General features: G+C 42.8%; 3 protein-coding genes across 19 annotated transcripts in view; 2 read left to right on the top strand and 1 right to left on the bottom strand.

Moving 5' to 3' along the window:
- The first annotated feature begins 82833 nt into the window (after window positions 1–82833).
- Window positions 82834–103836, top strand: LOC141128326 (uncharacterized). Its single transcript, XM_073615560.1, has 6 exons — window positions 82834–83145; window positions 93545–93672; window positions 96877–96989; window positions 97208–97410; window positions 101501–101536; window positions 101651–103836. Exons 1-6 carry the CDS (start codon window positions 83021–83023, stop codon window positions 102423–102425), a joined length of 1380 nt encoding a protein of 459 aa, XP_073471661.1. The 5' UTR covers window positions 82834–83020; the 3' UTR covers window positions 102426–103836.
- A 29068-nt stretch (window positions 103837–132904) lies between these two features.
- Window positions 132905–248962, top strand: LOC141128324 (lethal(3)malignant brain tumor-like protein 3). Of its 3 annotated transcripts, none has more exons than XM_073615557.1 (22): window positions 132905–133044; window positions 141149–141251; window positions 148424–148547; window positions 148631–148694; window positions 149811–149979; window positions 153074–153128; window positions 153368–153456; window positions 155452–155556; window positions 157441–157576; window positions 161016–161107; window positions 169620–169771; window positions 183121–183197; window positions 202084–202169; window positions 206299–206409; window positions 206508–206622; window positions 206758–206857; window positions 206941–207105; window positions 207184–207285; window positions 234546–234601; window positions 247784–247950; window positions 248179–248241; window positions 248477–248962. In XM_073615557.1, exons 2-22 carry the CDS (start codon window positions 141162–141164, stop codon window positions 248603–248605), a joined length of 2247 nt encoding a protein of 748 aa, XP_073471658.1. In that variant the 5' UTR covers window positions 132905–133044; window positions 141149–141161; the 3' UTR covers window positions 248606–248962. The 3 variants fall into 3 exon arrangements, with proteins under 3 accessions (XP_073471658.1, XP_073471660.1, XP_073471659.1); XM_073615559.1 differs by having other exon boundaries at window positions 132981–133044; window positions 141149–141422; XM_073615558.1 differs by lacking the exon at window positions 132905–133044 and adding an exon at window positions 133090–133526.
- Window positions 248963–285087: 36125 nt separating this feature from the next.
- Window positions 285088–288358, bottom strand: part of EPB41 (erythrocyte membrane protein band 4.1) — a 294248-nt gene continuing 290977 nt past the window's right edge. For all 15 annotated transcript variants that reach the window (XM_073615541.1, XM_073615540.1, XM_073615543.1 and 12 more), the window contains one exon: window positions 285088–286299. The gene's annotated coding sequence lies outside the window, so the exon portion shown is untranslated. The remainder of the gene's footprint in view (window positions 286300–288358) is intronic.

Here is a 288358-nt window from a genome sequence, read left to right as displayed (position 1 = left end):
CAATATCAAACACAGTTTGTAAATACTCATGTTCTACCAAATGTGAACTTTGTAAGTTCTAAAATTGTGTATTTCTTGTTGTTTTTACACATGCTTGTTTTATCTTAAATGGACATTTCTACTTTTTCTAATGTGACCCCAAAAATTGTTAAACAACAAACATGTTGGTTTGTTTTAAAAACCCTTTGGAAATGCACATGTGATTGTGCTGTTATTAAAAAGATTCTTAATCAAGATTGTGTGGATTATTGTCTCAACGCTCCAACACTTTTGTGGTGCTCTAATTGGTGTTTTCTGTGACAATGGGGGTTATTTCCTAAGGGAAAATACACTTTGCACTACAAGTGCAGTTTCAGTGCAGTTTCAAGTGCACTTGTAGTGCAAAGTGCCTTTGCCTTTAGTAAATAACACCCAACAGTGCTTTGTAATGTTACACAATCACGCCATTTTCAGGACTCACCACATTTCTGTCAGGGTCAGCTAAAAAAAACACAAGCAGTAAATGTCACCAAAGATTTGAGTTCATTTTTTTTAAAAAAGGTTTTACACATTGTCTGGCATACTGATAGCCCCCCTACCCGCAAAAGAATTCAAGGTATCTTAGCCGGACATCACGGGCACTCGGGGGGGCAAGCCAGGATGGCCACTTTCAAGCGCCGTCAGGGTTGATTCATGTTGAATTCCGGCTTCAGGCCCAACTGAGCCAGCATAGTTGGCAGAATGTTGCCGTAAAAAGTTGTGTAGAACACAGCACGCCAGGATGATGTGATTCAGTTTGTACTCCGCCATATGCATGGGTGTATGAAATAGGCGGAACCGGCTGGCAATGATTCCAAACGTGTTCTCCACCACTCTTCTGGCTCTGGCCAGCCGGTGATTAAAAACCCTCTGGTCCGGGGTGAGGGTCCTCATAGGGAATGGCCGCAAAAGCACAGCACAAAAGCTTCATCTGCAACGAAGACGAATGGGAGTCCTTCCACATTGTCTTCTGGAGGTGGCAAGTCCAAGCTGCCATTCTGGAGATGCCTGTAGAACTCCGTCTGGGCAATGACTCCCCCATCGGACATCCGGCCATTCTTCCCCACGTCCACATACATAAATTCATAAGTAGCCGACACCACCGCCAACATCACAATACTTTTGAACCCCTTATAATTATAATAGTACGACCCTGAGTTGGGTGGTGGGATGATGTTGACGTGTTTCCCATCAATTGCCCCTCCGCAGTTAGGAAAGTCCCACCGCTGGGCAAAGTGGGAGGCCACAGTCTGCCATTCCTGTGGCGTGGAAGGAAACTGTGGAGTCAAGACCAAAAAAAAAAATTAGTCTCTGTGCACATAAACAGGGAAAGCAGATTAGACACAAACATTGTTGGCCAACATCAAGATAACATTTATTAGAGGAAATTTTTAAAAACCAAAGTATAAGGTCCAACTATCAGATTCCCCCTCTCCTGGGCCATTTCTAACATTATAGGGGGGGGACTCTCGGACAGGTAACCCTCTCCACTTCATTGAGAGATGAATGCCTAAATAATGGGTATTACTTTGGCCAGCCCCTCCTTAGTTACACTATTGGCAGCCCACTGGACAGGTAAGAAGTGTCATAATACAAAGATATAAATACACACTATACACATTTTAGCACATTTGTACATTCTGCTATTAGCTAGCAAGATAATAATAGTATACAAAAACTTTAAAGAGGTACCATTTGAAAGTATTCAGGCAGGCCCTTGCACTGCATGCTTTGGGGAAATCATCCATAAATCTGACCACTAAAGAGGTGGGTATAGTGTGTATGGGTTTGGCAAAGTCAGCAGATAGATGATTGAGGATAGATAGAGAATTGGTATCAGCTGACTTAGCAGTTGGGGGGGGTTCCAAATGATTTGGGGACCCCAAAAAAAAGCCTCTGGAACTCGGCATGAATTTTAAGCACCAATCACATTTCCTTAAATTTTAGGCGGTGTTTGGGGTAAAGCACTACTATGGAGCTGACAAAATACATTGTTAAGTGATTACATGAGGTAAATATAGGGCCAGGAGAGCATGCTGGGGAGGTAAGTGAAGGCAAATATGTATGAAGGAGCAAAATAATAATTACGTAAAAATCCAGTATGCATGAGGACAAAGGGGACATTCACAGCATATTACAATCATGGTAATTAGGGAATGAGGAAAGAAATAAAATATATTATCAAACATTATATACAATAAAATGTGATATTAAAGGATAAAAATCTTACCTTAATATACTCCTTCAGCAGGACCTGTATGATGGCAGAACAGGTCTCTGGGATAATGATCCCCAGAGCCTGGGGGGAGATGCCTGTCGAGAACTTCAAGTCCTGCAGACTTCTCCCCGTCGCCAAGTACCGCAGGGTGGTGACGTGCCTCTGCTCTGGAGTGATGGCTTGCCTCATGCAGGTATCCTGCCTGCTAATATAAGGGGTCAGCAAAGCCAACAAATGGTGAAATACGGGGTCCGTCATCCAGAGAAAGTTCCTGAAATAATCAGGATTATTCTCACGGAGCAAAGGCATATGAGAGAACTGGTCACGCTGAAGCAACCAATTCTTGGTCCATGAACTCCTCCCCACCCTGTTCATGGACTGGGCTTGTGTCAAGGTCAGGACCCCAACACCAAGCCCCCGCACAGCACGAACTCTACGAGGAGTATGTATACACAACATGGCTAGAAAACGGTCGGCTGCTCAGAATGAAGTAACAGAATGCACTGAAGAACAGCAAGGCCTGTGAAGAGCGACCTGAAAAACAGTAACGAACGAACAAGAACACAATGACAAGTCAATGGTACTCGCTGTACGCACTGAAGAGCAGATACAAACCCACATGCACAAACTGAACAGCAGAAAACGATCTGAAAACCACGAGTCTGAAAAAGCGCGAATCGTCTCTCACCAAACTTTTACTAACACGAGATTAGCAAAAGGAGCCCAAAGGGTGCCGCGCTTGGTTCTGAACTGGCCTTTTCTAGTCTCGTTGTACGTGGTGTACGTCACCGCGTTCTTGGCGATCCTAAATTCCGACAACTTTGTGCGACCGTGTGTACGCAAAACAAGTTTGAGCCAACATCCGTCGGAAAAAATCCATGGATTTTGTTGTGGGAATGTCCGATCAATGTCCGATCGTGTGTACGGGGCATTAGAGTGTGACAGACACTCAATCCTGACAGCTGCACCCAGTTGCTGTTTGTTTACGGACAGTTTCTCCCATAACAGACTTTTACAGATTGAAGAATTCTGGCTATTTTATACAAACTGTTAATAAAATTATGGACGACTGACAACCCTGGTTGGAACACATATCAGGTTTTTATTGTGGTATCCGATCACAGGGGAGCCTCACTTCCTCTATTTTTTCTGGTGGCCTCTATTTTTTCTGGTGGCTCCCAACTGTCCCTGATTTCGAGGGACTGTCCCTGATTTGGAGCAATGTCCCTCTGTCCCTCATTCCTCCTCATTTGTCCCTGATTTTGGGCTGATCTATATAGCTGTATAAAAAATGCACTTTTTATCTTCGAAAAAGTGTTTTACAGTGATAAACCTTTCATCTGATTTCTAAATTGCTGCATTTGTAAATTCCAAAAGCCAATATAAAGGAAGAGTAGTGGTAAAAAAAGCACTTTTGGGTTGAACTAATCTTTTATTTTTGTACAATTTTCCTTTAAGGGGGCGTGGCAAGGACCGTGTCCTATACCTGCATACTTTTGCTGATTGGTGCCCCTCATTCCCATCTCTAAAAGTTGGGAGGTATGCCATTGTCACCAGGACTGAAAGTGAGAGAAAATCCAAAAATGTACTCACTGGAACAGTAGTTGAGGGGAAACCTCCAATAGGGGACACTTTTTCCTTGACACCTGTCTAAGAGGTATTTTACTCACTTCTATTGTGTTTGTAGGACAGAAATACTCTAAACACAGATGAAAAAAAAGAGAAAAAAAGGGTTTTACCATTCCTTATTATACAAAATGAAAGAAAAAGTTTTGGCTTCAGATATGCAATATAATACATTTAATATTCCATTTTAAAAGTATATAGGTACAAATATAATTATTTAGATGTTTTTTTATTAGTCCTAAGTCAATACTGTGCTTCCCAATCTAAAACCAAAACAAATGTTTGTCTGGAGTTGTCTTTAATGTTAAGTGGCATGCATTTGATTAGCTCAACAGCAAACTTGTAAATATTTTATAAATTGAACTATTTAGCAGGAATACAAAGGGTCTTTGAATATGTTGAAAAATGTAATCTAAATACATCTATATACACAGCTACATACAGAGATGAAATGCATATAGGTGAAGTGCCTGTAATAAATATAATTACAAATCCTTTAGCAGATTTATTTTTTTGGCATACGAGCTTGGATTACAAGACTAAGCAGCACAGGTAGATCCAGTACCTCACTGGAGACTACACTGCATTTGAGCAATACACCATGGTCTATGTCACGCCCAGTTTGTAATTGGAACCTCAAAGAGCACCAGCAAATTGATAAGGCTATCATTTGGCTCTCTCCTTCAATCAGGAAGCATTGGGGTTGATTTACTAAAGGCAAATAGACTGTGCACTTACACTAATTTTCCCCAGAGTTTAGTGAATAAGGTGAAGCTCTGCTGATTTCTATCATCCAATCATGTGCAAGCAAATATACATTTTTTTTCCTTGCACCTGGTTATTCTTTACAAAATGAAGCTTTACCACATTCACTAAGCTCTGGGGAAAATGAGCTCAACTGCATTTGCTACATGCACTGTCTATTTGCCTTTAGTAAATCAACCTCATAATGTTTGCTGCATTATACACGACTGTTAGTCTAAAGCAGTGATGGTGAACCTTGGCACCCCTGATGTTTTGGAACTACATTTCCCATGATGCTCATGCACTCTGCAGTGTAGTTGATCATCATAGGAAATGTAGTTCCAAAACATCTGGAGTGCCAAGGTTCGCCTTCACTGGTCTAAAGCCTCGTACACGCGATCGGACTTTCTGACAACAAAACCGTGGAATTTTGTTTGAAGGGTGTTGGCTCCAACTTGTCTTGCATACACACGGTCACACATATGTTGACCAACAATTATGAACATAGTGACGTACAAGACGTATGACAAGCCGGTAAAAAGGAAGTTCAATAGTCATGCGCCACCCTTTGGGCCCCTTCTGCTAATCTCGTGTTTAGTAGAAGTTTGGTGAGTGACGATTCGCACTCTTCAGCCTCGTGCTTTTCAGTTCGTTTCTGCTTTTCAGGTTGTGCTTGTCGGTCCGTATCTGTTTTTCAGTGCGTGCTTGTCAGGTCGTTTCTGTTTTTCAGTACGTGCTTGTCCGGTCGTTTCTGATTTTCAGGTCGTGCTGGTCAGGTCCTTTCTGATTTTCAGTGCGTTCTGTCAGTTCGTTCTGAGCAGCCGTTCGTTTACTAGCCATGTGGCGTTCTTGTCAGAGAGATTGTGCTATTGTTGGGCTTGAAGTTATTGCTTTGACCCAAGTCCAGTCCATGAACAGGGGGAGGAGGAGTTCTTGGACCAAGAATTGGTTGCTTAATCGTTACCAATTCTGTCATATGCCTTTGCCGAAGGAGCTCCAGGAGAATAATCCTGATGATTTCAGGAATTATCTCCGGATGACGGACCCCGTATTTCACCGTCTGTTGGCTTTGCTGTCCCCTTATATTACTAAGCAGGACACCTGCATGCGGCAAGCCATCTCTCCCAAGCAAAGGCTCATCGCCACCTTGCGGTACTTGGTGATGGGGAGAAGTCTCCAGGACATCACGTTCACGATTGGGATCTCCCCCCAGGCTCTGGGAATCATTATTCCAGAGACCTGTTCTGCCATCATTCAAGTCCTGCAGAAGGACTATATTCGGGTAAGTTTTATCCTTTAACATCACATTCTATGTATTTAATGTTTGCTAATGTATTGTATTAATTTCTTCATTCCATAATTACCATGATTGCAATATGCTGTGAATGTCCTCTTTGCCCTCATGCATGCTGTAAGCTTTTAATGCTCCTTTTTTGTCCTTCATGTATATTTGCCTTCACTAACATCCCCAGCATGCTATCCTGGGCCCATACACACCTAGCCTAGTAACTTAGCAATGTTTTTTGTCAGCTACATTTTAGTGCCTACCCTAAAATGTGTCCAAATGTTATTGTTGGCCTTAAATGCAGGCAGAATGCAAGAGGCTATTTTCTGGGGGCCCAAACTCATTTGGAATCCTCCCTCCCCCCCAACCGCTAAGTCAACCGATACCAATATTCTATCTGCTGACTTTGCCAAACCCATACACACTATACCTACCTCTTTTGTGTTCATATTTATGGATGAATTCACCAAAGGATGTAGTGCAAGGGCCTGCCTGAATACTTTCAAATGGTACTGTTTAAAGTTTTGTTCTCCTATTATCTTGATAGTTAATTGCAGAATGTAACAACATGCTTCAATTTGGACAGTGTGTATTCATATTTTTGGATTATGACACCTCTTAACTGTCCTGTGGGCTGCCAATAGTGTAAGTAAGGAGGGGCTGGCCAAAGTAATACACATTATTAATGCATTCAGCTCTCAATGAAGTGGAGAGGATTAACTGTCCAAAACATCTACCCAGCCCCCCCACCATAAAATGTTTTCAATTAACCACTAGAGGGGGTGAGGAATCTGATAAGTTGACCTTATACTTTTGTCTTTAAATACTCATTTCAATAAATGTTATACTTATGTTGACCAAGAATGTTTGTGTCTAATTTTCTTGCAATGTTATGTGCAAAAGTACTAATTATTTTTTCTTGTTTTACTCCACAGTTTCATTCCAACCCACAGGAATGGCAGACTGTGGCTTCCCAGTTTCATCACCAGTGGGATTTTCCCAATTGTGGTGGTGCTATAGATGGGAAGCATGTAAGCATCGTACCACCACTCAACTCGGGGTCTTACTACTATAATTATAAGGGGTTTATTAGTATTCTGATGTTGGTGGTGGTGTCGGCCAATTATGAATTTCTCTACCTGGATGTTGGGAAGAACGGCAGAAACTATGACAGAAGAATGATCGCCAAGACCGAGTTCTACAGGCATCTTCAAAATGGCACATTGCAATTGCCACCTCTGGAGGAGAATGTTGAGGGCCACAATTTCGTATTTGTCATGGATGAGGCCTTTGCTCTGGGGGAACATCTCATGAGGCCGTTCCCCATGAGGAACATGACCCCAGAGCAGAGGGTTTTTTAATTACTGTCTGTCACGTGCCAGAAGAGTGGTGGAGAATGCCTTTGGCATAATGGCAAGCTGGTTCAGGATCTTCCTAACGTCCATCAACCTGGCCGAATACAAACTGAACCATGTTGTGTTGATGTTGAGCGGCTGCATTCTCCACAACTACCTAAGAAAGAATGCAGCCAGCTATCTGGCCTCATTTTCGACTTTGCATCGAATACAGCAGCGATGACTGCTATTGAAATTGGCCGTCCTGGCTTACCCCCCCCCCCAAAGCGCCTGGGAAGTCAGGCAAAAATATGTAGAGTACTTTGTGGGTAGAGAGGCAATTGCTTTACAACAAAATGTTGTGGATGTGCAATAGTTTTTTAAATAAACTCATATTTCATTTGAATTACTGTTTGTGTTTCTTATCTGTCTCCTAGGTTCTCAAATGGCCTTTTAATTTTGGCCATTTTCTTCAATAGTGCAAACGTAACTTATTTGACACATGATGTGACTATCTCTTCTTCAGCTAACTATTATGTTGTGCTGTGGGTCTGCTACACACATACAATGTTATTGTTGTTAATGTATGTAATGCATTAATGATAAAAATATTCATCCTTTTCAACTCCTTGAATTCATTGCTTGGAGTCCCTAAAATGGCCTGATTTTGGCACATTTTACAGCACATTGTCACTGTAACTACACCAACTTAACAAATACACTGGTATTGAGCACTGAAATAAGAAGCCACACATTGCTGAGTATAAAACATTTTACTCCAAGCACATTCACATGTGCGTTCTAAATGTTTTTTTTTTTTTAACAAACCAACATCTTGGTGTATAACATGTATGTTTGACATTAATTTGCCTTTTTTATGGCTAAACAGACATGTTTAAAAACATAACATACACATCCCCAACCCAGGAACTTACAAAGTTTGACATTGCTAAAGTGAAGGCCATATGAGACATTAGTATGTCAAAACTGTATTGATCTTGCCTTCATCAGATGGGGTGAGCTCACCCCTCTAAAAGCCAAATTTTGAAGATGCACACAAATTGGTACTCCAAATTTGGATTTACCTCATGATCCCATGCCTAAAATGTGTGTCTTTTCCCTACATCTATTTTGCTCCAGCCCCAAAACACACAGTGGGTCAACATGTGCTATCTCTTATCATGAGATATCAATGTACGCGTTTTGTGGGTGCAACCTCTTCCTCCAAACTAAAGAAGGTGAGAGGAAGGGGTTGCACCCCCGAAATACGTCCATTGATCCCTCATGATGGGAGTTAGCACATGTTGACACACCGGGGCTTATTTCAGAAAGGCCAATCCACTTTGCCCTACAAGTGCACTTTCAAGTGCACTTGCATTGCACTTGTAGTGCAAAGTGGTTTTGCCTTTTTGAAATTAGCCCCAGTGTGTCAACATGTCCTAGATCCCATCATGGGGGATCAATAGACATGTTTCGGGAGTGCAACCCCTTCCTCTCACCTACTTTAGTTTAGATGAAGGGGTTGTAAAACGCGTACATTGATATCCCATGATGGGAGATAGCACATGTTGACATACTGCATGCATCTTCAAAATTTGGCTTTGCGATTCATTTAAAACTGTAAAAACACGTACAACATAACGACAACTATAAAATGTTATTTTTGTTTAGATTTTTCCTAAAATATTTATTATGTCTTTTTTGAACATCATGTATTTTTTGTTTCATTTGTTCTAAATCACGATTACAAATCATGATCTCACTGATCAGGATTTGTGCACTTGCACTGTTGAAGTGAGTTTCTTCTTCCACAACATCCACATCACCAAAAAATAAAAAAGCACACCATGTATTAAAAATATGCAGGCATCCATCTATTACCTGAAGCTGTGGTCTCAGACACTGACCTGTGGTCGTCACCATTTCTCCAACTTCACCCAGTACTTCAAGCACCTCAGCATCCAAATATTCAGGGTGTGTGGTGAGTTGACTTTCTTCAGGATGTTCAGTAGGTGCTGGGTTACTGGTGTCCCCAGATGTCCCTCTTTTTCTCCCCTATGTGAATGCAAAAAGGTATACTTAGCGGACAGATATGTTAGGCTAGAAATAGTAATATGAAACATTGCTTGGAAGTGTCTTCCAATTGTCTGTTTTGGCAGAGTTCCAAGCTGAGTACATGATTTTTTCCCTTTCAAAAGCTGGACTACTTACCTGTTTTGTGCAAGTTTCACACATGGAGAGACCCCTAGTATCCACTGGAGCACCTGCGTGGGACACCATAACAAGGGTGTTATGGTGTCTCACACTAGTGCTCCTGCGTCCAGATGCGTAAACAGCTGCTGAGTGTCCTCTCCTGACACTGAATAAAGTTGTTATTTCATTATAGTTTCAAACACATATAGACAACAATGTAATAAACTTATTTTAATCAAAATAGGCCTGAACAACTGTAGTTAACCTGCATCTTCCAAAAACAACGTATTAGTGGTCGAACGAACAATGTTTAATACGAACGATTCCTGTGTCCACGAACCTCAAACTTGCCATTTTAAACTGTACAACAATAAAGAAAAGCACATGGACCAGCACAAATGTAATAATAATAATAGGAACACACGACAAATACTTACTTTTTTGCAGCACTTTCCTGATTTTTCTATACTGATCTTCCTCTCTCAATTTAAGGTCTGACCAGCGTTTTCTCAACAGATCCTTGGATCGTCGTACCCCAAAATTCCTGTGCAGACTTCTCACAACTTTAGCCATGATCTTGGCCTTTCTGACATTTGGGTTTCTGTAAGGTCCATGCTTCCCATCATAGTCTGTCCTTTTTAAGATGTCCACCATCTCCAGTAGGGATGAGCCGAACACCCCTGGTTGGGTTCGACCGAAAGTTCGTGCAAACTTTAGAACCCCGTTAAAGTCTATGGGACTCGAACGTTTGAAATCAAAAGTGCTAATTTTAAATGCTAATATGCAAGTTATTGTCCTATAAAGGGTTTAGGGACCCGGGTCCTGCCCCAGGGGACATGTATCAATGCAAAAAAAAGTTTTAAAAACGGCCGTTTTTTCAGGAGCAATGATTTTAATGATGCCTAAAGTAAAAAAAAAAGTAAAATATTCCTTTAAATATCATACCTGAGGGGTGTCTATAGTATGCCTGTAAAGTGGCACGTGTTTCCCGTGCTTAGAACAGTCCCTGCACAAAATGACATATGTAAAGGAATAAAAGTCATTTAAAACTGCTTGCGGCTTTAATGTAATGTCGGGTCCCGGCTATATGGATGAAGATCAGTGAGACAAACGGCATGGGTACCCTCCAGTCCATTACCAGGCCCTTTGGGTCCTGTATAGAAATTAAGGGGAACCCCGCACCCAAATTAAAAAAAGGAAAGGCGTGGGGCCCCCAGGCCCTATATACTCTGAATAGCAGTATACAGGCGGTACAAATAAGACAGGGACTGTAGGTTTGTTGTTAAGTAGAATCTGTTTGTAATTTTGAACTGGTACATTTTTAAAGTGTAGCTCCAGCCAAAAAATCTATTTTTAAGCTTTTTGGAAAACATAGGGAAGGGTTATCACCCCTGTAACATTTGTTTTGCTGTCTGTGCACCTCTTCAGAAGATTTCACCTCACTTTCTGTCCCAATGACAAATGCTTTTTGAAAATTTGGGTTTTTTAGTGAAACAAGGATTGGTGATAAAGCATTAGTGGAGAGGAGACACGTTTTTCCCATATTAACTCTTACAGGAGAGAATTTCCCTTCCTAGGGGTAGATTTCATCCCACTTCCTGTTGTCTCCTTCCGTTTGCAAGTAGGAGTGGTTTATAAGTTGGATGTTTGAAAGTAGGTGCTTGCCCTATATATGCTGCAGAAATTGGGGCCTTAGGTGTTGGTGTTGCCACAACACTGTAAGCCCTCACAGTTACTGTTGGTGGGAACAGGAATGGGCCCTGCTGTGAAATATTAGATCAAGAATTGTAATTACATGTTCCTGTTGAACAGGGGCAGAAAAATTGGGCCTTGGGCACTGGGGCCACAACACTGCAACCCCTCACACAAGCTATAGTTGGAGCACAGGAATGAGCCCTGCTGCAAAGTATTGCATCAAAAATTGTAATTATAAGCCCCTGTTAAACAGGGGCAGAAAAATTGGGCCTTAGCCACTGCTGCCACAACACTGCAACCCCTCACAGATACTATAGTTGAAGCTCAGGAATGAGCCCTGCTGCAAAGTATTGCATCAAAAATTGTAATTATACGCCCCTGTTAATCAGGGGCTGAAAAATTGGGCCTTGGGCACTGGTGCTGGTGCCACAACACTGCAACCCCTCACAGATACTATAGTTGGAGCGCAGGAATGAGCCCTGCTGCAAAGTATTGCATCAAAAATTGTAATTACACGCCCCTGATAAACAGGGGCAGAAAAATTGGGCCTTAGCCACTGGTGGCGGTGCCCAGAACCAAAAATGTTCTTACAAGCTATCAGCATGAAAATTGAGGAGCAAGAGGATTGTCACTCAGCATAACAGGATAGTCACTCAGCATCAGCATAGGCAGCCTTGAAGGGATCTCACATTAAAAAAAAAATTATTCGGTTACATCAGCATCAGGTGCTTGGTAGCTGGTGATCCAAGACTGATTCATTTTTATGAAGGTCAGCCGATCGACCAATTCGGTGGACAGGCGCACCCTGTGATCAGTTACAAAGCCTCCAGCAGCACTGAATGTGCGTTCCGAAAGAACGCTGGATGCAGGATAGGCCAGAGCTCAATTGCATACTGTGCAAGCTCTGGCCAGTGATCCATCCTTAAAACCCAGTAACCCAGAGGATTTTCGGTGGGAAAGGTGTCCAAGTCTGATCTTGCCCCTAGGTATTCCTGCACCATATGAATCAGGCACTGGTGATGGTTGCTGGAACCATTCATACCTTGGGGCTGCGGACTAAAAATTTGTCTGAACGCATTGGTCAGACGGCCACCTTCTCCACCGCCCCTTCTGTGACTGACCGAAGCCTCAGCAACACGTTGTCCAGTAGGACCAGGAAATTGTAACCTCCCAGGCTCTGGAAACGCATTGCACAAACCTTTCTGCAAGGCCTCCCGAAGATGTTTCATCCTCTGCGATGGCAAGATAAGGTCCGCAACCTTACCCTTGTAACGTGGATCAAGGAGAGTTATCAGCCAGTAATGATCCCTCCCCTTGATACCACAAATACGAGGATCCTTCTGCAGGCTTTGCAGGATCAGGGAGGCCATGCAGCGTAGGTTCGCTAAGGCATTCGCTCCAGAATCCTCTGGGTCACTAAGGGTGACATGATCCGCAGCCACCTCCTCCCAGCCACGTACAAGTCCATGGGTTTCTTCGGACTGTAAATGATCCCTTGAAGACTGCTGCTGATGCAGAGTGCCAGGCTCCACCTCCATGCTGACACAATCCTCCTCCTGGTCCTGTGTGATCGGCGGGCACGCAGGAACACTGTCTGGATAAAGGGGGCCTTGAGAGGTAAGAAAGTCCTCCTCTTCCTCCTTCTGTTCTGCCTCAAGTGCCCTGTCCATTATTCCACGCAGCATTTGCTCCAACAGGTGGACAAGAGGGACAGTGTCACTGATGCATGCACTGTTACTGCTCACCATCCTCGTGGCCTCCTCAAATGGTGACAGGACAGTGCATGCATCCCTGATCATAGCCCACTCACGTGGGGAAAAAAAACAAGCTCCCCTGACATTGTCCTGGTGCCGTAGTCACATAGCTACTCATTGATGGCCCTCTTTTGTGCAGCTGCTGCAGCATGGCCAACGTTGAGTTCCACCTGGTGGGTATGTCACAGATTAGGCGGTTCTTGGGCAGGTTAAATTCCTTTTGGAGGTCAGCCAGCCGAGCACTGGCATTATATCACCGGCAGAAATGCACACAGACTTTCCTGGCCTGCCTCAGGACATCCTGTAAGCCCGGGTACCTGCCCAAGAACTGCTGCACCACCAAGCTGAGGACGTGAGCCAAACAGGGCACATTGGTCAGTTGTCCTTGTCGGAGGTCGGAGAGAAGGTTGGTGCCATTGTCTCAAACCACCATTCCTGGCTTAAGCTGGCCTGGCGTCAACCACCTCTGAACCTGCCCCTGCAGAGCTGACAGAATCTCTGCCCCAGTGTGGCTCCTGTCCCCCAAGCACACCAGCTCAAGCACCGCATGGCATCTTTTTGCCTGAGTGCTTGTGTAGCCCCTTGAACGCCTACGGAGCACCGCTGGTTCTGAGGACAAATCAGCACAGGAAGAGGCCATGGAGGAAGAAGAAGAGGAGGGGGTGGAGGAAAGAGGGTGGCAGAATCACCACTAGTAGAATTTTGGAGGCGTGGTGGCGGAACAACCTCCAACACTACTGCACCCTATCCTGCATCCTTCCCAGCTGCCAGAAGAGTCACCCAGTGCGCGGTGAAAGATAGGTAACATCCCTGTCCATGCCTGCTGGACCATGAGTCAGCGGTAATATGCACATTACCGCTGACCGCCCTGTCCATCGAGGCCAAGGCATTGCCTTCCACATGCCGGTAGAGAGCCGGAACCGACTTCTGTGAGAAAAAGTGGCGTTTTAAAACCTGCCACTGAGGAACCGCACGTTCCAACAACTCACGAAAGGGGGCAGAGTCTACCAACTGAAAGGGCAGCAATTGAAGTGCTAGCCAATTTAGCCAAGTCAGCATTCAACTGCTGAGCATGTGGATGGCTGGGAGCGAACTTCTTTCGGCGGTGCAGCAGCTGGGGCAGGGAAATTTGCCTGGTACAATCTGACATTGGTGTACCGATAGCAGATTACCCGCAAGTACTTGGCTGTGACACACCTAATTCTACACCTTCATTCCTCTCAGTGCAGGTTTCAGAGAGGACTGAAGGTATAGTGGGGTTGGAGATCCCAGCTGATGAGGAGCAAGGAGAGGTCCGCTTTGAACTTTGGTGTGGGTCTTTTAGGTACGCTTGCCAACGAACTGCATGGCAGGTCGACATATGTCTGGTCAAGCATGTGGTGCCCAAGCGGGTGATGTTTTGGCCACGTGAGATACGCTTGAGACATATGTTGCAAATAGCAGCGGTGCGATCTGATGCACGCATCTCAAAAAAGGCCCACACCAAAGAACTTTTGGAATAACACACAGAGACAGCAGCACCCTGCATATGCGGAGCTCTGCGGTGTGATGCAGTTGGTGTGCTGCCCTTAAGCTGGCCCCTGGAGGGCATCCTGCCTCGTTGGAGATGTGCCTCCTCCTCCTCTCTCCTATCAGGCACCCACGTGGAGTCAGTGACTCATTCCCTCCCTCCTCATCACTGGAGCAAACCTGGCAGTATGCTGCAGCTGGGGGAACATGACTGCCAGATTGCTGTCCTTCTTGGGCACCCCCTCTCTCTGGGCTCACGTTACTGCCTTCCACTAGCTGGGTACCATCACCGGAGCCTTCAAAACGCTGGGCATCCTCCTGGAGCATGTACCCAACACTGTGGTCAAACAGTTTGGGGGACTCCTCAGGAGGGCATGGTGGGGCTAGGGAAGGAGTGACTGATGCCATTGAGCCGAGGGAAGTGGCCGCGTTGGCAGCTGCTTTGCCAGACAAAGTACCCTGAGCCTGGGTGAGAGAGGATGAGGAGGATGAGGACGGCTTGGTCATCCACTCTAACAAGTCTTTGGCATGTTGCAGCTCAAAACGGACAGCTGACGAAAAAAAGGACAAGCGTGTCCCACGGCCACGTGCTGATGAGGATGCACCGTGTCCATGACCAGCACTGTTGCCTCTAGACACAGAGCCTGCTTGCCCTCTTTTATTGGCTTGTGACTGTTTGCCTCTCCTTGTTGGCCTTCCAGACATACTAATGGCCTGCAGTGAGATGTAGCTGCACAAAGCTGGAATATATATATATACTGATTATACTGCAGCTAGCAGAATCAACTGCCTGCCTGTAGTATTATTAGTATGAGAACACCAGCAATTGTCTTCAGGTAGCTTTAGGTGCACACTGTGCAGGGGACACAGTACAGTAACTGTAAATACTGCAGCTGCCTGCCTGTGGTATTAAAAGGATCAGAAGAACACCAGCAGTTGTCTTCAGGTAGCTTTAGGTGCACACTGTGCAAAGGACACAGTACACTAACTGTAAATACTGCAGCTGCCTGCCTGTGGTATTAATAGGATCAGAAGAACACCAGCAATTGTCTTCAGGTAGCTTTAGGTGCACACTGTGCAAAGGACACAGTACACTAACTGTAAATACTGCAGCTGCCGGCCTGTGGTATTAATAGGATCAAAAGAACACCAGCAATTGTCTTCAGGTAGCTTTAGGTGCACACTGTGCAGAGGACACAGTATACTAACTTTAAATACTGCAGCAGCCTGCCTGTGGTATTAATAGGATCAGAAGAACACCAGCAATTGTCTTCAGGTAGCTTTAGGTGCACACTGTGCAGAGGACACAGTACACTAACAGTAAATACTGCAGCTGCCTGCCTGTGGTTTTAATAGGATCAGAACACCAGCAATTGTCTTCAGGTAGCTTTAGGTGCACACCGTGCAGAGGACACAGTACACTAACTGTAAATACTGCAGCTGCCTGCCTGTGGTATTAATAGGATCAGAAGAACACCAGCAATTGTCTTCAGGTAGCTTTAGGTGCACACTGTGCAGAGGACACAGTACAATAACTGTAAATACTGCAGCTGCCTGCCTGTGGTACTAATAGGATCTGAAGAACACCAGCAATTGTCTTCAGGTAGCTTTAGGTGCACACTGTGCAGAGGACACAGTACACTAACTGTAAATACTGCAGCTGCCTGCCTGTGGTATTAATAGGATCAGAAGAACACCAGCAATTGTCTTCAGGTAGCTTTAGGTGCACACTGTGCAAAGGACACAGTACACTAATTGTAAATACTGCAGCTGCCTGCCTGTGGTATTAATAGGATCAGAAGAACACCAGCAATTGTCTTCAGGTAGCTTTAGATGCACACTGTGGAAAGGACACAGTACACTAACTGTAAATACTGCAGCTGCTTGCCTGTGGTATTGATAGGATCAGAAGAACACCAGAAATTGTCTTCAGGTAGCTTTAGGTGCACACTGTGCAGAGGACACAGTACACTAACTGTAAATACTGCAGCTGCCTGCCTGTGGTATTAATAGGATCAGAACACCAGCAATTGTCTTCATGTAGCTTTAGGTGCACACTGTGCAGAGGACACAGTACACTAACTGTAAACACTGCAGCTGCCTGCCTGTGGTATTAATAGGATCAGAACACCAGCAATTGTCTTCAGGTAGCTTTAGGTGCACACTGTGCAGAGGACACAGTACACTAACTGTAAATACTGCAGCTGCCTGCCTGTGGTACTAATAGGATCTGAAGAACACCAGCAATTGTCTTCAGGTAGCTTTAGGTGCACACTGTGCAGAGGACACAGTACACTAACTGTAAATACTGCAGCTGCCTGCCTGTGGTACTAATAGGATCAGAAGAACACCAGCAATTGTCTTCAGGTAGCTTTAGGTGCACAGTTTGCAGAGGACACAGTACACTGACTGTAAATACTGCAGCTGCTTGCCTGTGGTACTAATAGGATCAGAAGAACACCAGCAATTGTCTTCAGGTAGCTTTAGGTGCACACTGTGCAGAAGACACAGTACACTAACTGTAAATACTGCAGCTGCTTGCCTGTGGTACTAATAGGATCAGAAAAACACCAGCAATTTTCTTCAGGTAGCTTTAGGTGCACACTGTGCAAAGGAAACAGTACACTAACTGTAAATACTGTTGTGACAGACCTAGCCGGGAGAGAGACTTTTGGAGGGGACTGAATGCTAGCCTCTTGCCGATCGATCGTGGGCCCTGGCATTTGGGGGAACGGTGCTCTTTGTGAGCTGTATGCCTGGGGACCCTTGAGGTGGTATTACTGTGAATTCGGGGTCCTGGTCCCCCAGGACACACAGACTCTGGGCACCCTGGATTTGTCATATTAGAAATAGTGGCTGATTCATAATGCTGGGAAAAATACTATTAGGAGATGCTGATGTCAATTCCAGCCACCTGTCTGTTGCCTGCTAGAATGTGTATTGTAAATAAGTCTCTAGTATGGGATCTAAGAGTCATTAGATCCCCATTGTTGTTTGTGTTAATTAACTCTGCTATTGTGATAATGTTGATTGGGTTTTCTGAGCTACAAGACGGCCAGTCTGGCCTAAAGGTCATGTCTGAGTCATCTAGGCTGTCTTAAAGGGATTAGTTAATTAGCCCATGTTAATTAGGTTTCTGGTCACAGATGTATGTTCAGAGTAATATGAGCCGGAGGTACTCACCTGCTCTTTTATTGTATAAAAGAGCCTGTATTTTTCAATAAAAGAGATTCCTGGTTGAACTTACATACAGCCTGCCTGGTGTTTGTTCTGAGCTATCACAACTGGATTTGAACGGCACATAGCTGTAGTTCAATTCTCAGAGCAACGGATGACCGAACCATCAGACGTTGCAATCTGATTCAATAGCCACAGAGGAGTGTCGGGAGAGTGGAACCGAGCGAGCAGGGGCTCGTTACAACTGTAAAAACACCTGCCTGCCTGTCAGTATATTAGGAAGAGAATAACAGGAACGGATCTAGCTAAACTGAATACAGTGTATATATATATATATATATATATATATATATATATATATATATATATATATATATATATATATATATATACAACACCTAGGATGCATATATATATATATACACAATACACTGTAAGTGCAGCTAACTTACTTGCCTGCCTACTCTATCTAATTTAAATCAAATGACACAGTCTTTCTGTCTAGCTTTAGGTGCAACACACTACAGAAGGCCGCCACGCAAGTGGCCTTATATAGTGTGGGGCGTGTACTAAACCCAGTGAGCCATAATTGGCCAAAGCCACCCTGGCTTTGGCCAATTACGGCTCTCTATACAGACGGCGCTGTGATTGGCCAAGCATGCGGGTCATAGTGCATGCTTGACCAATCATCAGCCAGCAATGCACTGCGATGCCACAGTGAATTATGGGCCGTGACGCGCCACTCGAACTTAGCATGAAAGGCCCATAACGTTCGCAATTCGGTGAACAATCAAACAGGCGATGTTCGAGTCGAACATGGGTTCGACTCAAACTCGAAGCTCATCCCTAATCTCCAGCATTTCTTCTAAAGTCATGTTTGAGGCCTTATATCTCCTCCTTGGTCGTGAACGGTTCTTGCTCCGGGCTTTCCTCGTTGCTGCTCTCAACACAGCTGTATCTCCGCCATGTGCTCTCCCACTGCCCCGAAAGAGAAGAGGCGGGGAATACACTAGAAAGAAGGACAGGGGCGGAGTTTCACGCATGCGCAGTATATATAAAGCCATACCACGCGGGTGAGGTAATGGACGTACGTACGGTCTGTGAGAGGAGGACAGAGGATCGTTTTGGCGGATCGTTCAAACGAAGGTACAATTGTAAATTGGGGCATCAGCGGTTAGTGATCTATACTGCTTATAGTTTGAGGCCCATATTGGGACAAGATTAGGAGAGTTTAGCCTGACATTATGGTTTGTCTTATGTTGTGTCTTGCAGATAAAATGGTTGATAAATTTACGGCCCCAGATTTCCTGCCAGACTTTATAGAAAAATACAGGGAGCTGCCACGTCTCTGGCAAGTAAAATGCAAGGACTTTTTAAACAAGATAAAGAGGAAGGCAGCGATGGAGAAACTGTTGGAATTAGTAAAGCCTGTGTATCCCACGGCAGACATAAACTATTTGAAGGCCAAAATTTGTAGCCTGAGGAGCATATATAATAGGGAGCGCAAGAAAGTCCAGGATTCCCAGAGATCCAGAGCAGCAGCAGATGACGTATATGTCCCCAGGCTGTGGTACTACCACAGCCTGCGTTTCTTGTCGGACCAAACGGATCCCAGGCCATCACTCTCAACACTTCCTTCAACATCAGCTGAGGCTCCTGAGGTCCACCCTGGGCCTTCCACCTAGGAAGAAGATGTGGAGGAGCCCAGCTTGACCCAGGTATAGCATTGTCGAACATATTTCTTGTCAAAAATTGAATGATGTTAACTAGATGTTATTGATCACAAATTTCTGATTTAACAAAGTGGTTTACATATCAATAGACAGTAGTAACCAAAAATGATTGGGACAAGAATGAAAAATGCTGTGGTCAGAATGATAGTCTTTTCTATTTGTTAACATTCAATTTGCAACAGTCATGAGCTCAAAATTGTGTGTGACTGATGACCAAAAACCTAAAACTATGTACCATTTTCATACACAGGAAAGTCTCAGCCTCAGCCAAGAGGAGGCCGTGGCAAGCAGCCTGACAGAATCGCAGGTTCCTCCCCTCTGCCCTCCAACCAAAAGGGCCAGGAAGTCCAAGACCCTGGAGGAGGCCACGGCTGCTTTTCTTTGCCATGCTACAGCGGCAATTAGCATGGCCCCTAATGGCCAGGAGGCATTTGGATGCCTGACAGGTAATCAATTAAAACAGATGGAGGAGGACCAGCGCACTATATGCAAGGAAATCATTCTTCAGGCCCTAAACAAGGGGACGAGGGGCAAACTCACCCGTCAAAGGCACCTCTGTGATTTGGACCATGCTCCTCCACCACCTCCACCAACAACACAGCCACCCCACCCACCACAGCAGCATGGAAGAAAGTCTGGAAGGAAGTGTTGAGGGTGATGGCCTGGGTTCGGTGCGGTCTGGCACAAAACGCAGGCTGTTGGAAGACCACAGCCTCGGGACATATATGTCATCTGCTGCTGCTCCCGATCTCTCGGAGTCCTGGACCGTATTGTGCTCCCTATTAAATGGACTCCTCAGGTTACCAATTTGGACAATCAAATAATTGATGTCTGCCCTGGGGTACCAAGGCTTCACCAATTCCAACGGTTTCTCCATCGTTGCCTTCTTCTTTATTTTGATATGACCTTGTGCTCCCTATTGAATTAAAAATGTTTGTTTTGAAAAATACTTGGCTATGTTTTTTACTTCAAAAAGGACAATTTGTTTGCGAGTAGGCAGGTACATTTCAAAAATACAATGTCAAATTAACAAGGGACACCAACATAGTTGTATCTTTGAGGTAAAAAAATACAAGATAATAATGGTGTTGTGGTAACTTGACACACAAAACTAAAAAACATATTATTCTGAAGATCACTAGAAAAAAATTCAAATATTATTCTGGAGATCACTAGAAAAAAATATATATATATTATTCTGGAGATCACTAGAAAAAAAAAGTATATATTATTCTGGAGATCACTAGAAAAAAAACACAGAAAAACATATTATTCTGGAGATCACTAGTAAAAAAAGAAATACGTTTGTCAGAACTCTGTGAATATCAGCAGCAAAGCAGCTTCATTATTATACCATTATAAAGAAGAAGAGAATGTGCTGCATTGAGAGATTTCATAATTTGCCGCGTCACAAATGTGATATCTCCATTACGAACGCTAGTTTTACAAGACCGAGCGCTTCCGGCTCGTCCTTGATTCCAAGCATGTGTGTTTGCACTTTGGACTTTTGTCCGACGGACTTGTGTAGACACGATCGGAAAGACCGACAACACACATTTGTTGGCGAAAAATTTGAGAGCATGCTAGCCAACATTTGTTGGCGGAAAGTCCAACAATGATTGTCCGATGGAGCATACACACGGTCGAATTTTCCGCCAACAGCCTGACATCCAACATTTCACAGCGGAAAATCCAGTCGTGTGTATGCAGCATAAGTCTGACTGCCCCTCAGTTTCTTAATTTGTATGTAGGAATTATAGGAAACTAATGTCAAGGCAGATTCTGGTACTTTTGGCAGCTGTATGTAAAAAATATTTTATTTAATCCAGTTATGTATTTATAAAAAAAAAAATTATTGTTGCTTAGTTTATTTATACATGTTTCTTTCCTTCCTTATTAGTGAAGCTATGGGAGTATGTCACAGATCAGTGGACTGTCAAACCAACAACAATATCTATGGAAACCAAGTCAGACGAAAGTTGCTGTTGGGGGGGAATGGTATTACTCAGTCTACTGTAACTAGTTCTCCATCTCTTGATATTTTAATATGAGTGAGCTGAACGGAAGAAATATTCTACGTTATACTATACAGCATATTGTATGCCTTTCTCTGCAGACAAAAGGGATTGCACAAGATGTTATTAAAACAGTGGCTTTTGTATAAAATGGCAAAATGTGTGGTCTTGCTACTTATGTTTACACTGGTAAGTGTATTCCAATGTATTTCCTGATACTGGTAAGTATATCTATATGTTTGAACTGATACAGTTATGCTATAGTGCATTTGTGTGAAGGGGTGTTTGTGTGTGTGTACCTTTATGTGTAATATATGGAGCAAATCGTAATCACTATTCCACAATGCTCTGTAGTAATAATGCCTTAGCAGTCTACTAGTAGTGGTACTCATTTTAAAGAAAAAACAGACACCAGTGTTGCTTTAGTAAAGGCAAATAGACAGTGCATTTTAGAAGTGCAGTTGCACTCATTTTCCCCAGTGCTTAGCTTTATTTTGTAAGGAATAACCTAATCAGGTGCAAGAAAAATAAAATACATTTTTTTTTGCTTGCACATGATAGGATGATGAAAATCAGCAGAGCTTCATCTTATTCACTAAGCTCTAGCGAAAATGAGTGTAAATACACTTGCAAAGTGCACAGTCCCTGTGCATTTAGTAAATCAACCCCACTGTTTTTGAGACCAATGTCTTCACATGTACATTTTCTCTAAAACCTGCCGCATTTTCAAGATGAGGTGGCACATTTGTATTTATTGAATGTATACCAGTTAAAGATTGACATTACATAAAGTTATTTTTCATTTATGCTCTCAAGTACACCCTGTTTTTCTCAGAATTTATGTTATATATGTATTAATATGCACATTCTATGCAGTTATAAAAAGGTTATTTTAAAATGCAGATTTATATGCACATTGTTTTTCGGCAGTTATACAAGGCCTATATAAAAACAAAAATTATATACACACACGCAGTATATATATATATATATATATATATATATATATATATATATATATATATATATATATATATATATATATATATACACTGAGCAAAATTATAAACGCAACACTTTTGTGCCCGTATTTATCATGAGCTGAACTTAAAGATCTATGACTTTTTTCTATGTAACAAAAGGCTTATTTCTGTCAAATATTGTTCACAAATCTGTCTAAATCTGTCTTAGTGAGCACTTCTCCTTTGCCAAGATAATCCATCCACCTCACAGGTGTGGCATATCAAGATGCTGATTAGACAGCATGATTATTGCACAGGTGTGCCTTAGGCTGGCCACAATAAAAGGCCACTCTAAAATGTGCAGTTTTACTGTATTGGGGGGGTCCGAAAACCAGTCAGTATCTGATGTGACCACCATTTGCCTCACGCAGTCCAGCACATCTCCTTTGCATAGAGTTGATTAGGTTGTTGATTGTAGCCTGTGGAATGTTGGTCTATTCCTCTTCAATGGCTGTGAAAGTTGCTGGATATTGGCAGGAAGTGGAACGCGATGTTGTATACGCCGATCCAGAGCATCTCAAACATGCTCAATGGGTGACATGTCCGTTGAGTATGCTTGCCATGCAAGAACTGAGATGTTTTCAGCTTCCAGGAATTGTGTACAGATCCTTGCAAAATGGGGCCGTGCATTATCATGCCGCAACATGGGGTGATGGTCGTGGATGAATGGCACAACAATGGGCTTCAGGATCTCGTCACGGTATCTCTGTGTATTCAAAATGCCATCAATAATATGCACCTGTGTTTGCTGTCCAGAGCATACACCTGCCCATACCATAACCCCACCACCACCATGGGCCACTCGATCCACAATGTTAACATCAGCAAACCGCTAACTCACACAACGCCATACACGCTGTCTGCCATCTTCCCTGTACAGTGAAAGCCGTGATTCATCTGGGAAGAGAACACCTCTCCAAAGTGCCAGATGCCATTGAATGTGAGCATTTGCCCACTCAAGTGGATTACAATGACGAACTGCAGTCAGGTCAAGACCCCAACGAGGACAACGAGCATGCAAATGAGCATGCAAATGAGCTTCCCTGAGACAGTTTCTGACAGTTTGTGCAGAAATTCTTTGGTTATGCAAACCGATTGTTGCAGCAGCTGTCCGGGTGGCTGGTCTTAGACGGTCTTGGAGGTGAAGATGCTGGATGTGGAGGTCCTGGGCTGGCGTGGTTACATGTTGTCTGCGGTTGTGAGGCCGGTTGGATGTACTGCCAAATTCTCTGAAATGCCTTTGAAGACGGCTTGTGGTAGAGAAATGAACATTCAATTCATGGGCAACAGCTCTGGTGGACAATCCTGCAGTCAGCATGCCAAATGCACGCTCCCTCAAAACTTGCGACATCTGTGGCATTGTGCTGTGTAATAAAACTGCACATTTTAGGATGGCCTTTTAGTGTGGCCAGCCTAAGGCACACCTGTGCAATAATCATGCTGTCTAATCAGCATCTTGATATGCCACATCTGTGAGGTGGATAGATTATCTTGGCAAAGGAGAAGTGCTCACTAAGACAGATTTAGACAGATGTGTTAACAATATTTAAGCAGAATAGGCCTTTTGTGTACATAGAAAAAGTTGTAGATCTTTAAGTTCAGCTCATGATAAATAGGGGCAAACACAAAAGTGTTGTTTTTATAATTTTGCTGAGTGTATATTTATATAAAATACATTTTTTTTTTGTTTATGAAGTTGCATAATTTGGGAACTGTAGCCCTCTGGAAATCAAGACATTAGGTCAGTGCTGTTAGTCTTTCTCTACTCTCAGACTTTTACAAAGCGCAGGCCCGCGAGACATGTCAGTCACGGTCGCTTATGGCAACCTAACGGAGTTTGCGTTCCACCCAGCACTCGTCTCCATACAGCATTGGTTTCCCCTCCCTTCTGGCAATCATCGGCTCTAGTCGGCTCAAGCGCTGTTTACAAGCCAGGTCCCAGCGTGTTCGGCCAGCCAGCGTGTCATCTTTCAACGCAGTCCACACTACACCTCTGGTCACAGTGAATCTGGCAGTCCTAGCTGCTCCCTCCATTGCATTCCAGCAAACTGTCACCCTCTCATCCCATCATTCACTTTCATCGTAGCCACAGAGTCTGCTGTTGAAGTTTGAGGCACACACAACTACTTGCTGACATTAACCCCTTGCTTACTGGAGTCATGGTGGATCGCTGTCACTACCATTTCAGAGTACTTAATTCTTGATTTTGATTGTGTACATTGACTTTTAACCAAGGTTGATTTTAATTTCAATGTTTGTCTACAATGTCAGACTTTTCACTTTTATATGCGTCCAATAAATTAACTTGATTGTTTACACTCCTCATAACAATCTCTTATTACTGGCTCCCATTGAGCACTGCGTGTTTGTCCATTTGCTTTTCACTTCCCTCCAGGAGTTGGCAGCTGCACTGGGACCCAGCCTTATGATGAACTACAGCAAGACAAGACAATGGTTTTACAATGATACCAGTTTTTAGCACTTAAGGACCCATACTGTTGTTTTTTTCTACTCTCAGGCCTCCTTCACACTAACCCTCCCTGTATCCCCAACCCTAAGGCTGGGTACACACAATTCAAATATAAGGAACCGACCAACATTCGCTCAGTATGTACAGCTGTCTGTTTGACAGATTCCGGCTCCTATTGAATGGTCTTGCTGGAAAACCAGCATCCGACCAACAGCGGGTCAGCCCTCGCAGCCATTGGTTGATCATTGTGTTCTGGGGGGGGGGGGCGTCAAAATACAAAGGAAACAGAGGGTGGGGGGTTGGCATACTAACAATGCTTTTGTTGTTACAACGATCTGTCAATTTTTTTTTCACTCAGCCCACTGGGTTGAATGAAAAAAAAACTGAGTGTGTACCCAGCTTAAGGTTCTACTCACACCAGGTAAGCTAGGACTGTGGTGGGTGGCTATTCGGCAGTGCAATGTGCCATGATCGGCACTGCTCTTATCCCACTGCACACAAGCCGCTGTGTTGTAACGCAGTGGCTAGTATGAATGTACCATAACACTAAATCACTTTGTAACTTTTCCTAACTCTATTTCAGTCTACATGCAATCCTGCTGATGCACATAGTACAGGTATGGTCAACTGCTGTCACCATCAGGAAACCCACTTTTAGAAATGCTATGCAGCCACTGCTGAAAGGGAATGCATGGAGACAAGAAGTGGCAACAAAGAAAGTAGATGGGATCAGCAGCACTGAAATGAGAAATAATGAAATAAGCATTTTCTGGGAAAAAAACATGGCAATTGTTTCTAATGCACAGCCCATCATTCTGTTGAATTGGTTTTAAACCCTTACATATACCCAGTGAAGTGACTGACCTCAGGCGATACACAAAGATTGAAACTCTAATTACATAAGTTGTACCTGTTTATCTGCAGTTTCCTCTCCTCTACAGTCCTTCAAAGTCCAGAATTTATAAAACTTTCCTGGGCTGTCAGAAAACTGGGGGTGGAGAGCTGAAATTTCACTCTGCAGAGCTCAGTGATAAGAGATAATTCATTGGAAGGGACCCCACCCCCCATACACAGAATAAAGCTGAGGCTGTCAATCACAAGCTGTGTGCTGGAGCTCCTTCCATGTCATAATTTTTCTCTTGGTGTCAAGAAAACTTGTCATAAGTGAGCAGTAAGAAAGACCACTTAGTAATTAAGACCAATACACACTATAGGGAGATTTGCTTTGTTCTGGTACAATCATTTTTTATTGTGATAAGAATAATATTTTGATAAACATTCACCCATGCAGGGGTATAGCACAGGTGTGGGCTGGAGAAGTACGATCAAAGAACTTTTATATATGATAACTGTCCACTGGACAACCTAGTGGGATAAATCAAAGGTCCATAAAGGTCACTAAGGGCCATCTAACTGGGGCCCACGTTGCAGGTGCACTAGTTTACAGCAGAGGGTGATGTGTGAACTGGGCTATTTGACATCCCCGGCACAACCTCAGCCTGAGAAATTATGGCATTAAGCACCTCCGGAGCTCAGTTGGAGATGATTTGTTTATATTTCATTTCTGAGACTTTGCCATTCTGAAGCTTCCCTTCAACCACTTTGCATATTATTTTATATATACTGTGATTCTGTACTTGCCAAATATGCTGCAGAAATCTCCCTCCACTGAGTCTGGCTGCAATCATTTTAACTGTGGGCAGCTAAAGCTGCTGCCTGTTCACATCCTGGATTTTTACAGACACACAGAAGCACACCTCTAGCTCTGCAGCTCGCATTGGCCCTCTTATGACTCATCCCCCCCCCTCCCTTCCTGGCAAACTCTCACAATAGTGAGAGAGAGAGAGAGAGCTGTGCATGATGTCATAAGCCTAGGCTTTTTTCCAGAGAAGAAGCAGGAAGTGGGCTGTATAAGGTATTTACTGGCAAAAAAACAAAATGTTTTACTATCCAAAGTTAAAACAACAAGGGCAGAGGATTTCATAGATGGAAAGTTGAAAAAAATGACTGAAGTTTCGCTTTAACCTTAGTTTGCATACTCCTCTGCATGTTGGTGAAACACCAACGTTCTTGCAATGAAAAATACCTGCGCTAAAATACAAAACTTTCTATTAAGCTTTCAGCGGATTTCCTGTATTCCTAGGATTTGTGAATGGGACATCCCTGCTGATCTGTGGTAGGGGGCACATGTATACAGGCTCTCCACTTTCTCTATAAAAGTCCAAAGCTCATTAACTTCCTCACATCACAGAGGCCCCATTTATAAATCAGGTAAATTCTAACTGTGGTAATACCACTGATTTTCTATTAAAACAGATGTATGTTTGTTATTTTCAGAATCATACTTCCCTAGGTGAATGCAGCATCCATCCATCCGACGCTGCATCTGTCCCCCAGGGCCTCTAACACTGAGAGCCAAGCGCTTGAACACCACAGATTGCTCGGTTCTCAGAGCTCTGTGAGCAGAGAGCTGCTAAACAATAGTCAGCAGCTCTCTGCTCTGCCCCGCCCCATGCTCAGTGGAGTGCTTAGCTGTGGAGGGGACAAGAGCGGCCATCTCAGGCTCTCAGTGGCTCGTTGAGAGGCTGAGCCAGGTGATGGTCCAGGCATGTGGGCCGATCCCGACTCCATTGTTGCGATTTTGATGTCTGCTGCAAATGGGTCACAGGAGTGCAGAACAAACTGCACTCCTGTGATCCACAGAAGAAGTACAGCCAAACGAGCACCTCTGGTGCATTTATATAGTAGTGCTGTGTCCGTTATAAAAATGCTTCTCTCCTTTTAGGAGTCAGAACCCTGAAGGTGGCAAAACCCTATAAGGGAGAAAATAAATGAGCAGTAAGAGGAGAGAACATGTCACACGACCTCTATTCAGGAGGTGTTTTAGTGTTACTTTGGAGGCATTACATTTTGTGCAGTACAGAGTATTTTTAGCACTCCTCTACAATAGTGAAGCCAAGCTAATGCCTTCCTTTATGAATTGGCCCATAGTGTATAGATATACATTCATACATTTTGATTCTTGGACAGTTTTTCCCTTTACTTCAACAGCACTTTGTATTTCAGTGTATACAGTGGTTGCTACAGACATCTCTGGATAATTCCTATAATATCTGGTCATCTTCTTCTTGCAATTTGACACGTGTAACTATGAAAGCCCAGGTAATTTTATTCATTCTGTTTAAATATTGTACGTTTTAAAAGGAATTATGTTGAAAACTAATAGGTACAATTTTGAAAAATATATTTGCAATTCTTATTGACTGGGTAAATATAGCGAATTGCATAAGAGTATTTTAAATTGACCTGTTTCTAGCCACAAAAAAAGGCCTTCTATTTAGAAAAAAATGTATATATATACATACATATACATATATATATATATATATATATATATATATCAAAAACTATTATATTTTGTATACATTTTAAATTATTTATTTAAGTTTTTTAGCTGAGTACAAAATACCATAAAGAAGAAACCAAAGAACCAAATACAAAAAACACATCTTCAGGGGAAAAACCTGAGTATTGTGAAGTTATAAGGAAACAGAGCATAGAAATAATTATTTGCACATAGAATGAGAACAGATATAGCACATAATAGGAAAGTCTGAGCTGAACAGGGATCATCTTTTACCTTTATAAACTTGCAGTTTGTAGTTTCCGTAAAAATGGAATACAGCAAAGAAAAAAATATGACAATATGGGGGCAGGGAGGGAAAACGCGATTGTTAGTTCACAGTGTTAGTGTCAACATCAGGCGACCCTCGACTGGTATGTCGAAACTCCAGGGGTCAGGGGGTATGACCCGATTAAGTGAAGGGCCAAAACTGCTCCTAGGTAGCAAATTCTGCTATTTAATTAGAGGAAAGCGTGTACTCTGTCCAATAAAACCAAGTTTTGCAAAACTTTTGTTCTCTGCAGAGAGGAGAATATCCTCCAGAAAAGATTCCGAATCATTGAGATGGGTGTACCCAAAACAAATATCTGGCCCTCTACAAGCTTATTACAATTGTAAGTCAAGATAATCAACTGCTCTGTCCAAAAATGGACCATATACATGTATTTAATTCTATAAAAAATATTCTATTCTAACCGGGTATCTGGTGACATTAGATAAGACAAGGGCACTGCAAGGACAGATTAGAAATATGGTGTCCCAGCCAATGGGCAGGGATTTTCTTGGGTCCCTTGGCCTGCTGGGAGAGCCTATTTAATTGGGTGGAGTCAGGTGATCGGGGTTCTGTGCCACCTGGACTGCTGTCTGGGTGGACATGTGTGGTGCTGCCCCGGGCTGCTAGGCCAGACCCTGAGGCCTATCCTGGGGACATCTGGCTGCTAGGCTGTCTGAGGGCCTATCCAGAAGCAAGAGAGCAGCGTAGGGTTAGGATTGCGGCTTTCAGTCCAACCAGAAGTGACGGTTCTGCTGGCCGGATAACTTGTAGTGGTCGGAGGTAGAGGGGAAGCCGTCGCCACTAAGGGACCATACACCTTATTACCGGGTACCACTGTGAGTAGCTGAAGCAAGTACCAGTGCAGTATTCTCCCCAAAAGGGGACGGTGAAGAATTGGGAAACTTCAGCAGATGTCAAGCCAGGGACTCAGCCAGTGGAGGTGACGCTTGCAGAGAAATATTGTGTGCCAAGCCAGGCACCAAGCAGGCTAGTGGGGTGATGCTTGAGGATTATCTGTGAGTGCCAAGCTAGGGACCCAGCAGGGAAGCTGGGGTGACGCTTGAGGAAGATACTGAATGAGAATATTGGAAGAGCTCAGGGGATCCAGTGGCAGTGGATCAGCAAGTCTAGTGAAAGACTGGGAGCTCAGTTGAGTGAAGATCTACAATAGGAGATTGTAGAAGAAGTGAATAAGTTCATTAGAACCTTTGTTAGAAACTGTTTCAAGACGTTGCCATAGGAGACAGCGGTCCTACTCATGCAGATGTGGTGTCTTGCTGTACGCCTTTCCCTGCATGGCTGTCTACCTATAGAAGTCTCGGAATCTGCTAAATTAACATTGCAACTACTAAAGGGTGTCCTGGCCCTAAACCTCCCTCCCACAGTTCTGTTTAAGAGACAATAAATCTCTTTGCATTCAAGAAGTGTCTGTCGCCCATTAATCTACCTTGCATCGCACCCACCATGCCTCATAACCCACTCTACACAGAAAGATGTCAGCTGTCCCTAACTCTGGAGGTCATCATTAGGCCTGGAGAAGCCCAGGACTTGGCTACAGTAGTAAAATATGAAGCTGTAAAATATAAATGTGATGTGTATTTGTATCTACATTGTAATACTCTGTTGTATATATTTATTGTTTTTTGTTTTATAGATTGAAACATAGATTCTGATATGTACTGCTCTTGATGAAGCGGCTTGGGCCACAAAACGCTTAGAGCTCATCGGTGATCCTTACTCTTTGTATAGAATTAATTTGTTTATAGCACTGTAGATGGTCCATTTTTAGACAGAGCAGTTGGTTATCTTGACTTACAATTGTTATAAGCTTGTAGAGGGCTGGATATTTGTAGTTGGTACACCTATATCAATGATTCAGAGTCTTTTCTCCTCCCTTTTTAATGTGTTATGTGCAATCTTTTTTTTTTTTATGCAAAAATAAAATTATGTATGTTGATATGTGGTTGGCATTATTTGATACCTGGTGCCTTAAAAGACCAAGTGCTTTAGTATTTTGTGATTGATGCTATAGTTATTAGCAGGCTGTCCACTGCCTGATGTCAATCACAAGGGGAGTGGAGCTATGAGGGAACTAGTATCTCTGAATCCCCATCAGGCAGTGCCTATCCAGCTATCAAACATGTTACCCACTGCTCTGTCTTTGTTACAGCTGCAGTGGCAGGGAGGTAGCACAACTGCACTGAGAATTGAGTGTCGGTATAGACACTTTGGCCTCAGTGTGCCTCCCCACAACAATTATTGGTGTTTTCCCCAAATATATGTAATGGTTTATAAAATGTCTGCCATGTCTATATCACACAGATTCATTTTTCGTTTTTTTCTTGCTTAAGATCTCACAAGTTCGAAATCTAAACAATAAATATAGTACTGTGGAGAATGAAGTTAACATAACAATAGAGGACTCCTGCCCAGTCTTCCAGCTGATGCCAGCTAAGAACAAATCTGATGAGGTTTCCTGCAAGAGGGTAGAGTTTGCTCCTGGATCCTGTCATCTAATGAAAACAATATTCAGAGAAAAGCCTTCGGACTGTACCCATCAACAGACTCACATTATTTGTCAGGTAAAGTTAGAAATTATTGCCATTATTTGCCAGAATTCATCTACATGCTTTCTTTTTACTAGCAATGGCTGCTTACAAAAATGATCACAGTCGCCCCCTGTTTCTAATTCAAACATAGTCCGGGGTTAGACATGTTTACTCTTGTAAATGTTTGGGTTTGAATCTACTTTAATATATGATGTAGAAATTAAGGACAGGGGCACCTGTGATTTGTGGCTTCCTATAATCCCTAACATGTTAATGTAATTTTAAAAGTCACTTTTAGGCTGAATTATCACTGTTGCATTACAGTAATGCTCGTTAGTGATCTGTGGTGCCATTTATTCTGACTTGCAACCTAATGCACCCTCCCAATGCACCTCTGTTGCAGTGCACAACAACCCACAGTAATGGATTAATGTACGTTATAGTGTGCTACATTGCTAACAATGGTGCATGCACCCTTCAGTACATTTTGGTGCATTGGGCAGCCCATTCAAATTAATAGGCCACCCCAATGCAAAATACATTAATCTGTGAAAATCTGTGACATAACACATCTTAACACATATTAATGCACATGTGTTAAATGTAACATACAAATATAAATAGGCCCCTAGTCATTTTACATCCATTGTTTTATAGTACGTATGACCTGTAATAGGTTGACAATACTCTGTACTAGTTTCCAAATTGCTGTCCTACGTTGTCATTCTGCCATTTCTAGTGCTTCCAGTGGAGACTATTAATGGTTGTACCAGAACTCAATGTTTAGGCAATTTCCAACATTGTCACTGTTAGTAAGCTCATCCTGAGCAATGACACACAGCTGCTTTTGGAGGGAGTGCTTGAGATGCAAAAAAAGATATATATATATATATATATATATATATATATATATATATATACTGTGCATATATACAGTATCTCACAAAAGTGAGTACACCCCTCACATTTCTGTAAATATTTTATTATATCTTTTCATGTGACAACACTGAAGAAATTACACTTTGCTACAATGTAAAGTAGTGAGTGTACAGCTTGTATAACAGTGTAAATTTGCTGTCCACTCAAAATAACTCAACACACAGCCATTAATGTCTAAACCGCTAGCAACAAAATTGAGTACACCCCTAAGTGAAAATGTCCAAATTGGGCCCAAAATGTCAATATTTTGTGTGCCCATCATTATTTTCCAGCACTGCCTTAACCCTCTTGGGCATGGAGTTCACTAGAGCTTCACAGATTGCCACTGGAGTCCTCTTCCACTCCTTCATGTCGACATCACAAGCTGGTGGATGTTAGAGACCTTGCGCTCCTCCACCTATTTGAGGATGCCCCACAGATGCTCAATAGGGTTTAGGTCTGGAGACATGCTTTGCCAGTCCATCACCTTTATCCTTAGCTTCTTTAGCAGGGTAGTGGTCGTCTTAGAGGTGTGTTTGGGTCGTTATCATGTTGGAATACTTCCCTGCGGCCCAGTCTCAGAAGGGAAGGGATCATGCTCTGCTTCAGTATGTCATAGTTCACGTTGGCATTCATGGTTCCCTCAATGAACTGTAGCTCCCGAGTGCCATCAGCACTCATGCAACCCCAGACCATGACACTCCCACCATGCTTGACTGTAGGCAAGACAAACTTGTCTTTGTACCCCTCACCTGGTTGCCACACACGGTTGACACCATCAGAACCAAATAAGTTTATCTTGGTCTCATCAGACCACAGGACATGGTTCCAGTAATCCATGTTTTTAGTCTGCTTGTCTTCAGCAAACTCTTTGCGGGCTTACTTGCGCATCATCTTTAGAAGAGGCTTCCTTCTGGGACGACAGCCATGCAGACCAATTTGATGCAGTGTGTGGTGTATGGTCTGAGAACTGACAGGTTGACCCTCCCCCATCCCTTTTCAGGGCCTTGGCAATCTTTTTATAGCCTAGGCCATCTTTATGTAGAGCAACTATTCTTTTTTTTAGATCCTCAGAGAGTTCTTTGCCATGAGGTGCCATGTTGAACTTCCAGTGACCAGTATGAGAGAGTGAGAGCACCAAATTTAACACACCTGCTCCCCATTCACACCTGAGACCTTGTAACACTAACGAGTCACGTGACACCGGGGAGGGAAAATGGCTAATTGGGCCAATTTGGAAATTTTCACTTGGGGTGTACTCACTTTTGTTACCAGCGGTTTAGACATTAATGGCTGTGTGTTGAGTTATTTTGAGGGACAGCAAATTTACACTGTTATACAAGCTGTACACTCTACTCTCTTTACATTGTAGCAAAGTGTAATTTCTTCAGTGTTATCACATGAAAAGTTATAATAAAATATTTACAAAAATGTGAGAGGTGTACTCACTTTTGTGAGATACTGTATATATATCAGTGCTGTGAAAAAGTATTTGCCCCTTCCTGATTTATTTTTTATTTTTTGCATATGTCTCACACTTAAATGCTTCAGATCATCAAACTAATTTATTACACAAAGATAACCCGAGTAAATCCAAGATGCAGTTTTTAAATTATTATTTCATTTATTAAGGGTAAAAAGCTGTTCAAACCTGCCTGAAAAAGTAATTGCCCCCTCTCATGCTGAATCATGAATGAACTGTGATTAACCACAATTTGTTAGAAAGCTGAGTTAAATTTCACTTGCCACACCCAGGCCTGTTGAATTAAGAAATCACATAAATAGAAGCTGTCTGATAAAGTAAAGCATGCTAACAGATCACAAAATGCCACACATCATGCCACAATCGAAAAAAAATCAAAAACAGATTAGAAACAACATAATGTACATGTATTGTTCTAGGGAGGGTTTCAAAGCCATTTCTAATGCCGCGTACACACGGTCGGACTTTTCGACCGGACTTGTCCGACGGACGCCGACGGACCAAATCCGGCGGACAATCCGATCGTGTGTGGGCTTCACCGGACCTTCAGCGGACTTTTCCAGTCGCAAATCTGACGGACTTTAGATTTGGAACATGCTTCAAATCTTTACGTCGTAACTCCACCGGACCCAGAAATCTGCTCGTCTGTATGCTAGTCCGACGGACAAAAACCCACGCTAGGGCAGCTATTGGCTACTGGCTATCAACTTCCTTATTTTAGTCCGGTGTACGTCATCACGTACGAATCCGTCGGACTTTGGTGTGATCGTGTGTAGGCAAGTCCGGTCATCAGAAAGTCTGTTGAAAGTCCGCCAAAAGTCGGTCGAAAGTCTGTCGAAAGTCTTTCGGACGGGCTGTCGGACTTTTGTAGCTGAAAAGTCCGACCGTGTGTACGCGGCATTAGGCTTTGGAACTCCAGTGAACCACGGGGAGAGCCATTATCCACAAAAGGAGACAACTTGGAACTAGGGATGCACCGAAAATTCTTCCACATAACATATCGGCCGAAAATGGCCCTTTTGGCAAAAAGCCGAAAGAGAATTCTTTCCAAAACTGGCGCTGAAAATCGCGCATGCGCAATAGAAGTGGCAGAACCAGCGGGTGACGTCACTCGTTGTGGGGGCGGCGTGCATGTTCCTCGCAGTTAAGACGCAGCACTCGTAAGCACGTTCCCTGCTGAGACGCTGGCACCTTCCCCACGAACACTCCTCGTGCTTGTGAGAGGCTGCTGGGACCCGAGAGATGCTACTGGGAAGTGAGAGACGGTACTGGGAAGCGAGAGATGGCTTCATAGAGGGCTGCACACAGCGTACTCAAGTACAAGAGTGGGCACTGTCACTCCTGGATGGCTACCATTACTATTTGCCAGTGAGCATTTCTGCCTTTGCCTTCTTAAACTGACAGAAACAAACTAGTAATTTTATTTCTTGATTATTTTATTATAGTACTAGTACTGACTATTTAAAATGACTGTGTGTCTGCACTGCAGTACATCTGATCTGACTTGTAGCAAAAAAAATTATATAATTGAACTGTCTGAGTGATTAAATATGATTTGAAATGGAATGTAATGGATTGCAAATTGCAAGCTATTTTTTTTTTTTAGCTATTCTGTAGTATACAGTATAAAATTCATGCATTTGCTGTTTTTGAATGTGTCACTTTGACAGCGTAGTATAAGTTATACAGTACTGACATGACAGCAAGCGCATTAATTTTTTAAACATGACAGTATGTACTGCAGTGCAGACATAACTACCTTGCATGCCAAGAGCGGCACCATAAAAAAAAAAAAAAAAAAGATTGGTTAGTTTTTATTTTATTTTTTAAAGCTGCCTCCTGGGGTTTAGCTTTTAAATTGATTTCGTCCTTCCCCCCCCTCAGATTTCACTCCCACTATAAATCATTCAATGATATTATTCTACGTTACCAGCAAAGGTGGACCATGTCTGCAGTGTGGAAATATTTTAAAGTTTCTGATAAAGACCCCAAATTTGCGATCTGTACTCTTTGCTCAACAGAAATTTCAAGAGGGGATGCAGTGCCAAAGAATTTTTCAACAACAGGTTTGATACACCACCTGAAAACACGTCATCCAGTTCAGCATTCTGATTACAAGAAAACAGCGCCACTTTCAAAAAGTGCCTTAGGCTTAACACCATCTGTGGCCACAGTGCTTGAAAAGGTTAAAAAATATGCAAGTGACAGTCCCAAAGCTCATGCCATTACAGCTAAAATGATGGAATTTATTGCATTAGACGACCAGACATTCTCTGTTGTGGAGGACATAGGCTCATGCAACATATTGAGACACGTTACTTACTACCAAGCAGATGCTACTTTGCAGATACCAGTCTACATGAATTGTTTAGCAGTGTTAGAAAACACGTTCAGGAGCTCATGACTACCGACATCATAGCAATCAGTTTTTCTACCGAAATTTGGAGTTCAGATGTCAGTCCAACAAGCATGCTTAGCCTGACAGCACAGTGGGTAGATGACAAATTTCAATTGCAAAACATCCTACTTAACGCACGTGAGTTTGTTAGATCACATACTGCAGCAGCAATATCTGATGCTTTAAAAACCATGCTTGACACTTGGCATATTGAGAAGTCTAAACTGCATTTGATTTTCCGAGATAATGCGCGGAACATGGCAACGGCAATGAACTTCAGTGAACTTCAAAGCATACCGTGCATGGCACACACGCTACAATTGGCTGTGAATGAAGGATTGCTGAGTCAGCGCACCATATCTGATATCGTATCAAAAGGAAGAAAAATTGTGGGTCACTTTAAGCATTCTCCGCTTGCTTATTCCAGATTACAAGCTTTGCAGATGCAGTTTGCAATGGCACCGAAACGACTGCAGCAAGATGTAGCCACTCGTTGGAACAGCACCTACTATATGCTACAAAGTCTTTTTGAACAAAAGTGTGTTTTAGCTGCATACATTGCAGATTACGAGCTGCCAGCAACACTAAGTGCACATCAGTGGACGTTAGTTGAAAATAGTTTGTCTCTTCTATCTCCATTTGAACAGTTAACAAAAGAAATATGCTCAGCTAATGCTTCCATTGCTGAAGTTATCCCCTTGATTGCTGCACTGAAGCGTCTGCTTGGAAAAGAGGGAGAAACAGACCATGGCGTAAAAATGGCTAAAACCACTCTACTGGAGGCCGTTACCAACCGGTTTCAAGACACCGAGCCAACCCTCTGTATTGCATTGCAACAGTTCTAGATCCTCGATTTAAAGAGCATTACTTTAATGTGGAGAAAAAGCAGCGTGCACGGGAAATGATACTGGCACAAATGGAGGAGGTGGAAGCATCTAGTGAAGGAGTTTCGAGGTGTCGCACAGAGGAAAGTGAGAAACGGTCGCATGCAAGTGAAGAGGAACACATTCCCTCCATATCTGATATGTTTGAAGAAATTTTACACAAATGCACCCCAATCCATAGCGTTGCCACAACAAGTGCAGCTACCCAAAAGCTGGACATTTATTTAGCTGAACAGCCTATTGCCAGAAGCAACAATCCCCTTGAGTACTGGTGCATCAACAAAGAACGTTTTCCCTTGCTTGCACAGATTGCACGCAGATATTTATCTGCCCCAAGCACCAGTACAGAGAGTGAGAGACTATTCAGTCTAGCATCTCATATTCTTTATGAGAAGAGAAACCGTCTCACCTGTGAGAATGCTAAACAGCTTTTGTTCTTAAAGCGAAATCTGCCACTTTTACTGAAATAGATTTAAAAATCCGTAGCATAGACAATTCATTTACCATGTTGAACATAGTAAATGAATTGGTATTGGACTGTGCTATTGGACAATTGGAACATACAACATAGTATGACTGACTACCTAGTATGGAAAAGAAGAAAGGTAACAGCGCTCTCTGCAGGGAAAACTTAATCCATACACCAGGTCCACTCACAGGTGCCAAGGCTCGATGTGTCCCAACACACTCCAATGCAACAGTAATAGGGAGAGCCGGCAAAACTGTAATCCTTGAAGTGATGTTTATTGGTACATCAGAGTGACAATAAAACAATAAAGCTGACGCTACGACTAAGGCTATTGCCAAAACGCGTCAGCTTTATTATTTTATTGTCACTCTGATGTACCAATAAACGTCACTTCAAGGATTACAGTTTTGCCAGTTCTCCCTATTACTGACTACCTAGTATGTTCCAATTGTCTAGTTGTGCCATTTGTTGGTTGTTCATTGTAGTTCTTCTACAGTTTTTTGCACTTCAATTTAAGAGAGAACTCCAGCTTTTGAACTACTGTACCATAGTTTGTTGCTGTTGGGCCAAACTATGTCTCTCCCTAAGCTGTCAGCCCGCTGCATGTGCAAATGCAAAACAGTATGTTCTGTATCTGTGGCTGTCTACATACTACAGTACTATACCGCACTGTGTTCCGGGTATGAGCTGTGACTTCCATAAACACAGACTAGTCTACATTGCTTGCTGTGATTGGCTGAGCACCGCTGCTGTAGACTAGTCTGTGTTCCACTTCCAGGATGTCTCCGCCCATACCCGAGGCCCGAACACAGTGCGGTCTACTGTATGACTAGTATGTATCTAACCCGCAGCTACATACATACACTTTTATATCGCACATCCAGCCGCTGGGAGAGAACTTGGGGAAAAAACTACTAGTTCTCATTTAAGTTGAAAGAAAATAATAAAATAAAAATGTTATTATAGCATAGCACTGTACTATGTTATATTTACAGAAACTGTGAAACAGAATAACGGCCTCCTGCCATATTTCTGTTATGGTTAGTTAAGAGAGTTGTTCTTTAAAGTACTTACTTATACATAGTTTGTTGAAGTTCTGTTGTTGGACCAAACTATGTCATTGTCTCTCGGCTCCCTCCCTAAGCTGTCAGCCCGCTGCATGTGCAAAACTGTATGTTCTGTATCTGTGGCTGTCTACATACAGTACTATATACACTATACCGCACTGTGTTCCGGGTATGGACGGAGACTTCCATAAACACAGACTAGTCTACATTGCTTGCTGTGATTGGCTGAGCACCGCTGCTGTAGACTAGTCTGTGTTCCAGGATGTCTCCGCCCATACCCAGGGCCAGAACACAGTGCGGTCTACTGTATGACTATGTATGTAACCTGCAGCTACATACATACACTTATTGCACATCCAGCCGCTGACACCTTAGGGAGAGAGAACTGAATTACTAGTTCTGATGTAAGTTGGAAATTAATACAATATAAAAAAGTCAGTCTTTAGCATATTATATTATTATTATATTAATATTAATTATTATTATTAATATTATATATTATTATTTATTTTATTTTTTTATGCCTGTTTTATTTGGTATGGTGATGCAATGTGCACTGACTGCAGTCTTATTTTATTTATTTTTATCTTCTGTGTTCACTGTCCAATTTTATGTGGGTTACTTTTTATTAAAGTACTTTTTGACATTACTGGATTGTAGTATTCTTTTCTTCATAAAATTAATTGAATATAAATAATATAACAAATACGAATGTAACACAATTTTGTATATCCAATCATTTTTTGGGTAGTATATAAAAAAAGCCTATTTCGGTTTCGGTGCTGTTTCGGTATCGGTTTCGGGATCAAGGAAGATTTATTTTTGGTATCGGTTTCGGCACCAAAAAACCCATTCGGTGCATCCCTACTTGGAGCAGTGGTGAACCTTCCCAGGAGTGGCCGGCCTACAAAAATTACTCCAAGTGCATGACGACGACTCATCCAGGAGGTCATAAAAGAACCCAGAACAACAGCTAAAGAACTGCATGCCTCACTTGCCTCAGGTGAGATCAGTGTTCATGATTCAACAATAAGAAAGAGACTGGGCAAAAATGGCATCCATGGGAGAGTTCCAAGGCCAAAGCCACTGCTGACCAAAAAGAACACAAAGGCTCATCTCACATTTACCAAAAAACATCTTGATTATCCCCAAGACTTTTAGGCAAATATTCTGTGGACTGATGAGACAAAACTTTTTGGAAGGTGTGCTTCCCATTACATCTGGCATAAAACTAATACAGCATTTCATAACAAGAAAATCCTACCAACAGTCAGACATGGTGGTGGTAGCTTAATGGTCTGGGGCTGCTTTGCAGCTTCAGGACCTGGACAACTTACATAATTGATGGAACCATGAATTCTGAGCTCTACCAGAAAATCGTAAAGGAGAATGTCCGCCCATCAGTTCGTGACCTCAAGCTCAAGTGCACTTGGGTTATGCAGCAGGACAATGATCCGAAACAGAACAGCAATTCCACCTGCAAATAGTTCAAACAAAGCATAATTTAGGTTTTGGAGTGGACTAGTCAAAGCCCAGACTTAAATCCAATTGAGATGCTGTATCGTGACCTTGCATAGGCCGTTCATGCTGGAAAACCCTCGAATGTGGCTGAATTAAAACAATTTTGCAAAGAAGAGTGGGCCAAAATTGCTCCACAGCAATGTGAAAGATTCATTACCAGTTATCGCAAATGCTTGATTGCAGTTGTTGCTGCCAAGGCTGGCACAAGCAGTTATTAGGTTTAGCGGGGAATTACTTTTTCACATAAAGCCAGGCAGGTTTGGGCAGCTTTTTTGCCTTAATAAATGAAACCATCATTTAAAAACTGCATTTTGTATTTACTCAGGCTATCTTTGTGTAATAATAAAATTTGTTTGGAATTTCTCAATCAATTTTTTTTTTGTTATGACTTCAACTTTGTTATGTTCCTAAGCCCATAGTCCCACAGTTTCAACAAAAATGTGCAAAGGATTATGCCCAACCCTAGCTAATTTTTGTATAATGTAGGGGAGAGTAAGAACTTCTATCAAATTTTAAATGCAGTCTGCATCACCTCTCTGCATCTCTGTAGATCTGAAGGCAAGCTTTGTTAAATCTGTGATACAGCAGTACCTACACAGAGTATAGCGAATATGTGTCACAGAAATAAAGAAATATTTTCACCTGGTGATCCAGAAAATTGATGTGTTGTTTTTCAAAAGCATAAAAAACCTATAAACCATGCGCTTACTCCAAAAAAGTCATAGATGTAAGCAGCTAACACAACAAATAGAAAATTTGTAATAAATCATATGTAACCAAGTATAGCGCTACACTTGGTTACATATTGTTTTTCAAAAGAACAAGCTCTCATACACATTGCATTAGTTAAAGGGATGAGACAAACCATTTCCCACATGTTTTGCGTTTTTCCGCAGCCAGCGGTCAACCTAGTCTGTGTATACATGGGCCCTAACACAGAAGGTGTGTTACTAGAAAGATCACCAGGTGAAAACAGAGGGGACCCCCCCCCCCCCCCCCAACAAAAAAAAAAAAATCTAATGCAGCTGCCACATCTAGTGATTGGTAAGTTGCAATATAATACTATTTTGGTTTTGGGTTTAATATCACTTTTAAAACTGACCCCCAGGAACAAAAGTTTTCATTTAAACATAGTAATCTTTCTAGATATAGAAAATTCTACTTTCTTTCTTTTTAATCTGATAAAAGTCAACAAATCATTTGCACGAATGATTGATCCAGATGTATTTGCCAAAAATATTGCTGCCTGCTCACAGCTCTTTGTAGCCAGACAGGACTGGATGCCATGGCAGACACATGCTTTTCTATGGCTTTGGCAATGCCATTGTCACAAACAACATTTTTTTGAGGCCTAAACACCTAAGTGTACTTGTTGACACCAATTTGACAGCTGTTGTCTATTTTTTACTCACAATCTATCCCCTCTCTTTTAATCCATAGAAAGACTAATTTGCACCTGTTTTTCAGATAAAATGCATATTATATATAAGTAGTAGAATATACAAATGTTATAGGACAACATTTCTTGAATCATATATATTCACTACATTTTGTTTACTTTTATTTTAAACATATCTGCTTAGGTCTCAAATCCAAAGGAAAGACACGTGTTTTGTCATCATGATATCTGCAAAAGTTTCTCATACATAGCCATTGGATTATACATGCCTGACCTAGGAAAGTACAGATGGCACAGACTAAACTCTACTGAAGAACTTGAAATATTCATTAATTTGGAGTTGCTTTCAGATTACAACCCCCATTATCCAAACAATGGGTATTGTATAATTCAATGTGTAACCAATGCTGGAAGATATGTATCACAGCTTCTTATCTTACCACCTGCGATGAATGCCAGCAGTAAACAAATGAGGACGATTCACAGCAAAAGACTGCTATTAAATGTTAATATTTTGTTACTGGATTCTCTCTCCAGACACCATTTCTATAGATCATTGCCAAAAACTATACAAGAATTTAGAAACCTGAATGAAAAGTATTTCAAAGCAGGACATGTGTTTGATTTTGAACTGTTTCAAGGGATTAAGAGCCGAACACTGGAATCCTTACAAGCACTTTTTGAAGGTATCAAAAATTTTCATACCTTGTCTGATGCTTTCAGCATGCCTCATAAGACTGTAGATTTAAATGAAACCCTTGGACATTTCAAAGCCTACGGCTATGAGACGCTGTACGTGGAGGACTTGTGTTGGCTTTTTAAATGGGGCCTTGTTAAAGAACAGGGAGCCATGAATCTGAGTGTACCCTACCCAGAGAGAGTAAAGCTGTTTAATGAAGCTCTCCATAGGGCTGGGATTGACCGGGTGGATGTTACATATAGTAGCTGTTTAATTCTTAAGGAGAACAAAGTGAAAAACAACTTTCATGGTCCAAAATCTGTCTGCTACAATGGTATTCATCAGCACACCTATCTTCTTCAGTATGTAAAGTATTTCATAAATCATTTTGCCAGATTAAACAAGCCTATTTTTACTTTTATGATGCTGGACACAGCCCATGAGGACACAGGCATCAGAATAAAACAAATTGATGAAGACCTAGCTAAATATGTCTCTTTTCTTGCACGTCAAGCAAATACTGTATCCTTTATTCTTTCAGATCACGGTAATACATACGGTCGTTTTCTTTCAGCATCACCTGAATCGTATGTGGAAATCTTTCATCCTTCCCTGTTTATGATTGTTCCAGATTTTGCATCCAAAATCATCAGAGATACAAAAATGAAGGCATTGCACATAAACCAGAGGAGATTAGTAAGCCTCATAGATGTACATTATACCTTAAAAGGACTCCTTCCTAAAATAAAAAAGTTTCATGGAAATATTTCAAAGTACAGTGTAAACAATGATGGACTTTTGAGCCCAGTATCTCCATTTAGAAAATGCAGTGATATACCGAGATTGCACCCAAACCTGTGTATCTGCCAGGGCTCCTACAGAACAGAGAGAAACTCCTCCTATTATTCTTTATTTGCTGAGTTTGCTTTAAACTGTATTAACAAACGCATTGCTGAACAGCAGCAGGACAACAAAGGATCTTGTCTAGCACTTGTTGCCACCAGATTTAGCAATGTAAAAATCAGCACGGATGATGGAGTTGGTGGTGCCATGATTATATTGGACATTTATGTGAAATCCTCATATAGGGAGCAGTATGAGGAGGATAGGTTTACAGTGACTATGTTTTTTGATTCTACAACCCAGAGAGAGGGAATACTTTTCTTAGGTTACCACCGACTGACACCTTTCAGTATATACCAGTCATGTGCAGACCCTTCTGTTGACCTGGATATATGCATCTGTGAAAGATATCCAACAGTTGGAATTAAGAATAAACAATTATATATTATGCCTGAAACTGTTCTATGGACTAAAACTTACAAGACTATGGTTCATAAACCTTGTCTCTTCCTGAATACACGGAACTATACTGCAGGTGTGGCACTGTATATTTCCAATGCTTGTGCAGATAGGAAGTATGTTATTTTGTTTAATTTCCTCAGTAAAAACCTGTTTTCCTCTGACAAGATGCCTGTTAAAGAAACCGTTGGCCCAGTAATGGAAAGATTGCTTGTGGTCGGTTTTAGAAAAAAAGAGAATTTGCCATGGACATACAAGTATACTATGAAATTTAAGTTAGTTCCCGTTCAGCAGTAAAGGTCCTTGGCTGATTCAGCCAATTACAGCTGGATCAGAAAACCTGTGTATATTTATGGTTAATCCAAGGTTAATTGATCTAATAGAAGTAGCTTTCACCCAGGCTGAAATTTCCTAATAAAAAGGCTATTTTTTTCCTGAAATAGAATGGATATCATAAATGTCTGCTCAGAGCGCAGTGTCCGAGTATGTGCAAGCATGTGTCAAGAATTCTGTATGTATGTACTGATTGTGTCAAAGAAGAACTGTTCAGTACAGATGAAGTTGCAGTTCGCTACTACTACTATAGGTTTGAGGTGAATCTTGCTGGTCCAAGATTTGTGGTCCCTTCAAGTTTTTGTGCACGTTTTCCTGGGAGAATTTTTTAAAAATAATGTACTGCACGTGCTAAAACTAAGGCTCTCACAGAAATGTGTCAGTTTCTTTGTTTTATTTTCACTCTTATGTAGTCAATAAATATGCATATGGATTACAGTGTTGCCGGCTCCATCTTTTTGCATATTATGTACTGCATGCCTTTAACCACTTCAGCCCCGGTAGAATTTACTCCATTCCAGACCAGAGCACTTTTTGCGATTCGCCCCTACGTCGCTTTAACTGACAATTGCGTGGTCGTGCGACGTTGCACCCAAACAAAATTGATGTCCTTTTTTCCCCACAAATAGAGCTTTCTTTTGGTGGTATTGGATCGCCTCTGCGGTTTTTATTTTTTGCGCTATAAACAAAAAAAGAGCGATAATTTTGAACAAAATGCATTATTTTGTACTTTTTGCTATAATAAATATCCTAATTTTTGAAAAAAAAAAAAGCTATTTTTTTCTCAGTTTAGGCCGATATGTATTCTTCTACATATTTTTGGTAAAAAGATCGCAATAGGCGTATATTGATTGGTTTGCACAAAAGTTATAGCGTCTACAAAACAGGGGATAGATTTATAGCATTTTTATTTTTTTTTTTTTTTACTAGTAATGGCGGCGATCTGTGATTTTTATTGTGACTGTGACATTATAGCGGACACATTGGACAATTTTGACACATTTTTGGGACCATTGGCATTAATACAGCGATCAATGCTATAAAAATGCACTGATTACTGTAAAAATGTCACTGGCAGTGAAGGGGTTAACACTAGGGGGCGATCAAGGGGTTAATTGTGTTCCCTGGAAAGTGGTTCTAACTGAAGAGGGAGGGGACTGACTAGAGGAAGTGACGGATCGTGGTTCCTAGCTAATAGGAGCACACGATCTGTCACTCCTGTCAGAACAGAACAGGGAAGTGTGTTTACACACACTCGTCCCTGTTCTGTGTCTCCTGCTCACGATCGGTCGTGGCCAGCGGTCATCGCGAGCATCAGCCACGAGCACTGGCACCCCCGCTGTGCAGCGGGTGCACGCGCCTGCTATCCCGACCCCGCGAGCTGACGTATAGCTATGACGGCTCGCGTAGGGGAGCCAACCTGCCGTAGTATAACTGCGGCGGTTGGTCGGGAAGCAGTTAAAGTATACTCATCAGGTTTAATCTGGCCTTTGGCTGGCCATAGATAGTGCAATTTTCTTTCCTGCAACCATGGGCACAGACAGTTATGACAGGGGAATCCGTCCCGCAGAGCCATTGTGTTCTCTCGGGGGCGGTGGGGGAGCCATCCGCACAGGGAGAACACAGTGATTATTTATAGCAGCAATAACAGCCGCTAGCAATAATGACATGTAAAATCTGACAGCCTGGTTGTACTCAAGTTACTTGATTAATCAACTTGGGCACATTCAGCCTGCCCATACATGGTTCGAGCACCGCCTACTGTCGGCATTGGACGGTTAGGTTTTTTCATTCAACCAGCAGGCTGAATGAAAACATTAATAGATTTCCTCCATCCATACAAGCAAAGTGGATGGAGAAATCCCCCCTCTGGGACATTGTATTCTGATAGTGGGACACACTGGTGTCTGAATACACTGATCAGTATCTGCAGCCAATGATTGACAAAGGTTTCCAAGCATATTCCTTTGATGTGTCCAGCAGGGATGGCCACACATTGATCAATATTCAGTCATTCCCTTCTAAACTGGCCAACTTTCAATTTGTCTATGACCAGCTTTAGAAGGACCAATAAGGAGTCAGCCGTCTCACTATAAAGGGGATGCACAGAGCAGCAATACTATCAATGTACTGGAAGCTGCTTTAGTGAAAAGATAGGAAAAGCTGACAGGAGGCATAGGGAAAGATTAGAGTTATGCCCTGTACACACAAAAGGATTTTCCAACAAAATCCATGTTTTTTTTCGGACAGATGTTGGCTCAAACTTGTCTTACATACACACGGTCACACAAAGTTGGTCAGAAATTCCGAACGTCAAGAACGCGGTGACGTACAACACGTATGATGAGCCGAGAAAAATGAAGTTCAATAGCCAGTTCTGCTCTTCTGCTTGATTCCGAGCATGCGTGGAACTTTGTGCGTTGGAATTGTGTACACATGATCGGAATTTCCGACAACGGATATTGTTGTCGGAAAATTTGAGAACCAGCTCTCAAATTTTGTGTGACGGAAATTCCGATGGAAAATGTCCGATGGAGCCTACACACGGTTGGAATTTGCGACAACAAGCTCCTATCAAACATTTTCCGTCGGAAAATCCTATCGTGTGTATGGGGCATTGGGCAACTCACTTTAATTCTCAGTGCTAGCCAGCGCTTTTGCTACTTTTACTCCCTTATCTGGGGATTTTTTGCCTTTAACTGTATTTTGTGGTTGATTTGAGTGAGATCAGCAGTCACAGTTAGCTGCTATCCCATCCATAGCAAAGTTTATTTTTTTCTGCTGCTAGGCTTTTCTTAAAAAAAAAGTGGGACAACAATATTGCCTGTATGGAGTCGCTTCTGGCCCAGGATTTGGGAATTTACGGCAAACAGCATCAAATGTGGATGGCTTTGAAGTTTTTCAGAAAGTCTCAGGAAATAAAAAATCTTCTTGCGGTATGATATCATGGCTTGTTGGCCTAATTTGAGGCCCTCCCCTGTCTCCCCCTTTCTCTTCCTTTCCCCCTCCTACCCCCCTCTTACCCTCTTGTTTCCCCCTCCCTCCCCTCTTAGCTTGCTAACTCCCTCTCCACAACCCTTTTTTCTTCTTTTTTCATATTCTTTACTTCTCCTTTTTTTCATTATGTTTTTATTGTGCTGTTCCTGCACTCTTTTTGTGTTTTGTAAGATTTTGCTATGGAGCCTATCACATTCCTTTTTTTCTATATCTTGTACAATGGGTTGTGTACAAGTTCCGACCAGAGCACTGCCCAGTGTTCCTACATTAGAAGGTTAGCTTTGTACATTTATCTTTCGCATTCATGCTATACATGCATACTATCTACTTCTTTGTGTGCCTAGATGATACCTCATATGTACCTTTCGATGTACATGACTAAAGACAGGTACAGTCTGGAGTAAAGAAGGGAAAGGGGAGAAATGACTGAAACCTTTAAATACATCAAGGTGGTAAATATGGTTCAGGAAGGCAGTATTTTCAATATGAAGCTAAGATCAAGAACACAGGGATATGACCTCAAACTAGCAGAAGGAAAGTTCAAAACTAATCTTATAAAGTATTATTTTACCGAAAGGGTAGTTGATGCTTGCAGAAGTAGCGAATCAGCCAAAGTAAGTAGATTCAAACATGCTTGGAACACACAGAGATCTTTACTCAGGCAAAAAAATTAACAGAGAAAAAAAAAACAAGCAAAAAAACAAACAAAAACATGTATAAATTTAAAAAAAAGGCCGTACTCAATGGACCACTTGCTAATTTTTCTGCGGTCACTCATCTATGTTTCTATGCTATTACGCCATTTATTGTAAAAGGACTGGACTTGCTTTTCTTTTTGTTGTATATTTGTGTCTACTTTTGTATTCTATAATATTATTTTTTTTTTCAAAAAAATCAGATTGAACATAAAAAGTTGGCCTTTGATTCAGGGGCAGTATTTTGGGTTTATTTTTTATTTAACGTTGATAGGGCCTTTTTTGAAAGTTTGAGCTACTCAAATCGCAGCATGCACCTGATATTGATCATCGGTTCTTGGAGCTACTTTTTGTTGCAATTAAAAAAAAAAAAACTAAGTGCAAGTACAGTGCACCTAAACCACCTAACATACAGTGTCTTGAAAAAGTATCCATACCCCGTGAAATTTTCCACATTTTGTCATGTTACAACCAAAGACAGAAATGTATTTTATTGGGATTTTATGTGATAGACCAACACAAAGTAGCACATAATTGTGAAGTGGAAGGAAAATGATAAATGGTTTTCCAAATTTTTTTATAAATACATATGTGAAAAGTGTGGCGTGCATTTGTATTCAGCCCCCCTGAATCAATACTTTGTAGAACCTCCTTTCGCTGCAATTACAGCTGCAAGTCTTTTTGAGGATGTCTCTACCAGCTTTGCACATCTAGGGAGTGAAATTTTTGCCCATTCTTTGCAAAATAGCTCAAGCTCTGTCAGATTGGATGAAGAGCGTCTGAACAGCAATCTGTCTTGCCACAGATTCTCATTTGGATTCAGGTCTGGACTTTGACTGGACCATTCTAACACATGAATATGCTTTGATCGAAACCATTCCATTGTAGATCTGGCTGTATGTTTAGGGCCATTGCCCTGCTGGAAGGTGAGCCTCCACCCCAGTCTCAAGTCTTTTGTGGACTCTAACAGGTTTTCTTCTAATGCCGCGTACACACGAGCGGACTTTACGGCAGACTTTGTCTGGCGGACTTTTCGACAGACTTTACGACAGACTATCGGAATGAACGGACTTGCCTACAAATGATCAACCAAAGTCTGACGGATTCGTACGTGATGACATACGACCGGACTAAAACAAGGAAGTTCATAGCCAGTAGCCAATAGCTGCCCTAGCGTCGGTTTTTGTCCGTCGGACTAGCATACAGACGAGCTGACTTTTAGACCGGACTCAAGTCCTTTGGACAGATTTGAAACATGTTTCAAATCTAAGTCCGTCAAACTTTTGAGAAAACAAAGTCCGCTGGAGCCCACACACAATCGAATTGTCTGACGAAATCCGGTACGCCGGACCAAGTATGCTGTAAAGTCCGATCGTGTGTACGCAGCATAAGATTGTCCTGTATTTGGCTCCATCCATCTTCCCATCAACTCTGACCAACTTCCCTGTCCCTGCTGAAGAAAAGCATCCCCACAACATGATGCTGCCACCACCATGTTTCACGGTGGTATGGTGTGTTCAGGGTAATGTGCAGTGTTAATTTTCTGCCACACATAGCGTTTTGCTTTTAGGTCAAAAAGTTTAATTTTGGTTTCATCTGACCAGAGCACTTTCTTCCACATGTTTGCTGTGTCCCCCCACATGACTTCTTGCAAACTGCAAACGGGACATCTTATGGCTTTCTTTCAACAATGGCTTTCTTCTTGCCACTCTTCCATAAAGGCCAGATTTGTGGAGTGCACGAATAATAGTTGTCCCGTGGACAGATTCTCCCACCTGAGCTGTGAATCTCTGCAGCTCCTCCAGAGTTACCATGGGCCTCTTGGATGCTTCTCTGATTAATGCTCTCCTTGCCCGGCCTGTCAGTTTAGGTTGACGGCCATGTCTTGGTGGGTTTGCAGTTGTGCAATACACTTTCCATTTTTGGATGATGAATTGAACAGTGCTCCGTGAAATGTTCAAAGCTTGAGATATTTTTTTTTTCAACGTAACCCTGCTTAAACTACTCAACAACTTTATCCCTGACTTGTGTGGTGTGCTAATTGGCCTTTGTGATGCTGTTTGTTCACTAAGGTTCTCTAACAGACCAGCTGTATCTTTGCTGAGATTAAATTACACACAGGTGGACTCTATTTACTAATTAGGTGACTTCTGAAGGCAATTAGCTCCACTAGATAACAGTTAAGAGTAGCAGAGTAAAGGGGGCACGCCACGACTTTTCAGATATTTATTTGTAAAAAAATTAGAAAACCATTTATCATTTTCCTTCCACTTCACAGTTATGTGCCGCTCTATCACATAAAATCCCCAAAAAAATACATTTACGTTTTTGGTTGTAACATGACAAAACGTGGAAGATTTTAAGGGGCATGAATACTTTTTCAAGGCACTGTACATCATTCGGATGCGTTGGAGGCACTGGATTATGTACAGTATGCTGACTTTACTGCATGATGTTCCGTATCTAGTGTGTGGTGGCTCCCCTGGGATTTGTAAGCCATTACACATTATATTACTCATATTCACTGCACCCTCATATTCTGTCAGGTAAATTCAAATTAATGATTATTTTTAATTTATTTTAACATTGATATATTCTATCATAATTGTATTTTTTTATTGAATTAGAAAGTATGACACCTTTTTTGCTTTGCTGACAGAGTGTGTTTTTTTGCTGAAAGGAAGACATATATGTAAATGTGAGAAAGTAAACTCTTAGCTAAACACAACCATTTTGGTTCCAATAATTTTTATTATTGCAAACAAGTTACAACAGATATCATTACATACTGTTTATTGCATATCACAAAATTGATAGAATTCTATACAATATATCAACTTATCGTCATTCTTTTATGTTCAATAAGATGTATGATATAATTACATTACATTGTAATGCCCCGTACACACGGTCGGATTTCCAATGGAAAATGTCTGATCGGAGCATGTTGTTGGACATTCCGACCGTGTGTGGGCTCCATCTGACTTTTTCCATCGGATTTTCTGACACACAAAGTTTGAGAGCAGGCTATAAAATTTTCCGACAACAAAATCCGATCGCGTCAATTCCGCCCGTGTGTGGCCAATTCCGACGCACAAAGTGCCACGCATGCTCAGAAGAAATTCCGAGACGGAACAGCTCAGTCTGGTAAAATTAGCGTTCGGAATGGATACAGCACTTTCGTCAGGCTGCAATGTTTGAAATAGTTTAATACAGCGCACTCTCTTCTTCTTTATAATGTGAGAAGAATTAAGTAGTTTTGCTGCTCATACTCACACAGACTTCTCACAAACTTCTTTCTTTATTATTTATTGTGATTCCCTCAATATATTTAGATTTGTCACATCTGACCAAATTTTTTTTTTGTTGGTTTTTAAATATTTCTTTTTTTTTTTGGTCAAGGCATTTTTTGTTTTGTTTTTTGTGTTTTTTTTAGTTTTTCCAAGGCTGATGTTTTTTTTTGTTTTTTTTTTACTGTTTTACTCCAGAATATTTTTGTGTGTGTTTTGTGTGTCAGGTTACCACAACACCATTATTATCTTGTATTATTTAATCTCAAGGAGGTTGCTTGGTGTTGGTGTCTCTTGTTAATTTCACATTGTATTTTTGAAATGTACCTGCCTCCTCACAAACAAAGTGTCATTTTTGAAGGAAAATACACATAGGCGAGTATAATTGAAACAAAAATTCCTTTATTAAGGGCTCACAACTAAACAAAGAGGGAGGCAACACTGGAGAAACAGCTGAAATTGGTGAAGCCTTTGGCCCCCAGGGAACACATCAACTATTTTCAGGCAAAATTGGTGGCCTGAGGAGTCCTTATCTAAGGTAGTACAGTCTGGTCCAGAAGTCCCAGAGATCCTGAAAGCAGCAGATGACATACATGTCCCCAGGCTGTGGTCATACAAGAGACTGCATCTTTTGCCAGACCAGACTGAACCCAGGGCCATCACTCCCTGGTCTTCCTTCCACGCTTCCTTCCACGCTGTGGCTGTGGTGGTGGAGTTGTGGCAGGAGGAGGAGGAGGAGGAGGATGGTCCAACTCAATCACGTCGGTATTGGGTGTGATTTCGCCACTCACCCCCTTAGTTAGGACTTTATAAAGAAGTTTCTCACACATGAGGCGTTGACCCTCCTGCATGCCCTTCAGTTTGGTGGCAGCCATACAGGCAAAGGCCTCTTCAGGAGTGGGTAAGGCTCTGAGGAACGCAGAAGCCTCCTGAATGAGCCTGAACGATGAATCCTGCATGTGAGTCCCCTTCCTCGGTCTTTTGTATGGAAGACGGAGGGGAGGAACCTGCGATTCTGTCAGGCTGCGAGTGGTCCCAGGCTTCTCCTGGCTGCCACTTAGCCCCGCCTCCTCCTGGCTGCCACTAACCCCCGCCTCCTCCTGGCTGCTACATTCCACAGCCTCCTCCTGTGTGCCACATTCCACAGCCTCCTCCTGCCTGAGGTCTTCCTGTGTATGAAAAAGGGACATAGTTTTAGTTTTTTCTTCATCAATCACACACAATTTTCATCTCATGACTGTTGCAAATTGAATGTTAACAAATATAACAGACTATCATTCTGAGCGCAGCATTTTTCTTTTTTGTCCGAATTTTTGGTGCCCACTACTCTCTATTGATATGTAAAACACATTATGAAATCAGCAATTAGTGATCAATAATAACATCTAGTAAACATCATTTATTTATTGACAAGAAATCTGTAGAAGAAAGCTTTACCTGGCTCAAGCTGGGCTCCTCCACTTCTTCCTGGCTGGAAGTCCCAGGTTGGACATCGGAAGCCTCAGCTGGGGTGGAAGGAAGAGTGGAAGGAAGAGTGGAGAGGGATTCCCTGACTCCAGTCTGGTCTGACAGAAATTGCAGTCTCTCATAGTACCACAGCCTGGGGACATAAATGTCATCTGCTGCAGCTCCGGATCTCTGGGAATCCGTGACCTTCTTGCGCTCCCTAAGATAAGTGCTCCTCAGGCCACCAATTTTGGTTTTCAAATAGGGGATGGTTGTTGTGGGGACCACCGGCTTCACCAAATCCAGCAGTTTCTGCCTGCCTCTTTTGTTTATTATTGTAATGTGGATGTCTCACCTGCCACAGACAGGGCATCTCCCTGTACTTGTCTATGAACAGGGGGAGGAAATTGTGGTAATTGAAGCCATCCATTTTCTCTGCAAGACACAACACAAGACAAACACTAATGTCAGGCGAGGAGGAGGGGGAGGAAAGCCCGGAGCCGGAAACGTCCCGATCCCGGAAGAGACGTTTTAAGGCATCAAATATGTCCTTTGGGGAGATGTTGGAGATGGTGGACATCCTGAAGAAGGCCGACTATGACGGGAAGTATGGACCTTACCCCAACCCCAATGTCAGAAAGGCTAAGATCATGGCGAAAGTGGTCAAGAGTCTGCACAGGAATTTGGGGTACGACGATCGAAAGATCAGCTCAGGAAGCGGTGGTCGGACCTCAAATTAAGAGAGCACGAGCAGTACAGAAATATCCAGAGAGTGCTGCAAAAAAGTAAGTAGTTGTGCTGTGTTCCTATTCTTTATGTTTTTACGTTTGTGCTGCTCCATGTGCTTTCATTAACTGTTATCCAGTTTCAAAAGGCAACTTTCATGTTCATGGGCACATTATTCGTTCATATCAAACATAGTTTGTTTGGCCATATGCATTTGCCATCATTTTTTAGGGCTTACTTGTGTGAAAAGAACTGGGTTGTGTAGATGGGTTTGTTACTAGAATGAAATGCCAACTACATTCTGTGTAAGGAGAGGACACTCAGCAGCAGTTTACTAATCTGGACCCTGGAGTACTAGTGTGGGATACAAGAACACCCTTTTTATTAGGGGTCCCACACAGGTGCTCCAGTGTATACTATAGGGGTGTCTCCATCTGTGAAGCTTGTACAAGACAGGTAAGTATTCAAGCTTGACAAAGGACAAGAAAAATGCCACATCTTGGAACTCTGCCAAAATAGACAATTGTACCCCACTTCCAAACAATCTTTCATATTCCTATTTCTGCCATCAAATATCTGTGTGCTAAGTATACCTATTTTTTTTTACATAGGGGAGAAAAGACTCAGAGGACACCCCTCATCCGAGGAGACCACAGACCCCCCACCTCTGGAAAAAGGGGAAATCCACCGAAGACCAGCAGAGCAGGAGGAGGAAGACGTGGTGGAACTAGTCACCACAACAGGTGAGTGTCTGTGACCACAGGCTCAGGTAAGAGATGGATGCCGCCATATTTATAATACATGGTGTTTTTTTGTTTCTATCTTTTTAGGGGATTGTGATGTTGTGGATCCAGATCCTTTCATCAGTGAAAGTGTCCAGATCCTGATCGGGGAGATCATGGGGTGTAATAGGGACTTGGAAAACATTGTGAAAAGCATCAATGATATTCAGCAAAAAATGAAGAACATCATTGATGTTTTAGGGAGAGTTTAAAACCCCTCAAAATGCCTTGGGTTTTTGTTGTGCCAATTTTTTTTTTATTTTTTTATGTCAATTTGTAGCAAAGCCAAATTTGGAAGAGGCACACAGTGTGTCAACATGTGCTATCTGCCATCATGGGAGATCAATGGACGCGTTTTGGGGGTGCAACCCCTTCCTCAATAATAAAGTAGCTGTGAGGAAGGGGTTGCACCCCCAAAACACGTCCCTTGATCCCCCGTGATGGCAGCTAGCACATGTTGACATTCAAAAATTTGTGTGCATCTTCCAAATTTGGCTTTTCCTGGGGTGACTTCACCCTATCTGAACGCAATATCAAACACAGTTTTTAAATACTCATGTCTGATATTGCCTTCAAGTTCTACCAAATGTGAACTTTGTAAGTTATAAAATTGTGTATTTCTTGTTGGTTTTACACATGCCTGTTTTATCTTAAATGGACATTTTTACTTTTTCTAATGTGACCCCAAAAATTGTTAAACAACAAACATGTTGGTTTGTTTTAAAAAACCTTTTGGAAATGCACATGTGATTGTGCTGTTATTAAAAAGATTCTTAATCAAGATTGTGTGGATTATTGTCTCAACGCTCCAACACTTTTGTGGTGCTCTAATTGGTGTTTTCTGTGACAATGGGGGTTATTTCCTAAGGGAAAATACACTTTGCACTACAAGTGCAGTTTCAGTGCAGTTTCAGTGCAGTTTCAAGTGCACTTGCAGTGCAAAGTGCCTTTGCCTTTAGTAAATAACACCCAACAGTGCTTTGTAATGTTACACAATCACGCCATTTTCAGGACTCACCACATTTCTGTCAGGGTCAGCTAAAAAAAACACAAGCAGTAAATGTCACCAAAGATTTGAGTTCTTATTTTTTAATTTTAAAAAGGTTTTACACATTGTCTGGCATATTGATAGCCCCCCTACCCGCAAAGAGTTCAAGGTATCTTAGCCGGACATCACGAGCAATCAGGGGGGGCAAGCCAGGACGGCCACTTTCAAGAGCCGTCAGGGTTGATTCATGTTGAATTCCGGCTTCAGGCCCAACTGAGCCAGCATAGTTGGCAGAATGTTGCCGTAAAAAGTTGTGTAGAACACAGCACGCCAGGATGATGTGATTCAGTTTGTACTCCGTTATGGTTGTTTGTATGGGTGTAAGAAATAGGCGGAACTGGCTGGCCATGATTCCAAACGTGTTCTCCACCACTCTTCTGGCTCTGGCCAGCTGGTAATTAAAAACCCTCTGGTCTGGGGTGAGGGGCCTCATAGGAAATGGCCGCATAAAATGGTCCCCCAGTGCAAAAGCTTCATCCACAATGAAGACGAATGGGAGCCCTTCCACACTGTCTTCTGGAGCTGGCAAGTCCAAGCTGCCATTCTGGAGACGCCTGTATAACTCCGTCTGGGCGATGACTCCACCATCGGACATCCGGCCATTCTTCCCCACGTCCACATACATAAATTCATAAGTAGCCGACACCACCGCCAACATCACAATACTATTGAACCCCTTATAATTATAATAGTACGACCCCGAGTTGGGTGGTGGGATGTGGACTTGTTTCCCATCAATTGCTCCTCCACAGTTAGGAAAGTCCCACCGCTGGGCAAAGTGGGAGGCCACAGTCTGCTATTCCTGTGGCGTGGAAGGAAACTGTGGAGTCAAAACCAAAAAAGAAAATTAGTCTTTGTGCGCATAAACAGGGAAAGCAGATTAGACACAAACATTGTTGGCCAACATCAAGATAACATTTATTAGAGGGAATTTTTGAAAACCAAAGTATAAGGTCCAGCTATCAGATTCCCCCTTGGGTATTACTTTGGCCAGCCCCTCCTTAGTTACACTATTGATAGCCCACTGGACAGGTAAGAAGTGTCATACTACAAAGATATAAATACACAATGTACACATTTTAGCACATTTGGACATTCTGCTATTAGCTAGCAAGATAATAATAGTATACAAAAACTTGAAACAGTAACATTTGAAAGTATTCAGGCAGGCCCTTGCACTACATGCTTTGGGGAATTCATCCATAAATCTGACCACTAAAGAGATGGGTATAGTGTGTATGGGTTTGGCAAAGTCAGCAGATAGATGATTGCGGATAGATAGAGAATTGGTATCAGCTGACTTAGCAGTTGGGGGGGAGGTTCCAAATTATTTGGGGACCCCAAAAAAAGTCTCTGGAACTCAGCATGAATTTTAAGCACCAAACACATTTCCTTAAATTTTAGGGGGTGTTTGGGGTAAAGCACTACAATGGAGCTGACAAAATACATTGTTAAGTGACTACATGAGGTGAATATAGGGGCAGGAGACCATGCTGGGGAGGTAAGTGAAGGCAAATATGTATGAAGGAGCAAAATAATAAATTACATAAAAATCCAGCATTCTTGAGGACAAAGGGAACATTCACAGCATATTCCAATCATGGTAATTAGGGAATGAGGAAAGAAATAAAATATATTATCAAACATTAAATACAATAAAATGTGATATTAAAGGATAAAAATCTTACCTTAATATACTCCTTCTGCAGGACCTATATGATGGCAGAACAGGTCTCTGGGATAATGATCCCCAGAGCCTGGGGGGAGATGCCTGTTGAGAACTTCAAGTCCTGCAGGCTTCTCCCCGTCCCCAAGTACCGCAGGGTGGCGACGAGCCTCTGCTCCGGAGTGATGGCTTGCCTCATGCAGGTATCCTGCCTGCTAATATAAGGGGTCAGCAAAGCCAACAAACGGTGAAATACGGGGTCCGTCATCCGGAGAAAGTTCCTGAAATCATCAGGATTATTCTCACGCATCTCACGGAGCAAAGGCATATGACAGAACTGGTCACGCTGAAGCAACCAATTCTTGGTCCATGAACTCCTCCCCACCCTGTTCATGGACTGGGCTTGTGTCAAGGTCAGGACCCCAACACCAAGCCTCCACACAGCACAAACTCTACGAGGAGTACGTATACGCAACATGGCTAGAAAATGGTCGGCTGCTCACAACGAAGTAACAGAACACACTGAAGAACATCAAGGCCTGTGAAGAGCGTCCTGAAAAACAGTAACGAACGAACAAGAACACAATGACAAGTCAATGGTACTCGCTGCACGCACTGAAGAGCAGATACAAACCCACAAGCACAAACTGAACAGCAGAAAACGATCTGAAAACCACGAGTCTGAAAAAGCGCGAATCGTCTCTCACCAAACTTTTACTAACACGAGATTAGCAAAAGGAGCCCAAAGGGTGCCGCGCTTGGTTCTGAACTGGCCTTTTCTAGTCTCGTCGTATGTGGTGTACATCACTGTGTTCTTGGCAAGCGGAAATTCCGACAACTTTGTGCGACCGTGTGTACGCAAAACAAGTTTGAGCCAACATCCGTCAGAAAATATCCATGGATTTTGTTGTCGGAATGTCCGATCAATGTCCGATCGTCTGTACGGGGCATAAGAGTGCAATAGTTGAGTTCAATGTTAGATCAACCAGAGGTAATATGATAAATGTTAAGCTATACAGCAGTCTGTTCATGGAGTCTAGATATAGTTGCTCATAGCTTGTGCACTGAAGAACAAAGTACAGTAAATTCTATTATGGATGGGATTACAGAAAGTAAATCAGTGGATTATCAAACTATTAACCATAATAAAGGAAAGTCAGAGAACAAGGTAAAAAATGTAAGTTGCAAAGTATAAGGTATACATTTTAAAGTTTATCGTTCAACTGCCCCAAAATCTTATATTTGAAAGCTCATAAAGTATTGGGTTGTTTGCTGCTTATTTCAAGCTTCCAGGAGCTTAAAAAAATGCTGGTATGCATGGAATCATTTATGGGCTGCCTTAGCCCAGAGCTTGCTAGCACACTTGCTAGCACAAACATTATTCACAGATTAACACAATATAACAGAGTACAAGCAATAAATACAATAAATGAAATCATACACAATAATCCCAGTTATATAACATGTAAAGTGCAACAAATCTGATATATGAAAACTTACATATAACATGAAAGCAGAGAGTAGCAATTATATCATGATAAACTAGACAAAAGATGTCTTGGGGGGGGGGGGGGTGTTCGGCCCATCTCTAATTAGCATATATATATTGGACATCACGGAAGTTCTTTTGGTACTGCTTATGTTATATGTCTGTCCCAGGGGACTTTGTTGCAGCAATAGAAATCACACTTAATTGTCCCCTGGGACAGACATATAACATAAGCAGTACCAAAAGAACTTCCGTGATGTTCAAAATATATATGCAAATTAGAGATGGGCCGAACACCCCCCTGTTTGGTTTGCAGCAGAACTCCTGAACAGGGGAAAAGTTCTGCCCCGAACCACAAACTCCATTGAAGTCTATGGGAACCGAACATGAGAAATCAAAAGTGCCCATTTTGAAGTATTATATGCAAGTAATTGGCCATAAAAGGTGTATGGGGGTCCAGGTACTGCCCTGGGGGACATGTATCAATGCAAAAATGTTTTTAAAAAACAAATGTTTTTTCAGGAACAGTGATTTTAATGATGCTTAAAGTGAAACAATAAAAATAAATAAATCCTTTAAATATAGTGCCTGGGGGTCCCCTCAGTCTGCCTGTAGAACATGCTGCAGCAAAAATGACATTTCCAAAGGGAAAAAAAGAGTCAAATCACATTTAAATTGACTCGTGGTTGTAATTGCCGGCCTGGCTATTTAAATAAAATAAAGAAAAAACAGCGTGGGGTTCCCCCCAAAATTAATACCAGATACTTATCTAAGCATGTAGCCTGGCAGGTCAGGAAAGGGAGGGACGAGCGAGCGCTCTCTCATTCCTGAACCATACAAGGCCACATGCCCTCAACATGGGGGAGTTCTTTGGGGCGGGGGGCAGAAAGCACCTTGTCCCCATGTTGATGGGGACAAGGGTCTCTTCCCCACAACCCTGGGCTGTGGTTGTGGGAGTCTGTGGGCAGGAGGCTTATCGGAACCCAGCAGCCCCCTTTAACAAGGGGGCTGCCGGGTTTCGAACACCCGCCGAACACCCTGCAAATTCAGGTGGTCCCCAAACGGGGGGAACAGCCAACATTCGGCCCGAACTCTTGCTTGGGCTAAACTTTTCGTCCAACACTAGTGCTAATCATTAAAGTGTGGAAAAAAATAAGAGTCAACAGCTACAAAAACTATAGCTGCTGATTTTTAAAAAACAGCCACTCACCTGCCCCACGATCCAGCGGTGTGCCCATCCCAGTCAGTTTCACCCGCTGTCTTCTTTCCTCTGTGCCAGCATCTTCACTATGGGCATTCGGCTGTGACGGCTTGCAGCTTCAAAGCTGGGTGCCCACTGTGCATGCGTGAGCAGCGCTGTGCATCGTGAATGGTGGATGCAGTCTTCTGAGACCTGTCACTTGTCCCAGAAGATTGCAGGGGGGGGAGGAGAACTTCAGCTCCAATTGCCTAGGCAGTCGGAGCGGAAGTGGGAGTGGGTACCTGTCAAAATCAGGTACCTGCTCCTCAAAAGTGCCAATAGATCAAGGGGAGCAGGGGACGAGTCCTTAAAGTGGAACTTCCCCTTTTGGGTGGAGCTCCCCTTTAAACTAAACAAGTGAAAGTCCCAAAACTGACACCAATATCTTGAATGCGCACACAAATACAGTATTGAATGTGTAACATAAATCTTCTGTGCATAATATTATTCCATCAATATTTTTCCTTGTGACCACACCAACCTTGCACAACAGGTGTACTCTCACCTATTCCGATGGACCTCCTAAATTACAGGAGGTCATTTATAGCCTGCAACAATCCACAGGTTACAGTACCCTCAAACAATAATTTCTTAAGCAACCTCTCCCACTGATGTTGCTCATAATAAACAAAAACAGTGACCCCATAGTGCTAACTGAATAATATTTACTAAGGACTTGCTCACACCATATGTGCATGAAAACTGATGGGAAAACTGCACAGATTTCACTTGCAAAGTCACAAGTTTACATGATTTTCACTTCAGTTGACATCAGTTTTCATGCGCGTGTAGCACCCTGGGGTTTACGGGTGAGGCCAGGTGATCGGTGTTCTGTGCCACCTTGACGTCTTCTCCTTTAACATAATCTTTCATTGAACAAAAAAAAGAAATGATATACATCAATAAAGCATTTGAGACAAATATCAAGTATAATACACAGTATCACAGATCTGTATCTTGCAATGACATCTCTTATGTTATATGAATTAACACAAGATATCCCTTTTAGCATCTTTAATATTCAGTAGTGTTCTTCCATTGAATATGCTATGCCGTTATTATTTCTACCCCTTCTCACTATGGACATTCAGCTTGATGACCAACAGACATAGAGAACACAGGTTTCGGGCGCCTTAAACCATCTATCCCACACTTTTTCGTATTTTGAGGGACACCCTCTATTGGAGTATATAAGTTTCTTGTAGGGTAAAATGTTATTGACTTCCACTATCCAGTGTGTAAGCTCCAGGGGACTAGGTCTCATCCAGACTCTGGCTATGACCTTCCGTGCAGAGAAGAGTGTTTCGTGTAAAAATATTTTAGTAAATTTATTTATCTCTGGGTCAGGGAAAATCCCCAGGAGGCATGTTTTTGGTTGTAGTGTTATAGGGGAACCCATTGTGTCATGCAAGAATCGTACCAACTGTGTCCAATAGGCCTGGATCCTGGGGCATTGCCACAATAAGTGGAAAAACAGTTTGAGTACACATTGGGCAATTTGCAGACTGACTGCGCTTGTATCTGGAGATTCTGAGCCGTGTGAGGTCAGACTTGTAAACTATAAAAATCTGGGTTAGACGATCAGATAGTTTGGGAAATACTAGTTTGCACGTGTCCAAGGCGTCACTCCATTCCTCATCTTCAATAGGGCCCACCTCCCCTTCCCGCCTAGACTTCAAGGCGTAGGCTGACGTGCTTGCCTGCGGGAGCGTCAACATCATGTAAAATTGAGAGATCAACTTTTTAGGGTCGGGGCATTTTATTGCTTCCATTAAGAGATTGTTGGCAAGGGTGAGATTATCCAAGAGGAACTGCGTGTGGAAGGCATGTCTGAGCTGTAGTCATGTATTGCTGGTAGATGTAACCTATCTGAAGCTAAATTCCAGAACCGTTTATAGTGGTACAATAGGGATCTGCGGTTATTTGTCTTTCCCTCACCTCTCGCTCCTCCCGTTATCGCCACTAGGGGATCTTGGGTTGTCTGTGACCACCTAGGGCATAGAAAACAGAGAAACCTTTCTCTGTCCGTCTTGTCAATATGAAAGATTTGTGGCAGTTGAGCTGCTAGTTAATATGCTTTAAAGTCAGGTAGGACCATTCCAACAAGGTCAGTGTTTTTTTTTTAGTTTGTGCCATGGGAGTTTGTGCCTGTTGTTGCCCCATATAAACGGTTTCAGGATAGTTTCCATTAATTTGAAATGCCTGAGCATTAAGTACACTGGTGGATGCCAGATCAAGTATATAATTTTGGCAATAGAACCATTTTTACTAGGTTTATGCGGTCCATCACTCCCAGTGGGAGACGTGTCCATATCTGTGTTTTCTGCTTAAGCATTTCATAAAGTGGAGCTATGTTGAGTGAGATGTAGTCCGCCGGTTCCCAAGTGGTCCGTATTCCCAGATATTTGATGGCATCCACTCTCTGCAAGGGTAGTATAGCTCTGTCTCTGGGCGGTGGGAAGCTGTCTAGGGGAAGTATCTGGGACTTGTCCCAATTAATCTTGAGGCCGGAAAATGTGCCAAAGCGTTCAATTAGGGTTAAGGCCAGCGGTAGGGAGTTGCCTGAGTCATCTAAGTACAATAGGGTGTCATCCGCATATGTACTAATTTTTTCCGTTACCTCCCCCCTACTGAGCCCCACGATCCCTGGGTGTGTACGGACAGCTATTGAGAGGGGCTCTGCCACCAGTGCATGAAGCAACGGCGACAGAGGGCACCCCTGGATAAATGAAACTGCTCAGAGGGCTAGCCATTTGCCAGGACCCTTGCCACTGGAGTCTGATAAAGGAGCTGGACCCATTTTATATATTTGAAACCTAGGCCAAATTTACCCAAGCAGGCCCAAAGGTAACTCCATTCTCCCGAGTCAAATGCCTTGGCAGTATCCAAAGCTACAATTACCTTGGACCCTGGATTGTCATGAGCAGCCTGAAGGTTAATGAACAGTCTCCTGAGATTAAAAGATATATTTCTGCCTGGCATAAAGCCTGCCCGATCTCCATGTATCAGCGACAAGATGACTTTGTTAAGGTGGATGGCAAGCACTTTTGCAAGTATCTTGACATCTACCTGGAGCAGGGATACGGGGGGATACAATTCAGGGAGATGTGGGTCCTTACCAGGTTTGGGAATTAATACTATTGTAGCCTCTCTCATTGATGCTGGCATGGCAGGTCAGAGCCCTCAAATATGGCATTGTATAGCAAAAGTAATTTAGGAACAAGCAGTTCCGAGTAAGTGGAGTAGAACTCTACAGGTAGACCATCTGATCCCGATGCTTTAGACCTGGGAAATTCTGCTACGGCACTAGAGATTTAATCTATTGTCAATGGCGCCTCTAGTTGATCAACCTGTTCTTTAGTAAACTGTGGGATTGTCAGTTCCTCGAGGAATGACTCCATCAAGGAGGTGTCTTTCGAAGCTGTGGTTGCGTATAGATTGATGAAGAAGTCCCTGAATGTGTCTGTCACCCTACTAGGTTCCATCACTAGTGCATTGCCAGGGGAGTGCAGTGAAATCACTACAGGGGGTCTCTCCTGCACCAGGTAGGCCAATAACTTCCCCGCCCTTTCCCCATGGTCAAACGATTTCTGTCTGTGGAAGAAGAGTTTGTGCCTAGACTTTTCATAGTGTAGTTGATCTAGTGTCCTAGAGCATAGTTTAAGGCTGTTTGCCCTGTCGACAGTGGGGTCTTCAAGGAACACTCTCTCTGCTGTGAGCAGGTTGTCTGTTGCCCTGTCCATGGTTATCTCAGAAGTTCATTTTAACCTATTAATGCGTGCAGTGAGAGTCATGCGGGCATGTTTTTTAAACGTTTCCCAAACCATCTGAGTGGGAGCAGAACCCTCATTAGTCAGGAAGTATTGCTCCCAGTCCGCTATAAGATCATCATCCTCTAGGAACAGTGTCAGCCAAAATGGATTTAACAGCCACGTAGTCGGTGGACGATCATGTGGCAAAGAGAGTTTGGCGCAATAGGCACAGTGGTCTTAGAGTGATCTAGAAGAAAATCCCACGTCTATCAATCTGGGGAGGAGTGATTTAGATATGAATATAAGATCTATGCGGGACATAGAGTGGTGAGTCGTGGAGAAGCAGGAATAGGCCCTGGATGTAGGATTCCTGACCCTCCATGTGTCAACTAGGTTGAAGCCACTAAGGACCCTAGCAAACCTCGTGGGGTAGGGGGATGCTGGTGAGGGTGCCGACCCACTCATTCTATCCATGGCTGGGTCTAAAACATTATTAAAATCACCCATCCATATAGCTGGCAGATTGGAGTGAAGAGCCATAACGGCAAATCCAGCAGAGAGGATAGTGGAGTGAAACGGTGGTGGGACATAAAATGCCAACAGGAGTATCATATCCCCATGTAGTTTAGCTTTTAAGAACATATATCTACCCATCGGGTCAATTTCTGAACCCTGGAGCTCAAAGTGCGTGGTTTTAGCAATTAGAATCTATACCCCCCTTGAGTGCGTGGTGTGAACAGAATGGTAGGCCCACCCTATCCAAGGACGTCTAAGTGCCCTTTGCAAGGGGCCCTCAGCGTGGGTTTCCACTAGGACCACTACATCTGCTCTCTGCTTTTTGAGCAGTGTGAATGCAGCAGACCTCTTTACTGGGTCTCTAACTCCACGGACATTCCACGTGAGTAATTTTATGGTGGCCATTGGGAGAGGTAAAGATAATATTGGGCTCCAGGGTTCAGACAACCCCAAGTATCAGGCATAGTGGTGCATAGTCTCCAAATAGAGGTATTCGCTAACAGTACAATAAAACAACCATGGCGATAGGAACAGCAGATTAGAACATAGCAAGATAGCATGTCTCGTAACAGTCTAAAACCTACATCCCCCCTCCCCGCCCTGCACATTCCCAAACTGGTGCGGGCATTTATCCCTAATTGCCAACATAGCTTAAACAATGTCCAACCTGTGGAGAAAGTTAAATAACAACAGGATCAGTAAGGTAGTCACTGAGGCTGGTGTATTTGATATGATAGCAAAAGTAGAGGGTAAATTCAGCACAGCAGTGGTTAGTACGTTCCATTTCAGGTTGCAAATATGGTAAGTGGGGCGAAACTTTGCTGTATAACGTTGCACATTACAGATAAATACAAAAAGTGGGGAGCGCCACTTACCCCACTTTTTGTATTTATCTAAATTAGCCCTCTAGGAGGTCTATTAGGGGAGGCTGCATACCTTATTCCTATCCTAAGCGCAGAGTTTTAGTTTGAATTTTTGTTGCACATTACAGGACTCTGCTCACTTCACTTGTAAACTCTCTAAGGGAGAGTCTTCTTCCACTGGAAGTAAATGAAGACTGTCCATCTTTTAAGTAGGTATAAGACACAAACCGACCCTGGATTGGGTGTATAAGGCAATAGTCCTTCCTAAAAGTAGAACTCAGAGAGTCAAAAGCTTGAGAAAAGGAGCTAGGAAGAAGTCCGGTGGGCATTCGGCTGCAGTGGCCCTCCAGTGACAAACATGGTGTTGCTGTGTGAAGGGGAATAACTAGGGCTAGTCTGTTCAGTAGCAGGTGAACCCTTCTGAGCTGCGTGGCAGCAGAAATAAAACACGTGGCCAAAATAAGAGAAAGACCCAAATACAAAAAACCACATAGTCTACATTTTCATCCCCTCTTTTCTCGTATGCCCATGGGGACAACCGAGGGCAGAAACAAAAAAGGGGGGTCATGAAGTAAGTAGAGGGAAGAGAGAAACAACATGGTTACTTATCTGTGTGCTTCCCTCTGCTCCAGCCACATGATGGCTGCCTCAGGATCCTCGAAGAAGTGTGCTCTATCTTCTCCCTCAACCCGGAGACGAGCCAGGAAGAACATAGCATATTTCACATTTTTAATGCAGATGCCGTTTAACTTCCATGAAGGTTCTTCGTCTGCGCTGCACCTCTGCTGAGAAGTCCGGGAAGACGGCGACCATCTTGTTCCCAAATGGGATGTTGCCCTTCTCTCTACTGAGGCATAGTATAGTGTCTCTGTCTCTGAAATTGAGAAACTTTGCAATAAATGTGCGCGGGGGTGCTCCAGCTGGTGGTGGTCTGCCTGAGAAACGGTGCACTCGTTCCACTACAAATGTGGGGGAGAACGCTTCTTTGCCATAGGTATCACATAATAGCTTCTCAAGAAACGTGGGGGGGTCTCTCCCTTCCACCCCCTCGGGGAGACCAATGAATCTGAGATTACAGCGTCTGAGTCTGTTCTCAATATCATCCTGCTTCTGCAGGAGTTGGCTCACCTGCAGCTGTAGATTGGCCGTGGTGTTCTGGAGGGGGGGGGAGTCTTCCACAGTGCTCAGTCGGATCTCTGCCTCGGTAACCCTTTCCCTCAGTTTCTGGAAATCTTTTCTTACTAGGGAGATGTCTACTTTCACCTCCTCGATCCGGGCTGTGAGGGTTGTCTGGCAGGCTGTGACGGCCTCCTGGCATGTGGTGATTGCCTCCAACACTTTTGCCGTGTCTGCTCCTATAGATGTCTCCTCTCCTTGTGCGGCACCGCCATCTTGGCTCTGGGAGTCTGTCTCTTGGTGCCGGTATTGACCGAGTTTTTTAACCACAGATGTGGGTTTTTTGGGCGGCGACATGCTCCCAGAGAGTTCTTGGTGTGATGGCAGTGGTTTTCGGGTCTTTGGCTGCTAGTAGGGTCATAGGATGTGCGATTCAGTATAATTGGCTGGCGGAGCTCAGTTCCCTAGCGTCCTATTCAATGCCGCTCCAGGCCACACACCCCCACCTGGACGCCTTCTGGGTGGACGGGCTGCTAGGCAGGAGATTGGGCCTATCCTGGGGGGCATCTGGCTGCCAGGCTGTGTGAGGGCCTATCTAGAAGTAAGAGAGTAGCACAGGATTGGGACTGCGGCTTGCCAGGAGCTCAGTGTTGAAGAACTACAAGAGGCAGTTGTAGTAGAGCTGAAAGAACTGTTACGTTTCAGTTAGGAACTGTTAAAGGACTGTTGCCATAGGAGACAGCATTCCTGCATGTGTAGAAGTGGCGCCTTGCTTGGGCCTTTCACTGCACGGCTGTCTTCCTATTGAAGTCTTGGAGTCTGCCAATTGAATCTATAACTACTTAAAGGTGTCCTAGCCCTAACCCGCTTTACCCCAAAAATACAGAAAGGACTGTCAAAAGAAATAAAACCTCTTTTACATCCAGAAGTGTCTGGCGCCCAATGGCTTTCACCATCTTTGCACCCACTATGCCTCAAAACCCACTACATATTGAAGAATGTCAGCTATCTTTGGCCTTGGAGGTCCTCATTAGACTGGTGTCAAGGACCGATGTAACCAGAAATATGTGGACTGTCACAGAAAATCCAAGCACAGGTTCAGTATAAATAATAGAATTTATTAAAAGGTAAGTAAATATACAAAATACACGCACCTCCAATATGGCAAACAGTGCACAAACCAGCAACCAAAACCACAGTGACACACAACAAATGACTACCAAAAACAGATGTATATCTATAGGTGTGGGATACAATCGCTATCGTAACAAGCCAGGGTCATACATGGGAGATCAAGCAGATAGGGTTGGGAGGAAGACTGGACAGGGAGAGGGTAACAGGAAACAGAGAGAGCACATGGGAAGGGGTCCAGGAACGGATGCAGGGTTCAGGATACAGGCAGTCCCCGGGTTACAAACAAGATAGGGACTGTACGTTTGTTCTTAAGTTGAATCTGTTTGTAAGTCGGAACAGGTAAATTTTTTAAGTGTAGCTCCAGCCAAAAAATCTATTTTTAAGTTTTTTAGATGGCATAGGGAAGGGTTATCACCCCTGTAACATTTGTTTTGCTGTCTGTGCCCCATTCAGAAGATTTCACCTCACTTTCTGTCCCAATGACAATTGGATTTTGAAAATTTTGGGTTGTTGTGTAAACATGGACTGGTGATAAAGCATCAGTGGAGACACCTTTTTCTCATATTAACTCTTACAGGAGTGAATTTCCCTTCCTAGGGGTAGATTTCCTCTCACTTCCTGTTGTCTCCCCCCCCGTTTGTAAGTAGGAGTCGTTTGTAAGTCGGATGTTTGTAAGTAGGAGACCGCCTGTACAGGATACAGGATACAGGAACACAGGTCTGGGAACATGTATAAAATACCAAGGAGAGGTGTGCTAGTAATCACCAGGTTTAAATGTGCTTCCTGCAATCAGTATCAAGTGATGCCTGATTGCAGAGATGATGGCAACTTCAGACTGCTGAGATTCACCCGCTGGTGGTTGCTGGAACTGCAGTCCATAGGTCTGGGAGCCACAGCGCCACCAACAGGTGAAAGCTTTTCCTGACAACTGGACAAGGCCGTTGCTACACGCGCTTCAGTGAGCTTTATGCACATTGACATCAGTTTTCATGCGCGTCAGTTATGTGTCCTCTTCACACCAATGTTGATTTCATGTCAGTTTTTTTCCCTGCAAAAAAACTGCATAGAAGTTGCAGATATCTGCGCAGAAAAAATCTGCACGTTGTGGTGTGAACAGGGTACATAGAGAACCATTGTTTTCTTTGAGCCTTTGGAGAACGCATGCAGAAAAACTGATGTTTCTGCACCATGGTGGGAATGAGGCCTAAAACTTAACCACTTCAGCCCCGGAAGGATTTACCCCCTTCCTGACCAGAGCACTTTTTACAATTTGGCACTGCGTCGCTTTAACTGCTAATTGCGCGGTCATGCAATGCTGTAACCAAACGAAATTTGCGTCCTTTTCTTCCCACAAATAGAGCTTTCTTTTGATGGTATTTGATCACCTCTGCCGTTTTTATTTTTTGCGCTATACACGGAAAAAGACCGAAAATTTTGAAAAAAAATGATATTTTCTACTTTTTGTTCTAAAAAAAATCCAATAAACTCAATTTTAGTCATACATTTAGGCCAAAATGTATTTGGCCACATGTCTTTGGTAAAAAAAATGTCAATAAGTGTATATTTATTGGTTTGCGCAAAAGTTATAGCGCCTACAAACTAGGGTACATTTTCTGGAATTTACACAGTCTTTAATTTATGACTGCCTATGTCATTTCTTGAGGTGCTAAAATGACAGGGCAGTACAAAACCCCCACAAATGACCCCATTTTGGAAAGTAGACACCCCAAGGAAATTGCTGAGAGGCATGTTGAGCCCATTGAATATTCATTTTTTTTGTCCCAAGTGATTGAATAATGAAAAAAAAAAAAAAAAAAATTACAAAAAGTTGTCACTAAATGATATATTGCTCACACAGGCCATGGGCCTATGTGGAATTGCACCCCAAAATACATTTAGCTGCTTCTCCTGAGTATGGGGATACCACATGTGTGGGACTTTTTGGGAGCCTAGCCGCATACGGGGCCCCGAAAACCAATCACTGCCTTCAGGATTTCTAAGGGCGTACATTTTTGATTTTACTCCTCACTACCTATCACAGTTTTGAAGGCCATAAAATGCCCAGATGGCACAAACCCCCCCCAAATGACCCCATTTTGGAAAGTAGACACCCCAAGCTATTTGCTGAGAGGCATGTTGAGTCCATGGAATATTTTATATTTTGACACAAGTTGCGGGAAAGTGACAATTTATTTTTTTTTGCACAAAGTTGTCACTAAATGATATATTGCTCACACAGGTCATGGGCATATGTGGAATTGCACCCCAAAATACATTCTGCTGCTTCTCTTGAGTACGGGGATACCACATGTGTGGGACTTTTTAGGAGCCTAGCCGCGTACGGGACCCCGAAAACCAATCACCGCCTTCAGGATTTCTAAGGGTGTACATTTTTGATTTCACTCTTCACTGCCTATCACAGTTTCGGAGGCCATGGAATGCCCAGGTGGCACAAAACCCCCCCAAATGACCCCATTTTGGAAAGTAGACACCCCAAGCTATTTGCTGAGAGGCATGGTGAGTATTTTGCAGCTCTCATTTGTTTTTGAAAATGAAGAAAGACAAAAAAAAAATTTTTTTTTTCTTTTTTTAATTTTTAAAACTTTGTGACAAAAAGTGAGGTCTGCAAAATACTCACTATACCTCTCAGCAAATAGCTTGGGGTGTCTACTTTCCAAAATGGGGTCATTTGGGGGGGGGGTTTGTGCCACCTGGGCATTCCATGGCCTCCGAGACTGTGATAGGCAGTGAAGAGTGAAATCAAAAATTTACGCCCTTAGAAAGCCTGAAGGCGGTGCTTGGTTTTCGGGGTCCCATACGTGGCTAGGCTCCCAAAAAGTCTCACACATGTGGTATCCCCGTATTCAGGAGAAGCAACAGAATGTATTTTGGGGTGTAATTTCACATATTCCCATGGCATGTTTGAGCAATATATAATTTAGTGACAACTTTGTGCAAAAAAAAAAAAAAATAATAATAATTTGTCTCTTTCCCGCAACTTGTGTCACAATATAAAATATTCCATGGACTCGACATGCCTCTCAGCAAATAGCTTGGGGTGTCTACTTTTCAAAATGGGGTCATTTGGGGGGGTTTGAACTGTCCTGGCATTTTATGCACAACATTTAGAAGCTTATGTCACACATCACCCACTCTTCTAACCACTTGAAGACAAAGCCCTTTCTGACACTTTTTGATTACATGAAAAAATTATTTTTTTTTGCAAGAAAATTACTTTGAACCCCCACACATTATATATTTTTTTAAAGCAAATGCCCTACAGATTAAAATGGTGGGTGTTTAATTTTTTTTTTTCACACAGTATTTGCGCAGCGATTTTTCAAACGCATTTTTTGGGGAAAAAACACACTTTTTTACATTTTAATGCACTAAAACACACTATATTGCCCAAATGTTTGATGAAATAAAAAAGATGATCTTAGGCCGAGTACATGGATACCAAACATGACATGCTTTACAACTGCGCACAAACGTGCAGTGACAACAAAATAAATACATTTTTAAAAGCCTTTAAATGCCTTTACAGGTTACCACTTTAGATTTACAGAGGAGGTCTACTGCTAAAATTACTGCCCTCGATCTGACCGTCGCGGTGATACCTCACATGCATGGTGCAATTGCTGTTTACATTTGACGCCAGACCGACGCTTGCGTTCGCCTTAGCGCGAGAGCAGGGGGGACAGGGGTGCTTTTTTTTTTTTCTTTATTATTTTTTTGCTTTTTTATCTTATTTTAAAACTGTTCCTTTCATTTTTTTTTTTTTTAATCATTTTTATTGTTATCTCAGGGAATGTAAATATCCCCTATGATAGCAATAGGTAGTGACAGGTACTCTTTTTTGAAAAAATTGGGGTCTATTAGACCCTAGATTTCTCCTCTGCCCTCAAAGCATCTGACCACACCAAGATCGGTGTGATAAAATGCTTCCCCAATTTCCCAATGGCGCTATTTACATCCGGCGAAATCTAAGTCATAAAATGCTCGTAGCTTCCGGTTTCTTAGGCCATAGAGATGTTTGGAGCCACTCTGGTCTCTGATCAGGTCTATGGTCAGCTGGCTGAATCACCGGCTGCATTCTCAGGTTCCCTGTTGAGACAGGAGAGCCAGAGAAAAACACGGAAGACGGTGGGGGGGGGGGCATTCTCTCCCACTGCTTGTAAAAGCAGTCTAGAGGCTAATTAGCTGCTAGGATTGCTTCTACATGAAAGCCGACCGCTGGCTGAAAAGAATGATACCAAGATGATACCTAAACCTGCAAGCATCATTCTGGTATAACCACTCAAAGTCGTGAATGCTGTACTCAGACAAAAATATGGTTAACAATAAAGCACAGTAAACGGTAAAGTATAAAAAATTGCAGACCTGAAAAGCAAACATGATAAAACATAATAACAATAAAACATTGCAGAATAGAATACAGTAAAAAAGAGCAGAACAATAGAGAGAATAGAGAGAGAGAGAATAGAGAGAGAACAATAAAACGACAACTATTATTTTTTATTTTATATTTTTGTTTGTGTTTTTTTTTTTTTTTTTTTTACACTTTTTTTGTAACTGTAACTTTTATAACTGTAACCGGTTCCATGTTCGGGTCTCTCAAAATGCGATGGCATCTTGGGAGACCCTGTGAAAGTGTGTCCTAGTCTGTGCAATGCTGTACCCTACGCTAATACTCAACTAGTGAATGGTAGCGTTCAAAACATTCACCAATGCAAAGACCAGGATTGTCAGGACAGGAGGGACAATAATAGTGGGTGTCACGCCTATATCCGCGCTTGCTGCAGACACAACATCTTTTTGGGGGGGGTTCGTTGGGTAGGGGTACTCGGGAGGACATAAAAATGCCTCTCATGCAGCCGACTGCATTTGGTTGGGGATGTGAATGGGGGAAGTACGGGCGCTGCAGAAGTGGTGGGTTCCCAATTAGGATTGGCGAATGCAGCAGGAAGGGCACTATGGGCATGACGGGCCTGTGTTTGTCTTCTTGGTAGCAGCGGGACACTATTTGTGCTTGCCACCTCACCAGCTTGAACTGCACTTATGGGACTCGCCACGTCACCAAGTGTTACTGCAGTGCTGGTTTGACTACGACCGGGGTGTACTAGGCCGCTGGCGCTTGCCAGTTCACCAAAACGCTACCAAAAAAACCTACCAAAAAAACTGTTAACGATCGCAGGGATCAGGCCTGACTCTGTGAACGCTGCAGTTATTTAGTGTTTTGTAAGTGACAGTGATCGATCGATACTGCACTTGGGTGGGCTGGGCTGGGCCGGGCAGAGGGGCAAAACGCAGGTGCTAGCAGGTATCTGGGCTGATCCCGCTAACACTGCGTTTTTGGGAACCCTAAACTGCTGGGGACGCCAGTATAGATCTGATCGGATCAGATATTGATCAGTTCAGATACTATACCACTAAGGGAGGTGTACAGTGCGTGCGTGGGTGTTAGCGCTACTGGCACTAACCTGACGCTGCCTGGGGCTGGTGCTTGCCAGTTCACCAAAACGCTACAAAAAAAACTGTTAGCGATCGCAGGGATCAGGCCTGACTCTGCGAACGCTGCAGTTATGCGTTTAGTGTTTTGTAAGTGACAGTGATCGATCGATACTGCACTTGGGTGGACTGGGCTGGGCTGGGCGGAGGGGCAAAACGCAGTTGCTAGCAGGTATCTGGGTTGATCCCGCTAACACTGCGTTTTTGGGAACCCTAAACTGCTGGGGACGCTAGTATAGATCTGATCGGATCAGATATTGATGCGTTCAGATACTATACCACTAAGGGAGGTGTACGGTGCGTGGGTGTTAGCGGTACTGGCACTAACCTGACGCTGCCTGGGGCTGGTGCTTGCCATTTCACCAAAATGCTACCAAAAAAACTGTTAGCGATCGCAGGGATCAGGCCTGACTCTGCGAACGCTGCAGTTATGCGTTTAGTGTTTTGTAAGTGACAGTGATCGATCGATACTGCACTTGGGTGGGCTGGGCCGAGCTGGGCGGAGGGGCAAAACGCAGGTGCTAGCAGGTATCTGGGCTGATCCCGCTAACACTGTGTTTTTGGGAACCCTAAACTGCTGGGGACGCCAGTATAGATCTGATCGGATCAGATATTGATGCGATCAGATACTATACCACTAAGGGAGGCGTATGCTGCGTGCGTGGGTGTTAGCGGTACTGGCGCTAATCTGACGCTGCCTGGGGCGACGCATATCACCGCCGGGCGATCAGGGGGCTAAATCTTTATTCGGTAATAAACGGCGGGTTCCCTGACACTATAAAAAATAAACAAACTAACCAGCGTCACCCGTAACGGTTATACAGTGATCAGTGGTGATGTGAAAGGGTTAACTAGGGGGCAATCAAGGGGTTAAAACATTTATTAGATAGTATATGGGGGTCCCTGTCGCTATAAAACTCTGACGGCGAACCTAAATATTTACGTCCCTAACTAGCATCACCAGCGACACTAATACAGCGATCAGAAAAATGATCGCTTAGCGACACTGGTGACAGGGGGTGATCAAGGGGTTAAAACTTTATTAGGGGGGGTTAGGGGGGTACCCTAGACCTACAGGGGGCCTAACACTCACTGCCCTGACACTGTAACTGTCACAAACTGACACCAATACAGTAATCAGAAAAAAAAAAAAAAAAAAACTGCTGGTGTCAGTTTGTGACAGGGGGGGGGGGGGTGATTGGGGGGGGATCGGGGGGCGATCGGGGGGGGGATCGGGGTGTTTAGTGTGCCTGGCATGTTCTACTGTGTGTGTAATGTTGGTGCACTTACATTGCAGTCTTCTCTCCTCGGCCCGGAACGGAAAATACCGAGCCGAGGAGAGATGACATCATTTCCTCTGCCTCTGTGTACAATACAGAGGCAGGGAAATGATCCCATTGGCTGAGAGCGATCGCGAGGGGGGGGCCACGAATGGATGGCCTCCCCCTCACCTCCGATCGCCGGGGGAAATTTGCCGACCGCCGCAGGCACCGGGGGGGGGTCCGATCGGACCCCCCACCCGCGGGCAGGCAAGGACGTACATATACGTCCTTTTGCCTGCCCGTGCCGCTCTGTCGACGTATATAGTCGTGCGGCGGTCGGCAAGTGGTTAATGACCAAAGCCGCCTGTCATCTAAATGACTCTGGGAACACATTGGGGAAGATTTACTAAAATTGGTGCACTCGGAATCTGGTGCAGCTGTGCATGGTAGCCAATCACTGCTTCTAACTTCAGCTTGTTCAGTTAAGCTTTGACAATAAAACCTGGAAGCTTACTGATTCCTATGCAGAGTTGCACCAGATTATGCACGCTCCAGTTTTATTAAATCTCCTTAATAGAGTCTTCTCCCTCTGGTGTCAGTGAGACCTCCCCGCCCAGCGTGATGATATCTCTAAACACTCCCTGCCTTATGAGTTACGTCCTAACCTTTTTGTCTTTTTATGTCCTGATTCATCACACTCTAAGTAGCTATTTGAATCTACTGTTACCATAATGACCATACACAATATTGCACTAGGACAGAACCTAGTCCTGGTTTACTGCTACTCTCCTAATTACACCTTTACCTATTTTTTCTAATAATGATTTCCTTTCACTGGATCCAGGTTATATGCAATAGATTTGAAAAAAAATATAACCCAGAAATGGCACTAAATCTTTGTAGACATACAGTATATTAGAGCTGCACAATTCTGGATAAAATGAGAATCATGTTTTTTTGCTTAGAATAAAGATCTGGATTCTCTCACGATTATCGGCGTAACATCACATTATACAAAAAAATTGGGCTAACTTTACTGTTTAATTTTTTTTGAATTCATTGAAGTTTATTTTTTACCAAAAAATTTGAAAGACAGCTGCGCAATACAGTGTGACATAAAATATTGCATTGACCGCCATTTTATTCTCTATGGTCTCTGCTAAAAGTATATATATAATGTTTGGGGGTTCTAAGTAATTTTCTAGCAAAAATTACTGATTTTAACTTGTAAGCAACAAGTATCAGAAAAAGGCTTATGCCACGTACACACGGTCGGAATTTCCAACAACAAATGTTCGATGTGAGTTTGTTGTCGGAAAGTCCGACTGTGTGTAGGCTCCATCGGACATTTGTTGTCAGAATTTCTGACAACAAAAATTTGAGAGCTGGTTCCCAAATTTTCTGACATCAAAATCTGTTGTCAGAAATTCCGAGCGTGTGTACACAATTCCAACGCACAAAATTCCACGCATGCTCGGAATCAAGCAGAAGAGCCACACTGGCTATTGAACTTCATTTTTCTTGGCTTGTCGTATGTGTTGTAAGTCACTGCGTTCACAAAACTACACAGCATATTATATACGCCCTAAGGGTAAGCAGAATCCGTTTTTTAATTGGTTTTGCTGAGTCCTTAAACTTTTTATTGTATTTTGTCTATGGAAAACATTGTTAATGATCCTGACCAATCTCTGCCATTTTTGCTGCTATTTAGGCTCTGAGAAAATGGCGTCAGACCCACTTCCTGATGACGGGCACTCTAGCATGAAATGCATAGAGGTGAGGCCTGACACTTACAACCATAGGAGCCCTATATTTTTGCTTATACAGCTGAGATGCACCACGCACATTGCAAGCTTTATACCGGTGTCAGACCGGCTTCTGCTTCCCCCTGAGCGGATTGTATTATGATTTCATGCTGGACTATGTAAGTGCTCTTTTTAAGCAATAAAACATAAAGCGGTATTACACGATATCCTGCCTTCTGTGGCTCTTTGGTGGGGAGCTTTTTCACAGATACACTTGATGCAAGTTGATATATACAGTGGAGAGATGTTATAAGGTGAAGACACCTACATTCATATACCTGCTAAGTGAATTGGGATCCAGCTTCCTCCATATATGATTGCCTGCTTAGGATGGGCTATGGAAAGGAAAGACATCATTGAATGAAGGATTCCTTCCTATAAATCATGCTTTGAGATCACTTTGTGTCTGAGGCTATCTGGTGAGCGCATTTTGTTATCACTTCGGGTGGAGCACTTTAAGCAAACTTACTGAAGCACGTTTGCACTTCATTTTCAAGGTGTTGGATTATACACAAGAAGATTTGCTCACATATGTATTTTATGGACATTTTTGATGGTTTATTTATTGTGCACTTTATTAATCAGATACACATTGTATATTAACTTATTTGATGCATTTATGGTTTCCTTTGCACCCTTTATATATATTTTGCATTGTGTATTTGTTTTTCACTAATTTTAGGTGCAGCATTGGTGTAGTTTATGTTATAGTAATAAAGTAAAGAAATTTTTTTTTTAATTTAGAGCCCTCTCCCACCCCACCATACATACACATAATACAAAAATGCATGCATTGGGGTGCCTATGTACGATAATGGCAATTGCCCTACACGTTATATACCACCGTGCACACTGGAGTGAGATCAATAATTTTAGCATCAGAGCTCCTGGGTAACTCTAAACCAGAGGTAGGCAAACTTGAAAAGGTGGAGATCTACTTGAACAACATGGAAGAAATCAAAAGTCATCTGCCTGTAGCGCACTTCTTTTAAGGAGATAACTAACATGCCCCCATTAAAAATGAAGTTTTAAAAGTTTTAGGGGGCAGTTGCAAGTACTACAGAGTTCAGAGGTCAGTAGTAGGTAACATGGAGTGCAGAGGTAGGTAATATATATAATGCAGAGTTCAGAGGTCAGCAGTATGTAATGCACAGTTTAGGGGTCAGGCATAAGTAGTATGTAACTCAGAAGTCAAGAGTAAGTAATGCAGAGCACAGGAGTGAGTAGTGCAGAGTTCAGAGGGCAGTTGTAAGTAACACAGGCCAGGGTCAGTGGAACGTAACAAACGGTGCAGAGGTCAGTGGTGTTAAGGGCCTGTTTACACTTGAGCACTGAAAAAACACCAGTCACTGCTAGGACTTAAAGCACATAGGAAAAACTGTTTTCTATGTGCCCCATTCTCCTGAAGATGTGGTGCAGTGAGGTTTGATAAAATGAAGACATGCTGCATAATATTGCATCTCACTGGATAGCAGCTCTGTCACCACACACCAAGTGCAAAGCACTGTGATGCTGTATGGTGATGTGAAGGAAGCATCACTTTTTACACGTCAAAAAAAGTGAAATAATAAAAGCGAGCGATGTAATGCGATAAAACATGCATCACACCGCTCCCTGGCACACGTCACTGTAGCCCAAAACAGACTTCTGCTGTGGCACCATGCGGTTTGGTATATGTGAAAACACACAGTTTACAATGCATGGGGGTGCCATTAAGAAGTAAAGCTAAAGAGAAGCTCATTTCTCTACGTGTCAGGAACCTATGCGATTTTGCACGCACTCCCGACACGCAGAGATGTAAGCCAGTAATAACACACAGCAGCACAATTCTCCTCTCAAGCAAAAAAAGAATGCAAAATAAATGTTAATGTCTCTGGCAGGTACACACAGTCATCTGCATTGTAGACAAGAGCCTTAAATAACACTGGCAGCTCAGCAGTAAGGACCTGCCATTAGCCTGCTGCCTCCTGTGCCTCCGACCCCTGCAGTTACCTGTTTTGCAGCACATGAACCACCTCTTTCCCCAGACCCTGCTGTGGTTGCTTCAACACAGACACAGCTGCGGGTTTTGCTGAGCTGGCTGAGCAGGGACCCGCAATGTTCACTAAGTGGTGCTGATTCTTCTGTTCCTGTATGGCCTGCCCCTTTCCCTGTACTTGCCTTGGCTCTATTGTACATTGCCTCTCTGATCTGAGAGGTAGTGGGTGGTCAGGAGCAGCAGAACGGTTACGTCTACCTGTCAGATGGTCGTGATCGACAGCTTGCCGACCCCTCTCTAAACTGATAACCTGTAGGGGCTTTTAAAGCTTCACTTATGGAAAATACTGTATAGGGTACTGAAGTTTTTTTGCTGTATTCAAGGGACGCACACAATTCTAACCACTTGCCACCCACCCACAGTACATTTACTGCGAGCAAGAAGCAGCTGCGGGCACCTCAACGTACTGGTATGTCACGGTGCATGTGCGCACTGGTGCTCCTTCTAGGGAGTGCAGCGGCACAATCTTGTGACTGCTGTGAGAGGCTTGGGTATCATCATGTGTTTGCTACGACCAATCAAAGAATGCATTAAAGCAGGAGTCCGGCGACCAATCTTTTTTTTTTTAGGTCATTGGGACACTTTGCTAATCCCAAAATAATACTCACAGTTTGGGTGTAATATTTCCGCCTCTGTCTGTTTTCGTACTGAAGAACAACTTAAAAAATGTTATGCTGGCTGTTTCCATCTTGCTTGTGGGCATGTGAAGCCCACAAGCATTGATTTCCTGGATGCTGTGAAGGCTGTTCATTCACAGCTTGTTCACACGCATGATCATTGTTTCCACACTGAATCTTGGGAAGCCTGACACTAAGCTCCCAGGAGACAGTGCGGCGCCGGGGAAAGGCAATAAACACGCCTACTCCCATGGGAGGAGAGACAGGAAGTGCCACAATAAAGTACAATATAAAGGTAATTACAGCGATAAAAAAAAATTTTGTGCGGCATTTAAACATCTATGCAATTAACTGAAGGGGGTAAGATTAAGTTGAAAATTTGAGTGGAACCCCGCTTTCAGGTGAAAAACCTTGACGCTTTACAACCATTAAAAGCAGGGGCAGGCAACCTAGGTCCCTCCAGCTGCTGTGGAACTACATTTCCCATGAGGCATTGCAAGGGTGGCAGTTACAATTACTCCCAGTGGCATGATGGGACTTGTAGTTCTGCAACAGCTGGAGGGCCCAAGGTTTCCTACCCTTGACTTAAAGTGTCATCTTACAGTTCTATCAGTGCTTCATGCAGATAGCAAAGAGAGGAGAGATCATAGAAAAACCAAACTTGGTGCTTTGGATTCCCTCTAGTACACACTATAGAGGGATGTGTTTTGTTTACGCTTTATGTCTAAGGTTTAACCCCTTCCCGCCGACCGTACGCACATCTGCGTACTCGGGTTTCCGGGGTTATACCGGGATGATGCCCGCAGCTGCAGGCATCATCCCGGTACCGTTGTTTAGAGCCGGCGATCGGCTATCCGAGTTTAACAACCGATGCGGCTAAAAGCCGCTCGGCTGTTATACCGGAGGAGCAGGAGGGGACATCCCCCCCTCCCGCCACCTCCCGCCGCTCTTACCGGGCCTCCCATGCGATCGGGAAGCCCGGTGTCCAATTGGCCGCCTTCGGCGGCTGGGGGCGGGCTGGAACGAAGCTGTGGGTGGCTTCGTTCCAGCCTTCTCAATGTAAACGCGGAAGCGACGTCATGACGTCACTTGCCGTTTACTCGGCTGCTAATGGCGCCGGTTTTAAAAAAATATACAGTGTTCAGAATCGCCGTTTTTGGCGATCTGAATACTGTGAAGTGCAAAGGAGGGATCGGGGGTCTTTTAGACCCCCGATCCCTCCATAAAGAGTACCTGTCACCACCTATTACTGTCACAAGGGATGTTTACATTCCTTGTGACAGCAATAAAATTTTTTTTAAAAAAAGTTTTTTTTTAAACACAATTTACAAGTATAAAAAATAAATAAATAATAAAAAAAAATTTTTTAAAGCGCCCCCGTCTCCGCGAGCTCGTGCAGCGAAGAAAACGCATACGGAAGTCGCGCCCGCATAAGTAAACAGTGTTCAAATCACACATGTGACATATCGCCGCGATCGTCAGAGAGAGAGCAATAATTCTAGCCCTAGACCTCCTCTGTAACTCAAACCTGGTAACCGTAAAAAAAATTTAAAGCGTCGCCTATGGAAATTCATAGGTACCGTAGTTTGTCGCCATTCCACGAGTGCGTGCAATTATAAAGGGTGACATGTTTGGTATCTATTTACTCGGCATAACATCATCTTTCACATTATACAAAAAATTGGGGTAACTTTACTGTTTGGATTTTTTTAAATTCATGAAAGTGTCCCCTTTCCCAAAAATTTGCATTTAAAACACCGCTGCACAAATACCGTGTGATATAAAATATTGCAACAATCTTCATTTTGTTCTCTAGATTCTCTGCTAAAAAAAAATATATAATGTTTGGGAACTCTAAGTAATTTTCTAGCAAAAAATACGGATTTTAACTTGTAAACACCAAATTTCAAAAATAGGCTTAGTCATGAAAGGGTTAAAACCACTTCAAATACATTCTCTTCAACAAATTATATGAAGGAAAAGAAGGGTATAATAAACAAAACAGGAATGCCAAGAACAGTATATTGAATGTACCCTTGTGGCTGACATAGACCAGCGTTGAAAAACACTACAAAAACTTAATGTGAACAAATCACCAGGGCCAGATGGCTTACACCCAAGAGTTCTCAGAGAATTTAGTCATATTGTAGCCAGATATATATAATTTTCACCTTGTGATCTGGCCAGTACCACACCTCCTGTATTAGAGTGCCCCCACTCTGGATGAAGGAGCACAGGGGACACCTTTGGACAGCAATATCGTAAGTCTTGGGGAAGGTAAGTATATTAGATGTACTCGCAGATTTAGATACAGTAAAAAATTGAGCTCACATTGCAGTTACACAAGCAGTTCCAGCAAAGTTTTTTTTTTTCCTTTTGGGATAAAGGCTTTACATAAATAAATAAAAGCTGTTCATTGTAAGCACCCCTGTCAGTGGTAAATAGTTTATCGCATCCCTGTAAATGTTGCATCTGCAGGGCAATATGCTCTGTTGCAAAACAACAGATTTACTGGCCAGATCACGGGCTGAAAATAAAAGAAAGCCTAAAAAGGAAAACAAATCCAGCCACATCTAAGAATTGGTAAGCTGCCATACAATAAATGTTTGATTTTGGGTTGAATACCACTTTATCAATGCCCAAATTTAGCTATGCACTTTTTTTTTTTTTTTTGCTGCACGCACAACATATCTTCTCCGCCCCAGGCTGTCCCTTTTTTTCATGTTTAAAAGTTAAAGCGTTTCTAAAGCTATTTTTTTTTTTATTAAAATAACAAACATGGTTATACTCACCCGCATTGAAGAGAGTGGCCCTATTCTGGGGTCCCATGCCGCTTTTCCTCTTCTGTGTCTGCTGCCACAGCAAGTGGCTTGCTATGGGAGCAGATGTGCGGGCTCGATCCCGAGCTGGGCTGTGTGTGTCCAACTTGCCCCCTTCCCTGCTCTCTCCTAGCAGAATTTGACCAACAGAAGCAGCCAATGGCTTCCACTGCTCTTAGCCTAGCTTGTGAGAGCAGAAGGGCAGAGAAAACCGACAGACGGGCACAGCACTGGATGGATACAGGACTCATACAAGTATTTGGGTGGGTGGGTGAAAACAGCAGATGGCAAAACCTTTTTTACCTTAACCACTTCCTGCCCGTGCTATAGCTGAAAGACAGCTACGGCTTGGGCTCACATTGCCAGGAGGGCGTCTATAGACATCCTCCGGGGATTGTGCTTCCCACTCGCCCCATCCGGCCCGCATCGGCATATATCTGTGATCGATGTGTCCTTCACACGGACACAGCTGATCACAGATCACACGGACACAGCTGTGACCAGCTGTGTCCAATCACAGCTGATCACAGTGTAAACAGGATTTTATGGTTATCGGCAGTCCTCTCCTTACCCCGACAGCATGTGAGGAGAGGAGAAATGATAACTGGCAAATCCACACAGGGGACGTCTGCACTGATCATCAGGGCACTGATCATCAGTGTCTTGATGATCAGTGCAGTCCCAACAGTGCCCACAAGTGCTGCCAATCAGTGCCCATTGGTGATGCCTGTCAGTGCCCATTAGTGATGCCTGTCAGTGCCCATCAGTGATGCCTGTCAGTGCCCATTAGTGGTGCCTGTCAGTGCCCATCAGTGATGCTTGTCAGTGTCCATTAGTGATGCCTGTCTGTGCCACCTATCAGTGCCCATCAGTGCCAGTCATCAAAGCCGCCTATCAGTGCCACATATTGGTGTAGCCTCATTGGTGTCCTTCAGTGAAGGATAAAATTACTTTTTTCAAAAATTTTATAACAGAAACTAAGAAAAATGTTTTATTTTTCAAAATTTTTGCCCTTTTTTCATTTGTTTAGCAAAACAATAAAAAAGACTGTGGTGATTAACAGCTTGCTGCCCGCCCACCGTCAAATGACAGCGGGACGGTGCAGCTCTCATTCTGGGACGCCGTCATATGACGGCTTCCCAGAACGGCCGCTCTCGCTCGCCCGCGGTGGCACGCAGTGCGGCGACAGCGGTCGCGCCATGTTGCTAGGACAGGGCATGACCCCTATCTGTGTAAAGAGCCACGTCCACAGCTCTTTAACGATGTGATCGGCTGTGTCCAATTACAGCTGGTCACATGTAAACAAGGAAGTGCCAGTAATCGGCTTTCCTCGCCTCACACTGACAGAGTGTGAGGAGAGGCGAGCCGATCAGCGGCATCTCCTCACAGAGGGATATCTAGGGATGTAATCAGGGCACTGATCATCAGTGCCCTGATTACAATAAATAAATACAGTGTCACAAACAGTTCCCACCAATGCCAGCATACAGTGCCCACCAGTGGCAGCAATTAATGCCCACTACTGCCCACAAGTGCCACCAATCAGTGCCCATTAGTGATGCCAGTCAGTGCTGGCAATCAGTGCTGGCAATCAGTGCTGTCGATCAATGCCCATCAGTGTTGCCCATCAATGCCCATCTGTACCGCCTATCCATACTGCCTATCCGTGCCCACCAGTGCCGCCTATCAGTGCCCACCATTGCCGCCTATTAGTGCCCATCAGTGCCACCCAACAGTGCCCATCAGTGCTGCCTATCAGTGCTCATCAGTGCCACATAGTGCCACTCCATAAGTGCGGCATATTAGTGCCTCCTCATCAGTGCCCATAAGTGCCGCCTCATCAGTGCCCACCAGTTAAGCCTATCAGTGCCCATCAGTGCTGCCACATCAGCGCACATCAGTGAAGGCGAAAAATTACTTAGTTACAAAATGTACTGACAGAAACCAAGGAAAAAACTTTTTTTTTCAAAAGTTTTGGTCTTTTTTTTTTTTTTGTAAAAAATGAAAACCCAGCAGTCATTAAATACCAACAAAAGAAATCTCTATTTGTGTAAAGAAAATATTAAAAAATGTGTTTGGGTACAGTGTAGCATGACCGCGCAATTGTCATTCAAACTGCGACAGCGCTGAAAATGGCCTGGGCAGGAAGGTGGTGTAAGTGCCTGGTAGGCAAGCGGTTAAATAACACCAGAAGAAAGCTCTATCCATCACAAAAAAATGATAAAAATTTAGTTTGATTACAATGTTGCATGACCGAGCAATTGTCATTCAAATTGCGACAGCACTTAAAGCTGAAACTTGGCCTGGGCAGGAAGGGGGTGAAAGAACCAGGTAGGCAAGTGGCTAATGGAGGGAATGCAGTAAGTTTAGCTTTAGAGCCACTTTAAGAAGCATATCCTCATATTTATGCACTATTTTATTCAAATAATGGGAGTAATTACTCGTATATTGTCGGTACCAGCTTCACTATTCTGAAAAGAAAATGGTCTACACAATCATGGCGTCCCTCAGAGAGAGTACACGTCCCCCGGAAGTGCTCCTTACGCACTGTGCGTTCCAATAGCACCACTTCCTGTCCGCTTTTTGTTTCCGGTCTGGAGCCCGCGCTTGCTTTTGCAGCTGGAATCCGGAGTGTGTGTTCGGGTGAGACGATAGCACGTTGGCTGTAACGCGGGCAGCAGTGACCAAGATTCCTTGTGCTTTTCTCCTAGAGCGTACCGCCAGTCTGACGACTCCATGTCGCGCCTATCGACCTTACCGCGGGTCTATATCGGGCGCCTGAGCCATCGGGCCCGGGAAAGGGATGTGGAGCGTTTCTTCAAGGGCTTTGGGAAGATCGTGGAGGTGGATCTGAAGAACGGGTGAGTGGCGATCTATGTGTAGATGTGGGATGACTGTCTCTTGACCTCCAGCTTCAGGGAGAGGTGTGCGGTGTGGTGGAGCCGGGCGGGCTTTTATAAAGAGCCAAACCTCGGCCAGTAAGGGCAGATCCGGAGAGTAGTCCTTTGTGTACATTACATGCCCCCTGCCCATCTTCACATACCTACACCTTGTAGCCAAGGCAATGCCATGCTTTCTTTCCAAACAATCTATGTGATTAGTTCTATAGAGAAGCCACAGAAAGCAAAGACAAAACTTTTTTTTATTCTATCAGTTTTGGAGCCCCAGTGGGTTAAAAGGCCTGTCAGGCTTTTTTTTTTTGCTGTCTACATTCACACTTGTGCGTTTCGGGAATGTGTGCAGAATCGCCGGCTTTTCTGCAGCACAAAAACGAGAATCTGCACACTCAGACAAACCATTTAACACTGACGGGGTGCTTAGAATGATCAGCTTTTATTTAGGTAAAACCTAAGTTTCACTAAACTCATAACGGCCCCTTTCACACTGGGGCCGGGATGGCGGTAAAACGTCGCTATTGTTAGCGGCGCTTTACCGTCGGTATTCGGCCTCTAGCAGGGGCGGTTTAACCCCCCACTAGCAGCCAAGAAAGGGTTAAAAACCACCGCAAAGCGCCTCTGCAGAGGGGCTTTGCCAGCGGTATTGTCCCATTGATTTCAATGGGCAGGAGCGGTATACACACCACTCCTTCACCACTCCAGATGCTGCTAGCAGGACTTTTTTTCCCGTCCTGCTAGTGCACCGCTCCAGTGTGAAAGCCCTTGGGGCTTTCACATTGGAGACAAAGCAGCGGCACTTTCAGGTCGGTTTGCAGGTGCTATTTTTAGCGCAAATAGCACGGCAAACTACCCCAGTGTGAAAGGGGCCTAAAATCAGTGTGTATATGTCTTAAAGCATGCTTGTTATACTCACTGTGGAACCAAAAGGTAAAATTCTCCACATTGTGGAAAAAGGAATGTTTTTTTTTTTTTATATATATATATATATATATATATATATATATATATATATATATAAAAGAGCAAGACGTTCACTGATATCATCCATAGTAAGGATGAGCTCCAGCGTGTTCGCATGCTGCACATGCCGAGCCCGCCAGGAAGTCGGCGCATCGCTAATCACAAGCAGTGAGACATTTCCTGATGTGCGGCTGCAGAGATCGGGAAATGTCTCTCTGCCTGTGATTAGCGCTGCGCCGTGCCGACTTCCTGGCGGGCTCGGCATGTGCAGCATGCGAACACACCGGAGCTCATCCTTAATCCATAGTTACATAGTCTAGTTGGAAAAAAGACACAAGTCCATCTAGTTCAACCAAGAAAAGGGGAAAAAAAGATACTATCCTATATACACAATTCTTGTAATAAAAGTAATGGATACACAAAAGGTAAAAAGGCAGATTACACTGGCCAGATAAGGAGTACACAAATTATAATTTAATTACAAAATTCCTTTAAAAATCATAAATATATATGTGTGTGTGTGTGTGTGTATATGTATATATATATATATATATACACACACACACATATGCCCATAAAACCATGCTAGATGTCTTCCTCATGGGTGGGACCGACTGCCTTGTGTTACATGATCATTATTACATTGTTCATGGCTAGAGATGTAAAATTTTGAACCTTGGAAAAAAAAAAAGTTTTTTTGGGGGGGGGGGGAGGGGGAGTTGGACGCAAATTTTTGGAAAAACTGAAAAAAAAATTCTACATCAGCAACCTTTTTTTGTCTTTTTATGATTGAAAGTCATTCTGTTACTTTAGGAACATAAAATATGACTCTGGACAATTTGACTTGGCATAAAATTATCACAACTAGCATATTAAAAATATATTGTAGCCATACAATTATCACAAACATAATTTACTTTTTTATAATATTTATTTGTAACAAAGGGAGCAACAATCTCCTGAACTGCTTACTAGTTTATGTGAAACAGCCAAAAAGCCTCCACAAAACAATTTTCAAAACCAAAAGTAACAATTTTTCATATTTCCTCTCCACAGTATTAAATAAAAATAAAAACCCCATTCTCATAAAAAGAATTGAAGATGGGGAAAGTGTTAAGAAGAGAGCGGGACTAAGTTTCAATGGACATTTAATCAGAATCATTTTCTGAGCTGAAATTGTCAGTATCCGTCTCTGCTTCTGCAGCTACTCTTCTTTTTTTTTTTTTTTTTTTTTTTTTTTTTTTATTCCGTCATCACAATTAGGAACTTCTAAAAACTTAAGGTTTTACCGGGCCAGTTCTTGTGACAATAGCAGCACAGCACCTCCTAAAGGGAGAAATGCATACTGTTCTTGCATTGGAGGGTTCAGCTTGTTACCTAGGACTTGCTTGTCCTTAGTGCACAGAAATAAGAATAATCTGATATACATTCTTCTTTTTTTTTTTTTTTTTTTTTTTGAAATGATTTGGAAAATATTTGAACACCCTGTCTTTAAATATTTTATTCATCATGTTAAAATAAAATATTCCCAATTTTTGGAAAAAAAAACAAAAAAGCCTTCAGGAAAAAAAATTTTTTTTTTTTCCGAATTTTTCCATTTTTTTTTCCGGGCCTTCGCATCTCTATTCATGGCTTATATGCCCAATCCAAGTGTATGTCTAAATCTCCATGAGTCTATGCGTTTCACTAAAGTTAGCCTCTTTAGGATGCATGGAAGATAATGGAAGTTTTCTATGACAAAAATATATTGTGATAAAACTAGGGTTGTACTAATATCGAGCATTTGCACGAGTACAAGTGTTTCAGGTGCAAATCCAATGCAAATTGTAGTGTATGATATTAGAAATTGCATAGGTCTGTTTTTCAAACCGTACTGCAAACAGGCTGTTAAAACTCACTGAAACGCACATGAAAACTGATGTGTCAACAAGAATTTGTGCCGTTTTCCCATCCATTTTTATGCATGTATGGTGTGAGCAAGTCTTAAAACAACTGTCACAGGACACTAAAAATAGGTATCGGTGAGTACTTAAGAAAAAGTATCGGTACTCATTTTAAAACTTGTATCAGCACATCCCTAGATTAAACACAAACATAGATGCACAGGCATTACCACAAATCACCTGCAAGATCCCGACTTCAATGCCAAAGCAGTTACAATGCATAAGAAATCCCCTGGGTGGGCATCGGAGTACAAAGAGGGGCTGAAATGGAAGAAGATGGGTTCTATAAACCTAGTTTGAGAAAAAACATACAGCTACAATAGTTATAGTCATCCATAAGATGGCACTGTAGCTGCTTTGGCGTTGAGGTGTGCCTCCAATCAGGATCTTGCAGGCAATATGTGGTAACGCCTGAGTATCTTTGTTTGTCTAATCGTAATATTTTTTTGTTATAGACAACTGCTATTATCTTCTATGCATCCCGATGAAGCTAACTTAAGTGAAACGCGTTGACTCTTGGAGATAGAGATATACACACTTGGATTGGGCATATAAGCCTTGAATAATGTAATGATGATCATGTACACAAGGATTTGCAGTTGCTCTCCCCTATGAGTAAGACATCTAGCATTGTTTTATGGGTATGTATATACATATTTGTATGATTTTTAAAGACATTTTATATACGTTTTGTGTACTTCTTTTCTGGGCAGTATAGTCCAACTTTGCCTTTTTTTTCCTAACTTTATTTCCTATGGGTTGGGTCCTTTAAACATCTATGCAATTTCCTGCAATGCATTATTCAAACAGATGCAGGGACTTTTTTTTTTTTTACACGCAGTACAGTGCGTTTTTGGCTTTATAGATCTCAATGCAGTTGCATAAAGAGACGCATGTACAGTAAAACCTTGGATTGAGAGTAATTTGGTTTAAGAGCGTTTTGCTAGACGATCATGATTATTTGATAAAATTTGACTTGATATACAAGCGATGTCTTAATATAAAAGTAGCGTCATGTCACAACTGAGTATAAAAGAGAAGCGAGGCGCCTCTAAGGCTACTTTTACACTGAGGCACTTTACAGGCGCTATTGTGCTAAAAATAGCGCCTGTAAACCGCCTCTCCTGTCATTCCAGTGTGAAAGCCAGAGGGTTTTCATGCTGGAGCGCTGTGCTTGCGGGACGTTAAAGACCTGCAAGCAGCATCTTTGAAGCTCTTTAGGAGCAGTGTGTACACCGCTCCTAAAGTGCCCCTGCCCATTGAAATCAGTGGGCAGCGCCGCCGAAGCGCCTGCATCGCTTTGTGGACGTTTTTAATCCTTTTTCGGCTGCTAGCGGGGGGTTAAAAGGCCCCCGCTAGCGACCGAAAAGCACTGCTAAAACAACGGTAAAGCGTCGCTAAAAATAGCAACGCTTTACCGCCAATGTAACAAATATCTATCAGCGCAAATAATAATAACCTTAATCACTAAATAGTGATATGTGTGGTAGGTGATATAACAAAAAATCCCACTAAAAAACAGCAAAAAAAAAATGCGTTCACTTCACATATAAAATATACATAACAAAACAGTGTTGCGCTTCCTATATAACTCCCAATAAATCCTTAAATAAGAATATGTGATTAACTTGCAATATAGCAAGATACTGAGTGCACAATCAGATATTCATGTTCCCTGACTGGGAATAGTGAAAAATACACAAAAATGAAATATACCTGTTCCCTAAATGTGAATAGTGAACAATAAAGATAAAGTCCACACACTCAAAAAATGAATGGAATAAAAATAAGAGTCCGAATGCACAAATATAATCCTTAGTCTTCTGCACAAAAAATGCACAACACACCACCAGTGCATAAACGTTGAAAATGCAAGTGCTCTCCTCCACCTCAATAACCTAGCTGCTCACCTCACGTTCTGACCCCTTTTTTTAACCAGAAGGTCAGAAAAAGCATGTTCCCTCTCTGGGATACAAACGGGATCAGCTGGTCATGGAACTCTTATTCCTTCCGTGCTGCCTCCGGCTGATTAGATGGATACCAGCCAGTACAAATTCCCTCAATGGGCTCCGGTGCACATGGGAATAGAAAAGGCAAAATCTAGTGCTCTCTGTATTTCAAAACTGTTTATTTCCTTATTAAAACGTTACTCACAAACGCAACACTTTAACAGTGCGGGCTCAGGATGCATAGAAACGACAAGATGCTCGCAGGATGACGCTGCCACTGCGACTCCTTACCCCTATACGCGTTACGTCAAATGGGCTGCTACACCAGCGTGACTTCTTCAGTACGGGCTGGAGACCGCCGACGCCCCCAACGCATATGGTTGATTAACCACTTGCTAACCAGCCGCTGCCGTTATACGGCGGCACGTCGACGTGCTCCCACAAATCGCCGTAGGTGTATGTCAGCTCCTTCAAGAAGCTGTAGCAGGCACGCACTCCCGTTGTACAGCGGGGAACCCGATGTGCGTAGCCAGCGACCGCGATGTCCGCTGGCCACCTGCGATCATGGGAACGAGAGCCAGAACAGGGATCTATCAGTGTAAACAGACAGATTCCCGTTCTCACAGGGGAGTTAGCGAGAGATCTTCTGTTCCTATTGATTAGGAACAGCAATCGGTCTCCTCTTCCAGTCAGCCCAGCCCCCGTACAGTTAGAAACACTCCCAGGAAAAACACTTAACCCCTTGATCGCCCCATAGTATTAACTCCTTCCCTGTCAGTGTCATTTATACAGTAATCGGTGGCTATTTTTAGCTCTGATCGCTGTATAAATGTCAGTGGTCCCAAAAAAATGTCAAAAGGGTCGTCTGTCCACCTCAATGTCTCAGTCCCACTAAAAATCGCAGATCGCCGCCATTACTAGTAATAAAATAAAAATGCCATAAATATATCCCCTATTTTGTAGACGCTATAACTTTCGCGTAAACCAGTCAAAGTCAATATATGCTTATTGCGTTTTTTTTTGTTTACCAAAAATATGTAGAAGAAAACATATATTGGCCTAAACCATATTGGCCTAATGAAGAAATTTTTTTTTTTTTTTTTTTAAATTGAGGATATTTATTAAAATATATTGTTTTTTGTTTTTTGTTTTTTCTTTTTTCAAAATTGTCGCTCCTTTTTTTTTTTTTTTTTTTATAGCGCAAAAAATAAAAACCGCAGCGGTGATCAAATACCACCAAAAGAAAGCTCTATTTGTGGGGAAAAAAGGACATCAATTTTGTTTGGGTACAACGTCGCACGACCGCGCATTTGTCAGTTAAAGCGACGAGGTGCCATATCGCAAAAAATGGCCTGGTCATTAAGGGGGAAAATCTTCCGGTCTGTAAGTGGTTAAAACAGGCACATCTGCGTATGCAGGCATCCAGGGTAAAGCTTTCCACATAGACCGTCCTCTGCACCGCCATCAATGTCATCCCTTACACGCTGCACTCCAGAAGCGCTTCAAGCCTCGCTTTCAGATTGCTCTGCTGCAGGGTAGTCTTCCCGGTCATGATTGCAGACTAGCATCGATGAGAGCCAGCTTTGCAGGGGGTGGTCTGTGTGGACAGCTTTACTCCGGATACCTGCATACTTTGATGTGCCTCTTTTAATCATCAACCATGCGAGTTGCTAAATGTTGTACCTTCATTAAATGTAACCATATTGCTACACTTAGAGGCGCCTCTATTCTCTTTTATACTCTGTAGCTCCTGCTGGATTTTGCTTCTAATCTCCTTGTGGAGGCGGCCATGTGTGGATGGACATTTTATGGTTACACAATCTATCACATTGCTATAATCTTTTATAGACTATAAACTGAAGGACTTCTGAATAAATGGTTGTGGAACAAATCTTCTGAGATTCCATTATTTCTTATGGGGAAATTTGCTTTGATATAAGAGTGCTTTGGATTACAAGCATGTTTCCGGAACAAATTATGCCCGCAATCAAAGGTTTTACTGCACGTGCATTTTTTTCCCTCATGACATCAGTACTTCCCCAAAAAGTGCAAAACTTGCCAGGAATGCACTGCAATCATGCATCAACCACCAATGCATACATGTGAACCTAGCTGAATATGTATTTTACAACTATTTGAGCTGCTACCTCACTGATGATAACTTCCTTGACCCCTCTGCAGTGTGCCCCCCAGCCTGCACCATATCATAGTACCATGCATTTTGGTGCGGCGTAATTTTTGAAAGGGATCAGGCGATTCTTTGGCATGTAGGGCAGCTCATTGAAACCAATAATCATACATCAGATTAATTGGTTGTACTATGTATATTGTGCTACATTTTTATCGTTGTTCTAAAACCAAATTTGTATTTTTTGGAAATATGTTATAAAAGATAAACATATGTGCGTTCCAGCACACACAGCATGGTGTGAGTAGAGTTCAATTGCCTTGGTCACCAGAAATGAAAATGAGTGTAAGCCCTGGTTCGCATTGGTGCAATTTTTTTTTTTTTTTAACAAAGGTCGCATTGGTGCAATTTGACATGTCAAATAGGCGGCAATTGCCGGCAATGGCACCATCCTAATCGGTGCAACACTGCATTTGCGCCGCTGCACCAATTACAAAAAGTATTTTCTGTACTACCTTTTGCGATTTCGGGGTGCGATTTCCATTGACATCTGTGCAGAAACCCTCACAGGAGGTTTCTGCCTTAAACTTTATTTTGCCCTATAGGCAGTTAATCAAATGGTTACACCGCAAATTGCCATTTTGAACAAAAAAAAAAAAACAGAACTTGAAAAGAGTCCTGCTTAGAGGCCATTAACCAGTTCTGGACCAAGTCTATTTTTAACACTTGTTGTTTACAAGTTAGACCCCAAATCCCTCTGTTGCACCTAAAAGTATTCATAACGCGGCCACACGCTAATTGGTAATCTCCCAGTCTCTGCTAAATGAGCTGCATTTCAATCAGTGTATGGTCAGCTTAAATACTGAGTTCACGTTAACCTCCCTGACGGTATTCCCGAGTGTGGCTCGGGGTTAAATTTCAGCACCATTAGCAGTAACCCCGAGCTATGCATCTCAGGATCCTGGTGCGGTATACTTACCTTGTCCCCAGGATCCTGCGATGTCCCCCCACGCTGTCTGTGGGCTCTGTCCTCTGCCCGAAGCCTCTCTGTGCCAGGCTCCGTTCCCTGTGAGCGTCGCGACGCACGGGGGCGGAGCCTGGCGGCAAATTAAAAAAAAAGTCAATCATAACACATACAATATGAAATAATTTCACTTCCCTTTTGTCCCCAGTGCTTTGGCCCATGCCCTGCATGCAGTTTTGTGTTATATATACTGTTCTTTCTGCCTGGAAACTTGAGATTGTCCATAGCAACCAAAAAGTGTCCCTTTACCTCAAAAGTGGCTTTAGACCAACTAGAAAACAGCGGTAATAAATTAGAACACTTGCAGAATTAAGCGATAGTGAATCGTGGGGAAATTTATTTTATTATTATTATGTTATTTATTTTTTTAATCATTTATATTTATTATATTATAATTTTGTATTTCAAACTTCATCATACCCGGGATATCTACTAGACTCTTGGTGGACAGATGTAAGTGTGTTATTCCTAAGAATTACAGGTCTACAATATAAAAGGCCAAATTTCTATGCAAAATAATTGTACCGCTTTGAGACGCAAAAATCTGAAATAATCATATCGCCAGGGAGGTTAAAGTTGAAGATGTCTAGCAGTCCCATCAGCACAGAATTAGTGGAAACCAGTGGGACCCAGGTACACCTTTCTACTGTCCGGAGAAGACTGGCCAGAAGTGGACTTCATGAAAGAATTGCTGCCAAAAAGCTATACCTCCGATGTGGAAACAAGGCTAAGTGACTAAACTATGCACAAAAACACAGAACTGGGTTGCAGAAAAATGGCAGCGGGTGTTTTGGACTGATGATTCAAAATGTGAAATATTTGGCTGTAGCAGGAGGCAGTTTGATCGCCAAAGGCTGGAGGCGTGTGCTTGGCCCCAAATTTATTTTGCAGTAGGACAACTCCAGACATACAGCTAATTTCATTAAAGTGGTTCCTCAGCCTTTTTATAAAAAAATAAAGGTCAGCAGCTACAAATACCATCCTGGAAAAAAGAGGTAGTATTCTGGCGCGAAATCAGTAGCTGTGTGTACATATAGGAAGTCCCATTTAAAAAAATGACACCTAGTTCATCTGATATATACACACACACACACACACACACACACACACACACACACACCAATGATAATGTGGAGGAGTTGATGAGGGTAGGTTTGAGCAGCAGCTATCCTTAGAGTAAGCCAGCTCTGGGTAGGAAACAAAGGGGTAGGAGGAAGCGCCAGCTCAGTGCAGAGTTTTAGTAATCCATATAATAGTAGGTTAAAAATGCACTTACATAATGCAAGTGAATATCCAGCTCAGTAGCAGGAGGGTCAGTGGAAGGGAGATGTGTCCCAGTCAGTCCAACAATGTGGCACCGTCCGCGGGATGTATCATCCTATGTTCGGCTCCATAGACGTCCTGATTTCACTTCCTGGTGGCCACAGGACGTCTATGGAGCCGAACGTCGGATGATACATCCTGCGGACGGTGTCGCATAGATGGACTGACTGGGCCACATCTTCTTTCCACTGACCCTCCATCTACTGAGCTGGATACTCACTTGCATTGTGTAAGTGCATTTTTAACCTACTATTAAATGGATTGCTAAAACTTTGCACTGAGCTGGCGCTTCCCCCCTTTCCCCTTTCTTGTTACAAATACCCCCCCCCCCCAAAAAAAACAAAAAACTAAAATTAGGAGGTGGGAAAGCATAAAGCAGAACTTTCCCTTTTGGGGTAAAGCAGAACAAGGAGTCCTGGAAGTGATGATTTTTGCCCCCACAGATCATCTGGGTTTACATGAAGAGACAGAAGATTTTGCTACACTTCATTAGCATAACTGCTTTTTAGCAATGCTGATAGAGTACACCTTGTATGTAAAGTTAAACAATACATTTCTCTTTTTTTTTTTTTTTCTTTTTAATTCTCCCATTTGCTATGTTAAAGAGGAACTCCAGCCATTTTCAGAGAAAAAAATGATTAGCCAGAGGCTACAAATACTATTATCTGCTGATTTTTAATTAACAGGTACTCGCAAGTCCAGAGATCCAGCGTGTCATCACCAAGGCCAGTTCTTCTCTGGTGCTGCCATCTTGAGCGTGGGAAGCAGGCTGACTTCCTTCGATTTACATTATTGGCAGAGGAGGATTATAATGAGCGGAACTTCCAATTTTAAGTGACATCCCTCCTTAATGTAAACTGTTGAAAGTATTTTCTTAAATCTGTTTCATAAGTGCAAAAAAAAAATGTAATCAATTTATCCAACTAGAAGTCTTGTGAGCAGATAAATTCCTGTGCCTCAAGGACATGTAAGCTGCGGGACTCAGCTTTGTTCTTGGGTTTAGATACATTTTAGGAATTGCCTACATGTTTTTCAGGTATGGCTTTGTGGAGTTTGAAGACATGCGTGATGCTGAAGATGCAGTTTATGAGATGAATGGAAGAGACCTATGTGGTGAACGGGTCATTGTGGAACATGCACGTGCTCCAAGGAGAGAAGCTCGCAGTAAGTTTACCATATGTACTTTTGTGCTTTTCTAAGGTGCTCTGAAATACGTTCTGCTACTCCAGTTTGGTGTTGGATAAACATAAGAAATATTGGTCCAGTTGGACCTGTCCTCTGCATACAACAGCACTTTAAGCAGTAACAGACAGGATATTGCTAAACTACAGAGCTAAGACAACATTGCTCATATTCTAGTCCTGAGCAATTCATCACAAGACTGAACAGCCCATTCAGTTGTATCCATGTGCTGGCAATTCAAGCATGGACCACTTTGTGTGTTGGCAAAACTTGTCACATCCTTTGTATGAATCTGAGACTTTGTGATTGATACTTGTGAACCATACATAGTTCTCGTAAAGTGAACAGTGGCCCATTAATGAGCTATGCATGCCAATGGATACTTAAAGCGGCCCTGTTGATGCAAAAAAAAGTCAAACACAAATCTCCTGCCTCCTGCTTAAGAGTTTAATTGGCCCAGGACCCATTTTTGTAATCTGTCTGCTGCAGAGCTATGCCACCCCAATCCCTGTGTTCTGTAGTAACCTAGGGGTTAGCAGAAGTAAAAACAGGGTACTACAGAAGACGCAAGCATCCAGCAGAATTGGGCTGGATGTCAAAATTCTTTGGGGAAGCAAAGTGCTGCAGCAGATTTCACTATAGACAGTGGGTCGGTTTAAAGTTTTCCATCTGCAGGACATCGTTGTTTTTTTTTTTTTTCTAATAAGGTTAGTTTTAAAATGGTCTAAATGAAGTCAAAATTGTGGGGGTCACGTTTGTAAAAAAAAAAAAAAAAAGCCACAGGGCGCAAGTCTGCTAATACAGTACATAGATTTAGGGTGCTGTTAGGTGTGGAAAAGAATGCTTTTTTTTTTGAAAATCAGCACTGCTTATACCAGTATTCAAGTAGGGGTTACTTTTTTCTTTTACTTAAAGTGGAAGCCTAACACTATCTATTCTTAAGTGTTCCCTCCTCCTTATCCTGTATACAAAAAGAAAAATTCTGCATACTTGTTTTTTTTTTTTTAATCCACTAGTCTGGTCCTGTTATCCTGCAGCTCCCCTGTGTCGGTAGACTGCAGGAGAGTGGAGGCGGCAGACGACATTTGGACCATGGGAGCCTATGGATGGCGTCAGGGCTCCTAGAATTCATAGCGGTTGTCAACACACATGCTGTGTTTTTTTTATGCTTTTTATGTGTGTATGTGTGTGTATGTGTGTGTATATATATATATATATATATATATATATATATATATATATATATATATATATATATATATATATATATATATAATATATGTATGTATGTATGTATTATATAATTTTATTATACATAGGTTAGGTAGGGTGATGGGGCATTTTAAGGATATTTGGAACTTTTCTTCCACTTTTTACACAGTTTTGTTTAGGCGTTTTTTTTTTTTTTTTTTTTTTTAATTTTATGGCAGAATACTCAATACTAGTGCTAGATGGGGCTGGACAGATGCTTGGAGCCAAAGCATGCAACAACAAAAATGAAAAACAGTCTTAAGGAAGAATTTTTCTCATGCAGTAGGGCTGTGCTTGCACTGCATGGGTTAACTGCTCATTTTTGCCTAGGGGTGAGGAGAGCGGTGATATACTTACCTAATCTACTGATCCTCCTAGCGCAAGACAGGTCCCTGCCACTCCTGATCCTCCCCCTGCACACAAGCAGTCTTGTGCATGGGACTGTTCCTGATGTCCTCACACCCATAGAGCGGCTCCAGGAGTGAGGAAAGCAGTAACTTTCCACCGCTGGATGTGGGGGAGTGCTGTTTTCCAGAGGACTGAAGGATCAGGTAAGTGTAAGTTTTCTGTGCCCCCTGGACAAAATGAGCAGTTAATGTTAACCTATGTAATGCAGGCACAGCCCCACTACATGGGAGAAAAAGTTCTGCTTTAGGATTTTTGAACCTACTTTTTTATTATATGGCTTGAGTTTTTTATTTTTTTGGTGGAATTATACCTTAATGAACTTTTACAGTTTCATATGCACAAGCACTACTTTACATTCAATGCAATGTCTTGCTGCATGTGCACAGTTGGTCAAAAACAATTCTGAGACAACTGTGTCAGAACAGAGTGGGTCACCAAGATAACTGTACTAGGAGAAAATGGCAGCTGATATTGTTTACCCCCTTTTCTGAAAATGCTAATCTGCAAGCATGTTAAGGATCAGTAATTGAGAAAGCATTGAATCTAGGAATAGCTAAGTAACTAGTTTTTTTAGGTGGTTAGTCATAGCGGCTCCCGTTATTGTCTCACTCAGAATAGACTACACCTTGAGTTTATTTTTTTATTCAGCTTATTAGCTAAATAACTTTCTAATGGCTAGATATTTAAGATGTGCTTTATACCAGTGCTGCACCTATTTCTTCCTCTTAGATGGAAAAACATTCTTGTTTGTGTTCATGCTTCCAGCCAGACTGGTTACTTTTTTAATAGCACAATTATATGCAAATTAAACAGCTTTATTAATGTAGCTTTATTTTAACTTAGTTGATATTTGCCTGTCCTTAAATGTTTTTTTATCATTACTGTTGTGCTATATTTTATCCCCTGTACTTTTTAAAATGGCTCTGAATACTCTAGAAACCTTTGAGTTAGTTATTTAGTAGCCATTTTATTAAACTGGGAGATAATGCATAAGATAGTGTGAGGCTGACCAGATGTCTGTCTCCAGGTAATTTAATTGTGCAGCTTGTCCCTTCCTCCTCCTCTCTCTTCTTCTTGTGAGATCCGAGGAGGAGCCGCGGGGGGGGCACATACGTGGGTGAGCGCGTTGGGTTTACCAGTCAGCGGGGGGCCCAAGGCAGCCGTCCGACGCAGGGCATGCAGAGGGAGCGTGGGTGGCTGAGGGCTCTCCATTGTTTCAAGGTAAGTGATTGGTGGGGAGCATGGGGTTACTTGTAGACAAATTTTAAAGTGGGTTACTATTTAGGAATATTTATACAGTAATTATTGTATCTGTTTTGTAAATTGAATGTAGTTAGGGTTGTGGGTGTTATTCTCTAATAGATGGGTGGATAGCTGGGTGTATTTTAATTCTTGGAATATTATTTTGATAGTGCTTTAGAGTTCTTTATTTGATATAAACGATAGCCCTAGATAGCGTAGATCTCAGAACTATGTTTCACTAAATGCTTTTGGACATCCCCTGAATTTTTTTCTTTCTGGATCCAGGTGGTTATGGGTACCGCAAAAGTAGCAATGAGAAGTTTGGGCCTCCAGTTCGAACAATCTACCGGCTGAGGGTAGAGAACCTTTCCACCCGATGTAGTTGGCAGGACCTTAAGGTAGGAAATTTTTTGCAATTTTTGTCTAATACAGAGAGAAGTGAAATGATGTGACCAACTTATTTTATTTTTATTTTTTGCACTGTGTGTACATCAGAAAGTTTGTTTCATCTTCTTAGCGTTCTCTTATGTGGGTTTTTTTTTTGCTTTCCACTTTTACATCTGAACTGGACACCTCAACTTCATACAGTTGATGTATTTGGTTTTGTTTTCTGTAGGATTTCATGCGCCAGGCTGGAGAAGTTACTTATGCGGATGCACATCAGCGTCGTCCTAATGAAGGAATCATTGAGTTCCGTACATATTCGGACATGAAACGGGCACTAGATAAACTGGATGGTTCGCAAGTTAATGGGAGGAGAATACGTCTGGTGGAAGATAGGGCTGGATCCAGATACTCTTCTTCACGCAGTCGGTCCAGGTATGTTTAGCGGTCTGCTTTTGACTTAATGTGTATCTAAACTGAAGTACGTTATTATTCGGTGTGCTGCATTCTTTTCCCCCTCCTTTATTTTAATCTAGCGATTCTGCTAGTAGCACACTTCTTGGCCTGGAGTGGCAACCCTTATAGAAAGTACCGTTTTTATGGAGAAGCATTGCCTTCTTGGCTGCTTTCCTGGTTTGAATTACAAACACCCCTCCCTTCCTCACCACCTAACATAGGAGGGATGTGTTACAGTATGTAGTTTAGAGAAGAATGCTAGAAAAGTCAACATTGACATTTCAGTGCACAGGAAGTTGTAAGGGTACTAGATTCCTGGCATGAAGAAAACTAATTCAGCCACCACATCTGTGGATTAGTAAGCTGCAATATATACTATTTTTTGTTTTCGGGCTTAGATATACTTTTAAATGCTTAAAAAAAAAAAAATAACTAAGATTACTTATTCATGGTCTCAATCCATTAGATATTGGTGATGAGTTACTGTATGACAGCAGACCAAAGAAAAGAGGCATTCAGGAGGGCAACATTTTCAATATCAAGATAAGAGCAAGGCACATGATTTCAAACTAACAGGAGGAGTTTTAAAAACTAACCCTACAAAGTATTTTTCCCAAAGAGTAGTTGATGTTGGCAGCAGACTTTTTAGTATTGCTAGTTAGTCAACATAGAATTTACAACTGAAGTTTATTTTGTGTGTGTGTGTGTGTGTGTGTGTGTTAATCGGATCCTGTCTAAATTGGCCCTAGTATGTATGAATTTGCTAGGGACCTTAGGTTGTAAGCTACTTGAGGGCAGGGGCTGATGTGAATGTTCTAAGTATATGTAAATTGATGGCGCTATATAAGTATCTGAAATAAATAATATGTGTGTGTGTGTGTGTGTGTGTGTGTGTGTATGTGTATATATATATATATATATAATAAAATATTTTCTCTCTATGTATGTCTAGGCTATGCAGCACCTGGAAGACATAACTTTCCTCTAAAAATGTGTGTCCCATGTCTCTGGCATCTGAATGATGTAGAAATATTCTCCCCACTGCCACCAGGTCCTCCCCCACAGCTATGATCTTCTGGCCCTCCTGGGGTTAATGTCAGCTGTTGCATGTGTGAAAGAGTTGTACTGCTCATCCGCCTCCTTCATTCATAGAACTCTTAATATTCTTTCCCAGAATGGAGAGTGTTCTGTGATTGGAGGAGGCTGATCTCATTTATCTACAACCCCAATTTCAAGTTGGGACGCTGTGTAAAATCTACAAAAACAGACTGCAGTGATTTGCAAATCTCATAAACCCATATTTTATTCATAATAGAAGACAGAAAATATATCCAAATATCATTATTATTTTATGTAGATTTTACACAGCATCCCAACTTTTTTGGAATTGGGGTTGTACCCATAAGCCACACACACTGGCGTGAGAGCAATAATTCTAGGGCAGTGGTTCATGGGTAACTCTAAATTGATGACCTTTGAAGAAGAATTCCAGATATGGGTATTTTTACATAGTTGCATTGGTCCAGCAATGCATAATACTATACCTGTAAAGTTGGAATTCACTTTAGTTGACACCAAGCCCTGTACCAAATGGCTGCTTTCTGAACACAAGAGGTCAGCTGCTCAGCCGCTTTGTGTTTTCTCAATGAATTCAAAGCGTTCTCTAATTGTAAGAGGTGCAGACGCGGGGCAATTACGTCACACTCTCTATCTTGTCTAATCAGAGGATGCCTTCATTGAGAATGCAAAACATACTTTGAATGGTGCCTGTGCCCAGCAGCCGACCACCTGTGTTCTCAATGCAGCAGGGAAGTTTTGGTCATCATAGTTTGATGATTCACGGGCGCGTGCACGTTTGATTTTAAGGCTTGACACATTTGGTAAGTATTTATTCCAAGCAACCTAATCATTTATATTTAACAACTTCTTCGATAATATACAGTGCCTTGAAAAAGTATTCATACCCCTTAAAATTTTCCACATTTTGTCATGTTACAACCAAAAATGTAAATGTATTTTATTGGGATTTTATGTGATAGACCAACACAAAGTGGTGTATAATTGTGATTTGGAAAGAAAATGATAAATGGTTTTCAAAAATTTTTACAAATATGTGAAAAGTGTGGAGTGCATTTGTATTCAGCCCCCCTGAGTCAATACTTTGTAGAACCACCTTTTGCTGCAATTACAGCTGCAAGTCTTTTTGGGGATGTCTCTACCAGCTTTGTACATCTAGAGTGACATTTTTGCCCATTCTTCTTTGCAAAATAGCTCCAGCTCTGTCAGATTGGATGGAGAGCGCCCGTGAACAGCAATTTTCAAGTCTTGCCACAGATTCTCAATTAGATTTAGGTCTGGACTTGAATATGCTTTGATCTATGCCAGTTTAGGGTTGTTGTCCTGCTGGAAGGTGAACCTCCACCCCAGTCTCAAGTCTTTTGCAGACTCTAACAGGTTTTCTTCTAAGATTGCCCTGTATTTGGTTCCATCCATCTTCCCATCAACTCTGACCAACTTCCCTGTCCCTGCTGAAGAAAAGCAACCCCATAACATGATGCTGCCACCACTATGTTTCACGGTGGGGATGGTGTGTTCAGGGTGATGTGCAGTGTTGGTTTTCCACCACACATGAACTTTTTGGCCTAAAAGCAAAACGCTAATTTTGGTCTCATCTGACCAGAGCACCTTCTTCCACATGTTTGCTTTGTCGCAAACGGGACTTCTTGTGACTTTCTTCTTTCCGATTTTCTATAAAGGCCAGATTTGTGGAGTGCACGAATAATAGTTGTCCTGTGGACAGATTCTCTCACCTGAGCTGTGGATCTCCACAGCTCTATCAGAGTTACCATGGGCCTCTTAGCTGCATCTCTGATTAATGCTCTCCGTGGACGGCCATGTCTTGGTAGGTTTGCAGTTATGCCATACATTTTCGGATGATGGATTGAACAGTGCTCCGTGAGATGTTCAAAGCTTGGGATATTTTTTATAACCTAACCCTGCTTTAAACTTCTCCACAACTTTATCCTTGACCTGCCTGGTGTGTTCTTTGGCCTTCATGTTGCTGTTTGTTCACAAAGGTTCTCTAACAAACCTCTGAGGGCTTCACAGAACTGCTGTGTTTATACTGAGATTAAATTACACACTGGTGGACGCTATTAATTAGGTGACTTCTAAAGGCAATTGGTTCCACTACATTTTAGTTAGGAGTTTCAGAGTAAAGGGGACTGAATACAAATGCACGCCACACTTTTCAGATATTTATTTGTAAAAAAAAAAATGTGAAAACCATTTATCATTTTCCTTCCAGTTCACAATTATGTGTCACTTTGTGTTGATCTATCACATAAAATTCCAAAAAAAAAAAATACATTTGTGTTTGGTTGTAACATGACAAAATGTTAAGGGGTATGAATACTTTTTCAATGCACTGTATTGATTGTGTACCCTTAAATTAGCCTATCTTTTGTTCCAAAATTTGACTTTGGTAAATAGTTGTGCTGATGTGTGCCAAAAATTGCAACTACCAACATTTCAAATCTAAAATGTGCATTTTATCACGTGTTTAAAAACAGAAGGAGGGGGGGGAAGCTCTAGCAGCAAAAGAGTTAAATTAAGCCTTTTTTTTTTTTTTTTTTTAAGATGTAGTGCAGCTACATTATGTGATGTGCTGCTGGGTCTTGGGGTGGTGGGTGGTCAGTATACTACTGAATGACATCATAGGCAGACTGGTGGGTAATCAACCCTACTGCACTATTGGGAGGTTACTGTATTTACAGGTTGCTACAAGATTTAAAGGAACTAAGAATGGAGCACAGGTGGATGATGTATAGCTCTGCCCCTCCATTTACAGATCCTGTTTCATTCGTAGAAGTACAGCTTCTGTGAATGGAGCAGATGAGCCGAAAGTGTGTGAATGGTTGCGCCCTGTTCACGAGTGCCTGTGACAGCTTGTTAATTGTATTAACCCCCCTGCTGCCCTGCGAGAATATGGGGGATGGGGGGCGATGTGCTCAGGCCAAAACACGCTTTTTACAGAGTTATTAACTCTTTTTTCTGTTCTTTGCTTTAGGTCCCGTTCACGTAGGAGCAGTCCTTCTAGATCAAGGTCAGTGTTTTGGGGGTTTTTTTTGTTTGTTCCAGAAGTCTTTTTTAATGATCTTTTATTGAGAAATAGTAAAATAATGTATTTTTTCTTCATTTTTTTTTATGCATTTTTCAGGTCTCGTTCGCGCAGCAGAAGCAGAAGGCACAGTCGGAGAAGCAGGAGTTACAGCAAAGACAGCAGAGATAGCAGGAGTAAAGAGAAAAATGGAAGTAAGCAGAGGGATCACAGCAGCAGTAAAGAGAGAAGTCCAGACCAGGAGCACAGTGAGAGAGAGAGAAGCCTGAGCAGGGAAAGACGTGATAGTGATGGAAGTGTGAGAAAGGATAGGGACAGAAGTGGCAGCAGACATAGGAGAGATAGGAGCAGGAGCAAGGACAGGAAAGAGAAGAATAGCAGACGAAGCAAGGAAAGGAGAGAGAGAGACAGAAGTCATAGCAGAGAGAGAAGTAGTAGCAAAGACCGAGATAGCCGAAAAAGGAGGGAATCTTGTAGCTCAGAAAGGAGCCATAGCAATGAAAGTAGAAAGAATGGTAGGCGTTCAAGTCGTAGTATTAGCAAAGAGAGATCTCGGAAACGTAGCAGGGAGAGAAGTGTCAGTGAGGAGCGCTCCAAGAAAAGCAGGAGAGAGGACACAGTGGCATTTACTACAGAATCCGACCAGGAACATGAAATTGAGGAAGGTGAGATTGACTACCCTAGATCTGCAACAGCCAATGTTCCTGCTCCATCGTCTCCTCCATCGTCTCCTCCATCATCTCCCCCACCCTCTCCCCTGCCTGCTGAACCTGTTGCTGCACCGGAAATTGAAGAAGAAGAAGAGGAGGCACCCGCAGCAGTCAATTCTCCTTCCGAACAGCAATCTATGTCACCCTCCACCACAGAAGCTTGACTTTTTTTTTTTTCCTAACTTTCGTTTTCTAGAATGAGCTGCACTTGGCTCTGTTCGTGTTGAATATTTTATATTTATTTCATTTTTTTTTAATTAATATATATCTTCTGGCCTGTTAGCACCCTACTCAATATGTTCTTTATTTCGGAATGTGAAAGTGCTACAAACTAAAAGTTGTCTAGTCTTAAAGCAGCAGTGCACATTTGAAGCAGCATCTTGGTTTAATAGAATAAAAACCATTCATTAGAACATTAAAATACAGCAGTAAAGCATGACTGTCTAAAAGACCCCTTTCACACTCAGCCGCGGCCGGGTTAAAAGCACCCGTGTTGCGGCGCTGCCAAAGCGATTTGCAGTCGCTTCAGCAGCGCTGCCTATTCATTTCAATAGGCAGGGGCGGTTTAGGAACGCTGTATACAGCGCTCCCAAACCACCCCAAAGATGCTGCTTGCTGGTCTTTTCCTAACATCCCACAAGTGCACTGCCCCAGTGTGAAAACACTCAGGCTTTCACACTGGGGTGGCATGGGAGGTGTTTTTCAGGCGCTTTACAGGTGCTATTTTTAGCGTTTAAAACACCTTTAGTGTGAAAGAACCAACGAAAATTACTCTTGCTGAGTAATGCTGAACAAAAGTGTAGTCCCTTTCCACTAGGCCAGCATTTGTAAAAGGCAAAGGGCCAACCAGTCTGCCAGTCTACAACCAAAGTGAGCCACACATATAATCTGGCTTGTACAATCGTCTTTAGATGTACTGACTATCTTGTGAAAGCAAATACCTGATTTTATAGTGTTAAGGTAGGGCATCACACTGCATGGTGGTTTATTCTGAAGAATATTTTGCTATCAGATTCTAATAAGTGTGGCCATCTTTACTACGCTACGAGTTAAGCTCTCCTATGTAGAGATGAGCTGACCCATGTAATATGTTCAAGCCTGACATACCAGCTTCCTGGCAGTAAGTTCATGGGGAAGTAGAAATACCGTTTTATTCAGTATTGCTTATGAACATAAGCAATTTCTAATATTTTTTACAGCTTTCACTGCCTGTATTATTGATTTATAAATAAATGGCATAATGCTGATTAAATAGTTCCTGGGTTGATTTAAGTAAAGCCATGCATATTGTCTGAAAATGTCAATGCGCTTACATTGTGTGCTTTTTTTCACCTCTGTAATAATTTGTGTCCATTTAGAAGTGTTCGACAATGAATCGGTCAAGAAGTGCTCAGGGGAAACCGGTTGTGTAAAATTGTTAATAATCTTTAGGATTTCCCAACTCTGTACCTTTATCTTACATATGATTTTTTTTTTTTTTTTTCTCCTTGTAATTTTCATTTTTTTTAATGATAGTGACTGCCCCACCTGGATTTCATCATTCTATTCGAATAAAAAATATTTTTGCTTCAAAAAGCATTGGGACATTTATTTAGAAATACTGTGAGCATGTTAAGAACTTGTTTTCTATATTTAGCTTTGATATGATTTTTAGTGCTTTATACTGCAGCTACTTGAAGTATATCTAAAGACAAAAATGTAAAGTGGTTGTAAAGGCTCAAGGTTTTTTTATATGCATTAAGTGCCTGTGTTTACACCAGGCAAAGAAATATTTCCAGGTCCGATAGATTTTTCTGGAAGTAGCTTTTCTTGCTTTTAGCAATTTAGGAATGACTGACTCGGACTCTTAACCACTTCAGCCCCGGAGGATTTGGATGCTCAATGACTGGAGCACTTTTTACAATTTGGCACTGCGCTGCTTTAACCAGCTGCCGACCAGCCGCCGCACTTGTACTGAGGCAACATGGCTCAGTGAGCGAATCATCGTTATGCTACGTCTGGTGGCCACTATGGGCGCGCGCCCGCAGCTTGCCCCCGGAGCCAAGAGCCGAGCTTGCCCCCGGAGCAGAGTGCCCGGCGGTCTCTATGACCTGATTGCTCGTAACATGGCGAGAACGTAAACGCAGAGATCCCGGTTCTCTGAGGGGAGAAGTGACAGATCGTCTGTTCATACAAAGTATGAACAGCGATCTGTCATCTCCCCTAGTCAGTCCCCTCCCCACTTCAGTTAGAACACACACTAGGGAACACAATTAACCCCTTGATCGCTCCCTAGTGTTAACCCCTACGCTGCCAGTGACATTTTTATAGTAATCAATGCATTTTTATAGCATTGATCGCTGTATTAATGCCAATGGTCCCAAAAATATGTCCGATGTGTCCTCCATAATGTGGCAGTCACGATAAAAATTGCAGATCACCGCCATTACTAGTAAAAAAAAAAAAAAAAAAAAATAATAAAAATGCTATAAATCTATCCCCTATTTTGTAGACGCTATAACTTTTGCGCAAACCAATCAATATACGCTTATTGCGATTTTTTTTTTTTTTTTTTTTTTTTTTTTTTTTTTTTTTTTTAATTTGTTTTATTTTTTACCAAAAATATGTAGAAGAATACATATCGGCCTAAACTGAGGAAAAAAAATTTTTTTTTTGGGGGGGGTATTTATTATATATAGCAAAAAGTAAAAAATTTTTTTTTTTCAAAATTGTCGCTTTTTTTGTTTTATAGCGCAAAAAATAAAAACCGCAAAGGTGAGCAAAAGAAAGCTCTATTTGTGGGGAAAAAGAGACATCAATTTTGTTTGGGAGCCACGTCGCACGACCACGCAATTGTCAGTTAAAGCGACGCAGTGCCAAATCGCAAAAAGTGCTCTGGTCAGGAAGGGGGTAAAATGTTCCGGGGCTGAAGCGGTTAACTGGTAATTGTGCGGTCATGCAATGCTGTACCCAAACTAAATTTGCGTCTTTTTTTCCCACAAATAGAGCTTTCTTTTGATGGTATTTGATTGCCTCTGCAATTTTAATTTTGTGCGATATAAACGGAAAAAGACCGAAAATTTTGAAAAAAAATGATATTTTCTACTTTGTTATTAAAAAAAATGTAATAACTCAATTTTAGTCATACATTTAGACCAAAATGTATTCAGCCACATGTCTGGTAAAAAACAATGTCAATAAGCGTATATTTATTGGTTTGCGCAAAAGTTTTATAGTGTCTACAAACTAGGGTACGTTTTCTGGACTTTACGCAGCTTTTAGTTTGACTGCCTATGTCATTTCTTGAGGTGCTAAAATGGAAGGGCAGTGCAACACCCCCCCCCTCAAATGGACCCCATTTTGGAAAGTAGACACCCAAAGGAAATTGCTGAGAGGCATGTTGAGCCCATTGAATATTTAATTTTTTTTGTCACAAGTGATTGAAAAATGATAAAAACAAATACACAAAGTTGTCACTAAAATGATATATTGCTCACACATGCCATGGCTATATGTGGAATTACACCCCAAAATACATTCTGCTTCTCCTGAGTATGGGGATACCTCGTGGGAGACTTTTTGGGAGCTTAGCCGTGTACAGGACCCCGAAAACCAAGCACCTCCTTCAGGATTTCTAAGGTTGTAAATTTTTGATTTCACTCCTCACTACCTATCACGGTTTCGGAGGCCATGAAATTACAAGATGGTATAAACCCCCCCAAATGACTCCATTTTGGAAAGTAGACACCCCAAGCTATTTGAGTCCATGAAATATTTTATATTTTGCCACAAGTTTTGGGAAAATTAAAATTTTTTTTTTTTTTTACACGTGTCACTAAATGTTCAAACATGGCATGGTTATATGTGGAATTACACCCCAAAATACATTCTGCTGCTTCTCCTGAGTACGCGGATACCACATGTGTGGAACTTTTTGGCAGTGACCGCGTACAGGACTCCAAAAACCAATCACTGCCAGGCTTTCTAAGGGCGTACGTTTTTGATTTCACTGCCCATCACAATTTCGGAGGCCATGAAATGCCCAGATAGCCCAACCCCCCCCCCCCCCCCCAATGACCCCATTTTGGAAAGTAGACACCCCAAGCTATCTGCTTAGAGGCATGTTGAGTATTTTGCAGATCTCTCTTTTTGTCACAAAGTTTTTAAAATTGAAAAAAGATTTTAAAATAAATTTTTCTTCCTTCATTTTCAAAATTAAATGAGATCTGCAAAATACTCACCATGCCTCTTAGCAAATACCTTGGGGTGTCATTTGGGGGGGGGGGGGGGGTTGTGCTATCTAGACATTTCAGGGCCTCCTTAACTGGGTAGTGAGGAGTAAAATCACAATTTTACACCTTTAGCAAACATGAAGGCGGTGCTTAGTTTTTGGGGTCCAGTACGTGGCTAGGCTCCCAAAAAGTCTCACACATGTGGTATCCCCGTACACAGAAGTATCAGAATGTATTTTGGGGTGTAATTTCACATATAACCATGCCATGTTTGAACAATATATAATTTAGGGTCAACTTTGTGTAAAAATAAATAGATACATTTCCCGCAACCTGTGGCAAAATGTAAAATATTCCATGGACTCAACATGCCTCTCATCAAATAGCTTGGGGTGTCTACTTTCCAAAATGGGGTCATTTGGGGAGGTTTTGTGCTATCTTGGCATTTTATGGCCAGCTTAAAACTACCCATTCCTTTACTTTGGATTCTGGTCCCTTTTTTTTTTTTCCCCCCTGGTGGCGGGGGCCTGTCTGGGCAATTTAGGTTTTCTATTCCTTTCTTAAAGTGCACCTTGGGGTGGTCCACAAGCGGAGACTGGGTCTCAGCAAAGGCCTCCTGGTTTTTCTGGGTTTTTTTCCCCCCCTTTTTTGTTTCCTCTTAGGCCAAAAGCTCTGATTCAGGCAAAAGGAAATGCCTCTCATGCAAGACCAAAATGGAAGGGAATTGGAAGAAAGCCTTATGCAGTACCTGCATTGCTTCCTTAGTTAAAGAGGGATCGGCTTCCGTTTGTGATGACTTGGTGGCCTCAGTCAAAAAGGAGCTATATGCCAAGATTCAGTCATTCTGTGGCTAATCCAACGGCTAGTCAGCTCTCCACATCCTAGTCTTCCCAGGTGTCGCTTTCTGCACCAGAGAACCTTTCGGAAGTCCCTTCTACCAGGCAATCTACTGCTCCTACACCATTGGAAGCTCTCTCCTTTTGTTTTTACATAATCTCTGCCTTTAAGCTTGTCTGACCGTTGCATCCAGTTTTTCCATGCTTGCTGGCTTCCATCATTACGATTCCATTGAGAGAGCATTGGACTGTGTGAGGCTTCGCTGACCATTCTGGACCTATCCAATGATCCTTTGGACCTCCGGACCGTTCCTGCCTCGGTGTGTTTCTATGCTTGTTTGACCTGGTGTCTCTGACATCCAGGTCCACTGGCTCTGGTAAGATTACCCGTCTTTACTTTACCATTGACGTCAATGTCTCCAGATATACATTCAACCGTCCCTGGCTTTTGCATATGAATGACCTTGTGTTCGTGGCACATTTGCTGTTTGTTTTTATGTGACTGATATATTTGGGTCTTTGTTCCAGCCCTTCAATCATTTTTCACTTTTTTGGGACTCCTCTATTTTTATATTTTTTTGGCATTTATGCACTTATACAGATTTTCCAGTACAGTTTATTTACACATGGTACTTGGCATTGTTTATATATCTACAGAGCACTCTTGTGTTTATACAGTTCACTAATATTGTTCTACTTTTAGCGCTACATTTCCCACTTCCACTTCTATTTGTCTTCAAGTGGCTAGAAAAGTGGGTGATGTGTGACATAAGCTTCTAAATCTTGTGCATAAAATGCCAGGACAGTTCAAACCCCCACCCCCCCCCCCGTGACCCCTTTTTGGAAAGTAGACACCCCAAGCTATTTGCTGATAGGCATGTTGAGTCCATGGAATATTTTGTATTTTGCCACAAGTTTCAGGAAAATTACACTTTTTTTTCACAAAGTTGTCACTAAATGATATATTGTTCAAACATGGCATGGTTATATGTGGAATTACATCCCAAAATACGTTCTGCTGCTTCTCCTGAGTACGGGGATACCTCATGTGTGAGACTTTTTGGGAGCCTAGCCACGTACAGGACCCCGAAAACCAATCACTGCCTTCAGGATTTCTAAGGGTGTAAATTTTTGATTCTACTCCTCCGCTTTGCGGTAGGTGAACAGCACTTACAGTTCACCTGTCTCCCCTTCGGTCTAACAACATCACCTCGTGTCTTCTCCAAGGTTTTGTTGGCTGTTGTTGCTCTGCTCCGAGTCAAAGGGGTTCGTCTTCATCACTACCTAGACGATCTACTTCTCCTAGCTCAAGACAAAGGTCAACTTTTAGAACAGAGGAGTCTGGTCATTTCCCACTTCTAGAGTTTGGGCGGCTCCTGAATCTGGAGAAGAGCCATCTGGAACCAGCACAGTCCCACGTGTTTCTCTGTGCTCTCTTCAACACTGTGGAAGGCTGCCCGAGGAGAAGATCATGGTAGTCCGAGACAGAGTTTGCTCAACCCTCGCTTCGCCTCACCTCTCTGCTCTCCAGTGTCTGAAGGTGATTGGCATTATGGCAGTCACCATTCCCATGGTGAAGTGGGCACAATGGCACACACGGCCCTTCCAAAAAGGGTTTCTCCAACAATGGAATTCCTTTAGCAAAAGCCAGCACATCCACCTTACTCCAGCCATGAGAGTGTCTATCCTTTGGTGGCTCCAGGGGAAAAATCTCTGCAATTGCCACTCGATCGTTCCCATCTCTTGGATCATGATAACCTCAGATGCCAGCAACCAGGGCTGGGGTGCTCACTTCTATCGGAAGTGGCTCAGGGCAGATGGAACTCCCCTTCTCTGGGGATTGTGTCCAACATCCTGGAACTGCGAGCTGCCTTTCAGGCACTTTCATTCCGCCATCTAACAGAGAACTCTTCAGTAAAGCTCAGGTTGGACAATACAACCGTGGTGGCCTACATAAGAAAGCAGGGTGGAACCCGCAGCTGGTCCCTGCTACAGGGGGTGGAACCAATCATGAATTGGGCTCAAAGGTACTTGTCAAACATCTCAGTGATCTACATTGATGGGATCCAGAATGTACAAGCGGACTTCCTTTCTCATGTTCAAATGAACAAGTGGTCTCTCCACAAAGGTGTTCGATTGGCTCTTGACCCTGGGAGTGTCTCCATGAGTTGACCTTTTTGCATCCCCATGCAACTGCAAGTTGACCAAGTACTATTCGAGGTACCGAGATCCTCAAGCGTATGGGATAGATGCCCTCACGGACCAGTGGAGGTTCCACAAGGCCTACGCCTTTCCTCCAGTACTGGTGAAACTCCAGTTCCTTTGTTCGCCAGTTTTTCAAGGGTGCTATCAGACTTAGACTTCAAAGGAAGCCAAGGTTCCCCAGTGAAAGATCTCACACTCAAACCTCTCTCAGTGAAAGATCTCACACTCAAGACCGCCTTTCTAGTGGCTGTCACTTCAGTCAAAAATGTCTGAAATCAGAAACTTGGGTTCGAAGGAGCCTTTTCTAACTTTTTTCCAGACAGAGCAGGGTTTGGCTGAAACCCTAAAGTGACCACAATTTTCCATGAAAATCAAGAGATTGTGCTTCCCACCTGTAGGTCAATGGAAAATCAGGTTGTCCATCCTCTTGATGTGGGAAACATACTGAAACAATACCCTGGAGGTCACAGCTTCGTTTAGACCAGGGGTCTTCAAACTATGGCCCTCCAGTTGTTCAGGAACTACAATTCCCATCATGCCTAGTCATGTCTGTGAATGTCAGAGTTTTACAATGCCTCATGGGATGTGTAGTTCCCAGGGCCGTAGTTTGAAGATCCCTGGTTTAGACAATCGGAGTTTCTTTTCATCCTTCTCCACGGGAAAAATAAAGGAATGCGGGCCTCAGATCCATTGCTGGTTGGATTGTACAGACAATTCAAAGGGCTTATATAGCAAAGGGCTTGGCTCCTCCAGAGGCAGTAACCGCTTATTCAACTCGGAGTATCTCGCCCTCTTAGGCAGCTTCCCGACATGTTGCTCCCAAAATAATCTGCAGAGCGGCTTCCTGGTCCTCTATTAACACATTTGTGTCTCACTACTGTGTTGAACCAGCTGCCTTGTCATCCGTTAATTTTGGTTTGCAAGTTCTGTTGGTTGACAGTGTTAAATAAATTTTGTTTTCTTTGCTCAACATTTTGCCCACCCAGGTGTGTATAGCGAGTTATTTCCCACACATTGCTGCCATGGAGTAATTTTCCTTTCCTGATAGACTCCATGGCAGCAGGAGTTCTCTCCCAAATGTCTGGAGTAGGCTAGTTACGGAACACGGTAGTCCAGAGCAAAGATTTATGGGAGAGGTGTCCTATAGGGTAGTTATGGAGGCGGAGCCTACCCACACATTGCTGCCATGGAGTCTATCAGGAAAGGAAAAAACGGAAAGTATTTGATAGGAAATTTTCCATTATTTTTATTGAAATTTGATTGCCTCATACATATATTGCATACACAAGCATTGAATAAAAAAGATTTTCATGCAAAAAGTAATGGCCACTTATTGCAAAAATTAAATACAATCATCTTGTGCAAATTAAAACAAATTTAATTCTGCTCAAATTTACTACTACTACTAAAAGCTGAGAATAAGTCCTTGCTATTATGGTGTGGCACAAGATGGCAGTTGTGCAGAAAACAATACAGATTTAAATGATAAAGATGGACCAACATTAAACCTATTCGGATTATACCGCATCCAATTCGCATGATGTTTTAAAATACGTTCATTTGAATGAGGCTGGTTCACATATGTGCGTTGCATTCGCACTCCGCATTGCCCAAAAAACGTGGGCGTTTTCTGGGCATTGCGGTGCGAATTGCAAGCACATTATCTTCTATGGGAACAAATCTGATTCGCAGATGCATTCCGTTGTGAACAGGATAAAAGCCTGATGTAAACCTGACCTGATACTGATGCAATCCTGACCTGATCAAACTGATGTGAAACGCTGAACAACTGATTTTTCTCTTCGCAGGAAAACCTGAACTTCAATTTGCACCTCACATGTGTGAACCAGGCCTGAGTCAAGAAACGCTTATTGGTCTGCACTATATGCAGTGGCAGGGTGCTTTTTCTTTCAATGCAAACCATTGATTGGGACGGGGGGGGAGGCTGTATAGTGAATGTGTTGTTTTTTTTTTATCTGAACCTCACGGGACCCCCTGAAACCCATCCATGGACCCCAGATTTATATGCAATAGGCGTGAATCACTCCTGTCATGCCACCTTACTCATCGCAACTAGTTACCTCTCATTGTTGATCGGCAAAACACCCTCAGTACTCCAATCACAGTAATGCGTAAACCTCTGGTCAGTTCTCTCCGTTGGGCTAGTTCTCCAATTAAGCTGGAAATTCAAACAAAGAGGACACGGACGATCTCATAGTGTAATCTTGCTCATACTCTTTATCAAAAACTCATAAAATTTAACACACAAATGCAAGGAAAATGCTCTCATCAGTAGTGTCAGGCTACGGCCGTCTGTGTATTGCATGCCACCACCTCTCCCTGCACTACCGGAGTGGACGTCACATCCGGCCGTTGATCTGATGTCACTTCCTGACGCCAGTGTCTTTGTATTTTAGTGTGTTTTTAAATTTTACGTTTTTAACCACTTGCCACCAGTATAATGTACATATACTTTGGCAAGGTGGCACTGCTGTGCCGGATCACATACTAGGTACGTAATCCGACACTTCTGGGTCTGGGGCGTGCATGTGTGCCGCCGAAGACCCACTCCCACTGTGATTAGACACAGCAGGAGCTGATCTGCGGGCACCGCAGACTCAATGTCCGCCGACACCAGCCAATAATTAGGCAGAGAGCCAGAATGTAAACAAGGCAGATCGCTGTTCTGTCAGTACGGAAGGCATGGATCCTGTGTTCCTGTAAAGCAGGAACATGCCTTCCTCTAGTAAAAGCACCTCCCACACAGTGCTAGGCACACGGTTAACCCTTTGATCGCCCCTGATGTTTAACCCCTTCCCAACTAGTGTCAGTACAGTGACAGTGCATATTTTTAGCACTGATCACTGTATTAGTGTCACTGGTCCCCAAAAAGTGTCAGTTAGTGCCCCGACTGTCTGCCGCAATATTGCAGTCCCGCTATAAGTTGCTGATTGCCGCCATTACTAGTAAAAAAATAAAATTAAAAAAAAACTATAGTTTGTCAGATGCTATAACTTTTGCACAAACCAATCAATATACACTTATTGGGATTTTTTTTTAACAAAAAATATGTAGCAGAATACATATTGGTCTAAATTGATGAAGAAATTCGATTTTTTTTTTTGTAATTCTTTTTTGGATATGCTTTTTAGCAGAAAGTAAAAAAATTTTTTTTTTTCCAACGTTGGCGGTCTTTTTTTTGTTTATAGTGCAAAAAATAAAAAAACTAGAGTGGTGATCAAATACCACCAAAAGAAAGCTGTATTTGTGGGGGAAAAAAAGGACATAAATTTTGTTTCTCTGCACAGCCGCGCAATTGTCAGTAAAATGAACGCAGTGCCATATTGCAAAAAATGGCCTGGTCATGAAAGGGGGGTAAATCTTCTGGAGGTTAAGTGGTTAATAAACCCTATGAGCAGGATTACACTATGAGGATCGTCCGTATCCTCTTTGTTTCCAGCGGTTTGCGCATTACTGTGATTGGTGTATTGAGTGTGTGTTGCCGATTAGAAATGAGAGGTAACTACTTGCGGTGAGTGAGGTGGCATGAGGGCAGTGAATCACACCTATTGCACAAGTGATGGTTTGAAGTGGATTACCAGCAATATTTTATGGACTTTTTATCGTTGCTGAATGAAAATCTATTGCTATATATCTTTACACTATTCACTTTTGTCACTGGGAGGTGTTGGCTCTTTCTTATCGTACATCACGGGACACAGAGCCATAGTAAAAAACAAACAAGATATTTGGGGGGCACACCCTAAAAGATGCATTAAAGATGACGCAGCCATAAGACCATACAACAGAACAAAATATTGCAGCGCACACATGCAAAAAACACATTTACCTCCTGCAAGGCTTATTTAAAACACCTAGTCATTTTCAAAAAGCATTATCAAAAAATATGGGGATTTGGTCACACCATATTGCTATATGGTGCTTAAGCCCACTTACTGCGACAAAGTACCCCATGATTAGAGGGTCCTACACTATCCGTAGACTGGGTGATCCTGCTTCTCTGAACCATGGGAGCAATACACTCCTCTATATGGGAGAACTTGAGGTCTCCACTAGACATGTGCACTGCCAAAAAATGTGTTCGTTTTTGTTTATTTTTTTTATTTTTTTCGGGTCATTCATTATGATCGCAATTCGTAAATTCGTACATTAGTTAATTCGTACATTCGCTCATTCGTACATTTGTATATTCATAAATTCGTACATTCGGAAATTCATACATTCGTACATTTGTAAATTCATACATTCGGAAATTCGTAAATGAGAAAATTTGTATATTCTTAAATTTGTACATTTGTAAATTAGAAAACTCTGAAATTTGTAAATTCGAAATTTGAAAATCCAAAAACCCGAAAATTCGAAAATCTGAAATAGTAACTAACTATTAAATTATAGGTATTGTAATTTCCTTTCAAATTTGGCTTTTAGTGAACGTAACAAATACGAATTATCCGAAATAACGAATGCTGCATCCAAACTAATGGAATGGAACAAATTAATAATAAATAATAATAAAAAGTTTTTATTAATGTTATTTATTATTGTTAATTCATTACGTTCCATGCGTTTGGATGCGGCATTCGTTATTTCGGATAATTCGTAACTTTTGTATGTGTTACGTTCACTAGCAGCCAAATGTAACGGCCGAATGTAAGCATTTACGAATGCACGAATTTACGAATGCACAAATTTACAAATGTACGCATTTACGAATGCACGAATTTACGAATGTATGAATGTACGAATTTACAAATTTTCAAATTTACGAACATTCAGAAAAATTTGTTAAATGGGTTTCCGTTAATTTGGATATTTCCGAACTAACGAATTTGTTGAAATTCGTTAAAAAACAAATTCAGAACTAAACGAATTGCACATGTCTAGTCTCCACCCATGACACAGGTGGACACTAATGAGAGGCACTGATGAGGGAGTGGGGTGCTCCTCCATACAGTAGACAAACAAGATATTTGCAGGGCCATCTTAAGAGCATTATAGGCCCCCGGGCAATACAGTGCACTGGGGCCCTGTCTACACAATCACGCACGAGAATAAAAATGCAAATTATCAATAAGGCTATATTTATTGGTACTTCCAACAAAATCAGTGTTTAAACATTATCACAACGTTTGGACAATATAACTTTTGATGGGCACAGTGTCTGTGTTTGATGGGCACAGTGGCAGCTTTGATGGGCAGAATGGCAGCTTTGATGGGCACAGTGGCTGTGTTTGATGGGCACAGTGGCAGCTTTTGAGGGGCACAGACAGTGGCTGTGTTTGATGCACAACTTGAACTTACTTAAGTAGACAGTGTTAGACTTACTTGAGGCCGCCGGTATGGTGCAGTACAGTGTGTCACTCACAGCAGCAAGGCAGCGCCAGCTATCAATCAGGGCCGTCTTTCCACTCTGCTCCCTCTACACGCTGTCTGAACAACATGGCAGAGGTGGGCGGAGCTTGTTCACTAGCCGCTAGGGGCGGCCGCGACGCGCTATGAATGTTGGGGCGGCCGCGGCCTCTGACTGAGGTCACTGGTTGCTAGCTAGACGCCAGGCGGCCGGCAATTCTAGCAAGTGAGCAACCAGTGCAGTCAGTCAACTTAAGCAGCAGATTGCAGCGCTGAGGATTGGCCCTGGATGGGGCCCTCCAGGCAAGTGGGGCCCCCGGGCAACTGCCCAGCGTGCCCAGTGGAAAAAACTGCCCTGGATATTTGGGAGGCACACCTTAAAAGATGCATTAAAGATGGTGCAGCCATAAGACCATACAACAGAACAAAATATTACAGCGCACACATGCAAAAAAGACATTTACCTCCTGCAAGACTTATTTAAAACACCTAGTTATTTTCAAAAAGCATTATCAAAAAATATGGGGATTTGGTCACACCATCACGCCCACTTACTGCGAAAAAGTACCCCATGATTAGTGGGTCCTACACTATCCATAGACTGGGAGATCCTGCTTCTCTGAACCATGGGAGCAATACACTCCTCTATATGGGAGAACTTGAGGTCTCCACCCATGACACAGGTGGACAATAATGAGAGGCACTGATGAGGGAGTGGGGTGCTCCTCGCCCAAAAGGATTTGGTCAGAATCCATACAATAGACAAACAAGATATTTGGAGGGCACACCCTAAAAGATGCATTAAAGATGGTGCAGCCATAAGACCATACAACAGAACAAAATATTACAGCGAACACATGCATAAAAGACATTTACCTCCTGCAAGGCTTATTATTACATAGCCATAGTAGTTACTATGTAGGTTATAGGCCACCTTCAGGTGATGGACACTGGCACACCCTAAGACAGGAAGTCCACTTCCTATATAACCTCTCCCACTACTGGGAGTATCTCAGTTTTTTCGCCAGTGTCTAAGGTGTTGGTCATGAATAAAGATGTGCCGTGCTGAGCTCCACCGGAGCAATCCTTGCTGGGGCTAGCTATGCAGCTGGATCCATTAAAAGTGTCTTTTAGGCCAAATTGAATGGTACCCGGGCCTCGTGTGCGAAAAAAATGAGGTTTTGCCTGTAACGCTTCTCTTTTTAGAGAGCTGGACCCCGGGATCCAGTACTTTGGTATTTTAAAGCCATAAAGTTTTACTAGCGGGGTGCTATTACGGGTCCAGGAGTGTGGGTTCCCCGAGGGTCCCCGGTTCCTGAAGGTTTGTTAACGGAACCCACCCTGAAGGGTGAAGATTGGGTCTGTTGATTTTACTACAGAAAACCCTGTGGCGGGAAAGGTAAGTGGAGTTTTTCTAAGGAATTTTTAAATTTTCTTATGAAAATGTTGTCATGCCTAAGTGTCACCACTGGGGGCTGTACGGAGCACGTATCTTCTCATGCTTTCCTCAGAGATCATGCTGTGTCAGGAAGCAGCAGGCTTTTTCCTCCGGCTAGCAGGTCAGACCTCCGGTGAGTTTGGGGGGGTTTTGCTTCTTCCAGACTCCCCCCACCTGGGCTAAACTCTCCCCCTCTTCACGGGGAAGGAGAGAGCTAAAACGATTGGCGATGCCGTTTTCTTTCACCGCCCCTGCACGGCAGCGGCTCTCAGGTCTCCTCCTCACCATCCCTCCCTCACAAGCCGATCCCGTCGGATCAGAGGCCCGCGCTCGCGTAGGAAAACTCTTTTGAAAGAGAGAAGGGGGGCGTGATGCGACGGAGGGGGCGAGGCTTAGCGCAGCATTGGTCTTCCAATGTCTGGCGTGGGAGTGTGTTTTAAAAACTCCATTTGTGCTGGCTGCAAGTTGTCGGAGGGACACAAGAGCAAAGAGGGGCATGAAAGAGGTTTGGTGACATAGGCATTTCCTATTGACACGTTTACTATTAGCATCAGACTGAGCATTAATAGCAGCGGCAGTGGCTGGACTATTGCTCAAGCAGTGGATGCAATCCTTTTGGTAGTACCTCTGCTTTTGTGCATCGGGCTATGGTCAGAAGGGGGGGCGGTAAAAGTACTTCAAAGGGCTCAAGAAGGACTTCAGCCACAAAAAAGCCTAGAACCATTTAAAAAAAACGGCATCCTCCCCTCAAAGTTCTGAGGTTACTGGTCTGAGTGAGCCATCAGGGCCGTCAGGTGTTGCAACTGCTTTCAACACTGCAGCCCCTGTTTATATTACTGAAGAGGTTTTTTCCTCAACCATTTTAGGGTTGGAGCAGAAGATTGATGCTTTAATTGCATCCCAGAGTGGGACTAAACGTGATAGGTTCCCTTCCATTACCCAGGACCCTCAAACTGAGGAACCGGGGGCGAGAGATGATACATTTCTCTCAGTGGACCAGGAAGAGGCTGACTCCTCTTCTGAGGGGTCAAATGTGAAAGGATCAGGTTCACAATCTGAAAGATTGATGGCACAATGCCTTACTGAATTGGTCCGCTCCACATTCAGTCTGCCATTAGCTGAGTCAGTTGATGAGCCCACTTCTTGTTTGGGTTTGCTAAAGCCTCCTCAAGCTATTCATGCTTTTCCTATCCATTCATTACTGAAAAAACTTATGTATTCTGAGTGGGATCACTCAGATAAACAGATTTTTATTCTGAAAAAGTTTTCAACACTTTATCCTATGGAGGAAGAATTTAATAAGAAATGGGGGATGTCAGCAATTGACGCTGCTATGTCTTCTATGAATAAAAATTTGACTTGTCCGGTAGACAATGCTCAAATGCTGAAGGATCCAAGGGATAAGAAGTTGGAATTCCTATTTAAAAAACATTTTTCTCTGGCAGGTTCAGTGGCTCAGCCTGCGCTGGCAGCAATAGGTGTCAAACCTTAAGAGACCAGTTTAAACAGGTGCTCAAGATTATTCCTGATCAGCAGGCCCAAGATTTGGAAGGGATACCAGGGGTGTTCTGTTTTGCAATAGACGCTATGAGAGATTCTATTCTTCAGGCCTCACGAGTTACGCTCGGGCTGGTACATATGCGTAGAGTTCTATGGTTGAAAAATTGGGCAATCGAAGTACCATGCAAAAAGCTCCTGGCTAGTGGGAAAAGTTCCCTTTTGCCAGTTAAGAAGAGGAGTAAGCATTTTTTTTTTTTAATCAAGCTTCTTCAGTACCAGGAGCATCAGCCTCCAGGCAGTCACAACGGCCTCCACCATCAAGTTCAAGAGGTAAACCTCAGGGTCAACCCCAGGGACAAAAGAGGCCCTGGGGAAGGAAATCCACAAAACAGAATAATAAGACCTCCTGATGAAGGGGCGCCCCCGCTCGCTCGAGTGGGGGGAAGACTTCTGCAGTTCTCAAGGGTCTGGCAGGAGGAGTGAAACAAATAGGTGGCTTCCTCGATATCTCTAGTATACAAACTAGAGTTCCGAGAGTTCCCGTATCCTCGTTTTTTCAGATCAAACGTTCCCAGGGATCCAAAGAAAAAGAAGTCTCTCTTTCAAGCTTTGAATCATCTTTTGTCTCAAAAGGTGATATCAGTGGTCCCCATGGAAGAGCAGGGGTTAGGGTTTTATTCAAACCTTTTCACGGTACCAAAACCAAATGGGTGTGTCAGACCCATTTTAGATCTCAAGGATTTAAACCGGTTTTTGAATATCCACTCTTTTCGCATGGAGTCAATCTGATCAGTGGTCTCCATTCTAGGAGGTGGAGAACTGCTAGCGTCAATCGACATCAAGGATGCTTACTTCCATGTACCTATTTTTCCTCCTCACCAGAAAATATCTACACTTCGAGATAGAAAATCTTAATTTTCAGTTTGTAGCTCTGCCTTTCGGTCTAGCTACTGCACCTCAAGTGTTTACAAAGGTCTTGGCTCCCCCTTTAGCCAGATTAAGGGCTCAAGGTATAACGATTCTAGCTTACTTAAACGATCCACTCTTGATAGACCAGTCGGTAGCCCGCTTAGACCAAAGTTTGCTCACCACAGTCAGCTACCTGGAATACCTAGGTTGGATTCTCAACCTAGAGAAATCTTCCTTAAAACCATCAAAGAGATTGGAATACTTGGGTCTGATCATAGATACAGCTCAGAAGAGTGTGTTCTTGCCCCAGGCAAAGATCAGTTCCATAAGGGAACTGATTCAGGTGGTCAAAGCAAATCAGAATCTTTCTATTCGACTTTGCATGAGATTGTTGGGAAAGATGGTGGCTTCATTCAAGGGCGTTCCTTATGCTCAATTTCATTCAAGACTACTGCAAAACCATGTCCTATCGACTTGGAACAAGAAGGTCCAAGCTTTAGACTTCCCAATGCGTTTATCCCCAAAGGTGCGCCAAAGCCTCAGTTGGTGGTTCATAGCCAATAATCTCCAAAAAGGAAAATCCTTCCTACCAGTTACCTGGAAGGGTGTAACAGATGCCAGCCTTCTGGGATGGTGAGCAGTCCTGGAAGAAGTGTCTGTCCAAGGAAAATGGTCCAAATCAGAAATGACCTTGCCCATCTATTCTAGAGATTCAGGCAGCACGCTTGGCCCTGAGGGCCTGGACGCTCAGATTACAGAATTGTCCTGTCAGGATCCAATCCGACAATGCCACAGCAGTGGCCTATATCAATCACCAAGGGGGCACGAGAAGTCGTGCGGCCCAGAGAGAGAGATGAATCATATCCTAACTTGGGTAGAAAACAACATACCTTGCCTATCGGCAGTCTTCAAGGATCCGCTGGCATGCGGAACAGATGCCTTGGTTTTCCCGTGGAATCAGTTTTCACTGATTTATGCATTCCCTCCTGTTCTGTTGGTTCCGTGGCAGTTGGAGACCCATGGACCCTACCGCCATGGCCAGACTTTCTCTTGCAAGGTCCGATATTCTATCCTACCTTACAAACACTAAATTTAATGGTTTGGCTATTGAGACCCACATTCTGAAGAAGCGTGGGCTATCAGGTTCAGTAGTGTCTACTCTGGTTAATGCAAGGAAGCCATCCTCCAGAGTCATATATTATAGAATCTGGAAGGCATATGTCTCCTGGTGTGAATCCAGGGGTTGGCACCCCAGGAAATATGTCAAAGGTAGGATCCTTGACTTTCTACAGATGGGATTAGAAATGAAACTGGCCTTGAGTACTATCAAAGGCCAGGTTTTGGCTTTATCTGTATTTTTTCAACGACCAGTTGCTTCGCACTCTCTGGTTCGTAGCTTTATTCAGGGGGTAATGCGGCTTAATCCTCCGGTTATGTCACCCCTGAACCCTTGGGACTTGAATTTAGTCCTGTCAGCATTATAGAAACAGCCTTTTGAGCCGATACGACATATTCCCTTGGTCCTTTTGACAAGGAAATACGTTTTTCTGATAGCCATATCTTCTGCAAGAAGGGTATCAGAGTTGGCTGCTCTTTCTTGTAAAGAGTCATATTTGATTATTCACAAGGATAAGGTTGTATTACGTCCTCATCCTAATTTTCTTCCGAAGGTAGTGTTAGATTTTCTTTCAAACCAGGATATTGTTCTACCTTCATTTTTCCCAGAACCCTGTTCTGCGGAAGAAAGGTCACTACATTCTCTTGATGCGGTGAGAGCAGTCAAAGTCTACTTGAAGGCGACTGCTCAGATTCGTAAAAAAGATGTTTTGTTTGTGTTACCTGAAGGTCCTAAGAGAGGACAGGTAGCATCGAAATCTACTATTTCTAAATGGATTCCACCTTTTCATATTAAAGCACACTCCACCAGGGCTGTTAGTACTTCCTGGGCCGTGCATCACCAAGCTTCCATGGCTCAAATCTGCAAGGCCGCAACTTGGTCTTCAGTTCATACATTTACCAGATTCTATCAAGTAGATGTAAAAGGTCAAGAGGATAACGCCTTTGGGCGCAGTGTACTGCAGGCAGCAGTATAAGTCCTCTAGTCTCTTGGTGCCCTACTTTTGTTGTGTCTCCCTCCCTTCAGTTGGAATTGATATGGGACATCCCACATAGTAACTACTATGGCTCTGTGTCCCGTGATGTATGATAAGAAAATAGGATTTTTATAACAGCTTACCTGTAAAATCCTTCTCTTTGGAGTACACGTGTATTGCTTTGCTACAAAAACTGAGGTACTCCCAGTAGTGGGAGGGGTTATATAGGGTGTGCCAGTGTCCATCACCTGAAGGTGGCCTATAAGCCACATAGTAACTACTATGGCTCTGTGTCCCTTGATGTACTTCAAAGAAAAGGATTCTACAGGTAAGCTGTTATAAAAATACTATTTTTAAACTTCCAGATTAGGTGAAGTGCTGCCAGGGCCAGTGCTACCACTAGGCGAACTAGGCAGCCGCCTAGGGCACACCTGCGGCTGCTGTGTACACAGCTCTCTGGTGTAGAAATGACAACAGCCTTGTGGGTAGAGCTGGGTGTCTCAGCCTGACAGGACAGACAAACATGAGGAGGGGGGACGAGTTCAGAGAGCGTGGCTCTGTCACTGGGGCAAGCAGCAGATTTTTGGTGGATCCACTCCACACTACAAGTGTATGGGAGTGATCTGCACTCCCCTCCTACAAACAATACACAGTCCAGCTTGGAATTGTCTTCCGCCCAGCTCCTGACATTTGTCCTATGCACTGACACTGGTAAAGTCCTAGCTGGGGAGCCGCAGATTGGTGTATAGGGAGACATCAGTGAAGGAAAATACAGCCGACTGGTGCTTGTAAATGCCGCCCTATACACACCACTGACTCCAGAGCCTTTACATTGCAACACATGCACCTCACTGACTGCTCTGCAAACTGCGCTCTGTACACACTCAGCCTGTCCCCAATATATCACACAATAACAGTTCCTTTGGCTTTCTGCAACTTTTAGGACAGGATGACACCAGTGATCCTCCTGGTAACCCAGAGCTCCCTGGAATGTTCCTCCCTCCCCCAGTCACATTGCATGTCATGGCATGGCAGGTTGGAAGCAGAGGAAGTGGGTGAATGATCTGTCCTGGTACACATGCTATTACTGGAGCTGATATTAGTGCTGTGCAGGGCAGTTAATGTGTCTGCTCTCTTTATGTTTTTCTTCTGCTGGTGACCACCCGTGAAAAACACTGCCTACAGATCATGCTGCTACCCACTAGTCCCTATGTATTCTCCTGGTTACTGCTAAAACTAGTGCAGCATTTACTAGAACTGAGTTGTATTTTCCTCCACTTACAGCATCTTAAAGCTGTCTTCTCCACCTCTCCCTTCCACCAGCAGTCGCTGGCTGTATTTTCTTCCTGCAGCAGATCAGTTATAGTAAATGCTGCCCCCTCCTGTCCAGGGGTCTGTATACCTTCTGTGCCCATCATAAAGTGTTCCCACCATCCCTGTGCTGAGTTCCTGGGTCTGTACACCTGCTGTGCCCATTATGAGGGGTTCACACCATCCCTGTGCTGAGTTCCCTGGTCTGTATACCTGCTGTGCCCATTATGAGGGGTTTCTTCCATCCCTGTGCTGAGTTCCCGGGTTTGTATACCTTCTGTGCCCATCATGGGCACTGATAGGTGGCACTGATGGGCCTGCACTGATCGTCAGGGCACTGATGATCAGTGCCTTGATTATCAATGTACATATCCCCTGTACAGGGCCAGCGCTACTTATAAGCAAGGTAGGTGCCGGGCTAGAGTGCACATTGGTCAGGGGCGTTGCTCCCTGCCACCTCCAGGCTCCTACATACACTGCATGCGTATCATGACTGACTCCACCCCGAAAATGATAGCAGTCATTAAAAAGGTGAAGTATACATGGGCAGGGATCATGATATAAAGTAAAATCCATGGCTCTCAGAGTCCTTTAGGCTGGCCGATGCAAGCACGATGAGAGCCGCGGATTTTACTTTATATCATGATGACTCTATTCTACTATTCTACCTGTAAGTGAACTACAATAACTACCTTTTTTACCTTATAGGCTTCACTATTGCTGCCTTTTGTTTCCATTTGGGTAATGCTAAACTGGTAAGCTGTTATTATATCTACTCTGGCTTTGGAGCTCGATATATTGGTGGCTATATACTATTGGAAGATTGGACCTCTTTTTATTTTGTTTCATCAGTATCATTTGGAGAGTGATACCACGATTTCCTGTGACTAATGATTATATGCCTATATATCATTACCTTCTGGTAAGCAGATTGGATTCACTTGGGTGTGGTGTGCCTTTCCATACACACAGAAGCTGGTGAAGGGTTCTTTGTATCTTCGATCCCTTTATTTAAAGAACTTTCATGTGAATTCAAGCGCTGCATTTTGGACTTATATATACAGGTGTGTGTGGTGCGTGCTGACATATATACAGGTGTGTGTGGGGGGCGACTTATATACAGGTGTGAGGAGGGCTGACATATATACAGGATTGAGGGGGGCTGAGACTAGGGTTGCCACATCATCTCTTTAACCCAGGACACATATGAATTACACAGGTTCTGAGGCTGATTTAATGCAGATAAGGCACCAAATGAGTTTAATTACCACCTTAATCAACCACAGAACCTGTGTAATTAATGTGTGTCCTGGATTAAAGGGATGATGTGTCAACCCAAGGCTGAGGGCGTGCAGGTCAGGTGGCCAGTGTGCGGATTCGGTAGGATGGCCCATAGGCAAGCCCTGGGGAATGTTGGTGGTCAGGCTCGGGGGGCGGGGGGCCCAGGCCTAAAGCTGTGTAAGGGGTCCAATAATTTCTGATGGCTGCCCTTTATTTTGTCTTTTTTCCAGACCATCAATTTATTTAATTTGAGTTTCCATTGTATACACAGAGTTGAAGAAGTTATTTAATACATTTACTTTCCCTTTTTATCCCTACTAATATAGCAAAGTCCCGGATCCCTTGAGGCCTAATGATGACCTCCAGAGTTAGGGACAGCTGACATCCTTCTGTGTAGAGTGGGTTACAAGGCATGGTGGGTATACTGCTAGATGAAATGGTGGGCGCCAGACACTTTTTGAATGCAAAGAGATTTATTGTCTCTTGAACAGAACTGTGGGAGAGAGGGTTAGGGCCAGGACACCCTTAAGTAGATGCATTGATAATTAGCAGACTCCGAGACTTCTATAGGAAGACAGCTATACAGGTGAAGGCCTCCAGCCAGACACCACTTCTGTATAGGTAGGACCGCTGTCTCCTATGGCAACAATCTTGTAGCAGTTACTAAGGGTAGTTGTATTCAAACTATTGGCAACACAAACAGTCCTCCCCAAACACCCCCAAAACACCTTGTCCCCATGTTGATGGGGACAAGGGCCCCATCCCCACAACCCTTGCCCGGTGGTTGTGGGGGTCTGTTGGTGGGGGGCATATCGAAATCTGGAAGCCCCCTTTAACAAGGGGGCCCCCAGATCCCGCCTTTCCCTATATGAATCTGTATCGGGTACATTGTAACTCTACCCATTCACAGTGAAAACAAAATTTTATAACCGAAACAAAGAAAAACGTTTTTTTCTTTCAAAAATGTTTGTATTTTTTAGTTGGTTTAGCAAAAAATAAAAACCCCAGTGGTGATCAAATACCACCAAAAGAAAGCTCTATTTGTGGGAAGAAAATGATAAAAATTTAGTTTGGGTACAGCGTTGTATGACTGCGCAATTGTCATTCAAACTGCGACAGCCCTAAAAGCTGAAAATTGTCCAGAGCAGGAAGGGGCGAAAGTGCCTGGTATTGAAGTGGTAACACCAGTCCCTGGCTGCAATGAGATTCCAATCTAAAGTCCAAAAGTAACTTTCTTACATTAGAGACTATTTCAACAGGAGACAAATAAAATACCAGCATGTCTTTGGATTGTGGTGAGAAACCCACACAGGGAGAACATATAAACTTCAACAGAAGCATTAGCATATTGGGGAATTGAACCAGCAACCCCACTGCTGCTAGACAGAATTGCTACCCATTTGGCCAGCAGGCAGCCTCACACATGTTCTCCGTATCTCTGTGGTGTGAACCAGCCCTAAGTCCATAGCCATGCTCAGTGTCACAAGCAAAATACAATATATTGTCCGAAGTATTGGGACGCCTGCCTTTATACGCACATGAACTGTAATGGTATCCCAGTCTTAGTCCATAGGGTTCAAAATTCATTTGGCCCACCCTTTGCAGCTATAACAGTTTCAACTCTTCTGGGAAGGCTGTCCACAAGGTTTAGGAGTGTGTATATGGGAATGTTTGACCATTCTTCCAGAAGTGCATTTGTGAGGTCAGGCACTGATGTTGGACGAGAAGGCCTGGCTTAGAGTTTCCGCCCTAATTTATCCCCAAAGTGTTCTGTTGTGTTGAGGTCAGGGCTCTGTGCAGGCCAGTCATGTCCCTCCACCCCAAACTCACTCATCCATGTCTTTATGGACCTTGCTTTGTGCACTGGTCCAAATCATTTGGTGAAAGGTGGATTATGATGTGGGGTGGTTTTTCAGGGGTGGGGCTTGGCCTCTTAGATCCAGTGAAGGGAACTCTTAAGGCATCAGCATACCAAGACATTTTGGACAATTTTATGCCCCCAACTTTGTGGGAACAGTTTGGGGATGGCCCCTTCCTGTTCCAACATGACTGTACATCGCACAAAGCAAAGGCCATAAAGACATGGATGAGCGAGTTTGGGGTGGAGGAACTTGACTGGCCTGCACAGAGTCCTGACTCCAACCCGATAGAACACCTTTTGGCTGAATTAGAGCAGAGACTGCGAGCCAGACCTTCTCATCCAACATCAGTGCCTGGCCTCACAAATGCACTTCTGGAAGAATGGTCAAACATTCCCATAGACACACTAAACCTTGTGGACAGCCTTCCTAGCCTTCCCAGAAGCTGTTCTAGCTGCAAAGGGTGGGCCAAATCAATTTTTAACCCTGTGGCCTAAGACTGGGCTGCCATTAAAGTTCATGTGTGTGTAAAGGCAGGCGTCCCAATACTTTTGGCTAAATAGTGTATCTGGTAAGATTTACAATGGTGGTGGAACACTCCTACACATAAATATTACATTTAGACATAGTTATAGGACCTGGGAGATGAGACAACTTCTCTACATGAAGCAGAATGTTTGGGATTTGAACCCAGACTCAGGGATGCTAAGCAGAAGTTCTAACCTCCAAGACACAGAGCTGCCACATGTGCGAACTTCCTACACATAAATACTGCATTTCCTTGGACATACAGGTGATAGAATTACGTTACTCAAGAGTTATTCTTGATTTATTCTGTGATATTTGGTGGCTCTTTGTGGGTGAGTGTAGAATAGTGATATTACCCTCAATTTTTTGGGAATCACATTTTGATTTCTGATGTTGGTACACATATCACATTTTTTGGGCTCAAATTATGATTATTTGGAAATAATAAAAAGCACAAAAAATTGTGACTCATTTTAAATTTGCATCAGCAATGGTATTGTTTGTGGTTTATAAAGACACCTGTGTGAGTTTGGGGAAAAGATTGTTGTGAGATGGAGAGTAACAAGTGAAAGTGACAGAGAAAAAAATATTTTACCAAAACATCAAAACATTCCACATTCTAGCATTCTTAAAGCGGAGTTCCGCCTAAAAAAATAAATAAATAAAAGTCAGCAGCTGCTGACTTTTAATAAACAGGCACTTACCTGTCCCAGGGTCCAGCGATGCGGGGGATCAAAGCCCCACTAGTCTCCCCCTCCGGTCGGCGGTGCTGGCATTGTAACTGTGGGCACCCGGCTGTGGCTTCACAACCGGGCACCCACTGTGCATGCGCAAGCTGTGCCGCACACTGTGACTGGCCAGGCAATCATCTGGGACCTGTGATGTGTCCCAGATGATTGCCTAGAGGGAGGGTGGAGAGGTGATCTCACTTCCGACGCCGAGGATGCGCCAGAAGGAAATGGGAGCTGGAACCCTCTGAAAAGAGGGTATCCGCTCCCCCTCCCCCCCCCCCCCAAAAAAAATGATATGCCAAATGTGTCATGTCAGGGGGTCACCTTCTCTTAAAGCGAAAGTTCCATTTTTGGGTGGCAGTCCGCTCTAAAAACAAAATAGTTGAAGAAGAAGCAACGTTGTTGCAAAAGAAAATTTATTTCAGAGAAAGATACCTTTCATCTCCACATTAATTTATTTGGGAAAGTTACAATTGTACCATTTGAATCAATGGCTAAAACTTGCATTGGACTATAATAGCGCCGATTTTCACTCCCAAAAAATGCTCTTTAACATAGCGCTCATTTTGGTATTTACTATAGCTCCCTGTAAAAAAGACATTGGAGCTAAAATGAGAGCTATTTGCAGGTCTGAGCATGCTCAGTTGTGTTGGCACCTAGTTGTACAAAAACGGGGGAATTTATCTCTTCTCAGACTTTTAAAGATATTTCAGTATAGAAATCACTTTTTCACACAGTTTAAAAGCAGATTATCTTTAAATAATATACCGCATATTTCAGTACCATTTAGGCAATTATATCATGCTCTAAACATTATTTCATGTGCACTACTCCAGGTTTTAGCAAAGTAATGCGTACAAACGATCGGACATTCCGACAACAAAATCCATGGATTTTTTCCGACGGATGTTGGCTCAAACTTGTCTTGCATACACACGGTCACACAAATCTTGTTGGAACTTCCGAACGTCAAGAACGCGGTGACGTACAACACGTGCGACGAGCCGAGAAAAATAAAGTTCAATAGCCAGTGCAGCTCTTCTGTTTGATTCTGAGCATGCGTGGAACTTTGTGCGTTGGAACTGTGTACACACGATCGGAATTTACGACAACGGATTTTGTTGTCGGAAAATTTGAGATCCAGATCTCAAATTTTGTGTGACAGAAATTCCGATGGAAAATGTCCAATGGAGCCTACACAAGGTCGGAATTTCCGACTACAAGCTCCCATCGAACATTTTACGTCGGAAGATCCGACTGTGTGTACGGGGCATAAGGGTTTGGGTGCTATTTGTTTTCAGGGAACTATAGTAAATTCGATTTTGGGAGTATTTTTTTTTACCAGCGCTATAGTGAATACCATTTTAGCGCTAATTAGCGTGATTAGCGCCAATTTGCGGTAATTAGCGCTGCAGCGCTATAGTAAATGCGTACCACCCAAATAGTTAAGGGAAAAATACAAACAATAGCCTTATATCCTAACTATATATCTAATATATACAGTAGTGAGGGACCTAAAAGGTTAGCATTGCTATCCACATTGAATCACTGTCTCTTCTTGTCCAAGGAAGACGCAATGGGTGCAGGAACACCTGAAAGAGAAAAATAGACAGCAAAAAAAAATAAAAATGCATCCTATCCCTATGATAAAACAGTGCAATATATACATGAGTGAATGGAGTAAATGGTAATTACCCTCAGCCAAGAGCAGTAAAGCAGTGCAAATACACCCTATAATATACCTAAGCTACAATGATCTCTATATCTAAACACAAATACAGGTAAAATTGGGCCCCGCCCTCATCCGAGGGTTCCACCCCTTTTCATAGCTATCTTACAGAAAAACTTTCTTAGCATTTCCTGTCAGATCAGTACATAATGTGAACATGGGCTCACTCAGGCTGGCACGGCTCACGCCACCTGGTAGCCAGCATATGAAAAACAATCCTGGTACACTTTACACTTGCTGGTTGCTGCCTGGCTCACCAGTGACCACTAAACTGACCTACCTGATACACACTGACCATTACACTGACCTACCTGACACACACTGACCTAATTGACCCACACTGACCTACCTGATGACTACGCTGACCTACCTGACACACACTGACCTACCTGACCATTACACTGACCTACCTGACCATTACACTGACCTACCTGACACACACTGACCATTGACCAAATGACGGAGCGATCACATGTAAACAAACCGGTGTCATGTCATGATGCCAGTTCCTCTCTCCCCTCTCTGTACCAATCGGTACAGAGGGGGAGGGATCGGATGGCAGCAGCTCTGTGGGCTGGATGTGTAGTGCCCACAGCGCTGCTCTGTGACATGTGTAGTCACATCCATGGATCCATCCATCCAAGTTACTTGTAGAACTATATGCAGTCCAAGAAAAAAGAAAGAAAGGAAAGGGAAAGGAAAGAAAGTTGTTACTTGGAGAACTGTGTGGAAGGAAGGAAGGAAGGAAGGAAGGAAGGAAGGAAGGAAGGAAGGAAGGAAGGAAGGAAGGAAGGAAGGAAGGAAGGAAGGAAGGAAGGAAGGAAGGAAGGAAGGAAGGAAGGAAGGAAGGAGAGAGAGAAAATAAAACGAGAGAGGAGGAAAGCGAATGGAGAGCTGTATGTGGTCCAGGAAAAAAAAAAGAGAAAGAGAATAAGGAAGATAAGAAAGTTGTTGTCAAATTGTATGCGGGAAAGAAAGAGAAGAAAGAAAGGAAAAAGGGAATAAAGAAGATGAAAGAGAAGGAATGAAAGTTATCTGATCAGATCTGGAACACAGACATCCCACCAGTTTTTCGTGTTGAATGGCGACATGAGGATAACCTAAGGGAGCCTGGAGATTTACCCCCCATAGGAACACCGGGAGCGTCAGCAAGCTAAAAGGCCTTGGCTAGGCTAAAGCCACTTGCCCTTTTATGCTTGCCATCTGGTAAGCAGGCTCTACTACTAGGGTGGATTGTCACTACTGCTTAGAAGTGCACGGTGGTGGTGTTTTCACTTTGAAATAAGGACTTGGAGAAATCCCCTTGATGTCATTTATATGAACTTTTAATAATTTTAGCGCAGCTTTTTACAGGACTCAAGGAATGAAAAGAAAGAAAGAAAGAAAGGAAAGGGAAAGGAAAAAAGTTGTTACTTGGAGAACTGTACGCGGAAAAGGAAGGAGAGAGAGAGAGAAAGGGAATAAAGAAGATTTAAGAGAAGGAAAAATTGTTACGTGGAGAACTATATGCGATCCAGGAAAAAAAAGAAAGAAAGAAAGAAAGAAAGAAAGAAAGAAAGAAAGAAAGAAAGAAAGAAAGAAAGAAAGAAAGAAAGAAAGAAAGAAAGAAAGAAAGAAAGAAAGAAAATGAGGGAGAAGGAAAGAAACTTGTTATGTGGAAAACTTTATGCGGTCCAGGAAAAAAAGAAAGAGGGAGAGAGAGAAAGAAAAAGAAAGAAAGAGGGAATAAAGAAAATGAGAGAGGAGGAAAGCAAATTGTTACTTGGAGAAAGAAAGAAAGAAAGAAAGAAAGAAAGAAAGAAAGAAAGAAAGAAAGAAAGAAAGAAAGAAAGAAAGAAAGAAAGAAAGAAAGAAAGAAAGAAAGAAAGAAAGAAAGAAAGAAAGAAAGAAAGAAAATAAAGAAGATGAGAGAGAACCCAAGAAAGTTGTTGGAGAATTGTATGCGGGAAAGAAAGAAAGGAAGGAAGAGAAGAAAGAGAACAAAAAAAAGGAAAAAAGCTATAAAGACGATGAGAAAGAAGTAAAGAAAGTTACTTGGAGAACTATAAAAGAAAGAAAGGAGGAAGGGAATAAAGAAGATAAGAGAGAAGGAAAGAAAGTTGTTGGAGAATCGTATGTGGGAAAGAAAGAAGGGAAGGAAGAGAAGAAAGAAAGAAAAAAGGGAATAAAGAAGATAAGAGAGAAGGAAAGAAAGTTACTTGGAGAAAAAGAAGGAAAGGAAAGAAAAGAAAGAAGGAAAGAAAAGAAAGAAGGAAAGAGAAGAAAGAAAAGAAAAGAAAGGAAAGAGAAGAAAGAAAGGAAAGAGAAGAAAGAAAAGAAAGAAGGAAAGAGAAGAAAGAAGGAAAGAAGAAGGAAAAGAAAGAAGGAAAGAGAAGAAAGAAGGAAAGAAGAAAAAAAGAAAGAAGGAAAGAGAAGAAAGAAAAGAAAGAAGGAAAGAGAAGAACGAAGGAAAGAAGAAAGAAAAGAAAAGAAGGAAAGAGAAGAAAGAAAGTAAAGAAGAAAAGAGAAAAAAGAGAAGAAAGAAGAAAAGAGAAGAAAGAGAATAAAGAAGGAAAGAGAAGAAAGAGGGAAATAAGAAATAAAAGAAAGAAGGAAAGAGAAGAAAGAGGGAAATGAGAAAGAAAAGAAAGAAGGAAAGAGAAGAAAGAGGGAAGGAAGAAAGAAAAGAAAGAAGGAAAGAGAATAAAGAGGGAAAGAGAAGAAAGAAGAAAAGAGAAGAAAGAGAAGAAAGAATGAAATAGAAGAAAGAAGGAAAGAAGAAAGAAATGAAAGAAGGAAAGAGAAGAAAGAAGAAAAGAGAAGAAAGGGAAGAAAGAAAAGAAGGAAAGAGAAGAAAGAAGAAAAGAGAAGAAAGAGAAGAAAGAAAAGAAAAGAAGGAAAGAGAAGAAAGACATAAAAAGAAAAGAAAGAAAGGAAAGAAAAGAAAGAAATGAAAGAAAAGAAAGAAGGAAAGAGAAGAAAGAAGGAAAGAGAAGAAAGAAAAGAAAAGAAAGTAGGAAAGAGAAGAAAGAAGAAACGAGAAGAAAGAGAAGAAAGAAGGAAAGAGAAGAAAGAAGGAAAGAGAAGAAAGAGGGAAAGAGAAGAAAGAAGAAAAGAGAAGAAAAGAAGGAACGAGAAGAAAGAAAAGAAAGAAATGAAAGAAATGAAAGAAAAGAAAAAAACGAAAGAAAAGAAAGAAATGAAAGGAAAGAGAAGAAAGAAAAGAAAAGAAAGAGAAGCAAGAAGGAAAGAGAAGAAAGAAGGAAAGAGAAGAAAGAAGGAAAGAGAAGAAAGAAGGAAAGAAGAAAGAAATAACGGAAGGAAAGAGGGAAAGAGAAGAAAGAGTAAAAAGAAAAGAAGGAAAGAGAAGAAAGAAAAGAAAAAAAAGAAAGAAGGAAAGAGAAGAAAGAAGGAAAGAGAAGAAAAGAAAGATGGAAAGATAAGAATGAAAAGAAAGAAGGAAAGAGAAGAAAGAAGGAAAGAAGAAAGAAAAGAAAAAGAAAAGAAGGAAAGAGAAGAAAGAAAGGAAAGAAGGAAAGAGAAAAAAGAGAAGAAAGAAGAAAAGTGACGAAAGAGAATAAAGAAGGAAAGAGAAGAAAGAAGGAAAGAAGAAAGAAAAGAAAGAAGGAAAGAGAAGAAAGAGGGAAAGAAGAAAAGAGAAGAAAGAAGGAAAGAGAAGAAAGAAGGAAAGAAGAAAGAAATGGAAGAAGGAAAGAGAAGAAAGAGAAGAAAGAAGAAAAGAGAAGAAAGAGAAAAAGAAGAAAGAAAAGAAGGAAAGAGAAGAAAGAAAAGAAAGAAACGAAAGAAACGAAAGAAATGAAAGAAGGAAACAGAAGAAAGAAGGAAACAGAAGAAAGAAAAGAAAAGAAAAGAAAGAAGGAAAGAGACGAAAGAAAAGAAAGAAGGAAAGAGAAGAAAGAAGAAAAGAGAAGAAATAGAAGAAAGAAGGAAAGAGAAGAAAGAAGAAAAGAGAAGAAAGAAACGAAAGAAAAGAAAGAAGGAAAGAGAAGAAAGAAAAGAAAAGAAAGAGAAGAAAGAAGGAAAGAGAAGAAAGAAGGAAAGAGAAGAAAGAAGGAAAGAAGAAAGAAATAACGGAAGGAAAGAGAAGAAAGAGGGAAAGAAGAAAAGAGAAGGAGTAGAAAGATAAGAAAAGAAGGAAAGAGAAGAAAGAAATGAAAGAAGGAACGAGAAGAAAGAAAAGAAAAGAAAGAGAAGAAAGAAGGAAAGAGAAGAAAGAAAAGAAAGAAGAAAAGAAAAGAAAAGAAAAGGAAAGGAAATTGTAACTTAGAGAATTGTATTTGAAGAAAAGTAAAGGCTGGTTTGGGGGCTAATGGTGACATGAATTGGCGGCTATAGTGATTAGTCATTGTGGGAGAAGTCGATTGCATGTATCTTGGAATACTATGCTGATAAGGCAGCCTGCACATACTGATAGGCACAGATCTATCTTGGGTAGATCGCTCGGTGATCTGTTTTCATCAAATCCTTTTATTTTTGAAGGTTTTGAATACATCTATAGTTGCAAGGCATTTTACAAATCGTTCCTCCTGCAAGGTATAAAAGGCACCTCCAATGTGGTATATTTTGTGAGCTGGGCAAGATGCACACAGGCGCTATGAGCCAGCGCCGAGCCCCGGCACGTCACCGGAAGCTGATAGGTCGCACAGAGGGCCAGCTGATTTAGAAGAAGACGGCTTGGGAGCGGTTGCCGTGGTAACAGGAGCAGAGGAGGCGGGGTAAAGCATAGCGCCGCCCTTTGACGCCATCTTATGCTGGAAGAGGCGGCTCTGGGACGGCAGAGTGGTGAGAAGTGATGCCGTGTAAAGTGAAGGGGAGTTTGTTATGTAGTGGGGAAGTGCAGTAGGCTTCTAGTACACACACCTGGGGCGAACTATGACTGGAGTCACGGCTGGGGACAGGATTTATGGCAAAGTCGGGCTTAGCCAACTCTCTGGAAGCTTGGCTGTAGAAAACCAAAACTGGCCTGTAGGCGAGGAGCAGGAATGTGCTGGTGCAGCTGACAGGCTGTGCAGAGAAGGAGGGCTGTATACTTGGAATATATGAGCGCTGGAAGTGTGTGTATTCCCATTACTGAGGAATAACTCCACTACTGCTCCATCTTCTCACCTGTAGGGACACGCGCCCTCTAGCGAGCACAAGAGGAACTGCAACAACTGTTTACCAGATGTCATTTACTTTATTATTATTCAAACTTTAAGATGCGCGGATGTGTTCCTAATTATTTCAATACTTGCTACACACTGCTGTTTAAAGCTAAACTGCAGGTAGTTATAAAAAAAAAATAAACAAAAAACAATGCATGCAGTATACTATCTATTAGAAATATTTTAATTTACAAATGGTGTATGCATCTGAATTGGACTTGATTTCTGTGTCCTGTAAAGTCCCTGAACAGAAGTCCTTACTGAGAACCCAGTACATGGGGTCAATAGATTGCATTAACACTGACCTTTCAGACTGGAGGAGAGAGCAGTGAGATGACCTGCTTAGTCTATTACTGGTCTTTCGCTGACCAATCACAGGCTGCAGGCAGGGATCTGACTTTAGCTGTGTTGCTAACGGCAGCAGAGAAAAGTTGGGGCACCAGGCTGGCTGAAGTGTGTGGAAGAAAGGTTTAGATCACAGGACTAGCTGAACAGAAATACTAATCCTTTAGCAGATCAGATAAGGCAGCCGCCATTTACAGGGAGGGGTGATTTACTAAGGCTGGTCATACATTATCCAATTTTCTTTAGATTTACCTTCAACTATGTAGTGCAAGGGCCTGCCTAATTGTATACAATTGAAAGTGTTGTTTAGGTTTGACCTCATTATATGGTTTTCGGTAAATCTAAAGGAAATTTGTACAAGAATTTTGAACATCTATGGCCAGGCTAAACCTGGAGAGTGCAAAATCTGGTGCAGCTGTGTGTGGTAGCCAATCCGCTTCTATCTTCAGCTTGTTCAGTTAAACTTTGACCATACAACCTGAAAACTGATTGGTTTCCCTGCACAGCTGCACCTGATTTTGCACTCTCAAGCTTTAGTAAATCACCCCCTAGGTATTCTACATTTAGCTGTTTGCCCTGAGTTGAGCTTTAGCTTCACATTTCTGGCGGGGGATAGGAGTGAGGCTCGGTTCACACAGGGACGACTTGTCAGGCGACCTAGTCGCCTGACAAGTCGCCTCCCGTTCTGTGCTATGGAACCGTTCTAAGGGGAGCGACTCAAGTCGCTCCGACTTAGAAAAAGTTTCCTGTACGACTTTGGGGGCGACTTGCATAGACTTCTATACAGAAGTCGTTTTGCAAGTCGCCCGGGCAGTCGTGTGCAGGTCGCCTCGGTGAGGCGACCTGCAAGTCGTGCCGCCTCTGGTGTGAACCGAGGCTAAGGCCTCATGCACACAAGGTGTTTGCTTTGTTCTTCTGATTGTCAGAACTCCTGGCAGGAAAGGCTGCTTAAAAACACGTCTAAGCCCAGGTTCACACTGAGCTGCGAGAATGAAGCCGTACGATTTCACTCCTGCATGTCAGTCCCGATTTCGGAGACATTTGTGCAGGTTTCTGCACAGATGTCAATTTAAATCGCAGCCTGAAATCGCAAAAAGGAGTACAGAAACTACTTTTTGAAATCGGTGCGGCGCCGCAAATGCAGCATCGCACTGATTAGGATGGTGCCATTGCCAGCAATTGCTGCCGATTTGACATGCGACATGTCAAATCGCACCAGTGTGAACCAGGGCTAAAAGCTGTATACTGCACATGAGTTTAGATGTGTTTTTGAGCATTCATGCATTCCATTGGCTAGAATATTATTTATTCTGGCCATTGGTGTGCATTAATGCTCACGCACTAGCATTTAGACACGTTCAGCATTTTTTTTGCTCTTCACTCTTCTTTTTTTTTTTTGCCTGTAAATGCTTCTATACTAGTATGCCTGTAAATTGTCTATGTGTGCATGGACACCTAGGCTTACACAGAGGTGCTTTTACATACTGGAAATAAAACAAACAAACTGGTAAAAGCAGGTGCATGAAGCCGAGGGCCCCATTCACACCTGAGCAATTTTCAGCTTGAAGCATGTAGTTCTAAAACACTCAGTAAGCCAAATCCCATTCATTTCAATGGCCCCTGTGCACATCTGAGCCAAGAAAAAAATACCCCCTAGACGAGACTTTAAAAGACCACCAACTCAATGAAGGTACAAAAGTTTATTTGCATAAATATTAAAAGTACAAACAATTGACTAGCTGTAAAAAGACATATAGCGTCTACAAATGCATACAAACAATAATAACAAAAAAAAACAAAAAGAAATATAAATATACAATGACACTAGTGATCTCCGATGGGTAAATACCCTGGTAGTGTCGTATATTTCTATTTCTTTTTGGGTTTTTTTGTTATGATTGTATGCATTTGTAGACGCTATACGTCTTTTTACAACTAGTCAATTGTTTGTACTTTTAATATTTATGCAAATAAACTTTTGTACCTTCATTGAGTTGGTGGTCTTTTAAAGTCCTGTCTAGGGGGTATTTTTTTTCTTGGTTTATATATCAGGGATGGGACCACCATACTCCTTTTTTTTTTCTGTTACGGTGGAAGTCTCTGTCTTTTATCTGTGTGTTCTGTCGCCTGAAGCAAAACGACTGTCGCTCAAAAAAGTACATGAGCTACTGGCTAAACAAAAATGCCCAAAGCTGTAAAATGCTTGTAATATACTTCCAAAAACTCTCAAATTAACCACTTACAGACCGGGAGATTTGGCTGCTCAATAACCAGGCTGTGACCAGGCTGTGATACGGCACTGCGTCGCTTTAACTGACAATTGCGCGGTCGTGTGACGCTGTACCCAAACAAAATTGACGTCCTTTTTTTTTCTCACAAATAGAGTTTTCTTTTGTTGGTATTTGATCACCTCTGCGTTTTTTATTTTTTGTGCTATAAAAAAAAGCGACGATTTTGAGAAAAAAAATATTTAAAACATTTTTGCTATAATATCCCCAAAATGTTTTTAAAAAATAAATTTCTTCCTAAGTTTAGGCCAATATATATTCTTCTAGATATTTTTGGTAAAAAAAATGCAATAAGTGTATATTGATTGGTTTGCGCAAAAGTTATAGCGCCTACAAACTATGGGAAAGATTTATGACATTTTTTTTATTCGTAATGGCGGTGATCTGCGATTTTTAGCAGTAGTTGCATCATTGCAGTTTACAGATTGGACACTTTTGACACATTTTTGGGACCAATGACATTTATACAGCGATCAGTGCTATAAAAATGCACTGATTACTGTGGAAATGTCACTGGGAGGGAAGGGGTTAACACTAGGGGGCGATCAAGGGGTTAAATGTGTTCCCTAGTTAGTGTTTCTAACGGGGGGGATATGACTGACTGGGGAAGGAGACATATTGTTGTTCCTACTCAGTAGGAACAAACAATATGTCTCCTCTCCCCTGAAAGAACAGGGATTTGTGTGTTTACACACACAAATCCTTGTTCCTGCTCTTGTGCACGCGATCGCAGGTGGCTGGCAGAGATCGTGCCCGCCGGCACACGTGCATCGGGTTTCCTGCTGTGCAGCGTGCGCCTGCCTGCGATTCACGGGAACAAACCACTTTGCCGACGTATATCGGCGTGAGCCGATCGGCAAGTGGTTAAAATGCCTGAAAGTCACCCTGCTCAGGTATGAAAGGAGCCTTAAAGTGATTGTAAATGATCACCTTGTAAAACAACCCACTCAGTTTCAAATAGAAATGAAAGGCAAAACATTTGTGTATATATTAAAAAAAAATTATAAATACATTTTTTCCCCTTTTTGATAAGCGATCACCTTCCCTCTGTTCTCAGTTGCATAAGAGCTGGTGGGAGGAGGAGGAGAAGCAGCAGCACACTGAGTTTCCCAGTGAAAGCCTGTGCATCGGGGAGCGTGTCAGAACAAATATGATCATTGCAGGCAGGCAGCAGAGTTCCCAGCATAGCTGGAGAACTTACCACTGTGTGTTCTTCTGCTTAGTGTGATCACTTTTTAATAGGAAAGCAAGGGGACTAGCAGGAACACCAGGGTTTTCACACAAAATAAGAAATGCCAGGAGAACAGGATGCTTTCATATACAAGTACATGGTACAGCAGGCACATATCAGGAATATGAAATGTTGGGGTAACAAACACTTTCACACTGGGGTGGTGCTAGCATTAGTGGTAAAGCGCCGCTAGTTTTAGCGGCGCTTTAGTAAACTATTTAAAGCCAAAGTAATCCTGAAATTGAACTTTAAAGAGGAGCTCCAGCCCCCCCCCCCAAAAAATAAGTCAGCAGCTACAAATACTGTAGCTGCTGACTTTTAATAAATGGACACTTACCGGTCAAGGGATCAAGCAATGTCCTCACCCGAGCTGATTCGGCTGCAGGTGCAGGTACCATCATCATAAGTAAGGGAAACAGGCCGTGAAGCCTTGTGGCTTCATGGCCTGTTTCCTACTGTGCATGCGCCAGTCACGCTGCGCTTTCTGAGCGGTCCCATAGTTTTCTGGGGCCTCTGCTGTGTCCAATAAGGCTGCAGAGAAAAGGGGGGGGGGGTGTTTCAGTTCAGATTGCTGCAGCACATCTGACTGGAAGTGGGTACCTGTCGACGCCAGGTACCTGCCCCCCCCACCTAAAAAAAAAAAAAAAAAAGACTGCCAGTGTGGCATTGGAGGGGGGAGGATGAAAACGAGCAGAACGTCCCCTCTTGGGTGACTCTACTTTTCTGTTGCTTGTCCAGAATTTCAGCAGGGGACAGAGAGCTTTTACTATTCCACATGCTATCCAAATGAAAGTTTTAGGCAAAATACACTTTAATTTCCCTTGCACATGATTATTTATAAATCAATTAATAAAGATATACCAAAAATTAAGGACACTGAACCAGTCACAAGGTAGTCTGAGTATAGAAAGCTTCACAACAATAGAAAAAAAGAAGGCACAAACATCAGTCGAAAAGGTCCTTCTCTAGAGGGATTACTAACTTTGTTTGCAAACAAAGTGGAAAAAAAAACAAATTTTCAGGTATGATTGGGCATTTAAAATAAGTGTTCCACCTTATTTACTAGGCTGAGTAAACATTGAAATTGTCCATTCACACTAAAGCCTAGTACACACATGCCGAATGTCGTGCGGCATCGGCCTGTTCAATAGAAAACCAGCCGACATTTGGCCCGTGTGTACTCGAGTTGGTCCGACAGAAGCCGGCGGGGCATGACCAAAAAAGGTCTGCCGATCGGCTCCCAATTAGCGCTCCCAGCCAATGGCTGAGAACGCTGACCAGAGTGCTTTGGCAGGGCGCCATCCCTCTGTCAGAACACAATAGAACAGCAGGGTAGATCACTGTATTAACATTGAATAGTTAGTACAGCAGCTCCTCCTGAGCTGTCAGGTTTTTTTTTTTTTCGTTCAGTCTGCTGGGTTAAACGAAAAAAAAATAGTAGTGTGTACTAGGCTTTAGTGAACAGATTCTATTTATTTATGTCGATACTATAGTGAAGTGCTCCACCTATCTACTCAAATGTATTCATTACATGCAATACTGTAATATATGTAATAATATCCGCCAATTAAACTAGCTTCATAATTGTGCAGTTGGTTGCCGCTGCGGGACTGCACCTGTTCCTGCACTCGCAGTGAAAAACGCGATGCCACTCCATTGATGTTTTGGGGGGGGGGGGTACCATTAATCCTACTGGCACCTCCATGCACTGCAAACCGCACTGCACTTTGTCATTTCCCTGCAGCCACATTTTCTGATAAGGTGCAGGGACCTTTTCCTTGCATTTTCAGTGGATACAGCAGCCCATTCAAAATAAATAGACCGCTGTACACGTGCAAATGCAGTTGTGGGGAAAACACATATTTGTGAACCAAGCCTTAGAACATTCACCTAGAAATGTTGCTAAAAAGCTTTTGAAGTGCATATAAGATATTTTGCTACAATTCATGCATAAAATAGTAAACAATGGAGCTGATTTTCTAAAACTGGAGAGTGCAAAATCTGGTGCAGCTGTGCATAGAAACCAATCGGCTTCCAGGTTTTAGCTGAACAAGTACAATTTCAAACCCGCATTTCAGTGCGAGTTCGGGGACAATATGAAAGACATCTGTGCGGGTTCATGCACAGATGTCTATTGAAATTGCCACCGAAGTCGCCAAAAGTAGTGCAGGAACTAGATTGGGACCGTGCAGTTGACGGCAATAGGCTACGATTTGACATGTCAAATTGCGCCAATGTGAACGGGGCTTATTGTCAAAGCTTAACCATTTTCCTACCCGGCCATAGTAATATGACGTCCACAGATGGGATCTCCCATCCTGGGTGGACGTCATATGACGGCCTGGGCTTCCCGGCTGCCTAGGGGGCGCGCGCGCCCGCCGCGTTGCTCGGGACCCGGTGCGTGCGCGGCCGCCGGGCACTCGCGATTGCCCGTTAACCGGGCTGGACCGTGGATCTGTGTGTGTAAACACACAGATCCACGTCCTGTCAGGTGAGAGGAGAGCGATCTGTGTTCCCAGTACAGCGGAACACTGATCGGTCTCCTCCCCTTGTACGTCCCCGCCCCCTACAGTTAGAATAATTCCCTAGGAAACATATTTAACCCCTTGTGTCCCCCTAGTGGTTAACCCCTTCCCTGCCTGTCACATTTACACAGTAATCAATGCAATTTTATAGCATTGATCGCTGTATAAATGTGAATGGTCCCAAAAATGTGTCAAGTGTCCGATGTGTCCGCCATAATGTCGCAGTCACGAAAAAAAATCGCGATCGCCGCTATTACTTTTTTTTTTTTTTTTACCAAAAATATGTAGAAGAATACGTATCGGCCGAAACTGAGGAAAAAATGTGTTTTTTAAAAAAAGAATTGGGATATTTATTATAGCAAAAAGTAAAAAATATTGTGTTTTTTTTTCAAAATCGCAGAGTTGATTAAATACCACCAAAAGAAAGCTCTATTTGTGGGGAAATAAACCACTTTCAGTGAGTATCCCAAGTCCCACCTCCATGTGTAATTATTGATGTACGCTCACTTTCAGTGATGGACCTCACTACTGCAATATGAGGTCTAATATCAATTTAAGAGGCAGCTTCTGCATATAAATACTCCAATGTACCGTCTTCCTCCAAACCCTTGGGAAGCTTCAATGATGAACCCCGCTACTGTCACTTTAAAAGGCAGGTCTCCCACACCTATCACACCACTTTAGCATATCCCATTGTAGTATCACCCAACAAATGAAAAACATTTAGTTAGCCAGCAGTATTTCTAGAACACTGCAGCAGCATATTATATCACAGAACAGCTAATTATATCACACAACGGCATACAGTATTCTATCAAGTGCCACTAATGCTCCATAGGTAGTGAAGAAATAAGACCTGGGATTCTGATAGTGGTTCAGCACCTTGGGCTACACACAAGTACTGGCACAGGGGACTCTTTGTATCTACATCCCACACTGTGGGGTTGATTTACTAAAATTGGGAGTGCAAAATCTGGTGCAGCTCTGCATAGAAACCAATCGGCTTCCAGGTTTTTTTTTTTTTTTTTGCCAAAGCTTAATTGAACAAGCTGAAGTTAGAAGTCGATTGACTACCATGAACAGCTGCACCAGATTTTGCACTCTCAAGTTTTAGTAAATCAAACCCAGTGTGCAGAGATTGAGAGAAATTAAGTTGGGGGCATGGCAGTTACAGGCTCATGACGCCTAGCAAGACTGGCTGAACAGTCCTTAAATGTCCCTGTGTCCTTTGGCTGTTAACAACATTACATTTAAATATTCAAAAATATATATATATATATATGATCAACCCAAAAATTTAAAATATAGAACAATAATATGTATTTGCTTATATATTGTTTTTTGTATTTCCAGGTGTTAACGGGAAATGTCTCAAGGACCTGCTGCAGACTTTGACCTTATGAATGCACTGGACTGGAGCAACGGTGTTGCGACTCTTCCTGGAAGTGAAATACGGGTACACGTTATGCCATAACATAGCTCTGCAGTGAACATTTGAAAAAAAAAAATTAAAACTGTCTCACATATGGTCATATGATGGGATTTGTGGAACTGTCTCAGCCATGAGCAGAAATGCGAAATGTCTCTCAAGTTGACATACTATTCAAAACCAAGCTGCTTATGACCGGTAATAGGAGCTGTTCCTGTGTTTTTTGTTGTTGTGGTTTATTTTATTTTTTTATGTCACATACATTTTTTGGTATATTAGTGAAACTAGGAACACCTGAACTTACTACATTATAAATATTTAATAATCATAACAAGACATGGGCCAGGATCAAACCCAATGTCACAGATGATATCCCACGTAATAAATGTGGTTTATGGATCTACTGCCAATACCTGGTCACAGATAAAAACCTCTTTCAAGAATTGCTGAGCTAAGAGCAGGGATTGGGGCTGAGTCGCACTGTGTGATGCACATAGCCCAGCTTGGGATCAAGCCTGCAGGTGCACCCCCATAGGAAGCTGCTTCCTAAGGTGGTGCACTGAGAAGAGGAGGAACCTGGAGGGGACCCCAGAAGAGGAGGTTTGGGGTCACTCTGTGCAATACTATTGCACAGAGCAGGCAAGTATAATATGTTTGTTATTTTCCAAAAAAAAAACAAAAAACTGGGGTTTAAAAACACTTTAATGTGAAAAATAAAACGATTATATTTTTATAGAAAATCATAATTACAAATTTACATTTTAAAGGCAGTTTTTAGTCCAAAATGATCTAAACGTACTCCTAAACTAAATATGTATTCTTTCTCTGTCAGCTCAGTAATGTCAGCTTATTGTCAGGTTGGGGTCCCATGGAGGCTGACCTGTCTCCTGCCTGAAACCATCAGAGGTGGGAAATGCTAAACGCTAACTAGGCCTCCACTTTTTATATAACATTTTGAATGTCTCATCAGGTTTAAATTCACCTTGTCAGGTCACAAAATAAATCCTGCTAAAGGTTCTCTGCAGGAGAAGAGCTAGTAATGGTCACCTCTCTAGCAGTCCATATCTCCTGCCCTCTTTTAGTTGCAGCCTCCTTAACACTCTTTGGCATTCAACACCTAAAGAAGTCTCAAATATCTGTGTACCCCGCTGTGTGCTGTGATTTCATCATGCAACCCCTAGGATAGTACAGGACTAAGCAGTGACATAGGGGTTGGAGGATGGAACCATGGCACGCAGCAGGGGACACACCATCAGGCACGTCTGATAGTTTTGAAGGCAGAAGAGCCTTACAGAGTCTGTAGTGCAGTGACGGAGAGAGGAAAGAAGACACAGGACTTCAGATAGGTGAGTATAAAAGCTTTTCTTTTGTGGAAAAGTTTTAGAGCAAGAGAGTTTAGCAAGATTTTTTTTTATAACCTAACAGGTTAGCTTTAAAGGTGTGTCCAAATTTCTTCATGTGCCACAACTTGCATTACATTTTTAATAGAACAAAAATAATTGGTATCATCTAAAATATAAAGAGGGCTTTGCAGGATTATCCTCTTGGATAATGAACAGTGCAGCGCTGGACATAAATCTAGATGAATAATTATACCAAATAGTGATAATAATACCAGTGAAAAATAATAACAACAATAAAAGTGACAATATGCTGATAAAATGCTGTGAGCAATCTATAATAATAATAATGAGCCACCAATGTGTAAACACTCATCAATGGAAAAAATGTGCTCTTAAAACCTAAAATATAATCTGAAACAATATTGAAAATAAAAAAATAAAGTCCAAAAATATCCAAAGAAGGTGTGAGATAAAGAGTGCAGGATCACGATCCAATAATCCACTCGATAGTGCCGCCCACCACTGGGAAAAAAATGGAAGCTTACCAGAAAGCCTGCGACCGCCCTTATTCAGGGGGGTCAAAACAGGCTTAGTAGATCACTGTTGATATCCTATTGGAACTGCAGACTTCCTTCAATGATGGCTTCTCAGCAACAGCAGGAGACACTCAGGAGTCTCCTCCTGGGTCACAACGTGAACTCGCATTGCGCATGCGCGTTTTTAATTCAAACGGCGGTGGAGTCTTTTTGCTGTTTCCCTGCTGGTTTTTCATTGGCATTGTATATGCGATCCTATGCAGTGTATCTGCTATTTTATCTGCCTTTTTTAAATAAATGGAACTTGGTTCTCTGCACTATTGGAGTCCCCTCTCCTTTTTTATGATTTGGAATTTGGAATGTTTGCTGCATGAACCATCCTGGGACCACTATTCTCTCCTGAGTGTCTCCTGCTGTTGCTGAGAAGCCATCATTGAAGGAGGTCAGATGGACATCGGCTGCAGTTCCAATAGGATATCAACAGTGATCTACTAAGCCGTTTTTGACCCCCTGAATAAGGGCGGTCGCAGGCTTTCTGGTAAGCCTCCATTTTTTTTCCCGGTGGTGGGCGGCACTATCGAGTGGATTATTGGATCGTGATCCTGCACTCTTTATCTCACACCTTCTTTGGATATTTTAGGACTATTTTTTTATTTTCAATATTGTTTCAGATTATATTTTAGTTTTTAAGAGCACATTTTTTCCACTGATGAGTGTTTACACATTGGTGGCTCATTATTATTATTATTATTATTATTATTATTATTATTATAGATTGCTCACAGCATTTTATCAGCATATTGTCACTTTTATTGTTGGTATTATTATCACTATTTGGTATAATTATTCATCTAGATTTATGTCCAGCACTGCACTGTGTATTATCCATACATTTTTTTGTCTTATATCGGGGTTGTAGTGTCCAGCAGCAGGACTCATATCACGGTTATTTTGTTGTTTATTATTGATTCGTTCATTTTTCACCATTTATGCACCTAGCGCAATTCTTTATTTATAGGATTATCCGCTTAATATAATTTTTAAAGATCTTATTGAAAATATGTTCAGGAGAGATTTGACTCTATTGCGCAAGTGTATAAAGTTATGGTGATCCAGATCAGGTAGAGTGGTTGTGTTAATGTGATGCCCAGGTAGCGTAGGCTTTTGGATTGCTACACAAAGAGAAAAGAGAGGGCTAATACTGGCCTGTTCGGAATAAGGAACAGTAATATTTAGTATTTTAGATTTAGTCAAATGTACTTTGAGGATGGAAAGTTCCCCATATTGTTTAAGTTCCTGGAGAATTACTGGCAGGAAGACACAGGGTTCCCTTACATAGAACGAGATATCTGCTCATGCAGCTATTCTATGTTCGCCTGGATATTGGGGCTTAGGCGAGTTGTGGCTAGGAGGTTTTCTAGGGAAAAGACAAGCAGGAGTGGGGAACAAAGGGCATTCCTGAGAGGTGCCATTATATAGTTGGAAAAGGTTGTGACAAAGTCCCATTTTCATAGGCACTCTAGCTTTTTCTGCATCAGCTGACAGAAGTAACTAGAGACCTAGGCTGGTCATACATGAGTCAGTTCTTTTTTTTTTCCCAGCTTATGAGTTGACCAAAAAAAACTGAGCTGATTTCGCCAACCACACATTCGATGGGGTAATCCGAGCCCCCCGCACTGTCTTTGTATTCTGACAGTGGAGAGATTTACTTGCTGTTGTAATACACAGAGAAGCGCAGCAGTCTATTGCCTGCGGCACCGATGAAGCAAAAAAATACTGACAGGGTGTTTAAACAAAAGTGGATTGATAGATTGACTTCTGTTCAACCATAGTGGCCACACCTGGATCAAAATTCAGCCGGTTTCTGCTGAACAGGCAGAATTTTGATCCATGCATTGTCAGCCTTAGGCCTCATTCACACGAGGCGGCTCAGCGGGAGATCTCTCCATTGAACTCCGCTGAGCCGGTGGATGACAGGTCCCTCTCTGCTCACTGAGCGGGGAGGGGCTTGTCAGGTGGCGCTGCTGCCTATGGAGGGATCGGATGAAAACGGACAGCATGTCCGTTTTCGTCAGATCTCACCTGATCCGATCCTCCAGTGACGGATCTGGACGTAGGGCCATCCGTCTGCTTTTAGCGGATCGGATGGGGTCGGATGTCAGCGGACATGTCTCCGCTGACATCCATCGCTTCATAGGCTAACATGGAGCGCCCGTTCAGGTCCGCCGTCAAAACTGACAGGCGGACCTGAACGGCCCGATCGTGTGAAAGGGGCCTTAGGGTTTTTGGCCACATGTATTGGAGAGGGGCCTGAGGGCATTGTCCCATGCCTTACTGCCTGGGAAAAAGCCCACTTGGCCTGTAGAGATTCATGATGGGAGTAAAGGGAGAATCCCAGTTGCAATATTTGTGTAGTCTCTATATTCAAGGTCTTTGCCCTCTTTGAGTACATTTTCAATGTCGCATATTACTTCTAGGGCTGGTTCACACCAGGAATTGCACAGGAACAGGAAACGTGCACAGAACGCGGGTTTCCTGCACTGAGTTCTGGTGCGAACAGGCCCTTATAGTACAGCAACCTAGAACTTGCTACCAAGATCATACAAAAAAATCTTACTATTAAAATATTATTATGCAGAATTATAAATATGAAAACATAAAGTAGATTAAAAATGTATACAGTGTACATCAGTTTGTACCCATATAACCACCAGATTGCATATGGAATGCACGTCTGGTGTCATAACGTGGCCCACATCTAACAACATGTCCGTCAATGCTCCTATGCAAAAGTAACATGTAGGGAAATATTTTAGTATAATTTTAGCTGGAAACCTTGGGGTCTTATCGATGTTCACCAATAATTTGTTTTGAAGGGACGTTTAGGCCCAAGGGGGGGGGGGGGGGGCAGGGCTAGAGGCATGGGGAAGAGGCATGGGCAAAGACGCATAAAGAACATGAAACCGATCTAATAAATTGTCAGCTAAATGATGAAACCCAAAGTGTCTCAAATCTGTTGTCGCGGATGCAAAAAGAGTCAAAGCCTATTCGGCGTGCATGGCAGCTCATGAATGATGTAGCCAAAAAATCCTATGGAGATAACTCAAAATATATTCTGTAGGTGCAGCTCCTTTGTGTAAACAGTACAAATCCAAAGTTATAAAACTACCCATTTGAAAGCACTAGCTTGTGTTACAATAATAAAACTGTTTTTATGCCTAGGTAAGTCTCCAAAAACTTTAGTCCTGACCATATAATAATACCCTGGGAAGGGTAGCAAAGAGAAAGCCCAAACTGTAATAACATAACCATTAATAGCTGAACTTTGTAAGGCATCAAGCTGCTGGGGGATTTCAATGGCCTAGTGTTGATGCATGCTGCTTGGTAACATTGGATCACAGGTACAGTGTAGGTCTGATCTCGTGTCCTACCAGGCCATTAGGGAGCTTATGGCAGTGGATCGTTGTCTCAAACATTAGGGTTTAGGACTTAACCTTTGCTAATGTTAGGGAAGGGGGGGGGGGTTGTCCATTATGGAATCTGATCCATCCATCCAGGTAATGCAGAGGGAGAGATATCGATCTTGGCACAGAAGTCACGAAAATCTTCAATAAATCTCAGTATGGCTGAGCGGCTGTCATGCCTTCTGATTATGCAGGCCAGAAAGCCCCATTGGATGTTGGTGTGCAATCGCTCCAGTAAGGGCTTGTTGGCTCAGCTGCAAGTGAGGGTCTCAGTGGCCAGATCACAAAAGATTTACAGCTTGGTACCATCAAATTCCATTTCCAAGGAGAACTTCAGTTTGTCCATAAGTAGGATTTTTTCTTCCTGGTAATGTAGTCTGATGAGGATGTTTCTTGGGTTGTTGCCCATTGCTTCATGGGGGGGAGGTGTAGGTCAAACCTCAAAGGAGAGGTGTGTGGCCATTCCAACAGAGTATTGAAGATGCCCCATGCCCTGTCCACCAAATTTGCATCCTAAGTGGCCTCAGTTAGCCCTCTGGTTCTCAAGTTATTGAGCTTATTTCTATTCTCCTGGTCCTTGATCTTGTAGAGGGCTGAAAATCATTCCCGATCTTGGAGCTCGGCAATGCCTTTAGTATGGGAGTTAAGGCAGTCATCTACTTCTTCCACCCTTTTTAAAGCACGCAAATGTTTAGTCCTTATAGAGGAGATTTATTGATCCAAATCAGTAGATCCAGCTGACACTCAGTACTGTTAAAGCTCAGTATATGCTTCGTCGAGTCCCGAGTCGCCCTGTGGTCAGGTAGGCTGTTGCAGTTATGTACAGAACCACCGCCTTACAGCAGTGATTCTGAGGATAGATATTTTCAGTTGTACCTGGAGCTTCAGCTCTCACTGTTCCACCTTTGGGTTTCACTTTCCCGTGTCTGTTGGTAAGATTAGAGGCTAACTCCACTTTTTAAACTATGTTACATGTTTCACCTATATTTAAGCAAGCAGACTACTCCCTCTGACAGTGTGCAAGGGTTCTTCTTCCAAATGGCAGCTGTCACTTTTGAATTTTTGCGCTTCTGTACAGGGCACTACTCGCACAGCCGCATCATTTGTTTACAATCTGTGAATGAATGACCTGCAAGTCCCATCTGCCACTGTGGCCAAATTAACTTGTAGTTCTCAGTGGAACACAAGTGTGTTCATTACCACACTCGTAGTTCATTGGCACTTCCTAAAACTTAGTAACTGTAGGTTCATACCTTGATATGGAGAAGGAGCTGCAGGATGAGTCTGTAGAAGTCTGACCATTGCATCTATTATACACTAATCATGGTTGCAATGCTTTGCAGGCCAATTTGGAAAAAAAACTATTAAACGGGCACTATTTTTCTGCAAATATGCGTGCATTTATCATTTTATGCATGAGGTGGAGTTAGCCTTTAACAGTTGCAGAAGTGCAATGGGTAACTGTAATCATGGGGTTGCAATGCGGAGTACAGGTTATATACATCTCAAGCCTGCCACAACTAGTCTATACCCTCCTAAATTAAGTTTCAAGCTCCAAAGGAGTGCAGATTATTTTATACATGGGTTTACCTATTTAAAATCATTGTTGACTTGAGGACTGCATTTGAGTGCATCAATAAATCTTGGTTTTACATTTTGAAAGGTAGAGGACTGCCTCTTTTTTTTTTTTTATTATTTATTTATTTATACTTGTTTATTCTGTGTTGGACTTGTGAAAATTGATGCGAATGTTCAGAAATTAATGCAAAGCCCATGTGGTGTGCCTGAGCTCTTTTGTAAATACCATTTAGTAACCGTGTACCATTATGAACCTTCATTGCTATCTTTGCACCCAGTTTCGGCTCAGTGAGTTTGGCACCCTGGAAATCGTTACAGATTCTCACACTACTATCGCTCCTCCTAAGACCCAAAATCAAGAAAAAAACATTACAAGCATCACTTGCGTAGCCTTTAAACGGGGTATGTATATATGGCATCTGTAAATGTTTGAATGTGTTTCCACCAGCTGTGCCAACCTTGACTTTTAATACGATTTCTTCTAGAGAGTAAAAGCAACAGTGAGGGGAAACTTGAAGAAATGGAGAAAAAGGAGACAGCTGGGGAGGGGTAAGTTAAAAAAAAAGACAGATGCTATACTTCCTTAGCTGGAGCAAACAACCAGAGGCTTTTTTTCTAAATGGAGAAACAAAGATATAAATCAAAATTTAAGTAAAAAAGGAAACCTGCCCTAATTAAGAAGGCTGTCATTGCCGACCTCCCTTTCTGAAAAGAAGGAAGTTGGTAATGCCTGCCTCTGTGATTCTATGAGTAAAAGTTTCTTTTAAACAAAGAAGCCCGTAATGATAGACTTATGCTGACTGCCATGGCTGTCCTTCTGGTAATGCTGGTTGTCAGACTGTCTCTGGTTTAATGCATTCTGAGTCGCAGACCTGAATCAAGCATTCAGTTAGTGAAGGCAAAAACCTTGACCTATATACGTGTTTCATGGCTATGAAAAGCAGGACAGCCAGTATTTTCAGGAGGAGGTCAGCAATGGCAGCTTGCATCGTTTTCTCTACAGTTTTCCTGTAATAAAACCAGGTGTTGGGTGGGCTAATTTGAGCAGGTGTGTGAGTATTCTATATTTAGTTTACAAGCTGACAGGCAATTTTCATTACTGTCTACAACGCATGTGTTCTGGTTGAGGGGGCTGTCCCATGCCAGAACACACTGATCGGCTCTGCTCAGATGCATTCGACAGAAGCCGGCTTCTGTCAGACAGGTAGCTGCACACACGTACAGAACGTTGGCCAGTTCATGCTGAACCAGCCGATATTCGGATCATGTTTACAAGGCTTTATTGTTAGTGTATTTTATGTGTGGCCCAAGACAATTCCTCTTCATTCAATGTGACCAAGGAAGGTCAAAGGTTTACCCACCACCCCACTAAACCCCCCCCTCTCCCCCGATGGAGGGGGCTGTCCCATCCCCCCCGTGCAGTGCACAGCATCCCCGGCTTTCCTACAGCCATGCATGTGCAGTGGGTTGGACACCCCTGGCCTACAATATTTAAGACATGTTCTCCTGAGTTTTGTGTATGACGTATATTTTTTTATGTGTGAATTATTTGCACATGGCCACCGCTTTACTATAGTGTGGTTAAAACCTACATAATCCAAAAAAAACTGTTCGTTTATATAAGCTACAAGGGAATAACTTTTTATTTATGCCTATGTTTTGTAGCGAAAGCATGCCACCTCCTATAGAGGAGCAATCAAATACATCATCCCCACTCACAGTGCCTACAGCCCCAGTGACCAGTACAGAGAGTGAGCGTCCTCAGAGACTGCGAAAAAAGAGAAAGCTGCTTTTGGACTCTGGGGATGAAGAGGATTTTATAGATGAAGAAGAGGTAGATTGTAACTGTATTGCTTTATAGTACCCTGATTGTTTACATACTGTATGTAGGTGGTGTGTCTTTTTAGAATTTTAACAGCGATAACATGGTATTTTATTTCTATGGTCCTTCCACTCAAAAGTGATATCTTACAGGTAGGTGGAGCCTAGTGGGCTGACCAGTTCTTGACTTCTTCACACTTGCAAATGGGGCTGTTAGCAATTACATTTGGGAGACCAGTGGGGGTTCCCAGCGATTAGCCCCATTCGAAAGTGTAAATGAGGCCTGACAGTGAGATCTCTCTGCTGTCAGTTTTTGTCCACTTGGAAGTTCAAGGTGTTCCTGCTCACTTTTGTTCCAATACATCCATTTGCCTTCTGCGCAATGTGAAAAATAAATAAATTCATGATTAATGGAATTTAGCATTAAAGTGTTACTAAACCCAGGACCCTGCATTCATTATATCTGGTCTCAGTACACAGAATATGGAAATGCAATTATTTTAGTAAATATAAACTACTAAATACCTTTTCTTATCAGCAGTATATAGCAGTTTTGTGACTTCTATCAGTGTCTGGTTAAAGCTTGTAGGAGGAGTTTTCATTCTTTTCTGACTGTTCTATGAGGCTGCATGACCCCTGACTCTCTGTACAGTGCTGATGGGCGCTGTGCTGATTACATGCACCCCCCCAAAAAAAGAAAAAAATTCTTTAGCAATACACAACAAACTGAACATGTGCAGAGTGCCTCCAAGGCTCTGTACTATCAGCAGATGTATTGGGGACAGTAAAAGGGGGAATCAGAGGAGACAGGATCACACGCAGGGGCGGCTGGTGTTTGTTTTTGTTTTTTTGTTGGGCGGGGGGGGGGGGGCAGCAAACAAACAACCCACCCCTCCTCTTGGTCGGCCGGACTTATTTATTCCCTAGGGTCTCTGCTAAAAAAAAAAAAAGTATAATGTTTGGGGGTTAGAAGTAATTTTCTATCAAAAAATACTAATTTAAACTTGTAAACAAAAAGTGCCAGAAAAAGCCTGGTCTTAAAGTGGGTTTAAAAATGCAGGAGACTTAATAAAGAAATAAATTAATAAAAAAGACATGATAAAAGAATGTAACCAAAAAAGCTTTTCTGTCTACTCTCCTTGTGCTGTAAGAGAGTCTGATAGGAAAACCCAAATAAAGAGCACTAAAACACTGGATTGTTAAGATTGTGCTGTCCAGGAACAGTGTAGCGCTTGGCACAAACCTTTTACCACAACAAATACAACTGTGAATATATGGGTACATTTGGTTAAAGTGATGATAAAGGCAATGCTTCTTCCTTCTTCTTGTTTATTTAAAAAAAAAAAAAAAAAAAAAAAAATTATATTTACCTGCTCTTTGCAGCGGTTTTACACAGAACAGCCACAATCCTTATCTTCTAAGGTCCCCCGCTGATGTATCTCGCCCGTCCCTGCTACCGAGTGCCCCCCAGAGCAAGCAGCTTGCAATGGGAGCACCCGAGTTGAGCCGCTGCTCTGTGTGTCAATTCAGACATGTAGCCGTGGTTTGGCCCTGCCCCCTCTTTTTCCTCATTGGTTCACTGGCTGTGATTGATAGCAGTGGGAGCCAATGGGGAGGGAGAGACCCAGCAGAGCCGAGGCAACCATGCATTTTGCTGGAGAAAGATCATGCTTAGGTAAGTATGGGGGGGCTGCTGCACAGAGAAGGTTTTTTTACCTTCATGCATAAAATGCATGAAGGAAAACCTTAAAGAGGAGTTCCAGTCAAAAACAAAAAAAATACTGCAGTTGCTGACTTTTAATTGGACACTTACCTGCCCCAGGGTCCAGCGATGCGGGGGATCGAAGCCCCGCTCGTCTCCCCCTCCGTTCAGTGGCGCCGGCATTGCAACTGTGGGCGCTGGGCTGTGGCTTCACAGCCTGGCACCCACTGCGCATGCGCGAGCTGCGCCTTGATTGGCCGCTCAGTCACCTGGGACCTGTAATGGGTCCCAGATGATTGACAGGAGGGAGGGAGCAGAGCCGAGCCCTTCCTGTGCCGAGGGGGAAGTGATGTCACCAGCCCAGGCACTGGAAGAGGCAGACTACAAGGGACCCCCTAGAAACAGGCATTTAGAGGTAAGTAAAAAAAAAAAAAATATATCCAAATGTTTTTTTGTATTTTTTTTTGTATTTTTTTTTTTTTAGGATTTTTCATGTAGTTTTTTTTTTTTTTTTTGGGTGGAACCCCACTTTTAAGCCTTTAGAACCACTTTAAGAAAAAAGAATAGTAATTCTCTGTTATAAAACATTTAAAAGTTTAAATTGCAAAGTATTAAAGTGTATCTATGGTCAACATTTATAAACATAATTTTTTTGCAAACTGAATTTCAATTATTTCTAGCCCACTGCTATTATTTTGTAAGATCTTCCTCGATTGCTGTGATACTTCTTCACTATGCTCTGTAAATATGTGCTGGTGTGTCACACATTTCACAGAGCCTGCCTTTTGAACTGCAGAAATGCTGAGAGGAGGGGTTTCAGGAGGCAGAGTCAGTACAGTAAACATGCAAAATCAACACTTACTATAGGCGGCATGTTACCATGGGATATATAGTACTATGTAGTAGTATGTAGAAAACCAAAGGAATGAGCAAAGAAAAAGGTGCAAAGCATGCAGGGAATTCAGAGAGTTGTGGACAGAGATTGCTAGCAGATGGGCAGCAATCACAACATGACATTCGATTTTTAAAGTAAGTTTAAGCCTCATTCACACAGGACGTACAAAAGCATTCGCACGTAGAGGGCCATGTCCCTGAACGCACACTGTGAGTTTGGGGACATGCACCCACACAGATGTTAGGTTGGGAGCAGTGGCTGTGTCCTGTCTATGGGCCTGCCTGCACAGGGGCACACAGATCACCTGTGCATCCCCTTGCAGGTAAACACCCCCTCCACAGGCATATGCTTTAGTACCCCCCATATATTGGACAAGGCTATATATTGGAATGTCAAAAAAAACCTTTTATTTGTATTGATATTACAATGCTGATGTAATTTTGAAAATGTATTCTGTAACTATAGATCTCCTTAAACATTGTCACTTTTATGCTTATTATTCACTAATAGGATAAAGTCAGAGTCCACCACAAAGGTCGAAAACCTTCCAAGCAAACAAAATCAGGTATGGTAGAAGGGCCAGTGTTGTTAATGACAATATTCTAAAGATACCCATAGACATGAGATGATTGCCTGAGCAAGCAGTTCTTTGTCAGAATTTTCCCATCTGTTGGTGTCTTTGGTTACTTTAAGGTGACTGTATGATTTTCTTTTTTTTTAACTTGATTTGGTTCAGCTGTCCTTGTTATAGATGATGCAGACTATGTTATTTGTAATTCTTTATTATGATTCTTTAACATTTAGCACCCACGGCTAAGAAGAAATCGTGGAACTGGGTCTCTTACCTAGAAGAAGAGAAGATGCCAGCAGCTCCTCTAAAACTCTTCAAAGAGGTAACTTCTGTAATAATCTGCACTTGGGAAATGTTCCTGATGACAAAATTGTATGCTAAACCTTATAGTTTATACACCTTAACCAGTTAAAGTGGCACAGAATTCAAAAAGTGAATGTTTGCTATGTTATACAGACCATCTAGAAATGTTAATTTTTCCTAAGCAAAATCTCAAAGAGCGGTTTACCATCCTGCCTCACATTTGCTGGCTTTAAATGGCATGGCTGTTGAAACCCAGATTCCCACAATGCTAAATGAGAAGAAACTTTCTGTATGGTCTTTCATAAGTAACATCAAGGGGCAGATTTTGGCGCGTGTGATCTTGTATTTTGAAAACAAGTCCTGCTGTCAGAATACAATAGCACAATGAGGATTCCTCTATCCACCTCCCTTGTGTGGATGTTGGAATCCATACTTCTTTCTTTTTCTTTTTTTTTTTTTTTTTTTTTTTTTGTTGATCAGCCTTCTGGCTGATCAAAAAAAAAAATCTATCTGTGATCAGTTTAAGACTATTTTAGAAATTGTGAAATTTTGGCATTGATAATTAAAATGTGACTGATCATGCCAAAAAAATGGCTTTTATTTAATGATAATGATCATATCAAGCCATTTATTATCATGTAGTTGCCTGACTCCTTTTTAAACCGTAATGATAACCAAAATCAAAAGTTTACATACATTGGAATGTTTGGCCTTGGTACAGACACACAAGGTAACACATAGGTTAAAATGTCAATTAAAGGTTAATTTCCCACATCTGTGGCTTTTTAAATCGCAATTAGTGTCTTTGTATAAATGATCAATGAGTTTGGTAGCTCTCACATGGATGCACTGAGCAGGCTAGTTACTGAGCCATGGGGAGCAGAAAAGAACTGGACTGGTCACTGCGTTTTATTTGCCTGTGTACAAATTCTTTTGTAGTTGGCAGTACAACCCACAAGTCTTTATATTCCTGTCCCTCACTGAGCTGCGGGAATGAAGCCATGCGAGTTCAGTCGAACTCATGTCAGTCTGAATTCTGCCGCAATTTCTACAAGACATCTGCGCAGGTTTCTGCACAGATGTCGATGTAAATCGCAGCCCGAAATCGCAAAAAGTAGTACAGAAACTACTTTTTGAAATCGGTGCGGTGCCGCAAATGCAGTGTCGCACCAATTAGGACAGTGCTATTGCCAGCAATTGCTGCCGATTTGACATGCGATTTGACATGTCAGATCGCACCAATGTGAACCAGGGCTTGATCCCATTTTACAGATTTGCTTTTTTGGATTTTTATTACCGTATAACCCCAGACAATTCTATATTTTCTTAAAACAGATACACTATAGAATAAAATGATGGTAGTTGCATTTTTTTTTTTTCATGTTGCATGATATTTGCTCAACTGTTTATTAAATGCATATTTTAAGAAAAAAATACACTAAAATGAATTTTAGTGCAAACAAATGCAATAAAACACAGTATTTTTTTATATATATAAAAGATGGGGTTGCATTGTGTAAATAGATACATGTCAAGTCTTTAAAATTGCGTGTGCCACTGAAACCACAAAAAAAACGATGGTACCCCAAATTCCCCATAGGTGACGCTCTAAAAACCCTCGAAATAATATACATTTATACATATACATGATTTACTGCCCTACAGTATTTGCTCTCACTCCACCACTCATAGCGATACCTCACATATGTGTTGCAGTTAATGCTTACAAATACAAATGTGGGAAGTAGCAGCCATGATCTTGTATACCAGAACATTAATAAATGTACCTTGGTAGACAAGGGGCTAAAAACAACATTTTTAGCACCTATCCTAAACAAGGATGAAAATAAGTGCTCCTTGTATGGCCATTGGAGAAAACTAGGGAAGGAAAGCATCTTGCCTGCAGCAGTTAATCCGCTTTCTCCTGAAGAAAGGTTGAATCTTCTACTTCCTTTAGTTCTCCACCAGTGTATATTTTTATGTTTACAATACCTTTTTTGATTTATTATTTCAGCATCAGTCTTTCCCTCAGTCACGTAATGGATTTAAAGTGGGATACAAGCTGGAAGGCGTAGATCCTGAACATCCATCTTTATACTGCGTCCTTACTTCAGTCGAGGTAACCGTGTCCACTCTTAACATTTGTATCATATATGGGCAGGCTGGTTGTACTAAAGTCGATCCTTTGATCAACTTCATTACAATCGGCTCGTCAAGCTTTTTTCCCATGATCACTGCCGGCAGCTATAGCAGCTAGAAGTGATTATTGTATTCTGATAGCTGGGGAACCTCCTACTCAGAATACACTGACTGTGTTGATGAGGGAATCGAACAATTTTCTATCCTGCAAACACAAATTGCTTAATGTATGACCTGCTTTAAGGTGCCCATACACTAGAGGAAAAATCGTTCAAAATTCCGTCATTTGGACAGTTTTTCGTCCAGTTAATGGGCACAAATCGATAATTGGCTGTGAGGTTTTTGAGCGAAAAAATCAAAGGAAAAGTTTGGAAAACCTTTTCCAAACAGGTGATAAATTGAAAGGTTAATGTGTGTGTTAATATTTGCTCTCGTCCATTAAAAAACGAACTGTTGGTACTGCGCATGTGTGAAAAAAACTTTAACCCGGAAGGTAAACATTTCTATCAATCAATGGTCATGTCTAAAATAAAGAGCATAGCAATAGTACACACAAGAAACATACAACCAACAAGATAGGCAATTTTTATATACCCGTGTTTTTTTTTTTTTTGTTTTTTTTTTGTGATCGTTCCCTGAAAAAATGTAATTAAGAAAAATAGACCAAAATAATGAAAACTATTTATTGTTCAAAAATCAGTCATTACATGATGGCAATATCCTTTGCTACCATGACTGTGTGTTTGTTTTTCAAAAATGCGTCCGAACGATTTTTTGACTGGTGTATGGCTAGCATTAGACTTGAGATGAGAGTGATTTGCTGCGAATGAGGTAGTTCAATATGGCTTATGCACTTTGTCAGGAACATTACAGTTCACTGTCTTGCTTGAATTGCATCCATTGAATGCGATTAGCATTGGATTAAGCATTTGCATAACTGGATGATTTTCCTACATAGTACCAGCTTCTTCTAACTGCCTTATTGTACCTAGCTTCAAATTTGTTTGGCTACAGGTATCTTGAATTTAAAGTAAACATTTAACTTTGTGTCAAAAAGCAGAGTAATGCTCAGATGTTCAGGACATCCTAAAGAGAAGCTCCAGTCCAAGGCCCCTTTCACACATGCGGGGACTGTTCATTTCATCAGTTCAGTCATGTCACGAAGTATTCATCCGTTTTTCATCCGTGCTCATCAGTTGTTTTTTTTTTAGATCCACTACCAATGCAAAAACATATGAAAAATTAACCATTTGTCAGTTTACATCAGTTTTTCTTCCGATCCTATTTTTCTTCCGTTAAAAAAATGAGCTTTAATCAGTTTCAGAAAATGGTTGACGATGTATGTGGATGTAAACTAATGTAAATGGATGATCATCCATTTACATCCGTTTTTTCATAGAGATGCATTGATGTCCATTTTTCATCCGTCAACAGATGGATGAAAAACGGACAAACTGACAGCATGTGTGAAAGGGGCCTAATTTTTCAAATTAAAAGCCAGCAGCTGCAAAAACTGTAGCTTATTACTTTTATTAAACAGACTCACACCTGTCCCAGGATCCAGCACTGTTCTTACCTGAGCCCTTTGTTCCACCAGTTTCAGTCCCCTATGGCGGCATCTTAACTGTGGGAACCCAGCTGTGAGAGCTTGCAGCTTCACAGTCAGGTGCCCACTGCGTATTGTGAATTTTCCCACAGTCTTCTGGGACCTGTGATGCGGCCCAGAAGACTACGGTTAAGGAGGGGGATGGAGAACTAAGCGATTTGAGCGGAAGTAGGAGCGGGCACCTGTCAAAACCATTTAGAAACAACTTGCATAAAAGACTTAAAAGATTTGATTTTTACATATCTTGCTTTTAAAAAGGTCCAAGGTTATCGAATGCGGCTACATTTTGATGGATATCCAGATTGCTATGATTTTTGGGTTAACGCTGATTCTGTGGATATACATCAAGTAGGATGGTGTGAGAAAACTGGACACAGACTTACTCCCCCTAAAGGTAAGAAAAAAAATGCAATTTATAACATTTCTTCTGTATTTTATTACTGTAGTTCTAGTTAGTTTGAACAGAAATTAAAAATGCATTTATCAGGTGCGGGATGCCTTTAAAGTCTTTACTAGGGGCCAGTATCAGTCCATTATAGGATGGGTATGCAGAGAGGAACAGGTGGACCTGGAAACAGAGGCTGCCGTTATGACATTAGAGCAGACATATGGCCAGAATGGTGACTCTCGCAACCATGATGGCCCCTTTGCATAGGGACAATATCCTACTTGGCATGTACTTGACTCGGAAGACTCTCCTACACCAGATGCAGAGGATCTTTGAACAAGGAGAGATGAACGGTAGATTGTTGGCATGGCTGGCAAATGAGTGTTCGCCCTCTGCTAGCATTCCATGTATAGCTGAACCTTCAGGACTATTTTGACAGATGTGATACAGATTAACCGAAGTTTTGCTTCTTACTATCGGCCTCTTTAAAGCTCTAAAGTATCTTAGAGTGATCTGGAGAAAATCTACTTTCCAGCCCTTATCGCTAGAGCTACGTAATTAGCTAGAGACAAACTTGAAAGAGGTACAGATTACAGTGGTCTCCTTCCAGTCTGGAAAAACACCTGGATCGGACGGGATTCCGGCAGAATTTTTCATGACATGTACTGGAGGTCTTAGCCCCACGCTTCCACGCAATGCTGCAACATTTGTTGGAGGTGTGCTCTCAGCTGGCTTCTGTGTAGGAAGCAATTGTGGTTGTGGTGCTCAAAATTGGTAAGAACCCAGAACTCTGCTCCTCATATTGTCAAATTTATTTTCCTAATGTGGACGCTAAACTCCTCAGATTCTAGCCTGCCGCATGAACTTTGTTATTACAGCCTTAGTACATGCTTGCTAATTCGAGATCATGTTAGGTAGGGCTACTGACAATGTTTGTAGAATATTCATGCACTTGGCTTTGGCTTCCCCTGAACACCTGGCGGTGGTGGCTTCCCTGGATGCTGAAAAAGCATTTTACTCCTTAGAGTGGACATACCTCTGGGTGTCCTATGGGAATTTGGATTTGGTCCCCAATTTATCTTGTGGGTGAAGCTTCTGTATTCCAGCCCCAACAGCTTGAGTGTGGAAGATAGATCCTATATCTGAACTGTTCCCTCTCCGATTCGGTACAAGGCAGGGGTGTCCTCTTTCCCTGGGCCCGTTCTCAACTGGGGTTGGAACCCCTCTGCGGAGGGTTTTACTATTGGCCCACTAGAGGACAAACTCTCCTTATATGCAGAGGAAACCCTCTTGTATCTGACGTCTGTAGTGATGCCTCTTCCTCTCTCCATCAGTCGCTTAATATTATAGAAGAATTTGGTTCCTACCCCGGGGTTAGAATTAACTGTGATAAATCTGTTCTATTCCCGCTATATCCTTCCTGCCCCAAGATTGGTATGGGCACTCCTCTTTGCTCGTTGGATAAATTCACATACCCTACCCTTGGATATTAACCACTTGTCTCCCAGGCTAATTCTGACCCTTCTCACTTATATTTAAAAAATCTACATTTTCTTTGCTAGAATATTACTTGGAACCCCCAAACAGTGGTTATTCTCTACCTATTACTCAAACAACTTAGCTCAAGATGTAACTTTTATGGTGATCTCTCCCCACTGGGTAGAATGAATCTGCTCAAAATGATTTTCCCAAAATGTCTTTATTTTTTATATGGCATTACCCTTTTCCTTTATTTGGGCTGGGAGGGTCCCTCGCTTGGGGAAGATAACCCTTCAGCTACCACCTTTCCACGATGGACTTGAATTTCTCTTTTCCAAATTGATTACTATGTTGGTCACAGTCAGGTGGTGGTTCTCTCAACCCAAGGATAATCCAGTGGTGACAATTAAGGCAGCTATAATGGGTTCTTGTGCTACCCTAATCTGGTGTTCTGGAGCCTTCGATCCAATGTCAAAATCAAGTACATGATGGGCACTACATTTTGAGTCTGGAAACGAGCCAGAGCAAACTATCACACTCCGTCCAGTTACACACCACATGTTCCTCTGTAGGGGTAACCCCTTCTTCCTTCACACTTTGCCGAATCCCCACCTGTGGGCAGTTAAAGGGGTCACCACCTTGAAACATATGGTGGATGGGATGCTACTGCAAATAATGAAGTGAAATCCAAATTTTCACTTCCTAACCAAATGTTCTTCTGGTACCTGCAACTGTGGCATTCGGTTGACGAATTGATTCCCTTTGCCCCTGACTTTAGAATTGGGCCCTCTGGAGAAATTGCTCACCTCCTAAAGTGATAGGGAAGCCATTGTCCGCTATGTATCTGCATCTATCTCTAGCTTATGCCACCAAATTAGTGTACCTACCAGAAACAAGACTTGCCTAATCTTATTGAGGATGATTGGAAGGACTGTGTGGGAACCTACAATACTTGATATTTGCTATAGACAGATTTAGTCAACTTAAATTTCTTCATTGGGCTTATTACACTTCATAACATCTAGCCAGTATCTACCTGACCTCTAGCCCCTTGTGTGCATGTTGTGGTGCCTCCGTGGGTAGTTTTCTCCACGTGGTGTGGACCTTTCCCTCTCTGCGAATCTTCTAGGAGTCTGTTGTGGAGGTCCTTAGACTGGCCATAGACAGTTCAAATCTTGTCTGGTTCGGCAGAAATCGGCCAAGATCAGCCTGCCAGATTTACTTGCGATTAGTGCTAACAGCTGCTATAGCCACTAGCAATAATCACTTCTTCTCCTGGTGGGAATGGCTTCTGTGGTTGCAGGAAAGAAATTTGCATTGTCTATGGCCTGCTTTAGTGAAGTGTGCTACTTACAGTTGGGACTAGACCCCCAGACGTTAGTGCCAGGAAAGATTGATTTGGAGGTGAACCGATATGTTAAACTGTTTGTTTATTTTCTACACTGTGTTCTATGCACAAAGGGAAATCTTGCTTCAGCTGGCCACTCTTCCTACCCTAGCTGCCTGAAGTCCACCATTCAGAGTCCTCCTCCTGTACAAATTGACTTATAAAAGTAGGAATTACCCAAGAAAATTCAGCAAAATTTTCATCAGCCCAGATAGATGCCAGGGGGACTTAAAAATTTTACATGAGCCGTGGACTTTGGGAAGGCCATTGGCTTTATATTCTCTGTGCTCTGGGCGATTCCTTTGAGATCTTCTCTGTGGATCCCCCAGATGGATTCCCAACACCCCTCCCCTTACCTCCTCTGCTTCCCCCCCCCCACACACACACACACTTTTTCCTAGCTTTCCATTCCTCTATGGGGTGGCTACTATCCAAAGACTATTATCCTCTGCTTCCATTCCCCTGTGTGAATTGTAATAGTGAATGTTTATCTCTTTGAATGATCGAGGGGAAAAAAAATGCATTCGTATTTCAAGATTTCACACTAATGTTTGATGGTTTCTTACATTTTGTTTTCAGGTTATAAAGATGGAGAGTTTAGCTGGCCTTCCTACTTAAAGCAATGCAAGTCACAAGCTGCTCCAAAGACATTATTTAAAAGTTATAACACGGTGAGATAACCTAAATACACCAATATGCTTTAGCTGATATGCATGTCTAGTTTGTAGTTTGAGCACATGGTGCTGTGCCTGTGGCTGCATTTAAAGTCCAGCTGAAAGTTAAGTTTTAAATTCGCTAAATGAATTCCAGGTGCATTAAAACACAAGTGTTTTAATGTATTACAATTTGTTTCCTTTCTAAAGCAGCCACAGCCTAAATAGAAAAGTCAGTCCTCTGCCAGCAGCAGAAGAGTGGGACCTTTGCGCCCTGTGGGGAAGCAATGGTGTTTCTGCATAGGTCTGATATGCCTCCTACAGAGTCAGACCTATAGCTTTGATTTGGCAGGGTGTGTGTCAGAAAAAAAGATCACTACTTCCCTATTGAGAGCACAGGTAGTGCATCATACTGGCAGAGAACATTCTTTTCTTTTTCATACATCAGGGACACAGAGTCAGCCTAATATTCTTTACCTGCTGGGTTATACTCCATCTCCAGGTGAATTGACACTGGTAGACCAAAGGTCTTTAGACATGATGTGATCCCCTATATAACCCCTCCCATACAGCTGTGGGACACAGAGCAGGCTCTGAACGGGCACTTGCAGCGGTTCATTTCTCCTTACCCGTGTTACGTGAGTCACCAAGTGTTGCTTGGCATGCTAAAGGTGCTTAGCAGGATTGTTAAATAGGGGCTTGGTGAGCCCTATTAAAGGGTCTCCCTTCTGAGGTGTTTTAATACTATACTCAAGTACTCTCTTTTTGTGGCTGGTAAATGTCTTCAAAAACGAGGAACGGGACTAACACTACAGGAAAGGGCACACCTATGTCGTCAGTAGTTCCTGATGAACCTAGTTGTATCCCCTGAAGGACCAGAGGCTTTCGGGCAATCTGAGCTGCTGCGCCTATCTGGTATTGTGGCTACAGTCAACGCTGTTGCTTCACCCTTTATCACTAAGGATGAACTGTCTTCGGCTCTAGCCGGGTTAGAACACAGGATTGCTAGCATGATTGCTTCCATCCCGCAGGGTGGCAAGAAGTGTGACAGATCCCCCTTCCCGGAGCCTCCTAGTCTGGAGCAGGAATCGGTTGAGGATGGGGAAGAACTTAAAGCTCAGGATTGTGTGGAGGGCCCGGCAGAGGAGTCTGCTTCCGAGCAATCTAGACAAGAAGATATCCTGTTGATGTCTGCCTCTCAGTCACAGAGACTTTTGATCCTGACTCTGACCAAAATGGTCCGTTCTGCCTTTAAGTTTCCTCTTGCAGAGGTGACTGAGCCCCCCTGGTCCTCTTTGGGATCCCTGAGGCCTCTTCAGGCTGCACAGGCTTTCTTCCTACACCCCCTGTTGGAACAGGCAGTGTACGCTGATTGGGAACATCCTGATGGGATTTTTGTTCCTCCCAAAGAGGTTTTCCCTTTTATATATTCCATGGATGAAAAATTTGTTAAAAAATGGAGCATGCCAGCCGTAGATGCAGCAGTCTCTTCCTTAAACAAGAACTTAACTTGTTCGGTAGATAACGCACAGGGCTTGAAAGACCCTGTTGACAAGAAATTGGAGTAATTATTAACCATTTATGGACTGCCCGCCGTTGTTTTACGTAGCTAATTTGAAGAGGAATATCGTTGTTATGGCAGCAGCTAGCGGGCGGACTGCTTTCAGATAAAAGTGGTCTCTGTGGCGGATTCGCCGCAAGATCACTTTTATTGGTGGCGGGATAGGCCCCCCCCCCCTCCCGGCGCGCTCCGGTGCCCTCAGCCGCTTACCGGAGCCATCGGTAGTGGCGGAGGCGATTGGGTCTGCTCCCTGGCTTGGTATGGAGACGAGTGAGGGGAAGATGGGCCCCCACCCATCTCCATATCATTGCAGGGCAGAAGCAACGTCAAAACGTCACTTCCGCCCATAGCTCTTAAAGGGACAATTTTTTTTAATTGCATTTTAGTGTAAATATGAGATCTGAGGTTTTTGACCCCAGATCTCATATTTAAGAGGTCCTGTCATGCTTTTTTTCTATTACAGGGGATGTTTATATTCCTTGTAATAGGAATAAAAGTGACACCATTTAAAAAAAAAAAAAAGTACATTGTAAAAATAAAAGGTAAAATAAATACATTTTTTTTTTTTTTTTTTTTTTAAAAAGCGCCCCGTCCCGCCGAGCTCGCATGCAGAAGCGAACTCATACGTTAGTAGCACTCACATATGAAAACAGTGTTCAAACCACACGTCAGGTATCGCCGAGATCATTAGAGCGAGAGCAATAATTCTAGCCCTAGACCTCTTCTGTAACTCAAAACATGCAACCTGTAGAAATTCTTAAACGTCGCCTATGGAGATTTTTAAGGGTAAAAGTTTGTTGCCATTCCACGAGCAGGCGCAATTTTGAAGCGTGGCATGTTGGGTATCAATTTACTCGGCCTAACATTACCTTTCACAATATAAAAAAAATTGGGCTAACTTTACTGTTTCTTTTTTAATTCAAAAAAGTGTATTTTTTCCAATAAAATTGAGAGAAAGAGAACCCCTGGGGGTGGGATTTTATAGACCCTACCAAAAGACAATGAAAATAAAAATAATAATTTTAAATTATTTGTAGAAAAATGCATGAAATATTGAACAAGGTCATGAAAACTGAAGAATCAAGATATGCAAATTGACGATACAAAATCCTATACCCAACGCGTTTTGGAGATGAGTGTCATCTCCTTCATCAGGGGTTAACAGGCAATATATCATCTATAAAATTCAAATACAAATAATCAACAGTAAGTTAGTACATCCACCCCGTAATGAATAGCCAAAAAAAGGCCAAAGGAGTCAAAATGATGTGGCTGGTGGTGTCTGGCAAGGTAGAGCAGCCTCTGCCACATCATTTTGCCACATCATTTTGACTCCAACTTTAAGATCCATAAGGCACATCCAGATATCTGGCTGATGGATACAACCATCTTTAAACCTTGATGTTCTGGATGGTTTAATAATTTTGATATACACTCTCTATCAACCGGACTTGCATCAAGTAGATGGTACTATTCTACCTCTCCTCTATAGCTACAGACCGTTGGCTGATGTCATTCACGTTCTCTGTTGCTTGTGCACTGCTCTGATGGACATAGCTTTCTTTTCATTTTTGAGTGTTCTTTGTCTTTATGGGTGGAGCATCAACATTTGGGATATAAGCTACAGATCTGGAATGCGCAGTCCTCTGTCCCTGAAGATATGCATTTTGTTTTTCGAAACGCGTTGGGCGTTCTGTCTGTTTGACAAAGCTCTGGGCTTTTCCTTGCAGCTGGTTTCCATTTCTGCTCCCAATATTTGTGTTTGTTGCATATATCCCCATGTTCATGTTGTTTATTATTATCAATGTGTAATTAAGTTTGAATATTATTTTACCATCAAACTGTTTGTGGCCTGGTTTAAAGTCCCAATCTGAGGAATTCATGTTTTGACTCTATGGGGGTTATTTACTAAAGGCAAATTCACTTTGCACTACAAGTGCACTTGGAAGTGCAGTCGTTGTAGATCTGAGGGGGACATGCAAGGAAAATAAAAAACAGAATTTTTGCTTGTACATGATTGGTGATAAAATCATCAGAGCTTCCCCTCATTTCAGATCTTCCCCTCAGATCTAAAGCGACTGCACTTCCAAGTGCACTTGTAGTGCAAAGTGGATTTGCCTTTAGTAAATCAACCCCTATGTATCAGGGATGTTGTCCACAATCAGTTTAAGAAATTAGCTGTGGTAGAGGGTCTCTTTAAACTTTTCATGGGGAATGTTTATTTGGTGATCATTTGGACAAATATAGCCAAAAGATTTCCGGAGGGAAGAGTTCTCTATGTCCTGTGAAGAAAAGCACCAGACATTCCCTCGTTTAAAACCTCAGGGACTGCTTCCTCAAAATGTCCAAGCGTCAAGGCGGTTCCGCCGCCAACAGGGCGCTTGGACCAGGGGCAAGCCTCAGGGCCAGAAGAAGCCCTGGGTCCAAAATTCTTCTAAACCCAGCACCAAGCCCTCCTTTTGAGGGGACGCTGCTGCACTCTGCGGACATTTGGAGAACAATAATTCAGGACGAGTGGGTCATCTATTATATCTCACAGTTACAAGCTGGGGTTGTGGGGGTTTCCCCCTCAGAGGTTTTTAAGATTCAGTGTTCCCTCGGATCCTCCAAAAAGAAACTTATTGCTTCAGGCACTACATCATATAGTGCACCAAGGAGTGATTGTAGAGTTCCTGTATCCGAAAGGGGCACAGGGTTTTACTCAAACCTGTTTATGGTTCAGAAACCAAACGGGGACACAAGGCCCATTTTGGACCTAAGATCCCTGAACAAGTATCTACTGATACAGTCCTTTCAGATGGAGTCTGTCCACTCAGTAGTAGCCTCATTCAAGAGGGGAGACTTTCTAGCCTCCATCGTTATAAAAGACGCGTATTTACTCATACCTATCTTTCAGGCTCATCAGAGGTTCCTACGTTTTGCAGTAGAGGAATGTCATTTTCAGTTTGTTGCTTTACCCTTCGGGCTTGCTACATCTCCCCGGGTGTTCACAAAGGGCCTAGCACCAATACTGGGTCTTTTAAGGGCTCAAGGGATCCTGGTGCTCGGGTATCTGGATGACCTCCTGCTCAGAGATCACTCATTACAGGCTCTAGAACAGAGCTTAATATGCACAGTGCAGTATTTGAAAAGCTTAAGCTGGATCACAAATACCGAAAAGTCTGCCTTGAAACCAGCTCAAAGTCTAAAGTATTTAGGTCTGATCCTAGATACAGTTCAAGCAAGAGTATTTTTGCCACCTGTAAGGATCTGTGCCCTGAAGTTTCAGGTGCGTCAGATAAGGGGCACCAGAAAACCCTCCATTGTTCTGTATGAGTCTTCTAGGCTATCCTCCTTCGAGGCAGTGCCCTATGCCCAGTTCCATTCCAGGCCTTTACAACAAGACATCTTGTTGACTTGGAACAGAAGAGGACACGCCCTGGATTATCTAATGTGCTTATCTCCTCGGGCACGCTTAAGCCTAAACTGGTGGTTGCAGGATCAGAACCTGCGAAAGGGAAAATACTTTCTCACCCGGTAACTTGACTACAGATGCCAGGCTCTCAGGCTGAGGAGCGACCCTAGAAGGGCTCACCGCTCAGGGGAAATGGTCAGGGACAGAACAGATCCTGCCCATCAACGTCCTGGAATTACGTGCAGTGCGTCTGGCGCTACGGTCCTGGGTGGTGGAGCTTCAGGACTGCCCTATCAAGGTTCAGTCCAACAATGCCACTGCAGTGGCCCATATAAACCACCAAGACGGTACCAAGAGTCATTCAGCTCTGAAGGACCACATACTAGCCTGGGCAGAGGGACATGTGCCGATTTATATCGGCAGTCCATATCCCGGGAGTAGAGAACTGGAAGGCAGATTATCTCAACCGCCAGCAGATCTGCCCGGGGAATTGGTCCCTACACACAGGGGTGTTCCAGGAAATTTGCCAGCGTTGGGGATGGCCAGAGGTCGACCTATTGGCATCCAGGTTCAACAACAAGCTACAGCAATTTGTGTCCCAAACAAGGGATCCTCTGGCAATCGGAGCAGATACTCTGATAGTTCCATGGAGCCAGTACTCCCTGTTTATGCTTTCCCTCCAATCCCTCTCCTTCCACATTTTGTTGTGCAGGATTCAGAGAGAGGGGGTTCCAGTCATTCTGGTGGCACCAGCCTGGCCCATAAGGCCCTGGTTCCCGGAGATTGCGAGAGTGACAATAGACGGGCCATGGACGCTTCTATGTCGCCCCAATCTACTGTCTCAAGGTCCTATATTCCACCCCAATTTACAGTCTCTAAATTTGACGGCATGGCTATTGAAGCCAGGGTGCTGAAGGACCGTGGCATCTCGGGACCAGTAGTGTCTACCCTAGTGAATGCTAGAAAAGGGGTCACTAGGAAGATTTATCATAAGGTCTGGAAGACTTATATTGCTTGGTGTGAAGCCAAAAAATGGCATCCTCAGAAATACGTGATTGGGAGAATTTTCTCTTTTTTACAGTCGGCTGTGGAAATCAGAATTTCTTTGAGTACAATCAGAGGTCAGATTTTGGCCTTGTCAATATTCTTCCAAAGGCCTTTAGCATCCCATTCATTAGTCCGAACATTTATGCAAGGTACGACTAGTTTGACCCCCCCCCATTAGGTCACCTATGTGTCCTTGGGACTTGAACTTGGTGATGTCTAATTTACAGAAACAACCATTTGAACCTATCAAGGAAATTCCATTAGACTTGCTTGTCATGCAAGCTAGCCTTCCTTATGGCTATCACCTTGGCTAGAAGGGTGTCGGAGATGGCGGCCCTTTCGTTTTTGATCCTTCACCATGACAGGGTCGTGTTACGACCTGTTCCATCCTTTTTGCCAAAAGTGGTGTTGGCCTTCTATTTCAATCAGGACATTATTTTGCCTTCTTTTTTCTCTCAGCCTTACTCGGCGGAAGAGAGACGACTGCATTCATTGGACATTGTCCGGGCAGTCAAGGTTTATTTGTCTAGATCTGCGGAGATCCGAGGATCAGACTCCTTTTTTGATTTACCAAAAGGACCCAAGAAGGGGCAGGCAGCTTCCAAGGCTTCCATCGCCAATTGGGTCCGTCAGTTGATCATTCAGGCCTACGGTCTGAAATATAAAGCTCCTGAGAGCTCATTCTACCAGGGTTGTAGGAACCTCTCGGGCTTTTCGCCATCAGGTATCTGTGGCTCAGATTTGTAAGGCTGCCACCTGGTCTTCAGTGCATATGTTCACTAAATTTTATGAAGTGGATGTTCGAGCAGCTGAGGATTCGGCTTTTGGCCACAGTGTACTGCAGGCTGCCGTATAAGTTCCTATAACTATTGTTTGGCAGGGTGTCTCCCTCCTCTCAAGGCTTTTGCTCTGGGACGTCCCAGCAGGTAATGAATATTAGCCTTGCTCTGTGTCCCATGATGTATAAAAAAACAAACTGTAAGACTTTGCATACCTTTTTATGTTTTGATGCACCTGGAATGTGTTTAATTAGCGCAACACATCGTCTTCATGTTTACAATACCCAAGCACTGTCTTCACTTTCTCTTCATCATTTAGTAAGGGCTAGTTCACACACAGCACAGTGACTGTCTTTTTTCCGCACTGGCTAAATGCCATTAACCAGTTGGGCAGATAGAAAACAATTATTTTCTATGTGCCCTGTTGCACTACAGCGCAGCCTGAAAGTGCAATGAGCTGCGGTACAATGCAGACATACTGCATTTTACCACCGTGCCCAGGTAGGCACCGCATGTCACCCCAGCACAGCGCACCATGCTGCTATGTGGAGACATGAAAGATGTGTCAGTTTGTGCACTTCTTATAAAGTAAAAAAAAAATTAAGGAAACTGATACACAGAAAAATGCATCACACCACCCCCTCACCGTGGTTCACTGCAGTCAAAAACTTAAAACTGCCTGCGTGCTAACCGCTCCGGTACTGTGAACAGGCTCAGAAAAGGAAATTTTATTTAATATTATTATTTTTTTTTCTTGCATTCCTCTGATTCATTTATTGTTTTTAAATACTATAATAGTGTCAGACAATTACAGTTGTAAACAGCGGAACACTGCTATGTTTGGGTTGCATTGGCCCATGCAAGCTGAAACTAAATTTTTCTAGCTTGCATGTACTCTTTATGTCATAACGCATATTATGATGACATGATTATGAACCACTCTGCTTCATATACTTGCTAAGCAACTCAAGCCAGGTTGTCCACAGCAGGAACAAAGTAGGGATTCATGTTTTATTTTGATGAGATTAATACCTTAACGTGGATGTAAACCCCCCAATTTTTATGTCATAATGTAGAGTATAAGATTTCCTATCATTTGAGACCAGTCTTGCCACAAAGAGTTAATCCAGCTCTGAGCAATCCTCTTTTATTGTTCAGTGAGATAAAACTTGACAGAGAAAATCTTTGTCAAATCCTCCCCCTTGCTGTGAGTGACAGGTGATTTACATTTCTCATGCACTAGCCTAAGACATGCATTATTTTTTAATTCCCACCCCCACTCCTTTCTTCAGCAGCTCTGCAAGGATTGGCTTTTCCACACCTCAGCATGATTTGGCATGCTGAAGTCATGTGGTTACTTTCCTGTCTTTTCACTGGATGTTAGAGATCATAGCAGAAGTTCAGTGTAAGAAATACACAGGAGAAAATGCATATTGATAAGGGGAGTGTAGAGGTGGGCGGGGAGTCTACTGACATCCCGACTCCACCCACCGAGCTCCAGACAACAGACCCACCCACAGAATATGCAGTATTTCGGGTCTAATAACAGACAGAGGGGAGACATTTGACACGTAAAGATATATGCAGGAGACATGTATATCCTTATAGATAACCACTATGGCAGTAGTTTAGAAAGGATGACATTGGGTTTACATCCACTTTAAGTATTCTGCCCATTCATCTTTTTTTGTTCAACCATTTTTGTCGTAAACATTATTCAGTTCATGTTTTGTACTCATTTGTTTACAGCCAGTAACGCCCTCTGGTTTCCGTGTGGGTATGAAACTGGAAGCTGTGGATCGGAAGAATCCTTCACTACTGTGTGTGGCTACAATTTCAGATATTGTGGAGAACAGACTACTTATTCATTTTGATAGCTGGGACCACAGTTATGATTACTGGTAACAGCCATTTTTTTTTTTTCTCTCTTCTAAAATACAATTATGCTTTACTAGCCTAGTCTTTTACATACCAAACATATCTTCCAGGGAACCAATTGCATTTAACACGCGCTCCTATTCTGATCCATGGCTACATTGTACTACAAAAGCACACTTTATTTATGTTTATTGTGGCAGTAGCTCCACCCAGGCTGAAGAATGGTTACTGCTGATCTAGGGAGAGAGACCGCTACAGTACTAGTTGTGAGCTTGTGTTGTGAAAAAGACAAGCTCACTACACAAGCTAGCAGCACGCCTCTCTGGCAACTGAGTCAGGCCCGCCTGCTATTGTGGGGAGAGAATTTGGAGTAGTAGCTGCTGGATTGTGTTTTTAAACATCGGCTCCTGTCTGCATAATGCCGTCATTCACTTCTTTAGTCTCTCTTCCTACAATAAAAGTGAAAGGGGGAGGAGTCATCCTGAGTCCTGACCTCCTCTACAGGGCAGTACCTGTCAGTGCGAGTGCAGTTTTTAAAAAGTCTGTATATGCATGTATGTGTATTTATGTACAGTATCTCACAAAAGAGAGTACACCCCTCACATTTGTGTAAATATTTTATTATAACTTTTCATGTGACAACGCTGCAGAAATGACACTTTGCTTCAATGTAAAGTAGTGAGTGTACAACTTGTATAACAGTGTAAATTTGCTGTCCCCTCAAAATAACTCAACGTGCAGCCATTAATGTCTCAACCGCTGGCAACAAAAGTGAATACACCCCTAAGTGAAAATGTCCAAATTGGGCCCAATTATCAATTTTCCCTTCTCTGTGTCATGTGACTCATTAGTGTTACAAGGTCTCAGGTGTGCATAGGGAGCAGTTGTGTTTATATTTTGTGTTATCGCTCTCACTCTCTCATACTGGACACTGGAAGTTCAACATGGCACCTCATGGCAAAGAACCTCAGCCATCCATACTCGGCATACCCATCCATGCTCAGCCATCCATACTCATCCATCCATCCATGCTCAGCCATCCATCCATCCTCAGCAATACTCATCCATCCATGCTCAGCCATCCCATCCACACCCATACATAATTGGCTGTACCCAGCCATACTCAGCCGTACCCAGCCATCCTCAGCTATACTCAGCTGTACCCAGCCATCCCATCTATACCCAGCCGTACCCATCTATACTCAGCCGTACCCAGCCATACTCATTCCCCTTGTGTAAATGGACAACATTGTGTAAAAAAAAAAAAATAAATGCGTTTTCATTTTCTTTACACATTTTCCAAAAACTTGTAGAAAAAAACGACATGTTCAAAAGACTCATTATGCCTCATAGATTATACATTGGGGTGTTTTCTTTCCAAAATGGGGTCATTTTTGGGGTGTTTCCATTGTCCTGGTTCTCCAAGGCTTTCAAAAATGCAAGAGGTAGTCAAAAAATTATATGTGTAATTTATGCTCCAAGAACGCCTGATGATGCTCCCTGCATGTTGCGCCTCTGTATGTGGCCACACTGTGTAAAAGTCTCAGGAGGAGTAGCAGAATGTGTTTTGGGGTGTAATTTATGCTATGCATATGCTGTGTGTGTGAGAAAACCTGCTAATATAACAATTTTGTGAACAAAAAAAATTTAAAAAAATTCTTGATTTTGCAAAGAATTGTGGGAAAAAATTACAACTTCAAAAAACCTTGGAATGTCTACTTTCCAAAAAGGGGTAATTTGGGGTGTATTTGTACTTTCCTGGCTTGTTAGGGTCTCAAGAAATGAGATCAGTGCATCAGGTGTGATCAATATTCAGAGATTGGCACCATAGCTTGTGGACTCTATAACTTTCACAAAGACCAAATAAGGGGGGCGTGTCCGGATGCAGCAAGGAGCAGGACGTGTCTCAGAGCAGCTCCGCCGGTCCTGGCTCTATCCACAGCCATCCTGCCCTTAAAACCACTTCTTTTAAAAGCACAAGGCTTCCCAAGTGTGGCAGGGAACCATCCTCAACAGGGGAGGAGGCTATTGAACAGGACAGCCGCCCGAGAGCGAGGTAACAGGCCGGCATTTCCTCCTGAAGGCATTCCGCCATCTTGCGGCCTGCTGCGGCCTCGCGATCCCCGGCCTAAAGTGCCGCGTTCGGCGGTGGGGAGACCCCAGCGCTTCACGCATCGGTCGCGGCTGGAGGTAAGAGGAGGCGAGAACCGGAGGAGGCGGGCATCTAGCGTCCGCACTGCTAAGACCCCCGGTCGGCACCACAACCCGGCCGCGGCCCGCCATCCTGCGGCCTGTGGAGCCCCCGCCATCCCCGGCCTCGGGTACCGCAATCGGCGGAGAGGGGGTCACCGCAAGCTTCCCATAAGAGCCACCTACCTGAAAGCGGCAGCGGGACCCGGAGAGCACGAGAGGGGGATGCGGGAAACTCCATAAAGGCCCTTGGTGGGCTCCATGCAGCGGCAGCCATCTTGGAGGTCAGGGCCCTACCAACACTGTCCTGGGGTGCAGAGGTTTGGGGGAGAGAGTTGCCACCCGTCCTGGGGTCTGCACAAGAGGAAACAAACAGCAAAAGGTCATTGTGAAATCGCTGAGCCGTTCCACCCTCTCCCTCCCAGCCTGTATCCTAAAGAACAGTCTGCAGATTCTACAACAAGGTACTGTTGCTGGGGGTGACATAACCGCAGTTTTCAAAGCCCGTATCCTTCCTGTGTCCTCTCCAATACTATAAATCATTAAAAAGGGTCACACACTGTACCACACTTACTGCTTGATTACCCCTGACCCTGCAGACAGGCTCCATCACTCGCTTGCTCACTACTGCTTGGCGTGGGCCCCCCTAACGCCTGCATGAAACACAGAAACTCCAGCACAAAATTTATTACAGGAGGGAGACGTGACCTAGCTATGGAAACGTAAGAACGCGTCGTTGGGAGCTCTGCACTGAAACGGGCCGTGAATCACCCGTAGCACCGATCAGCTAAGCCATCCATTCATGCCAGGAGGCCGCAGGCGCCCACAGGTCATTGAGGAACGGAGGGGACCCGAAATCTCACACTACTTTCTGCGGCAACAGCAGATTCCCTCACCGGCGAGACAAAGCAAGATGGCGCCACCTCGAGTCAGCACGGCGGGCGCTACACCCTCAAGTAAGAAGGGCGCTCCTGCAACTACCTCTGCAGCGGAGGAGGACTTTCCCCCCTTGCCACACAGAGTACCCTCTCCTATAGTGTCCCCGGCTCTCACAACCGCTGACACGCCACTGCATCCAGATAACGCTGATGACCTAAGCGGCCTAGTTGAAAGCTCTCTAAGAGACATAGTGTCAGGCCTCCCCACCAAACAGGACTTAAACGCTATGGCCACCTCTATTGTCAATGCACTAACCAAAGAACTGCATGACCTAAAACAGCAAGTGGATGTTGTCGAGGAGAGAGTCACCACGATCGAAGCCTCCCAATCTACTACAGAAGCGCGCCTCACTACACTCGAGTCGGAGTATGGGGCCTTCCGCCGCCATCTTGTCGACGTTCAGCTACGCCTGGACGACGGCGAGAATAGAAGCAGACGGAACAATCTGCGCCTAAGGGGGATCCCAGAAGCCACCATGGGCCCAGACCTCAGATCCACAGTGGTCGCCATCTTAAACCAGGTCCTGGGCAAACCACCGACAGCTGACCTGGAACTGGACAGGGTGCACCGTATCCCAGGCCCCAGACCCCCACCCTCTGCACAGAGATCATCATCCGAACTAGACTTTCCCCGTGATGTACTATGCAGGGTGCATTTTTTCACTATCAAGGAGGACATTCTTCGCCTTGCCTGGGAAAAGGGCCCAATAGACTTTGACGGGGCTCCCATCAGGATTTTCCCTGACATTTCCAGACAAACTCGCACCATGCGTGGGCTCATGCGACCCCTACTGGAAGTTATTCGCGAGGCAGATGCCACCTACCGATGGGGTCACCCCTTCCATCTCATCGTCAGGAGGCAGGGGGCGGAATTCTACCTCCGCACGCCAGACCAACTCCCTGCCCTCTTTCATTTCATCTCCAGGCCGGTGATTGAGGTGCCCAACTGGTTTGACTATCTGCTTTCCCAGGACTCACAAGGTTCAGCACCACCCAGACAACAGATCTCGACGCCCAAGATCCCGCCCGCCAAACCGAGAAGGCAGAAGAGCCCATCATCTGAGGACTAAACGCTCACCACTTTTTGGTTCTTGGTAAGGCTTTCAGTACCTCCTATGGGCAGATGCCCCGCTCCTTCCCCCCCCCTATGGCGATTCTTCCAGGAACATTCAAACCCATACACCAGGACTCCCCCCCCCCTCCCTTTTTTTTTTTTTTTCTTTTTTTTTCTCCATGGGTTAACTCTCAATTATGGACAGGGGAGGAGGGAGGGGGGACGCATTGTTATAACTGTTATAAATGTGGTATTTTTGCTGTAGGCCAGACTTTATGCACTCCACCCGACCATATCTGATATGAACGTAGACGATGAGGAGGAGGCACATACATTCTTCTCATGAGCCACATTTGGTCAGGCTGCCTTGGCACACTGACAGCCGGGCGGTGGGGGCCCCCTCCTGGCCCTGTCCGGGAGAGGGGTGAGTTGACCCCCGGGGTCCTCGGCCCCCAGCCGCCTCTGCAATGCGTTAACGCCAGTAGATCATGGATGTTAGAGGTTTACTTAAGTTGCACATACTAACCTTAAACACAGTTACGTTTATGGATGTTATGCCCAGTTTTGTGGTAAATTACACCCTACTTATGATGGTTAATGTATTGTTTTTTCTTAATGTTTCTGATTCTGAAGGCCCCCCATTCAGTGCATCTCCCTACCACTCCCAAAAGTACCCTCTCATATTGCTTGACTTGCTCACTTAGGTGTGAGCAAAAATTTTTTTTTTTGTTGCGCACTTGGACGCATCGACCGCCCCCCTTAGGGCGACCTCCCGATTGCTGCACAATTCCTTTTGTGCCTCGGCCGGGAGATCATAGCATAGTCACTTGACTAACTTAGATTGCTCCCTCCCCCCTCTCCCCCTTCCCCCCTTACCTACCCGCTCCTCCTCCTTCTCTGATTCTGTCTTCACCTTCTTTATTCCTCCCTATTCTCTGGTGCTGTTGCCCTCTAGTTGGGAGGGGACGTGAACCTAAACCAGAGGTGATTGTCCTCCTCATTCTGTCAACGATCCTCAGCGCCCAGGCCGTCACAATGGCTCTCCTAAAGGTGACCTCCCTTAATGTACGGGGTCTCAATATCCCGGAAAGGCGTTCCCAGCTACTAGCTGACCTACGCAGAACTAAAACCCAAATTGCCTTTCTACAGGAAACCCACTTTCATGGTGAGCATATTCCCAAACTGACTAACAATCTGTTCCCGACGGCATACCACAGCATCTCACCTATCTCCAAATCTAAGGGGGTTAGCATTTTAGTGGCAAAGTCTGTACAGTGGGAGTTCAGGGCACAGCAGGCGGACCCTCAGGGCCGCTTTCTCCTGATCAAGGGCAGGGTGTCGGACATTCAGGTCACTCTTGCCAATATCTATTTCCCCAATGCCGACCATGCTCGGTTCCTGCGCGGGCTGATACCCATACTACTTGAGTTCACAGAGGGGATGCTCATTTTTGGGGGTGATATGAACTTCGCAATAGACCCCCTGTTGGACACCTCACGGGGTGCCTCTCATCTCTCATACGCTCGCCTTAAACGTATTAAATCTGATCTTCACTCACTTCGTTTGATGGACCCCTGGCGCCTCTTACACCCCAGGGACAGGGATTACTCGTACTTTTCACAAGTTCACCATTCGTACTCAAGATTAGATTACCTGCTCCTTTCCCATCAGGACCTGCCAAGGGTGGTGGACTCATCCATAGATGTCATTTCCTTTTCTGACCACGCCCCCATACACTTGACGCTCCAAATGGGACCAATGTCTAAATCTCCACCTTCGTGGAGACTGAACGAATCACTGCTTCAATCTGCAGAGACCCGCGCGGAGATCCAAGCCAAATTGCAGGAATATTTTGCATTTAATGTAGCCTCGGTCCCCAATCCCTTGGTGATGTGGGAGGCGCACAAGCCAGTTATCAGGGGCATTTTGATAGGTATTGGGGCACGTCTTAAGAGGGAAAGAACCCGTAGAACTGAAGAACTTCTACTTCAGATTAAGACCCTTGAATGCACACATAAGGCTAGCCTAGCACGCTCCGTATACCAGGAGTTACTTAAAGCACGTGAAGAGCTCCGCTCGCTTCTGTTACATAAAACGAAAGAGAGGCTAGCATGGTCACGTCGTACAAATGTACGAATTCTCTAACAAACCTGGCTCTCTCTTGGCCAGAGCTTTACGCGGTCCCCGCACCAAAACATTCATCCCCCACATCCTGTCCCCCACGGGTCGGAGGGTCTCTACCTCAACAGAAATAGCAGAGGAATTCCGTTCATTTTACAGCGGTCTTTATAACCTAGATAGAACCTCTCCCGATGCCCCTAACCCTACTGGAGGATCCACCCCACATGAATATCTAGCTTCCTCTGGCATGCCATCTCTACCGGCCGACACCGTAGAGGAGTTGGAGGACCCCATCACGGTGGAGGAGTTGGGGGTGGCACTGGCGAGCTCCAAGCCAAAGAAAGCCCCAGGCCCTGATGGCCTCACTTCAACTTACTTCAAAACATTCTTTGAGACGCTCTCCAAACCGTTAGTGGCTGCACTTAACTCTATCACGAAAGGTAACTCCTTCCCCATAGACTCCCTTAGGGCATACATCTCTCTCATCCCCAAAGAGGGAAAGGACCCACTTAGGTGTGGAAACTACCGACCGATAGCTCTGCTAAACACTGACTTGAAACTATTTGCCAAGATCTTGGCGAATAGATTGCTCCCACACATACCAAACCTAATTCACAAAGACCAAGCAGGCTTTGTCCCTCAACGGGAACCACGTGACAACACAATTAGGGTGCTGAACCTCATACATGCCGCTAGGACCACGCGACGACCCCTTCTCCTGCTGTCAACTGACGCAGAGAAGGCTTTCGACCGTGTAGATTGGACGTTTGTTAGAGCTACTCTCGAACACATTGGCCTTCGGTCGTCGATGCTCAGCTGGATCCTATCACTCTACTCTAGCCCCACAGCGGCGGTCAGGGTCAACGAAACCAGGTCGGGTTATTTTGACATTCGGAATGGTACCAGACAAGGTTGTCCCCTGTCTCCCCTAATCTTCATTCTTACCTTAGAACCCCTGCTCTGTAAGATACGGGCCAACCCCCACATAGAGGGCTTCCGTAAAACATCTGGAGCCCACAAGGTCGCCGCATTCGCAGATGACCTTATCTTCTTCTTGGCTGACCCCATTGCCTCACTCCCCGTCTTGCTTCATTCTCTGAGGGAATACGGGGCTCTGTCCCTATTTAAAATAAATATGTCTAAATCCTCCATGCTTAATATCACACTGAGCTCGCAAAATATCCGACAATTGCGCCTGAACTACCAGTTCCACTGGGCAACCGATACCATTCCGTACCTAGGTGTGGCCATCACCGCGGACCCCGCCGACCTGTACCAAGCAAATTTTGCCACTCTCCTACACAGACTCAAAACAGACCTGCAGCATTGGCACGCCCTCACTTTAACGTGGTTTGGACGCTGTAATGCCATCAAGATGACAGCCCTCCCAAGGATACTCTATCTTCTACAGGCCCTCCCCATACATCTCCCGCCCTCCTTTTTCAAGCGAATCGACGCACTCCTCCGAGAATTTGTCTGGTCACACAGGCAGCCACGCATAAAATTACAACTACTTTACTTGGCAAAACGCAGGGGAGGGGTGGGTTTACCAGACATAAAAGCCTACTACAGGGCAACGCATCTTACCAGATTGATAGACTGGTACTGTCACCTAGAGGCCAAACAATGGGTCACCATGGAGATGGAGGACTCAGACGGTACGGCCAGGAGTTGGCCATGGCTTACCACTCCGATCCCGAAATCCATTGCCGAACACCCAACTCTGGGAAACACATTGAGAGTGGTCAGAGAAACCTTTCGCAAAACCCAGATCTCACCTATCCCTTCCCCTATGGTGCCGATCCTGGGTAACCCTGACTTCCTGCCGGGCTGCCAGGGGCCGATTTTTAGAGCCTTATCAGCGGGAGATAGATGGCCACACCTCCATGACTTCCTGGATCCCGGTGGCCAGCTCAGGACGACCGCGGGAATAGAAGTCCTAGACAGGCCATTGGACTTCCTGAGTGGTCTCCAACTGCGTAATTTTTTACGCCGAAGCGCCCAAACTCTAGGTCCCCCACGCCCACTTACGGAATTGGAACGTATCTGCCACCGCAGAGAGCCCATACGCCACTCTTTATCCCTGATCTACCTCTCTCTGATCGCCCCGGCTGAAGGTTTTGTGCCCCCCTTCCTTACTAAGTGGGAGACAGAACTGGGAGCGCATTTTGATGAAACACAAAGGGAAAAGATCTTACACTTTGCCCAAAAATCTTCTCTGGCCACAAGGGTCCAGGAGACTTGCTACAAGATTGTGACCAGATGGTACAGAGTACCATCCACTCTTCACAGGTTCCTCCCGCAGGTGCCGGATCTATGTTGGCGTTGTGGAGCAGGAGAGGGAACAATGTTGCACATTTTCTGGGACTGTCCCAAGATTAAACCGTTCTGGAAAGAGGTGACAGATACGGTCGAGCGTCTGACGGGTGTCGCACTGGGGGGAGACCCCGGGGCCTGTTTACTGCACCTTTCTAGAAGTTCAATTAAGAAATATAAAGCTTCACTCACCATACATCTACTTAATGCGGCTAAGGCCTGCATCCCTCTATTTTGGAGATCGGTAATCCCACCAACGAAGATTCAGTGGTATGCGAGGGTCAATGATCTGCGGGACATGGAAGATCTTACGGCCACCCTGCATGACAGGGAGGAAGCCTTTCGGGAGACCTGGCGCCCCTGGCAACACTTCATCTACACCGAGGCCTACCTCCGAGAGATGACTTAATGCGGACACTCCTTGATACGAGGACCCTACCTCTCTCTTCCTCTCCCCCTCCACTTCACCTCTCATTCTCTCTTGCCTCTCCCTCCTTACTGTCTCCCGCTTTTCTCCCCCTCCCCCTCCCTCCCCCCCCCCCCTCCCCCTCTCTCCCTAGGTTCTCACACAACCCCCTATACTTTTCTGGCTAAGGGAAGATCAGATCAGATATGTTGAATATCATGGTATACATTACTCTACGTTAGTTGCCCCTTGCTGGACTCTACTGATCGGCAAGGAATATCTCCACCCCCGGTCAGTGGAGAGCTTCTCTCTTTGTTATTTTGGTTAACCTATATACCTGTTGTCTAAGGATAAATACACGAGTCTTTAGTTTAAACGAGGCATATCTCAGGGAACTGCTTGCAAATGGATAGTATGATCATTACATCAGACTTTCCCATACATTCAGGCTCCACCTTCATTATACAGACCGTGTAAACTAGAGGAATGTATATGTGTCACACCTTTAGTCGACGGTAGTTTCTGTTAAAGTCCTCTTCATACCTCTGTTTTTTCTTTTTTACTACTCACTAAATGTTATAGATCTTGATAACATGTATATCACACTGTAACATGCATTGTTGAAATAAAATAAAGGAATTTAAAAAAAAAAAACAAAAAAAAAACAAAGACCAAATAATATACACCGATTTGGGTTATTTTTACCAAAGATCTGTAGCAGTATACATTTTTGCCAAAATATGAAGAAAAATTACTAATTTGCAAGATTTTATAACAAACGAAAAAAAATTTTTTTACAGAATTTTCAGGTTTTTTCTTTTATAGCGCAAAAAATAAAAAACCCAGCGGTGATTAAATACCACCAAAAGAAAGCTCTATTCGTATGAAAAAAAAGGACAAAAATTTCATATAGGTACAGTGTTGCATGACTGAGTAATTGTCATTCAAAATGTGAGAGCACCGAAAGCTGAAAATTGGTCTGGTTAGCAATGGGGTGCCAAGTGGGTAAGTGGTTATAGTACAAAAAGAGCAAATAATCGCTACTGTAAATATTACTTTCACTGTTGCACAGTAAAAAAAACGAACCCCTTACAGTAGCGATTATTTGCTCTTTTTGTACTATGAAGGGCTAATTTTTTATTTATTTTTTTTTAACTCCATTATGTTAATAAATGTCTTAGGCCTGGTGCTTTTTGCAGAAACGCACTATAGTTCATTTAACGTTCACATCTATGCTTTTTTCAGCTGCTGCGTATTTGGAAAGGGTCAAGGACCCTTTTCAACGCAAAACTGTGTGCTTTATTAGTTCAATATACTTCAATGGAGAAGCAGCAGAAAAGCATGTAGTGCATTTTTTGCAGCAATTTGTGTTTTTTAATCTGCCCAACATCAAATTGGCCAAAAAAAAGCAAAAACGCAAATCACAGCAAAATCACCATGTACAGCAAAAAGCACTGCATAAACTGATCAAAAGCAAACTGCATAGGTGTGTGCCGAGCCTTATGCTGGCCACACGGATCAATTTTCAGACGAGAATACTCAAGCGAAAAATCTTTGTTCACTGAATGAAGGAGTGAAATTTTCACTTGCTTTTAAAGTGGTTGTAAACCCTTACAGACCACTTTTACCTACAGGTAAGCTTAGATCAAGACTTACCTGTAGGTGCAAGAAATATTTCCTAAACCTACATGGTTTAGGAGATATATTTCCAAAAGCGTGCCGTCTCTAACGGCGATCATGCCGTTAGTGGCGGCACCAGCGCGCATGCGTGGGAGTGACATCATCGCGGCTCCGGACCAATCACAGCACCGGAGCCGCGATACCCGGAAAGATGGACGCTTCGTAGGAGAAGGGACAGCGGTGACAGTGTAGGCTCCCTTGTCAGGTAAGTGACACATATTGGGCTACTATGCGATGCATGCTAGCCCATTATTCTTTACCTTTGCAGGGAAGCAAAGAGGAAGTAAACTCATCAGGGTTTACTTCCTCTTTAACATTCTGTTTTAAAATGATTGTAATTTCTGAACGAAAACCACATACACTGTCTGGAAATTCCTTTGACCAAGAAATTTTCTATTATTTCTAAATTTTCCCGTCACTGTGGTTGAAAACGAACGCCGATTTGACCCCACTAACGATTAGAAAATCGAACGAATGTTCTTAAAATGACTTTTTTTTTTTTTTTTAAGGAAGACATTGTTTTTGTATGGCCAGCATATAATATAACAGTTCTGTTTAAAAATCTGCAAAACAAACAGTCTTTTAACTTTTTTTTTTTTTCTTTAAACCTCTAATAGTATATACAGTATATCTCTTCTGTCTGTTATTCTCAGAGAGGATTAAAGATTTTACTCCCTAACCATATAATTGGTTATTTATATTTACCACTGCAGATAGGAGATATTTAGGAATAAATTCCCTTTTTTTTAAACTTTACATATTTAACTAAATTATACACCACACTTTTTTTTTTAAGGTTATTAATCGAAACAATAATCGGCCAACTAATCGATTATGAAGATTGAAGGAACCATGAATGCCAACATGTACTGTGACATACTGAAGCAGAACATGATCCCCTCCCTTTGGAGACTGGGCCACAGTGCAGTATTCCAACATAACGACCCCTAACACACTTCCAAGACGACCACTGCCTTGCTAAAGAAGCTGAGGGTAAAGGTGATGGACTGGCCAAGCATGTCTCCATACCTAAACCCTATTGAGCATCCGTGGGGTATCCTCAAATGGGAGGTGGAGGAGCACAAGGTCTCTAACATCCACCAGCTCCGTGATGTTGTCATGGAGGAGTGGAAGAGGACACCAGTTGAAACCTGTGAAGCTCTGGTAAACTCCATGCCCAAGAGGGTTAAGGCAGTGCTGGAAAATAATGGTGGCCACACAAAATATTGACACTTTGGGCCCAATTTGGACATTTTCACTTAAGGGTGTACTCACTTTTGTTGCCAGCGGTTTAGACATGAATGGCTGTGTGTTATTTTGAGGGGACAGTAAATTTACACTGTTATACAGGCTGTATACTGACTACTTTACATTGTAGCAAAGTGTAATTTCTTCAGTGTTGTCACATGAAAAGATAGAATAAAATATTTACAAAAATGTGAGGAGTGTACTCACTTTTGTGAGATACTGCATGTATGTATTTGTGTTCCTTTTTATTCGTGGTCCCTAATTCTGTACTATCAATCAGAACTGCTTTTTTTTTTAAGGCTCATTCATAATGGCAGCCAGAACTGCTGCTGCTCTTAACAGCAATCCATGCTTAGATTGCTTTTCGGAGGCATATGACAGGTGGTGAAGAGCCGATATGTTGCTGCATCACCATGCAAGCATTACATGTGGTTGTGGGGGGGTTTCAGTTCCACTCCATGCACCTAGGGTACACTTCCAGCCACGGCCACAGCATGTGTACGACCCTGGGGGAGCAATTAGGGGTGGTAAAAACGTGGTGCAACTTCATGGTTTTACTTTCCCTCAACCTCACGCGTGAATCAGGCCTTGCTTCACATCTGTGCAGCTGCGTACTATATTAAGTCCATTCATTTCAATGGGCTGCCCTACCCACAGAAATACAGGGAAAGAACTCTGCATCCCTGCACTGCATTTACCAGTACATGGTGTACCATTAAAAATAAATGACACCCCTGTGCATCTGCTACAGAATAGTATTTCTGCGTGTCGAACGCATGCGATTTCACAAGCATTCATCTACACGCAGTAATATGAACCAAGCCTTTAGATCCCCTTTAGGTGATCAATGTACTGTACCTTGCAGGGATTTTAACACCTTGTTGCAGAGTCCTACCTGTATTTTTGTTGCAGGGGATGCCTGAAATCTGACATGTATCTTAATGCAGACTTCTGGGAAAATCTGTCAGCCAATCACACAAGCAGGAAATTACATTTCTAGGTGTTTGTACGGAATGCCTCCATATTTTCATATTGCATTGAATTTTACCAAAAATTACAGTGCTGCAGATTGAAAAGGAAACGTAATTTAATAACACTCTATTACAATATGGGTTGTGCAGCAGTTGTATATGATGCTATATTTTTTTTATTTGTTTTTTTTTTTTTTGTTTTTTTTATACCACAAAGGTGGAGTTGCCCGTTAAATAAAAATAATGATTGCCACCCAAACCTTTTGCATGTATGTATGAATTAAACATTTTTATAGACTGACGTGTAATTCATGATTGGTGACCCCTAAATTTACAGTCCATTTTGTGGACTTTTTTATATTTCATGGCGGAGCTCTTACAATAATATGAGTTTTATGATGGGGTTTGTCATTATGGGAGGATCTCACTGAATATCTTTATTTCCCAGGTGTGATGCTAGCAGTCCATATATCAGACCTGTTGGACACTGTAAAGAATTTGGGATACCTTTGACTCCCCCACCAGGTAAAACATTCTGGGTATATCTTGTCAGGTTATTTGGAGGAAACAAGGTACGCTTTTGTACGCTTTTGCAGTCACACTATATGTTTTTGTGTTCCCATTTACCTTTCCTGGTGCTTGTTTAGAACAAGCCTTGGGCAGAGACTGCAATCTAGTTTTCAGCACTTTTAAAGTACCAACTTTTTTCCTTTTTGTGCAGACTGCAATCTAGTCTCAACAATTTGAAATGAGCGGAAACTCAATCTGTCTCCATTGACAAAGAGGAACGCATAAGTTTCCCCTCATTAACATACAATGCAGAAACCCAGCATCTTGATCATTAACTCTTGACACACAGGGGGAAATTTACAAAAACTGGTGTACACGGAATCTGGTGCATCTGTGCATAGTAACCATTCCGCTTCCAACTTCAGCTTGTTCAATTAAGCTTTGCCAATTAAACCTAGAAGCTAAATGGTTGATTTCTAAAGCTGCGTCAGGTTCTGTGTGCACCAGTTTTAGTAACTCTCCCCTGCAGTGTAAAATCTTAAATTCTTAAAGCGGAGTTCCGCCTGCAAAAAAAAAAATTAAAAGTCAGCAGCTACAAATACTGCAGCTTGCTGACTTTTAAAATAAGGACACTTACCTGTCCAGGGTGCCCGCGATGTCCTCACCTGAAGCGACCCATCCCTCAGCTCCGGGTGGAGGCGCCGGCATTTTAAGTAAGGGAATCGGGCTGTGAAGCTGCAAGGCTTCACTTCCTGTTTCCCTACTGCGCATGCGCAAGCCATGCTGCGCGTTCTGACTTGTCCCTGCTGTCTTCTGGGACCTGTGTGTCTCCCAGAAGACAGCAGGGGGGCAGAGGAGGGGCCTGACATGGAATAGATTGCTGCTAATACTGCGGCAATCTTTCGCCGGAAGTGGGAGCAAATACCTGTATTAGACAGGTATCGGGAGGAACCGCATAAGCGGAAGTTTCATTTCTGGAACTACGCTTTACCATTGCATAGCAGAGAGAAACTTCAATTTCGGTAACATGAGAACATGTAATAAATATAAAACTGTTGGTATCCCATTTTGGCTGTTATGTGTGGTCTTAATGCTGGGATGTGGGATGGACTTCCCAATCACATGTTTTTTGTTTTTTTTTTGTTTTTTTGTTTTTTTTTTTTACCAAAAGTTTTATTAATTGGACGTTGACAAATTTGATCACATAGTATGTGATCACAGATCATGTACACATAGATAATAAAGATTTAAATATATACATGTTAAACACATTGGGGCATGACATGTGAGCATTATCATAGTTAAAGAAAGAAATCGCAAACGCCTCTCAAGGTTAGCCAATACATACCTTTAAGCAAAAGTTTATGTTGATAGGGTGCTGTAACAGAATGCTAGAAAAAAGTTGCAAGAGTAATTTAAAGGGCGCGTACATACCGGTAGCTTATCCTTCAACCATGGTACTGACTATTGACCTTAAAGCGGAGTTCCACCCAAAAATAGAACTTCTGCTTTAAGTGCAGGTGACCCCCTGACATGTCACATTTGGCATGTCATTTTTTGGGGGGAGGAGTGTGTACCCTGTTTTTACAGGCCCAGGGCATGATGATGTCACAAAGGGGGCGGGGCCTCCGGATGACGTCAGCGGGTGGCCCCGCTCCATGCCAATATAAGTATTGGCACACGGCGGCCTCAGCATTAGATCGGGAGAGAGCGTTGAGTCAACATCAGAGGAAGAACAGAGGGAGAAGACAGCGGAGAGAGGAGGCCCGACAGAGGCAGAAGATAGCGGACAGAGGAGAAGAACTGGAGAGGGCTAGAAGACATCAGCGGAGAGCGGAGGAGAACCGGCAGAGGGAGAAGACATCGCCAGAAGAGGGAGAAAAGTCGGAGAGCAGAGAAGAAATCAGAAGGGACGCCGGAGCTGCCTTAACCCCCCCCTGGCGGTATTCCCGAGTCTGGCTCGGGGTGGATTTTACATACCAAAAGCGGTATCCCCGAGCCAGACTCGGGCTTGCATCGCAGAATCCAGGAAGAGATTACTTACCTTGTCCCCTGGTTCCTGCGATGTCTCCCCGCTGTGATCGGCGAGCTGCTGTGTCTCGCTCGATTCACAGTGCCGAGCTCCGTTCCCTGCGAGCGTTGCGACGCACGGGGACGGAGTTCGGCGGCAAATTCAAAAGTGAAACACACAGTATAGATACAGCATACTGTAATCTTATAGATTACAGTACTGTATCAAATAATTACACATCCCCTTTGTCCCTAGTGGTCTGCCCAGTGTCCTGCATGCAGTTTTATATATATAAAACTGTTCTTTCTGCCTGGAAATTGGAGATTGTCCATAGCAACCAAAACTGTCTCTTTACATCAAAAGTGGTTTTAGACCAGCTAGAAAAAAGCGATAATAAATTATAATCACTTGCAGAATTGAGCGATAGTGATTTGTGGGGAGATCCGTCATCAAACACTAAAAGTAATAAAAGCTAAAATTCTGGAACTGAGCAAATTTCAGTGTTTTTGATTTGATTACATTATTATATAATTTTTATTATTATTATATTATTATGTGTTTGAATTATTTATAGTTATTTATTATATTATAATTTTTTATTTCGTTTTTCAAACTTTATCATACCCGGGATGTCTACTAGACTCTTGTTTGGACAGATTTAAGTGAACTATTCCTAAGAATTACAGGCCTACAATATAAAACGCCAAATTTCTGTGCAAAATAATGGTACCGCTTTCAGCACCTAAAATCTGAAATAATCATACCGCCAGGGAGGTTAATAGAATACTTTAAAAACCTGTGTACTGCGTTTATTATTGACACTTTTTTTTTTTTTTTTTTTTTTTTTTAGGTGAATGGGTAGGGGTACAATGTACCCCATACTCATTCACATAGGGTGGGGGTCCCCTTTTTTTAAAGGGGGCTTCCAGATTCCGATAAGCCCCCCACCCACCCGCAGACCCCAACAACCACCAGCAAGGGTTGTCGGGAAGAAGCCCTTGTCATCAACATGGGGGATGGGTGCTTTGGGGTGTGGGGCACAGGGCCCCCCCTGCCCCAAAGCACCCACCCCCATGTTGAGGGCATGTGGCCTGGTATGGTTCAGGAGGGGGCAGCGCTCCCGCTCATCCCCACCCCCTTTCCTGACCTGCTGGGCTGCGTGCTCGGATAAGAGTTTGGTATGCATTTTCTTTTTTTTTTGGGCGTGGGGGTTCCCCCTAAAATCAATACTAAACTGAAGGGCCTGGTATGGTCTTGGAGGGGGAACCTCATGCTGTTTTTTTTATTTGTTTTTTTATAATTTGTCATGGAATTCCCCTTCAAGATCCCCAGAGCACAAGTCGCATGCCAAAGTCGGATCAGTTAAGACGATGATCCAACTTCAGTGGTATTCAATGGGCTAAAGTAGGATCAAAGTCAGACCAAAGTAGTGCAGGAACCTTTTTCAAAGTCGGACCGACTTGTGTCGGACCAGTTAAGACGGCTCTCATAGGGAAACATTGATTTGTATACGTCATGCGACGTGAGCTCCCAATGTCGGAGCATTTGTCGTACAAGTGTGAACCTGGCCTCACTCTGGGTGGCACAGCTGCAGCCAATCGGCATTTCCACAGCACAAGGCTGAATCCATAAAGGACTGGTATACTCCATAAATAGTCATCCATCTAACTTTTGTTCACGTGACGCTGAGCTCCCAAGTGTTTTCTAAGCCTATCCTGGTGTGCCTCTTCTGTTCCTGATCATCCCTGTGCTTCTGCAACCACCTCCTGGTCCACCCAGGCCAATGTCACTACTCAAAAATATGTCCACTTGTCACTCTTGGCCGCTGGTATTGTTTCCAGCATGCTTCATATGTTGCTCCTGGCTGCTTGTACTATTTCTGGTTTTCTCCATTTGTTGCTCCTGGCCTCCTGGGTTATTGTTCCTGGCATGTTATACCTGTCATTCCTGGCCTCTGACATTGTTCCTGGTATGCTCAATGCATCTCTTCTGGATAATGGCACTGTTCCTGGCATGCTCCACCTGTCGCTGCTGGTGCTGTTCCTGGTAACTCTTCCCTAACCCCTTGCAGCTAGACAGCACCACTCCTGATACGCTCCTTTTTCCAAACTCTGCACCTCTAAGCTCCTGCAGCTAGGCACAGGTACTCCTTGTATTCTCCATTTGCTAAACTCCGCTACTTCAAACCCTTGCAGCAAGTTGCATTCGAGGATCTCGGTTTCCTCACTAGTCGCCTGGCCATTTCTGCTGGCGGTAATAACTCCTCTTCCAACTATGTCTGCAAGTATCTGGCAAAGCAACCTGGAAGTGGGACACAGCTAAATCCAAACCCCTGTGGGAAAGTCCCTGGTGAATAACGCTTATTCCTCGGTGAACCCCTATGTTGTCAGAGTATGATGCAGTGGTCTCCATTTCTCTCCGTTTGTTACAGTTTGCATGGGCCTCACATCATGAACCATACTGCAGCACCTTTATCCAAGGAGGACCCACTCCAGGCATTGGCCCAAAGATTGGACGTCCTAGCGTCATACTGAATCCAGATTATGACCGTTTTATGCAGCCTTTCCAACCGCCCTTAACTAGTTACAGCAGAATCTTCAGGTGGCATGCTCACATTCAGCTCCTCCGGGCACTGCCTCTGGCTCATCAGTTGGATATGCCTCTTCTACTCTCCATATGCCGCCTCCAGCATGCTATTCTTGGGGGATCCATCCTCCTACAGAGGGTTCCTACATAAATTTCAAATAGTGGGTTCCTACATACATACATTTCAGACTGCAACCGAACAACTTTCCACGGGCCAGACTAAATGGCATACATCTCATTCTCTTTTTAACTGGGCTTCACTCCTCTGGCAGAGCACGAACCCCATTACTTCTTCCTACTGGCCTTCAAACACACTTTTGCTAGACCTGGCTGAATCGTCTCTATTGCCGCTGCTCTTCTTCATTTACAGTAGGGCTCTGCTGACAGGGTTTGTCTACTCCACTACTATCATTGTCAGCCAATACACTTCCACACCCTCTCCTCAAAACTGTCCTGGAACAATGAGGCCCTAGTGGATACCTAATGGTAGGGCCTGAATGCAATTATATCTCCACTCCAATCCCTGAGACTAAAGCCATGGAGAAGTACATTGTCAACAATCTTAAAAGGGTATTTATTTGCCCCTCCTCATCCCCGGCAGATGCGGCATTTTTATACAGAATAAGGATGAGTCTCTCGGTCCTGGCATTGACTGTAATGAACTGAATAACATCACTTTAAAGAACAGGTACCCTCCTCCACCCATCAGCCAAAATGTTTTCAAAACTCGAGCTTTTAGGGCTTACAATCTCATCAAAATCTGTGCTTGAGATGAATGGAATACTACCTTTAATACCAAAGACAGGCATTATGAATATCTGGTAATGCCCTTTGGTCTGCGCAAAGCCCCGGCACTCTTCTAGCATTTTGTTAGCATTTTGTTAACCACATCTTCAGAGATCTGCTCTACAAGTCTGTGTCAGTATATTTGGATGATATGTTGGTGTTCTCTTCTAAACTCTCTTCCCATCATTGTCACATCCATGCTGTTCTCTAGCAACTTCGGGCCAACAGCTGTTATGCAAAGCTGAAGAAATGCATATTTTGAATGAAGTTTGTGAAGTGCCATACATCATCTTATGATGGGGCTTGCGCATGGACTTTTTCAAAATTTCCTCAATATTGCTTTTGCCCCTACCCAAGGCCACCCAGAGATTATTGGGATTATCCAATTATTGTCCAATGTTATACACTCACACTATTTCACAAAAGAGATCTCACACAGCCATTCATGTCTAAACCACTGGAAAAACAAAAGTGAGTACACCCTTAAGTGAAAATGTCCAAATTGGGCTCAAAGTGTCTATTTTGTGTGGCCACCATTTTTTTTCCCAGCACTGCCTTAACCCTCTTAGGCATGGAGTTCAACAGAACTTCACAGGTTGCCACTGGAGTCCTCTTCCACTCCTTCATGACAACATCACAGAGCTGGTTGGGAGACCTTGTGCTCCTCCACCTTCTATTTGAGAATGCCCCACAGATGCTCAATAGGGTTTAGGTCTGGAGACATGCTTGGCCAGGCCATCACCTTTACTCTCAGCTTCTTTAGCAAGGCAGTGGTCAACTTTGAGGTGTGTTCTGGGTTGTTATGTTGGAATACTGTCCAGTCTCAGAAGGGAGGTGTAATGCTCTGCTTCAGTATGTCACAGTACATGTTGGCATTCATGGATCCCTCAATGAACTGTAGCTCCCCTGTGCCGGCAGCACTCATGCAGCCCCAGACTATGACACTCCCACCACCATGCTCGACTGTAGGCAAGACACACTTGTCTTTGTACTCCTCACCTGGCTGCCGCCACACACGCTTGATACCATCTGAACCAAATGCGTTTTATCTTGGTCTCATCAGACCACAGGACATGGTTCCAGTAATCCATGTCCTTAGTCTGCTTTTCTTCAGCAAACTGTTTGCAGGCTTTCTCTTTTATAAGAGGCTTTCTTCTGGGACGACAACCATGCAGACCAATTTGATGCAGCGTATGGTCTGAGCACTGACAGGCTGACCCACCACCTCTTCAACCTCTGCAGCAATGCCGGCAGCACTCGTACGTCTATTTCCCAAAGACAACCTCTGGATATGTTGCTAAGCACATGCACTCAAATTCTTTGGTCGATCATGGCAAGGCATGTTCTGAGTGGAACCTGTCCTGTTAAACCGCTGTATGGTCTTGGCCACCGTGTTGCAGCTCAGTTTCAGGGTCTTAGCAATCTTCTTATAGCCTAGGCCATCTTTATGTAGCGCAACAATTCTTTTTTTCAGATCCTCAGAGAGTTCTTTGCCATGAGGTACCATGTTGAACTTCCAGTGACCAGTATGAGAGAGTGAGAGCGATAACACCAAATTTAACACACCTGCTCCCCATTAACACCTGAGACCTTGTAACACTAACAAGTCACATGACATCGGGGAGGGAAAATGACTAATTGGGCCCAATTTGGACATGTTCACTTAGGGGTGTACTCACTTTTGTTGCCAATGGTTTAGACATTAATGGCTGTGTGTTGAGTTATTTTGAAGGGACCGCAAATTTACACTGTTATACAAGCTGTACACTCACTACTTTACATTGTAGCAAAGTGTAATTTCTTCAGTGTTGTCACATGAAAAGATATATTTACAAAAATGTGAGGAGTGTACTCACTCTTGTGAGATACTGTATAGCGCAGACAATTTACACATGGCTTTACATATTCATTGTACATTCACATTAGTTCCTGCCCCCAAGAAGCCCATAATCTCCTTACCTCACATGCATACACAGACATCCGAAGACCTCTTACACACCCATAGACCTCTTCCTGTGATGTCTATCCACCAGCACAGCCGTGCCGTTTTACAAAAAGTGACAGTGGGTGCAAGCAGAGGATGCCCCGCCCCCTGTCACAGGACATTGAGGAGGACAAAGTGGGGGCGTACTGCATAGTAACATTTATGTTGCACTCTCAATACGGGTATAACATGTTACTGAAAGTGAACGTATCCTTTAAAACTCTTTTGCTAATGAGTGCGCATTTTCATTGTACCAGTAGATGTCACTATTTGCATGTTTATGGTACTCTTCACAGATTTACGTTTGGTTTATTGAGCAGAGTGTGATAGGCTTTAGGTTGCATCTCTGTTTGCTATATGTATAAAATTTCCCTGATTTTTATATTTTTAAGGGTTTCATATTTTTGATACAACATCAGTGTCGAACAAACTTTGTCTCCTGAAATACCAGGGGCCTAACTCTATACTCAAGTGTTCTCTGATTTTCAATTTAAAAAAAAAAAAAAAAAAAATAGTTTTCACTCCAGGACATGCACTTGATGGGTTTCAAAATCCTGGTCCTCAAGAAGCACTGGATGGCAGAAACTCTCAAAAGCACTTTTACTTCTCCTATTTTACTCACTAAAAGTCTCCCATTCCAGATACTAGATATTAAAGTGAATCCTATGGGCCACTTACAATATCTCACAAAAGTGAGTACACCCCTCACATTTTTGTAGATATTTTATGATATCTTTTCATGTGACAACACTGAAGAACAATGTAAAGTAGTGAGTGTACAGCTTCTATAACAGTGTAAATTTGCTGTCCCCTCAAAATATCTCAACACACAGCCATTAATGTTTAAACCGCTGGCAACAAAAGTGAGTACATCCCTAAGTGAAAATGTCCAAATTGGGCCCAAAGTGTCAATATTTTGTGTGGGTGCCATTATTTTCCAGCACTGCCTTAACCCTCTTGGGCATGGAGTTCACCTGAGCTTCACAGGTTGCCACTGGAGTCCTCTTCCACTCCTTCATGAAGACGTCACAGAGATGGTGGATGTTAGAGACCTTGTGCTCCTCCACCTTCCATTTGTGGATGCCCCACAGATGCTCAATAGGGTTAAGGTCTGGAGACATGCTTGGCCAGTCCATCACCTTTACCCTCGGCTTCTTTAGCAAGGCAGTGGTCATCTTTGAGGTGTGTTTGGGGTCATTATGTTGGAATACAAACATAATAAAATAAAAGGTCTGGTGTCACCCCAACATCCCCTTCATCCCCAATACAATACATATATACAAAGGAATCACCCTGGGACTTTAAATGAGGTGAGTATGGTTAGCCAAGAAACATAGTAAATAACACACATAACACAACAGCAGTAGATGCAGGCCGATGAGTTATACAAACAGTATGAAAAGAGAACAATCCACACACATTGATAAATAAATCGTATATAAGAAAAAAACAGTATACAGGTATCAGAATTATATGCAGGCATCAGTAGTACTGACGCGTTTCGCGAGACCAAGCTCGCTCTTCAGGGGTAGATGCTTTAATATATCGGCAATAAAAGTAGTAAACTAAATAAATGTATGTTGCACAAACTTTGCAGAGAGGTGAGTGATCATAGGGGTCTGAATGTGGGACCCCATACTCACCAATGGGCTGGGCCACGTCAACAATCACTGACTCCACAGGTGGCAGCAGCAACAGACATCCAACATGGGAGCTGAGGGAGTGGAGTAACAGGCAACCCCAATAGGGGAACAACCAGGGAACCGACATGGCTTTGATGGGTGCGTGTGTCCCTAGAAGTCTCACATTGTCCATGATGAATGACTGCTAAAAAGTATTCAATTGGTATGCATATGAATATACGTAAACCAGCATGGGGTAAATGCTGGTATGGACTAGGGGGATTGAAGGTACAGTAAAGTATCCCGTTAAAAAATGTGAAAAGATATTGGCAAGTAGTGTAACAGTGCAATGTGGATGAAAATAATGTGAAGTATGAAGGACAAATATACTGGAGTGTGAGCTAGACTGCCCTGTGGCCCAGTCTCCGAAGGGAGGGGTTCATGCTCTGCTTCAATATGTCACAGTACATGTTGGCATTTAAACCCCTTTCACACTGTGAGATAATGGAGCAGCTGTTTGAGGGCGGATTGCAGGCGCTATTTTTAACGCTATAGCACCTGCAAAACGCCCACGGTGTGAAAGGGGTCTCATGGTTCCCTCAATGAACTGTAGCTCCCCAGTGCCAGCAGCACTCATGCAGCCCCAGACCCAGGACATTCCCACCACCATACTTGACAGTAGGCAAGACACACTTTTTTCTTTGTACTCCTCACCTAGTTGCTGCCACACATGCTTCAGACACCATCTGAACCAAATGCGTTTATCTTTGTCTCATCAGACCACAGGACATGGTTCCAGTAATCCATGTCCTTGGTCTGCTTGTCTTCAGCAAACTGCAGGCTTTCTTGTGCATCATCTATAGAAGAGGCTTCCTTCTGGGACGACAGCCATGCAGACCAATTTGATGCAGTGTGCAGCGTATGGCCTGAGCACTGACAGGCTGGCCCCCCACTCCTTCAACCTCTGCAGCAATGCTGGCAGCATTCATACGTCTATTTCCCTAAGACAACCTCCTGGATATGACGCTGAGCACATGCACTCAACTTCTTTGGTCAACCATGGCGAGGCCTGTTCGGAGTGGAAACTGTAATGTTAAACCCCTGTATGGTTTTGTCGACCATGCTGCAGCTCAGTTTCAGGGTCATGGCGATTTTCTTATAACCTAGGCCAATCTTTATGTGGAGCAACAATTCTTTTTTTTTTCAGATCCTCAGAGTTCTTTGCCATTTTGAACTTCCAGTGACCAGTATGAGAGAGTGAGAGCGATAACACCAAATTTAACACACCTGCTCCCCATTCGCACCTGAGTCCTTGTAACACTAAAGAGTCACATGACAACGGGGAGGAAAAATGGCTAATTGGGCCCAAATTGAACATTTTCGCTTAGAGTTGTACTCACTACTTTTGCTGCCAGCAGTTTAGACATTAAGGTGTGTGTGTTGAGTTATTTTGAGAGGACAGCAAACTTACACTGTTAAACAAGCTACACACTCACTACTTTACATTGTAGCAAAGTATAATTTCTTTAGTGTTATCACATATAAAAGATATAATGAAATAAGATAATAATAAAATATGCACTGTGCAGCATTTACAGGCCTTCTTAGACCACTGTCCATAGCGTAGTTTGTTCAAACCTTAATACCATAAATAACATATTCGATTTATTTTTACTCCAGGAGTATATAATGAGTTTAGAAATTCTAGAGAGATGCCTAAATACTGCATTACAATTTAAAGTGTTACTAGACCCAGTAACATGAAAATAGTTCATCCACCCCCCCTCCCCCCACAGTGCCCACAGCTTATAAATCTTCTTTTTACATTAAAATACTGCCACTATAATAGGAATTTTATAACAGCTTACCTGTAAAATCCTTTTCTTGGAGTACATCATGGGACACAATAGAGCCTTAAGTACCGTAATTGCTTAATTGGTTATAGGCCACCTTCAGGTGTTGACACTGGTAAACCCAATCAAGGAAGTTTACTCCCTATATAACCCATCCTCCTTCCAGGAGCACATCAGTTTTTGTAGCAAAGCAATATACTTAAATCCCAAAAAAGAGGGGAGGGACCTCTGTGTCCCATGATGTAATCCAAGAAAAGGATTTTACAGGTAAGCTGTTATACAAATCCTATTTTCTTTATCGTACATCTTGGGACACAGAGCCTTAAGTAATTACTTAATGGGACGTTCCATAGCAATGCTACTTGAGGGGAGGGAGACACAACCCGCAGGGTACCCCCAGACTTGAGGATCTATACTGCTGCCTGCAGCACACTGCGCCTGAAGGCGATATCCTCATACTTCCTTACATCCACCTGATAAAATTTTGTGAATGTATGCACTAAAGACCAAGTTGCGGCCTTACAGATCTGAGCCATGGAGGCCTGGTGACGGACTGCCCAAGAAGCACTAACTGACCTGGAAGAGTGCGCCTTAACTTGAAATGGGGGAATCTTGCCCCTTAAATCATAAGTTTGAATTATCACTTGTCGAATCCACTTAGCGACAGTGGCTTTTGACGCTGCCAGTCCTTTCTTAGGACCCTCTGGCAGAATAAATATGACATCAGTCTTACGAGTCTGAGCAGTTGCCTTTAAATAGATTTTCACTGCTTTCACCACATCAAGACAATGTAGTGACTTCTCTTCCCTGGAACATGGTTTTGTAAAAAACGATGGCAGGACAATATCTTGGTTCAGGTGGAAACCTGAGACCACTTTTGGTAAAAAAAAAAACCTGAACGAGGGCGTAACACCACTCTGTCCTCATGAAAAATCAAATATGGCTCTTTACAAGAAAGAGCAGCCAATTCCGAAACCCTCCTTGCTGAGGATATAGCAACCAAAAATACCAACTTCCTTGTGGGTTCAAGGGAGGTTCGACGGGCGGATTAAGCCACGTTACCCCTTGTATAAAACCCCGGACTAAAGAATGAGTAGCAAGTGGTCTTTGAAAAAAGACGGATAAAGCTGAGACTTGGCCTTTAATAGTACTCAAGGCCAATTTCATTTCTACCCCTAATTGTAGAAAGGCAAGAATTCTGCCTATGATATATCTCGGAGGGTGCCAACCCTTGGATTCACACCACGAAACATAAGCCCTCCAGACTCTAGAATATATAATTCTGGAAGCTGGCTTCCTTGCATTAATCAGGGTAGAGAAAACTGACCCGGAAAGCCCACATTTCTTCAGAATGTGGGTTTCAATAGCCAAGCCGTTAAATTTAGAGACCATAAAGAAGGATGGAGTATTGGTCCCTGAGAGAGCAGATCTGGCCGTAGTGGGAGGTACCATGGGCTCTCCACTGCCATCTTTATGATTTCTGCATACCATGACCTTCTGGGCCATGCTGGTGCCACCAGAATTACCGGCTTTCTTTCCAGCCTGATCCTGCAAAGAAGTCGTGGCAGCAACTGAATAGGGGGAATGCATAGATCAGTACTCACTGATCCCATAGGGGTCACCAACGCATCCGTTCTGCATGCCAATTGATCCCTTGTTCTGGCCACAAAGTTAACTAACTTCATGTTGAACCTGGACACTAGAAGATCTACGTCTGGAGTCCCCTATCTTTGGCAAAGAGCCCGAAATATGTCAGGGTGAAGAGACCATTCCCCTGGGAATAACTGCTGGCTTCTTAAGTAGTCCGCCTGCCAATTCTCTACTCCCAGAATGAAGACTGCCGAAAGGCACAGACATTCCTTTCTGCCCAAGTTAGAATATGATTCACCTCTCTCTGTACTGAGAGACTTTTGGTGGCCCCTTGGTGATTGATATAGGCCACAGCTGTGGCATTGTCGGATTGAATCCTGACAGGACAATCCCGTAACCTGAAAGTCCAGGCCTTTAGAGCCAAACGTTCTGCCCGAATCTCTAGGATATTGATGGGCAAGGTTCTTTCGGTTCTTGACCACTGTCCCTGGACAGTTGTCTTTTCTAGTACTGCTCCCCAGCCTGAAAGGCTGGCATCCGTCGTTACCACTTTCCAGATGACTGGTCTAAAGAAAATTCCTTTCAGCAGATTCTGGGTTAGTAACCACCAAGTGAGGCTTTGGGACACTCTTGGGGACAGCTGCATTGGCAAGTCTAAAGCTTGAATTGTTTTGTTCCAAGCAGACAGGGTACTGTTTTGCAACAGTCTTGAATGAAACTGGGCATAGGGAACTGCTCTGAATGAAGCCACCATGGTTCCTAGTAACCTCTTGCAAAGACGAATGGAGGGATCGCCATTTGACCTGACCATCTGCACCAGCTCTCTTATGGAGTCGATCTTTGCCTGAGGCAAGAACACCCTTTCCTGGGCTGTGTCTATGATCAGACCCAAGTACTCCAGCCTTTTTAGTGGTATTGAGGAAGATTTCTCTAGATTGAGAATCCAACCCAAACTTTTCAGATAGTTGGTTGTAGTGTGTACGCTTTGCTCCAAATGAGCCACCGACTGATCTATTAGCAATAGATCGTCTAGGTACGCTATGACTGTTATGCCCTGTGCCCTTAACCTGGCTAGAGGTGGGGCCAGCATTTTGAACACCCGGGGTGCTGTGGCTAGCGCGAAGGGCAGGGCTACAAACTGGAAATGCTGCTGTTCTAACGCGAACCGCAGAAACTTTTGAGGAGCGGGAAATATAGGGACATGCAGATATGCATCTCTGATGTCAATTGATGCCAGAAGTTCTCCTAGAAGGATAGAAACTACTAACGCAATCGTCTCCATGCAAAAGGAGTGGATCTTCAGGAACTGATTTAGATTGATTAGATCTAGAATGGGTCTGACGTCTCATTTGGTTTTGGTACCATGAAAAGATTTGAATAAAACCCCAGACCTTGCTCTTTTGTGGGGATCTGTATGATCACCCTTTGAGATATTAATTGGTCTAGTGCCTGAAACAGAGATTGGAGACGGTGGAAAGTCCTGAAATTCCAGCTTGTACCCCAGCGTTACCGTGGAGATGAGCCATCTGTCCTGAATTTCCTCTTTCCAGACTTCTGAAAACTGCAGAAGTCTTCCCCCCACCTTGGTAAACGGGGGTTGCCTCTTCATGATGAGGCTTTAGGATTCTGCTTTGCAGGTTTCCGACCCCAGGACTTCTTTTGACCCTGAGGTTTTCCTTTAGAGTCTGACGGTGGAGACCATCGCCACTGCCTAGAGGCGGAAGCCCCTGGAGCAGGGGAAAGGGCCCGTTTAAATGAAGGGCGTTTATACTTTCGACTGGCAAAAGAGTACTTTTCCCACTAGAAATTGTTTGGATATATTTATCCAAGTCTTCTCCAAATAATCACTCCCCATGAAAGGGGAACCCAGTTAGGAGGTTTTTACATGGTGCTTTAGCTGACCAATTTTTTTAACCACCGGATTCTAGGCATATGCACAAGCATAAGCGTAAGGCGGGACGCCTGGTGAATGGAATCTTTAATGGCATCTATGGCAAAGCATAATGCTTTTGGTAGTACAGCCAAATCCCAAGCTTGTTGTGCAGGAAGCTCTCTAAGGGCCTGTTTAAATTGGTTCTTTAGGGATTGGCATACTACTATTGCAGCGGCTGCAGGCTGAGTAATGGCACCTGGCAAGGAAAAGGCAGACTTTAGCAGGGATTCCAACTTTTTATCTGTTGGATCCTTAAGCATCTTGTCTACAGGACAAGTTAGGCTATTATTCACATTGGAAATCGCAGCGTCAATTGCTGGTACTTTCCATCTTTTGGAGAATTTCTCCTCCGGAGGATAGAGAATTGAAAATCTCTTAGGAGGGAGAAAATGCTTAAGGAACCCAAGGAAGAAGCCGAGACTCCGTTAGGGGTAGCATGAAAGTAGAACGAACCATCTCCGTAAGAGTTTGTATCAGCAATTTCTCAGATTGAGAGGCTGAAAAAGGTTCATCTACCGTTGTTTCCTCCTGATTGACTGAGGGTAACACCTCATCCTGTGCCCACTGTTCCCCTTGCAAAGGTTCTGAAGTGGGGGAAGCGGATCTAGCACGTTTCCTATCCATTTGAATGGAGGATGCGATTAAAGCCACTAATCTTTCTTCCAGACCCTGCAGGGAGGAGGAAAGGGCATCTTCAGTCACGTATACAGGGGCTGAGATGTGAGAAGCAGCTGCACCATCAATTTGTTCCAATGGCTCACCCTGGCTTGCCATAACTGCTAATTCAGGCGAGGATGACAGCGTGGAAATGCGACTCGAGATCCTAATGCCTGGGGGTGAAACCTTTAGTATCTTTTTGTTTTTTGTGGTGTCTTTTTTTTTGGCAGGCATAGTCCTAAGTACAAAAACAGAGGCACTATACAAATTTGCACTTAATTGCTGAAAATAGTCATGACTTTTAAAGCCGCTATAAAGTTCAGCCTAGTGCTGGGAAAAAAGTGTTGTTCTTTATTAGGAATGCCAGTTTTGCAACCCATACGTGTCCCACAGCTCCTGTGTCCCTGTGTTGCAGGCTGCTTGTCTCTTTCTCATCAGCCGAGGAGAGACTGTAAGGCTCGGTTCACACTGGGGCGACTTGTCAGGCGACCTAGTCGCCTGACAAGTCGCCTCCCGTTCTGTGCTATGGAACCGTTCTAATCGGAGCGACGCAAGTCGCTCCGACTTAGAAAAAGGTTCCTGTATTACTTTGGGGGCGACTTGGGGCGACTTGCATAGACTTCTATGCAGAAGTCGTCTCGCAAGTCGCCCCGGCAGTCGTTTGCAGGTCGCCTCGCTGAGGCGACCTGCAAGTCGTGCCGCCCATGTGTGAACCGAGCCTCACAGCTGTGGTATTTATCTGTTTTTAGCCTGCCGTGCGTCCTCGTGGATGTTCACGGCACTGCGTTTAGGCCTCGCCCCCTCCAAGAAAAAATTCCGCCCCTTTTTCTATTCAAAATGTTCCCGCGCCTGTGCGTAGCGTTTTTCGGATTCCAGACCCATCCAGCAGTAGGCACAGACATAGTAAAAAACAGCTACAGTAGAACATTTAGCGGTATTAGTGGGACCTAACTCCACCCCACCCCCCGCGGTAGGGGGGGTAATGTAAGGGGGGTACAGCGCTGCTGTCCCCCTAACCCTCTGGTCCCATCGGGGGGGGGGGGACATTTTTGCAGATTTCTTTTACTTTGCAAAGTCTCCCTCCACACGCTGTTGCAACCAAACACGGACTGAGCTTACAGTAAAGACAACAGGGTAAGGTATGTGCATAGACTCCCTCTAGTGGAGAATTAAGGCATGACAACATTTTTAATGGAAGAATGCACATAATGTTTTTAATACCCAAGTTTCTTCCCTTACCTTATCCTCGACGCAGGATTTGCTGAATTAGCAGACAGTCCAACCCTCACTCCTCACGGCAGGCTGCGTTTAGCAAACCTTCAAGGACCGGGTCCCTAAAACGGGGTTCCAACTGCCTTGGACCTGTAAAAAGCACCCCATCAGGAAGTTCAGGTAATGTAACAAGCCCTAAGCCCTGGGTTCCTGGGGTCCACCCCTAAAAAGAGAGGCGTTACAGGCAAAACCTGGTGCTTCGGATACGAGACCCCAGGTAACATCCTTTTAGGCCTTAATGGCACTTTGGATGGATCTGGTCTATGGAGGCTATTTAAATCCAGCATGGATCCCTCCTGGAAGGAGTAGGAATTATATAGGGAGTAAACTTCCTTGATTGGGTTTACCAGTGTCAACACCTGAAGGTGGCCTATAACCCATTAAGTAATTAAGGCTCTGTGTCCCATGATGTACGATAAAGAAATACCTTTTTGGATGATCTGTATACCACGGTTACATGATAAACTGCACATTTTCTTCAGAGCTGAGAGTTCAGGAAGGAGGAGATTTTCACTGCAGCCTGTATACACGCCCACATCTGTGATGTCAATATCATGTGACCTGGCTAGCTTTGAGAACAAGAAACTGTTCTCAATCGCCAGCATAAAAGACACAACTGAGCATGTGCAGGTTGGCTACTCTGCCTGTGTTAGCTGGCCTGCCCCAGATAGACAGTGCAGGAGGAGGGGGGATCTATGCATACAGGATAAAACTGCCTTTTTACACAATGCAGAGAATTAACCCCTTAAGTTCCACAGTGAGTATAACAAGCATGCTATGCTGCATATACAGACTGATTTTACTGTTGTGGGTTTAGTAACCCTTTAACTAAACCCATTAGATTTTAGTCAACCAAAATGTAGGATATATTAAACTAATAAAATGTACTGCAGATTTTAGTTGGCTAAATATGACTAAAAACAATCGCAGATGACTAAAACTAAAATGGCATTTTAATCAAAAGACTGTGCCTAAATTTGACACCAAAATTAACACTGGTGCATGGCACCCTGTGTTCATTAATAACAGACAACATAGTAAACATCAGTGCACTGCAATAAAATGTTTGCATTATTTTATCTCAACACAATTCACACATGGCATTGGGCATTACCTCAGCGCATAGGTAAGGCCAACCTCCAGATTTTCAGCATAAATTGCTTATTTACAGTGTACCTTTTGGTTTTTACCATTTCGCAAAAAAGGCACAATTTAAAATGTATAAATATTTGTGAATTATGAACTACAGTTTTCAAATTTAAAGTTTTATCATTTAGGTTTAGTAGGAATTTAGTAGAAATTATGTAAGTTATGTTGTGTTTTGTCTGTGCTAGTAATAATAATTTTAGTGTTTTAATATTGAAATTATTGTTTTGATAAAAACCTGTTTTGGGACCTCCTAAATTAGAATAAATAAAAAAAAAAAAAAAAAAAAGATAGTGTTCCTATCGGTCCTGTGCTTTCAGAAAATGTATTATTATTTATTTTTTGATAAAATGAAAAACTCCTGAAAGCTGTAAGTGAATAATGATAACAGTAAAACATTGCAAATACAATCCAGCCACCTAAGGTTAAAAGTATAATGCAGGGCCTGGCAGTTAAAGGGTAAAAGCTCCAGGCAAGCATGCGAGTACAGCTCCATGCACACTAGCCTAAAAAAGACGTCTGTAGCAGCAGCTTTTAAAGTGGAAGTAAACCCTTCTATCGTTTTCAGCCAAGCAAGCTGCCATCTTGGCCTCTGTTTACTCTGCAACTGCCATGATGCTGCACATGTGATCAGTTATGACACTAGCCATTGGATGGTTTGACAGTCTGGTTGAGAGCACAACCAATAGGAGGGTTAAATTCCCGGCACCTGCTGGAAATGTAACTTATTTGAAACAGTTAAATGGATGGGTTTAGTTCTACTTTTTTAAGCTTTTTTTTTTTCTGCCATTAGAAACAAATAGTGTTATCTTATGTGTCGCACACAATTTTAGTCTAGAGACGTTTTTCAAGCTTCAGCATTTAAGAGCAGCAAAAAACTAAAAAGCCAGCATTCTTTTGTTTAGCTGTCAGTGGGGCATCCTGCTGATAGCTGATGAGTCATCAGTTGTTAAGGACACGGTGACTGCCCACTACCTAACAACCCGCTAGAGAATGCTAAATGGCGGCACAAAAAGTGCTAAGCGGCAGAACAAAAACATTAAATATGAGTGTTTTTGTTCTGGCTGTTTTCTGCCATTATTTACAGCTGCTAGTGTGCATGGAGCCTGGACTGAGCATATCTGCCAAATAATTTGTTATTCTGTCCAGCCAGCCCTGATGTTTACACAACCCTGATAGAGTGCCAGGTTGGTAAGCTGACTCTCTGCTGTAGCCCCAGCCTCTGATTGGACAGAGATGAATCGGCAGCATATTTATCCGCTCATCTTTCAGATCACTCTGCTCTCTCCTCCTGTCAGAATGTTCTTTATGAGCTCATGTGTATGCAGCAGTGCCTGGCTGGCCTTTGGTCCCTCTCACACCTAATGAGTTCAGTAGTACAGGGGATTCTAGGAAGTCCAAGTCAAATTTAGGTATATCTCTGCAGTTAATTTTTAGGTGTAATCTCTTTTTCTATATTAGAATATAAAGACCCAAAAAGTTTCTCCTGGGAGGTTTATTTGGAGAAGACAGGTGCTCAAGCAGCCCCATCAAGAGCCTTTAAAGTGGTAAGTGTGCACTCTCGAATCCCAGGTTGCTTCACCAATGTGCTGTATCTTTAAAACGTTTCTAAACTCCAAAACCAAAATGTCATATATTGCAGCTAACTTGTTCTTAAATAAGGTGGCTGTATTATTCTTTTTTTCCCTTTTATACATACAGTGGATTCGATTACCTGGTATCTATAAAGGTAGCCATGATTGTAGCTGTACTCATAGGTGTGCACAGCCTATTGCATTAGGGTGTGCACCCCAAAAATCAAACACGTGTGTGTGTGTGTGTGTGTGTGTGTGTGCATGTGTATATATACTGACAGCGTCAGTAGAGCAATAGATGGTGTCAGTAGTTTTTACTTTTATTATTTTATTTTTTATTATTTTTACAATTTTATTTTCTAATTATTATTATTTTATTTTTTTTTACAATTTTTTTTTTTTTTTTTTTTTTAGGAGCCTCGTTAGGGGGCATGGTAAAATATCACCACCCAGGGCGCACCCTGTGCGCACGCCTATGGCTGTACTTAACACATGACTTTCTCTTTGTCATTTTAAAAATGTTAAAATCAGTTACCACATCTAAGGACTGATAGCTGCAATATAATACATTTTTGTTCTTCATTTCAGATATCCTTATTCTGTAGAATACTGTCCCCTGGTATTGGCACCCATACTGAGGGAATGTTTATATACACACTTTAAAGTGAACTGCTAACCATCCAAGGGTGTATCAACTTTTGTACAGTCCCCTCGGATAAGCAGTAAATATGCAGCATATAATCATGACACACAGTTCTCCCATAGTAAGTACTCACACTTTGTTAGTATCCATGAGCTGCTGCTATGTCTCCAGAGGCCATGCTGAACCTGTTGCCACATCCTGCCTATATAAAAATAGGCCCTACTGAGCGAGCCTGCGCCCTCCGGTGGCTGGAGGAGAAAGTGCAGACGACATGACTAAAAAGTACATATAATGATTGAACAGCACACACACTGCCCCCAGTGGTCACCGGGAGAACAGACTGATCTCTCTCTCTCTCTCTCTCTCTCTCTCTCTCTCTCTCTCTCTCTCTCTCTCTCTCTCTCTCTCTCTCTCTCTCTCTCTCTCTCTCTCTCTCTCTCTCTCTCTCTCTCTCTCCCTCTCTCCCTCTCTCCCTCTCCCTCTCCCTCTCCCTCTCCCTCTTCCATTCCTGCTGCAGGAGTCCAATCTTCAACCATCACTTCGAGCTTTGCCATAAAAGATCTTCAGAGACTGGGTCCCCCTAAAAGTACATATAATGATTGAACAGCACACACACTGCCCCCAGTGGTCACCGGGAGAACAGACTGATATCTCTCTCTCTCTCTCTCTCTCTCTCTCTCTCTCCTTACCAGACTGATCTCTCTCTCTCTCTCTCTCTCTCTCTCTCCTTACCATTCCTGCTGCAGGAGTCCAATCTTCAACCATCACTTCGAGCTTTGCCATAAAAGATCTTCAGAGACTGGGTCCCCCTTAATGTGGGACTCCCCTGGACCTGTATAGCACCCTGCAGGAAAGCACCTTGGTCAGAACAAACACTACACAGGGTCCAGCACCATAAGGCTGCATTACAGGCAAAAAAGGCTCCCATAGTGAAGTTCGTCATGATTTTATTAAAAATTGTTTTAAAAAAATTCCATTGCAATGTAAACGCAAACATACAATGCAGGAAGCAGGGACGCTGTGTGCTCCACTGGCTGTATAGCTGCTTGGATTACTTTACATTAAAAAACATTGCCAGCTCTAAAAAAAACTCTACAAAAAGATACCGGGGTGATGACTGCGGGTACAGCTGTGACCCCAGTATAATCACTTAAACACTAGGACGTATACTCAACTTTCAACTTTGACAGATTGCTTCACATCTCATCAAATGCACTTTGGTATGATGCAGAATGTATAGTTGACTTAGACTGTGAGCTGCCTACTCCCTAAAGCAGCAAAGCAATCCCAAACCATAACATTTCCATGGCCATGCTAAACAGTTATGGGTTTCTGCCCCTGAAATACTGTCTTCAGTTTGCAGCAAATGCCTGCCATTTAAATGTGACCAAACAACTCTTTCTTTTGTTTGATCAGTCTTTAGTACATTGTTCCGTAAGGCCTGGTCTTTGTCAGTGGATATAAAAAGTCTACACACCCCTGTTAAAATGACAGGTTTCTGTGATGTAAAAAAATGAGACAATAAATCATTTCAGAACTTTTCCCCCCTTTATGTGACCTATAAACTGTAGAACTTAGTTGAACAACAAACTGAAATCTTTTAGGTGGAGGGAATAAAAACTAAAATAATATGGTTGCATAAGTGTGCACACCCTTAAACTAATACTTTGTTGAAGCACTTTTTGATTGTATTACAGCACTCAGTCTTTTTGGGTATGAATCTATCAGCATGGCCCATCTTGACTTGGCAATATTTGCCCACTCTTCTTTGCAAAAACACTCCAAATCTGTCAGATTGCGAGGGCATCTCCTGTGCACAGCCCTCTTGAGATCACCCCACAGATTTTCAATTGGATTCAGGTCTGGGCTCTGGCTGGGCCATTCCAAAACTTTAATCTTCTGGTGAAGTCATTCCTTTGTTGATTTGGATGTATGCTTTGGGTCGTTGTCATGCTGAAAGATGAAGTTCCTCTTCATGTTCAGCTTTCTAGCAGAAGCCTGAAGGTTTTGTGCCAATATTGACTGGTATTTGGAACTGTTCATAATTCCCTCTACCTTGACTAAGGCCCCTGTTCCAGCTGAAGAAAAACAACCCAAAAGCATGATGCTGCCACCACCATGCTTCACTGTGGGTATGGTGTTCTTTTGGTGATGTGCAGTGTTGTTTTTGCACCAAACATATCTTTTGGAATTCTGGCCAAAAATGTTAACCTTGGTTTCATCAAACCATAACACATTTTCCCACATGGTTTTGGGAGACTTCAAATATGTTTTTGCAAAATTTAGCTGGCCTTGGATGTTTTTCTTTGTAAGAAAAGGCTTCTGTCTTGCCACTCTACCCCATAGCCCAGACATATGAAGAATACGGGAGATTGTTGGCCACACGGCCAGTACTTGCCAGATATTCCTTCAGCTCCTTTAATTTTGCTGTAGGCCTCCTGGCAGCCTCCCTGACCAGTTTTCTGCTCATCTTTTCATAAATTTTGGAGGGACGTCCAGTTCTTGTTTATGTCACTGTTTTGCCAAATTTTCTCCACTTGATGATGACTGTCTTCACTGTGTTCCATGATATATCTAATGCCTTGGAAATTCTTTTGTACCCTTCTCCTGACTGATACCTTTTAACAATGAGATCCCTCTGATGCTTTGGAAGCTTTCTGCGGACTATGACTTTTGCTGTAGGATGTGACTAAGAAAGTCAGGAAAGACCTGCTAGAACAGCTGAACTTTATTTGGGGTTAATCAGAGGCACTTTAAATGACAGCAGGTGTGTACTGACTGCACTTATGCAACCACATTATTTTATTTTTTTATTTTTACTTACCCCCCTAAAAGATTTCAGTTTGTTTTTCAATTGAGTTGTACAGTTTATAGGTCACATTAAAGGTGGAAAAAGTTCTGAAATTATTTATCTTTGTCTAATTTTTTTACATCACAGAAACTTGACATTTCAACAGGGGTGTGTAGACTTTTTATAGCCACTGTATATGTTCAGTGGCAAATTGTGATTTTGCTCCTATGTTCTCTTTGGACAGGAAAGGCATTTCCTTATGCGGGTTGAATTGGTGTAATCGTTTCTGATTTGTAGATGCATGCACTTTGACCCAAAATGTTGCAAAAAATACCGGAATACCTTGTGATGAAATTTTGGGATTCTTGTAGAATTTTATTAGCTTTAAACTGTCTCCTTTTTTTAAATTTGCTTAGCTGACCAGTTCTTGACAAACAAGCAGTTGTTTTTAATCTATACCACTTGCAGATTTTCTTTCTTAACCACTTAGGGCCGCCCTGCTGCAGTAGATATATGCGGTATATGTAGAATAGTTAAATTTTAGTGGGGAAATTGGAGAAATCACCATATCCCTAATACGGCATAAGAATAGCAAACGAAAATTCTTGATGTGTAGCTTTTTATCAGAAAACTCTTACATATTTCTCTTCTGTTTATGACGTTTTCAGCGACCTGCACATGGCTTCCAACCACAAATGAAACTTGAAGCTGTAGATAAAAGGAATCCTATGTTAATTCGGGTCTGCACTATTGTTCAGAGAGAGGAAAACCGTATTCAGGTAACTGCCTTTAAAACTGATAGGACAAAATAGTTAAATGTTTTGAAATGGTGGAAATGCCTTTTAGAGGATAACCTGAAATACATAATTTGTTTCAGCTACATTTCGATGGCTGGAGCTCATTCTATGACTATTGGGTAGATGCAGACAGTCCAGATATTCATCCAGTAGGTTGGTGTGCAAAGACTAGCCACCCTCTTCAGTTACCGCCAGGTAAGACAAAATGGTTGATCAGAATAGCATGTTATATAGCCCTTTTCCTACTCTATTTTAAAAGAAATGACTAGATATAGTGTAATGTGATAAAGGGATTAACTCTCATTTATGGATAGTAAATATTTTTTTCAGGTGTTGGAGACACGGCTGCAATTCCTGGACAGGGCTGTCCTATCCCTGGTTGTAAAGGGATCGGACATGTGCGGGGACCACGATATGGCACACATTATACGCAAGTAGCTTTTTGTTTAAGTTAATAATTATTTCCCCGCATGTGTATTTATATAATAATCTTTTATTTTTACCTTTGTTTAGTGCTGTCGGATGTCCATACTCAGAGGTGAACCTGAACAGAGAAAGTCTCTTGCAGGACCGTCTTAGTGGGGAGAAGCCACTGCCAGCATACAGCCCATTGAAACCCCGAAGGCCAGGCACACCCAACCCAACACCTGACCCTCATCCGGATTCTCCCCAGTCCAGGTAGTAAAGGCTTTATCTTACTGGACCTCCTCTATTTCAGTAGGTTTTGTCTTACAATTAAGCACTGATTCTTTTCAGAAAGTCTCCAACTCCTACAGAGGAGCAATTTGGTAAAGGAAGCATGTGGGAAATGGCAGAGTGGCTGGAGGATGAAGCAGAAATAAAACCACAAATTAAAAAGTAAGTTTATTTGATTTTTCATGATTTGGGGACATAAAATATCTCTATTACTAGATAAGCACAAAACGGCTCATGAATATGCATTTTGTAACCTTTTTTGAGCAAATCACTTAACTGATGAACACAAAGCTGTGCTGAGGAAAATGTGTAGGTCTACTGTTTCCTTTTTATCCAGGAAAAAAATCTTATGTGCATCCTTTCGATCCTTATATCACTTGGCTCACTTTACAGGGAGGTCAAGTCCTTAAACTAGGACTCTTAAAGTAGAACTATAGTCAAAAAATTTTTTCTTCATTTTGAATAGAGCAAGGAAGAGTTTTAACCCCCGTCGGATTTTTTTTCGTCATCTGCGGCCCATTGCTGAGAGTTCGCTTCACTTCCTGTCGCATAGCCAAGCAGGAAGTGAGAGGAAATCCCTGCAAATTAAGGGAATTCCTTGGGGACCCCCAGGTCACCTGAACTAGTGTCCCCATTGGAAGATTTCCCCTCTATTACTTTTCTGGGGGTAACCCAAAATTTGGAATTTTAACCGGGACACACAGCAATAAAAACTGGCAAGTGTTCTAATCCCTCTGTCCTCCCATCTAAAACTTAAAAAAAGTTTTGCTTTACTTTACTTTACTTTACTTTACTTTAGGTTGGATTTTCTATCATTTTCTCTGTCATCCATTGAGGGAGGATTGATGATTGTAAGCAATATAGGCATATAGTGCCATCTACTGAAGAAATAGACACTAGGCACAGAGAAATGTGCCTAGTGTCCCCTCCCACCTGCTTACTGTTGCTTAGTGTCCTCAGGGGAGTGGATTTTTTTTCTTAAACGCTGCTGTTTTCTGCTCATTGGGAAGATTTTCTGCTACCAACAAGCAGGTTCAGATTTAGGCCAGATATTGACATCCTGGAATTCTCCTCAGTCATATCATATGCTGCATTTAACCTTCCTATAACCAGGAGGTCATAATATGTGGTGAGCATGATGCCGCAAGGTGGCGGCATATGTGGTGATTTTCATTGGAGAAGAAATTTCTACGCCGCAGTTAATTATGTTGATTATTACAACATTTCTGCTTTATATGGGCTATTTTCTGTTTTATATACAGGTTTCAATATTGCACTATTTGTACATTATGGACATTTAATATATAAAAGAAGAAAGTAGAAAAACTCACATTTGTTGCGCTGGGATCATATACAAACAATAAAATGATAGGTATAAAAGCAGCTAACACAGTATGCAAGGATAGCACAAATCTGTATATAATGGGTGGTATAGCGCTGATAATACCAATAGTCCAACATGAACCATATGTGTACTACATAACGTGTAAATAAACTTAGTCCATATTCCCAAAGTCTTGAGGTATCAACTTGTGAAGGGTGATGGTGGCGGTTTCTTCATAAGTTGATACCTCTAGACACATCCTTTGGGAACATGGACTTTTAAATTAAGTTTATTTACAAGTTATGTAGTACACATATGGTTCATGTTGGACTTTGCTATTGGTTTTATCAGCGCTACACATCCCATTATATAATATATGAAAGAGCTGCTTGCTTTTGGTTTATTTTGAACACCTTGTATGGTTGCATTGTGATAGCAGGGGAAGCTGGTATCCTTCTGTGTTTTTTTATTGAATTAGAGGTAAACGGAGGGTCCGATTGGGTTGGACCGATCATGTGAAAGGGGCCTAAGGCTGCTTTCACACTGATATGCTGCGGTTTACCCACACAGCAGGTGCAGCACAGTGCACCTGTGGCTTTTCTCTGGGTTAGCTGCACTTTGCCATAGACTTCTATTATATCCTGCAGGTGTAGGGTACGCTTTCTGAAAGCGCACCAAACACACAGGTAATAACAGAAGTCTATGGCTCTGCAGGTAACCCTGCACCTGCGGATCAGTTTGAAAGCAGCTTAGTAACCACTGCAGAACAGACATGCCCATATATACACTGATTTTAGTAATAAACTGACCTTTAATAACAGTCTCCATTCCAGTATCGCCAGCTATTGCTGTCCTAAACAGAGTGCATTTGGTATCACTCTGCCTGTGACAGGAGGCGGCGCTATACAGGAAGCATCAGCTTATGTGGCTCTGCTCCGCTCATGCTTCCTCTATCGCTGACCTCATTCACAACCCTAAAGCTCTGGGATGGCGGGTTGGTAACCCGCGATCTGGGCTTGCCAACCAGTCATCCAAGATCGGGCCTCTGGTTGGGCAAACCTGCTCTAGACCGTAGTTATCTGTTCCACTTAGAATGCTAGATTATGCTGTTCTTCAATAATTTTTACAGGACTCCCAGTTCTGCCACAGCCTCATAGGAAAGGTTAGGCAAGCCTGCAAACAGAGGCTGATAAATTCCTGCAGCGTCCTATTGCTTGCTAAGTGCTCTGGGTACAGCGTCTGGCCTCCTGTACTCTGGATTTCTTGCAGTTTTGGGTGCAGTGTGTGGAAATCTGTGTTGCAGATTTCACTGATGACCTGCTATAGACTGTTTTTACTAGCCACATGCTGTTATGTGTAGGGGCCTGCTCTTGAGTCAGTGCCTGGTATACTGCTTCCGCAAATTGAATAACATCTTGACAAATAATTGCTTGTCCCTAAGTGCTTATTGGCATTTATTTACCACTAGCGCAGGATTTTATTTAACACAATAAGCAATTGGTTTGCCCATTCTGTAGTGGACCTATTTTTGTCTTTTTGGTCTTGACCATTCCCATCTGGGATGCTTCTTCTTTCATGGTCCCTACTGACCAGAAATTGAAAGTAATTTCCTGATCAAGCTATGCCTTTTGTGAGCTCTGCCTTTAAAATCAAGCTTGCCTTATTCTTTTCACAAACATTGGCTATTGGTCAAATCTTTAAGTAGACAGAAGAAGTTGCAAAAAGGTCGAACTATAGGTGGGCCCACATCCCATTGGAATGGATGAGTGGAAAAGATTTTCCCCCTTGCGGGAATTTAATGGCCCTAGTGATTGAAAATAATCAATAACCGTGTGTACGCAACACAGTATAAGAAGAGTATTTAGAAAAATATAATTATATTTATGCATATATATATAAAAAAAGAAGTAGATGTATACAGTGGGGCAAAAAAGTATTTAGTCATCCACCAATTGTACAAGTTCTCCCACTTAAAACGATGAGAAAGGCCTGTAATTGTCATCATAGGTATACCTCAACTATGAGAGACAAAATGTGGAAACAAATCCAGACAATCACATTGTCTGAATTTTGAAAGAATTTATTTGCAAATTTTGGTGGAAAATAAATAAGTATTTGGTCACCTACAAACAAGCAAGATTTCTGGCTCTCCCAGACCTGTATCTTCTTCTTTAAGAGGCTCCTCTGTCCTCCACATTACCTGTATTAATGGCACCTGTTCAAACAAGTTCAAACTTGTTATCAGTATAAAAGACACCTGTCCACAACCCACAACCTCAAACAGTCACACTCCAAACTCCACTATGGTGAAGAGCTGTCGAAGGACACCAGAAACAAAATTGTAGACCTGCACCAGGCTGGGAAAACTGAATCTGCAATAGGCAATCGGCTTGGTGTGAAGAAATCAACTGTGGGAGCAATAATTAGAAAATGGAAGACATACAAGACCACTGATAATCTCCCTCGATCTGGGGCTCCACGCAAGATCTCACCCCGTGGGGTCAAAATGATTACAAGAACAGTGAGCAAAAATCCCAGAACCACACCGGGGGTCCTAGTGAATGACCTGCAGAGAGCTGGGACCAACGTAACAATGGTTACCATCAGTAACACACTACGCCGCCAGGGACTCAGATCCTGCAGTGCCAGACGTGTCCCCCTGCTTAAGCCAGTACATGTCCGGGCCCATCTGAGGTTTGCTAGAGAGCATTTGGATGATCCAGAAGAGGACTGGGAGAATGTCATATGGTCAGATTAAACCAAAGTAAAATTGTTTGGTAGAAACACAACTCTTTGTGTTTTTTGAGGAGAGAGAATGCTGAGTTGCAACCAAAGAACACCATACCTACTGTGAAGCATGGGGGTGGCAACATCATGCTTTGGGGCTGTTTCTTTGCAAAGGGAACAGGACGACTGATCTATGTACATGAAAGAATGAATGGGGCCATGTATCGTGAGATTTTGAGTGCAAACCTCCTCCCATCAGCAAGGGCATTGAAGATGAAACATGGCTGGGTCTTTCAGCATGACAATGTTACCAAACACACCGCACGGGCAACGAAGGAGTGGCTTCGTAAGAAGCATTTCAAGGTCCTGGAGTGGCCTAGCCAGTCTCCAGATCTCAACCCCATAGAAAGCCTTTGGAGGGAGTTGAAAGTCCGTGTTGCCCAGCGACAGCCCCAAAGCATCACTGTTCTAGAGGAGATCTGCATGGAGGAATGGGCCAACATACCAGCAACAGTGTGTGACAACCTTGTGAAGACTTACAGAAAACGTTTGACCTCTGTCATTGCCAACAAAGGATATATAACAAAGTATTGAGATGAACTTTTGATATTGAACACATACTTATTTTCCACCATAATTTGCAAATAAATTCTTTCAAAAATCAGACAATGTAATTGTCTGGATTTGTTTCCTCATTTTGTCTCTCCTAGTCCTGGTATACCTATGATGACAATTACAGGCCTCTCTCATCTTTTTAAGTGGGAGAACTTGCACAATTGGTGGCTGACTAAATACTTTTTTTGCCCCACTGTACATGTAAACACAAATAATGGCTGATAAGCAGGAACAATCAATGACTGTTATACTCATAGGTCCCGGACTACCATGATAGAGTAGTGGAGTCCAGGTGCCACACCCAACGTGTTTCAGAATTCCTTCTTTCTTCAGGGGTGTATTTATAGATGAAGAGTATTAACACTATAATATAAATGGATAGGATTTAGACAGACGATAAGAAGTATATCTCGTATAAACATATACAGCAGCCATTGCCAATTTTAATGATTAAAGCAAAACAGACTTACGTGTTGACAATAATTTATAAAAAGATATCAGCCACAGACACCATAAAAACAGCAGAGTCCATCCAGAGGGCAGCAAAGAACCAAATTATCTCAACGAACCAGCAGGATATCGATGAGGCCCAGCAAGACCAGGTACTGAAACCCCCCCAAAAGAGCCAGGTATGTGACAGAGGTCTATGCAAAGAAAAATGATATGCATAATCAGCAGAGGATCTATATGATGTAATAACTGCAAAAACAGCAGTCAAAAAAGTATATGTTAATAAAAACCTTTGTGCATCCAAATATGCACACATAAAAGCCCAGCAACAAAGGTTGCAAATGGACTTGATCCTAGACCATACATGCATATATATATATGTGTGTGTGTGTGTATGTATGTATGTATGTATGTATGTGTGTATATATGTATGTATATGTATATAATATAGTATATGTGTGTGTATAGATACATACATCTATATACATATATCTCCCTGTTGTCTAGAACAAGGGGTGATTAAAAATTCTGACCAAAAGACAAATACCTGACAGAAGGTGAGCTCATTTGTGCATAATGGGCTCCAGGAAAAAGGAGGAAACAGAGTAAATAAACCATCATATTAATCCCCAAGTCTCGGGCATGCCCAGCAGAAAAAAAAAAAAAAAACATCATATGAGAATGATCACAGAAGTACTAACCAAGATATCTACTGGTGCAAAGTGTCCCATAGTGGAGCGGTGTGAACACACACCCTGAGGTTCAGAGGAATAGATGTCGAATGCAGGAGCTAGGAAGCTCCTTTATATATACAGTTATGCTCATAAGTTTACATACCCTGGCAGAGATTATGATTTCTTGGACATTTTTCAGAGAATATGAATGATAACACAACAAATAGGATTTTTTTCTACAGCTTACCTGTAAAATCCTTTTCTTGGAGTCCATCACAGGACACAGAGCACTCATTACTATATGGTTATACGCCACCTACTGGTGAATGGACACTGGTAAATCAATCAAACAAGAAGTCCTCCCCTATATAACCCCTCCTACACAGGAAGTATCTCAGTTTTGTAGCCAGCAATAAATTTCCCAGACGAGGGGAGGGATCTCTGTGTCCCATGATATACTCCAAGAAAAGGATTTTACAGGTAAGCTGTAGAAGAAATCCTATTTTCTTTACTGTACATCACGGGACACAGCAGTCATTACTATATGGGAGGTCCCCAAGCAATGCCCCTGAGGGGAGGGGAGACACCATCGCAGAAACTGCCACTATTACTGTTTGTAATACGCTGAGACCAAAGGTAGTCTCCTCCACGTTCTTGACATCCACCTGGTAAAAACCCTGTGGATGTGTAAACTTAACTACAAGCTGACCAGCCGCTGCAGTTGTACTGCGGCAGAATGGCACGGCTGGGCGAAAAGACGTTATGTAGCATCGCTTCGCCCTGTGGCCACTAGGAGGCGTGCGCACCACCCACTCCGGTGCGACTGCCCGGCGGTCTCGATCACTACCGGGCTCCCGCAATCGCCACTGAGAGACGGAGAACCCGGAACTGTGTGTGTAAACACACAGTTTCCGGTTCTCTGAGGGGAGAACTGACAGATCGTCTCTTCATACAGAGTATGAACAGTGATCTGTTACCTTCCCTGTACTGTCCCCATCCCCCTTCAGTTAGAACACAAACTAGGACACACTTAACCCCTTCACTGCCCCTAGTGTTAACCCCGTCACTGCCAGTGACATTTTTACAGTAATCGGTGCATTTTTAATCTCCCTGATCGCTGCATTAATGCCAATGGTCCCAAAAATGTGTCAAAATTGTCAGACGTGTCCGCCATAATGTCGCAGTCATGATTAAAATCGCAGATCGCCACCATTATTAGTAATTAAAAAAAATAATAATAAAAATGCTATAAATCTATCCCCTATTTTGTAGACACTATAACTTTTGCGCAAACCAATCAATATATGCTTATTACGTTTTTTTTTTCTACCAAAAATATGTAGAAGAATACATATCGGCCTAAACTGAGGAAAAAAAATTGTTTTTCTATATATTTTTGGGGGATATTTATTATAGAAAAAAGTAAAAAAAGTGTTTTTTTTCAAAATTGTTGCTTTTTTTTGTGCAAAAAATAAATACCGCAGAGGTGATCAAATACCACCAAAAGAAAGCTCTATTTGTGGGAAAAAAAGGACGTCAGTTTTGTTTGGGTGCAACGTCGCACGACCACACAATTGTCAGTTAAAGCTCTGCAATGCCGAATCGCAAAAAGTGCTCTGGTTAGCAAAGGGGTAGAATCTTCCGGGGCTAAAGCAGTTAAAGACCAAATAGAGGTCTTGCACACCTGGACCTTTGACACCTAATGGCCCAAGATACTCCCACACACCTGGTAGAGAATCTCTCCCCAGAAAAAAAAAATGGGATTTTGCTCATTAAAATCTTAGGCATCATTGATAAACTGGCAGATCCACTGCTAAACATTCGACCTGGATGCCGCCTTCCCTTAATGGACTCTTCTGGCTGCACAAATCCGGATTCCTGACCTGTGCTGACAACTCAAGTAGACACTGAGCGTCTGAACTACCTCCAGAGTAGGTAGTGATCTTTCTCCTGCCGACTGTGGATTAGAAGCAAAATAAAAAAGCAAGACCCTGTCCTGATTCAAGTGAAAACTAGAAACCACTCTAGGCAATGGAGATGGATTAGGACGCAACATCGCCTTATGATGTGCGACCAAGAACGGCTCCTTGCATGAAAGGGCCGCCAGCTCTGACACTCCACTTAGTGAAGTGATAGCAACCAAAGAAGCCATCTTCCGAGATGAGGGACTAACAGTCTCCCAATTGGATCAAAAAATGGCCTCTGCAAAGACAGCCAAGAGCGAGTCCCAGTCCCAAGAATACAAGAGTGGCCTGAAATGTGGGACTATCTACGCTACACGCTGTATGAAGTATGAATCCAGAAGTGAGAAACAATGGCCTCTGGAAAAAATGCATAGGGATGAACTCGAACCCTTAATGGTACTTAAGGCCAATCTCCTTTCCCCTACTGATTATAGAAAGAAAAGAAAATTTCCCACTCATAATCGTGTGGGTGCCACTTCCTGGCTTCCCCTAGGTAAAAAATATTTCCAAGTCCTGTAATGGAGGTTCCCTGAAACCAGTTTCCAGGGCTCAACAGTGTGGAGATACAGGACTCGAGACCATCAGGTCCCGCCGGACTGGGAGTGTTCAAGGAGCGACCCCCGCAAGCATTGCTATGTCAGTGTACCAAGCCCTCCTGGGCTGATTCGACTAACACTATTATCAGTGTTGCCACCTCCCAGATTCTTCGCAAAAGATGTGGGAGAAGTTGAAAAAGAGGGAAAGCATTAAATAAGGGAGAACTGGTCCCTAAGGTGTTACCAGTTCATCTGCCCCTATTGCTGGTGGGACTTTCGTCCCAGACACAACCTGTTCCCACTTATTGTAGAACTTTGAATATAGTAGATCCACCTGCAGAGTTCCCCCTGCCATTATTCTATACCTGGAGTATGTATTAGTGATAGAGACAGCACTTGTTGTACTGTCTCAGACAGAATGTGGTTCACCTTCCTGAGCTGCATGACTCCTGGTGGTTGATATATATGCCTGCAGAGGCATTTCGGGATTACACCTACAACTGGTTTGTCCCAACATCTAGAGCAAGGCGTACTGGCCAAAAATCCAAGATATTGATAGGCAAGATTTTCTCCTGTGGAGACCAAGTCCACTGAACTATAGCCACCTTCAATCCAACTGGAGAAGCTGGCATCAGTGGTTATCTTGCCCATCCCTTCTCCAAATCTCGAACCATCAACCACCAATTTTAGCTATGCAATACCCTAGGAACAGAGCCCTCTGGCAATCCAATGCCTGGATCTTCATGTTCCAGACAGAGAATGATCCTCTACCAAAGACCTGGAGTAGGACTGTATGTAGGGAATGTGCCTTGACCTAGATACGACTTCCTCCTGCAGAAGTGTATCAAAGGAAAATCTGTAACAGACTATTTCCTGAACAAAGATTGTTGAGGTAAACTGAGATTGGCACATCTGCGTTTTCAGCAAGACCAGTACTGGAGTGGGAGCTTTGTGAACCCTCGGAGCTGTGGCCAGCCTGAAGAGCAGAGTCACAAAAATTAAGACGGATTTGAAAAACTTGATGAGCCTGGAAAAAAACGGCCCATGAAGATATGCGTCATTGATGATTATGGACCCTGAAATCTACCTCTTGTAGAGAGGACAACACTAAATGGACAGAGCCTATCTAAAACAGAAGGATGTCTAGCGGCTTAAGATCTAAGCTAGACCTTGTGTTCCCATTTGGTTTTGGGACCGCTACCGGTTGAGGGTTTTTATTTATTTATTTTTTTTTAAATGAACCCATACTTCTGCTCCAAGAGTCAAATGCAAGGCAAAAGACTGACGACTCCATGGCAGACCCCGAAGGCCAAAAGAGGCATACCTAACCTATCAAGCTTTTGCTGGCTAAAGATCGAGCAAAACCACCTCAGAGACTGCCCTAAGATCTTCTGGCCTGAGATACACTCAAACACAGCAGCCTCAAATGCCCCCCTCACCCAGGTGGGAAAAAGCTTACAGCATCTGGTATTCCCGGGCAGTCTCACATCCAAATACTAACCAGGCTTGATCCTGCTTAGCCTTCGATCAACAGAGATCAGGCATAATCAATCCATCTGATAAAAAATGAATGCGTCAGGAAAATACTGCAATGCCAAACACCACAGTGGCTCAGACGCCTCTGACACCACTGTCCATCGAGGGATGTGGACACCGCCAGATCACTGAACCTGAGAGCGTTGCACCTGCCTCCCCCGGCTGCCTCTTCTTTCTGGAACCATTTAACTGGTGTAACAGGTAAATAATGTAGCAACTATATTAGCCAACCTAATACACAATCCTCCAAGGATGCAGGCCTAAAACAATGTTGGTTTATTGATATGCAACCCCTTACGTATGTAAGCATGCCGTTATGTACAGTATCTCACAAAAGTGAGTATACCCCTCACAGTTTTGTAAATATTTTTTATCTTTTCATGTGACAACAGTGAAGAAATTACACTTTGTTACAATGTAAAATAGTGAGTGTACAGCTTGTATAACAGTGTAAATTTGCTGTACCCTCAAAATAACTCCACACACAGCCATTAATGTCTAAACCGCTGGCAACAAAAGTGAGTACACCCCTAAGTGAAAATGTCCAAATTGGGCCCAAAGTGTCAATATTTTGTGTGGCCACCATTATTTTCCGGCACTGCCCTAACCCTCTTGAGCATGGAGTTCACCAGAGCTTCACAGGTTGCCACTGGAGTCCTCTTCCACTCCTCCATGACGATATCACAGAGCTGGTGGATGTTGGAGACCTTGCGCTCCTCCACCTTCTGTTTGAGGATGCCCTACAGATGCTCAATAGGGTTTGGGTCTGGAGACATGATTGGCCTGTCCATCACCTTTACCCTCAGCTTCTTTAGCAAGGCAGTGGTCATCTTGGAGGTGTGTTTAGAGTTATTATGAGGTTGGAATACTGGCTTTCGGCCCAGTCTCCAAAGGGAGGGGATCATGCTCTGCTTCAGTATGTCACAGTACGTGTTGGCATTCATGGTTCCCTCAATGAACTGTAGCTCCCCAGTGCCGGCAGCACTCATGCAACCCCTGACAATGACACTCCCAACACCATGCTTGACTGTAGGCAAGACACACTTGTCTTTGTACTCCTCACCTGGTTGCCGCCACACACGTTTGACACCATCTGAACCAAATGCGTTTATCTTGGTCTCATCAGACCACAGGACATGGTTCCAGTAATCCATGTCCTTAGTCTGCTTGTCTTCAGCAAACTGTTTGCGTGCTTTCTTGTGCATCATCTTTTGAAGAGGCTTCCTTCTGGGACAACAGCCATGCAGACCAATTTGATGAAGTGTGCGGCGTATGGTCTGAGCACTGACCGGCTGACCCCCCTACCCTTTCAACCTCTGCAGCAATCCTGGCAGCACTCATACGTCTATTTCCCAAAGACAACCTCTGGATATAATGCTGAGCACATGTACTCAATTGCTTTAGTCAACCATGGCAAGGCCTGTTCTGAGTGGAACCTGTTCTGTTAAACTGCTGTACGGTCTTGGCCACCGTGCTGCAGCTCATTTTCAGGGTCTTGGCAATCTTGTTATAGCCTAGGCCATTTTTATATAGAGCAACAATTCTTTTTTTCAGATCCTCAGAGTTCTTTGCCATGAGGTGCCATGTTTGAACTTCAAGTGACCAGTATAAGAGCGTGAGAGCAATAACGCCAAATTTAACACACCTGCTTCCCATTCACACCTGAGACCTTTGTAACACTAAAAAGTCACATGACACCAGGGAGGAAAAATGGCTAATTGGGCCCAATTTGGACATTTTCACTTGGGGTGTACTCACTTTTGTTGCCAGCGGTTTAGACATTAATGGGTGTATGTTGAGTTACACTCAGCCAATTTACACTGTTATGCAAGCTATACACTCACTACTTTACATTGTAGCAAAGTGTCATTTCTTCAGTGTTGTCACATGAAAAGATATGATAAAATATTTACAAAAATGTGAGGGGTGTACTCACTTTTGTGAGATATTGTAGGTACCCAAGTTATGCAAACATGCAGGTATACAAGTATTCATGCCATTCATGCATTTATGTATGCAGCTCAAGGAAAATAAGCACATATTTATGTATCCCAAGGCAAATAAACACATATGTATGTAGTCCTAGGCAAATAAGCACATATGTATATATCCCCAGGCAAACAAACACACATGTATGTAGTACCAGGCAAACAAGCACACATGCATGTAATCCCAGGCAACTAAGCACATATGTATGCATTTATGGAAGCATGCGTTTATGTAAGCATGTGCATTTGCAACTATGCATTTAGGCAAAAAAACATGAATGTGTGCATCCATGTAAACACGCATTTATGCAATACGTGCCCATGGAAACACGCATTTACACAATAAGGAAGCATGCGTTTATGCAACATATATTACGCATCACGCATCTGTGCAAACATGTCTCTTTATGCAACCCTGTATCAATATGTATCGTGTATCTTTATGCAAATATTTATAACCATGTATCTTTATGCAAAAACATGTATTTTTATGCAAATGTGTTTTATCAACTGTGCATGAGGTGACTGAGCCCCCCTGGTCCTCTTGGGATCCCTGAGGCCTCTTCAGGCTGCACAGGCTTTCCCCCTACACCCCCTGCTGGAACAGGAGGTGTATGCTGATTGGGAACATTCTGACAGGATTTTGTTTCCCTATGAAGAGGTTTTCCCTTTTTATATCCCATGGATGAAAAGTTTGTTTAAAAAAGGGAGCATGCCAGCCGTAGATGCAGCAGTCTCTTCCTTAAACAAGAACTTAACTTGTCCGGTAGATAAAGCACAGGGCATGAAAGACCCTGTTGACAAGAAATTGGAGTCATTATTAAAGGCTTCCTTTTTCTTTTGCCAGTTTAGCTATTCAGCCAGCTGTTGCAGCAATTGGTATCTGCCAGTACATAAAGGATCAGGTAAAAAGGCCTGATAGGCCTAACCTATCCTCTTCATGGGGAATGAAGTTTCCTCTTCATGGGGAATGTTTATTTGGTGATCATTTGGACAAATACATATCCAAAAGATTTCCGGAGGGAAGAGTTCTCTACTTCCTGTGAAGAAAAGCACCAGGCGATCCTCATTTAAAATGTCAGGGACTGCTTCCTCAAATGTCTCAGCGCCAAGGCAGTTCTGCCGCCAACAGGGTGCTAGGGCCAGGGCCAGAAAAAGCCCTGGGTCCAAAATTCTTCTAAACCCAGCGCCAAGCCCTCCTTTTGAGGGGACGCCCCCCATTCCATCGAGTGGGGGAAGGCTGCTGCACTTTGCGGACATTTAAAGAACAATAATTCAGGATGAGTGGGTCACCTCAATTATATCTCGCGGTTACAAGCTGGAGTTGCAGGGGGTTCCCCCTCAGAGGTTTTTAAGATCCAGCGTTCCCTCGGATCCTCCAAAAAGAGACTTATTGCTTCAGGCACTACATCATTTAGTGCATCAAGGAGGTATTGTTTCTGTATCCGAAAGAGTGAACCTGTTTTACGGTTTAAAATCCAAACTGGGTCACAAGGCCCATTTTTGGACCTAAGATGCCTGAACCAGTATCTACTAATCCAGTCCTTTTCGGATGGAGTCTGTCCGCTCAATTATAGCCTCGCTCCAGATGGAAGAATTTTTAGCCTCCATCAATATAAAAGACGCGTATTTACACGTACCTATCTTTCAGACTCCGCCTACAGATACCAGTCTCTCAGGCTGGGGAGCGACCCTAGAGGGGCTCACAACTCAAGGGAAATAGTCAAGGACAGAACAGATCCCGCCCATCGACGTCTTGGAATTACAGGCAGTACAACTGGTCCTACAGTCATGGACGGTGGAGCTTCAGGACTGCCCTATCAGGGTTCAGTCCGAAAAATACCACTGCAGTGGCCTATATAAACCACCAAGGCGGTATCAGGAGTCGTTCAGCTCTGAAGGAGGTGAACCACATACTAGCCTGGGCAGAGGGACAGGTGCCGATTGTATTTGCAGTCCATATCCCAGGAGTAGAGAACTGGAAGGCAGATGATCTCAGCCACCAGCAGATCTGGCGAATGGTCCCTACACCCAGGGGTATTCCAGGAAATTTGCCAACGTTGGGGATGGCCAGAGGTCGACCTACTGGCATCCAGGTTCAACAACAAGCTACAGCAGTTTGTGTCTCGAACAAGAGATCCTCTGGCAATCAGAGCAGATGCTCTGGTAGTTCCATGGAGTCAGTACTCCTTGGTTAATGCTTTCCCTCTGATCCCTCTCCTTCCACATTTGTTGTGCAGGATTCGGAGAGAGGGGGTTGCAGTCATTCTGGTGACACTAGCCTGGCCCAGAAGGCCCTGGTTCTCGGAGATTGTAAGACTGACAATTGACGGGCCATGGACGCTTCTGCGTCACCCCGATCTACTGTCTTAGGGTCCTACATTCCACCCCAATTTACAGTCTCTAAATTTGATGGCATGGCTATTGAAGCCAGAGTGTTAAAGGACCGTGGCATCTCGGGACCAGTGGTGTCTACCCTAGTGAATGCTAGAGAAGTTGTCACTAGGAAGATCTATCATAAGGTCTAGAAGACTTATTTTGCTTGGTGTGGAGCCAAAAAATGGCATCCTCGGAAATACTGATTGGGAGAATTCTCTCTTTTCTACAAACAGCTGTGAAAATCAAATTGGCTTTAAGTACAATCAGAGGTCAAGTTTCAGCCCTATCAGTATTCTTCCAAAGGCCTTTAGCCTCCCATTCACTGGTCTGAACCTTTATGCAGGGGGCAACTCGCTTGCTCCCCCCCCATTAGGTCTCCTATGTGTCCTTGGGACTTGAACTTGGTGCTGTCTGTGTTACAGAAAAAAACATTGGAACTTAGCAAGGAAATTCCATTAGACTTGCTGTCACGCAAGCTAGCCTTCCTGATGGCTATCGTCTCGGCTAGAAGGGTGTTGGAGGTGGCTGCCCTTTTAATGCAGGGAATCGTCTTGATCCTTCACCATGACAGGGTCATGTTACAACCTGTTACATCCTTTTTGCCAAAAGTGGTGTCAGCCTTTCATTTCAATCAGGACATTATTTTGCCTTCTTTTTTCCCTCAGCCTCGTTAGGCGTAAGAGAGACGACTGCATTGCTTGGACATTGTCCGGGCAGTCAAGGTTTAATTGTCTAGATCTGCGGAGATCCGAGGATCAGACTCCTTTTTTGTTTTACCAAAAGGACCCAAGAAAGGGCAGGCAGCTTCTAAAGCTTCCATTGCCAATTGGGTCTGTCAATTGGTCATTCAGGCCTACGGTCTAAAACGTAAAGCTCCTCCCTTTAGGATGAGAGCTTATTCCACCATTTCAGTCCCATTAGCGGTAACCCCGAGCCACACTCGGGATTACATTGCAGGATCCTGGTGTGGCGTTACTTACCTTGTCCCCAGGATCCTGCGATGTCCCCCGCTGTGTCTGCGGGCTCTGTCTCCTCTGAAACCTCTCCGTGCCAGGCTCCGTTCCCTGCGAGCGTCGCGACGTACGGGGGCGGAGCCTGGCGGCAAATTCAAAAAAAGTACAAATCATAACACATACAGTAATCTTACAGATTACAGTACTGTATGAAATTATTTCACATCCCTTTTGTCCCCAATGCTTTGGCCCATGCCCTGCATGCAGTTTTATGTTATATATACTGTTCTTTCTGCCTGGAAACTGGAGATTGTCCATAGCAACCAAAAAGTGTCCCTTTATGTCAAAAGTGGCTTTAGACCAGCTAGAAAACAGCGATAGTAAATTAGAACACTTGCAGAATTGAGCGATAGTGAATCGTGGGGAAATTTATTTTATTATTATTATATTATTTTTTTTTAATTATTTATATTTATTTATTATATTATAATTTGTTTTTGTGTTTCATACTTCATCATACCCGGGATATCTACTAGACTTTTGTTTGGACAGATTTAAGTCTGTTATTGTTAAGAATTACAGGCCTACAATATAAAACGCCAAATTTCCATGCAAAATAATTGTACCGCTTTCAGCACCTAAAATCCGAAATAATCATACCGCCAGGGAGGTTAAGTACATCATGGGACACAGAGATCCCTCCCCTCTTTTTTGAGGATTCAGTGCTTGCTACAAAACTGAAGTGCTTCCTGTACGGGAGGGGTTATATAGGGGATCACTTCCTGTCTAAAGACCTTTGGTCTACCAGTGTCCATTCACCTGGAGATTAAGTATAACCCAGCAGGTAATGAATATTAGCCTGACTCTGTGTCCCATGATGTACTCAAAGAAAAAGGATTTTACAAGTAAGTATGACAAAAAAATCCTATTTTTGTAACCTTTGAGCGCTATGCACCAGGCGGTGATCTCCTCTTCCTTTTGGTTGCTTGGTTGCCTGGGGATGTGAAGTCACCTGGCCATGGTCCCGCCCATACGTGCGTCTGTGGGCGTATGACACAGTCACGCCCTCCCTGGACGTGGCTGCTCCGCATTACCGGGGACTAGGTGGAACACACAACACCCCAGCATGATTTCTTCACGCTGCTCAGCGGCGTATGCATATCCGGCCGCAGGTATATATAAGGAGCTTCCTAGCTCCTGCATTTGCCATCTATTCCTCTGAACCTCAGGGTGTGTATTCACACCGCTCCTCTATGGGACACTTTGCACCAGCAGATTTCTTGGTTGGTACTTTTGTGAGCATTCTCATATGATCTCTGTATGATGTGTTTTTTTTCTTTTTCTGCTGGGCATGCCTGAGACTTGGGGATTAATATGATGGTTTATTATTTTCCCTGTGTTTCCTCCTTTTTCCTTGGGCCCATTACGCACAAATGAGCTCACCTTCTGTCAGGTATTTGTCTTTTGGTCAGGATTTTTATCACCCCCTTGTTCTAGACAATAGGGATATATATGTATATAGATATGTGTGTGTGTGTGTGTATATATATATATATATATATATATATATATATATATATATATATATATATATATATAATATATATGCGTGCGGTGAGGTAATTTGGTTCTTTGGTGCTCTCTGGATGGACTTTGCTGTTTTTATGGTGTCTGTGGCTGATTATCTTTTTATAAATCATTGTCGACACGTAAATCTGTTTTGCTTTAAACATCAAAATTGGCAATGGCTGCTGTATATGTTTATATGATATACACTTCTTTTTCTTATCTGTCTAAATCCTATCCATCTATATTATAGTGTTAATACTCTTCATCTATAAATACACCCCTGAAGAAAGAAGGGATTCTGAAATGCGTTGGGTGTGGCCCCTGGACTCCACTACTCTATCATGGTAGTCCGGGACCTATGAGCATAACAGCCATTTATATGCCACGTTGACATTCAGCCATTATTTGTGTTTACATGTATACATCTACTTTTATATATTTGTATAAATAAAATTATATTTTTCTAAATACTCTTCTTATACTGTGGTGCGTACACACGGTGATTGATTATTTTTAATCACTAGGGCCAATAAAGTCCCACAAGAGGGAAAATCTTTTCCACTTAAGTAGGGACCTGGCAGCTGTTGACATTGACACTCAACTATTTGATCGCGTTGACCAGATGACTGTTATATTGAATATTGTGAGCAAAGTGGTGCTGGATGCTGCCTTAGGAATCCCTTTCTTCTGTTCAGATCCACAGGGTACTGTGGCTTAAGTATTGGTCAGTGATTCAACAGTGTAAGAAGGCCTGGCTTCGCCTCCCCTTCTTGAGAAAATGTCTTCATCAAGCTAAGGATTATTAGCTTGTATTGACCCTTTCCTGCTCCAAGTCAGTTTCCAGTTCCCGGACCCTCAGTTCTTCATCCACCCCCTCAAACACAAATGGGTTCTAAGCCGCTGACAGTCCAAGGGATTCACTGCATAAAGGTCTGTTCTCACCAATTCCATCTGAGGTGGGGGTAGGACGCCTGATGGCTTTCAAGAACATTTGGGAAGCTCACATATTTTTCATACTTGCATACATATATGGTTTCTAGAGATAGGATCCGAGGCCTACTAAATAGAGTTTAACCTTTGTCCACATTTCTTCGATTTGTGTTTTCTTTTGTCTCAGCATTATCTGACAGACTTCTTTTTTAGAAATTTAGCAATTATCTAGCCCGCCTCTTCACCTCAACCATTGATAGGAAACCTTGTATTAATTCATAAAAATGAGGCTTCTCCTGAATAACTGAGCAGCGCTCAGCCCATAGGAATTTTGTTCCAAGAACAGGACAGGAAGTCCCTATACTGCTGCCAGAACAGGATGCTGCATACTCCATGTAGCTGGTGTTACATACAATTTATACAGCGCCAACAGTGTCCACATGTATTAGTGACGGAGATGGTTTGCTTGGCCCAAAAAAAAATATTTAAAGTTAAAGCAAAGCTGGAGTTTTGGTTTAAGAGATGTGTCTGTCGTCAGAGATTCTTATCTTTCGGGGTAATCAGATATTTGTTTGCTTTGCTGTAGGCAACAACCACAGTTGTTGGCCCTTCCCCTCAGCCTTGCCTTAGCTCCGAGAGTGCTCACCAAGTTCTTTCCAGCAGTTCTGGTTCGTCTTCATCTCTAACTTAGGACTCCAGGGTGGCTATCACAATGAAGACTTTGGAAGACTTCGATATTTCTGCACTTTGAAATGTAATTTCTGATTTTGTGAGTCAAAGGATGAGGACTGCACTCTGTTCTGTCTTCAACCTTGGTTATAGATGAGTGCTTGTAGTGACTATAGCAGATGGTGCTGCATAAATCACAGTAAAGCAAGAAGTCACCGTTACAAACATACCCACATATAGGACAACATTACGGGGCCACACATCGTCATTTTCTCAAGTTGGCAAAGTTGGAGCTCAAAATGCAGTAATACGTGTGTGTACTGTATATATATATGTGTGTGTGTATATGTATGTATGTATATATGTATGTATGTGTATATGTATGTATGTATATATATGTATGTATATATATATATATATATATATATATATAATGATGAGTGATGTTATGGTGACATATACCAACCTCAAAAACACTACAATGCTATGCTCAAAAAATGTAATACTGTATATAAAAAGAAATAAACCATCTAAACTAGCAAACAATGTAAAAGGTACCTCAAAACTTGCAGGTGATGAGGTAAATCAAAACATTTGGCAGTGGCATGATTGTTGCTTAGCTACCCCTTGCAACTCAGTATCCGCCCATCAGTGGAAACAGTAAAGGGAATCCCGCCAACATGTCCTCGAGTTGGCGCAGGCATATTCAAATTTGTAAACATATGCCCATGCGAAAAAAAAAAAATGTAGCAAATTTGTAATGTCTGTGGGGTCTGCTAAAAATGTAAAACAACTGCCACTCCAAAAACTCCTGTGTGGGTACCTCTCACATGAAAAACGTATGATGTAAAATCGGTGTGAATTGAAATGAGGAAAAAGGGCCAAAAGGAAAAAAAAAAACAAATGATCTATATAGATCCATATTCTGGGCATTATAAACAAAATAAATGTGCAAAAGGCTGCATACCCATTAGAAAAACATCCACAGAAAAAACACTGGAGTCCACATGATAGATGTGGGAGTGCTGGCTAGTAGTCTTCAAGAAAACTAAAAGGAAGTGTTGAGGCTTCTTGGATGGGTGGTATTTGCAAAAGAGTGGGCTTTTCTTGTGGTTGACCCTGCCATCTCTATCCTAAACAAACACCTAACTGTAGCTTTTGAAGATATTCCGTCTTTTGAATATTCTGCTGACAAAAAAATGTGAAACCCTCTTAAAAGCTCTTTTTTACCTTGGGTCCACGCAAGGGGCACCCTGTTTCAAAATCCATTTACACAGTGGATAAGGAATTGAATTACAAGAGCTTTTGCTCAAAAAACAAAAACCTCCTCCTTCGTTGTTGCGTGCCTACTCCACCACATCTGTTGGCGTATCTTCAGCCTTTGGCCACCAAGCACCTGTGTACATTTGCCACCTGGCCTTCTTTTCTTCATTTTTCAAAGTTTTACCAGGTGGATGTTCAACCTTTTGCAGATGTAGTTTTCGGCCGCAAGGTTATTGCAGCCACCCTTCTCACCTAGGTCTTTTACCTCTGTTGTTTTGGGGCCTGTTGGCATAGTTCTATTTGCCTAGTAGAATAGTTTCCATTTGTTATCCCACACTTATATTCATTGCTTGGGAATGTCCTGTGGTATATGAATAGGTTTCCTGTGTTCTGTACTGTACGAATAAGATCAGAGGGATTTTGACTTACCAGTAAACTCAATTTTTTTTATCCCCCTCTCACACATGCTGTCTGTTTTTTTTTTTTTTTTTTTGTCCATTTTTCATCCATCCACTGACGGATGAAAAGGGACATCAATGCAACTCTATAGAAAAACAGATGTAAATGGATGATCATCCATTTACATCAGTTTACATCCGCATCTGTCATCATCCATTTTTTTTAAGACTGATCAAAGCTCTATTTTTCTTCCGTTTTAAAAAAACAGATGACAAATGGTCAGATTTTCATCCATTTTTGCATTGGTAGTGGATGTAAAAAAAGTGATGAAAAACTGATGAATACTTCATCCGTTTTGACGTGACTAAACTGATGAAATGAACGGCCCGCATGTGTGAAAGGGGCCTTAATAGTACAGGACACAGGCCACCTTTCCTAAAATCTCTTTGTTCTTCAGTCCTTGAAACAAAACTGAGGACTCCTGAAGTGGGAGGGGAGGTTGGGGGGGCACGCATGTCCTCAAAAGCTTGCCAGTGTCCAATCACCTGAAGGTACGAATCTATAACCCATGATGTATGAATAAGTTGCCTGTGTCATGTTCTGTGCTCTACGATATGGAATTTACAAAATTCTAAATTCCTCTGTTTGTTTTTTTTTTGCTTAAATTTTTTTTTCTTGAAGTCTGAAGACTGCTTGCTACAACTGAGCAAGTGGGAGGGATTATATTCTCAAGGGCCTTCAGTTTTCAATGTGCCTAGTGTTGACTTCTTTTGTAGGCAGCAGTGTAAAGGCTTATTCACACAGAGGCTGGGCATAGTGTGAAGAGCCATTTGATTATATGTGCAGAGCAGCGCTGAGCTGTACCTAGGCTGGGACTGTATAGATTTACCCGCGCATCTGAGTCTGACAGATGGGTAAGGACAAGTGAAAGATATGCTTTATATCTACATGTTCTGTCTCCCTCTCTTCTGTCGGGATCTGTATTTTTCCACTGCTATACATCTGGATTGTTTTTTCTTACCATCCTCACAAACTCTTAGCTTATCTTTCTCTCTCTCTCTCGCTCTCTCGCTCTCTCTCTCTCTCTCTCTCTCTCTCTCTCTCTCTCTCTCTCTCTCGCTCTCTCTCTCTCTCCTTCGTCGGAGAAATGATGAAGTGTGAAGATGCTGCAGTGTTCATGGTGCCTTGCAAAAAAAAAAATATTAAATTCTCGTTCTATGCTGAGACAAGGTTGTCTTCAGGCATAGGGGCTCTTTTCTACACAAAGTGGTTTCTTCCTTTTACCTTAACCATTTGTTTAGGAGCCAGATAATTAGCTGTAAGCAGCAGTTCTACATTGGAAATGTTTTTGAGGCAATGAGATTGGAAGAGATATGTAGAGTTAATAGAAAAGAGGAAGATGGTGCATGTAGATATGAAGCATAAAGCTAAAATATGTTGACTAGTCTAGACAGATAAAGTACAAAAAGATAAGATCCATTTGGAAGAGAATGAGAAAGAAAACTTTGTTAAAAAAATTATGAAAGGTATGATCGGAGTCCGTCTCATATGAGAAGTAACAGTAGAGCATTGGAATAGAGAAACCTATACAGAGAATTCTAGAAGAAAATCTATTTTGAGTACTGTTGCTTTCAGAAAGAAACACAAGAGAGCGCATCAGTATAAGTGGGAAGAGAAACCTTTCATATCTTAAGACCCAACTCTAGGAAAAAATGTAATTTAAATTATGCATCAGTTATCTTTTACTCCTCAGTCTTGGTTCCAAACACCTCTTCCTAAGCCATTCTATGGTGTAATGGATCAATGTCACAGTTTCCGCTATAAGAAAAGCACATATCCTGATGTGGGGACTAGACTTTTTCCCTGTTCACTATTTTCTTGGCCACTGGTCCCTTCACTGTCCCCGTGAGCTCTCCTGCCTCTGGAGCCTACAAGAGAGGGCTTGGCCACCAATAGGAGATGTGCATATCAAGCAAGCAGTGATATGGACATCCGAAGATGGAACACTAGGGAGTAAACAGAAGAGAAAATTATCTTTATTTGACCGCAGCTTCAGGTAGGTAAGCTAGGCATTTGAATCGGTTTTTATTTTTTGTTCATACTAGAGGTTATATAGAGGAGTTTGCTAATATCCTGGAGTTTGGCTTTAATGCTACAGTCAGCACACAGTACTTATATTCATTGAGCATGGGTTTTATACAGACTACGGTGATTGGACACTGCCAGAAAACTTGCTAGGGCCACCCCTGGAGCATACTCTTATACCCCACCCACTCTGTGATACTACAGTTTTTTGTCCCTAAACAATGGACCTGTTTTCCTCAGGAGAAGATTTTTTTTTCTTTTTTTAACCACTTACATTTTTTTCTTTGAAGTCTCTATCAAGATCTGCTTTATTGCACTGGGCTATTTTGCAGCTTTTGGATTAGTTACCCTCAGTGTGAAACTTGGGGACCGTAACCACAACCCACTATGTGGGGCTGGCCTTAATGTTTGCTTTGGGCTCTAGATTCTGAGTTAGGTGTTCACCCTGGCATGTAGTCCAACGTGTGTGGTTTGCTGTAGGGTCCAGGGCCATGGTCCATTTCTGTGGTTTACCAGACCCTGAAGGACCCCTTAGGGGTATGCCCACCATGATGGGCAAAGCATGGACCCTTAGTAGACCCAATGTGAATAAGGCAAAACAGGTTTCCCTGTATGTTCTCACCAGTTCCAGGCTTTTAATACAATCTGCAGGGTGTAGCACATAATGTGATTTTATAGGCAGGGGGATTGGAATTTATTCAGTTTATTATAGTAACCCCTGCCATTTTGTATCTAACGTTTCTCCGTGCGAGCATTTTAAATTTGGTGATTTCTTACTTCTTATCTAAACTTAGACTGAGGAGAATGAGTTGGCTTCATCACCCCTCCTGGATGACGCATTCCCATTCACCTTTTCTGCTGAAACGCACACAAGTCTCAGGCCAAACATAGGTGTGTGTTAAATGTTAAATTGGGTTAATGTAAAATGTTAAATTGCAATATTTTATATTTACCAACTGTAGCTAGTATATTTCTATTTCAAAGGAGAACAGATTTTTACAGGCTTAGAATACTAGCCACTTTTGTGAAGCACACCTTGAATAACAGGGAACCATTTATACACTGCTGCCGAGTGATTTAAAGGAGGCACACACTACTCCTTTTCTTTCCTAATTAAGACAAGATCATCTGAACATCTGTAATACACAGGCTGTCAGCAAAGATGAAGGGGCAGTGCTGTGCTTTCCTATTTGTAAGCGCAGCATGCCTAAGACCCCTTTCACACTGGAGGCGTTTTTGCAGGCGCTTTAGCGCTAAAAATAGCGCCTGTGAAGCGCCTGAAAAATGCCTCTTCTGCAGTCCCAGTGTGAAAGCCCGAGGGCTTTCACATTGGGGCCGCTGCACTGGCAGGATGTTAAAAAAAAGTCCTGCAAGCAGCATCTTTGGGGTGCTTTAGGAGCGGTGTATACACCGCTCCTAAAGCGCCCCTACCCAGTGAAATCAATGGGCAGCGGCGATTTGCGGGCGCTTTTAACCCGTTATTTGGCCACTGGCATGGGTCAAAAGAGCCCCGCTAGCGGCCAAAAAGCATCTCTAAAACGATGGTAAAGTTCCGCTAAACCTAGCGGCACTTTACTGCTAACACGGCCGCGCTGTCAGTGTGAAAGGGCTCTAAGGCCCCTTTCACACATGCAGACTGCTCATTTCATCAGTTCAGTCACGTCAAAACGGATGAAGTATTCATCAATTTTTCATCCATGCTCATCAGTTTTTCATCAGTTCTTTTTACATCCACTACCAATGCAAAAACGGATGAAAAACTGACCATTTGTCAGTTTTACATCAGTTTTTCGTCCGATCCGTTTTTTTAACGGAAGAAAAATAGAGCTTTAATCAGTTTAAAAAAAAAACGGATGATGGCGAATGCGGATCTAAACTGATGTAAATGAATGATCAACTATTTACATCCATTTTTCTATAGAGATGCATTGATTTCCGTTTTTCATCCGTCAACGGATAGATTAAAAAAAGAACAAATGGACAGACAGCATGTGTGAAAAGGGCCTTACAGACTTGATGACATGGTTGGTAGTAAATGTATTTATGAAAACGCTGAGATGCTCATTGCCCCAAATTTTTTTTACTCTATAAAATATAGAGTATGAGGAAAGGTGGTAATTATACAGAGAACAGGCAGGTAAAAATAAGAATCTTTGGATAAAGGATCAGATAAAAGGATAAGCTTTATGTGTGCGTGCACTGACAACTGGATATAATAAAATTCACATGAATTAGTCTCTGCCATGCAGGTATTCAGACGGTCTAATGGCTTTTTTGAGCCTTTGAAGAAGAATTTGAAGTGGCAATGAACAAGCAAAGGCATTGCAACGTAGAGAAGCACAGTTGCTAATAGGGAAACTAAAACCAAACCTTTGTGCTTAACAAGTTGCATAATTAATTTGAAAAAAGACACAAGTCCATCTAGTTCAACCAATAGAAAAAAAAAAACGAACTAATAGAAAACCTTCATATATTCAATCCTATATCCACAGTTGATCTCGACGAAAGCAAAAAAAAAAACCCAATAGGCATGATCCAATTCACTCCAGTGTGGGAAAAAAATTCCTTCCTGATCCCCCAGAAGGCAATCTGATATTTCCTGGATCTACTACCCCTGGTGTATTTACCTCTAAATGTCAGTATTCAGTTACATTCCTAAATGCACAAAATATATCCAGCTCTTCTTTAAAACAATCTACTGAGCTGGTCAGAGCTAGTTCTTCAGGTAGTCTAGTCCACATTTTCACAGGTCTTACTATGAAGAAGCCTTTCCATATGTAGAGGTTAAATCTGTTTTCCTCAAGGTGTAATGAGTGCCACTTGTCCTTTACAATGACCCAAAAGTGAATAATTCTACACTAAGTTCACTATATGGACCACGTATGTATTTTATACATGTTGATTATATCCGCCCTTAATCTCCTCTTAAGTGAAAATAAATTTCCTATAATCCTCTCTTTATAGCTGAGCTCCTCCATGCCTCTTATTGGTTTGGTTGCTCTTCTCTGCACTTTCTGCAGTTCCCCAATATCCTTTTTGTAAACTGGTGCCCAAAACTGAGATGCATATTCCAGATCAGGTTTTACTAATAATTTGTACAGGAGTAAAATTATCTCTCTCTCTCTCTCTCTCTCTCTCTCTCTCTCTCTCTGGAGTCTATACCCTTTTTAATACAAGAGAGGATTTTGCTTAGGAAACTGCAGCTTGGCATTGCATGCTATTTTTAAGTTTAGGATCTACCAGAACACCCAGATACTTCTCCACCATGGATTCCCCTAGCTGCTTTGCCCCTAGTAAGTAAAATGCATGCATGTCTTTAGCCCCGAAGTGCATAAGTTTGCATTTATCAACATTTAAACTTAATTTGCCACATACTGTAGTTGCCCAATTAAACAGTGCATTGAGGTCGGTTTGTAAGTTGAAGACATCCTGTAAGGACGTTATTCCACTGGGTAGCTTGGTGTAATCTGCAAAGACTGAAATGGTACTTTTAATCCCAGATCCTATATCATTTATAAGGATATTAAAAAGTAAGGGTCCCAACACTAAACCTTGGGGCACACCACTGATGTCCTTAGTGGTTAATGATTCATACTTTCACAGTATGAATCATTAACCACTACTCTCTGAAGAGGGTCTTTTAGCCAGTTTGCTGGCTAAAATAACCCAAAATGTTCTAAGCCTGTAGACTCAACCTTTTCAACACGGAGGAACCCTTGAAACTCTTTCTAGTCTTAGGGAATCCCAGCTAAAAATGACTAGATCTACAACTCATGATTCATTAGTGTGATTGTTAGTGGGAAGAATGTTCCTCACGCTTGTAGACAATGGAAAGAATTACCCCATTAGAGATAGTTAAAAAGATCAGTGTTATCAGTGGGAACTTTTCTGAGAGGCAAAAATTGCCCTTTGCTCAAGCAATCCTTAGCAACCTCTGGAGGAACTGTGGATGAGAAACCCTACTTTAGACTATACCTTACAAGTTGACAGTATTTAATCAAAGCTGTGAAGGAAACGGTTGAATCAAACGGTTAATCAAAAGCAAGCCTGTGGGTCTCAGGGCTTAAACTTTCCAAGCTTGGAACTGTTGGTATGACTTCCTGGTAATAAACCCCGTCTACTTTCTTTTATGCTTTGGAGCAATGCCCCTTGCTCAACTGACAAGTGAGGCTGTTTGCAAGTGTTATTACCTAGATATAGGTTGTAAAAGTCTTTGCCTTGGCACTGGCCATGTGAAGTCTGCTCCTGATTAAAACATCTTCCACTATGGTGGGTACATTTTTGTAAATACCACAGCTTGGTTTATTAATACATACTGCACTTCATTAGGTCACCAAGCTTTTGTTTGCAAAATCTTTGTCATGGAAACATCCTGTATGGAGTGTTACTATAAGTCCTAACATTATAAACTTTAAATAAGAAAATATTTCAATTTGCCCAAAATTATTTTGCATTCACTTAAACAAAGTTTTATGTACAGTGTTTATTATTTTATTTTTATTTTTTTAATGTTTGTGGTATGATTAATGTATCTTGTTATGTAGGCTTTGGCAGCCTGTCTGCCAGACTAAAACTGTGTGTTTTACATAATGGTTTGGCTGTGTTTTCTGGAAAGTGTCGTTTGCAGAAGCTGTGGAGAGCAGGAAGCGCTTACTGTGGTTGTTTGTCTCAGGAACCACTTGCTGGGGTTTCAGGGCATTCCTCCATCTGACATTGGAAGTTCAGATAAACTTGGGGTCATAGAGATACCTCCCTAGATGTTGCCAAGTATAAGAGCACAGTCGTACTTGGCACATAGGTTAAGTGTGTAAACGCAAACTGGTTACAATACTTGCTACTTTATCAATACACTAAAATAAAAACATAAGATTTCACAATTCTCCAAACAGCACTGAACACAACCTAGTGGGGTAACTGTAATTTTAAAAAAATATATATAGTTGCTATGAATTGCAACTAATGTACATAAGACACAATAATAATATTATGGAACAATAAAGGAAGAGTAAAAAAATCTTTATTAACGCAACCAGAATAGACAGAGAGGAGTGGGGTCTCCTGGAATAGTAATTGGCAAAAAGCAAACAAAAGAGAGCAGTACAACAAATCATCAACTTCCATAAATGTTTCATTAAATACTACACCATAGATGCTTTGTTGCACTGTTCTTTTTTTTTTCTTGGGTAATTCCATGTAATATTGGATAGTAGTGCCATCAATGTTGATGCCATGGGCAACATGATTTTATGACTGTTCTCAGAAAACTCTTTTATGTTGTAAAATATATTTATTACTTTTGTAATATATATTATTTTGTATATAGTTCTAATTTATATTGCTTGTTACTGCTTTCTTTTGTAGGGGTGCCCACACATATATACGCCTACAGCTGATTAAACAGGACAACAATGGCACAGGTAAGCATGACTGCTTTTACTGTAAATGTGAACTGATGCCATGGGTGTGAGTTTAAGGGGAAGCGACACCATCTGAAGGGACAATTTTATATATATTTTTTTTTCTTGCAACTTTTACAGTTAGTGGTCTAGGACTATGGATCATTGGCAGGTCACCTGCCTTCTCACTGTCCAAAGACTATTCTCCGCAGCACATATCAAGGTACCACATTGGACAGTGGGAAGTCAGGTCATCTAAGTCAAGGCAGTGACTTCATGTTGTGGCTTAATATAGATGGTGATAATACTTCCATGATACTTGAGCTGTCCATGTGCTATGCTCACTTAGTCCAGTGTCTCATGAAGTGGCCGAAACTCACTCTGTGGGTGGCCCTGACATCCCCTTCCTGTACAAGATCCTTCAATTGAGAAATCGACAGAGCTGGATGGAAAATGTTTGGATGCAGCCGCAGTAAGGCCAATCGGATGCATCCCGTTTGGGTATTCTGACGGAATACTATAGGCACAGCTGGAGATTTTTCCATCCGTTCTGTATAGAGTGGATGGAGGAATATGTTAGATGTTTTTCAGTCAGCCAGGAGGCTGACTGAAAAAAAAAAAAAATCTAACAGTGCATCATGACCTGCTTAAGTTGAGCTTAAGAAGCTGTCAGTGTGTTAGGTACACTGAGCTTAAATGTATGCTTAGGATGAGTGCAAAGTTGTGGAAAATGCTATATTTCTTAAATAAAGTTGATCACAATGGTTATGGCAAAACACCTGTGTGTAATCTCAAATATTTTATTGGCAATCTCCAATAATGTGAAACAAAAGTGGTGCTGTTCCCACAGCAAGCTTATTCGTTATAGTAGGCATATGTAAATACAGAACAGGGCCTACTTTAGAGGAAGATATACAGTGGGGACGGAAAGTATTCCGACCCCCTTTAATTTTTCACTCTTTGTTATATTGCAGCCATTTGCTAAAATCAGTTCATTTTTTTCCTCATTAATGTACACACAGCACCCCATATTGACAGAAAAACACAGAATTGTTGACATTTTTGCAGATTTATTAAAAAAGAAAAACTGAAATATCACATGGTCCTAAGTATTCAGACCCTTTGCTCAGTATTTAGTAGAAGTACCCCTTTGATCCAATACAGCCATGAGTCTTTTTGGGAAAGATGCAACAAGTTTTTCACACCTGGATTTGGGGATCCTCTGCCATTCCTCCTTGCAGACCCCCTCCAGTTCTGTCTGGTTGGATGGTAAACGTTGGTGGACAGCCGTTTTTAGGTCTCTCCAGAGATGCTCAATTGGGTTTGGTCAGGGCTCTGGCTGGGCCAGTCAAGAACAGTCACGGTGTTGTTGTGAAGCTACTCCTTCGTTATTTTAGCTGTGTGCTTAGGGTCATTGTCTTGTTGGAAGGTAAACCTTCGGCCTAGTCTGAGGTCCTGAGCACTCTGGAGAAGGTTTTCGTCCCGGATATCCCTGTACTTGGCCGCATTCATCTTTCCTTCTATTGCAACCAGTCGTCCTGTCCCTGCAGCTGAAAAAAACCCCCACAGCATGATGCTGCCACCACCAGGCTTCACTGTTGGGACTGTAGTGGACAGGTGATGAGCAGTGCCTGGTTTTCTCCACACATACCGCTTAGAATTAAGGCCAAAAAGTTATATCTTGGTCTCATCAGACCAAAGAATCTTATTTCTCACCATCTTGGAGTCCTTCAGATGTTTTTTTAGCAAACTCCATGCGGGCTTTCATGTGTCTTGCACTGAGGAGAGGCTTCTGTCGGGCCACTCTGCCATAAAGCCCCGACTAGTGGAGGGCTGCAGTGATGGTTGACTTTCTACAACTTTCTCCCATCTCCCGACTGCATCTCTGGAGCTCAGCCACAGTGATCTTTGGGTTCTTCTTTGCCTCTCTCACCAAGGCTCTTCTCCCCCGATTGCTTAGTTTGGCCAGACGGCCAGCTCTAGGAATGGTTCTGGTCGTCCAAACATCTTCCATTTAACGATTATGGAGGCCACTGTGCTCTTAGGAACCTTAAGTGCAGCAGAAATTTTTTTATAACCTTGGCCAGATCTGGCCCTTGCCACAATTCTGTCTCTGAGCTCTTCAGGCAGTTCCTTTGACCTCATGATTCTCATTTGCTCTGACATGCACTGTGAGCTGTAAGGTCTTATATAGACAGGTGTGTGGCTTTCCTAATCAAGTCCAATCAGTATAATCAAACACAGCTGGACTCAAATGAAGGTGTAGAACCATCTAATGGATGATCAGAAGAAATGGACAGCACCTGAGTTAAATATATGAGTGTCACAGCAAAGGGTCTGAATACTTAGGACCATGTGATATTTCAGTTTTTCTTTTTTAATAAATCTGCAAAAATGTCAACAATTCTGTGTTTTTCTGTCACTATGGGGTTCTGTGTGTACATTGAGGGAAAAAAATGAACTTAAGTCCTCATGCACACGGACAAAGCAGCTGTAAAAACGTCCGTGTGCATGAGGACTAAAAAGGCCTGTCTATGTTAGTCTATGGCTTCATGCCCACCTAGGCGTTTTTGAGCTGCAAGTGGCATAGGCGTTTTTAAGCTGAAAAAAAAACCCAGGACCAGTGGGTTCAGAGAGACGTTTTTCAGCTGTAAAAACGCTCTAACGCTGAAAAACACTCAAAAACGCTCAAAAACGTCATTCACCAACGTTTTTTAGCGTTTTTTGATCCATTGAAAAAAAAAAAAATTTGAAAAAAAAAAAACGCGGAAAAACGTTTAAAAACGCTTAAAACCGCTATTGCAAAAACGCTGAAAAAAGTTTAAAAAAAATCACTGCAAAGATACTGGCGTTTTCATAACGTTTTTTTTAACAGCCTGTGTGCATGAGGGCTAAATGATTTTAGCAAATGGCTGCAATATAACAAAGAGTGAAAAATTTAAGGGGGTCTGAATACTTTCCATCCCCACTGTATTGTATATGTCACTGCAATTGCTACTTTTTGCCATTCAACTGCCTGCCAGGAATTGGATACAGAAACGTTTCCAGAACGGCATTGTGCTGAATTGGTAAAATGGAGAAAAAAGGTGGTGGGTCACTTAAAATGAGTCTCGCTGTGTGCAGGCCATCTGTGTATTAACTATTTCCGTTAATGGTTCACTGGTTTGAGACTCTGTGAGATTAAAAGGACTCTATCGTTGGATAATAATGGAGGCTGCCATATAAGTGTTAGAGCTGTATGAGTCACTAACCTAGAACAAAGAATATCTGACCCTTTTTTTCTGACGCGGTCTGTGAATTAAAAATATCTAAATCATGCACAGCCAATCAAATAGCTTAATCAAAAGGAGGTCCTTAGGCCTCATTCACACAGGCAGTGTTTAGCCATGTTACAAGTGTATCAGTTCTTAGCCGTTGCTTCATCCGTCTTCCGTTCCCTTAATCTCAGTTTTCATCAGCCTTCCGTTAACATCCATTAATTTACCCATTTTACATCTGTTTTGCATCCCGTTTTGATCCGTTTACAGCCGTTTCTGTGGCTTTGATGACATTACCCAGAAATCATTGCTCCTCCCATGCTGCATTGCAGTTTTCAGAGAGTGACTTGTCCTTGCTTTGTCCTTTGTCCTTCTGTGTGCTATCTGTGTAGTGCGATGGATTCAAACAATTTTGCCACTTTGTCACTGTGGTCCCGATATGTTGAGTCCTACAAGGCTGGCCTTTCTGGGAGACATCTCTGGCCATGTTTCTCCTTGGGGATGTACTTCCTATTGTCCAGCTACTGCCTGGGTCATAGGTTGAGTTCACATTTAAACAAAAAAAAAATGTTTTTTTTTCAAAACGGATCTTAACTGATCAGACGTTGACGAACATTGTCCGTTAATGTCAGTTGATATCCGTTTTTCACAGATCTTGACATAGCCTTGTACATTAAAAAAAAGGACAAGACCGGAAGCGGAGGTTAACAGGTGGTTATCCGTTTGCCCATGGGAATGCATTGTCGTCCGTTGACGGATAGATGAAAAATGGATAGACGGTCCGATCATGTGAAAGGGGCCTTATACTTTTTTTTAGGACAGTGTTTAGTATTTTGGTTGTGTATAAAGAAATGCCATCACTCTAATACAGTACAGAACAATATACACATTGAACTACACGTCTACTTGAAAACTAGATTTTCTTTACAGACGGGTTTTGGGGAGATTTCCACTTATTTCTTGCTTTAGGTGGCACCACTGCATGGGATAGAGTAAAGGGAAATCTCCCCATGATGTTACATACAGCAAAAATGAACCTGACAAAGCTTCTAACCCTTTCCCTGTTCTTAGAAAAAAAGTTTCTATTTCCCTTCACTTGCTGTTTATTGTGGCAGCAGTCACCAAAACAGGAACTGAATGAAAACTTTGCAGTGGGTATACAGACATCGATAAAAACCTAATCAAAATTTTAATACATTTTCAATGCTATCCAACACAACTTCAATTTTTAATAAATATATGTTAATTGTACTGTACAGTGTACAAGCTTCCAGTAATTGGTGATCGAAACCATGCTGCCACCTTCAGGTAAGGACACTGGTAAACAAATCTGTTGGGGCAGCCCATGTGGGTGACTCCTCTCTACTGTGAGCAGGTTTCTGGCTTACAGTTCTGATTGCTACCTGGAATACTATACTGTTCTGTAAGTGGAAAATTTCTTTCTCCACTTAGCTGCATCTACAGTCACTATGGCTAATTCTTGCAGCATTGGGATCGGTGGCCCCTCGTCAGCGCCTTGGGTTACTGTGCCTGAACCCTGCCGCTTGGAATATGCAGGGACAACCTGTGGTTTTCCTCTGGCAGTGGTGATCTGCATTGGTGTGACCCAGCCTCTGGAGACCCAGTACTTGGAGGAGGGTATGTGCCCTCCTAAAATGGGAGAAGCGGGGAGTCCCTACCTGGTTATTCTCTCCTGAAAAGGAGCCAGTACCTTAAAGTAGTGAGTCTAGGGCCTTAGCCCTTCCTCTGAAGTCCCCCCAACCTACCTTCTCACCCTCCCCATTCTTGGGGGTAGTCCCTGGACTCTGGACCCCTGCCTTTTGCACATAGAAAAATGCAATGAGTTCCTCAAGCTGGGAATATTTTGTCACCACTATGGCATAACGTGGGAGACTTCCCTCACAACTGAGATTTTGACGCATCCCCTGCAACAAATTCAGGCATGCAAGTACCCACTCTATGTGCACAGTTCTGCCCCAGTAAGCAGTTCCTTAACCTTCAAACTCGGGGTGCCATCTTGAGCTAATGCTCTCCTACAGACAAGGCACACTTCAGCTCCTGCACTACCCTGCTCCAAACTGTGGATCATGTCTCTGCATCAGCCTTCATTGTGTAATCCATCAGCTTTCAGCCATGAGAGAGAACATGGCTGCACACCTTTTGTTCCACAGCAACAAGTCGTGAGTACACTTAGCGAATCCCCTCATGGTGGACATCAGGCATAAGGGAAATGGAACAAAGGGGAATCCAGCACTCCCTATGCACAAGGGCAATGATGAAGGTATTCAGGGCTCCTCTCAAAACTGTGTTTATGAACATTTGAACCTCAGTCTCCCCACCTTGGAGTCCCTTATCTCCTCATGTACACCCATTCCTCCTTTTTAACAAAAGAGGAATTTTCAGCCTTGATTGCAGACCCATTGGGGAAAGTATCTGCACTGATAGAGAGCGTGGGGATGTACATGGCATAAGCACTGCCACTCAGTGTCCTCTGCTGAGTCGTGGTCCAACTCATCCATTGCTGCAGCCTCGCTTCTCAATGAAGATGAGAAGGATGACTAAGATAAGGAAGTGAAATGTCTTGGATTCTGAGAAGACCTCCTAAAAGGATAAGAAAAAGGAAGAAAGTAAAAATGTGTAAACAAAAAGTGAAGCTGCAAATTCCTATGTGTAACACAAACATAAAGTAAACAATTGAAAAATGGAACTGCGCTAATGAAACAAACTGTACAGATGACAATTAATCATCATAAAGTGCAAAACTTCGTGAGAGGTATATGAAACATACATATAGTACACATTACTAGACGTATACATTAAATGAACACACAAAAGTGCATTTTCATGTGCAACAATGCAAAATTATAAGGTATTAAAAAGTCCATGAAGTTGATAAGATGGTCACCCAAGTGTTAATAAAGATGTGGAAAAATCTTGAATGTTAAGAAATAAAGTGTCTGATCCACCATCACCAATGAAAATGCTGGCCGCTTATCAGAGACCCATGACCCCCCACTACAAGGGGTCTGGGTAGGCTGTTAAGAATGGTTACTCCGGACCACCATCAAGGAACTAGATAATATCGCTACATTGAGATATTGGGGGGCCTTGATGTCAGATGGATCAATGGCACAATGGCAGGGCATCAAACTCTCAGCACCGAGGTTGACCATAAATGGAAAAGAGAGCTCCAAATAGTGTAAAATCGAATGGTTTTATTGAATAAAAATATGTAAACACTCACATGTAAAATCACAATGTTGAATGACTGAAGAGAAGTCTGGGGCATCGGTCAGATGCCCACAGACAGCCCGTCCTGCTGGTACACAACAACGATGGGGGATGACGCGATCACGTCGCTCCGTTCCACCCTACGCGGCGTTTCGTAACAAAATTACGTCTTCCAGGGGCACGGGCGACGTGTCGCGTCACCTCCTTATATAGTACAAAGAGAGATTAAACCAAGCCTCACTCTGAGTTTCGTCCTAACACCGGACTTCCGTAGTAGACTTGGATTGCAAACGACAGACCATTTATATGCGCAAGCGCACCATCAGTCTCTAAGCGTATAGTGTTACCCATATCTTTGCAGATGTCATATCACAAGAAGAGAGGTTGTGATAAAGACTATGAGACACGTGATAGATCTATGGGACACATGGTAGGTCATATTATTAAAAAAACTCTGCAATCTAAATGTCACAGATGTAATATCGGTAGCAGATAACTAGATCTCAGATTAAATTTCTTTTAAAATATCTGTAAAAACTGGACCAACGAAGGAAAAAATGAGGAAAAAAGAGAAAAAATACATCCAGACTCACAGGCTCCCTATTGAGGCTAAACCCGAATGCGGGTACACCAACCTCGGTAGAGACTATCAAAATTGGAGAGTGTTGTAACTCCACATTCCACGTAATCCGTGACACAGACCGGAAATGTTTGTGATGGGAACATGGGTACCAATTTAGTTGCAAAAGCCCCCTAGTGGCCTTCTTGGTAATTGCATGTATGAACTAGGCCCAGACTATGTCAGATCGCACCACTTACATGTAATGTCAATTGACTGTTTATGTCAAGATCAAATTTGAGTCTAAAAATAGACCAACGGGAGGGTGTGTTAACCATGTCTAATAAAGCCTGGATATAAATATTCTGACTCTTTAAACAGAATCAGAAGAAATATAAAGCACAAAAAATAAAAAAATTAAAATTTTTTTTTTCTTAAAATTAAATTAATTTAAAAAATTTTAAAGACAAAAAATTAATTAAATATTGAGTCAAAAATTGAAAAATTGATGATATTAAGCTGAAATGATTTCATTGTATAAATACAAAAAGAGGAGTCCAAAAAGATTGGATAAAGGTCCAAAAAATTTTGTTGGAAACTCTGAGAGGCTGGGCACAACAGAAACATTCGGGGTCCCAAACCATATCCTCTCACATCTCTGATGTCAAAAAGACCCCAAGGGTCTGAAGGGATGGAAACCCAGGGTACTATCATAAACTACCTTGGTGGTCCGGATAGGCAAAAACTCAGGGCGGTGGCTTTAACAACAAATTGCCATATATGACAAAAACATATTCCCAATACACTCACAATAGTTCCAGTCTAATTGGAAAAATAAAATATTACAAATAGATTGAGTTAACAGACCCTATGTGGAACACGAGAGAACCTAAGGTAGGTCTCATCCCATACCATCCACGTAGGTGCTAAAAAGTAACCTAAGAGGCTCTATCAAGCATTATTAATAAAAGCGTTCACATCTGTATCCACATTCATGCCAAATGGCACATAACTTTTTAGTCTGTGGATCCAGGACATCTCTTGTTTGGAGATCTCCCTAACTAGGGAACTACCTCGCCAGTGTGGTCTATACTTATCGATGCCTACATATAGGGTATTGGAGGGGTCCCTTCTATGTACCTGATCGTAATGTCCAGAGACAGGGTGTTTAACATATCCTAAAAGGATAGACAGTCATCCCAAATCTCTCACAAGATACATTACGTGTGTTGGACGAGGTATGCCTGTTTGACCTTGGAACCAGCCCCAGTTTCTGGATCTAAGGTCACCAGTATAGGAACTCTTCACAAATCCTACTAGATCCTTTTTAGGTACAGGATGTTCTGTATAAAGACTGGCCATGGCCAGACATTCTTTATTCCTCCCGAGATGTTTGCTTAGCAGTACCCAGTTGAGGAGACTTACCACAAAAAGTGGAAAGTTCCAGTCATAGATCTGGCTATTTCCAGCCTCAACATATCCTTGATGGTTCTGGTTAAACCTTCAAATACCCTGTGGAAAAGAGGTTAGCGGTCCTCCCCTGTTTTGCTCTGTGGAGCACAGACATGCAACAGACTGTTTGTTTTATTTATAGCCATTTGCCAGACCCAGCAGTCTCTACCAAGCGCAGCACTGAATCAATCCTGATGCATTCCTTAGTACTCAAATTTGGAGCTCCTCCCAGTAGCCTTGCACTACTTTAACGAACTTCTTGCGCCAGCTCTCATCTGGCTCTTATGTCTGTTCAGATGCACAGGAATCTCCAGCTGCAGACCTGCTCTTCAGAGACAGTCTAGAAAAAAAAAAGAAACTTCTTTCCTTTAACAGAGAACGGCTCTTTGGGGAGTCCTTGACACCCTTTGTTAAGGAAGTCAGGCGTGGAAAGAGCACACTTTTTTACCTAGTAAAAAGAAAGATGAGGTGCTTACAGCAAAATCAACTGCCTCCAGAATTTGAAAGGGCTCCATTCATCCCTTCCAGTCCTCCGACTCTAAAGCCAAGTCCTCTACCAAGTTTTGTTACAAATCCTGGACTTCCAAGACAGCGTATTTACATGTTACAATTTTTCCCCTGCATTAGTGGTTCCTGCGATGGTGGCGGACAAGCAACTCTTCCAGTTTGTGACTCTTCCCTTTGGCCCCTGGAGTCTTCACCAAGGTGCGTTTCATGATCCTTGTGCTGTTGCATGCTCAAGGAATCCACATGATTGGGCATCTGTACAATCTGCCCTTGTCTGGTGGACAATACAGACACTTCAGAGCTTTGCCTGGATCCTCAACCTCAAGAAGTCCACTTTTGATCTCACCTATCACTTGGAATACCTGGGCTTAGTCATTGACATGGACCAGGCCAGAGTGAGTTCTTTCCTGATTACAGGGGTTGATCCTCTATACTCATGTCCAGACCCTTTGTTCCAGGAATCTTCCTTCATCTGATTTTAAATGAGTATTGGCTCTTATGGTGGCCTCCTTCGAGGCTTAGATGTTTGCCCAGGCCTCTGCAGCTCAGTGTGCTGTGTGGAACAAACTAATTTAGTCTTTGTACTGATCCATTTGCCTGTCCAGCTCTGTGCTAGAATTATGGAAGTCCTTTCTCTTGTTAACCTGGACTTTTTTTGTGTGCAATGGATGGCAGCATGTTAGGCTGGGGAGGAGTACGAAAATGGTCCAAGGGGCATAGTCCTTCAGGGAATCTACACTTTATTGATGAATTCTCAAGCTAAGGGTCATTCACTTATCCCTCATTTGGTGTACCGATCAGCTACAGGGATGATCAGCAATGGTTCAGTCAGACCATGCTGCAGCTTTGGCTGATCTGTCATCAAGGCGGCACCAGAAGCCACGTATCCCTTTTAGAAGCTGACCTAATTCCGGCTTTGTCCAAAAGGCACTTCTCAGGCTTGTCCACAGTCCACCTTCCCAGGGTAAAAAATTGGCAGGGGGACTTCCTTCAGAGACTGGATGTGGTGAAATGGTCTCTTCACCCCAAAGTGTTCTGGAACATCTGTTACCATTGGGGGATGCAAGACGTGGCTCTTATGGAATCCTGTTTCCAACAACAAGGTGGAAAAGGTCATAGCCAGGACCAGGGTTTCAAGGGCCTACACAATAGACATGCTGACCCTGTGAGATCAGTTCCAGCTAATATACACATTCCCTCTGGATTCTTTCTCTGCTGCTTCGTGGGATCAAGAAGAAGTGATCCTGGTTATTTTGGTGGCACTTACCCCTAAAGGTACACAGACATTTTCTGGCTTAGTGGGCACCTCCCAAACTGATGTCTCAAGGGCCAGTCCACCATCCTGCTTCGCAGTTGCTGTCTTGTTTTGGCTTGGCTGCTGGAGCTCAAGACCTGAGTAATCAGGGACTCTTCAACTTAGTTATTCCTAAACTGCTTAATGCTAGGAAATCAACCTCTCAGAAGGTCTGCAATCGCACTTGGAAGACTTACTTTGCATGGTGTGATACAAGGAAGTTTTACCCTAGATACTTCAAAAGATGTGTTCTGTCATTTTTCCATTTTGGGCTGAATCAGCACTAGGCTTTGAACACCCAGAAGGGTCAAGGTATTTGTTTAGGGAATGGCTCACATAGTGCCCCCCCATTTGTTCACCGGTATTGTCATGGTTTCTTTATCTGGTCCTGTCAGCTGTACAGAAGCCTCCCATTGAGCCCATTCAAGATTGTCCTTTGGCTGACCTTATTCAGAAAGTTTTCTCATGGCTATCGCTTCTCTAAACTGGAACTAAAGCACTCACCTTCCATGTTCTTAATAGGGATATGGTTTTGATGCCTTGGGTCTCCTTACTCCCCAAGGTGTTTTCTGTCTTCCACCTCAGTCAGGACATCATTCTGTCTTCTTTGTCCCATTTCAAAGCATCCCAAAAAGATTTCTCTACACTTTGTAGATGTGGTATGCACAGTGCTAGATTACCTCTCAGGCCCCTGTACCTATCCAAAACTCAAATTCTTTTTGTCCAGCTTGAAGGCTCCCACAAGTGTTCCACTATTTCTTGGCAGATTAGACTGGTTATCACAAAGGCTTTTGCCTTGAAGAATAGGAATCCTTCATTTCTTGTTAACGCTCACTTGACTTGTTCAGTCGGTAGGTCTTGGGATTTTCAGCATGCTGTCACCTGGTCCTCTTAAATTTTACCAGGTGAATGTTCAGGCCTTTAATGACACCAGCTTCGGGTATAAGGTGCTTCTAGCCACTCTTTGAGTTTGGGAACGTGATCTCTTATTTTCTGCTTGTTGGGAACGTTTACTGTATTGCCCACTCCTCCGTTGTATTGCTTGGGGATGGCCCATGGTCTTGATTAATGGAAGCTTATGTCCTTTTTAAGGATTGTTGACTTATCTGTAAAATCAAATTATAAGTAAGGTAGTTGTGCGCTACTATACTAAAAAGACTAACATAGGGTTGCTGCTGCTGTCACCTCTGTGCTCCCACAAAAAAACAAGATATAAAGTATATAAATGAGACAGTGCTGCATAAATAATAAAACAAAATAATATAAAATGAAAATTGTGTACAATATAAGTGCTCTAAAAAAAGTCCAATAATAATTTATTTATAAGTGATATTTCCACTGGCATGCTGGAAGATGTGAAGTTTTTTTCTTGCTTCGAATAACCTCCATGTCCATAGTGCTCCCGACACCACATGCAATGCTCGCTCGCCTCCTTGAAAGACCCTGCAAGGAGTCAAAACACACCTTGCACACAGTGCAACTCTCCCTTCAGGAATAATCCTCATTGGTCCTTAGCAATCTCTGTTGGACTCTCAAAGGACAGGTAGTAATCTATATCGGATGTAGATTCCTTCCACTATGCTGCTTCAAACTTGAATCCACATTGGCTGCCGGTAATTCCACAGATACATAGAAGAAACAAAAAGTGCCTCCAATAGTGCAGTATCCAAGGGATTAAGAACTGAACCTTACCACCCCAGCTAATATTCAACTCACATTTATTAAAACATTTAAAAGCATTGGTACATAATTCATCAGAATGGTCTCACTTATTGCGACAAGGTTCCACCACCAGGTTCCACCTCTACTAGTTACGCCACCTTTCACGTGGCTTCAGCTGGAGCACTTATTGCTACAAGGTTCCACCGCCAGGCTCCACCTCTACTAGTTATGCCACCTCTCACTTGGTTTCATCTGGAGCCAGATGAAGCCACGTGAGAGGTGGCGTAACTGGTAGAGGTGGAGCCTGGCGGTGGAACCTTGTCACTGTAAGTGAGACCATTCTGATGAATTTTGTACCAATGCTTTTAAACTTTTTAATAAATGTGAGTTGAATACTAGCTGGGGTGGTAAGGTTCAGTGCTTAATCCCTTGAATACTGCACTATTGGAGGCACGTTTTTGTTTCTTCTATGCATCTGTGGAATTACCGGCAGTCAATGTGGATTCATGTTTGAAGCAGCATAGTGGAAGGAATCTACATCTGATATAGATTACTACCTGTCCTTTGAGAGTCCAACAGAGATTGCTAAGGACCAGTGAGGATTATTCCTGAAGGGAGAGTTGCACTGTGTGCAAGGTGTGTTTTGACCCCTTGCAGGGTCTTTCAAGGAGGTGCACGAGCATTGCATATGTGGTGGTGGGAGCACTATGGATATGGAGGTTGTTTGAAGCAAGAAAAATGTCACATCTTCCTGCATGCCAGTGGAAGAAATATCACTTATAAATAATTTTTATTGGACTTTTTTTTAGAGCACTTATATTGTACACAATTTTCTGATTTTCATTTTATATTATTTTGTTTTATTATTTATGCAGCGCTGTCTCATTTATTTACTTTTTATCTGTAAAATCCTTTTCTTGGAGTACAGTACAGGACACACTCCCTGCATATCCTCTTTTTGCTTGTTAATAAAATAAATAAATACTGAGTATTGCTGCTAGTGCAAGGGGTTATATGGGCTGTCCTAACAGCTTTGCTTGCCATTGTATTTACCTGAAGGTGGCAGTATGTAACCCATGGTCTTGATTAATGGAAGCATGTACTGTATTCCAAGAAAATGATTTTGCAGGTAAGTCAAAAACCCTTGTTTTGCATTGTATGTGTGTATATATATATATATATATATAATTATATTTGTGTGTAGAACGCTTACACCTAATGGCAGTTGTTTTCCTCCTTAGACTGTGAACTGAGCTTGGAGCAAGCTCTTCATGAATCAGTATTTATGACATCCTTGTCCCCTGACCCTGGTCATCGAATTCACCTGTGCTGGGAACAGCAGTGCCACCTCCTACCTGAAGTGTCAGCATATAGTGCGAAAACTGTAACCAAGTGGACAACTGAAGAAGTAAGAACTTGCTGGGGGGCTTGAGGAGATTTATGGAGTAAGCTGGCATTAATGAGGGCTATAAGTAAAGTGAAAGCTGTAGAGGGAATATTAAGAAATTGTTAGGAAAATGGGAGTGTATGATTTGTTGTTACACAGTCTCTGTAAACATAATGTGACTATGGTAAGAACAATTCCAAAGACCCTTTCATCATGACTTTCTTATTTCCTCCCCACTGTGTTTCACAGGTTGCTCAGTTTGTCCAGCAGCTGCCAGGCTGTACAGAACAAGCCTCTGTTTTCAGAGAAGAGGTATGAATAGACAAAATGCTGGTAGTTTTGGTCTGTTTTTGATTCTCAGTCCACATTTCTGTTATTTATTTCCTGACTGTGGCACATGAATAGTTCAAAGCACCATACACTTACATAAAAACTAGACATAATCCACCCACACACTGCAAATCTTTGGGAATAATGTTTTGCTTGTCTCCATTGTCTTAATAATGCAAAATAGGTCAATGTCATTGTTTTCTTTTATTTTTCTCAGCAAATAGATGGCGTGGCTTTTTTACTGCTTACTCGTAATGATTTGGTGAAGATTTTGGGGCTGAAGCTAGGTCCTGCTCTGAAGATTTACAACTCAATCCTTATGTTCAACAATCTAGAACAGAATTAATCTAAGAAGAACCGTGAAAGAGCCACACACTGCTTCAGGACTATGAACTGTCTGATGATTTTAGGACAAAGTGTGAATGTTGGTCTACTTGCACTGCATCCAGGAAGTCGAGCACAGTCTGGGAGTTGAGTTGCATCTATCAGAGAATGTGCTTTATCTGCTCTGATGTTCCTGTTTATGCATATTCATCATGTAGTATAGGAGAGATCTAGATGTGAATTACATTTGGCGTGATAAATCTGCTGCTGTGGTGCCTTACTGCGTCGGGTCCTGGCCATTCTTGCACCAGGAGTTTAAAGGTGTAATGGAATTTATTTTGTTTTTGCTCACAGAACAAGTAAATGGTTTTGTTGTCAACTTTTCTTTGTCCGTATTTCAGTGTACAAATCATTTAATGGCAGTTACACATGGCCAGTTTTCAGCCACAAACAACTGCTTGTATTTATCAGTGTGTTGGATAGAAGCAATGTAGTGTTGCACAATAGAAAAAATATCTTTTATTTACTTTAACTACTTGCCGCCCGCGCTATAGCCGAAAGACGGCTGCAGCGCAGGCCTTAATTGCCATGGACGTCCTCCCGAGCAAGCGCTGTCTGCGCGACCCTCTCTGTGATCAGCAAGTCTGAGACTCGGTTGATCACAGATTCGAGTAAGGGGTCGATACAGTCCTCTTACCACATGATCAGCTGTCAGCCAATGACAGCTGATTACATGATGTAAACAGAAGCTCGGTAATCGGTATTTTTTTTTTCCTCACGGTGTCAGCGTGAGGGTTAAAAAAAGCTGATCAACGGCTTCTGTCAGAGGGACATCGGTCCCTCACACAGAAAGCCGCGGCTGCATTTTCTGTGCCCACCAGTGTCAGCTGCCAGTGCCCACTGTGCCACCTACCAGTGCCTACAGTGCCACCCATCAATGCCCACCAGTGCTGCCAATCAATGTCCATCAGTGTCTCATAGGCAGCACTGATATGTGGCACTGGTAGTGCCCTTCAGTGCCGACCATCAGTGCCACCTATCAGTGCTACCTCATCAGTGCTTATCAGTGCCCATCAGTGCCCATCAGTGCTGCCTCATCAGCGCACATCAGTGAAGGAGAAAAATTACCTGTTTTCAAAATTTTATAACAAACTGATAACAGTTTATAACAAATGAAACGGTTTTGTTTTTTTTTTCAAAAGGTTCGGTCCTTTTTTGTTTTATTTAGCAAAAAATAAAAAACCCAGCAGCAATTAAATACCACCAAAGGAAATCTCTATCTGTGTAATAAAAATGTAATTTGGGTAAACTGTAGCATGACTGCGCAATTGTCATTCAAAGAGTGACAGCGCTGAAAGCTGAAAATTGGTCTGGGCAGGAAGGGGGTTTAAGTGCCCAGTAAACAAGTGGTTAAAGCTGAACCCCAGGTAAACAGAAGAGTACACAAGTGAAATACATACACTGTGAGCTGTTATAATTACCAAAGCATTTTTCTTTCTGTCATTCACTGCCAAGATCTCCACAGCTCTGCCACACAGCTAAGAGGACCAGGAAGATTGCAGAGCTTTTTCTTTTACAGTTCAGGAAAAACACTTCAAACATCACCCAAGCCTCTTAATTGGACAGTGAAGAAGCAGCAGATTGATGAGCTCAGCTCTATGTTAACTCTGCTCTATGCTCCTACCAGCTTGTTTTTTTTTTCAGCATATTTGCATGTAGAAGACCCCCTCCCTCTCTCTGAATGCTGCTGTATTGCAAAGGAACCCTTTTACTGCCATCAATATAAGGCTTACTTCAGGCTGGGTTCACATATGAACATGCAGAGGCTTACAGCAGGGGTCCGGTGCGTCCTCGTTCACCGTTTCAGGTCCAATTTCAGTCCGAATTTCTTTTTCATACATCAGACAGTATTGTAACTGTGGCCGCGCAATCATCTGGGACCTGTGACGTGTCCCATATGATTGCCTGGGGGGGGGGGAGAGCTGATCTCCCTTCCGGCGCCGAGGGAAGTGACGTAAGGAGCCGAGGTGAGTAAGGAGGCAGATTACGAGGGACCCCCTAGCAACAGGCATTAAGGGGAGAGTAAAAAAGAAAAATTTTCTCCAAATGTTTTTCATGCACATTGATGACATTTTTTTTTTTTTTGGGTGGAACTCCACTTTAAGAACTGGTCAGCCGAGCTTCCTTGTAAGAAGTTATTGGCAGTTTTCCCCTTTCATAGGTGATGTTTAGTGATGATTTGGACAAATATATCCAAAAAGATTTCTGGAGGGAGGAGTTCTGCTGCACTTTGCAGACATTTGGAGAACAGTGGTTCAGGACGAGTGGGTCACCTCGACTATATCCCTCGGATCCTCCAAAAAGAAACTTATTGTTTCAAGCACTACATCATTTAGTGCATCAAGGGTGTTCACAAAGGTCCTAGCACCTGTACTGAGTCTTTTAAGGGCCCAAGGGATCTTGGTCCTTGGGTATCTGGACGACCTCCTGCTCAGAGATCACTCACTACAGGCTCTAGAACAGAGCATAACCTGCACAGTGCGGTATTTGGAAAGCTTGGGCTCGGTCATTAATGCTGAAAAGTCAGCCTTGAGACCAGCTCAAAGTCTGAAGTATTTAAGTCTGATCCTAGGTACGGTCCAAACAAGGGTATTTTTGCCACCCGTAGGGATCTGTTCCCTGAAGAATCAGGTGCGTCAGATAAGGGGCATCAGACAACCCTCCATTTGGCTCTGCATGAGTCTTTTAGGAAGGATGGTGTCCTCCTTCGAGGCAGCCCAGTTCCATTCCAGACCTATACAGCAAGACATCTTGTTGGCTTGGAACAGGAGAGGACAAGCCCTGGATTATCCAATGTTCTTATCTCCTCGCTTAAGCCTAAGCTGGTGGTTGCAGGATCAGAACCTGCGAAAAGCGAAGATCCTTCCTCCCAGTAACTTGGAGAGTACTAACCACATATGCCAGTCTCTCAGGCTGGGGAGCGACCCTAGAGGGGCTCACAGCTCAGGGGAGATGGTCAGGGACAGAACAGAACCTGCCCATCAACATCCTGGAGTTAAGGGCAGTACGTCTGGCCCTACAGTCCTGGACGGTGGAGCTTCAGGACTGCCCTATCAAGGTTGAGTCCGGCAATGCCACTGCAGTGGCCTGTATAAACCACCAAGGCAGTACCACGAGTCATTCAGCTCTGAAGGAAGTGAACCACATACTAGCCTGGGCAGAGGGACATGTGCCGATTCTATCAGCAGTCCATATTCCAGGAGTAGAGAACTGGAAGGCAGATTATATCAGCCGCCAGCAGATCTGCCCGGGGAAATGGTCCCTACACTCAGGGATGTTCCAGGAAATTTGCCAGCGTTGGGGATGGCCAGAGGTCGCCCTATTGGCATCCAGGTTCAACAACAAGCTACAGCAATTTGTGTCCCAAACAAGGGATCCTCTGGCAATCGGAGCAGATGCTCTGATAGTTCCATGGAGCCAGTACTCCCTGTTAATGCCTTCCCTCTAATCCCTCTCCTTCCACATTTGTTGTGCAGGATTCGGAGAGAGGGTGTTCCAGTCATTCTAGTGGCACCAGGCTGGCTCATAAGGCCCTGGTTCCCGGAGAGTGCGAGACTGACAATAGACGGGCCATGGACACTTCCATGTCCCCTCAATCTACTGTCTCAAGGTCCTATATTCCACCCCAATTTACAGTCTCTAAATTTGATAGCATGGCTATTGAAGCCGGGGTGCTGAAAGACCATGGCATCTCGGGACTAGGTGTCTACCCTAGTGAATGCTAGAAAAGGGGTCACTAGGAAGATTTGTCATAAGGTCTGGAAGACTTGTATAGCTTGGTGTAAATCCAAAAAATGGCATCCTCGGAAATACGTGATTGGGAGAATTCTCTTTTCTACAGTAGTTCCACAGAGCCAGTACTCCCTGGTTTATGCTCCCCCCCCCCCCCCCGATCCCTCTCTTTCCACATTTGTTGCGCAGGATTCGGAGAGAGGGGTTCCAGTCATTCTGGTGGTACCAGCCTGGCCCAGAAGGTCCTGATTCCTGGAGATTGTGAGATTGGCAATAGCCGGGCCATAGACGCTTCCATGCCGCCCTGATCTACTGTCTCAAGGTCCATTATTCCACCCCGGTTTACATTCTCTAAATTTGATGGCATGGCTATTGAAGCCAGGGTGTGGAAGGACATGGCATGTCGGGACCAGTGGTGTCTACCCTAGTGAATACTAGAAAAGCTGTCACTAGGAAGATCTATCATAGGGTCTGGAAGACCTATATTGCTTGGTGTGAAGCCAGAAAATGTCATCCTCGGAAATACGTGATTGGGAGAATTCTCTCTTTTCTACAGTCAGCTGTGGAAATCAGATTAGCTTAGAATACAATCAGAGTTGAGATTTTGGCCCTGTCAGTATTCTTCCAAAGGCCTTTAGCCTCCCATCGCTGGTCCGAACCTTTATGCAGGGGGCAACTTGTTTGCTTCCCCCACATTAGGCCACCTATGTGTCCTTGGGACTTGAACTTGGTGCTGTCTGTGTTACAGACACAACCATTTGAGTCTATCAAGGAAATTCCATTAGACTTGCTGTCACACAAGCTAGACTTCCTGATGGCCATCACCTCGGCTAGAAGGGTGTCGAAGTTGGCGGCCCTTTCATGCAGGGAGCCATACTTGATCCTTCACCATGGCAGGGTCGTGTTTTACGACCTGTTCCATCCTTTTTGCCAAAAGTGGTGTCAGCCTTTCATTTGAATCAGGACATTATTTTGCCTTCTTTTTTCTCTCAGCATCGTTCGGCGGAAGAGAGGTGACTGCATTCCTTGGATGTTATCTGGGCAGTCAAGGTTTATTTGTCTAGATCTGCGGAGATCCGAGGATCAGACTCCTTTTTTGTTTTACCAAAAGGACCCAAGAAGGGGCGGGCAGCTTCCATTGCCAATTGGGTCCCTCAATTGGTCATTCAGGCCTATGGTCTGACAGGTAAAGCTCCTCCCTTTAGGGTGAGAGCTCATTCTACCAAGGGTGTAGGAACCTCCTGGGCTTTTCGCCATCAGTTATCTGTGGCTCAGATTTGTAAGGCTGCTACCTGGTCTTCAGTGCATACGTTCACAAAATTTTATCAAGTGGATGTTCGAGCAGCCGAGGATTCGGCTTTTGGCTGCAGTGTGCTGCGGGCTGCCGTATAAGGTCTGATAGCTATTGTTTGGCATGGTGTCTCCCTCTCTTCCAAGGCTATTGCTCTGGGACGTCCCAGTAGGTAATGGATATTAGCCTAACTCTGTGTCCCATGATGTATGAAAAAGAAAATAGGATTTTTTCATCATACTTGCCTGTAAAATCCTTTTCTTTGAGTACATCATAGGACACAGAGATCCCTCCCCTCTTTTTTGAGGATTCAGTGCTTGCTACAAAATGTACTTCCTGTATGGGAGGGGTTATATAGGGGATCACTTCCTGTCTAAGACTTCGTCTACCAGTCCAGTGTCCATTCACCTAGAGATGGCATATAACCCAGTAAGTAATGAATATTAGCCTAAGTGTGTGTGTGTGGTGGTTTACACTCCTGGCTGTTTTTACTGCCATCAATATAAGGCTTACTTCAGCGTGTGGGGGGGAACTAGTTTACATACACTCCTGGCCATTACAGATACAAGGGGTTGATTTACTAAAACTGGAGAGTGTAAAATCTGCTGTAACTCTACCAATCAGCTTCCATTTTTTTTCTCAGACCCCTTTGTTTGCATATTTCCCAAGACGACTTTCAGCTTTCTGATGAAAGCGAATTCCAACTGTATATACTGTAACAACACTTCCGCTTTCTGGTGTCCCTTTTCCTGGCCACTCTGAACACAGAAGAAGCTGATGGAGCACAATCTGCCCTTCATTTTGCTTTAATGGAGAATAGATGAGACATTAGGTGTCTAAAATTGTCAAAAAGTAAACATGATACTGGGACCTTTTCCGCTTCTCAGACGAATACCTCCACTAGACATAGCTTAGCTTTAGTGAGTGTCAAGGGCTTCAGCTTTAAACCTGACGCCCACAATGCTTGATGAAAACAGACACTCCTTACCCTCTAGGTGGAACTTCCCTCTCCCCTATTACCCTGTCCTCCTATTTTCTATTATAATTCAAAAATTTGGTATGTCTTGACCCTAATGGGACACCCCACATTAAACATCCCCCATGCCCTAATAATTGTTCTTCAAGAACATAGGGATCCCTCCCTATGACAGTGTGGTCGATTGTGTAAACTGCCTAAGAGGAACCTTAGACTTCTGTATCATAGGTACCAGGACTGCCCGTTTTTTTTTTTTTTTTGTTTTTTTTTATTATTATTTTTTTTTAATGGATTTATCCTCTGGTAATTACCTGATGCGACCCTATCGTGGATATCGTGCATCCAGATACTGGTATTGACTTACACAAGGAAAAGATAATTTCACAGATTATGTCGTATACCACTAAATAAAAAAACACACTGATGACATCACCCAGAAAATCCTTAATCAGCCATGCCGGCTTCCTAAGCAGTCCTCACCTGTAGGCCACACCTCAGATTGTGGATTTTTCTTTTGGATTTCATGTTCAGTCACAGTCACAATGTCCTTAATGGGGACCTAAACATTTAATAAAACTTGATAGAAGTTCTAACCCCTCACTACTCTTTCCAAATCAAAACTTCTTTGAATACCTTTTTAGAGACCCTGTCATCAATTTAAAAAATAGATCAAAGCACAGAAAAATCAGGTAATTAAATGCTTAATTAAAGTCTTTTATCTAAACCATACATGATATTTTTTACTCTTTCAATGTGCTTCTGAACTTGCTAAAAAATTTGACTTCACGAGAGTAAATTTTCTAGCATGGTCCTTCCCTTGTTGACCCCTTCTGAGAGTGTCTAATTACTTTTAGTGCTGACCCAGCACCTCACCTCACCACATAAACTTTTAGGTGGCAGCTGAGGGAGGAGCGAAGAGGAGTATTATAAAGTGACACTTGAGTGACAGCTCTAAATCTACTGGGGTTGTTGACATCACATCCAGGATGGCAGAGCCCAGCAACAGCCTCAAGGGTTTGACAGGTCAATAACGTGCATTAAAGTGATTGTATGGGTTCATTTAAAAAAAAAAAAAAAACATATCATACTTACCTCCACTGTGCAGCTCATTTTGCACAGATTGGCCCCAAACATCCTCTTCTGGGGTCCCCCGATGGCTCTCGTGGCTCATCCCTACATCAGATAACCCCCTAGGAGACGTGCTCTCCCGAGGAGGTTACCTTGCAGACGCAGCATTTGACTTCCATAGCCGCCGAATGTATGATTCGGGCCCCACCCCCCGATCATTGTATTTTATTGACAGCAGCGGGAGCCAATGGCTGTGCTGCTATTAATCTATCCAATCAAGAGCCGAGAACCCTGGGCAGAGAGACATCGTGTCCCCGCCGCGTCAAGTTCCAGGGCTCAGGTAAGTAAAACGGGGGGGGGGGGCCTGGGGGGGCGGTCACTGCCAGGTGTTTTTTCACCTTAACCTCTCTGGCGGTATGATTATGTCAGATTTTTGCGTCTCAAAAAATATTGTAGGCCTGTAAGTCTTAGCAATAACACACTTAAATCTGTCCAAACCAGAGTCTAGTAGACATCCTGGGTATGATAAAGGTTGAAACACAAAATTATAAATTATAATAAAATAAATAATTATAAAAAAATATATATATAATAAAATTAATTTCCCCACGATTCACTATCGCTCAATTCTGCAAGTGTTCTAATTTACTATTGCTGTTTTCTAACTGGTCTAAAACCACTTTTGACGTAAAGGAACACTTTTTGGTTGCCATGGACAATCTCAAGTTTCGAGGCAGAAAGAACAGTATATATAATATAAAAGTGTGTGCAGGGCACTGGACAAAGCACTAGGGACAAAAGGGAGGTGAAATGATTTCATACAGTACACTGTAATCTTACAAATTACATTACTGTATGTGTTATGAATTTTCAATTTTTTGAATTTGCCTCCAGGCTCCGCCCCTGTGCGTCGCGACACTCGCAGGGAACGGAGCCCAGCACACAGAGGCATTGGGCGGAGGACACAGCCCACAGTCACACAGCGGGGTAACATTGCAGGATCCTCGTACACTGCACCAGGATCCTGAGATGCAATCCCGAGAGTGGCTCGGGGTTACCGCTAATGGTACTGAAATTTAACCCCGAGCCACACTCTGGAAAAACCGCCAGGTAGGTTAGTGCATAGGATGCATTAAGGTGAAACAACACGAAGGTTTACAACCCCTTTAAATACATTAATTGTACATGTATTATGGGAAGATTTTTGGTAAAATGTACAGTCTGGCAACAAAAATCTATACCTACTACTAGCTGTGAATCTAAGTACATTTGATTGTGTAGATTTGCTCACATTTACTGACCAACTGTTATTCATGACAATTGTAACATCAGTACAAGGTTTATGGAGATAAATGATTGCATAAGATACCTTCACAGCTTTGAATGTGTGTTAAAACAGACAGTAACACGCACTCACTACACTACATAGTGCATTAAAATTCATTCTGAATGCCACCCTAACACACAAGTTATTAAAAAAAAGGGCACCTACCTCTCAAAGCAGTGTAGTGTTTAAAATAAAGAACGTACAGTACATGTTGCAGTGCACTGAAAAAATAGACAGGTTGATGTTTTGACCCATGGGCACGTAATAAAGTAGAACTATAGACAAAACTTTAAAAATAAAATTGGATAGGGTTAGAACCTCTGTCAGGATTTGTGTTTTTTTTTTTTTGCCATCTCTGTCCCATTGGGGAGATTTCCCTTCACTTCCTGTCCCATAGCCAAAACAGGAAGTGAGGGGAAATCTCTGCAAATTAAGGGAGAATTCCTTGGGACCCAGCAGGTCAACAAAACCGGTGTCCCCGTTGGAAGATTTCCCCTCCTATCACTTTTCTGGGGACAACCCAAAACCTCCCTAATGGGGGGGGGGAGGGCACATACTGCATTAAAAACCAAATGGTTGTTCTAATCCATCTCCACTCTATCCAAAACTAAACAAAAAAAGTTTTGCCTTTAGTTATATTTAGGGCAGCCTTTTCCAACCAGGGTGCCTTCAGGAGTGCCTTGGCAAAATTCCTAAAAGTTGCCCAAAAATTGTATACGTACATTGAGGGTGGATCAAGCCTATCTATTAGTTACAGAAAGCTACAGGTTTTCATTGTACACCATTACAACCTTCTATTCACTAGCCTTCTAATAACCAATGGCCTTGGTCGATAAGGAGGACATCAGGCTTCTGCACAGCATCCTTGTTTGCCCCTCCCTTGCCCCTTTCTTTTAGCACTGGGGTCACATTAGCTGAGCGAGGAAGGAGAAACATTGGAATACTAGTCACTACCTGTGTGAAAAGGAGTGTTTTGCTTTGGAAGAATATCACCTTTAAAATAGAAGTATGGGTTGTTTTTTTTTTTTTTGCTAATCATACCTCGGTGGATGGAGCATCAGACCGATGCTGCAGCTGTCCCCCGGCGTCTCTGCACTGAGAACCGAGCCACTGAACACCGCCGATGGCTTGGTTCTCACTCCTCCCTGAGCAGAGCAATGTTTACTGTCAGGATTGCTCCTGGTCTGCTTCTCCATGCTCATTGGAGCGATGAGCTGTGGAGGGGCGGGGAGAGGCTGTCTCAGTGGCTCGCTGAGACTGCCATCAATCAAGGCAGCTGGTGGATCCAGACTTGGGAAGTCGGAATGACGCGCTGCCTCGACTGATGGCAGTGACGTCAGCGGAGAGCGGACTTCAGGCCGCTCTCTGCTGAAAACGGGTCACAGGAATGCAAAATGAATTTCAGGAGAAATTTTAGGAGAAGCCCAGCCTAAAAAGCTCTGGCTGGACTTCTCTAACTTTGGGTGTCCTATGTGTGTGGATGTTGCTGCATTATGTAAAACTATTTATTTTGTTTTTACTATTTTAGAATGGGGTGCAGAATTTCAAAGGGTGCCTTGACTGCGAAAAGGTTGAGAAACACTGCTTTAGGGGTCAAATAAAGTTAAAGGGATTGTAAAGTCAGAAGGTTTTTTTTATCTTAATACATTCTTAATGCATTCTATGCATTAAGATAAAAAGCCTTCTGTGTGAAGCAGCCCCCCTAACACTTACCTGAAGTCCCACTCTGTCCAGCGATGTCCACGAGTGTCTCAGCTGTCCAAGATTCTCCTGATTGGCTAAGACACAGCAGCGGCGCCATTGGCTGCTGCTGCTGTCAAAGTCTGCTAACCAATCAGGAGAGAGAGGGGTGGAGCTGGGTCGGGGCTCCGTGTCTGAATGGACACGGAGCTGTGACTTGGCTTGAGTGCCCCCATAGCAAGCTGCTTGCTGTGGGGGCACTGAACAGGAGGGAGGGGCCAGGATCACAGAAGAGGGACACAAGAAGAGAAGGATCCAGGCTGCTCTGTGCAATTCCACTGCAGCAGAGCAGGTAAGTATAACATGTTTATTCTTTTTATAGGGAAAAAACGAGACATTACAACAGGAGTGCCCAACCAATGACCCACGGAGCCCTCTGATGTGGACCGCGACCTCCTGCTCTGGGATGGCGGGTTGCCAAGCCTAGATCATGGGTTGCTGACCCGCCATCCCAGAGCATCAGTGTTGTGAATGAATCTGGCCGTAGAGGAAGCAGGAGGCTGCAGAGCAGAGCCACATAAGCCGATGCTTCCTGTATAGCGCCATCTCTTGTCACAGGCAGAGTGATACCAAATGCGTTCTGCCTGGGACAGCAACAGCCGGCGATACCTCAATGGAAATTTGTTATGAAGTGTAAGTTTATTACTAACATCACAGTGTATATATGGGCATACAATGCCTTGCAAAAGTATTCACCCCCTTGACTTTTTACCTATTTTGTTACATTACAGCCTTTAGTTCAATTTTTTTTTAATCTGAATTATATGTGATGGATCCGAACACAATGGTCTAAGTTGGTGAAGTAAAATTAGAAAAATATATACATAAAACTATTTTTCAGAAATAAAAAAACTGATAATTGGCATGTGCGTATGTATTCACCCCCTTTGTTATGAAGCCCATAAAAAGCTCTGGTGCAACCAATTACCTTCAGAGTCACATAATTAGTGAAATGATGTCCACCTGTGTGCAATCTAAGTGTCACATGACCTGTTATTACATATACACACCTTTTTGAAAGGCCCCAGAGGCTGCAACACCTAAGCAAGAGGTGTCACTAACCAAACACTGCCATGAAGACCAAAGAACTCTCCAAACAAGTAAGGGACAATGTTGTTGAGAAGTACAAGTCAGGGTTCGGTTATAGAAAAAAAAATATCCAAATCTTTGATGATCCCTAGGAGCACCATCAAATCTATCTTAACCAAATGAAAGAATATGGCACAACACTGAACCTGCCAAGAGACGGCCGCAAACCAAAACTCATGGACCGGGCAAGGAGGGCATTTAATCAGAAAGGCAGCACAGAGACCTAAGGTAACCCTGGAGGAACTGCAGAGTTCCACAGCAGAGACTGGAGTATCTGTACGTAGGACGACAATAAGCCATACGCTCCATAAAGTTTGGCTTTATGGCAGAGTGCCCAGAAGAAAGCCATTACGTTCAGCAAAAAACAAAATGGCACATTTTGAGTCTTTTTAGAAGGCATGTAGGAGACTCCCAAAATGTATGGAGGAAGGTGCTCTGGTCTGATGAGACTAAAATTGAACTTTTTGGCCATCAAAGAAAAAAATGTCTGGCGCAAACCCAACACATCACCCAAAGAACACCATCCCCACAGTGAAACGTGGTGGCAGCATCATGCTGTGGGGATGTTTTTCAGCAGTCGGGACTGGGAAACTGGTCAAAGTTGAGGGAAAGATGGATGGTGCTAAATACAGGGATATTCTTGAGCAAAACCTGTACCACTCTGTGTGTGATTTGAGGCTAGGACGGAGGTTCACCTTCCGGCAGGACAATGACCCCAAACACACTGCTAAAGCAACACTTGAGTGGTTTAAGGGGAAACATGTAAATGTGTTGGAATGGCCTAGTCAAAGCCCAGACCTCAATCCAATAGAAAATCTGTGGTCGGGGGGTGTGTGGTCTGGACATGGCCGAGTAAAGACGTGTTCTTGTGAAGCTCCAGGTCTGTCCTGGCCCTTACAGAGCTAATTTCAGCCAAAATCGCCAGCATTCACGGCATGTACTCTGCTGGGAAGCGGAGAGGGAAACAGAGGAGGAAACCGCTGCCTAAAACACAACCAAACGGAGAAATTAAACGTCATGTCCCTGGCCAGCAGGAAACATCCCCGGCTCCTAAGATGGCGAACACCACGAGGTCGGACGGACATGTGAGTGCAGTACAGCACAGCTCACAGATGTCTCCCATAGCCTCTCACCCCATGGAGGGAGACCTCGGCATACCAGCGGTGTTTGGCCCTGACATACAGGACTCACTGCACTCACATCCCATACCGCTGACTCTGCGGACAGATGCAGAGCTGAGGGCGCTGCTGCAGGCTCTGCCTACGAGAGCTGATTTTGAGTCACTAGCAAACAGGCTAGAAGCATCCCACAGACAGGATATAGCAGCGGCACGCAATGACATTACCTTGCTGACAGAGAGGATGGGAGCAGGGGAGTCCACAGTGTCGGCACTGGAGAAGAGACTGAAATGAGTGGAAGAAGCCCAAGCCACACAAGCAGCATCAGTACTCGTTCAGCAACTACACCTGGAAGAAATTGAGGATCGCAGCAGGAGGAACAACCTGCGACTCCGGGGCTTACCTGAAGCCACTGGAACAGAAGACCTGGCAGCTACTATGCTAGCCATATTCAGGAACATAGCAGGAGATAATTTCCCGACTACCATGTTTTTTTTTTTTTTTGTGCTTGTACATAATTAGGGGGAAAACTTGCGACCCGAATGATCAGACATGGGTTTGCAGAAATACTTACACATAACAGTTGTTTGCTCTAAACAGGTTATTTTGCTGCCATACGAGGGTCTGATCACCGTGGGGGACTAGGGCAAAGTGGACCATCAGATACACTCCAAGAAGGTTTTAAAGCCTTAATTATTCCTGGAACCCTCTCATGCCCACTAGGGGGTGGTGAGAGGAGACAGCTGCAGTAAAAGTACTAAATACTAAATACTTTTTAGGAGCCCACAGCCCTACCCCCGCGGTGTGAAAGCCCAATGTATATGGAATATGATCTCTATTTTTTACGTAATAAGCTAGTGAATGTACTATGTGTAATGGGAATGGCCTTTTGGGCTATACTGGGGGAATTCTGGAGCCATAGGTGTTGCCCAAGAGGCCATCTTGGATTGGGTTGTGTGAAGAAGGGAAGGAGAGTCCCTCAACGGGAGAAGGGGCTGGATGGGTAGGTCCATGGGCCACAACAGCATGTTCTCATGCTCCCCCTGGTTTAACCCCGGAGGAGCGTGGTTATGTACTTACAAAGATGGACATGGTCCCCCTTTCTGGGGAGACACGGTCACACTGGCTATTTACAGAGATCAGGTCTGCCCACGCCACAACCAAATACGGGAGGACATCGACCAGGGACCGTATGAAACACCGATCAGGTCGGAATGTTCAAATGGAGGTAAAAGGGCTCCGCCGGTGTTGGGCAAAAAAGTTCTCTCACCTGATGTTTAAAGATGGGTCAAAATAAATATGTGTTTAATAAGCTAATACTGGGGACATGTATGTTCTACATATGTATTTATGTTTAGGTTATCGCCTGTTTGATTACTTATTTATATGTTGTTTTTCTGTTTTCACATAATGCATGCCAAAGTTTTACCCTAGGGCTGGGGGGGCTGGGCGGGGTCAGGTAGACTCCCCCGGTCGTAGTCTAACCTCATCCCCAATAGGGTGAAGCACCTGCCCGGTGATAACCGGATTGAGTTTCATTGCAGAAGTTTGCGTACAATTGTTTTTTACGCAATTAGTGCTAGTTAGGACAATTTATAGCACTTATTATCCACTCTACTCTTTCTAGAGCTATCTTGCTCTCCCCTTTCTACCCTATCCCCCTTCTCTACTTTCTCCACTTTTTACTATCCCACACCAACCCTTCCCCTTCCCTACCTACAGCCTCCCCCCTCGACACGGGCGTGATGGATCACGTTAATATTTTTTCATTAAATGCCAAGGGGTTAAATGTGCCTGAAAAGCGCCATATGCTCTTGAATAATCTTAAAAGATCTAGAGCAGATATAGTGTTCATTCAGGAAACACACTTCAAAACAGGCACACCACCTTGCCTAAAAAACCGTTACATCCCGACAACTTACCATGCCACGAATCCAACAGCAAAGTCTAAGGGAGTATCTATACTCCTTGCAGGAAAATTACCTTGGACCTCCTGTGACACTAAAGTAGACACAGAGGGGTGGTATGTGTTCACTAAGGGGCTAATAGGAGAGGTGCTGGTGACGCTAGCTACGGTCTACGCACCAATTGACAGACAAGATACCTTCATACACAATGCACTGGCCCTCCTAATGGATTTTGCCGAAGGGCATTTGATTCTGGGAGGTGACTTTAACGTACCCCTGAGCCCCATGGTGGACACATCCTATGGTACCTCATCTCTACGCACCAGTATACACAAACGCATCACTCGAGAATTCCATGAAGCCCAACTAATAGACATATGGAGACTTCACCATGCAGGGGAGAGAGATTACACATTCTACTCGTCCCCTCACAAAGTATACTCCCGTATCGATTATTTCTTGATACCACATGGCCAACTAGAGGCAGCACATGACCCAGTGATAGGAAATATCACCTGGTCAGATCATGCACCCATTACCATGCGCTACACCCTCTCGCAGACCTCCACGACTAATGCAAAGTTCTGGAGGCTGAATGAAAGCCTACTACAGACCCCTATGGTGCTGACAGACATTGCAAAAGAACTGAACCAATATTTTTGAACCAACAACACCGACAATTGTGACCCAGGGATACTTTGAGAAGCCCACAAGACTTTAATCAGGGGAGTCCTGATCAAGCACGGAGCACATATCAAACGAGAACGGGAAAAACAACTTTTACTACTTTTGCATAAGATACAGGATTTGGAAACCAAACACAAGAAGAACCCCATACCCTCACTAGAAGCAGAATTGCAAACTCACCGCAAACAGTAGACCTCTTAGAGCCCTTTCACACTGGGGCGGTTTGCAGGCGTTATTTCGTTAAAAATACCGCCTGCAAACCGACCCAAAACAGCTGCTGCTGTTTGTTCAGTGTGAAAGCCCGAGGGCTTTTACACTGAAGCGGTGCGCTGACAGGAGAAGAAAAAAACTCCTGCCAGCCGCATCTTTGGAGCGGTGAAGGAGCAGTGTATTTACCACTCCTAAACCGCTCCTGCCCATTGAAATCAATGGGGCAGCGCGGCTATGGCCGCGCTATACGAGCGGTTTTAACCCTTTTTCGGCCGCCAGCGGGGGTTAAAACCGCACCGCTAGCGGCCGAATACCTAAAAATAGCGCTGTTTTACCGCCGACGCCCCCTACCGCCCCAGTGTGAAAGCAGCCTTACAATATAAGGCTAAGGCAGCATAACAATCTTGTAGGAAACATTCCTACGAATCAGGGAACAAATGCGGGAAACTTCTGGCCAAAGCAGTTAGACAACAGAGACTACACACATACATTCCCCAAGTTATCTCATCCTCGGGCCATAGGAAAGTCATGCCTACCCAAATAGCCAGTGAATTTCAGGCCTACTATTCTTCCTTGTATAACCTCCCGAAGTAGCGTACTAGGGACACTGCAATAAGGGATTATCTCAACGTCAGACATTCCCAAACTTTCGGAAGAAACTAGAGAGGCACTGGAGGAACCATCACATTGATGGAACTACAATGTGCCATCAAAAGCATGAAACCGGCTAAAGCGCCAGGCCCAGACGGGTTTACCCTACAATATTACCAAACCTTCCTACCAGTAATAGGACCCTACACGATCAAATTATTCAACAATCTTACAGAGGGAGGCCACCTACAAAGAGATACCTTAAGGCCCCACATCGCTCTCATATATAAAGAGGGAAAGGATCCGACCGCCTGTGGCAGCTATAGGCCTATATCTCTTCTAAATATAGATCTCAAACTCTTTACTAAAATACTGGCCAACAGACTATCACAGCATATGACAGACCTGATACACTTAGACCAAGTGGGCTTCGTTCCCTCAAGAGAAGCTACGGACAACACCACCAAAGTACTCAATTTAATACATAGGGCTTCAGTAACCAAAACCCAGTGCGCCTTTCTCAGCACAGATGCTGAGAAGGCCTTTGACCAGGTGAGTTGGGAATTTATGTTTTCCGTTCTCAAACACATCGGACTCGGTGAGAACATGCTACATTGGATCTCCAATATATACTCTATCCCGACGGCCCAGGTCAAACCTAACGGAGTCCTCTCTGATCCCTTAACCATCTCCAAAGGTACCAGTCAGGGCTGTCTCCTGTCACCCCTTCTCTTCGCCCTAGTACTAGAACCCTTCCTATGTACGATACGCCGAAACCCAGATATATCCGGAATCACCATAGATCAGGCCCAATATAAGATTTCTGCATATGCAGATGACCTTCTATTTTCCCTCACTAACCCGGTGGTATCCCTCCCAAACTTAATTAAAGAATTCAAGAGTTATGGGAATATATCTAATCTGAAAATCAGCTTCGACAAATCCACAGCTATGGGCATTAACATGACTCCTGACAACCTGACCACTCTGAAAACCAAATTCAGTTTCAAATGGTCAGACAGCCATCTTAGTTATCTAGGAACCAACATCCCCATTGATTAGACACACACATTTAAACTGAATTTCCCCCCAATGTTAGCTAAAGCAAGAGGGCTGCTCGAGGAGTGGAACAAAGGACTCCACTCCTGGTTCGGCAGATGCAATCTTATCAAAATGTGCATACTCCCGAAACTCCTTTACCTGTTTCAAGCGTTGCCAATTAAGATCCCACCTCTGTACTTTAAACGGGTACACGCAATATTCACAAAATTTATATGGTCCCATACAAAACCACGACTACGCAAACAATACCTGACACTACCGAAACAATACGGAGGACTGACCCTCCCTGACATAAAACACTATTACCAAGCGGTACACCTAGGGAGAATCAAAGATTGGAACAGACATGAACAATCCAAATTGTGGATTCAAATAGAGCGCACCCAGGTAGGGGTTCTGCTAAAGGGAGCAATATGGTGCTGTGATCGATTACCTTAAGACAAGACAGCACATCCTATCATAGGCGCCATGTTACATGTGGGCTCCATAATGATCAATAAATCCTCCCTGACATCAAGACAGTCCCCGATATCCCCGAGGCAACCCGGCGTTCCTACCCGGATTAGATCGATCAGAATATGAAACACTTAAGGACGGCGGATAAAGACCGTGCTCTACACTACCTAGACGGGGATCAATGGACTTCGATCCAATTACTGATGAGTGATACCGGGGGCTTCCAGCTTTCGTTTTGGAAGGTGATCCGATTACATCACTTCATACACTCAATACCAGAACCGGTGCAATTCAAACGCGACCTGACATCATTTGAAGACTATTGTAGAGACGAAGGGATATTGACCCAAGTACTCTCAAAAACATATGCTTTGCTTAACACACCAACAGAACAACCAGACCTGATGTTCATGCAAAAATGGGAAAGTGACCTACAATGCGCTTTCACTACCATAAAAAAACAAACATAATCAGATTCTCTCTAAAATCATCCATCTGCACAAGGATACAAGAAACGAACTATAAGATCCTAACAAGGTGGTATTATACGCCTCAGTTACTACACAGATTCTTTCCTACTACAACAGACAGATGTTGGAGATGCCAAACAGACAAAGGAACACTCCTCCATATCCTATGGTCTTGCCCACTACTGCAACAGTTTTGGACAACAATAGAGACAGTCATACAAAAATTTACAGACCACACAATTCGGAAAGACCCAGCGTTCTTCCTGCTACACACCACCACAATCCCGGCACAGTCGTATAAGAAATCTATAATACAACACTTACTCAATGCCGCAAAATTCTGTATTCCAGCTACATGGAAACAAAATATACCCCCATCTATCGGATTTTGGCTGCGTAAAGTAGAAGACATTAAAAAACTAGAGGATCTGGTGCTCACAGCACAACACAAACAAGAAAAGCACTCTAAAACCTGGATGCAATGGAATATATTCATATTTTCTGATGAAGGGCAGGCCCTTCTAAACTCTTAACCGCTTCAGCCCTGGAAGATTTTACCCCCTTCCTGACCAGAGCGTTTTTTGTGATTCGGCACTGCGTCGCTTTAACTGACAATTGCGCAGTCGTGCGACGTGTCTCCCAAACAAATTTGACGTCCTTTTTTTCCCCACAAATAGAGCTTTCTTTTGGTGGTATTTGATCACCTCTGCGATTTTTATTTTTTGCGCTATAAACAAAATAAAAGCGACAATCTTGAAAAAAACGCATTTTTTTTACATTTTGCTATAATAAATATCCCCCAAAAATATATAAAAAAACATTTTTTTTCCTCAGTTTAGGCCAATCGTATTCTTCTACATATTTTTGGTAAAAAAAAAATCACGATAAGCGTTTATTGATTGGTTTGCGCAAAAGTTATAGCATTTACAAAATAGGGGATAGTTTTATGGCATTTTTATTAATAATTTTTTTTTTTTTACTAGTAATGGCGGCGATCAGCGATTTTTATTGTGACTGCGACATTATGACGGACATGTCGCACATTTTTGACACATTTTTGGGGCCATTGTCATTAATACAGCAATCAGTGCTATAAAAATGCACTGATTCCTGTGTAAATGACACTGGCAGTGAAGGGGTTAACCAGTAGGGGGCGGGGAGGGTTACGTATGTCCTAGGGGAGTGATTACTAACTGTGGGGGGATGGGCTAGCAGTGTCATTACACTGATCACTGCTCCCAATTACAGGGAGCTGTGATCAGTGACACTTGTCACTAGGCAGAACGGGGAGATGCTGTTTACATCAGCATCCCCCCATTCGTCCTCTCCGTGAGGCGATCGCGGGTATCCCCGCGGCGATCGAGTCTGCGGGACCCGCGACCCGACTCACAGAGCTCCCGGCCGGCGCATGCCGCCGGCAGGGCGCACGCAATGGCACGGCGGGAAGTTCAAATGGACGTACCTGTAAGTCCATTTACCCAGCCATGCCATTCTGCCAACGTACATCGGCGTGCGCCGGTCGGGAAGGGGTTAAAGGTCACACTGAAACTGATTGAATGAAAGGTAACAACATTGCCTCATCCATCACGCTCGTGTCGAACAACACCCCTTCCCTCCACCCTTCCTTTCCCTTCTTCCTATCTTGCTTTCTCCATCCTTTACTCCCTCATCCGAAGGTTCTATTTCCAGTTGATCTACTTCCTGCCTCTCTCTCTGGTCTTGCTAGTGTGGTCGGGACATAAATAATGCGACCATGTGCGCAGCCCGTTGACTGGGGCAATATCATAAAAACATGTATATGAGATAAGGAATGGCTATAGTCGAATTAGGTGAAGTACAAGATGATTTAACACGTTTTCTCTATCGTATTTTATGCCATCCATATTGTAAATAAAATCTGAGCCTTCTCTTGAAGACCAATATATACATACGTTTGATTGCCTATCATGGCCACTGTTGTCCTGTACTTTCCCTGTACTTCCTTTTTTTTTTTTTTTTCTCTTTGAAAAATTCAATAAAATTTATACTTGAGAAAATCTGTGGTCAGACTTAAAGATTGCTGTTCACAAGCGCAAACCATTTAACTTGAAGGAGCTGGAGCAGTTTTGCAAGGAGGAATGGGCAAAAATCCCAGTGGTAAGATGTGGCAAGCTCATAGAGACTTATCCAAAGTGACTTGGAGTTGTGAATAGTTATGCACATTGACTTTTTCTGTTATTTTGTCCTACTTTTTGTTTGCTTCACAATAAAAAATAAAAAAAAAGAAATCTTCAAAGTTGTGGGCATGTTCTGTAAATTAAATGATGCAAATCCTCAAACAATCCATGTTAATTCCATGTTGTGAGGCAACAAAACACGAAAAATGCCAAGGGGGTGAATACTTTTGCAAGGCACTGTATCTATTCTGCAGTGGTTACTGGGCTGCTTTCAAACTGATCTGCAGGCACAGCACAGAACACCTGTGGGTTCCCTGCACTGAGCCATAGACTTCTGTTATTACCTGCGTTTTTGGTGCACTTTCAGAAAGTGTACCCCACACCTGCAGGATATAATAGAAGTCTATGGCAAAGTGCAGCTAACCCACAGGAAAGCCACAGGTGCTCTGCGCTGCACCCTTGGTGTGGGTAAACACCCATCTACCTCTGATCCACTAAAAAAAACAGAAGTGGGGGGATCTGTCCCCTTCTATCTGGGCAGATCAGATCAGAGGGCCCAAAGAGTAGAGCGTGCTGTGTCGGTGTCTGCTCTGCATATGCAGAGTGAACACAGACCTGTCATCTGCTCACGCCGCTCATTGTGGCCCGAGACCGGTTACAAAGTTGCTTAAGTGGCCCTTAATCCTCCAAAGGTTGGGCATCCCTGCTTTACAATCACTTTAATGTGCAGTGCACCACAATTTGTGTCAACACACTAAAAAACATGCATAGATGTAAATGGGCCCTAAGCATTTTTATTCAAAAATCTTAATTTCTTAGACATACATTACAGGATACAAGATCATTAGTGTTTAGATGGGTTATATGCGGCTACCTTCAGGTGATTGGACACTGGAAAAAAAAAAAAAAAATGAAGGCTTCGGGGAGATTCTACCAAATAACCCCTCACATTTCCTGCTAGCCTTAGTTATTTTCTTATTGTCTTTAGGTAATGGACCTCCTCTCTGTACTAAGAGAAGCTTACTTTCTTCCTATGATTGGTTTCTCTCTCTCTCTCTTTGACGATTCCTCTACTAGGTTGATTCTCTTATCAAGATTATTGGCTGTACCAAAGCCACTGCGGCTCCTACTGCTACTTCTGGATCAGTTGTGCCTTGGGAAAACGTGGTCTGCCTGTCATGTTTTTAATAACATTCTGCCAGCTTTTTTAAGCAGTGGTATGGCTGTGTTTTGACCATACAACTGTTTTTTCTAATGGATCCCTTAAGTGTTTCTAATGTTATACTGTGCTGGCAATTCCAGTATTTTTGAACCACAAGCAGATGCTATTTTCATAAAGGTAAACACAAGGATTTTTTTTTTTTTTTTTTTTTCTAAATTACATTGGTCCAGCTTGGTTATATCTAATCCTTCATAGCTCATATCCAGAGGGCTGCATAAATTCACTGTAGTAACCTGTGCTACATACAGTCAGAGGGTCTTTTCCGGGTGCTGCTGAAGCGACTTGAACACAGGGTGTCGCTCACTTGGCCATTCAGAGAACGATTTTTTTTCAATAAATACAAGGCATTCCCTCATTGGACAGTGAGTGGAGGAGGGGTGGATGACATTACAATTCTGCCTTTTCGATCACTAGCGACCCTCTGGAAGTGAGCTATGAAAGATTGGATGTAATCAAAAAAAAAAAAAAAAGAAACAAAAAAAAAAGATTGGATGTAATCAAGCTGAATCAATGTACAGTGAAGGTAAAAAGTCTCCCCACACCTGTAAAAAGGTTTATGCACTGTAAAAAAAAAAAAAAAAAAAACAGACCAAAATAAATCCTTTCAGAATTTTTTCCATGTGACTTATAATCTGTGCAATTCAATTAAAAACAAACTGAAATCTTTAACAGGGGAACAAAATAAAAATAAAAAACTTACAATAATGTGGTTACATAGGAATGCATGTCCTTGCATCCCACCCGGCCTATAGCAGAATGACGTTCGGCGGTGGTTTCATTATCCTGACTGGGGGAGTTGTATGGCGTCCAGCAGGTTAAGCAGCTCGCGCGAGGGTGTCGCTCTGACACACTGCTCTCTGATCTCGGTAAAGAGCCTATGATGTAGGCTCTTTACCATGTGTCCAATCACAGCTGATCATATAATAACCAGGAAGTGCCGGTTATCAGCTTTTCCTCTATTCGCGTTGATGGCGCGATCAGCGGCCCTCTTAACAGAGGGGGGCCTGCACTGATAATCAGCGCATTGATTATCAGTGCAGACCCATCAGCAGTACCCACAAGGATGCCCACCAGGGATTCCTATCAGTGCCCAACAGTGCTGCATATTAGTGCCCGTCCATGAAGGAGAAAACGTATTTACAAAATTTTATAACAGAAACGAAAAAAACTTTTTTCTTCAAAATGTTTTTTTATTTTGTTAAGCAAAAAAAAAAACTCAGTGGTGATCAAATACCACCAAAAGAAAGCTCTATTTGTGCGAAACAATGATAAAAATGTCATATGGGTACAGTGTTGGATGACCGCGCAATTGTCAAAGTGCGACAACACTGAAAGCTGAAAATTGCCCTGCTCAGGAAGTGCCCTGTATTGAAGTGGTTAAACTAATACTTTGTTGATGTACCTTTAGATTTTATGATGGCATTCAGTCTTTTGGGGTAGCAGTCTATCAGCATGGAGCATCTTGCTGTGGGAATCTTTGCCCAATCTTTTTTGCAAAAACACGTCAAATCTGTCAGATTGCAAGGGCTTCTCCTGTGCACAGCCCTCTTCAGGACACCCCATAAATTTCAGGTTTTTCAATTGGATTCAGGTCCGGGCTCTGGCTGGGCCATTCCAAAACTTTGATCTTCTGGTTCAGCCATTGTCTTGTTGATTTGGAAGTATGCTTTTGGGTTGTTGGCCTGAAAGGTGAAAGTCCTTTTTATCATCTGCTTTTTGTGCCAAAAGTGACTGATATTTGAAAATGTTCATAAGTCCCTCCACCTTGACTAAAGCCCCTGTTTCCAACTGAATAAAAACAGCCCCAAAGCATAATTCTGCCACTACCATGCTTCACTGTGGATATGGTGTTTTTTGGTGATGCACAATGTAGGTTTTGCACCCAACATACTTTTAGGAATTATGGCCAAAAATGTTGCCTTGGGCTCATCAGGCCATAACATATTTGGCCACATGCTTCTGGCAGACTTAGTTTGCAACATGTAGCTGGGCTTGGATATTTTTGTTACTAAGAATCCTTACTTGCCATCCTACCTTACAGCCCAGACATATGAAAAATACAGGAGGTTGTTGTCACATGTAGTACACAACCGGTATTTGCCACAAATTCCGTCAGATCCTTTAAAGTTGATGTAGGCATCTTAGCAGCCTTCTAGACTAGTTTTCTTGTTTTTTTTTTTTTTTTTTTATCAAACTTGGAGAAACTTCACTGTTGTGCCATATTTTCTCCACTTGTTGATGACCATCTTCACTGTGTTCCATAGTGTATGCCTTGGAATTTTTCTTGTAACCTCCTTACTGATATTTTCCAACAATGAGATGCCTTTGATGATTTGTAAGCATCAGAGGAAGAACAATGTTTTAGGATGGCCCAGCCAGAGCCCAGAAACGAAATCCAATTTGATTTAGAATACTCTTGCAAAGAAGAATGTGCAAACATGCTCAAGCCAAGGTGTGTCATGCTGAATAGACTCCTACCTCAAAAGACTGAATGCTGTCATAAAATCAAAAGGTGCTTCTGAAAAGTATTCATTTAAGGGTGTGCATATTTATGCAAACACGTTTTTAACTTTCTTTTTTCCCCTCTGTGCATTTAAATTGCTCAGATTATAGGTCACAATAAAGGAAGAAAAAAAATCTGTTGTGATTTATACTGGTCTGATTTTTTCTACATCTCAAAAGCCTGGCATTTTTAGAGGGGTGTGGAGATTTTTTTTTATCAACTGTAAGTGGAGTTCAGCTTTAATGCAAACCTGTAACAAGTGTGCAGTCTGCCATTACTGATCTCTCCTTCTAAAAACTCTCCGGCTGACATGCTGATCTAGTAACTTCCGTTTTATTTTTGAATTTACTGACTCAGAATAGGTCATCTATGAATTGGCAATTATAAGTAGGTAAGTAGCTATTGGGCTGTGTTGCAGATCACACCCACTGAGTATAGGTCCTCTTCACATCTTTGCTAACTGGAGATCAGTACATTTCTACGCAAACTGCCAAGTGCTGTGAAAGTGGCCATTCTACATGAGGATAACCATGGCCTATCCTTAAAGGACCCCCACACACTGCTTTTTTTTTTTTAGTGCGTTACCGCATGTACAATATTTAACACACAAGAGGGAATTCAATAAAGCTGCTGTGCCACTTTTCTGGAGTTAATCCCTCTTGTTAATGCAAGCCTTAGTGCAGTGCAATGTGCATTCAACAAATACTAAACATAAGAAACAAACAAAAAAAAACCAGTGCTGCACTACTAAATATACTACAATGTGTATCACAAAATATATATATAATTATAATTAAGTGCTTAAAATAATCATAATCCTGATCAACATGCTCCTAACATTGTGATTATTTTAAGCACTTGATTATAATTATATATATTTTTTGTGATACACATTATAGTATACTATATATAGTAGCGCAGCACTGTTTTTTTTTGTTTCTTATGATTGTCCTTAAGTGGAGTGAAAGCACTTTTAGTGATAGGGGCTACTTTTTCTGATATTTTACATTTTTGCAGGATTTGATAATATTTTTATACACATAGATTGTGCTAATTGGTTTCAGGTTATTTGATTTGACACATACTATTTAGGCAATAGATACGCCTCCTGTAACCAGCAATATAAGTTCCATACTTAGGTATTGCAGTATCCAATCCGCGAACTACTCGCCAACTCTCCAGTCATGAGAAAACCATAGAGGATGCCATTGCTGACCTCTCATGGTGTTTTTGTGACCCTCTGGATTCAATATTTTGTAGTTGACCAGGCAAAAATTTTGAAATTAAGGAGTTCAGATTTTTTTTTTAATTTTCTTGCTCTGCTTACTTGTTCTGAGTAACTGAAGCCAATTAACTAGCATTTTAGGAGTCAGGAATAACAGTCCCTGTATTGCTGTTATGGCAAGTTTTCTTTTCCTATATGCCTAAAGAATAAAGGGGTCATTCCTGCAAAAAGTGACTGTAACGTTCATATAGCTACTAACATATCAGGCAGCACAATACTATGAAGCTGTTAAAATCGCATTGTGGAGTACTTTTATTGCAGAAGATGGGTTTGTAGCCGTGAAGTTTTAGAAGAGTCAGAAAGTGTGCTTCTGTCTCTTTAACAATGCCCTCCTCCCCTTTTCCCATCTTCTGCCTCCTCCCTGTTCCAGAAAACTCAGATTCTGAACCCAAACTTTCATTCTTAGGACGTGTACAAGAGCAGAGAACAAGCGGAGGCATGCGGTGGTCAGACTTATCAGAGTTTCTCAGCTCATATGGAACAGGTGTAAGAATGGCGGAGAAATTCCATTTCTAGCACTCTGAAGAAAAAAGGGAATTCCTTTTTGGGAAGGACCAATTACCAAAAATGCTTGTGGAGCAGGAGACCGTTATAGAGACTGCTTTATATTGATGTTTTATATACAGAGGTATGTACCATACAGGTTAGTAACCGAATACAAGGTACATTTCATACACAGCTATTCTGTGCTTAGTCTTAGAAGTGTTTATTATGCTTTAAACCTTTTTTTTTTTTTTTTTTTAATGTACAGGCTGCAGTGTATACTGACAGGCAGACCGCACTGTAAGGCTGGCTATACATTATCCAATATTCTTGTACAATTTTCCTTTAGATTTACCAAAACCATATGATATGACGTCAAACCTAAACACTTACAATTTGTATGCAATCAGACAGGTCCTTTCACTACCTAGTTTAAGGTAAATCTAATTGGATCCGAAAATTGTATAATGTATGGCCAGCCTTAGCCCTAAGGTCTTCATGACCTCTTGAGACAGTTAGCAATCCATTTATTAGTGGCTGGTTATCCATCAAGTCTGGATAATTGATAACCTGTACTGAGGTAAGCTGCCATTGCTAAGATCCTTATGTAAATGCTTGTTTCAGGCCCATGGGATCCAGTATTTTTAGAGTCACTGACTTTGACCAATCATGCTTCAAGTAAAGTCAGAGCCCCAGATCTGTGTCAGCAGTGGCAGCCCAAGTTATTTATTATAGGTACTTATACAGCGCCATCAATTTACACATACATATACACTATATATATATATATATATATATATATATATTCAAATCAGTCCTTGCCCTCAGGGAGCTTTCAATCCGAAGTCTCTAACTTACATTCATATACTAAGGACAATTTAGATAGGAGCTAGTTAATCCATCAGCATGCAAGAAAACTCACGCATGCACAGGCAGAATACGTAAACTCCAGGCAGGTAGTGTCATGGGTGGGATTCGAACCGACCACCCTAGTGCTACCAGGCAGAAGTGCTAGCCACTGTGCTGCCCAGTTATTTGTTCGGTATAGGTGTCCTTTAAATTAGTTCTCCAACTAACCATACACCTGAAAGATAAAAGGCAGCCATTGTAAGTCATCCTTCATAAGCACTTAAATAGATGTCTCTGAGAACCTGAGGCACGAAGAAGGGATATTTGCTTCCCAATTTAATTTCTTTAGCCGTTTTCTGTCTCGTCTCTTGATAAAGCAGTGTTCGTGTCCTCTACCCCCTATAATGCCATATAAGGCCTGGTCCTAGGATTTTCCTGGCCACAGCTGGCCTTCACTGTGTGGGAATATTTTATGTAAAATGAGAAACCAGTGGTGATCAAACAAAACATTTACTTGGCTTCTACTGCCATTTAGGCATTGAACATTATGTCAAGTGATACTGCACTTGGCTTTACAAATTACTAGCTTTATAGTGACTGAAAAGCCAAACTTGACCCACCCGGGCATAAAATATCAGAAGTGGAATGGCCTCCTGAGAAGTGTGTTTCATAGCATGACCATGCAATGAGGAATTTTTCGTTCACATAAAAAGGATTAGTAATGTGTAAAACAAGTCACCATATCTGTCGGGAGTTCATTATCAGCACACACATGAAATCTACAAGTTAGTGTATAAAAGAAAAATGTCTACAAAATAGCAGTCCTTGAGGGTTCACATGGGGAGATTTACTAATACTGGAGAGTGGAAAATCTGGTGCAGCTCTGCATAGAAATCAATCAGCTTCCAGGATTTATTGTTAAAGCTTCATTGAACAAGGTGAAGTTAGAAGCTGATTGGCTACCATCTACAGCTGCTCCAGATTCTGAGTGCTCTAGTTTTAGTAAATCTCCCCCCAGGGTCAGTGGTGATTCCCCCCCATCATACCAACAGACAGGTGGTAAAATGATGCTGTAAGGCACCAAGGTTTCTCACTCATCCTTTTAAATTACTGACCCATGAACTAGCTGACTGAATGTATGTAATGAAGTGATTGGCTACCTGTCCCTTAAATTACAAGCAAATCTGAGCTATATAGATCCTTTAGTTAGATTTTCAATCATGTTTCATCTCAATGTATGCGAAACACAATTATTAAAGCTTTGGTTGTGTGTACCACATAGGCTTGTTATACAGTGCTCACCTGAGCATCCACGATCACCTGGGTGCAATTTGTGAATAAAGGCAACACATTTAATAAATTCAAGAGCTGATACAATGTACATTCTACATACAGTCTCTAAGGACTAACTAATATTCTGCTAAAACCAGCTATTCTATTCCCAGTATCTGCTGACAATAAGGGCCGTTTGCGGAACTTCATTGAAAACTTTATTCCCATTTTATGCATACAGAACTCTCATTCCACACTCCCTGCTGTATGTACGATATATGATGTTTAATATAAGCTGTATTTTAACCCTTATCAAAAAAATTGTGACAATAGGCAAAAATAGTGGCGCTAAATACGTGCTGAAAAAAATGTTTGTTCACCCCAAGGTGACATATAACTAAAAATCACCGAATCAACATGTGAATATATAAATACTGGTTCCACCCTGTGACAAGTGAAATACTTTAAAAAATTATAATTATCATATAACCTCCCGCCCGTCTTCATCCTCTGGGCTCTTGGTCAGCCTGTCTTCTTGCTGATGAGAGTGACAGCTGGGAGCGGACATTGGAAGAGTGCAGGCAGGCTCTGGGACTCGATGCCGGGGGATGCTGCGGTGAGGTCTTCTCCCACTCCCTGTTTTTAGCCAGCCTCCGCGGCTGAGCCTCGTGCTCAGGAAGTGCTCGTGCTCAGCCTCCAGCACTGTGGAAACTTCAAACGGCTCAGCCGCGGAAGCTGGCTAAAAACAGGGAGTAGAAGACCTCACCGCAGCATCCCCCCGGCATCGAGTCCCAGAGCCTGCCTGCACTCTTCCAATGTCCGCTCCCAGCTGTCACTCTCATCAGCAAGAAGACAGGCTGACCAAGAGCCCAGAGGATGAAGATGGGCAGGAGGTGGAGAACTATCTGATGCACACGATTGGATTTTGGAAACTCGTTTGAAACCCCGTCCATGTGGTTTAAAAGCGTCTTTGCCTGACACAAGAGTGTAGGCATTGATATTCGGTAGGTGCGTTTCTTTAGGGGAGTGGAATCACTGACACACTGGTGTGGTGGATGGAACAGAAAGATTTCACATTGATTTTGGATTCACGTGAACACTTTATGGACTATTGTTTGTGATAATTATTTTTTGATAAAAAAATTATAATTATCATATAAAATATTAAAGGGGTTGTAAAGGTAAAAATGTTTTCACCTTAATGCATTCTATGCATTAAGGTGAAAAAACTTTTGACAGTACCGCCGCCCCCAGGCCCCCCGTTTTACTTACCTGACGCCTCGAATCTTCGCTGCTCGTCCTCGTCATCTTCATTGCAGCTCAGCCTGGTCGCTGATTGGCTGCAGTGGATGGATTGAAAGCAGCGCAGCCATTGGCTCGCGCTGCTGTCAATCACATCCGATGACGCGGCGCGCCGGGGGGCGGGGCCGAGTGATACAGCGAGCGGCTATAGCCGCCGGCTGTATCACGGGAGCGCGCCCGCAAGCACTCACCACCATGCGAGGGAGCTCGCATTAAGGTGGTAAATGCTTGCGGGGAGGAGCTGAAACAGCCGCCGAGGGACCCCAGAAGACCAGGTTCGGGGCCACTCTGTGCAGAACGAGCTGCACAGTGAAGGTAAGTATAACATGTTTGTTATTTTAAAAAAAAAAAAAAAAAATTACCTTTACAACCCCTTTAAGTATTTCACTTGTCACAGGGTGGAACCAGTATTTATATATTCACATGTTGATTCAGTGATTTTTAACTATATGTCACCTTGGGGTGAACAAACATTTTTTTCAGCACGTATTTAGCGCCACTATTTTTGCCTATTGTCACAATTTTTTTGATAAGGGGTTAAAATACAGCTTATATTTGACTTTTCTTAAAGTGGCAGCTTCTAATTAGGTCTTCTGCCCTATGGCGCAGTGGTGGTGATTTGAGTGGTGGCGAGGTTATCTTTTATTACCGACAGGAATTGCGATATGATGTTTAACATTAACACACTTTCTTTTGCCCTTCAGGTCTCTTCCATAATGAAGCGCCTAACTACTCATCACCTGGATGTACATGTCTTTCCTCGCTTTCTAGGTTTATTCCAGCGATGTCGTTCTACTCCTCCACCACCTGATGCTCCACCTAAGGGGCAGCTTCGTCTTCGCTCTTTGCCTGGAGCTTTTGTATTTCTCGGGATTCTTCTTGTTTTAATAGGACTTATTGTGGCTGTGATTGGCTACTGGCCCAACAAACCTAGCAGCCCTTCGTCATCCATCTCACCCCCACAGCCCCGACAATCTGTAGAGAAGATGAAACTGATTGGTCCGGTTATAATGGGATTTGGGCTATTTGTGTTTATTTGTGCCAATACACTTTTGTATGAAAATCGGGATATGGAGACAAGAAGACTTCTCCAAAAAAGAATAGTTACACGAGGACCTACAGACATCGCTGTATCTGCGAGCAGTGGGGTTAAAGTGCAAGCTCAGAATACATGGAGTGACAGCTCTGGGGAGCTGGACAACAGAAGAAACATATTAATCAGAGCGCAGCTTTTGTGCCCACCTATAAATGACTTGTCTGTATCTCTTGTGAGCCTGCACTCGGATCCATGTATTTCATCCTTACCACAGCTGGCAGGCAGGCTTAGACATAAGGAGAATGAAAGGTGCTACAGCTCTGATATCAGGCTCAACATAGGGGAGAGGACAGCAAGAGAAGAGGCTGCTGATGTACCCCACAGGGGTACAAAATGTCGGAGCTGGCCAAGGTTGGAGAATGGAGAAGAGAATTGCACAGAAGTTCTTGTTACTACAGAGAATGAATTGGATGGAACTAGAGAAAGCAGTCAAGAGACTGTGCCTGAAGTGGCCTAAATCAATTTATAGCTTGATTTTTCTGTCAATGGACCAACACTTTCCAAGAGAAGGAAAGTCAGGGTTAATACATTTTATAAAAAGTGCTTTAATATTAAAGTGAAATTCCAGTAAACCCCACTTTCTGTTTGGTTACTGGAACAGGATAGCTACAGCAATACACTTTGTATAGTGGCAATGGGTTAGAACAGGTGTGTCCAACCTTTTGACCTTCCTGGGTCACATTGGAAGAAGAGGAATTGGCTTGGGTCACACAAAAAAAAAAAGTACACTAACAATAAGGATGGCTGATGAGCTGAAAAAGGTGGGCAGATCACACAATGATCACTGATATAGATAATGTACCTACAGTGCCTGAGTAATAACTTTCCTTGAACAATCTTCCTTCATCTGCAACATTTTTTTTTGATGTGGAAGCCATACTAGAATTAAAAAAATAATAGATATGGGGAGTGAATTTCAACTATATGTGCTGTGTGGGGACTCTGGTTATCGGCAAGGGGCTTTGGAAGGAGGACCAAACTAAAATCTGGTGGCGTGCAGCCCACCCCAGCACCCCCTGGATACAGCCATGTGGAATTTACTTGCCTGGCATCCCTCTATCTGTGCATGTGCCTAGCTTGTCCCTACAGACATCCCCAGGCAGCATGCTGAACTTCCTCGGGCCATGCCTTGGACACCCATAGGTTAGAACATTTGTTAGGTTTTTGTTGCAGTCTGTGTCCTTGCCATGTCCCTACATTTTTTTTTCTGACACTAGGACAGGAAGTGAGAAAAATGCTCCCCAATGGGGACAATAAAGACTTCCCTCTATCCAAAACTAAAAAATGTTGTCTGTGAATTCTACTTTAAAGTGGTTTGGAGGTTGGTAGAAGTATCAGTGTTTTTACTCATGCAGCAATGTATATTAGGAGTTTAATGATACATCCGAGAGAGTTAAGTATTTCATTGAATGGCGTCCATCTGGGAAGGAGGTGATTGGATCCAGATGTGGAAACCACACTTCCCCATTCACGCAGACCCATTTCTGGAGATCAGCTTTCTATACAAGCCCAAGGATTCTTTAACTCTATCACTCCCGACCCTCCACATAATCTAGGTGAAAATCACTGGATTATGGCCCCTGAAAAAAAAACAATCCTGCCATCTTCAGAAAAATGCTTTGTATGTGGTTGTAGCCATTTACAGCGTAAAACTTATGTAGTGCACATAATGCAACAAACACAATATGAAAAGATCAATTTCCGTCCTCGCATCATAATATGGAAGAATAATGCTGTTCTGTTACAGGAAGGACAGTACAATGACATTTATAACATAGCAGAAAAATGAAATTAGAGAAAATCCTTTCATTAGATTACTGCTGAAGTGAATGGAAAATTAAACTAGGTGTCAGAAGGCATAGTTTCTAGTGATGTCAGGGGAGGCAGACTACAGGAATATGTAAAAGTAGCAGGCTGCTAAAATACTCATGTACAGGGAGCCTTAACATTCCTCTGTGTAGTTTCCTCCCAATTCCTCCTTCACAGGAATTTTCTGCAAGCAGAAAATATAACGGCACAATTGGAAGCAGATGACACAACTCAATGATCCAGCAAGAAAGCTGCAGTTAACTGCTCGAGTGCCAGAATAAAGACAATATACAATTTATGAGGTACTACTTAATAATAGAGGAAAGGTCAATTGTGTACTATAATAATCATCATATTAGCTTTCATGAATTAGCCTACTCTAGCTGATGTTTATACAGTTATCACTTTGGAACGCATGCCTATCCTGTGGTCTCTTCTCTCTTGAATAGGAATTCCTAATGACATGTCCCTCATGTGGCAGGAAGGCAACCCGCTATGACAGATCTGGAATGAGGTGGGGGCTCTGCGGCTCCAGTTTACACAAATAATCCACTAGTTAAACTACGAATCACTGAAGTCTCCATTAATAGTATAAAACCCAGAGATAAAAAGCGTTACATTTGCATTTTCTGCCACAACATTTTTCTGCTTTTGAACTATCTTTTCAGAATTCTTTGTAATCTATCATAGATTAAAATGCCAGAGAGGCGTTTTTAATGGCAAAGTTTAAAGATGAAGTGCATTAAGATACTTATTTGCTTAAAAAGGGATAATCCAGAGCTGCTTTAAAGAGATCTTGGCTAATCAAGAATGATTTTGTTAGATAAGTGCAGTCTTCCACTGTGGCTAGTAAAAACACATTTCACTTCCTTTCAAAGCGGTCATCATGGTTGTGTCACTAACATGGACTTATCTGTTCTTATTTAGTCCCATTACCTAAAGTGGTGCTCTGGCAGTATGATCTGCACAATAAATACTCTCACTAGATAGTTATCGCTCTGGCCATTACTGAATGTAACACCAGCAGTAAAGAGCAGGTAAGTTTACCAGTCCACCCACAGGTCTTTCAACATGAAGTCCATGTTTTGTGACATTCTGTCTGTATAAAGTCCTTGAATTTACATAGCATATACATGGACATGGGAGGGTTATAACCTCTGTCAGGTTTTTTTTTGCCATCTGTATTCCATTGGGGAGATTTACCTTTACTTCCTGTCCCAGAGCCAAAACAGGAAGAAGGAATCCCTGCAAACTAAGGGAATTCATTGGGGGCACAGGTCACCAGAACTAGTATCCCCGTTGGAAGATTTCCCCTGTATTACTTTTCTGGGGACACCCAAAATGTGGGACTTTTTTTATTTTCAAAGACAATGATAAACAAATAGAGAGGGTTAGGCTGGGTTCACACTAGAATACGCAACAGCTCACAGCAGGAGTCCAGTGCGTCTCCATTCATAGTTTCAGGTCCGATTTCAGCCCGAATTTTGGGCCGAATTCAGACCTGAAATAGGGACCAAAACATGCACAGAACCCCTGTGGCAATTCGCATTAGAGCCACTGCGGAGATTGTGAACGGCTCTCTATGGAGCCAGTTCACATATCTCCTGCTATGCGAATTAGATGCGGGGAAACCTGCATCCAATTCACATAAGTGTGAACCCATCTCCTAACTGGCAAAGACATCAATAAAAACCTGATAGGTGTTCCAATCCTCCTCCGCTCTATCGAAAACATAAAAAGAAATTTTGCCTTTAGTTATTCTTTAATCACTTCCCGCTCGGCCTATAGCAGATTGACAGCCAGGAAGTGGTTGTGTTATCCTGACTGGGCGTCATATGACGTCCTGCAGGATAACATGCCGGTGAGTGCGGCATGTCAGAGGCTTCTTACAATGTGATCAGCTGTGACCAATCACAGCTGATTATCGCGTGAACCGGGAAGTGCTGGTAAATGGCATTTCTCGGTTCGCGCTATCAGGGAGAGCCGATCAGCTGCTCTCCCTGTCAGAGGGGGGTCTGTGCTGATAATCAGCACAACCCCATCAGATATCCCAATCAGTGCCCCAATAATAAAGTCTGCCAGTGCCCACCACAGTGCCCAGCAGTAACACCTGTCAGTACCTCGTCATCAGTGCTGCCCATCAGTGCCACCTCTCAGTGTCCATCACAGCCGCCTGTCAGTGCCGCATATCAGGGACGCCTATTGGTGGCCATCAGTGCCCATCAACTCTACATATCAGTGCCACCTTATCAGTGCCCGTCAGTGAAGGGGAAAATAAAATTTTATGAGAGAAACTAAGAAAAACTTTTTTTTTTTTTAAATGGTCTTTTTTAGTTTGTTTAGCAAAAAAATAAAAACCCCAGAGGTGATCAAATACCACCAAAAGAAATCTCTATTTGTGGGAAGAAAATGATAAAAATTTAGTTTGGGCAGTGTTGAAAATTGTCCTGGGAAGGAAGGAGCGAAAGTGCCCTATATTGAAGTGGTTAAAGTGGAAGTAAACAGCCTCAGATGATAAAGAGATGAAACAAATCTCCCTATATAAGTTTTTTACTTGTATATCTGCGGTCTTCAGCTTTATATATTCTTTAGAAAGTTCAGATAGTGTTAGATTTTCTCTTCCTGTTCAGCACTGAGTGTGAAATCTGGGCATACAGCCAAGACAGCTGATTGGAGGAAAGGCACACACCCCCTCTCCTCATAGGCAGAGAGACAAAGACTTGCAGAGCTGTCCTGTGACACAGCAAATTATCTGCTAATCTATTTATAGCAACCTCCCTCAACACAAATTTCAGCCTGGCTTTATCACAGTTGACAGAGAACTTGTCAGAAGTTATCAGGCTAATAACAGAAGAACGGAGCAGGAAGAAAGCCACAGGACTTAGCGCTTTGAAGGGAGATAAGAAAACACTGCAGATATATGTACCCAGCTCAAATTTCATGAATTGGGTTTACAACCACTTTAAGTAAACTTCAGGCATCCCCAGGTTCTTCTCTTTCTTCATTTGCTATACATCTACAGGGGTGCTGGGGATGCTATATTTCTCTCTTTACAACACTAGGACCAATCAACTGACCGTAGCATGTGGAACCATTTGCTTTTGTATACCACTTGAAATGCAATAACTTTCCTGATGTTTTTTGGTGGTGAATGGTGTTATACAAACAGGTAAGGTGCGGCCCTCGCTTTCATTACTATCTCAAGCCAATCTGAAACAAACAAAGTTTCCTACCTTCTACTTTTTACAAATCAAATAGCCACATTTAGATTTTACTTAAAGCTGAACTTCAGGCAAAAATAAAAAGGCACACATGAATGCAACTCTGTATTTATTCACATATCTTTTTTTTTTTAACAAACAGTTTAAGGTCCAGTTCACACTAGTGCAGGCTGGGTTTGCTTGGGCACGGCAGCCCATTCATTTGAATGGGCAGCTGTGCCACGTGAAATGCACGAAAGGTGTATGCACCTTTTTAAAAATGTGGCCACAGGGAAATTGCATGGTCTTTTTGACCATGCAATTCCCGCAATCGTGCTGTGGGTGGAGATGCGTGGGTATGCCATTCAGAATGAAGAGCATCCCCGCCTATCTCACAAGAGCAGTGCGATTTGGCCGTGGGAATCGATGCAATTCCCACAACAGGGACGACAGGGACGCACAACCTGCACTAGTGTGAACTGAACCTAAGGGTGAATTCACACTTACAATCCGGCAAATTGCAGAGCAGCCAGAGCAATTTCCCGCTCTGGCTCTGCATTGTCGGCTGGCTAAGGGGCAGTGTGGTGCACGAGTTAAACCCCCCCCCCCCAGCATTACAAAACATACACTTCATTCACTGCAATTTTGGGCGGCACAATGCGCTGCCTCACAATGCAGTGCGATTCGGGCCGTTGTGCTGCCATAAAATGCAGCATGTCTGCATTTTAGCTCAGTGCTAGCCTGCAGTTTGTTTCCTTTTGTCCCTGTGGTGACAGATGTTTTACCATGCGATAAAACGTCTGTCACTACAAATAGTGTGAATTGGTCCTAAAGCTGGCCATACACATATAGGTTTTAGTTTGCAAATTTTCATTTCAAGAACATTTGTTTAAAACGTTTGTTTTCGACCACGGTGACGAGAAAATTGGAAGGAGCAGGATGGGTAATTTTTCTCAAACAAAAGAATTTTCGTACAGAGTATGTGGTTTTCATTGAGGAATTACCTTCATTCTAAAATCCAATGTTAAAAGCAAGTGACATTTTCAAACTGCATTTGTCTAATACAATTTACAAAGAATTTTTGTACAAATACTTTTGTCTGAAAATTTACTAGTGTATGGCCATCATAAGTTCCTCAATTTAGCTTGGTATCATCCTCTTGCATTCCCCTGTACAGCAGAGTTTAGACAGGGAGAGGAAGAAGCAGCACAGGAAGCCAATCAGCTCTGCAAAGTGCAAAGAACATACTGATAGCAGAAAAGAGCAGAGTGACAAAGAGGAGACTTATCACTTTGCTGCTTCTGTTTCCACTGTCACAGGCTGCCAAGGGGACGAGGTCTGCAAGTGTAACTGAACTGCAGCAGAGAAATGTCAGGACTGTGCTATGTGGCAGATCTGTGTAAATCTCAAAACTGGATACAAATAATATTCCTTTGGCAGGCAAAACAGCTCAGGCATGTATTTCATCTGTGTATATAGTGGTTTTCCTGTAATTCAGTTGTACCCAAAGAAAAAAAAAAAAAAAAAAAATCAGACAACTATATCAGAAGCTACAAATATTTACTTCAATGTGTAATCTTGCAACAACATGATGAAAATGTACTTTTCACACTTCAAAAGCCAGTAAAATATGCTAAAGTACAACCTATCACAATTCATCTGCATATATAAAAATTGAATCAAACCACATTTACAAATATCCTTCATTATTTAAAAGTAGAAAATAATACATCATGAGGTCTGTCTTTATGTTTTTTTTTGTTTGTTTTCTTTGAATGAGATCCAATAATAGCAAATATAAGAAAATGGTTAAAAAAGTGGGTTTTACATGTAATTGTTTCAGTTTAATGACCCTCACCCCTGTAACCTCCTTATGTAGGGTACAAGCAGGTGAAAGTTTGGGAACCTAGACACTTCCCAATGCGCCAAAAAAAAAAAAAAAAAAAAAAAAAAACAGGATATTTATATATTTTATTTTCATCCTTGACTCATTCAGCTGGTCTAAAATTAAGATTTTTGTGGGGCAGGCATGTTGTTCAACCCTAAACGGAGAAAACAGTTATACCAGACAGAAGGAAGATACCCAACTTGGTGTCTAGCTGTAATGTGACACTTAAAGATAACAGAGAAAAGAATCAGAATTTAGGGTGACACCATAAAAAGAGAACTAAAGGTGATGACCTGGACTGTATCCTACACAGGGTGACACTAGTGTAAAATCAGTGATACATCATTATCAAGAACTAAATAAGGCAGAGATGACATACACAAACTTCTCTACACAGGTCGTGGACACTAAATCCAACATGTGCACTTCAAACTATAGCACCATACTGTCGTTCCCTCACTCCATTACTAAAGAGAAGACTGCTGACGAGAACTTACACACAGGTCAGCCAAGTGAACAGTGTCTAAACTGACATTTCCAGTGTACCAGATGTACAAGTTACATTCATCATTCACAGTATGCAACAACACTTTACATGAGAAGTGATGACATTTTGAAGTCTTATAAATAATTGTTCAACTGTCCAAGTCTGGAACCCTCCGACACAGAGGCTACTTAGGGTTTGTTAGAAGAATCTGAGCGAGAAAGGTAAGTATTGCTTTAGAAGAGAATGCAGTGTTTAACCAGGATCTTCATGATGACCCTTGCTAAGTTATCCAGGGGTGGGGGCATTGCGAGGAAACTTGCTGGTTTTCTGTGAAGTATATCATGTTTTCTGTGGTCCCATTGCAGGGATGAGATGAAAACCTGAAGGAATAAAAAAGCTGGATAAATACAAAGTAACATATGTGCAATAGTACACTTCTTAGGTACATCCAGGACAAGTCTTGGATAGCATGCCATTCTCAGAAGCTAGTCAATCCCCTTAATGTTATCACACACTTCCCCTTGACATACAACAAAAAACAAAAACCCGAACATGCTTTCCTACTTTCCCTCTATCTCACCTCCCTCCCCCCATTCTAAAAAAAAAAAAAAAAAAAAAAACAGTATTGGCTGACAAATATTACAATACCAATGTCATTTGGGGTCTATGTTAGGGGATTTTGTCACTGGCTGCCTCACCCTTCCCTCCAAGCGGTTTCCTGCATCTTGGTTACTCCTTCCTTTTTCAATAAAAGAAAAAATGTATAAGCTTCCTCTAACTTGCTAAGGGAATACCTTGTAAACCCCTTTTCCTTCAATGCTGCTACCATCCACAATTATCATATATGTGATGCCTATAAACAGTATTTGCCAGCATCATTTATAACAAAAATGTAATAACATTATTGTTATAATGCTTTAACTCTGGTTCCTTTGATGTGTTAAAACAACCCAGGGAAAAACTGTTTTTTTTTAATAGCAGCAAAGTGTTGTACCATATGGGTAATATACAGTTTTTTCCCTGGGTTGTTGTTTTAACACATCAAAGGAACCAGAGTGAAAGTTAATAGTGGAAAATTGGATTTAGGGCAATACCATTTATTGGCTTATAAATATATTGTGGTGCAAGCCTTCAAGACACGCTGGCTTAGGCCAACTATAGATAGTTTGAATTTTGGCCGGTTCCGTAGGGAGAATACAATGTCTCTGCAGGAGGGATTCCCCTGTCAGCACTGTCTGTGTTGATGGGAGAATCGTGCAAATTTCTTTCCTGCAACATTCGCACCATCTTTAGCCTGCCTTAGTATTCAGGCATTCTTAAAACAGTAATAAACCCAAAAACAAAAATGTAATATATTGAAGCTAACCAATTCTTAAACGTGTTGGCTGCTTTCATTGTCTATTTTGGGCTTTTTTTCTCCTATATATTTACCTGGTAATCTGGTCAGTAACACACTTCCTGTCTTAGGGTGTCTCCACTGCATGAAAGAGCACCGAAAAACCTTTGGACGGCAACATTGTCAGTCCAGGGAGAAGGTAGTGTAAAGCCTCGTACACACGATCGGACTTTAAAAACAAACTTTTCCGTGGATTTCTGTCTAAAGGGCGTTGGCCGTGAACTTGTATTGCATACACACGGCAGGACTTTTTAGGCAACAAACACGAACGTAGTGACGTTTCAACTTACTGACGAAACTTCAAAAGAGGAAGTTCAATTCTCTGGCGCCACCCTTTGGTCAACTTCTGTATTGTTGTCTGATCTTTTGCATTGGTTCTGAGCATGCATGTTTGTACTTTGGACTAAAGTCCGATGGTTTTGTGTACACACGATCGGACTACCCGACGTAGGACTTTTGTTGCTGCCAAATTTGTCTGTTTGCACAGCCAACATTTGTCCGATGAAAACCGAAAAAGTTTGTCCGATGGAGCGTACACGCGGTCGGATGTTGCCTTAAAACAGCTAATTTGCACGTGTTGTCAAAAAGTCTGATCGTGTATATGGGCCTTTAGATGTACTAGCAGCTTTAGATGGACTTGACTAACAAATTAAAGCGGTAGTAAAGTCTTGAGATATTCACTGTACATACCTGTAAGCCTTATTATAGGCTTACCTGTAGGTACAAGTAAAAAAAAATGCTTTACTACTTAAAAATGCTTTAATGTTAAACTCTAGCTAACACAGTTGCAGCAGGAGTTTTTATTTGCCTTTTGGGATAAAGGTTTTATACAAATGAATAAAAGATGACTATTGTAAGCTACCCTATCAATGTTATTAAGTCTGTCTCCACCCTCTAACTGCCACTTTTGCTGGACAGCTCAGTCTGTTAATGGTAGTTTTAAAATAACAGAGAAGTAAACGATTTCCCCCCACCCCCCCGAATATACTTACCTAGGTGGATGCAGCATCAGTCCGATGCTGCATCTGTCCCCCGATGCCTCT

The sequence above is a fragment of the Aquarana catesbeiana genome, linkage group LG02, assembly GCF_042186555.1.
Source record: "Aquarana catesbeiana isolate 2022-GZ linkage group LG02, ASM4218655v1, whole genome shotgun sequence".
NCBI lineage: Eukaryota > Metazoa > Chordata > Amphibia > Anura > Ranidae > Aquarana > Aquarana catesbeiana.
Note: the sequence above shows the minus strand (reverse complement) of the source record. Positions and strands in the feature narration are given on the sequence as shown.

Bases quoted from the DNA above. Each gene is read 5' to 3' on its own strand.
- LOC141128326 (XM_073615560.1), top strand. From the start codon at position 83,021: ATGTCGCGCCTATCGACCTTACCGCGGGTCTATATCGGGCGCCTGAGC. The intron at 83,146-93,544 runs GTGAGTGGCGAT...CATGTTTTTCAG, and splicing joins GAGGTGGATCTGAAGAACGG to GTATGGCTTTGTGGAGTTTG. The intron at 101,537-101,650 runs GTCAGTGTTTTG...TGCATTTTTCAG, and splicing joins AGCAGTCCTTCTAGATCAAG to GTCTCGTTCGCGCAGCAGAA.
- LOC141128324 (XM_073615557.1), top strand. From the start codon at position 141,162: ATGTCTCAAGGACCTGCTGCAGACTTTGACCTTATGAATGCACTGGAC. The intron at 149,980-153,073 runs GTAGATTGTAAC...ATTCACTAATAG, and splicing joins ATTTTATAGATGAAGAAGAG to GATAAAGTCAGAGTCCACCA. The intron at 206,858-206,940 runs GCAAGTAGCTTT...ACCTTTGTTTAG, and splicing joins CGATATGGCACACATTATAC to TGCTGTCGGATGTCCATACT.